Raw genomic sequence first — 237267 nt, 5'->3', positions numbered from 1 at the left:
GATGGTGGGAGGAAACCAGAGCACCCAGATGAAACCCCCACAGACATGGGAAGAACATGCAGACTCCACACATACTGAGCAGGGAATCGAACCCAGCGCTACTCACTGTGCTGCCCAGTATATCACAAACCCTTTCATTTTGGGTCTCCCAAGCATACGTAGATTATTGCAGGTATGGTTAATTGTGAAAGGGGTGTAACACTCTGTATTTGTCTATGGTAAATATGGTTCACTGCAAGGTGTTGGTAAATGTCCATCCGCATCAGGCTGCCCAATCACAGGAGCAGTCTTCTCACCTGGAACTAATGTGTATCATGCACTTGGAACTAGGGTAGGGATTGGATCTGTGATTGGCTCTGGCATCAGTGATAGGACTGGTGCTAGGAGCAGTGCTGTGGTTAAGGACCGGATTAGGGCTGTGACTGACGATGGGATTGGATTTATGATTGGCACCGGGGCTGAATCTGTGATTTAAACTGGGATCGGGACTCAGTCTGCTTGGTGTTGAGACTGGACCTGTGATTAGACCAGGGACTGACGCTGGATTGTGCTGGGATTGGAAGCTCAGGAGCTGGACGGGTACTGGGATCGGACCCGCGATCGGTGCTGGTGTCATTCCGCTTGGCTCCGGGAGGGACCGAGCGAGTCGGTGGGGAGGGACGAAGGAAGGGGGTGGGGAGGAGGAGACTGCTGCTGGATCTCTCCGCCGCGCGGCGATCCTTCATCAGCATCAGGTCCGGCAGCTCGGCTCGGAGCCGCGCGCTGGGTACCATGCTCGAGTCCGGGTGAGAGAGCGAGACAGGACCCCAGGCCCCCCGACGCCCTCCTCCATTGTTTCCCACCCCCCTCCCTCTTTATTGTGCACAAGTCGCGGCGTTATTTACGGTCCGCCGCGCGCGCCGTGCCCCCCCCATGATGGAGGCGGCCGTGCTGAAGCACCCGGCGATGGCGGACGCGAACTGCAACAACAACCACGCGCTGAACGCCGAGCTCGAGGTGAAGAAGCTGCAGGAGCTCGTGCGTAAGCTCGAGCAGCAGAACGAGCAGCTGCGGAGCCGCGCGCTCCTGGCCGGCGGCGGCGGCGGCGGCGGCTCCCCGAGCGGCGCGCCCCCGGAGGAGCGGAGCGCCTACTTCGAGCGGCGCGGCTCGGGCGACGGCGACGCGCAGGACCCGCCGTCGCTGCTGGACGAGGTGGAGCTGCTGGACGTGGAGTCGGAGCTGGACGGGGAGCCCGACGACACCTGGTACCGACTCCGAGCATCCGCCCCCCACCTCCGTCCGTCCGTCCCTCTCACTCACTCACTCACTCTGGCGCGTCTATTAATTTGCACCGCAACGTAAAACACGCTCGGTCTCGGATCGGTGCTGTTGGTGCGAACACAGACCCGGCTCGTGTGTTCGCAGCTCGCGCACATTTCGCGGACGAACCTCGCGTGCGTCCGTACGTCTCACAAGTTACAGTGAATTAATGTGATTTGAATTGATGTGATTCTCTTCCCCGCCCCCCCCGAAACGCGGCACGTTATCGAAACATTGTGTCCTCCGCTGAGTGATACAAAGAAGGACACAGAAAAGGCACATGATTGGGAAGGATGTGCTGGAGGCCGACACACACACACAGATACACGCGGTGTGTGTGAGAACCCATGATGAAGAGGAGGGAGAGGGCTGCACGTGATGCGCTTGGACGGGTTTCCTCTTCTCTCTTTTGCGGTGTGTTTTTGCGATTGTTTTCGAAAAACTGTCAGGGTGGAGATCGGTGTGTGAAAAGCAGCGCATCCCGACACAGAATGCAGCTGAACTATTTTCAATCCTGGGACTGTTCCCCTGCCTGACTGAGGAATTTCCCCCTGGTAAACTATACCATGTTGCAGATGACCTGTTCTTTTGAACTCTGTCATTCCAGTGGGCTGTGAACCCATGTTACTGGATTGATAGTTTCCCCAAACACGCAGCACTGATCGTGTTCATTTGATTAATTTTCTTATCTTGATTTAAGGCACCTTGGGTACCAAAAATACCAGGGTATCCCAAAGTCATCTTTATGATGTGTGTCTGCAGGCCTTGTCTGGATTTATTTCAGCCTGGGCTATTTTTGGAACAGTCCGCAGGTTGTGTCCCAGTACCTTGCAGGTAAAGGTAATGTAGGCAACATTAAAGGCATCTTTAGATGTAAAAAATGAGACACTAACACGGTTTGAGAGTTTTATCGATCCTTCACTCTCAAAGCCATGTGCAAAACTCAGCCGAACCATAATTTACCGTTCTCGCACTACAGCTGTGGTAAAGTATCGGCGAAAACCAATCAGAACAAGGAGTGAAAAAGTGATGCGACGATTAGAATGTGGAAGCCAACAGTGTGTCGGGGTCATGACATTGCACTTCGGTGCTGTGGGTGTTGCATCAGGACCGGTTTGTGATGTAGAATCAGAGTGGAGCAGTGGCTAATACAGTGTGTGAGTGAGTGAGTGAGGTCTCAGGAGTGTGCAGAGTGGTTTCAGACTGAGGGAAAGGAGTCCATGCAGGACCTCACTGGCCCGACTCCCACAGCTTGAATTTCTTGACGTGAATATTATGAAATGTCTGTTTACATTTGAAATATTATGTGTTTTGTGAAAAGTAGAAGATCACAGCTAGAAACCCTTCTTTGGGACAGTGCTGTCTCCAACACTTGGCCATTTGAGTTTTTGTAGTAGCGCTAAAAAATTTTTTTTATAAAGTCAAATGTCATGTTTTCTTTTTTTTTTTTTATTTATCTTACGAGCCCTTGTGCCAGCAGTAAGACAATGTTGCCCCTGCAATGACAACACAACACTGGTTCAGTAATTGTATTTTTGGTTTAGACCACTTTTTTTATGGATTAACGTCTACCTTTCCACAAATACATATAATCAACTAATATTAATATTGCCCACTTACTTGTTGTTGAATATATAACGCAGGTTGTGATGCAGAGTTTCATATAACCCTATGGTATAATTATATCACTTCGATTAAGCAGGCTTCTTATCCTTCCTGAGTAAGCGCTTTCACAAAAGTGCGATGAGTTGAATTTTTAGTTGTCTGCTTCTAGGACCAGACCTGGGATTGCGCAGTACATAGTACTACTGTCTCACAGTGCCTGGGTGGTGTGAGAGGACATGGGTTTGATCCCCACTCAGTCTGTGTAGAGTTTGCATATTCTCCCCGTGATTGTGTGAGTTTCTGGATGTTCTGGTTTCCTCCCACAGTCCAAACACATGCTGTTCAGGTTCATCCGTAGTGTGTGAGTGAGAGTGTGTTCCACTGATGTATGGATGAGTGACCCAGTGTAAGTAGTGTATCTAGCAGTGTAAGTCACTGAAACACTATACACACATACTGTCTGAAACTGCTTGTCCTGATTAGGGTTGCGGCAGTCCAGAGCCTAACCCAGCAACACAGGGCACAAGGTTGGAGGGGGTGGGGGACACATCCAGGATTGGACACCAGTCTGCTGCAAGGCACCCCAAGCAGGACTTGAACCCCAGACTCACCAGAGAGCAGGACCTGGGCAAGTCTGCTGTGCCCCCCACAATATATAGAGTTCATTGGAGGTCACTCTGGAGAAAAGTGTCTGCTAAATAACAAACTTGACATTGGAGCCTTTACTTAGGGATCATAACGGAAAGCATCAGGAAGGTTTTGGTTAACAACTTCAAAAAAAGTTGGGGTGCTGGCTGATGGGAAATGTTGTCCTCAGACACTGGAAAACTTTGCAGAAATGGCTCAACCTGGGGATAAAAATGGATTAAACTGGTCAGGTGACGATCTTAAGTGTGTGTGTGTGTGTGTGTGTGTGTGTGTGTGTGTGTGTGTGTGTGTGTGTGTGTGTGTGTGTGTGTGTGTGTGTGTGTGTGTGTGTGTGTGTGTGTGTGTGTGTTTGCCCTGCAATTAGACTGACTTCCAGTCCAGGGTGTGCCCTGCCTGTTCCTGAGTTCTTATCTAAGTCATAATTGGTATCTGTTTTAATGTCTATGGGAATGGTTTTTTTTTTTTTTTTTTTGAGTATTTAAACTTTGAGTCTTTAGCTCAGGCCTTCAGGTGTGGCATCTTATGGTTGGGCTCATGGGTTCAGTGTGGGCCATGATGATCTGCCCTCTTGTATTTACCCATGTGTTACAACTTGTAGGGAAAGTACTGTGCCGGGGGGGGGTCCTGTTTGAGGATCATCAGAAGAGACGGAAATAAATTAGCTCTTAGTACTGGAAATTCTTGCACTGGTCTAGAGGTTAATATTTCATGGGTAACAGTCTGTTCCGTCTTGATGGGAAAATCCTGCCCAAGGTGTTCAAAGCTGATTATAGTGCTGCTTTCAGACCTTCTCGCATGTTCGCTTTCTATCGGGAGATTAAAAGGATAGAGGTGCAGTGCGAAGTTTCATATCTTAGTCATTTCTTCAGTGCGCTTCACCCTGCTCCCTGACTCAACTCATCTTCCCGCAGTACAGATGCTTTCGATAGCGTCCAGCATGGCACGAGAGTGGCCCGAAAGGATGCGGCCGCAGCGCGGAACGAGTGACCGCTGACTGTAATGGATCTGTCTTCCTTGCAGGTTGTACGTGCCGCCCAAACCCAGGCGCTGGACCGAGAGCTCTCTCAGCCCGCTGCAGTGGTGCCGGCAGGAGCTGGATCATCCCAGGCCGGAGGTGGAAGCTGCTAAACGCTCTCTGTGCTACAGACTAGAGCAAGGTACTATACCACACCGGTACACCATGCACCCACCCACCCACCAAGACCTGCGCGCACGTGTGTTGTCATTCCACTCCCAGTCATACAGTCGCACGCTTCACTTCCCCTCCACCCATGTGCACGTGCCAGAAAGACGCCTGGAACCCGTTTCTTTTCCCACTTTGTTTATTCTAACATGGTGACGGTTACATTTATTCATTTAGCTGATGCTTTTTGCAAAGCTACTTACAATTAGTTACCCGTTTATACAGCTGGGTTTTTTTTTTTTTACTGTAGCAATTTAGGGTAAGTACCTTGCTGAAGGGTATTACAGTTGGATGTGAGGCTCAAACCTGTGACTTTTGGGTCCAAAGACAGCAGCTCCAACCACTACACTACCAGCTTTGGAGCTACCGGTTGAGGAGCCCCTGGCTGTAAGGATATTTTCCCCTGACTTGCGCAGGTCCTCGATCTCCATTCCTTCCCATTGCCGGTAGTCTATTCAGTCTCGCACGCCGGCGTTGACGGAACACTCGACTGCGGTGCGATCACACGTTTGCCTCATTTTCATGTCGTTACCTAAGCGATGGCGGGAGGTTGGATTATGGCTGGATCTACCGGGATCTTTCCGTGAGCGACGAGAGGGGTCTAAACAAGCGTTAAACTGCCATTCTAATGTGGTTTTTTTTTCCTCTCTCTCTCTCACACACACACACACACACACACACACACACACACACACACACACAGAGTCTGAAACTGCTTGTCCCAGGTGGGATCGTGGTGAACCAGAGCCTAACCCAGCAATACAGGGTGCAAGGGTGGAGGGGGAGGGGACGCACCCAGGACAGGACGCTAATCCATCACGATGCACCCCAAGCAGGACTCGAACCCCAGACCCACCAGAGAACAGACCAAACCCACTGCACCCCCCCCCCCCCACCACCTCCCTTTTCATTCTCACCATTTCAGAATCAAACCAGTTGCCCTGAGGAGGAGGATGAGGAGAGGGAGGAGGAACCTGGTAATCGCTCTGCAGCAAAGGGGAACCATGTAGGTCATGATGACATGCACACATTGAGAAGTAGAGCAGGTCTTCAAGGATTACCAAACTACCGCAGCCCCCTTTCTTAACACTGAGAAATGGGCCAAATGTCTGCAGCCCCGTGTGCGTGGGTGCGTGCATGTGCCAGACTAGCATACAAGGCCTTGTTTCTGTACACTCCTTCACTAGAGTGTTTGCAGCCAGTGCTAAAGTGTGTGACTCTGTGATTGAGAGGGGTTTGGCTCGTGTGTGTGTGTGTGTGTGTGTGTGTGGGCGGGGGGTTATGGTCATGTAAAGAGGAAGAGTGGAGAGTCTGGAACTCAGACGGAGGGGGCTGGGGTGCACTGACAGAAACTTCCAGAGCCAATGGGAAGAATGGACAGTTTCCTCAAGCCTCAGAGAGACAAGGGGCTTACGAGTGCGTCCTCCTACCTCTGTGCTCTGTTCCGTCACCGCTCTACTCAGGCAATTTTGGCAGAGCGCTGGAAACCCGCTGGCCAGGACGTGGCGAGGGGAATATAGTTCAGTGGCGCGGCGTAAAGCCATAAGCGGATTACAGGATGTCCGTTTCGCCGTGCCCTGGTACATCACTGCCAGTAATAAATTTAACTGATTTCCATCTGATATAAAATTGTGATGTGCAGTAGAGAGAAACTGTGTAAATTACTGTTCTCTGATGTTGTGCCGAGATGGAAATGTGCACCATCCAGAGCTGCCGCAGTTTACCGATATCCCCAGTACTGCTTCAAGTGGTAATGCCCACTCCTAGACATAATCTATTTTCTAATTTTTAAAAAAAAAAAAAAAATTTAATAGAACATGGACAGCAATCAAAAGAAAGTATACTGATAAAATGCAAATACATAATGCAACGCAAGGACCAACGGTTACAATATTTAGCAGGAGCATTTTGTAGCAGTAAGCAGTTCCAGAAAGGTGACCAGATATTCCAGCATTCATTTGAATTATCATACAACTGAAAACTTTCCTTTCATAATGAAAGGAAATTTGACTTTCAGTCAACTGCTTATGAAATGAGGGAGCTTCTGCTGTGGACCATTGCAGTAAAATCATATCCTTGGAAAATCTGCAAAAATAGAGTTGCGTCCATCAAAATATGCATGTAAAGGGGGGGAGATCAAATTTTTGTTAATATTTGAGTATTTAAGATTGTTGAATATTAACAATGTTCCATTAAGCCTGTATCCTATAACATTGCCAGAATAAATTTATTTTGGGATATGGATATATATAATTTTCACTCCAGTATTTGTATCTGAAGGTTGCCGGTTCGAATCTCATCTATTGCTGTAGTATCCTTGAGCAAAGTACTTACCCTAAATGTTCCAGTAAAACTACCCAACTGTATAAATGGGTAAATAGTTTTAAGTAGCTTAACATTGTAAGGTTCTTTAGAGAAAAGCTTCAGCTAAATAAATAAATGCTATTTCAGAGTTTGAAATTGTTTGACCTCCCACAATTTTTTTTTTTTTTTTTTTTTTTTTTTTTTTTTTTTTTTTTTTTTTTTTTTTTCTCTCCCCTCTCCCTTCTTCCCCTTTCCCCCCCATTTCACTTGACTCTTGCAGTTATATTCTGGTTCTGGTACACGTGCTCTTCTCGTCCTCCCTCGCATGTGGTCTGTAATATGAGTGTCGGGAGCGTGTGTCCTGATTTATGGACTGTATAAAATGTGTGATTCATCTGCGGTGATGAATTAAATATGAAATATGCTTGGAGGGAAGCATAGCTGGGTCCTCGCCGCTCCGAAAGGATCGGTTTAGTGGTGTCTGAGCAGCTTCGGATTCGGGCTATTTGGTGGCTGGCTGCGAGGGCTGGTGTTGCGCTCATGGTTTGAGGTCAACCAAATGTTCCTTCAGACGCCTCAGAATAACTTTGCTCTTGTTTCAGAGGTTGCAGAGTCAAAACAACCCTTGACACGTTTAGACTTGGACATGCAGGATGTTGTCTTATGGAGCGCGGGAGGTGGTCAGTAAGGAAACGCTTGCGGTGCTGGGATTTAAAGTACAGGTTCGTGTTTGCAGACCCTCTACGCTGCATCTGTATATCTGTTGTCCCGTCATGACCCGGAGGGGGGGGGGGGTGGGTGGAAGGCAGGACGAGAGATCGTCCCAGCAGCCAAGTGATTTATCTGAACTGCTTATTTATCTCAAATCTGAGTGCTGTCGTCTGTCCAGAGGAGGTGAGCTTGGTTTCAGTCTGGAGGCCTGGATGGTGTACAGCAGGGAGGTAAACGGGTTTTATTGAGCTCTACGTTCCTGCGTTAGAGGCCCTTTTCCTGGCGGCTGCGTGGTGGTCCGTTTCTAGAACACATGCGTTTTAATTTAAGCTGAGGTTAGAGCTTACTTTTCTTCTAGCTCTGTATTGTAGTGTGTTGGAGTCCTCATCTCCCTCTGCTGGACTTCCTGCAGCTCCTGCTCTTGTCTTTGACATCTGACCCCCTTGCCTTCCTCTTCTAGCTCAGCGGTGGAGGGGTATCTTCTCCAGCCCTGTGCCTCCATGCCTGCCCTACCACCCTGTGGCAGGGGTCTCGCCACTCAGCAGCTTGGCAAGACCTTTGGGCAAAGCCAGCCCCGCGGAGCGGACAGGTACCTCCTCCGCTTCTCCTCCTCGCACTCGTGCAGGAAGCCGGAGCTCCGGGAGTCCCGTAGCGCCTAGAACATGTCGGACATTCATCCGCCAAGTGTGGCTGAAAACGTTTTGTCTTCTGCGAATTAGAAGCTAAAGTTCTGCCGTGACATGTTTGTTGGCCGAGGTCCTGTGCTCTACCTGCATGATTGCACCGCAGTATAAGATTGTCAGTTTGACATCATATTCAGGATCCTTACATATTCTGGTTGAAACTCAAAGTTCTGTCTGCATGCACTGAATTAAACCTTAACCATTAAAAGAAAGTCATTTGCAAATATAAATTAGTTTTATTGCTATGCTTAAGATTTTTGTTTCGGTATTTTCATTAATCTTATGTTGATTTGTTTTAATCCAGTGACTTTTTTTTTTTTTTTTTTTTTCCCCCCCCTCTTAATAAGATGATTATTTGACCCCCTCCCCAAAATAGGATGATTTCAGGAAACAAGTAACCTGTAATTACTGGGGTATTGGTTTGAAACTGGTTCAGTTTGTGTGGAGTTTGCACATTCTCCCTGTGTCTGGTGGGTTTCCTCTCACACTCCAAAGATGTTTCAGGTAAACTGGTGACTAAATTTGTGTGTGTGTGTGTGTGTGTGTGTGTGTGTGTGTGTGTGTGTGTGTGTGTGTGTGATGGACAGGTATCTAGTCCAGATTGTACCCTGCCTTATACCCAGTACATCCAGGATATACTCCGGACAACTGCAACCCTACACCGGCCTAGTGCTTTCTGAAAATAGATGGATGGATGTTACAATTCACAGCTTATTAATACAATCTTCAGTTAAATTAAAACGTATCTTTACTTGGTGTTTGAGGTTGTGTGTTTTTTTTTTTTTTTTTTTTTTTTTTTTTTAAAAGTTGGCATCCAGAGAAGTAATAATTAGAACGGTCAAAAATCAGCCCTCTGAGTGGAATTTTTTTTCTTCATCTAGCGTCTTTCTCCTTATCCAACCATTCCTCGCACCACCTGACTCAGACCTCCAGTGGGAAGGACTGTTCTGGTCTTGCCGAGAGGTGTCCCACGTTTCTGTACCATTCAACCAATCACAGTAAGGCTTTCCGAGAGTTGTCCCGCATTTCTGTACCCTTCAGCCAATCGCAGTGAGATTGCCAGGAGGTGTCCCACACTGACATTCCTGTTCACTAGTTTCAGAAAACGTTGCTGCTATAGTTACCAGTCTGAGTGATGCGCTGTGTTCCAGGTCATTATTCATGTCAGAGTGCCTTGCTGTTTAAAGAAATTGCATCTTTGACAAGAACTCAAAATAAGTACAGATGTGTGTATAATATATAGCAGATTTGAATTATGCATGCTGAAAATAGCTTGTGCTATATTGCAAATTCTGGACCTGTTTATATTTATCACTGTCATTTTATATTCGCCGTCCTATTTCTCCAACACCGCGCTGCTGTTTTTGTAGGTTACAGCCAGAATCGGCCCCTCCTCAGCCCGGAGTCTTCCATGGAAAGCGAAGTCAATACGTCGGAGCTGGAGGACAGCTCCATCTCGATGGGCTACAAGCTGCAGGACCTGACCGACGTGCAGATCATGGCACGCCTGCAGGAGGAGAGTAGGTCTTCAGCGACTTGGGTTGGGTGGTGCATGGGTGGCGGTGTGAGGAGCTGGCGCGGTATGGACTTGTGCGGGACTCCGTTCGTACGGGGCCAGGTTTACCACTATATTCCGTGTGCTGTATCCTGCATGCCCCCCAACAGGTCTGCGCCAGGACTACGCCTCCACCTCAGCCTTGTCGAGCCGCCGCAGCTCCAGCTTCTCTTTCCACGCGGGCCGCTGGACCGCCCGTAGTGATCTGCACCCAGAGGAGGAAGAAGATGAAGAGGACGAGGAGGAGTGCGACCAGCTTCCGCCCCCGCAGCCCCAACTGGCTCGTGCCAGGCCCCTGCAGCGCAGCCTGTCCCATTCCCAGAGCTTCTCCAGCGCCAGGGAGTGCCGTCGCAGCCCATCTGCACCCCAGTACCTGAGTGGCCTGTGCCAGCAGCAGTGCTCCAGCCCCACAGCAACCAGCTACACGCCTGAGGCTCAGGGCCACAGGACCAGTTCTGGTAAGGGAGTGAGGGGTATATCTTAACTGGGTGGGAACACACACACCTCTGTGCAGAACTACACAAGCCAATAGAATTTGGGTTAGCTAGTAGTGTAGGGGTTAGGGTTTCTGCCTTTTGGACCCAGAGGTCATAGGTTTAATTCCCACCTCCAGCTGTAGTACTCTTGAGCAAGGTACTTATCCTAAATTGCTCCAGTAAAATTACCCAGCTGTAGAAATGGGTAAATAGTTGTAAAACAGCATAACGTTGTAAGTTGCTTTGGAAAAACGCATTAGCTAATTGTAATGTCATTTTAATTTAAAATTTTTATATGGCGCTCTATCCTGAAGGCAGCCTTGGAGCGCTTTCGCAGATGCACATAAAACAAATCGCAAGCCAAAAAAAAAAAAGCCAGTTGCCTTACAAACACATCTAGAATTATCTTGTAAGATTTAAAAAGAACAGACATGGGAGTAAATGCATGGATGTTCTTTAAGCTGACTGGTAAGTGTTCAAGTAGCCACTTTAAGTCAGGCAGAGCACCTCACAGAACCAAAAGAGGTACGATCAAGGTCAGTCCTACAGTATTTATTGATTTATTGGTACACAGGTTGTCATAGACTGCTGTTAATGTTGTATTACTTTTTAATTCAGCATTGTATATGAAGAAATTGTTTTCAGGATGTTATGTCATGTTTTAATTATCCCATTACTGTAAAGTAGCTTTCTGATCATGCTTTTCCCATGTATGAATTTAATACTTTCAAACAATAAGGTTCTTGTTTTATGTGTACGTGTGTGTGCATTTGTGTCTGTCTGGCTTTGTTTGTCCTGTTAATGTCAAAACTTTGGGGGGGGGCGAAAACTAGGCTCTCCTGTTTGGAATCAACCGGAATATGAGAGTAAGTTGACCACCTTTTCTGTTCATCGGCTCTGCAGTCGTGCTGCATGAAGACATTTGACGTCCAGTGTGGCTGTTCGTTGTGAGATTTCAGCAAAATACTAAATATAGCGCTTTTTTTCAGTGGGTGTATGGCCTTTCTGAAAAGAGTTGGACTATTTTAGCATCAGCAAAACAAGTGAAATTTTTTTTTTTTAAATACCAAACTGATGCTGATTTTGCAGTGTGGTGATTGACTTTGGTACTAGTTTTAAAAAAAAAAAAAAATGGTCTTTGCAAGTGCTGCTGCATACCGTTTGGACTGAAAGAGGCACCTTGCGTAATGAATTGGCAAACTACAGAGGTAATATGTAAGCCTCTTGCTGTCCAGTCAGCACATGCTTGCTTTCCCGTGCCTCTCCAGACAGCTAAAGGTGGCTCAGTGATAGATGAGTCCCGTCAGGATAAGCGGAGTTGACAGGTGGTAGAGGACACAATGTCGTCTACCTGCAGGAAGGATAGCTCAGATCTGATCGTGTTTAGGAATATACGGACAGGCTACAGGTCACCCAGTGCCTTGCAAGTGGGGGGAGTAGTGCCTTTCTCATACTACCAGAAATTGACAATCTGTGGGCACCTGATGGGTCCATTGGAGGTGCCAATTTCTCTACATCAGCTCTGGTTGAATTGTGTGTTTTGTCTTTTTTTTTTTTTTTTTTTTTTTTTTTTTTTTTTTGTGTGTGCGTGTTTACATGCATGTCTCTGCACGGAGTCAGCAACTTCACAAGGAAATGATGAAATGTAATGTTGCAGATAAGCTACGGAGAAGCATGCCCAATCTGGTGCGGACTCCCAGCACGCCCAGCGTCCCCGGTGTGCCTGGAATTCCCAGCCCCGCTGTTCAAGGCAGCTGTCCTGCCATGCGGAATAGCCAGAGCTTTGACTCGTCCAGCGGTCTGGCCAGGATGCAGTCCTCCAGTGAGACGGCTACCTTTCTTTTCGCTGTATTCTCATGCCTGCAGTAACTGTACTGCACAGGTGTTACCTGGGGCAGTAGGTGGTGTAGTGGTTACAGCTGGCTGCCCTGTACTCAAAGAACCCAGGCTCAAATCCCACCTCCTGCTGTACTACCCTTGAGCAAGGTACTCATCTTCTATTGCTCCAGTGAAAATGACCCAGCTGGATAAATAGGTAAATCAGTCTAAGTGTAACATTGTAAGGGACTTTGGAGAAAAATAAATGTACAGTTGGACCTTGGAACAACACGGGTTTGAAGTGCACTGGTCCACTTATACATGGATTTTTTTTTTTTTTTTTTTTTTTTTTTTCCCCTCAAATCAATTAAATTTTTTTGGAAATTTGCGATAATTTTGAAAAAACTCGCAGATGTGCGTAGCCTAGAAATATCAAAAAAAAATTAGTTAGGTATGTCATGAGTGCATAAAATATAGACTAGTATCTACATATATCATTTACTACTGTAAAATATACACATGTTTAACATCTATAATGTTTTGTATCCTATAAGACAATATTGATGTAGGTACTGACAGACATGCACGCGTAAACTTACGGCATCGATAAATACAGTACTGTAAATGTATTTTCCTTATGATTTTAACATTTTCTCTAGCTTACTTTATTGTAAGAATGCAGTATATAATGCATATAAGATACAAAATGTGTTAACTATTTATCAGTAAACCTTCCAGTCAACAATAGGCTATCAGTACCTAAGTTTCTGGGAAATTGCAAGTTCTATGCGGACTTTTGGCTGTGTGGAGGGTCGGTGCCCCTAACCCCTGTGTTGTTCAAGGGTAAACTGTATTTCCACAGAGTTGAAACTAACTTTTTCACTAGTCATTTATACCTGCTGTTGCCACTTTGGTTTTATATTACTTAATTTAGCTGACACTTCTCCAAAGTGACTTAGTGATTTACCCATTGATTCAGCTGGGTAACTTTTACTGGAGCAACTTCAGGGTAAGTACCTTGCTCAAGGGTATTGCAGCTGGAGGTGAGACTCACACCTGAGACCTGTGGGTCCAAAGGCAGCAACTCTAACCACTACGCTAGTAGCTGCCCCCTACAGCAAGAGAGCTGAACATAGTATGTGGAACTTGAAGCGACATGTAAGTGATGTCGGTACCTGTGGATCTTATGGACTTCCTGCTTGCTGCTCAGTTCCGTCCCCAGGTCAGCTCCAGCACCGTGTCCAGAGTGTGGGCAATTTCTCCGCGTCGTCACGGCAACCCACCAAGGCCACGGCCTACGTCAGCCCCACGGTACAGACTAGCTCCGCCCTGCCGACGTCCGTCAGTTTGCACTCTGTCTCCGGCAGCGGCATTCCGCTTCCCAGCAAGCCCACGTCCATCCCAGTCCGCAGCGCCCTGCCCCGGCCCGCGTCCTTCAGCGGCAGCAAGATTGGGCAGCCCATGCGCAGGTACGGGCCTGGGTTCAGATCCCAGAATGAGCAAGAAGGGTCTGAAAACGCATCTTTCAGTCCCATTTTTCTCCTAATCTTTCTCCTAACTTCTCCCTGAATGTATATCACACAACCCACCAAGATTCTTTTATTTTCTGTTTCAATGTTACGTCCATAAACTGCTGCCTAAGTACCAGGAAAATGGCGTAATCGGACAAACAAGTCGTGTTTTGGTAGTCGGGTATTGATCTAAATATGCTGGAATACACTTTGATTTGATGTCACCTTGGAGAAATGTATTTGCTAAATAAAAGCAATGTTTTATTATGATGACCCCTTTACCATGGTACTGTGTTCTGCCATGTGAGTCCTGTTCCCTTTCTCTTCCAGTTTACTCACGCCCCCGAAAAGCTTGGCAACTCTTAGCGCTCTGCGGGACAGTAGCTGGCGGGACGGGTGCTACTGACGGAGGCCGAGCGCTCCCAGGGAGGTGCAGGGGTGGTGCTACGGCATGGGGGTGTGGGCCAGGGCTGCTTCGGGAGACCCTGCAGGCTCAAGGTGCCCAGCTGGCTGGGGCTGCTTGCTTCACCCTCAGCTGTTCTTGAAGAGTCAGCATTGAGGATGGAAAATCCAAAGGTGAAATTCTTTTGAGGGGCAGGGGGGACAAATTTTTTCTTTTCATTAATTCCCTGAGCCTCAGTCACCAATGATGACTGACTGGACTTGACACAGTATGTGTCGCAGCAATGCTTACAACTGCAATATGGTTTTTTTATAGAAGTATTTTGGCCAAAAAAAGTCCAGTTAACGTTTAAAACTGTTTACAAGATCGCGCCTGAGAAATTTTAAATTATTTTGGCACTTTTTTTTTTTTTTTTTTTTTAAAAATGGTGATGGTTGAGAAATGAATGTCTGATCCTGTGAGATACTGAAATGAAATGTGTAAAATCTTTGTAAAGTTGTGTGCCTATTGTAAAAGGTGTTTAATTTTGTACGTGTTTTGTTACCCTGAGTCTAATTGCACTTTCACTTGTTTCGTTGTTCATAGAAAGCACTAGAAGAATGTTTCTCTGAGTTGTACGTTTGTTTCGTTAAATCCACCAATAGAGCCGTATAGCTGGACTGTCACTGGATCTTTTATTGTGCTCAGTTCTTCTAAGTTTAATAAATTCACACATTTCACTTTATTCCCACAATTTGTTCAGATTAAAGAACCTTGGTACTGTACTATTGCACAAATCTGAGAGGCTTTTTTTTTTTTCTAAAACACTGTTGTATGGAAGTAGTGTATTTTAAAATGAATAAAACCTTTTGAAAATAAGGTGTCTTGTACGTGTTCCCTGAAATGCAGTAGTATGGTGTGGATGAAGCCTGAAATAGTTTCAAATAAGAAATATTGCCACACAGTACAAAATGTATTCACTGTGTGGTGGCCTTGGTACAGGATATTGCTCTTGCAATAGCAAGGCAGCAGGGGTGGTAGTGACTGGGGTTATTGTCTTGCAATCTGAAGGTCCCTGGTTTTAAAATGCACTGCTACTGGAGAGCCCTTGACTGAGGTACTTGCTGTAAATTGACACTGCAATGTCTAATGAAGAGGGTGGTGCAGTGGGTTGGACCGGGTCCTGCTCTCAAGTGGGTCTGGGGTTCGAGTCCTACTTGGGGTGCCTTGTGGTGGACTGGCGTCCCATCCTGGGTGTGTCTCCTCCCCCTCCGGCCTTATGCCCTGTGTTGCTGGGTAGGCTCTGGTTCCTCGCAACCCCGTATGGGACGAGCAGTTGCGTGTCTGTGTCTAATGAAGACCCCTTTTACCATGGTACCGTGTTCTGTCTTGTGAGTACCTCTACCAAGGGAACTGGAAAAATACCCTTCTGTATAAATGGCTAAATCACTGTGCAGTTGAACTTGTTTCCTGGAGGGGAGTTCACATACACAGCAACTTACAGCACATAAGAAGGTGCACAGTTATATCCAGACATTAAAAATGATGACAATATCAAAATAAAATGACAATACACACACATTTTCTGAACTGCTTGTCCCATTTGGGGTCAGGGGGAGCCAGAACCTAACCTGGCAACACAGGGTGTAAGGCCAGAGGGGGAGGGGACACACCCAGAACAGGACGCCAGTCTGTCACAAGGCGCCCCAAGTGGGACTCAAACCCCAGACCCACTGGAGAGCAGGAACCGGTCCAACCCACTGCGCCACCACGCCCCCCCATAAAATGACAATATTGTCATTTAATTTCAGAATGACACTATCAAAATATCTAACAAAATAGACATCGTCCAATAGTGACTGCAGTCTGATGGACCATGAGCCTGTTTGGTCCTTAGACGGTGCATCAGTATTGTGAGTCTTGCAATCTGAAAGTCTACTTTTTTATTGACGTGGACCCCAAGTCCTTGTGGGAACAAACAACTTTAAATGAAGACTCAAGATGCTTTAGATAAAGGTGTTAGATTAGTAAAGGTTAATAATCGATTTCATAGTAAATTCATAGTGCTATACTTATTCGGCCAATATCAGTACCTGCTCTTCCATTGCAGAGTAGAGGAGGTCTATAGGCTATCCAGGAGGTGCGGGGTGTGAGGTAGGGGACACCATGGATAGGAGGCCACTCAATCACAGTACAATCACAGACACAGCCATACATATAGTCGGGTACATTTAAATATTGCTTTAGTTTCACCACTGTAGTTTGTGTGTGTGTGTGCATGCATGCTGTTTCACTCAGCATTTCTTCATCCTAACACCATATACACACGCACATGCAGCAGCTGGAGCCCTTAGTCATTATGGGTTCAAAAAGACCCTACTTGTGCATTCTAAGGGGGTCATTTTTGAAAAGAAATGTATCTAGAAAAATAAACATTTTGTGACCATCATACATTTATATCAGGGGTCTTAAAAGTGAAAGCAAAAGTCAACTTTATTGTCATTCCCACACTATGTGTAGGGCATACATAGGAGCGAAACACTGTTTCTGATGAACCACGATGTGAACAGAGAACAATCATGTCTGTTTTAAGAAAACCCTCCAGAAAAATGATGTTTCAGGCCATTAAAAAAAGCTGTTTAATCATGTATTATAGGGATAGCAAAACATGACTTTAAGTACATTCACACTCAAAACACACATGTTGTGGGGTCTAACATGATGTCACATGTGTATTCGAAACTGCGCAGGTTAGTTTACACCCGATATTAGGTCGTTTTGTGGTACAATCTCTGGGGGCTTTAAATTAAAATCAGCTCTTCCCATACCGGGAGTCGAACCCGGGCCGCCTGGGTGAAAACCAGGAATCCTAACCGCTAGACCATATGGGACTGAAGAAAGATGCGCGCGCGCCATTACGTGAGGACCACGGCGACCAATCACAGCCCGCGCTGCTTCCCCGTCAAAAACATTAGCTGCAGTTGTATCGTACTGATCCGAGAAGAATGCTTTTGTCATGTTATTTTATCGCAGACCATTTATATAGCAAGTTAAAGAAAATAAGTATGTAAGAAATACAGCATATAATAGAAAACTGCGTTTTAAAAAACATGTAACACTAAACCTGACTTAAGTTATAAGCGGGAAAATCCTGTGGCTGGAAACTCAGTACTGGCAGGAGCTCGAACGTGTTTGTATTAAGTGAACAAGAGGAAAATACACGAGAAGAGCTTTGGGAAACAAATATTGGGTTTATTAATTTACGATCCCCATGCACTGTTAAACTCTACAATGTTTGCACTGGTGAACTTTACTCTTTCGCTTGAACAAATACTTCCAGGCACCGGTGCGTCGCGTCACAGATCAGAAAACGTTGTGCTAATGACTGCCTGCAGAGGGCGCTGTGCGGCATGGGGAAAAAAATCTAATTGGTCAAAGGAATTTTTTACACAAAGATGCAGGTTTGACAGGACTCTGGAGTTGAAAAATATTATACGAGGTGCAGAGAGAACATAATTAATATGCATAAAGCATTTTGATTTTTTTAAATATGTTTAACTAAACTATAGCGTGTGGTTCACTGTAGACACATGTTACCAGAGTGTCACCCAGGTGCAGAAGGTGCTCAGGTGTGACCAGGTGCACTGATGCATCCTGGTTTTCTTACTTGTTAACCTGAGCAATATTTTGTTGCTGAATCTCTATGGCAACAATCAGTGTTTCCACTCCTGGACACGGCAGCAGTGTGAACTGGTGAGCGCATCTTAGTCGCCACGAAGCATCTGTATTAACATGAATTTTATTTAAAAACTATAACATTTTCTTTTTCAGCCCAACCACCTTAAGAGGAAGATAATTTAAGGAGAGCTTATCAAAATGCCAAGCAGAGCTCAAGAGGTGGGCTGTAACTCTGATCAATATTTGTACACATCTGCAGTGCTGAAGAAGAGAAAGGCTCTTTGGTGTTCCTCACACAGGCCATACTCTTTATTTGTTTAACAGGATGCTGTGATAAACCTTAAATCTATCCAGGACCTCTCCACGCACCTGGGATTTGAGTGGCCAGTTCTTGCGTATGAACTGGGCTTCACCCGGGCTGAAATCAGGCACTTCCACACCACGGCGACGGACAAGAAAGGCCAGGCCAGGAGCATGCTGGAGCGCTGGTGAGTGATCCAACCCCTGACCTGTAACATCAGTTCAATAGCTTCCTTTAAGTCAGTGTTTATTCATTTATTTACTCTTTATTCAGGCAACTTACAATGTGAGGGCTGTACACCAAGCTACTTAATGTTACTGAGCCAACTGGTTAATTTTTACTGTATTAAGTTCAGGGTAAGTACCTTGATCAAGGGTATTACTGCTGAAATGTAATTAAAACCATTAACCTTCAGATTGCAAGGCTGCAGCTTGTACCGCTACATCATGTGCTGCCCACACTGACTTATTTTGGTTTTCACATTGACAGAAACTACAATACTTCTATATTATGTATTACTAACACTTCTTGTGACATACGCACATCTCAAAATATGGTTTAGACCTGTAAAAATTAAGGACAATATAATGTTGATCTCAAGACCACCGTCATGATGAAACGTCACAGAAGGGCTTTGACTATGTGTCCAGTTATGTATTGAACTATATCTTGTCATAGCAATAATGCTTCCACTATTAATTCTTAAAAAATAAAGCATTATTATACTTTAAATATATATATATATATATATAATTATAAATGCTTTATATCCTAGCATCTTACTATGTAATTGAAAATAAATCAAGACAAGGTTTTTGATGGACAGCAGGGCAAAGGGTCTGTGTTTCTTTATTAAACCAACACTGGACCTTTGAGCAGGTATGAGAGGACGTGGGACAAGCTGAACAAGACCAAGCTGCTGCAGGACGGCCTGGAGCGTGCGGGACGGAGGGACCTGGCCGAGCGCCTGCGTTGCCTGCACTGGGGTCACCAGAAGCTGAGCACCAGGGTGGAGCTGCCCTCTGCCTTCCCGTTCCTCATCACCGTACACAGGACCATAGAGAACCGCGAGGGCCTGCGCAGGATTAATGAACTTAATCGAAGATACACTTAGAGTTGGTGAGGGATTGGGCGGGGGGCTGGCAACTACAGATCCGGAGAACCACAACCATGCACATTTTAAGAAGCATTGGAATTTGCTCTTGATTTTACTTTTACTTCAGTAAAAAGATCCAGGGCTGCTGAAATAAACCAAGAATCAGCTCACCCTGCAGCTCTATCAGTACCAAACGCTGATTTACTCTCCTCAACCCAGCCACTAGTTTCCAATTTGAATGCTACATGGTCTCATGTTCAATCTTTTGAAATTTTAATATAAATAAAACAATATTCTTGAACCTTTATTTTTCGGGGTCAGTATTTTCAGATATCTGGGAGGGGAAAAATAAATGTAGAAACAAATGGATGTGAAACATTTTACTAGTTCATGTGCATTAAGCTTTAATCATACCATCGTCACCAGTTGTAAGAATAAACACAGTGATTATGTTGCATTGAGCTGAAACTGAATCAAATTAAATTTACACTGCTATGCTTTGTCCATCCTGTGTTACACAAATAAAACCTTGAAAAAATTCCCAAGGATTAATTTTTGTCAGAGTATAAGGATTTTAGTTAGAAATCACGGGTAATTCGTTTACCTCAGGATTTAATGTATTAAGGTCAGAACAAAATAAAAAAAAATCTTTTCTATTTGCTTTTAATCCTTTAGAAAGTCTGTCTCAACTTTCTATCCCTTGCTATTTATACTTAAAAAAAAACCCCAAATAAAACATAGTTATTCCAGTGTGTTTTTATTACTACTCAAACATTATCCAGTATAATAAAATATCAAGTGTGTGGTTTATTTAATATTCAATTTGTATTTGTCAGCAGTTCCATGGTATTCAGTACAGTGGTATTTACAGAATGTGTTCTGGATATTTTAAAATCATACATTTCCAGTATGCATGAAAATAAGATGCAGTAATATTTCCGCCAGTTTAAAAACACAGAGAGGAACAGGAGCCTATTTAGTGTTTATGGAGCGTGTAGAAGGCTGCGCTGATGCCTTAAATCAATCTGCATTGTCTAGTTCAACAAAAGCAACAGCCTGCGGCACCAGTCATCCTAACTTACTCGGGACACGTGACAACGCTGACCAATCAGCTTCCACCTGTGGGCGGTTCTGCCGTGACTAGCAGGTTTGATAGAACGCGCGTCCCCTGTGAGGAACGGGGCACTTTCCGCTCCGCTTGTGTTTAATCCCTGCCGTTTGGGTGATGATGGGAGTATATAAACGTCGTCTTATTTCAGTAATATTTCCATAATAACGTAAATGTCTTTTTAAAAACATTAGCACAAATATATATATTTTAGATTTTTTCCACTGTCATTTATATACGCGTATCCTACAGTAGTACATGTACGCAGCCGTGAAATATCCTTGTAGTAACATTTTTACACTGGCGCTAGCCAACATCGAGCCGCTCGGTTATATCCTTCGCGTTAAACCGGATAAATGTTTCACAGAAAATAATTCGAGTGACTTTTTTGAAGAGAAAAAACATCATTTACAAGCCACATACACAACTTTTCCAGTGTAACGCTGCCTGGATTTAAAAGGAGCGGAAAAAAAAAAAAAATGGCTTCAGATGTAAGTTTCTTCAGCGGTCCCGAGGAGGCGGAGGACGTCGGGCACGCGCACGCCCTGCTTCGGCAGCTGAAGACGTTCTACGACTCGCGGCTGCTCGCGGACGTGGCCATCGAGGTGGACCACGTGACCGCCGAGTTGGACGTGGACCTGGCGCAGCAGCAGAGGCGCTTCCTATGCAACCGCAGCGTCCTGGCAGCCGCGAGCCCCTACTTCCGCGGCATGTTCGCGGGGGGGCTGCACGAGAGCGCGCAGGAGGCGGTGACGATACGCGACGTGGACGCGCACTCCATGTCGCTCATCATCGACTACTGCTACACGGGCAAGGTGTGCATCACGGAGGCCAACGTGCAGAGGCTGTACGCGGCGGCCAACATGCTGCAGCTGGATTACATCAGAGGCGCGTGCGCCGGCTTCATGAGCCGCAGGCTGGACTTGTCCAACTGCGCAGGAATCCTCAAGTTCGCGGAAGCCTTTGATAACCGCGAGCTGAAAAGTAAGGCCCAGGCCTTCATTGCCAGGAACTTCCTGCAGCTGTGCAGCAGAAACAGGGAGCTCTCTGAACTCGAGCTGGACCACATGAAGGAGATCTTGTCCATGGACTCGTTAGACGTGGATTCCGAGAGGACGCCGTGTTTGGCCGCGCTGCAGTGGGTCGAGGACAACGCAACGGCTCGAGCGGAGGATGCCGGGGAGATCCTAAAGTGTGTCAGGTGGCACCTTTTCACCGAGAAAGACCGGTTTTACCTGGAGGAGATGAAAGCCAGGTCACGCGCCAGGAAGCACCTGGAGGAGTTCTTGGATGGGGTTTTGAGCCGGCTCTCGAATGGGGTGGAGTCGGGTGCCACGGGGCCAACGCACAGGATTGGAAAAAATGCAAAAGAGATGATTGTTTTCTTCGGACGACCCAATGAGCCTTTTGTCTGCTATGACCCCAGCAACGAGGAAGTCTGCTCCATGGCGTCCCCTGTAATGAACTTGAGCATCCTGGGCACGAAAAGGTCCGTTACGGAAACGTTCTCCGTCTGCGTCTCCCCTGACAACGACATGTATCTCTTGTCAAATATTTCGAAGCATTTCTGGTTGTACGATCCTGTGTTGAACCGCTGGCAGGAACTGGCAGAGAGGCTTCTGGGGAGGGTGCACTCGGACATGTGCTACCTCGGCGGCCATCTATACGTGCTGGGTGGGCGCGACCCCGTCACGGATGCCAGGCTCAAGGATGTGGAGTGTTACAGCGTTCAGAGAAACCAGTGGACGCTGGTTGCCCCCCTTCCACACTCCCTGGGCAAGATGCAGACGTTGAGTGTGAATGACCGCCTGTATGTGGTCAACAAGAGACGGATACTCTGCTATGACCCAAAGAGGAATCAGTGGATCCACAGCGCCTCCCTTTCGTCCAACAAGCTCCACAGGGCTTGTGTCTTTCAGGACCAGATCTTCTGCCTCTTCGACATCCCGGTGACGAAGGCGTACAGCCCCGACCGTGGGGAGTGGAGGCGGATCGAGGACATTCCCATCGACAGCAACGCGCTGCAGTACCACCTGGTGCAGCACAGCAAGAGGCTGCTGCTCCTTACCGTGGCTGTGGCTCACCACAGCAAACACAGACTCGTCGTCCACGAGTACGACCCCCTTCGCGACTGCTGGGTGATCTGGCCTAGCAGGTTGGTGTCCTCGTTCGGGTCCACCTGCGTATCTGCCCGCATGTACCCTGCATGCCTTGGCTCCGGTATGAACGCGAGCGCGGAGGAGGAGGACGACAGCGGCTCGAGCGCCGACTGGGACTTCGACGGACTCACCGATGTGGACTCGGACTCGGGGAGTTCCAGTTCGTTTTCGGACGAAAATTGGTAGATGTGGTCCTTGTGGCTAAAGGACCCTTTGAGAGTCAGACTGCTGCCTGTTTTTATTGCTTGGATAACTTTGTTGCAGTATTTTATTGCCAAGATTGGTGAACACATTTTAAGGGGCTACATTTCTGTTATCTACATTATTTAATATATTGTTTTGTGTTTGTTTTTTTGCTTTAAGTACACTGACAAATGCTATAACAAAAACATGAGATTTAAAGATTAAGGTGCCTGTTGTCCTGTTGTCTTGCCCATTAGATATTGGCTGATGACTGTTATATAATCACATTTTTCTGGGAATTGTGTCAGTGTCGTAGTTTCCAGAGGAGGCACACCATACTCTTTGGGTTCCTTGTAAATTTAAGTAGGCTTTAGCTGAGGGGGTCTGCAGAGCAACTCTCAAACAGTACCTTTTATACAATTTCAGATTAACCGGACACTCCCTTTTTTTCATGTAATTCAGATCCCCCTTGGATCTGCGCCACTATTATTTTCCCAGCTGTTTTGGATGATGGTCCTTCAGTCACGGTGGCATCTACTGTGGTCTACCTAATTCTTACTGGTGGTGCAGATCCTTTACTTTGGGGTTCTACTTCCTTACATACTGTTCATGGTACTCCACTATTATGTTTCCAGGCATAATTGCCTTCAAAGGATTTTGTTTATTGTCACTGATTGAAATTACCCTCACCCTGTGCACATACCTGAGCTATATTTGCTCTTGTCTGGGTCAGTTTCAAGGTCACATACACAAATTACACTTAACTTTTACCATATATTTTCCCCCCTTTGGGACTTACTAAGTTCCAATCATCTACTGTCCAGAGGGCGGATCCCCAGCAACTTATGGCATGCCCTTCTGTTTTCAGCTTAATCGCCTCTAGCACACAGATCGGTCCTGGGCATTTACATCAATCTGGAAACCTCAGTAAGATTGGTCAATGTGGGTTACTGCCAGCCTCCCGTCTCATAAGGTAGAAGTACACATACACCCTTCAATTTACATATTGTCCATACAAAACCATATCTACATATTCGCATACATGTAAACAGCCATCATCTAGAGTAGGCTAAAAACCCCAAGACTTTTAAAGGGAAACTTCGCAGTGTGCCCTCCTCCGAGCAACATTGTCTTTCGACACCAGAATCTGGCACCCTAGCTACTTTATGCTATATCAGAAAAGATATATGGATAATATATCAGTAAAAATATATATAGAGAGTATATACCACAATATAAAATAGTAAGAATACATGGTTGCATAGATACCAGGCATGCAAGAGTACAAAATGCATAACAATACTTCCATAACACAACGTTGTTTAGCCACAGAAAGATTCCCATCCATCATCTTTGTTAAAATAGATCAAGAGGTAGATAATATTCAAGAAACGTCCAATAAGCTTGTGAAGGAAAACAGGAATTCAGTGGCTTTGGAATGGCAACTTCTTCAGCCGCTATCTTTGGTTTTTATTCATTGCCTTCTGTAGTGTCAGAGTCACGGAGGTCACTGTCCGGCAGGAACTTTTCCAAGCAGTCCACTTCCGTAACTCCCAACTGAGCAAGCACAAGTCCATTCGCATGTGCAACAGACATCGATGGCAATTGTTTTGAGATCATAGAAGAAAATACTAATTTCAGCGAAGGAAGAACACAACACAGAAACAGTCCCAATTTTACTATGACCACACCAACTATTATTCCTGCATGATCAGCCCTTGACTCCCTGCATTAGCTTTAACTTCCTGCCTCAAGTTCTTTAGTTTTGTCATGGCCTCAGTAAAGGATCCTTTAGGTGCAATGTTGTTAGGTATGAACGTACAGCATTGATCACCAAACATTTTGCACACTCCTTTTTCAGCCAGGAGCCAGTTTAGAACTAGGTGGTTCTGCCAAGTCATGGTACTTGTAGCACTAAGCGCATCATCTGTGTAGTTTATGAATCTTTGTTGATTGTAATAAATGTAGTTAATCCACTCAGCGTTTTTGTTGGGGGAAATCCAGAGAAGCAATGATTCAAATCCTGCTGCTATCTCATTCCTCGCCTTGTATTCATGGGTATACATCTAGGTTGCCCAATCGCATCAATATAAACGGTGTCAGAGGTATAAGCTTAACTATAACCTCTTAACTCTTTTTCCTTTGGTCCTCGCAGACTCCTGAATTGTCATTTCCCAGTAAAATATCTCCCATTTCATGATTATGACTTCTTGAGCAAGCATTACCCGGGCACACAACCCACTCCACTTTCTTGGTAACATTGCCCTAATTTGACCCTCACCAGATAACCAAAAATGATCTGCTATGGCCATGGACTGATCCTCATAAGGGAGGATACGTGGCACCATCAAGCGCTGAGTCGGACAGCGCATTGCTTTGATAAAACAAGTTTCCTGAACCTCGAACCAGAGCGGTACCGTTGGCACACGGAGGGGTAGCCACACTCTGTTCAGGCACTACGTCCCACCTGCTTAAGTCCCAGGTCACTTTGCATTTTCCTGAAAACCTTCCTACCCTAGTGCCATTTCCACTTCTTTTAAAACATTCAAATTCATGCCTTTTATTAATTGCATACTTTGGTATTTCTCTCTTCTCTTCATCCACCCTTTCATCAACTTGCTTACACTGGTGTCCCTAACCCTAATTCAAAGCCACCAAAAAGGCAGAAATGCCAAACATTCAGCGGGACAGTACGGTCTAACTGAACTGCTAAGGTGGCAATATTCGCTATTAAAGTCTGCGCAATGGTTATAGTCATATGGGCTAGGGACTACCGTTTCTGTTTTTAATGGTGACGGTGCACATATCAGATAATCCCCCTGTTCTGATTTTGATACTGTATAATATGCCCACTTGTACCATTCATTGTCCATAGCTTTCGACCACATTTTCGACCACTTGTGCTCTGTTAGGCTGCTTGCTATTGGGCTGAACCCCTCTACGTTTCGTTATAGACTTCTGAGATGCTTGTGTAGTCGACAGTATCACAGTAGCATTAATTCCCGTACTTCGTTTATGTCTATTGCCCTCTAGCTTTAGCTTACACTTTGGGTCTATTAACGTGGGGTGCGTCTGGTGCCGTGTCGGTTTCCATTGCCCCCCTGGGTCCCGTTTTGTCGTCTGTCTTTGGACGCGCCTTATCCTGGACCGCTGGTGTTGCTTTGCTTGGAACTCTGGTGCAATGGTTCAGATGATACCATGTCTTGCTCCCTTCCACCTGGACTGCTGTCGGCATTGCCCAGACCACCTTGTAGGGACCCTTTCATCTGGGCGCGTTCCACTTCCTCCGAAAAATCCTCAGGTACACCTGGTCCCCTGGGATGATCGGGTTGCTCACTTCCGGAGGCTCCTCTGGCTCCTTCCTTTTCTCCTGTAAGTAAAGAGTCTTACGTACAGCAGTTAGTTGTCTCATATATTCTTTGAGTTCCATTTGCAGTTGCTCCAAAGATGGGTCCTTACAGGGTCCTCGCAAAGAAGGCACAAGCATGGGTCGACCTGTAAGCATTTCATGTGGGGTTAGGAGCGTGTTTGTTAGTTTGCATACGATAAGACATCAAAGCCAAGGGTAGTGCCTCCACCCAGTTCAGTTTAGCACTTGCACAGATTTTATTCAGCTTAGCTTTGAGTTCCATTTACTCTCTCCACCATTCCTTGTGACTGCGTGTGATATACACACCCCAACCTCTGCTTAATTCTCAGTTGCTGAATCACACCTTTCACAGTCTTCTGTATAAATGTGGATCCATTATCCAAACTAATTTCTGAGGGTATACCAAAACACGGTATAACTTCCTTTCTGAGAAACGTAATCACTGTTTCTGCCTCTCGATCTTTGGATGGTACTGCTTCCACCCACCTACTAAACCTATCCACTACCACCAACATGTATCTTTTTCCTTGCAGATCATGTCCACATAATCTATCACCAGATGTTTAAAAGGTCCTTCCAGTACTGGGATGTGTTCTATGTGCATAGTAATTCCCTTCCTTACATTATTCTGTGCACAAATTTTGCATTTTGCTAATGCATCATCTACCATAGCTTGCAGGTATGGGAAACGGTAACCTTGTTTTTTGATTTTATGTATTACCTCCCCCCTTGCGCAATGGTCAAGACCATGAGCATCTGTAATTAGAATGGACAACAGAGACACTGGGGCCACAAGGTCATCAGTGTGGGAGCGCCACAGACCAGCAGCATCTTCAGTTGCCCATTTCTGTACCCAGGTAGAGTGCTCGTATGGGCCTCCTTTGTCTTGTATTCTGGCTATATTCTCAAGTGCGGAGGCAGGCTATACTGCAACCGTAGGAGGTAGAACAGGAATGTTGCAATTGGAGATGTCTTAGCTGATTCATCAGCAGCATTGTTGCTTTTGATAAAGTTGTTTCCTTTCCTATGGGCCTGACACTTAACAATAGCTAGTTGTCTTGGCATCATCATGGCTTCGGTAAGAGCGATTATTTGCGGTAGATGCTGTATCGGGGAACCATCTGTTTTCTTAAAACCTCGTTGTTTCCATACTGCATCGAACAAATGATACACCCCGTGGGCATAAGCTAAATCAGTGTACACATTGGCAGCCTTCCCTGCTGCCAACTTGCACGTCTGTCAGTGCCTTAAGTTTGGCCAATTGAGCCAAGCAGGGCTGTGGACAACTTCCTGTTACCGCGACGATAAACTGTGAGTCTGCTGTTTGCCTAACCACTGCGTACCCGGCGTGATTGCCCAGGTGATCCTTATAACATAAACCATCCACGAAATAGGTCACCTCAGCATTAATTAGAGGAGTGGAAAGCAAATCAGGTCTCAGTTTCATATTAAGTCAAGGCCTCTGCCACACATTTGTGAGGCTTTCCTTCAAACTAGAAAGGAACAAGATTTGCTGGGTTCACACTGATGCGTCTCTTAATTGTTATGTCAGGAGTATTGGAGACACCTTACAGATGTTAACACAAACTTTCCCTGCTCCAACAGTTCTACAATCTCATGGTGAGTAAATATTTGTACAGGATAACCCATGTTTATGGAGGATGCTTTTTCACATGCTTAATAACCAGCGGCCAGGCACTGGTAAGAGGGTGGCCATCCTTGTGTGATGTTTTCAAGCTTAGTGCTGTAATACGCTATGGGCTGCTTCCTTCTACCACTGCAACTTTTCCTGCATGAGAATGGATCAGATGTGAGGTGTAATTTGGACTTAAACATATGTAAGTTGCTCCAATGTCCACCAACATACGTGTTACCTTACCTCCTACTCGAACCTGCAGCATTGGTTCTTCATCAGCTTCTGTTATCATTGGCAGCTGATCAGTTATCAGGATTCATCTGTCCTGTGTTTTATGCACTTACTTGAGCGATGAACATCAGTGCATCAAGTGGAAAGTAACTAACTAACAAACTAGGTTTATTTGAGTCACATGTCTCCTCCTAATGTAATGCACAAAATGTATTTTTGCTGAGATGTATGTTGCTTTGGAGAAAAGTATCTGCTAAATGAATAAATGTAAATATAAACACACTCCAGAGGTCTCTGTAGCCCTCTCTGTCAAGGTTGAGGTGGTCTCTGTGCTTGAGGTGCATACAGTTATCACAGGAGCTGGGGTTGGTGCTTGGCCTTGATGTCACTGGGGCTGCAGATGCCGTGGGCACTTATGCCCCTCCTTCTCCCATCAGCGGAGCTTGCACCTTCTCGTTTTTGTTTGACAGTTCTCCCAACTGTAGCTGTGCCACCTTCCTCTGCACCTCCTGCTCCCTCAGTTTCTGTTCTTTCCACCACATGGGCACAGAGAATTCTGCAACTTCTGGAAGTGAGACCCATCACATCTTCCAGGGTGCCTTTCACAGGTGTAGGTAGTGACTCCATCACTGATGACCAAAACAGCGTGGTCATCAGTGGGTTGCCCTCTGGGTCTTCTTCCATTCCATTAGCTGACAATGGATGTAGTTTTCAGTATCCCCAAGTGGTTCACCTTTCAGCATTCTGGGGTCAAGCCAGGCAGGGTACTCAGCTCGCAGGGCCTTTTGCAACTTTGGATGGTGTGGGTTGAATTCCACACCATTGCCCTTTGACTGGTTGCGTCCCTCACCAACCCACACTCATTTAGGAGTTCCTCCATCTTGGCAACCCCAACCACCTTTGCCAACAGGGTCTTGATCTCCTATGGCCAGGAGTTTTCCCATTGTGTTGTCTTCAGAGATTCTAATCCCTTTGCTGGCACCCTCATGGATATTGGGCAGGCAGCTGACAAGCCTTCCCACATCCTAAGTTTGCCAGGACACATACTGTCCTTGGGGCCCCCCTTAATCAGGATGGGACATTGATCTCTCTCTCTCTCTCTCTCTCACCCATGTTTGTTTCTTCATCCTTCCCACTCATCCCTGTCCTGAATTAGCACATCTGCCTCAACTTCCACTTGGCTTTTTTTTTTTTTTTTTTTAAAATTCCCCCACACGCACTTTCAGAATTCCTTTATACTGCTCTCTTCACATTTTCTTTGATACTTTGCATTAAATTTATCTCCTGGTCTAGTGCTTCCTCTAAATCTGCTCTCTCAGCTCTGGTCATATCCCCTCCTGGGATAGGGGACACAGTTCCCTCTTCCCCTAATTCAGCACTCCAATTGTCTATTCCATTCCCGATTGCCTCCTGCACCTCTTTGTAACAATCAATTCCTCTTTCTAGAGACCCCTTAAGGCTGCAATCCACTGTGCTAGGTCGCACCCCTTTTCGTTTGTGTGTTGTTGGGTGGGGGGTTTTTTTTGAGAGTGCTCTTCTCACACAGTGACACAGAACACTTTACCACAAGCATGCAGCAAGAAAATTGATACAGAGACAGTCAACTAAGGGCTACCATAATGAAGAACTTCTTATAGAGCTATAAGCATACCTACTGGCCATTATTATGGGGTAGGGAGCCTACTGCCCAGAAACTGCCTTATTATCTGTAATTATTTTAACTTCCTCTGGTCAGTTTCAAGGTCACATACACAAATTACACTTAGTTTTTACCATAGCTGTTAGTCTAGGTTAATTTTTACCAGCTCCCTGAAACACACCTCTTTTGGGCTGTGGGAGGAAATGTGCATGAACACGGGAAGAATATGAAAACTATAATCTGAATCATCCTCTGTCTAGACAAACAAGTGCAAAGTGTAGCATCCACTCAACGTATCAATCACTGTTCTCATGAACCTTCATTTAGTAAATGATTTACTATCTGGCACTTGCAGTGCTAGAAAAAGAACTTCACAGCAATTAGTTACTGGTTCAGAGAAAGGTTTTATTACAGGTAATTGCCTAAGGGAATGGCAGGAGGAAAAGTGCACACAATGAATTATGCAAACACATCATGATCTGTAATATTACAAAAATCTGGATTCAAACTAGAATTAAATTATAACAGTCCATTAGACTAAGTGCAACGTGAAAGTCAATTTCCAACAGTACCGATAGAAAATGATTATTCTGAAAACATACTAAAATTTGTTATTGGCGAAAGCAACGCACACAAACTTACGCGCCACAAAATCATCCGCAGCTCTGGACAAACTTCCGAAAAAATAAAAAAAAAAAAAAAGATGCAGCACGCGTCTCACGCGGGTGCGTCGTCAATTGAAGTCCGACCAGCAACAACGACGCAGGAACCAATATGCCGCTTTCCTTGCCGAAACGCGCACTATTTCATCCCAAAACACGACATTAATTTACTTATTGACAGTAGTAGTAATTTTAAGGAAGTTCATATAAAAAAAGCCCCAAAATAAAGAAAGTGATGAGCCGGCTACTGAAGCACGCGATAACGAGTGTGTTTATTCGAGTCCCCTTTAAGGACAGGGGCTCTGCGCAGAACGCAGCGGTGCAGCTCCGTCGGCTGCCATCTTGGAGACCTGGGGCCACAGTCTGTGCACTTCAGCAAAAGAAAAAAAAAAAAAAAAAGTAAATGAAATGTACTGCGGGAAAACGCATTAGTTTAGTGGACAAAGTCGACAGACGTCGCTCGGTCCCCCGCGCGCGTCTCCCGGCAGCCGCGAGGCCGCCGTTCCCGGCGTCATGCCGTCGAACCCGTTGCCTGCGAAAGAGAGCAACCTCTTCAAGAGGATCCTGGTGAGTTGCGGCAGTGAAGTAATGATCATGCCCAAAACCGACGGGTCGAGCGGGGCGTAGGGCTGCTGGCACCACGGGGGACTCGGGCCGTGACGGGGGGAGGGGGGTGTCCGTACGGGACCCATTCGAGAACCATCTGGAGGAGCGGAGACCTCGAGGCTCGGGGCTGCTGCGCGCGCCGCTGCAGTTCGCGTTCCAGCACGAAGTTTGCGACGCAGTCGGCGGGGGGTCCGCAGCTGCAGCAGAGTCCGTGCGGGGAGCGGAGCCGGCGGCGCGTGCGTGATCATTGCGCGTGGGGGGCGAACACTGTGCAAAACGGGGTAAAACGAATCCGGTGGCGCAAACGACACCGCCGCGCTGCTCGTTCCCGCTTCTGCGGCCCCCTCATCCACAGCGGAGCGCGTGTTGGTTTTCCGAGGCCGCGCGAGGCAGTCAGTGTAGTTACTTTGTTTCTGTGCTCGCGCGTAAGTCACCCCCCACCCACGGCTGCGCTGTCACTTCTTGTCTCCCTTCCCTTTCTCCTCCTGTCCCCAGAAATGCTACGAGCAGAAGCAGTACAAGAACAGCCTGAAGTTCTGCAAGATGATCCTCTCCAACCCGAAGTTCTCAGAGCACGGAGGTGCGTGCGACTTTACCACAGTAACGGTGTGGCCACTGTGGCACGAGTCACCTGAAAGCTCTTTTTAAAAAAAAGAAAAGGGGGGAAAAAAAAAAAGGGTCCTCAAAGCCCAGAATGAGCAGACCTTTAAATCATTAGCCTCCCATCACCAGGTGCACAGTACACCCTGCTTATTTTCCTTGTAATGCTTTGTTACTCTAACAGCAGGTATGCATAAATGTCATTTTCATCAAACCTGTTCATATTGCTTTGGGCCCCAGGTCTCTGTGTTGTTGTTGTTGTGCTTAGAGAAGGTGGCTCGTCCCCCAGGTGAAATATGAATGGCGATCTCTCGGTGTCCCATAAATAATGTTGTGAAGAAGCTGCTCTGAAACTGCCTGCTTAGGCAGAGGCCAGTGCTGTGGAGTCGGAGTTGGAAGTAATTGCTGGGTTACCGGAGTCGGAGTAAAAATGTAGCGACTCTGACTAAATGTACCATCTATGCCAGCGTATAAGTCGACTCCCAAAAATTAGAGGCGTAATGTAGGTTTAGGCCTATATTCGCCGGATAAGTCGACCCCCAAAATAATGTGCAAGTTTTGGGCAGCTCTGTGGAGTTGGAGTTGGAAGCCGTTATTGGGTTACTGGAGTTGGAGTCGAGGGTTTTGTGTACCGACTTCACAGCCCTGGTGTAAAGCCTTGCTGCAGCTGCTTTTTAAAACGATACCAATACGGTCCCTGTAAAGAATATGATAGCTGACAAATCAAAGGTACGGTCGTATTAAAACAAGGGGCATCATATGTAGTTTATAATCTACAACTGATGTTTGTTAACGGTACATTTTTTTGGGGGGGGAAGAGACTTGATTTGCGTTTAAGAAAGTATTGGTCTAGAATTTTCAGGTCAAACATTCAAGCAAGCCCTGTGGATTATTGAAGACTCTACAGTTGGTTATATGAGCCGTATTTTGTGAGTTTTTGAGTTGTGTACTTCCTAAAGCTCTGAGAGCGGTTCTGCGGGCTTTTTTTCTCTGCAGAGACACTGGCCATGAAAGGTCTCACCCTGAACTGCCTGGGGAAGAAGGAGGAGGCGTACGAGTACGTCCGAAAGGGGTTGCGTAACGATCTGAAAAGCCACGTCTGTATCCTCCGTCTATGTTTCTTCCATCTCCCTCTTGAAGGTGGAGGTCTCGCGTCAGGTTGTTGGTAATAGGGTGTCTTTGATTTGTCAACATAAATTTACATTATCACTGTGTCAAAGGAGTGACATTACAGTATGATCAATTGCAGTTGCTAGCGTATAATGGAAAAGAACTGTTCTTGTAGCAGGATTGTTTGCCACATGAGTATCTAATAATAAACGTGTGCATTACAATTGCCATCCCTATAATTGAGTAAATAACTAAGTCAACTTGGAGAAAAGCATCTGTTAAAGCAATTAAAAAAATAAATTTAATAAATTTTGGATCAATAGCTATATTTATAATTGAAAATATCCTGCCTGCTCTGCATTAAATTGGGCTGCTATGGGCTTTTCACAGTGTCTAACCGTAACACTTCCAGGTTTCCAGTGTATACAGTCTGTGAATGTGAAACCTCAACCCAGCCCCCCTGCCGAGCTTTTCCTTAACGGGTAGGCAGGCTGGCATGTTTACGGTCTCCTCCAGAGGTCTGACAAGAAGTATGACGAGGCCATCAAGTGCTACCGGAATGCTCTAAAGCTGGACAAAGAGAACCTACAGATTCTGCGTGACTTGTCCTTGCTGCAGATCCAGATGAGGGATTTGGAGGGATACAGGGTGAGTGGACGACGGCTGGTAGCCAAACAGCAGCTTTTGGGTGCAGGACCACAATGTTTTTGCCCTGATATACTTAAAACTTAATGATTGTGGGGGTGGTCACATGGACAGGATGGAGGACACAGAGTGAATTAAGGTTTTCATTACACAAGAATTGAAATAACGCAGTGGGGATGCATCAGCTGTAAACCTGAATGTGACACTAGTGTTAAACTATGTGAGAGCTGCAACAGAAAGATAAAAAGTTCAAAAACAAAAGCCTACTAACACCCACAGTCCAGGAGGCCGTCTTCTCCTGTTATGCTATTCACCTTCTGCTTTAGTCTCAGACCAGCTACCTAATGTCACAGCTTTAGCTGTTTTGTTAATAAAAGCCAGCTAGTCCTCCTGTGAACGTGGGACAAGATGAGGTGTCAGTGTTGTTTAGCCCTGCCCATGTTTTGGATCTGCCTCCTGCAAGGTCAGTGTGGTCATAGTTATAGACAGTTACAGTTTATATATTCAGTATATCTATATTCATCTCTGTATAATTTAATCAATTTGTAATGCACAGATATTCAGGTAGGTACATGAATACAGCATGTGTAAGTATACAGTTTTAGAACTTACAAGGTGTTTAAATTCTCCTGTATTCAGGTGGTTCTCAATGACTTGGTCTTTTACATTTGTTGTCACGCGACAGTCATCGGTAAGACCCCCCCTGTCACCTTGTAGCTGTCATGAAGCATCATGTAAGGGTGTCTGCGCTTCCTTTTCAGGAAACCAGGTATCAGCTTCTCCAGCTGCGCCCCACGCAGAGGGCGTCCTGGATCGGCTACGCCATCGCCTACCACCTGCTTAAGGATTATGACATGGCGCTACGGCTGCTCGAGGAGTTCCGCAAGACCCAGCAGGTCGGCACCTGCGGCCATTACTCTGTTTTGAGGGGTGGGTGTTTGAACGGCTAGCTAGTGCTTCACAGTTAGGGAATCTGCCGTACTGTGACTTGGGAGGATTTCACCAGTCTATAAACGTAGTGATGCCAAAAGGCTTTGCTGAATTGTAAAAGAAAGTGGTAAAATCTGAAATCTAGTCAGAATTGAGAGATTGGTAGCATACATACCTTGGTCAAGGATACTGCTGCAGGAATTCAAACATGGGTCATTTGGTGGAAAGGCAACATCTCTACCTACCATATACACTGCCTGCTGCCCTGTGCCTCCTATATGGCACTTCATACAGTGTTTTCAGTTTATCGAGCTTCAACAATTTGAATTTCAATGAATATACCACTTGTAATCGTGCCTTTTACTGGATTGGTGTGCAGCATGCCGTATATGCAGGACAGTTTATTCTGCTGTAGGTGCCTCCCAACAAAATGGATTATGAGTACAGCGAGCTGCTGCTCTACCAGAACGAGGTGATGAGGGAAGCGCAGTTGTTCCAGGAGTCCTTGGAGCACATAGAGACGTACGAGAAGCAGATCTGCGATCAGCTCACAGTGGAGGAGATCAAAGGTGCGAATGGACCCAAAGGGCGGCAATCATCAGAACATGTCACATGTCTTAGAGCTCGTTTGAAAGCAGGAAAGTAGTTATTGAGAGTTGCAGTGAGTTACTGTGAAATGTAGTATTTTGCAAATTGTTACCGTATCTTCAGCTCTCACATTTTGGTCCAAGGTGACTTACAATGTCAGATAATCAACTTTACAAGGATTTACCCATTTATTCAGCAGAGTATTGTTACTGTGTCAGTTTAGGGCAAGTACCTTGGTCAAGGAGACTACAGTAGGAGAGGGATTCGGAATAGTGACCTTCGGACTTCAAGGTGGTGCCCTTAACCACTGTGCTACCTACTGCTGGGAAAAAAAACTGTACTCTAAGGGAACAGAGTTCCTTAGGCTTCTCTAGTCCCTTTCCACATAAATGGTCTTTTAAGCCTTGACAGCAGTAGAACTCGTGAGGGGTTACGTGTGAGTTCTGTCACTCCAGGTGAAATGCTTCTCAAGTTGGGTAAGCTGGAGGAGGCCGCCGCCGTTTACAGATTCCTCATTGACCGCAACACAGAGAAGTGGTCGTACTATGCAGCCCTGGAGAAAGCCTTGCAGCCCTGTAAGTCTCAGAACTTTTGAAAATGTCGGTTTGCGATGGGGCGTCCGCGCCCAGTATGTGATGCCCTCTCGTTTCCTCGGTCATGGGCTCAGGCACAATGGAGAAGAGGTTGCAGATCTACGAGGAGGTGGGGAGCAGGCATCCGAAGGCCCTCTCTCTGAAGAGGCTGCCGCTCAACTTCCTCACAGGTCTCGTAAACGCCGGACTTTCCGCAGCTCGTGAGCCATCCGTGTCGCTTTGCGTCAATAATGATCGTTTTCCGCCCCCCCCCTTCCCTGCCAGGTGAAACATTGAGGGACAAATTGGACAGGTTCTTGAGGACAAACTTCAGCAAAGGCTGTCCGCCGTTGTTCACAACTTTAAAATCTCTTTACAAAAATCCAGAAAAGGTAAGGGCCCTGATGCGTGGACTCATGTAACAATTTTAAATACAGAAACTGCTGTCTGGGAAATGCCATGGAAGGTCATTAAGATTGAAACTGTCGCAGATTTCACCAGCTAATACCATATTTATGAAGTGATGAGTGTCTTCTGTATTCATCAGGTCTCGGTTATGCATGAACTCATCTTGGGTTATGAAGCATCTTTGAGGACATGCGGCTTGTTCACTCCCAATGGTAAGTGATTAATGCAGCCCTGCTTACAGCCGTATGTGCCTTTATCAAAGAACATGGAACATTAATGCGGTGTTGATTAGGTATGGGCCACTGAGCTTCAATCACAAAGCTTCACAATTTAAAAAAAAAAAAAAAAAAAAAAAAAAAACTGCACTAAAACTCCTAACTGGTTTCTTGGATTACAGCAGCGGGAGCAGAGAATTTGTAGGGACATGGCCTCGTCGACCAGGAGTGTTTCCTACCGTTTTTAGATAATAAGGTGACTGCAGTGCCGCTCACGATTTGTTCTTGCAAGTGAACGATGATAAAGAAACGTGGGAGAAATTTGGTTAGTGGGCAGGCGTAATGGGGCCAGTAGAGTCGCTGCCATCAAACTCAGTTTATACGATCGAATCCCGACTCCTGCTGCAGTACCCTTGATTGAGGTACTTTCCCCAAATTGCTTAGATAAAAATTACTGTACTGTATAAATGGGTAGTTTTTGATAGGTCAACACTTAACACTATGAAGAAAAGCATCAACTAGATGGATTAATATAAGTAAATAGAAGCTTGACTTTCTGTGTGTGTCCTCTGACTGTTGAAGATGGTGGTGAAAAGGAACCGCCCACCACCCTGCTCTGGGTCCAGTACTTCCTGGCCCAGCACTTTGACAAGCTGGACAAGAAGGACGTGGCTCTGGAGTACATCGATAGTGCCATCGAGAGCACGCCCACCCTCATAGAGCTCTACTATGTCAAGGCCAAAATCTACAAGGTGAGACTCGTATCTGCGTGTCCAGGTGGTAACTGGGTTCAACGGAGTCTTCTACTGAAGCGGTCCGCTCCACGTTGAGCGCTAAATGCCGCATTTTAACTGGCCACCTTCTGTTACTAAGTCCAGTTTTACGTGCTGTCCAAGTGGACACTTTACATTCATTTATTTAGCAGATGCTTTTTTTCTGAAGCACCTTCCAGTGAACTCTATGTAGTGTTATCAGCCCACACACTTTATTCACCAGAGTGACTTACGCTACTAGATACACTATTTACAATGATTCACTCATCCATACATCAATGGAACACACTCTCTCTGTCATTCACACACTGTGGGTGAACCTGAACGGCGTGTCTTTGGACTATGGGAGGAAATCCACACGGACACAGGGAGAACATGCATACTCCACATACGCTGAGCAGGGATCGAACCCATGGCCTCCCACACCACCCAAGTTCTGTGAGACAGCAGAGCTACTCGTTGTGCCACCATGCTGCTTTCACTCTGTGGTTTCACTAGACAACTCCCACCACCACTGGGGCGAGCATGAATCTCTGAAATGTTTCTGAAATGTTCATATGAATGATTCGCTGCTGCGGATGTTTTGACTTAGTCTTTAAAGAGCCAGCCTCCTGGACTTCTCATGAAGGTACAGAATTACTGCTGGAGTTGTGTAGAGTGCTGGGTTCCAGGACAATGGGGTTGTGAACCTCCCTTGCTTACTCCTAGCATGTCCAGAGCTCTGAGTCCACCCCCCAGCAGATAGACTCTCAGAATCCCCCCTTTTCTCCCAGCATGCAGGAAACTTGCAGCAGGCGGCCCGCTGGATGGAAGAGGCCCAGTCGCTGGACACGGCCGACCGCTTCATCAACTCCAAATGCGCCAAGTATATGCTGCGCGCTGGGATGGTGAAGGAAGCTGAGGAGATGTGCTCCAAATTCACACGGGTACCGGCAATAATGACAGCACCATGAATAACTGTATCTCCCACAACAGCTTGAAAGTGATGAAAACTAATTAAGGAGCCCTTTGGAGTGTGTGGTTCATTAGAGGAAGTAATGAAGTGGCTGTTATGGTGTACTGGGCATTTTTTTTTTTTTGGACTATCTCTTCAGCCAGGCAGATAAGGGTTGAGGTTGTGATCCGAAACACTACTGAAAACACGCAGTGTAAGCATGGAAGAAACAAAACTCAAGATGAACGTGGCTGTTTTGTGAGTGTGTTGTACCTGCCAGGGAGTGAGAAGAAAGGAAAAAGCTGGAGTGACGTGTCCTTGTGCGCAGGAGGGGACCTCGGCTATGGAGAACCTCAACGAGATGCAGTGCATGTGGTTCCAGTCAGAGTGCGCTGACGCTTACCGCAAGCTGGGGAAGTTTGGCGATTCTCTCAAGAAGTGTCATGAGATAGAGAGGGTACATCGCTCGTATCCATCATGGTATCATTGCTAATATGCATGACGCTGGGACACACAGGTGACCACGCTCTCTGTCTTCCATAGCACTTTGTCGAGATCACGGACGACCAGTTTGACTTCCACACTTACTGCATGAGGAAGATGACTCTGCGGGCCTACGTGGCTCTGCTCAAACTGGAGGACGTCCTGAGGAAGCACTCGTTCTACTTCAGAGCGGCTCGCTGTGCCATAGAGATCTACCTGAAGCTGCACGACAGCCCCCTGACCAGCGAGAGCACAGAGCAGGAGGTGAACGCAGGTGAGCATAAGGGTGAGACGGGCGACGTCAGAGGGGACAGCGAGGTGCCCACCTTGACCAGCCTACCCTGTGCTCTGGGCCTGTACAGAAAACCTGTCTGCCAAGGAGCTGAAAAAGGTGCTGAGCAAGCGGCGGAGGGCGCAGAAGAAAGCTAAGCTGGAGGAAGAGCGGAGGCACGCGGAGAAGGAACGCCAGCAGAAGAACCAGAAGAAGAGGAGGGATGAGGACGAGGAGGAGGTCGGAGGGCCCAAAGAAGAGCTGCTGCCCGAGAAACTGGAGAAAGTAAGGATTCCCTATATAACCCTCATGAAGATGGTGATGCTGAAGGTTTCTGTCCTTAAATGACTGCATAATTTATTTTTTTAATTGTATTCTTTCCTTTTGCTGCAGGTTGAAAATCCCTTGGAAGAGGCAATTAAATTTCTGACTCCCCTGAAGAACCTTGTCTCTGACTGCATAGATACTCATCTTCTAGCTTTTGAGATTTATTTTAGAAAAGGTACTTTTAACTGCGCTCACACTCACTCTTCGCTTTGTCTTTTCTGGTAGTTCCTCTTTAGAAGGAACGGGCATCTGATCACTGGCATGCCGCAGGGTCCTTCAACCCTTAAATATTCCCACTGATGAGTGTACTTTATGGGCAAACTACCTACGCCAGCAAATAATTTCAAAATATTCTGCTTACATGGCACCTGCAGGGGTAATTTTTAATTTCTCTTCTTCAGGAAAGTTCCTTCTGATGTTGCAGTCAGTGAAGAGAGCGTTTGCTCTTCAAGCAGACCACCCCTGGCTTCATGAATGTTTGATAAGGTTCTCCAAAGTCGGTACGTGTTTGTTCATGTTTTCATCAAGTGTTTTAATTTATCACAAAAAACTAAATATGTACATGATTGACTCCTGCTGTATAAATACTTCCTTTGGTCGTTTGAAAGTCGTTGGTTTACTTCAAAGTGATCTTGAATGGATCAACTGTAGAGAAGCAGTGCTGTTGGGTTTCTAAGATCTGCCATTTTCCACGTGCACTTTACTGCCACCTATGGGCTGGGTGCATAAGTACAGGTGGTTTTCGCAACACACACACCATAAAGAATACACACACACACACACACATTTTCAGAACCGCTTGTCCCTTACGGGGTCACGGGGAACCGGAGCCTACCCGGCAACACAACTAATAAATTCAATTCAAATGAAATAAACGGGAGAAAAACGTTATCTGCAAACATCCATGACATTGACCGTCCATAACTTTACATGAAGCACGATGCTGCGTAACAGATGCACCTGTTCTCTCTGCAGTTAAGAGCTTCTCTGTGTTGTCACATTTGTTATTTTCATCTCTTTAGTTTCTGACCACAGTAACCTCAATGAAGTCGTCTGTAAGGTTTTGTGTTTAGAGATGAGGAAAATCTTTGGGAGTAAAAATTATGAAACCTTCAACAATGACTTCCTCAAAAACAAATCAAACTCCATCGAGCACCTTCTATCAGGTACCATTTAAAAGTTTACATTTTTGTCTTGAATATTAATACTGTTTTCGTCCAAAACAATAAATGGCTCCTCTGAATGTGCACAGGCGCCAAGATGATGTATTTCTTGGATAACTCGCGGCAGGAAAAAGCCATCGCCATAGCTACGCAGCTAGACGAGAGGCTCGAGGACCGCAACGTCGAGGTAGCTTGGGTGTTTGTTTCGTACGAGTGTATGATTGTTTCCCTGCAAGCGCTGCTGGGTGACGTTTGTTAAAGTAGGGGATGTGTTTAAAAAAAAAAAAAAAAAAAAAATTCCTTTCGGTTTCCCGCCCATCGCCTCAGACGTGCACGAAGGTGCTGGAGGCACTGCTGGACAGGAGTTTCGGGAGCTGTATCCCCCAGGCGGAGGGCTATCGCAAGGCCTGCCACAGACTTTTCCCCCTGGCCACCGCCTTCACGCCTGCCGTCAGTGAGGACGACAAGGCCTTCGCCCCGAGGAACCACAACAGCATCGGTCGTGACCTGCTGACCAACGAGATGTGAACGGCTCCTATGCGGACGCTCCAGCGCCGCGCGACGCCACTGGCTGCCAGGGAGACGGATCCCTTCGACCCCCAGCGAGGAGACGCGGGTGCAGATGGGAGCACGGTCTCGATGACTTCCTTGACCGAGCTGGTCCTCGTGGGGATCGTCCCTTCGGGGTAGACAGGGCTTCTTAATTTTTTTTTTTTTCTCTAAACGTTGCCATAACTTGTTTCTTGTGTTGGGATGAGGAGGGTAGCTGAGGGGTTTCGTTTTGTGCTTCTTTTACGTTTAATGGGGAACGCGTACCAAAAAGCAGTTCAAAACGCCGGCTCCGCGGAGTCAGGGAGGAGATCTTTAAATGACGGATGGAGGCGCTTCGGTTTGCAACGCAAGCCGAGCGCTCGTATTCCCACCGTAGGGTTTTCTTTCACAAAACAAAGGCCATTATTAGTAGTGGCTGACGTGCATGAGAAGATGTGCTTTCGTAGAAAAAAGCAGCGGCTGGAGAAAAGAGTGTTTTGTTTTGTCAACACGTGACACATTTTGTGGGACGAGCAGATCTGCACACTTTGTATCTTACAGTAGTTTATAGGGTCTCCTGTGCGCAGCATCCTGGAAACGGTGCAAAAGGAGCTTAAACTTGCCTTATGTGTAACAGAAGTTGAGATGCTGGTTTTATGAGAAATAAAGTGAAATGCACTGTTTGTGTTTTTTTTTTTTTTTTTTCTGTTTTGTCTTATCCTGTCTTTTGCACTGTTTTAGAAAGGGGTGTTTCCCCGTCAGAGGTGAGGTTTTGCGGTCTAATACGGAGTGGGCTTCGTTTCCTCTTATTCTCAAGGCGGCTCAGTACGTGAAAAGTGTTGTGTACTCTGGCCTTTTTTTGGGGGATTTGTTTGTGTGTGTGTTTTTTTTTTTTTTTTTTTTTTTTTTTTTTAAACAGTGATCCAAATGGAAGCAGATTTCCAGGCTCTCTGAGGATTGGGACAAACTGGGAGAACTTTTAGTGGAACTTTAACAGCACTTTGCTTCAGAATGCCTTTACCCTGTCACAGGATCCAGGGGTGCATGGACACGTTTGTTTGACAGGTAAAATAAGTGTGCCCCCAGCCCTCTTGTGAAAAGTTTAATTATTCAAATGTTGTGAGATAACTGTTAGAAAATACCCCCCCCCCCCCCACCTTGTCTTTTGAATGTGTAAGAAGTTGAAGGAGATGTTTCTCAAAGTTTTGCTAACTGTAATGCTGTAATAAATTATTTTCTACTCAATTCCTGCTTCTCTGGTTCTGGCTGCAGTTTTAAAGTGAGTCTTTTTCAACTTGAAGTAGATCAGAAACTTTAGCTGGGAACGTCTGCATTGTTCCAAGTTAAGTATGGGAAAACTTTTTTTTTTTATAAACTAATAGTTATTAATACAATAAAACAGATATACAAATAGATATATAAATGGCATATAGATACGTATAATAACGGAATATGAAATAGTTGCATTTTACATACAGTATGTCATTATTAGGGGGAGCGTGGTGGCGCAGTGGGTTTGGCCAGGGCCTGCTCTCTGGTGGGTCTGAGGTTCAAGTCCTGCTTGGGGTGCCTTGTGACAGACTGGCGTCCCGTCCAGGGTGTGTCCCTGCGCCCTGTGTTGCCGGGTCGGGCTCCGGCTTGCCACGACCCCACTTGGGTTGAGCGGCTTCAGTGTGTGTGTGTGTGTGTGTGTGTGTGTGTGTGTGTGTGTGTGTGTGTGTGTGTGTATATTTCATTATTACAGCTGTGAGCACAGTTTTCAATAAATCCTTTTATATCTCCTCTTTTAACCTTTTTGAACATACTTGTAACTGATTTACCCAGTTACACAGCTGGTCTATTTTTAGGGTAAGTACCTTGCTGAAGGGCATTACAGCAGGAGGAGGGACAGCTGGTACAGTAGTAGTTAGTTGTTGCCTTTGGACCAAAGGGTGCAGGTTCAGCTCTCATCTCTGGCTGTAGTACCCTTGAGCAAGGTACCTACCCTAAATTGCTTCTGTTAAAAAAAAAAAAAAAAAAAAAAAAATTACGCTGCTGAATAAATGGGTAAATAATTGTAGGTAGATTAACAGTGTAGGTTGCTGTGGAGAAAAGCATCAGCTAAATGAATAAATGTAGGTGGGATTTGAACCTGTGGATCCAAAGGTGGCAGCTCTAAGCTCTGTGCTACTGTTTAATGAACATATTGTTTATTAAATGTATTCCTTGTGACGAAGGATCTGATGATGCTGATGGCCAGCTCAGTGTGTTGAGATGTCTTATTAAACATACTTCATTGATAAACATGTCAAAGGAAGTACCTGGAGGTGGTCGGGCTCGGGAGAGTCGCAGCCCACCAGGTTTTATACAAAATATTTTATCTGCCAATATCCTTAACTATGCAAATAATCCTTCAATGAAGTAAGAGTTGCAACGACAGAAAAGCCAGTAAAGACTTTGACCCTGGAGGAACACAAGTGGACAGCAGCAGCCTCATGGAGCGGTATGATACCTGCCTTTGAAATCGCCTCTAATGTAAATGCCCTGGAACCCGATGCTCCATTTTCATCTAAATCGAACACGAATGGAAAAAATTGGTCTCGGTTGGGGAGACGGGGCTAAATCCTGAGTTTTCAACCAAAAGAGGCCAGTTAGGAATCTGATTCTGCAGATTCAGCAACCGACAGCTCAGGATCAGCATCCGGGAGTGGAGTGTCAGCGGGAGTCCGTCGAGCGAGCTCACCCGGCGCTGTGTGGGGTCGCAGCCCGCTTTCCCGTTACTCAGGTGGTGGGATCAAGGAGCGGACGGGGGCTCGAGAGAAACGCACCTCTCTGTAGAGGGGTGTCAACCGAAGGAGCCACTCTGTCCCCGGCTTCCGAAGTGTTACATGTAAGGCGTCCCGCTGAGGCCCGGGAGCCGTCGATCGCCCGGAGGCTCCGAAGATCAACGAAAGGGCGCAGCTGTGGCAAAGGGACTGCTGGAGGTGCGAGACTTCCCACCTCTGCAGGGCGCTGGAGAGTCTGCGAGCGAGAATATGAAAATCGGGGACTTCACACCTGTCACAGCTCAGCATCTTAACAAAAACGGAGGTAAATGAGGTCGGTCACGCGTCACAAAGCCATTTACAGAGCGCATCCGCAGCAGTGAATGGGTGCTGGACTTTGGGGAAAAATTCCTCAGCTGTTATAATAGCTGTGCCTTATTTCTTAATCATCTGTGTATTTTCTCTTTCGTGATTTGATAACGTATCCATTAATGAAATCGTCTTGTTTTGGCTGTAGGAGTTTAAAGTGTCCCCATTACAGGCCCATAGTTAGGTTTATGGGAAAACATATTTCTCAACAGTAGGTGGCGCACGAACATTTTTTTTTTTTTTTTTTTTTTTTTTTTTTCTTTCCCCCCTCCAATCTCAGACTGGGGCGTGAAAAGGCACTAAAACCGCTCTTCTTCATTCTTGTAGAAACTGCAGAGCGGATGAAAGTTAAGAACATGTAAAGTGTGAATAACTACATAAAGTATTGGATTAACTATTATTAATATGCGTTCACAGTGATATGTGTGTAAAATTGCATGTTGTGCCCAGTAGTAAAGGCTCATTATGATATAGAAAATACCGTAATAAAACTAATGATGATGATGTGCGCCCTGCAGTCTGTTTACAAACACACCTTTAGGGAATCGCTGCCAGCGAGCACAGACACCCCCCGCTGAGTGAGGGGGGGGGGGGGAGGCAGCAGGACGGCGCCGGGTTTAGCCCCGCCCACGTGTGTGCCGAGGCCCCGCCCCCTGCGAGGACCGCGCGGTATTTAGTGCGGAGCGCGAGCGAGCGAGCGTGAGGAGAGTGAGGGACCGCAGCGAGGTGCTTTTTTGGCGGAGGAGCGAAGGTCGTCGTCGTCACCCGTCTGAGAGGCACTTTCTTTCTCTCTTTCTCTCACTCAAGTGCAGAGCGCGCACCATGAAGTCTCCGAAGATGAAAAGTGAGAAGAAATGTGAGTTTTTCACGATGACGAGCCTTTTAATAAAGATTTCTGACAGGACGAGAGAGTCGAGACAGAGACGAGTCGAGTGTTAATTAATATAACCTGAAGTGAGTGTGAAGGAGTGTGACGAGAAGATTATGTGTCCCGACCCGTGCAACGCTTTTCATATGACATAAGGTCTAATGATGATGTTAACTCTCTGAAGAAACTAGGTGTTGTGTTTGTACACCGTTTCTTACACTGATTTGCCTGTTTATTCGGCTCGTTACACTTACTGTATCCTCAGTTCAGGGTGAGTACCTCGATTAAGCCGTTAACTTAGGTACTACTGTCTACAGCAGCAGGTGGGATTCGAACCCGGGTCCTTTGGATTGAAATAAATGGAGCTTCTACTGTACCCACCGTGTGGCATCACTTTACAAGCGATTCAGTGGTACCATACATATTATTATTAGTATTATTTCTGACTTCCTAGTTATTAGAAGTGTACAGAATGATTAAATTGCATTAGTGTAATTAGAGTTGAAAGCTCTGAAACATTTCAATTGAACTTTTTTTTTTAACCCCTTCAGAAGACTGCGCTGTACCCCCTATGTGTGGTAAACAGTGATGTGACCTGTTAGAACTGCACCTCCCCTAAGTGATGCATCCCCCCCCCCCCCCAGCACACTTCCTGGAAGAGGACGACGACCTCCACGCCGTGCTGTGCGAGTTCAACGCCGTCATCGAGGACTTCACGTCCCCCGTGGAGAAGAGGCACTTCAGGTACGAGGAGCACCTGAAGAGCATGAAGAGGCGGAGCAGCGCCAGCGTGAGCGACAGCGGCATCAGTGACTCGGACAGTAAGTGCACCTTAATCTCGCTCTCTCGCACGCGCACACCCTGTGCCTCTTTCCTCTTGTGGATTCTTGGCTAGACTGATGACAGCCTTTAAGACTGATTCCTTACCATAGTAAATGTCGAAGGGCTTTACAAGGGCCCCCGTGGTGTCGGTGATGGTCTCTGTGTGCGACATTCCCAGTACACTGCGGTGTTGAGTCCCATCTCCCTGCAGCTCTTCAGACAGAAAAATGTTCCGGTGCTCTTTAACATCATGGCTGTGTGTGCTGCGGTTTGAGAGTTTGGGGGGGCAGTGTAAAAACGGACTTTATTATAGAACTTGCTGGACACTGTGCAGAATTCTTCGGGGGTAGTTGGTGCCAAGTGCAGGGGTGTGTGCGTGAGAGCTGCGCCATCTGGAGCACAGCGCACGACACAGTCCTCTGAAGTGCCGAGTCAGAACAGTTTAAGAAATCAGCCAGAGGGGATTTACAGTTAGTGTTCGACCCAGAGGCTCCCTGTACATGATCTGCTTTGTATGAAAGGACCGATTGACTGTTAACAAAGCTGGACATTAAACATCACTCTCTCCCATAGAGGAGGGGTGGGAATATCACGGTACCGACTTGGATCAGGCATAGAGTCCCTCAGGGGTCTGGCACAAGAGAGTAGTGCAAGGAGGATAGGAACAGGTACTGGGATGGAGGGGGAAATGACAGCATGCAGAGGACTTGCTTCTTCAGCAGTCTCACATTCTGCAGTGGCACTGGGTTCAAATCCTACACGGGACTCCTGTTGGCTTCTCATCAGAGACTTACTGACCGGATCGTGAAGGAGACACGCTGCACGCAATCTGTTCCTCACAGAACAGAAAAGTGAGGCAAATGGGAACTGAAGGGTTATATATCAACTGCTTGTTCGATTCATGGTCATGGTGGTCCAGAGTCTATCCCGGATGCATTGAGCGTAAGGCAGGATACACCCTGGAGAGGACACGAGTCCATCACAGGGCAATCACAGAAACACAAACACACACACACACACACAAAGGACAATTTAGAGTTATCAGTCCACCTGAAACACATGTCTTTGGATTGTGGGAGGAAACCAGAGCACCTGGAGGAAACCCTCATGGACAGGGAGAGAACATGCAAACTTCACACAGACTGGGCCACATTCAAACCCATGTCTGAACGTACAATGAAACAGCTGTGAGGCACCAGTGCCACGCAAAACCATTCTGCCGCCTCTTAACTCTTTAATTTTAATAATTATATTAAGTCATTTTAATTTGTTGTCATACATCAAGAAATCTGCGTGTGGGGTAGTTCGGCTACTTTAGTACGTGTAGGAGTCCACTGTGGAGAAGCCGTATTCGGTGCAGCCGGAGCAGAGCGGAACATGGTACAGGCAATCTCCACGGCAACGGCCTCCCCTGCATTTCGGACCAGGCAACCGGGCCGTTCTCTCCTTCTCTCGCCACCTCTGGATAACGAATGCTTTCTTCTCGGCACGTGTCATGCGTCAAAAACCAGAGCATGTTTATGATGTCACAAACAGCAGCGGAGACGAATCGTCTCTATGGCGCAGGAACACCCACGGAAGCAGTTCCTCTCCATGCCAGCCCTTCTGCTCCTGCTCCTGCTCCTGCTCCTACATTAAGCGAGAGTGTGTATCGCCCCCTAGGGGAGGGCTCTGGTTACTCGCTGCAGGGGGACAGAAGAGATGCAAAGAACAACATGACACTGAGAGTAGCTGAGAGCTGGGGAGCTGTGGTGGCGCTGACCCCATGGAAACCTCTTCTAATGATACGCCTGTTTTCTCTTAAAATATCTGGGGCCTAGGAATGTGTAAACAGTGTATTTTTACACTGGGAGGAACAGAGCTGTGTTGGTCGTTGACTTCAAATTGATGCAAATGTGTTTTTTGGCATGAAAGGAGGTGTGTGTGTGTGTGTGTGTGTGTGTGTGTGTTGGGAGGGTCTCCTCAGTCACCTACAGGATGCAAAAAGCTGAAATGCTGCGTGTCCTTCAGGTGCCGAGGGCCTCAGCAGGAACAGCTTCAGCTTCAGTGACGAGAAGCTCAACTCGCCCGTCCCTCCCTGCCCCGCCGTCACGTCCAGCAAAGGTGTGTGTGTGTTGCGTATTGAGTGTTGCCACTCCTAACTGTCGCTGTGCAGAGCTAACGGTCCCTTATTTGTCCAACTGCAGCTAAACTCGGAGACACGAAAGAGCTGGAGGACTTCATCGCCGACCTGGACAAAACTTTAGCCAGTAAGTGTCGTGAGTCCAAAGTGAATTACAAATGTCATTATTTATGGTTTGCGTGTGAGAGAAACACACAGTAAGGGGCCCACAGTACTCATTGTTTCTCTAGGAATGACTATTACGCTGACACAAGAAGGAGAAATGTACTGAAGTATTTAAAAAATTGTGGGAAAATACTGACGTTTTATAAAATGAATAATAATACTAATAATGAAAGAAAGATTAGAAAAGAGGCCGTTTAGCTCATTTTGTTTCAAATAGAGAGCTTGGGAGCTCACTGGTTAGAGCCGCCACTTTACTGTCAAAAGGCATGGGTTTGAATCCCTTCTCCTCCTATAGTGCCCTTGATCAAGGTACTTATCCTAAATTACACAGTAAAAATGTACCTTGTTTTATAAATGGGTAAATCATTGTAAGTAGCTTTGTGTACAAACATCATACTTACAGAGTATGGAGAGTAATGAAGCAGTTGTTTACAAGAACATACTGTTTACACCAGCTGACATGGTGAACGCAGCAGGGTGGGGCTGCTAGCAACACCGGACACCTGTCTAAGTATAGCGTTGACATCGGAGGAGCAGGAGCATGTACTGAGCGAGGTGTTTCTTTCCTGCTGTTTCCTCCCGCAGGCATGTGAGCTGGAGCCTGAGGGGAGAGAAGGCCACCGAGGAGCAGCACACGCACACACAGAGACGGCAGGAGGATCCAACCAGGCCTCAGTCAGGGCCCCTGTGCCCTTTGACCCCAGCAGGGTACATTGAGTCCTGAGACACTGTACACGTTGGCAGGCAGGGATGCCCCACACACCTCCACGAGTGAGACTGTCCTCCCCTCACAAGTCTGGAACGGGCTCACTATTTAAAAGCTTTTCATAGAAATGTATTTGTAATTATATAGAACGAGGTATTGTAAATTTATGGTTACTGCTTTTTGTGAAATATATTTTTTTATTTTGTGTAAATATTGTTCATTGATTCAGATTCTACTGTGTTGGTATAGAAAAGATATTTTTTTCCCTCCAACATTTAATTGTATCTTGATATGCTTATGCTTCTAACGACTGTGAATCTTGTGTCTTAAGTTTTAATTAATTTGTAAAATCACACTACATAGAATGTTTTAACGCAACTAACACCCCACAGGTGATAACTGGAAATAGAGCTGTGCTGTAGAACACCAGACTCCTGTAAATTTAGACCCGATAATCAGTGCAACAACGCAAGTGGTATTTTTGTCATACTTTTTAGCCGAGTGTCATTTGGAACAGTTTTTTATAACGTCTGAGCTGCGAACAAGCTTCTCCAAATTCAGCCAACAAATGTGTTAACACAGAGCTAAGGAATATTTTTAACCGCTGCAAGTTTTATCAAAAACCTTCAGAAACGGCAGTCGAACGAAACCGAGGAAACTGTCTCCTTGGCAACTTCCTGCTCTCGATGCACATCTGTTAATAAAATGTTTGTTGAAATACTGTTTTGCAATTGTTTTGTATGTAAAAGCACCATAGCTACTTATGGCACACACACAGTAGTTTGAGTACACTTGCTGGAAACTACTTTTATTGAATGATGCGTTCGGTTAATAAGTCTGATGGGGAAATGAGGTTCCATGTCATCACAGCTCTTCTACAGTAGGTCCCAGAGATGTAGGACACCTGTGTGTCACTCTGCTTTCCCGCTTCTGTCCAGTTCGTCCCCTACAGGTGTTGCCAAAGTGGACTCCCACTTTTCGCTGGTACCGGACACCAGCACTTTGACATCATCAACAATCCTTTCTGTAAACACTTGTAACTGTTGCCTGTAAATGTAGTTAGATGTGGACCACGGTAGAAAGCACAGACAGCTCCCTTTTCACCTTGTCTCCATTGACTTATTAGAGTTCATCCAGCACTACGTCACTCCAGTAAACGAACGCACCTCAGATCGCTGAGCTCCGGCTCCTCAGAAACCCCAAAACAGCAAAGCTGAAAGGCTGCACAACCTGTCCTGATGTAAATGTGTTTGCGACTCTCACTGGGGTCGTGACTTTGAGTGTCTCCTGTTCCACCTAATCTTCACGAGGGGTTACCCCCAGGCGCCGGGGAGGGACTGGACGCCACAGGGCCATCTCATCTCACCGGCCTACATCTCAAGGAATGCCCTGGCACATAGCAGAGACGTCACAGCACATTCTGGAACGCAGGGCCAGAATAGCTCCTGTTGCTGACGGTAACAGAGATTGTCTGACTCAACAAGCGGGGCGGTCCAACGGGAACGGCCCGACTCAGCTGCCACAGCGAAACACCAGAACCTCCAGCAGGACTCGTGACTACGAGAGCAGAAATGCATTAATAATCCACCCATAATTACGTCGACGGCAGGTCGGCACATTGGGGTCACGCATTTCTAACTGTCCGGTTGTGTTTTTCATGGGACGAAATCTGTCACATTTTGTTGACTGTATTATTTATGCAGTCTAACGTGTCTGTCTTTGTGTACCTGCCTCGTTCGGCCCAGACAGGTCACCATCAGCTCTCATCCCCGCCGCCAACCAGCCGTCCCAGGCCTGTTTACACAACAGATTAAGTCCCAATGACCATCTGGTGCAAAGAGCCAGCTGGCACAGCTAGGGACCTTGGGAACCACTGTGGAGGTGCCAGGCTCTGGCGGGCACGCTCCGCGGTCTGCAAGCGTGGGAAATGGGGAAGGGGGGGGGTTCTGCCTGGGGAGACACGGCTAAGGACTGCCGGAACCGCTGGAGCCCATTTGGAGGGCATGGAAGCAGAGGAAGAGGAAGATGCTGGGCAAAGAGGAAGGAACCAAATGAAGGAGATGGTAGAAAAACCACAATTACGGAGGGTTGGCAGACAAAGGGCCGAGATCACTTTCTTACTCTCTGAAAAATGCATTTCATCGTTTCGCGCACACATCTCCAAGCCTGATTTATACTTTTTCATTTCGCTGAACCTTCTCTCCAAATCAACTTACAACGTTAATCCACCTACAATTATTTATCCATTTATACAGCTCGGTAGTTTTCACTGGAGCAATTCATGGTGAGTACCTTGCTTAAGGGTACTACAGCGGTAAGCAGGATTCGACCCTGCAGCCTTCAGAACCGCTGGCAAAAGCTTCATCCGCTTTCCTGTCAGCTGCCACTTACAGAGAGCTTTAATGACACAAAGATCCTTACACTACTTAAATAAAGCCTTTTTACTTCTATCAAAAAAGAGTCCCCAGCACACATTCATCATTTCACTTGAAATAATGGGCCCGTTCTTTGGCCTCTTTTGGGACATCAGCCCGAAAACAGCAAGTCACATTTGCCAGATGGTGAGAGCAGCACTGTGAGCTGGTGCAACATGGATATAGAGAGCAGATGAATAGATGAACGAGTAGATGACTGTCAGTGTGTCCCTGCGGGGCTCTGACAGTCACACAAGAGCTGAGAAATGTCCAGAAGACAAATCTCACAGTAGATACAAGTGTGTCTCTAGGAAACTATACAGTTAAAAAGGGTATTTTAACAAGTGTTCTAATTGTCCACAAGCATCTCGAGCTTCTGTCGTATTGCAAAGCGGGGCTCGGATTGGTGTGAAGTGGCAGATGATGTGAAAAACACAGACTCTGGTCCAACACGTGCAGATCAGAAATATGTACATTCAGTGATGGAGGATGAGACAAATTTCAAAGGACTACAGAGATATTGGGGGATAAATGAAAACGGACGTCCGGTGCCGCTTAAAATTATGTGGACCCAAGAGGGCTGGGTGGCATAGCGAGTAGCGCTGCTGTCTCACAGCGCCCGTGTGGTGCGAGAAGACATGTGTTTTGATCCCCACTAGGGTGTGTGTGGAGTTTGCATGTTCTCCCCGTGTCTGTGTGGGTTTGCTCTGGTTTCCTCCCACACTCCAAAGACATGCTGTTCAGGTTCACCCCATAGTGTGCGAGTGACAGAGAGAGAGTGTGTTCCACTGATGTATGGACGAGTGACCCAGTAGTGTATCTAGCAGTGTAAGTCACCATGGTGAATAAGGTGTGTGGGCTGATGACACAACATAGAGTTCATTGGAAGTTGCTTTGGAGAAAAGTGCTAAAAATGTAAATGTTCTTGTATAAAATATTAAAAGAAATAAAATGTTAAATGTTCAGCTTATAAAATAAATAAATGATCTTTATTAACACCCAGATTCTACTTACCTACTTGGTTTAATCAATACAAGTCGGGCTTCACTTATTTTGACACCTTGTACTTGTGTGTTTCTACGACACACACGATTTCACAAAAGCAACATATGAAATTGGTCTTTACACACCTGTTATGTCTCATGAGAAACACTGTACCTCATTAAATAACCATTTCGTGGTAAAATGAAGGGACACGAGGAGTTCGCATACTTTGAAGCAGAAGTGTGTGTCCACACTGGGCAGGAGTGTGTGCGCTAACTCCGTCCCACACAGACGCCCACTGAATGATGACTGAATGTCTCATCGGCACAGCGTCGCGCTACAGTTCACACACTTGGTTCTGCGCACCGAAGATGCCATTTTGGCCAAAATAACGAGCGGATTCAAACAGCTCCCCGACACGAATGACCGCAGGCCCTCCTACGACGTCTCGTCGAGAGCCGAGGCGACGTGTCAGAAACAGGATTTCCACCCTCCGTCCCGAGTCCCACAGTTACGGATCTCACTTTGAGCGATAAACGTAAAAACGGCGCGAGCATCGGCTGGACACCGCAGGTGCCCGCCTTCCCACAGGGGCTTCGAACTTGAAGGAAGAGCACATTTAGTCCCGTCAGTGTGTGACGATCGATGCGCTGCAAGGTGCAGCCGTTGGACCGTAAACGAGGAAACCGCCAAAACGAAGGTCCTTCAACGTACGGACCTGGAGGCTGGTTTGTGCTCTAGGGTGAAGGGATTTGGGTTGACCGGGGGTGGCCAGATTTGAGATGGGTGGGTGACACAAAGCAGCTCAGCGTGGTCTAAATCTGGGTTTATGTTCTGTGTGGAAGCGTCACCCCCCTCCCACCCCACCCCACGATGAGTTCCTGCATACGGTGCAATGCGGTGCAATGAGCAGCACAGCTAGTTTCAGGGACCACAGAACTTCCCCTCCCAACACTCTCCGCCAGCGTGTGGGGCACGTGGGAGGAAGCTCTGCAAGGTCGGCCGGGTCCCAAGAGGACTGATGCGCTCACGATGGAACGGTTCGTAGCTGCGTGACGACGGCGCGGAAGGAGTAGCGCACGTCTGCGCCGTCACATGACCCCCCCCTGCCTCGCTCATCTGGGACCTGGAACCTGGACCCTACTCCAAAAACAACGCTGGCGGTGAGAAGAGAACCTTCACGTTCTGAGATTTTGCAGAAACACAGTCCACTGTGTGCGTGTGTGTGTGTGTGTGTATGAGAGTGTGTGTGCGTGCGCGCAAAGGGTTAACGGCAGCCTAAAACCAGCATAATGAGCTTCCTTTCACCCTGGAGGCTCCATGATTTAATGCACTTGGACACCCCGACCCAAGGCATTTCTCTCATTATTCAGGCAACTCATTGTCCGTCCTTCCCCGACCTCTGTGTGACCAACAACCTTTGACCTCTGACCCCTCGCCGCTGGCCAAAGGACACCGGCCACGCAGCCGAGCGAGGAACGTCACCGCAGAAAAACAACTGAGCCGAACGCTTTTTACTTGACTTGCTACACATCGCTGTCCATTGCACCCAGTTTACCTTATATATGACATTTACCTCAGTGTTACATATACCTGGTGCTGTAAAAACAGAACAAGGCATTTCCTGCTTCAAACACACATAGGTCACATTTCAAGGGCTTTGCAGTGCCTGACTACATACAGGGCCGCGGTGGTCAGGAGTCCATCCTGGAAACAGGGCAGGGAACACCATTCATAGGACTTCAGTCCATCTCATGGTAATTGCGTGCGCGCGCGCACACACACACACACACACACACACACACACACACACACACACACACACACACAGGGAGCAATTCAATTAGTCACCAGCTCACTTGAAACATGTCTGTCTGTGGACTGTGTGAGGAAACAGGAGCAGCCAGATTAAAGCCACGCAAACACGGGGCGAAGGCGCAAACTCCACACAGACAGAGCCGGAGTCAAACTCGCTTTCAAACCCACAGCACAGGAGCTGAGAGGCACCAACGCTACCCGCTGCGCCACCTTGTATCCTCTTTAAATGACTAGAAAACAACCACCTTCAGTCAACGCTCCCTGTAGGGCTTTTCCAACATCCCAAAGAACACGAACAACAACATCTTTCCAAATGTGTCACCGGATGCTCGGGAGAAAATTAAAGTTGTTCATTTTGTGTCATTCTTTTCCAGAACGTTCGCCACCGAGAAGAAAGTAAATGCCACAACATCCAGCTGCCACTGCCTAGGAAAGCAAAATTCACTTTGTCCATCAACCGTCAGATCGACGCTCAGTCGAGACAGCAGCGGAAGGATGCTGTGCCCCCGAACGCGTCGCCATGACAACAGAGACCGTGCGAGTCCAGACGGCTCGGCGACCGTCCCTCCTCGGCTTTCGTCCGCGCTTTCCAGGACATCGTACGGCCTCCGTACGCGAGTTCTTCATCTGGGAGGTGAGCCGATCCACCCGCTTCCCGCGAACGGGTCATTTCCTGCCGGAACGAAGAGCTTATTTCAGCTCTAAGATGAATGGCGCTCGAGAGCGGAAGGCACGATCCAAACAGCCATCGGAGATCATTCCCCCAGAAGCTTCGAGAGGTTCATTTTAAGGGGCTTCGAGAAGAGAAGGTCCAAGTTGCTTTTGTTGCTCAAACGAGACAGGAGAGAAAGCAAAGGGGCCGACGCCGGCCGAGGGGTGGGGCGTGGGGGTGGCAGTAAACCCGGAGGGGACGGAATCGTGATCGGCTTTCATTAGCAGAGGTCAAGTGCTGTGGGCGAAGGCTCTCGTCCGCCGGGTTTGCAATGATCCCAGTAAGAAGACAGGAAGTGAGCGGAGACCCCTGGGATAAGTGCCATGTCCACAGTGTGGTCCTCAAGAACGAGGGGGGTAAAAAAAAAAAAAAAAACTCAAAAAGACACAAGTGTCTTGGAAAAAAAAAAATTGACGGCTTGCTCCCGGCTGCGAACGCGTCCCTTTCCACGCTCGTTGCCGAGGATCGTTTGGCAGGAAGGCGAAGAAAGACGCTTTCGTGGAGCGCGAATGAGAAGGAGCGAAGGAGCCGCTCGGGACGAACGGGGCTCCGTGGAGCGGCTGCGGAGTCGACGGTACGGCCTCTCGATTGAGAAACAATTCCCTGGTCCACGTGGGGGAAACCGATATCTGCTTTGACTGGTAAACGACAAAACACGTCCATAAACCACTAAATGAACATCGCTAATGACCACAGGGTCCCCAAAGCCGATCGAAAACCAATCCGCTACTCAACCTCGACCAAAATATGCCGAACATCATTTCTTCTAAAATTATTGCGCAATTTTCCCACACTGTTTTCCTTTATTGACATATGTGGGTTAGTGGGCAAATCTTATTAAACAGGAAGTGTGGTTTATAACTGGTGAGAAAAGACCAGCAGAATATAAATGAAAAAAAGCGACAATTGAAGAATAATTATGCGGCTTCTTAAGGAAACCGATCCAATTACGGACCCTCGAACTGTTCATTTCCCATTAGAAATAAACTCATTGGAAGAACTGGATCGCTTTTGCTGCTTTGTTGTGGATTTGGTTTGGGGCAAAAACTAATAAACTCGTGCATTCGTTTCTAAACAGGAAATGTTTTAAATTAATCAGTGATTCAATGTTCTACAGACTCGCCTTCAGCCTCAGTAATTTAGATCCGTGGACAGATGTGGTAATAAAGGGACCAAACAAAAGAGCGAAAGGACCCCCCGGGACCCCCCCAGCCCCACCCACACCACCCGATGACCCCCCCCGGCTCGGGTCAGCCCTGGTGGGCACCTTTCATTTGGCGCCGACACCCTCTCGTTTAGCGCGGGACTCTCGCCACCCGCTCTATTGTCACACACACCCCCCTCGCTCACCCAGAGCCGCCCTCCTCCGGCTGGCTCGGTTGGACCGCTCATAAACTGAGAGAATGCGCCGTCCCACAATGCACTTTGACGCTCAGCACCGGTGAATATGCCGCCGTGTTTCCTCTCGCGCGAGCGCCTGCGCTCAACTGCCCCATTAGGGGCATTTTAAAGGGCACTCAGCCGCTCTCGTGCGTCCACCGGATTAAAGAGGACACTTGTCACGTATCGGTCAGATAAGGCCAGCGGGGGTCTCTGACCCCTACGCCCCAGGGGGAGCTGGGCTTTTAATCACCAGCTGTCGATACCCACTCGTCACCTGGATGGAGCAGAGGACGCGACCCCGCCCACGGGTCACACTGCCGCCTCACCCAGCGACACAGCCTGCGTGTGAACGGCGAGCGGCCCAAGCCTCTGGCAGCCCAGTCTGGGGGAGGGGGGGTTGGCACAGCCAGTACTCAGGCCAAGGGCAGGGTGGGCAGAACTGAAATGACCATCACCCTGAACCACACAGACTTCCTCACACTCTGGTCTCTATTAACTTCACTACTGTTTGACTTTGGCGGCACAGCGGGTAGCACTGGTGCCTCGCAGTTCCCGGAGTGTCCAGTTCATCACATAATACTGTAAAACATAAAAACTGGGACAGCTGGTAGCATAGTGGTTAGAACAGCTTTTTTTGTACCCAAAGGTTGCAGGTTTTAATCTCACCTCCAGCTGTGCTACCCTTGATCAAGGTACTTACCCCAAATTACTCTAGTAAAATTACCCAGCTGTATAAATGTAGGTAAATTAACATTGTAAGTCGCTTCAGAAAAAAGCATCAGCTAAATGAATAAATGCAACATGATTGGCCACTTCCAACTTCACCCTATGCTTCTGGGATAGGCTCTGGGCCACCATGACCCTACACCAAACAGGAAGTTATGGATAGTGATGAATGGAAGTATTAGAGTTTCTTTAAATTTTTTTATAGCTTTGGCTGAGGTTTTCACACAACTTGACCTGTGAGTACATGGAGTGATGTCTTTGTTAAAGTTGTGACAAAGCAGTAAATGTGACATTGGAGTTATGAACAAACTGAGTTACAAACAGACCAGTTGTGTTGCCAAATCGAGGACCTGACGTTCTCGGTATTTCAAACAGGTTAAGGTGTCGCGGATCCAGGCTCCAGCCATCCTACAAATGCGTGTGAAACTTCCCGGACTGAGCCCCGAAGGGTTCGAGCAGCTCCTGCGCCGAGTCTAAAGGCGCAAAGCCGTTAGCTGAGAAACCGCAGAGGGGAAACGCAGAAACGAGTTACGGTGATTTGGATAACTACCTCTCGGACTCCTTGACCGCTGCGCACACACCACCTCTTCTGCGGTTCCGTTCTTTAGTAGCAGCCCACGCTGAACAAAGTCCTTGTAGAACAGGTACTCTGCAGACATCCATCATCATGTAACTCAGTGGGCTTTTGCAGTTCACTTTATTTTACTGTGCAATGCAGGCTGGAGAGGAAATGGACAATTTAGGGTCTCAATAGTGGGGAGTGAAACACACTCATTGTCAGTAACTGTTTGTTCTGATCAGGGCCACGGTGGTCCGGAGCCTATCCCAGAATCACTGGGTCCGAGGCTGTGGGGTACACCCTGCCAATCCATTGCAGGATAATCATACGCTCACACGGTACGGGAAATGTAGTGTTGCCAATCCACCTGAAACACATTTCTGGAATGTGGGAGGAAACCAGAGCACCTGGAGGAAAGCCACACGGGCATAGGTAGGGGAGACTATGCAAACTGCACGCAGACTGAGCCGGATTCGAACCTACACCAGAAGAGCCCAGGAGCTGCGAGGCACAGGCCCGACCCGCCGCACCGTCGCGCTGCCCGACGTAACAGGCGCCCTTAACTTAAATCCGATACTATGCAGCGAAAGGGGTTTAGATGAAAGACTCGGTTCGTGCCTCATTGCAGCCGATACGAAAAGTCGAAATCGGCCGTTTGACCCCGTCACACTTAAAATCAGACACCTCCGCGGAGGCCGCGTTCCCAGCAGAGCCCTCGCCCCGTCAGGGAGCCGGAGGAGACGGCGCACAATGTCGACGCTGTCACACGAAACCATATTTTGGGAACTGGTGGGAGCACTTGTCGGTGGGGGGGCTTCTCGTCATGTTTCAGGAATGCGTCTTGAGGAGTTACCGCAATTGGACAGCAGCGCTGATGTGTATCTGCGGGGAGGACGGGTCTCGAGGCTGGGGCTGTGGACGAGGGGGCACCGGGACGCTCGTCCGGCTGCGGACGCCGAACGCTCGGGTTCCGCCCAGTTAATCGCGTTTGATTCCCCAACGGTCACGCTGCTGGAGGACACGTTAGGACCAGCCTGGGAAAACCTGGCCGGGCCAGGACAGATGTGTCCAGCGTGTTGCATCTGGCCCGGCGGGAAGCGCCACGTCGTAACTGTTGAATTTAAGGCATTATTTTTGGAACAAACAGGAACCTTAAAACTCGAGTCTCAAGCGCTGAACATCAACAGGCTGCGAAAAATAGCAAAGTGGCCCAAAAATCCAGCCTTCATATTGGTGCCCTTTTACAGAGAGACACGTTTATCACGTTCCCAACAGGATCACTGCTTGTTGGCAGTTTATTCATCAAAGGATTTAAGAATTTAACATGCATGTGTAGCAACCCTGTGGTTGACTAGCGTCCCACCCAGAGTGTACCCTGCCAGCCAGGATAGGCTCTGGACCACCGCAACCCAGCACCAGGCAAACGGTTATTGGAAATGGATAGATGAATGATTTTCGCCAAAGTTCCAATTTACTTAACTCATGTATTGTGCAACTCCGATTAAACATGTTGATCGAGACGACGGCCGAACGCTCGGAGGGACTTGAACCAGCAACCTTCAGGTTATCAGTGCAGTCCTTACGTACTATGCCATGCGGTATCCCAAGTGAAAGGTTTATCACCTTACGCAGGTTATATTACGGCACTTGCACAGGTTATGAATCACATTTAGTATATAACTCGGCTAATCTACCATACTGTATGCCCGTCGTGTATGAATCTTGGGTTTTAAGCAATATTTCGTACCGCTTCCATCTGTAATAGAATGTGTCTCCTCAACGGAACTGTGTGGGAAACCGCCCGGTCACGCCTGTTAACACTGAATAACCAGGACAGTTTATTTTAGTGTTTATTTTCCCTTCTTGGCGCAGTAGTGTGTTCGGAAGGTGAATTACCCCCAGGGCTCACGGTTCGAGAGGTTAATTACAGAGAGCAAAGGCAGTTTTCACTAATGCCCCGACTAATGAAAGTGCGTGTCTGAGTGCGATGAGTGCTGAGGCAGGGTGAGGCTGGTGGGGATCACTTTGAGAAGCACATCTGGCGAAAAAAATGGCACCGAAACTGGTCGAGACCCGACCTCCCTCTGCGAAACACTCCTCGTCAGCAGGTCTGGGGCAGGAAAGGGGAGAAGAAGCTGGATGTGGGTCACTCTGTAGGGAAACGGAGTCTGAAGGGAGGTCAGCTGTTCCCACGGTGTACTGCGGCAGGCGTTTGTGGGTGAAACACTTGGGCTCCGCAGCCCTGGTCCCGTCCCAGCAACCCACGCCGTTATTGGGTTACATCAGCGCCTCGACTTAATCGCAGCCCTCACAACGCTTGAAACGCAGAGACGCAAACACGTAAACACCCACACACATACAATTCTGCTCTGCTTTATTACGCCCCCCAATGGTCAAAGAGGACCACGGGAGGTGAAGCATCTCCGTGTTACTGTACAGCCCCTCCCCCACCCTACTCGTTTAATCAAAGCTGTGTGGGGGGGGGGCATCGATGTGACATCGGCCTCACTCCGCCGGGGTCATTCCTCCCCTGTGGGTGCACACATCATCCGTGATCCTCGGAGAGATCCAGGGCTCCAAAGTCGGTCATGCGAAGAGGAGGCTAAGCGAGGTAATGGCCTCCTGCAGCGTAGGACCCCCCCCCCCCCCAACGGCCGAGTATTCCCGTTTCGGAAACAGAGCAAGAGTATGAAGCTCACAGCCATAAATATAAAGCTCATTGACTCTAACCATCATACCGCAGCCTCTTATAACAGTCTCACACGGCCGCCAGTGGAGGGGAACCGTAAATCAGCGCGCAGAAACAAATGTAAGGCGCGGTTCGGGACGGACAACTGGAGTGGCACTCCATTATTACGAAAAACCCAACTCATTCGGCGTGCGAGGCCCTTCGCGCACAGCTGGGAAATTCTGCCGCAGAGGAAACAAAGCGGCAACGAGACCATCTCACACGATGTATTTACAGCACCTCCAAGAGACAGTTCCTCACCACGTTCACTACGATTGGGGGGGGGGGGGGTGCGCAAATGTCAACCTCTGACAGTAGACAGGCTTTCGGTTTGCTTCCCAGGAGGACTCATCGGTCTTTAAATGAACATGTGTTCGGTAGGAGATTCAACTCACATTTACATCTATTTGATTTCTTTTATTCACTTTTCAAACACTTTTCACCAAAGAAAATAGTGACAGATGGTGTTGGGCAATTTTATGGAACTCTTAAGAGATCACGAGAGAAGTGGGTTAGGGTAATGGGAAGGATTCAGCAGCACTGAGGGACAGAGGGAGCTCATTCCACCACTTTGTAGTCAAAATCGAGAAGTTACAAATTTTTACTTTTGGCCCTCTGGTAAGTGGTGATTTGGAAGTGAGCTCTATTTTCTCAAACCTTTGCAGTCATTCCATTCTGTTTCACCTAACTATGAGCACAGTATCAGTGAACAGCGAGTCCACCTGGACAACACCTGCATGGGACAAACAGGACATGAGAGCAAAAGCAAAGCGACAGACAGTGTCCTACATGGGTGGCATGGTGGCACAGCGAGTAGCGCTGCTGATTCACAGCGCCTGGGTGGCGCAAGAGGACATGGGTTCGATCCCTGCTCAGTCTGTGTGGAGTTTGCATGTTCTCCCCATGTTTGAGCAGCGCTTTTCTGGGTGCTCTGGTTTCCATCGAAAGACAAGCAGTTCAGGAAAATTGGTGATTGGGGGGGGAAAAAAAAAAATAAATAAAAAATTTGTGTGGGTGTGTGACAGAGAGGAAGTGTTTCACTCATATGACTGAATGACTCATTGTTACTGTATCTAGCAGTGTAAATTACCCTGGTGAATAACGTGTGGGCTGATGATACTACGTAGTGTTCGCTGGAAGACGGTTTGGAGAAGTGTCTGCTAGATGAAGTAGCGCATGTACTCAAACTTCTGACTCCTCCCGTGCACTAAACGATCATCAGGCCTTCATTATCCCGATGATTTGTGCTCGTGCTGAGCTGGAAGGTCCCCGAGGAGGCGTTGACAGCTCTCCAGAATAGCAGCTGCTGAACTTACGATTGTCTGCGGAAGATCTCAGCGTTCAGTTCATTTCAAATGACGAATGCCATGACGACTCGGAGGGGGAAAGACGAAAGGCTGTAAAAACACAGAATGGTGTACATTTACTGCCTTTGACTTCAGAGAGAACAGCGCAGTACATATTAGGGTCACTTACCGTATAATTACAGCCGCGATGGTCCAAGGGGGACGGCTCTTATGACACAACCCTTGTGCTTCTCCTCCCGAGCCTGACGGTCACATTCGCCAGAGTCCTTTCGGGCTTCTTGACCCTCCAGTATTTTTGCAGCGCATGGAAAATGTGAGCAAGAGAGTGACTTTCCTCTATGAAATATTCCATGAGCATTTCTTCAGCATCGAGGCGGAGCAGCGCAGCAGACGTTCGTCCTCTTCTCGCAAGAACCATTAAAGTTTATTTCTCTCCACTAAGCAAATCGCTACATAATCGCCTAAAAGAAAATACAACAATTTTTCTCATATCACGTACATAACGAAACAACCTCTCATTAAAATTTATTTATACATTATTCCAGAAGAAAACACATATTGCCCTTTATATTAATAATGGAACAATTATACTAAAACACTGCAAAAGAAAATTAGATTTTAATTATGTTTTTAAAGCTAAACATTTCAAACCGACAACTGATGTCATTCAGTGAATTCATTACATCATAATTACAGAATATTACAATGATGAGCCCTATGAGCACAGATGTACTCAGAAATTGTGAAACAAACAGTAAAATTAAAACCAAGATCAGCATTTGCCTTGAAAGAAGCAGGATGATGTAACTGCCATGAGGCGCGCACACACACACACACACACACACACACAGGTTCAATGTGTTTTCCCTTGTACTCCTGCCATCAACTGCTGATTTTTTTTTTAGCTTCTGCTCAGTTTGGCAAGTACCCGTAAAGCGCACCCGCCGGCCGCACCCCTGCCCAGCAACTTCAGCAGTGGGGAGGGGGGTTGGGGGTGTGAAACCAGAGCCCTGGATGCGCGATGGCATCAAGACAAGAGTCGCCCGCCCACCTGCACGGCTGTCACAGAGAGGTCAACACCCCGACAGCGGACAAACGCGAGAGCGTCGGGCTCCTGTCCCAGGCGCACATCACGCTGCCAGTCTCCACTGCAAGAGAGAGCAAGGGGTGGAGGAGCGCGTTCAAACTCACTCACCGCTCCTCATGTCCAAAACGAAGAGGAAAAACATGCAATTATGGAAAAACAGCATCCTGTCGCCTGGCTCCAAGTGCCGAATTAAACACAATTCGGAAGAAAGAGCGCCGCCGAGCCATCGACCCTTCCAGAGTAGCATTGTTCTTAACTCAGTGGCCTCAATGGGCCCAATGAGGAGCGAAAGTGGACGAAAAACCCCAAAGGGCAGCGAAGAGGAAGTCAAACAGAAACGGCAACGTTTTCACTCGTGGTTGTTAGTTGACAAAGCGCCACCGATGACACATTGGCGAGAAGGCGCAAGCGACATGGAGTCAAATAGCACTTGGGAACAGTTTCCCCTTGGCTCCTGTTTCCCCTGACATGGGGAGAGATTTATGAGTGCGCTCTGCCAACAGGAGGCGGGGTGGGGTGCGGTGGGGGGGTATGTGCCAGTCCCGCTTCTGCTGACAGGCAGCAGTCCGAGTCTGCGTTCCACACGCTGGGAGACGAGGCGCGTGCATTCCTGCATCACGAGGTGTGGACGATGTGGGGAAATTGCGCGGATGCCCCCCCCCCGCCCACCGCCCACCGCGTTAGCAAGTGCACTAATTCAAGGCCAGGGCCATATGTTAAGGGCGCTGTGGAAAAAAACTAAGTGACGTGAGATGATATATCAGACGTGACAAACGGATGACGCTTCTTCCACAGCAATGATGACCATGTCGTCTTAAAGCACGCTGTGATGCTTTAGTGTAATCACTGCTGCAGCATAATCACACGGCTACAAAACATGAGCCTTTACATACAGTGTATAATACAGCAAGAAAATCGTTGCTTTGAAATCATAACAATTAGAGCGGGCAAATTATAGCCATATTGTGTGCAAGACGTATTTTACGAAGTGCTGACAATTAGTCGTACGAGGGGATGATCTCGGATCCTGGACGTGGAACGCTGCTGCTGGAGTGGGATGAGTACTGTGACTAATGCAGTAGTAACTAGGACTACACCACCATACCGCAGTAAACCTGTAGCACTACAGGGAAACTCTGATATACAGACGTCAGCACTGTTTACACAAAACTAAGGATTTCCCTTTGGCCAGAGACAGATTTCTTCTTACTTTGGACTGGGGGGGGCAGCGGGTAACATAGTGCCGCTATCTTCAAATCTGAAGGTTGCAGGTTTGAATGCCACCTAGTGTTGTATTGCCCTTTAGCAAGATACTGACCTTTCATTGCTCCAGTAAAAATGATCCAGTCATATAAATGGGTAAATCATAGTATCCTAATATTCTAAGTCAACGAAAAGAATGAATGGAAAAGCTCACTCCAGATAAACAATGAATATCATGCATATAATTTTGAACTGTCAAAGACCCAATTGCTGTGGCAGGTGGCTCTCAGTGGGCATGGCCAGGAACCCATGTCAGGTACAAGGGATGGTAGGATGGAGGCGGAGCCTCGTCAGGCACTTGACAGCATGGTGGAGGTGAATATCTGCTGCAGAATTTGAGGGATCTGCCTTGTATCCATGGCGACGAACGACCGTCCCGCGGGCAAGGTCTTCTGGAGCCTGGTGATGGGAGTGAGGGAAGAAAAGAACGAACCATTACCATTGCAAATGTCCCATCGGCCAGGAGCGCACGTAACCCCCCGCAGGAGATGTAGCTTCTGCTGCTCGCCGAGGGGACAATGGCCGCCATTCACAGAGAGGCCTCTGCAGGCCCCGGGGACCTGGGAATGTGCCTTCAGAGGAAAAGGTCCTGAAAGCAGCACGTCACTCGGTCCCTTTGCTGGGACGCAACCCGCCTCACCGCAAAGGGCACATTCATTAACGTCACTTTTCCTCCTTTTGAGAGTGACACTCGTGCCCAAACAGAGCTGGTCTTTAAATCTCTGGGGCTAGAAAAGGCAAGAATCCCATTTTAGGGGCTATTAGTGAGGAATGCGAGCGGGGCAGAGCGGACGATGTTCTTGGCGACCAGAGGGATGCCCCGAAGCGTGCCGGCCTTAAACCGAGGCATAGAGGCTGAGGGCTGCCACGGTATGCTCGCAATTCGCACTGGGCAGAACTTTTAAAAAGAACGGCCCCAAGGGCAGCGAAGCTCACAAAGTTAGAAACGGCAACGGGAAAGGAATGCTCTTTAAAGTTCCAAAAGCACTCCTCATTGTTTCGGCCAAAATCACTAAAGGCCTTAACTAGCAGAAAATCTGCGCCGGTGTAATTTGAGAGGAGTTTTAAAAGAAACCTCAGGCATCCCTCTGGTGTGGGCTTCAAGGGAAGCAAAGGGAGGATTATTCCTGCTTTGAGCGGGCCTGTCCGAAGGGATGGTGCTCACCTGTTGGCCTGGTCGCCCAGCGATCCGATGAAGATGGCGAAGGCGTTGACTTGCGAGTTGGAAGTGAGCACCTGGGCAAAACGGTCGGGACGGATGCCGTAGCGCTCAAGGTTGGCGTCGCTCAGCACGATGACGAAGTGCTCGTCGGCCTCTTCGTGGGACACCTCCTTGATGGCGTGCTCGGTGCCCTCCAGGGTGTAGTCTCCGCTCATGCAGAACTGGGAGTGGGCGTGCATGGTCTGGATAGGGGAGGGAGACACCACACTGACACAGGAAGCACACAGCTCTTCGCGGTGGAAGATTCTACTCTCAGTAGGGTCCCTGCTGTTGGACCTTTCACAGCGGAACTCATATTCGGCTGCTTCCGAAAAAATCTGTCTGCGGTCATGGAATGAGGTTTAAAATTGAAAGGTAAGGGGGTGTCCCTTCAGATAAAAGAGTCTAATTGCCAAAAAACACAGAAAAAGTTAGTGTTCAGTGATTCATTAAATATTTTCACACTTATCTGTTGCTTTTCTCCAAAAAGACTTACAATGTTAAGCTACTTACAATTATTTACCCATTTATACAGCTGGGTAATTTTACTGGCGCAATTTCAGGAAAGTTCCTTGTAGTACAGCTGTACGTGGGGACTGAAGCTGCGACCTTTAGATCCAAAGGCAGCAGCACTAACGACTACACTACCAGCTGTCCCACTTACAGTGTAAGGTTTGTACACTTAGGCACTTACACTGATTTACCCATTTGTACAGCTGTTTAAATCACCACCTCAGTTCAGGGTAAGTACCTTTTTAAAGGGTATTGGAACAGGATTGAGATTTGAACCCGGGCTGTTGTACCGCAAGGAAGCAGACCATCTACAACCACCTCTTGCCACTTGATAAATGTCAGATCTCAGTGTAGTTGACTGACTTGTCATGACATTGTAAACCCACCCCTGGGGTTTCACCTCATAGCTAACGACTCATTGGCCGCTGTGGCTACAGGGAAGCCTGGGAACGGCACAGGTGGACACAACTAGACCGTAGGTCCATCCCGGTGCTGCCGACTCACCTTCAGAACCTTAAGCCTCTCCTTGTCGTTCTTGGGGATCTTGCTGCTTTTGACGAGTTCGATGTCGAAGCCGTCGCCAGAGTGGCCAACGATGTCGTACTGCGGGGAGAGGCGGCAGAGGTCACGCATTTTCCAGATTATGACCTATAACCTTCCAAAGGGGACGTGACGTTCCTTTAACCTTTATGGCGTCCGACAAGAGAGGCTCTCTGTCATAAGATAGCAACAAAACAGTTTATAGCTGATGAAGCATGAAAACACCATCTTACATAGTAAATCATAGTAAACCTGCAAAATTCACCGTACCCTACTTGTCCTTTTCACATACAGCAGGTGTAACAGGTACAGCTTTGCCATGACAGTTACACCAGTGAAATGTTAGGGAATGTGGGACTCTATACCCATGAATCATGTGGATAATGCGGTAAATTTAAAATTAAGTACACTTCAGATACATCATGAGAATATATGTTTTTCTCTATCTGGGAAAGTATATTATTACTATTATAATGATGTTTTTGATGCCGTTATTTATTTAACTTCACTTTTTTTTCTTCCAAAGCCATTTAAAGTATTAAGCTATTTGCAATGATTTACTGCTTTAAACATCTGGGTAATTTTTACTGTATCAATTTAGGGTAAGTACCTTGATCAAGGGTACTGCAACAGGAATGTGCGTTCAAACCTCTTGATGTCCTGACTGGGAAATTTCTCCAAACTCAGGCTCAGCCCCACCTACCAGTTCTGCTTTCCGTATCACACATCTCTCTAAACACACAGCTTCTTTCATTAACACACGTCTCTATTTCCACGTGCCGGTGGCAGTAACCCATCACAGCACGAGCTGCCTGTCTCATCAGAGCTCAACAGGTGCGTGATATCGGACATAAGAAGTGTGTTTTTGCAACACTGGTTATGTAAGAACGGGGAAGGGTGAGGGGGGATGAAGATGAAACTCCGTTCCCAACCCCCACTGGGGTAGGCGACTGCTGAGGGGCCTGACGCCTCACTGAAAGCCAAGTCAGTTTCACACTCCCTGCTGGAAGTCCTGCAGAACATCACCTGTCAGTTGCCATCTTTCTGCCCTTCCCCTACCGTCAGACACCTGTCAGATGTGCTGTCCTCTCCCTCTCTATCAGACACCTGCATCAACCCTGTGTAGCTGAGTTCACAGATAATGCTACTGAATGCAGCCTCTGTGGACCGTAACAAAAAACATTTTGTGATGTACAGTAACGACACATTGTACCTATACACTTGTACAGACTTAAAAGATTTGCCTTGGTCGCTACATGAGCGGCACAGCGGGTAGCGCTGGTACCTCACAGCTCCTGGCTCATTCTGTTTGGAGTTTGCATGTTCTCTTTGTGACTATGCGGGGTTCCTCCAGGTGCCCTGGTTTCCTCCCACAGTTCAAAGACAAGTGTTTCAGGTGAACTGGAGACTCTAAGTTGCACTTTATGGGCGTATGTGTGTTTGCCCTGTAATGGTCTGGCATCCCATCCAGTGTGTACCGTTCCTCACACCCTGGACCACCACAGCCATGCACTGGACAGGTAGTTATTAATAAAAGATTGTATAAATACGAAACTTCTAGCAAGTAAACTGGTTGGGAATTCACGAGTTTGTTGTTTTCAGACACAAAAAAGGCAACTCAGCTATAAGCCTTTCTGCTGCTATTACAAATACAGTTCATCTCGAGGAAATCCCCAGAGCTCAGTGATTCACTACTTCCTGTGGTTCATGCTACAGCTGTGCCGGTGATGTCAGGAGTCCCATGACCAGTCCAAATGGGAGCAAGCGCCAGCACCCCACCAGACCGGACCGAGTGTGAGTCAGAGTTCTCCGCCAGGCCGGGCGACAGTATCTCCGTGGCAACGCTCCTAAACAAGGCAGTGGTTCTGTGGGGACGTCTCCGCTGGGCTGGGATGACTGGCTTCTTCATCGGTACTCAGGGAGCCAGCCTTGGTAAACACAGTGCGTTTCCGTGGCGATAAGGGAACCTTTCCCTACACCCTGTTTGTTTGCTCCGACTGGGGGAGACTTTGAAGGACCTGATAAGCACGGAGGAGGGAGGTGCTGCGAAGGCAGTACAAACAGGATGGGATGGGACATGAGGCAGGGCACAGGTAGGACGCAGGACAAAGCTCACCTTGAACTTGTGCTCGTAGTTTTCCAGGGCCTCCATCACCATGCAAACAGCCTCCATGGAGCGCTCTAGACGCCCGTCCACCCCGTTAAAGCGGTACATGCTTCCCGACACGTCCACCAACAGTCGCAAGCGCTTGGGCTTCTGCTGGGGGCTGCCAAGCTGGTCAGTAAATATGATGATACGCATAATGATGCATAGTCAAACCATAGTAAACACAGTGAAACACACACCGACATGTGGTCAGTCCTATGGGAAGCATAACCACACACAAAGTGCATTTGGTCACGTCTGCATTGACTGTCAGCTGCAGAGGCCTTGGAGGTTGACAGACAGCCTTGAAAAGTCTCTGTGGGCAGCTGTGTGAAAGACCTTCCTTCTCCGATCATTACCAGTAACGGGCGTCCAACACTTCCCGGGAAGAGCCCACAGGCTGAGAAATGCAACCTCCCTCAGATTCCATGGAAGCAGCACTGTGTGATGAGGTGGAACACCTATTCCCATGATCTGAAGGGTATGCGTACCAAACTGGTGACTAGCTAATAGATGCATGTGGGCTCAACGCTTCATCACGTGGCTCGTGTCAGTGCCTAATCCTGAAGAAGGACTTGATAATGGATCCAAAGGCCTGCAGAAGCACGCTTCCGTAGGGTGTTCTTTGTCCCCTTCGCTTGCACTCTTTAGAAAGGACTTTGTGGGCTCGAGAAGCATCCTGAGGCCGTCTTTGGGAGGTCTGCAGCTGAACCCTGAGCTAGGTTTAAGCACCGCTTGTATTGCTGTCAACTCGGCAAACGTGGATAATCTCCTGGGTGAAAAGAGCCGAGCGGCAGGGGAGCAGACCAACAATGATTCACCGAATAGGTTCACCTCTGGTGGCCTTTCTCGAAATCCAGACTTCAGCTGAATACCCGAGATCTTTTCATATCACTGCACTGACAGCACGTTGGTGGAAATGTCACCTGCTGCATAATTGTTTGCTGACATCTTGGATTAAATTCAGTTCTGGAATTCTAGTGGAATTCCAGAGACCTCTGTAAATCTCACATATTTATAACTGGGTTACAGCAGAGGGGGCAGAAGGTCATGTGCAGCTCTGACCAGAGTTCCACATCAACATGTGCGCTCAGTTCCAAGGAGCTTCAGACAATTTGGGTATAAAATGTTATATTTATCTTAATATTGTCAGAGGTTAAACTCTTTATATACTCTTGGCTTAGATAGCTGACGTACAAAACATTTCCAGTGTTGTTAATCTGTATAGCTGCTGGATCAAGTTCAAGACTCTGGTTATGGCCTGCAGGACCGTCAACAGATCTGCTCCCCGATTCCCCGATATCTACAGGAGCTGATCACTTGCTATGCCCCAACCAGACTGCTATGCTCCTCCACCTCTGGATGCATGGTGGTCCCACGAACAAGAGGTCAAAATTCCAAAGTTCTGGTTCCAACATAATGAAATGATCTCCTGCTCCCACTAAGGACTCCTGAATCCCTCTCAGCATTCAAGGAGGGTCTCAAACACATCTGTTTTAGGCCCACTTCTCTCCTGATTTGATATCTGCTGATATCAATTTTCACAATGATTTCAAAAAAATTGACTCCCTACCAATTCTATATACAACTACTCGTGTAATGTGGTCCGGAACAAAAACTGCCATATTGGACTAAGTGACTGTATTTCAAAAGCTGTGTGTCTGTATCGGCATCTCCGTCTGGATACTTGGTGAAATGAACTTTCGTTTACTCCGAGGCGTATGTTGCCGTGGAGAACAGCATAAATGAGAAATGACAGAACACTTTGTGGGAACTCTGCACATCTCTCTGGGTGCAAGAAAACAAAAGCAACAGCGATCACCACAAAGCCTTGATTGTACTGTAAGTCAAATCTCTCACTAGATACCAAAAGACAAGATGGATGTACGATGTGTGCGCACATGTAGCAACAAATTCACATGCATATGTGCCCACAGAGATCTACACCAATCAATCATATCTGGCCATATGGCGAAGAGACAGTCAGCTGGCCCTTCGGGCTGCTTCGATTGGCCCCTCCCGCCAAGTGCCAAGGCCCCTCCCACAGACCTCACCTCTGGTTCAAGCTCCCCGCGGCGCTTGTAGATGGACTTCTCCCCTGTGAGGCCATCAATGATCTTGGCATCGTCCAGCTCCCCTAAGGCTTGGTTCTTCAGCCACTGTCTCTCCTTCCCCTTGGCCTGGAGACAGGCAGAGGCAGGGCGTCAAAAAAACGTCAATGCTTTCACTGTTCAAGCAGCCGCTGTCGTATCCTTTCTTCTGCAAAATGACAAACTTGGGGATGAATCCAAAAACACATCCATAAGAGCCTATTGCAAGAGCTGTCAGCATTTGGCTTTTAAAAAGTGCATAACATCATCTCAAAGTCCATCCATTCATCACTGACAGATCGTCCAGGGCAGGGTCACAATGATCCAGAACATATCCTGGAATCACAGCTTTGTGAGGCAGGGGACACCCTGGATGGGACACCAGTCCATTGAAGAGCAAACAAACGCACTCATTCACTCACAGAGAAATACATTTCTTTGGACTGTGGAAGGAAACCAGAGCACTTACAAAAAACACATACAAACATGGGGAGAACATGCCAACTCCACATTGGATTCAAACCCGCATCCACACCCACACCCAATTAACTGTGAGGCACCGGTGCCACCTGCTGCGCCACTGTGGTGCCTTACGATCTCAGAAAGCACTGGTTAAAATCCCTGTTAACACTGCAGTCTGACCAAAAAGGCAACAGACAGTCCGCAACAAGTCACCGATGCTGGGGAGTGTCAGAAGTATTTAACGCATCACTGAAATTTCGACAACTGGATAATGAATTACTACACAACTGAAAGTCATAATAACTCATGCCATTCATTCCCTCTGAACGCATCACTCCGTTTACACATCATGACGACACACCCCATGCGCACCACAGTGTCCGGGGTTGGTTATCTTTTAGAATTGATGAATGCTGGAGAAAGACTAGAGGGTGAAGAATGGCGTTCCAGAACGAGGTCAGATCTCTTGTGGGTTCCCCTTGAGACACAACCTGGACGCCGCAAATCCATCAAGAGCGAGAAACCTGAGATGTTTTCACAAGGCAGAAAAAGTCAAGTGGAGTCCTGGAATGAAGTTGCCCAGATCAGAGGACACGCCTCTCCAAGAGTAGGAGGTCCTTGTGTGTGTGTATATGTGTGTGTGTCACCTCTGTTCCAATGACTCTGATAAAGACCCAAAGACATGCATGAACCCCACAGACTTGCCGTATTCCAGCAAGACAAAGGCACCACCGTGTGACAACCTGGACAAACAGCTCTTGGGGACAATTCGGCAACAACTGAGTTTTATCGCTGTCCAATGTGAAAAAAGTGCAACCGAGACAAATCACTTTCTCACCCACTTTCCTTCATGTGCCCTTCAGGAAACAGGAGAAGCAAGATTTAATTTTCCATTTTCTTTGACACGTGGAACATGAGGTTGAAAAGAAATTAATTTCGAAATATACTGCTTTTTAAGAAGAGCAGCATGGCGGCACAGCAGGTAGCACTTGTGTCTCACAGCTCTTGGGCTCTGGGTTTGAATGCAGGTTCACATCCTGCTCAGAACACACTTGTGGGATAGGCTCCGGACCACCGTGTCCCTGTACTGGGCAAGTGGTTAATGGATAGATATTTTGGAGGACAGACACTAAAACAGGATGCTCATTTCATACAACTAATATGCACATAATGACCGCACCTCATGCTTACTTATTAATTATTCATAAGTTTACTCACTGAACAAACATCTCAGAAATTAAAGGACCGTAGGAAAAGTGATTCATGCGGGTCTGAATCACCAAAATCTCACCCTTTTGCCAAACACCACGTGTCCCGTCAGGTACAGTAGTATGTCTGGATTCATGAGACCAACAGCACTGTGAACCACAAGCCACTCCGAGGGCGCACGGATAGTGTACTTCATTGAATTAACAATACCTTTCGAAGACTCATTGGAAGATGCCTTTGAGAGGAAGAAATTGAAGTACACTGAGTTGGCTGGTGAGGTGAGGGAGCGAGGCTGGCAGTGCGTTATTAGACCAGTGGAGATCGGTACTAGAGGGTTTGTTGCAAAATCAACCACGTCGCTGCTGTTGGAGTTTGGTTTTAGGGGTCAGTCGTTAAGAGCAGCCATTAAAGGCTTGTCAGAGGTAGCAGAAAGATCTAGTCAGTGGTTGTGGATGAGAAGGCACCAGGGTGTTTGGGGGAAGCACACTTGAGTGGGGAGTACTCGCCTAGGTGAACATCAATGGTTTGAGTTTTGTTGTCACCTCCATATGCTGGTATGGTGTATTGGTTGGTTGTTGGGGTGGGTTTTTTTTTGGTGGGTGGAGTCGCTGGGATGGCACTGTGGGCATGGAGGGGGGTGGGTCTGGGATGCCAGATCTCGCCGTTGAGCCTTCTGGAGGTGTAGTGGGCTCAATTCAATGAAACATCAATGAAGGAAGGTGCCCACTTGACAACCCCAACGAAGTGCACGCGGTGGCTCCCGGCAAGGAGGATGGTGTTTGCCCATGATATTTTTTTTGTGAAGGGAATTGGTTGGTTTTGGGAGGGATGGTATATTGTGGCATGGTTGGTTTGTCTAGCCCCCTTGGTTTTTGGCACGAGGGGTTGAACATCTTTCCCTGTGTATTATTGTATGTCTGGATTCATGAGACCAACAGCACTGTGAACCACAAGCCAAGTCTTACACTTTATATTTGTTTAAGGCTTTTCAGTCAAATGAAGAAGAATAAAGCTGCTGCTCCAGACTCGGTTTGATGGATAAGCAGCATGATGTCATTTCCCTCCATAATCTCCAATTACAGTCATAATCAACAAAAATATCCCCGCCATCATTTCAAATCTGCTTAATGCCACTGTTCTTTGTCACTCAAATTAATGCCCAGAGGCAGGCCATGTGACCATGAGAGTGCGAAGCTTTGACAGATCTGTCTGTGTGTGTGTGTGTGTGTGTGTGTGTGTGTGTGTGTGTGTGTTTGCATTAGAGGTAAGAGGCAGCAAACAGATTAAAGAGCAAGGGTGCTTCCCGAATATGCCATTTGACATTCCTCTTTTACAGCGGTAAAACACGTTCCGCGCTCAACACACCAGTGCTGCCGTGGTTTGTGTTTTCCTCCGCAGTCTTGCACTCCTTCACGAAAGCTAATGAGGTTCAGGTGTGGACATGAAGTCACGTCTTCTCCACGGTCTGCCTGGGAGTGATTCACAGGGACGGGGAGACATGCCGAGGCAGAGACACGGAGGGGCGCAAACGGATGTGAACCCTGCACTCGTGCTGCTCAATCCTGCTGGATCGGGCCGGGAAGAGAAAGCCGACCTGTCAACCTACCGTTCCGCGAGAGGGAGGTCCGCGCAAAAGATCCCTCCGGGCTATATGGGGATCGCCTCTCTGGCGAAACGCACCGACCGTTTCCCTCATACTCTCTGGCTGTGGAGCGTGGAGACTGGGAGGAGGGGAACCATTCAGTGGGGGGGTTTTCATGAAAATTCCCCAAAAAATAGACATGTGCGTTAACGAAAGAGGCCGTATGTTTAGAGAGATGTGTGACCTGAAACGCAGAACTGTTAGATGGGACCGAACCTCAGTTTGGACAAATTACCCAAAGCTCATCAGGAGGCTTCAATGCCCATTCCTGCTGCTATACTGTTCATCAAGGTACTTACCCTGAATTGATACAGTAAGAACTACTCAGGTGTACAAGTGGCTAAATGAGTGCAAGTAGCTTAGTGTACAAACCTCACATTGTAAGGTGCTTTGCAGAAAAATGTCAATGAATTATTAGTAAGTAAATTCTACCCCCACCCCTGCATGCCTTTGTGGAGAATCTTATGGGTCACCTGGTTCCTCCCAGCAGACTCTTTCCCACCTGGGGCTCAGGGGAGGTCAGATGAAGGTCTACAAGAGAACCTGGATGTGTCATTCCAAGAGACAGACTTTTGGTGAGGTGGATTTGGGTCTTACCTGCAGGCTGTCCAGGATAACCCGAAGGGACTGGACCTGCCGCCGGACCGCCCCAGAGAACCGCTCGTACGTGGCCGCGTCATACTCGCTCATCTGGATCTCCTTCAGCCTGCGAGACCACGGGACAGGGGAGATCTCCACAGGTCAGACAAAACACCTTTTGTATCACAAGTCTGGGCAGCCTTAATGCTGGGGGTGGGAGGTGAGTAAGAGGCCCCATCCAGGTGCAGGTGTCCCGACGCCACATGGGGGTGTGACCCTGCGCTGGTACTGCAGTGGGGTTGTTGGAGGCTGAAGCATGGCTGGAGCTATGCCAGTAAGAGGATCAATCCAGACCTCTTCTCGTCACTCCACCCACCGCACACACACCAAGGCGCGCAGGTGGCCCACCACCCTGGAGACTAGCGCTGCCCACAACCCGCTAATCCCCAGTGCAGGTTGGGTAATCCTCTCCTTCAGGAGCAAGAGCCAGTTGGCAGCTTTAATCCAGGTAAACAGGGAGCAGAAAGGGGCCTCTCACACCTGCCTCTCTGGAGCTTCTCAGGACGATGCATCAGAAACGCTTCAAGTGATACATGTGTCTCCATGCATGTTGTATGTAGCGAAAACAGTAGAGGTGTTACACTGGAGAGATCTGGATGCAGGCGCATGGTTCTTGAGCACAGTCTATTTGTATCATACCGCAGTGTAAATCAGTGTACAGAAGTAACAGTTCATGTTTATGGAACACACGGGGAAATCAGAGGAGAAGTGAGTCTGACAGAGATGAGCTTTGAGATGCTTCTTGAATGTTGAGAGGGATTCAGCAGTTCTGAAGGAAAAAGGGAGACCACTCCATCACAATTGAGTCACAACCAAAAACCTTTGCAGGCAGCCAACATTCACAATAATAGTGAAGAAACTGAGTTCCAACACGCACGCGCACGCACACGCGCACGCATGCGCACGCATGCACGCGCACGCGCGCACACACACACACACACACACACACACACACACACACTGCAAGGCTGCCAATGACTAAACCACTTCGGTGACAGAACGACCAGAGTTTTCTCGCACTGCTGGAGATGTGACAGGCCACTGCTGTTTTCTCCGGAATTCCAGTCCCGTCCAGAACCCGGAAGCAGCTGAACCCAGTGTGGCCCATCAGACAATGGACTGGGCTCCTTTCATCCTCACTCAAAACAAAGACCGTCACTTCTCCAGGACGTCGAAACACCATCAAGCATCTATAGAGCACTTCTGACAGTAACGGCAGCAGATGTACGAGCTGAGAAAACAAGCACCACAGATAAAACCCTCATTCCACTCATCTTTGCTTCCTCTAAGAGATGTGCAGATAGCATCTGTCAAAGAGGGAGGTGGTCACTTCACACACTCCTGCGCAGCTGCCCTCCACCTTCACCCTCACTGTGCTATAAATGTCCATAAGTGTGGCAGCAGATGTTACAGGTGACTGGAGCCAACACCTTAAAATCAGAGGACTTGGGTTCGAATCCCTGATCCAGTTGTAATACCTTTGCTCAAAGTACTTATCCCAAACTGATGCAGTAAAAGTTACCTAGCTGTATCAATAATTAATGTTCATTTACTTCTCTGACTGTTTTATGGAAAGCAACTGATAGTGTTTCCATGACACTAGAGTAACTAACACTAAATACACACACACGCACGCGGTCTGAGGCCGCTTGATCCAAGCGGGGTCGCAGCAAGCCGGAGCCTAACCTGGCAACATAAGGTGTAAGGCTGGAGGGGAGAGGGGACACACCCAGGATGCGACGCCAGTCTGTCACAAGGCACCCCAAGTGGGACTCGAACCCCAGACCCACCGGAGAGCAGGCCCCAGCCAAACCCGCTGTGCCACCACGCCCCCTTAACACTAAATGATAGAGTGAAATTACCCAGATGTATAAGTGAATAAATCTTTGTAAATAGCTTAAGTAACTTACAGTGTTTAGCTATTTACATCTGGATAATTATACCCTATCACTTATACAAGGTACTTTGATCAAGGGTACTACAGTAAAAGGTGGGATTTGATCCTGGCTACTTCTGAGTCCAAGGCAGCAGTGCTAACTATTACGCCACCTACTGGCCCCCAGCAGTACAAGCTGCTTTAGAGAAAAAAATGTCAGAATGAATGAATACATAATATTCACTGGCGCTGCGATCTAACAACCAGACAATCATCTTACATTTATTCATTATGCTGATGCTTTTCATCAAATCAACTTACAATATTAAGCTACTTAAAATTATTTACCCATTTACACAGCTAGGTAATTTTACTGGAGCAATTTAGGACAAGTACCTTGCTCAAGGGTACTACAGCTGGAGGTGGGATTCGAACCTGGGACCTTTGGGCAGCTGTAACAACTACGCTATGCTACCAACTGTCTTAATCTTTAAGTTGTAGTATGCTGGGATGGGCAGAGAAGAAAGTGCTTTCTAAATACACCTCCTGCACTGGATGCTGATGAAATGGAGAACAAGGCGGTGGGGTGTGTGGGAAAACGGTATGTAATGGCTGACGCCCGTGCAGAACCAGGACGCGTGTAGCCCAGATGTTCTTTATCTGTCTGCCCGTGCCATGTGCGCTGTGCCAAACCCTACCGTGCAATAAGACAAATGACAGCTTCTGTCACCAGCTCCCTTCTGACCACTTGGTCCGATGTAACAGAGAGCGAGAGAAGGGATCCTGTTTCTGCTGTTGTTCTTCAGAAAACCCTTTTATATTCAACCTACTGAAATAATGCACATGTATGTACCTCTATTATTATCATTATTTATTGGTGTAGGTGACACTTTTCATTAGTACAGGTTGGTTCCATGAGCTGCTTAAAACAAATTACCACTTTACACAGCCAGGTAACTTTTACTGGAGCTATTTCGACTAAGTACCTAGGGCAATACAGCAAGACATTGGGTTCAAACCCGGGTCCTCCAGCTACAAGCTAACAGCACTACTTCCCGTCCTACTTTAATATATGGGTGTTAATGGGAACCCGGGGGTTGTATGTCAGATCTCAGAGTGACTGTGTGGGTTGTTCCCCCCTTGCGTGGGCCACGGTGGTCCGGGAGCAGGGGGCTTCATAGCGTAGCAAGGACAGGGGTCCCTTTCAGGAGCAGGTGGAACCACGAGGGCAGGAAAAGGGCAGTGATCTGAGTTTGCGCACTGTGCATGGAAAGGCAGATGGAGCGAGTGACTCAAAGAGGGGGGGGAGAGAGAGAGCGAGCCATGGCCTCAGGGAACAGAGACTGCCTTCACGAACCCCCTCAATCGCACCATTCACAGGGGTCCGGGGTGCCGGTCGCATGCCTGGCATTGCTGCGTGCGATGGGACCGCCCGTGGTTTCCCGAGAAAGCCGGCAAGCCGTCCCTGATGCTCTGAACCCCACCCGTGCTGATGGGATCTCGGCTCTGGCTGTCAGCGGCTTCTTTTTACAAACTACTTCTATTTGTGTGAGGAAAAAAATTAAATCTTTTTATGTGCCTGTAGATTGTCTGGAAAAATGTAATGTTTCTGTGGAATAGGACATTCCTGGTGACAGACATAACTGGGAAACTGGCCACCTGAGACGACACACACCCCTCAGTCCTGATCGCTCTCTACACAGCAGCTGGTAGTGTAGTGGTTGGACCCAAAGGTCGCAGGTACTTACCCTAAATTGCTCCAGTAAAAATGATCCAGCTGTATAAATGGGCAAATAATTGTAGGTAGATTAACATTGTAAGTCGCTCTGGGAAAAAGTGTCAGATAAACATAAGAGTGCTGTGCTCCTCTGCCCATTTTTTGTTCCCACTCACAAGCAGGTTTGAAATCTAAATCCTGTTGGTTCTCACTCTGGTCTCTGATGTCGGGTGGCAAACTCCTTCAGTCCCTCAGAACTGCTGAATCCCTTCCAGCATTTGAGAAGGGTCTCAATCTCTTTTGCTCCCTAAGTTCTTACACCTTTGTGTATTAGTCCTTTGTTACCTGTTACTTTTTTATTTACCTTTACTTTTTTTATTTGTATGTCACTTCTGTACACATTTGCTTGAATATGCACGTTAATAAAATGTTGGTACTAAAAATGAAAATTGTGTTCTTGCACCTAAAACTAACCTCTTTTGCAGTGTGGGTTTATTTTACTCTGGGCTGTGTGTCGCTTTGGAGGAAAACTGCCAAAAAAAAAGCATAAAAACAAATGGACGGCAGCTTCTTGTACCTCTGTTTAAAGGCCTTCTCAGCCATCTCCCGTGCTGCTTTCTTGACTTCCTCCGGAACGGCGTCCTTCTCCATCTGGGACACCTGGTAAACGTTGTGCCCCGCATCCAGGCGATATGGACCACCCATCCCCCCGAGACCCGCTGTGTCTCTGCCCCCTATGGGAGAATAAAGGCAGCGCAGGCCTTCATTACAACTCAGAGAACAAATCAAAGTGGAAAGAACTGGCAAATATTGAAAATTTGATTTACAAAGGTAGAGAAAAAGAGCAGTGAATGAAAACCCTCCAGGGCCACAGTCAACACTGGGTTTCACTCTGCCCAGTCTGAATCTCTCTTAACAAGAGATGAACCTCAGTCATTTGGACAAGGAGACCTCTGCTCTGAGACAGATCGGTCAGGGAGGGGGTACAAACCTGTGCCTCCTGCCCACTGGTTTCCTCCTACATGGGGGGCATTCTTGGGGTCCACCTTTCCATGCCTTGGGGAGCTGACGTCCAGGCCGCTGTCCCTCTCTACCGTGATCTGAGGGAGATGTGGAGCAGGTTAAAACACATTGTCCTAACATCTCGTTACAGGGGTGATACAGGGAAGACATCTTTGAGGTCCAAGTTTTGAAAAATGCACTATCTCCAAATTTGTAGCCATTTTTGACTTTAATACAGCAGCGATACAACACCAAGGCCACAGGGCCTTTGAAAAGAGCACCCTGCTGGACCCACACACTCATACCCATCTACATCTGCTGCTTTGAGGGATTCGATGAACCCAGCTGAGGCTGTCTTCACATCAGACCATCAGGAAGTATGGAGACTGTGGGACTGCCTCGATTAGGACCGGAAGCATCTCGTTCCAGTGTGGTATTCCAGGGATCTTGTGTCGTAGATGTGGCCTTGCATCACAAAGTACCAGCCCTTTGCCACTGCCTCTTTAAGAAGGAGCAAAGAGAGATCCTACGTGTCCTTCTGCCCTCTGAAATCGGCAGCTCATTGATCCATTCATCTCCCGTGACCTGCACTCCCTTTGTATCCTCTCAGTCCTCACCCAAAGCAGTGAAACCAAAAGACAGTGCTCATCTTCAGTGGAAACTGAAGCAAACAACCACCGTCAGTTTCACTTGATCTCACAAGTACACATGCATATGGGACAAAGAGGTGGAAGACCTCTTCAGACTTTAGACTTGGAGGACAATTCTTCATTCTGGAAAATGCTACACAAAATGACCATTAAAACCTTACCACCCTGAAAGAACACAGTTCAAGTGGAAATATTAATATCTCCAGCACCAACTGTCCTTCAGATTACTTCTGTAAATATAATATTAATTTACTGCTCCGATGATGTTTTTATATAGCATGCTTAACGGTGCCTTCTCCATTTATAAAGCTTGGTAATTTACCAGAGCAATTCATGGTAAGCACATTAGTTATGGATATTCCAATATCTGACAACAGTGGAGCTTGAACCAGCATCATTCATGACACAAGTCCACATTCTTAACCATCACCCAACCTGGTGTAGCTTTTGAACGGATGGCCCTTGAGACGTAAAACTGTGCTAAACTGTGCGGTCACATCTGCACTGCTATTATAAGGGTCACCGAGAACCTTCATTAGTGTGAACCGGGGTAGCCAGGACTTCCACACCAGTTGGTGCTAAGACACACAGGAACACGGTGTGGACAGTGGAACTGTGCTTTTGGATGGTTCATCAGGTCTGACACATGCACCATTCCACCATCCCATCCTCCCCGCACAGACCCAGCACAAGTAATGGGTGGTTATGATGGTCAACTCTCTGTCAGGATTAAGATCATATGCTAGATCACCATGTGTGTCAGCCTCATACCCTGGGCTCCCAGAAAGAACACACAGACCTCCTCCGAGGGTTTCACTGCCTTCCTGTTGGCTGTGGGGAGGTGTCGCAGTCTGCGTTCTGGCAGCGAGTGCCGCCGATCACTATAATTAGCACAGCTTAGGGAAATGAGGCTAATGAAGTGTTTAAGTCACCTTGGATCAGCTCAACTGCTGGATAACCCAATGGGCACCACTGAAGAGTCCATTCATCCTGTCCTTAAGGCCTGGCTCAGAGATCCAACTGGAACAGCAGGGGTGGCAGGTAATGTAGTGCCTAGAGTCCCAGCCTTACGCATGAAGGACTTAGGTTTGAATCCTGATTCTGCTATAGTGCCCTTGAACAGGGTACTTTCCCTGAATTGATAACAGCAAAAATACCAAACTGTAAAAATGAACAACTGAAGAACTATAACACTAAGTCACTTTGAAGAAGAGCATCAGCTAAATAAGAAACAGTAAAGAATAAACTATAATGCACAATCTAGGTGTGATGCAGCAAAATAAAGAAAATAAAATCATACATGAGGAATCATACAGAAACAGAGCGATAAAGGCACAGGTATGATACAGTACTATACTGGTACAATGGCAGCGGATCACTTTTTTGGCAGCGCATGATGTTGCACTCCTACAGATGTCAATCGCTGATGATGACATCATTGCTGATGAGTTTAAAAGAGGATAAAGGGAGAGGGCTTTAAAATGAGTTCCTTGTAACCCCGTGGTAGACTGTTATATTAACACAAGGAGAAATGGTTTCAAATGAGAGCAGGAGTGACAGTCTGTTGTAAGAAAGTCACCCAGTTTCATCGCTGCTGGTTTTCTGTAATAGATCATTTTTTTTGCAAGAGATCTGAACTATGCAAATATTAAGGAGCTTCATAAAATCATTTAACAGGCTCACTTCTGTTTGAAACCTCCTAGATCAACAGAGCTGCCTATTTAACTGCACCAATCCAAGTTAAGTGCCTGTGCTTAAGGGCACATGTTGTCTCCCGGGGATCTGAACCTGTGCCATATCGGTTGCAGGTCCAGCGCTCTGGTAGCCGGCCTTGCCTGGCGATAAAACGTAACTGCGCCGCCGTGCAAACGCACCGGGCAGCCGGCGCCGTCCCCTCACGCAGAATTCCAGCCCGAGCGCCGCCTTGTGCTGCCGTCGCCGATCCGCCACCCCGCTGGTCTTCAGAAACACGCCTTTGTTCTGCTCCCGGCGCTGCTAGTCTTGTTAAAAAAGCAAGGTCACGCGGAATGCGCCACCCACCAAGTTGTTGGAAAATATTTCATTTAAACCCTCCGCCTGGTCGGCCGCTCGTGTTAACGTTCAAACTCGGTTGAATACCTGCGTCGGGCCTTGGGCAGCTCGGTCGAGGGCGAAAACAGCACATGGGGTGTATCTTGATTTTTGACCCTGTAAACTTGGGAGTTGCGAGACGAGGCTCCTCATTCCTACCTGCAATCCCACCCGCGCATACAAACACAGAAATGCTGATAAAATGAAGGTGGTGCCAACTGTGTTTATATCCTTCCCCCAGGAGCAGCCACCTATGCGAGCACGCAGACACACACTAAAACACACACAGACACACTTACATAAACTGTGTGGCATACAGGGAAACATCCCATGGATTTACAGTCTCCTAAATGTTTCTCCGTTATACTCAGGCCTTAACGGTGTGTTATGACAGAAGGACACCCATGAAGCTGTCTGAACGAAAAGCTCAGCGAACACACCCCTGCTGCAGGTGAAACGTAAAAGGGCTTCCGATTTCCTGCTGGAAAAGAAGGACGTCGATCAAGGCAGCCAAATGAGCTCCCAGCTCTAAACACACCGTTTTAAAGCTTTAACTCGCGCCCCAGGGGTCTTCTGGCTGCACGGGAAAAATTTTGGACATTCTCTGTCCAAACTCAACAGTCGAGCCCATTTTTACCTCCCGTGGTCATCATTAGGCAGTGCGGGGTGACCACAGACCGTGGATGGGAGTGGCCGCTCGTGTAGGCGAATGTGACGGCTCTGCAGAAGATCAGTGTGCCTGTGGCTGCTGGGATGGAACGCTCAGGGTCACACAGCTGAAACTTTTCTCCAAAATGACTTACAATGTTAAGCTACTTACCATGATTTACCCTTTTACAAAGCTGTGTAATTTTACTACAGCAATTTTAGGGCAAGTCCTTTCTTCAAGGGTATGACAACAGAAAAGGGGGGTGTTCCAACCTCGGTTCCTTCAGGTCAAAAGGCAGCAACTTTAACCATTGTACCACCTGCTGTCAGAGTGCAAAGAGACCCTTTTCCAGTAAGAAGGGGATCTGGCTTCGTGTTAAACGTCAGGCCTCAATAGGGAGTAAAACGTTCTAAGATTTCAGGGCGCCAGCAGTGCAAAAGTGTCCGAGACACAAAGATTTATAAGGAGACATGCTACACATGCTGACAGGACCATATAGGGCACGACATTTCATCACCCGGATATTGCGCTGAGGGACAGCACTGTAACAAAATGTTTATTCAGCTGCGACGGCACATTCAATGCAAATCTATAAGTCGGATTTCGATATTTGAAACACACGTTTCTCCGAACAGATGATCCAGACGGAATGTGGTAGCCTGGCAGGTAGCAGCCTGTCACCTTCCTGAGCTCTGAACTAGTAACCAAGGCAAAGGGCGGGTTCCGGTGCTCATCGGCGACGGAATCCTGATGCAGGACAGCGGTGGGCACCATGTGTGTCAGGCCTGTTTCGGGATCTAAGCCTGGCCCATGTTACCAGGTCTCCTGTTGCATACACATGGCGTCATGCAATGCACATGAGACTGCACTGTGGCCTCCTTAACCCTCCCAGCTGCATGCTTGTGCCCTACATGGTCTCCTCTTAATCTCCTCAACTCATCTGCAGACAGGGCAAGGAATGTTCCAGAGGTTTTGGAAAAAGGAGACCCGCTTCTATACTTGTTCCAGCGTTCCACTTCCATCTCTCATGTCCTGCTTTGCCCTATATGATCTTGGTTAAGTGAACTGCCACTTTCCCCCCTCTCCTCCAGCAATTGAAATTCAGAGCAGTTTCCATCCCGTGTCCCTCTCCAGCACTGGGGTCCATTGCAAAATATGACCTCAGACCTTCAAAAAGTCAGTCTGCCCTTCAACTGCTCTTCCACGCAAGATGTGTTAATGCTGCGGGTCTTCGATCGAACACATCGGCGACGAGATCGTACGACAAGGAAGCTGTGCTGAGCACAGTCTCATCAAATTAAAATGTTTCCTTCTTCGCAGTCACTCCTCCTCCTCTCAGAGCAGAAAACACTCCCCAAGAACCAGGATTCTGGACATGAACGTTACTCATTTTTCAACATCACAGCAAAGCCCTTCAAACTGCATCTGGTGCCAGAGCGAGAGTTCCATAGTTCATCATGTTTATCTGAGCTAAACAGTGGTGACCGCCATACACATTGCATCATCGGGTAGCTAACTTTGAAAAAATGCATTTATTATTATTATTATTATTATTACTATTAGTAATGACAATTAATTTAGTCAACACTCTTTACCAATGGGAGGTTTGTATGCAAAGTTATGCACAATTATTTACCCATTCATACAGCTGAGTATCTTTTTCTTGAAGCAACTCAGTGTACGTATCTAATTCTAGGGTACGACAGCAGGAGCTGGGAATCGAACCTGGGTCGAGTGCGACAATTCAAATCGCTATACTCCCTTGCTGCCTCTATGTATTATAAAGTGTAAAAGTATATTTACAACCACCTTCATTCTCCACTTCTACTGTGTCCCAGCAGCTGTCAGTGACTTTCATATTTTCATGGTCCTGGAATAAGGACAAAAAGCACACTTTCATTTGGTTTTAATTCATACAAAAATCCTTCTAAAAGAGGCTTGAAATGTCCTTGCATTTTGAGCAGAATTCATTTTGGACAGGGACAAAACTTCAGATTCCAAAACAATGACGCTCCTGTGCAAAAAAAGGACACGGGTTCCAACGGACTGGTGTTAATTAAAGAGGAGAGTGGCCAGTTTGCGATGACAGCGGCGAGAGATGGATGACAGCGCTGTATGACAGCTCCGAATGACATCATATTGGACTCGTTCATGAGGTCGTCGGCAGCAGCGCCAAAGCCCCCACTTACACAATGGGCCCACGGTGTCCATCCATCCGACCGACGAGCACCCTTCATGTGCTCAACGCGACCAATCACCACCTGCTCAGCTTGTCCAATCAGTGCTCAAACAATCAGCTTTCACTTCCACAGTGTTGGATCTTCACATCCACCCGGTACCAGGGAACTAACACCGGCTACAAATGCGTACCAAGTTTGGTCATCCGGGAAGGTGAAAAGGTGAAGGTCCTCGCATCCCACCGGATTGTTCCGTGTTCCCTCACAACTCCCAGACACCCCCAGCCCTCAGACGCTCAAAGCCGACCACATCAGTCGCTGATTCTATTAAATAAAATCCTCCCACTCCCGCTGTGAGGCCCCTCGATGTGGAAAAGTTCGTCTAGCTCATAAATTTGTGGGAAGTGCAGATCTGTTGCTGTGCTTCAGTCGTCATTGTTTCCGTCTGGGTCTGTTAGCGGGGCGTCAAACGGAGCAGCGTCCCGTCTCTGCTACAGGAACGGAGCTGCGGACCAAGGTGCTGCCAGACCGCTGAGTGCCCCTCCTCCTGCTGGACGCAGGAGTGGGAACGTGCCCATAGATTTCGTTAATTATTTACCAGCCAGTAAGGAAAACGGGAAGGAAACCGACCGCTTGCAAAGACAAGACCGTTCCGTCACTGCGCATACCACTGCATCATAAATCGCCATGGGAACATGTCAAACCATTAACGCAGTACACGGCTGAGGAAGAGAAAAGCTAAAATAGCCATGAAGAATCACACTAACAAGGAAGCTGTAGGCGTACATTCTTCCTGCTGCTTCGCCCCGATTCGCCCCTTTGCCCCAGCTGTATAAATGTGGAGCACCGGGGTCCACAAAGGAATGTGTTTACCGTCTCGTGGGGAAGGAAGATTTAATCTGTAGAATCAACCCATTTGCCCCGCCCCCACCCCCTGCAGCCCCCCGACCTGTTCAACTCCAGCTGATAATCCCCTAATCAGCTAGCACGTAACTGTAACATAGGTTGGGTTTAATAAAGATACAAGGCACTTAAAGATCTTTAAGGAACTAATAGAGAAAAGCAGCTATGACATGAACACAATGTGAAAATTGTTACTCAGTCTGTTCCTTGTGTTTTGAAGACAAACCCAGGATGTCCTGTGCCTTTACCCTGGTGTGAAGTGGTCTTTTCCTAACATCCTGCTCTTGAAGGCTGAACTCTCCAGCCTCATCCATCCATCCATCCATCCATCCATCAACCCACCCACCGATCAGGATTCCAATAAGAGAACGATATGATAAGAATTACACAAATGCTCCATTTACACCGGAGCACCCTGGAAAGTATTTGTATGGGACAACCGGGATAGGAGAGGGAAAGCAAAACCCCCTCCAGCTGTCCTGTGTGTGTGTGGGAACTGCTGCAGAGGAGCTGGAAAGACGTAGTGCCTCATTTCCCCATCAACCTTGTTAACTGAATCCTTGATGAAAACAGGGAATTGGACTCAAACTTTTATCTGATACTGCAGATATAGTATAAGGGTGGTTACAGAAAAGGCCTTTGGAATGAGGTGCTATTACCTTACAAGTGTGTGTGCCCTTGTGTTACTACAGCATAGGCAGCAGGGAGCACAAAAACTGAACCTGTGACTGAAATATTTCATTTGAGTCTAAGAAGCACTTGCCGTTTTATCTTCTAAAAAAGGGTCAGTAAATATACTATGCAGAAAACTGATAAAAGTTCTTTGAGTTACTATGAACAAAAGCATCTGCTAAGCAACAAAATTAATAAACGGGAATAATTTTTGAAAGGAAACAGAAAATAGGGTGTGTACTTTGACCAAAAGAGCAGAATCAATGCTGGCTTTTGGTACAGTCATATTTACCCGTATTATCTAATATCACTGAATGCAAATAATAGTCTAAAAATGAAATAGTGCTTTTAAACAAAGAGTGTCACCATGTGGGAAAAACAAGGTACTGCAGATGTCAAACCCCAGCGTTTCCTTGCAATGCAATTAACATTTGCATTGACATTTATTCTTTTACCTCATGCTTTTCTCAAAAGTGACTTATAGTGTTAAGGTACATACAATTATTTACCCATTTATACAGCTGGGTAATTTTACAGCAGCAATTTAGAGTAAGCACCTTGTTCAAGGGTACTGCTGCTCGAGGTGATATTCCAACAGGCAACCTTCGTGAACAGATTACACTGGACTTCCACGTGACCCCCGTCACTCTTACCTGCACTGGTCTGCCATCCTCTGCACCAATCATGCTCTTCCACTCCAGCAGAGAGCGCTGCAGGTTGTCTAGCCCGGTCTCCCAGATGCGTACACAGCCACCCATGTCTACTGTGACAATGCCCCCGCTGCCCATGGGTGCCAGAACCACATACGTGTTGGACACCTTTGACATCCATGCTGTGTATGGGGACAGTGACTGGGACCTGGAAAACCATGACGGAGTCAGAACACGGTTTGTGCAACGGACCTAATTATGGGTCACGGTTTCCATAAAAGGACACATATTGGCAGAGGGCAGCAATCCCTCCAGAACGCAAAGTGGAACACAGGGCATATGAAGTGTCCTCATATTTCACTGTAAACTGAAACACAATGTAGTCATGCAGCAGCTTATTTTATGCACAGAGGAATGCAGCAAAATAGAGCAGAACTGCACATAACGCTGGTGACGCTTTACCTTGGAACAGGAATGTATTTCACCTTCTTGGCATTAAGATCAGTTACTTCCAAATAGGCTGCCGTCATCGGCGGAGTGACATCTGTGGGAGAACATCCAGACTGTGAAGGTTTCAGCTGAAATTCAGAGTTTCCGCTATATTGTACTGCATTCTCAAAAAATGGGCAAACTGGTCAACCCTGAGATGACATCACATAGTATGCTGGCTCCTCAGCTTTGAGCACTGGGACTGGAAGTGAGTAACTGCGTTTCTATGTAAGTATGAGGGTAAATCAGAAAATTATCTTTTAGCTGATGCTTTTCTCCAAAGTGACTCACAATGTTAAGATACCTACAACTATTTACCCATCTATACAGCTGGGTAATTTGCTGGAGCAATTTTAGGATAAGTACCTTGCTCAAGGGTACAAGATCAGTCAGTGAGATTCAAAGATACAACCATTGCGAACAGATTACATTGGACCTACAGGTGAGCCCCCTTTGCTCTTACTTGCACTGGTCTATCATCCTCTAAATGATATACGTAGGTTATTACAAATACATATAATTGCAGATACTTTTTAACTGACCCTCTTACAAAGTTGCTTTGACCACAGTCAGTTAAACCGTACTGCTCAGGAGCTGCGACATATCACAGCTTCCCGCTGCACCACTGTACATCTGCTGGCTGCAGACATAGATAGATGTCATGATTGTTCAACAACAGACAAATTTTACAAAAAAAACATAAGATGATTCAATAAAAAATTAAAAAAAAATAACTTGAGAATGTTTGTGTGTGTGTGTGTGTGTGTGTGTGTGTGTGTGTGTGTGTGTGTGTGTGTGTGTGTACATTCAAAAATTTGTACCGAGACCATAAGGCAAGGGACAAGCATATTGGTAAATTATTTTTTTTGACTAGATCAGTTTAACTCTTCCTCTGGGTTGATGGTTTACAGACTGCCAGAGGAGGAGGTTCAACTCACCTTTTGGGTAGATGTCAGCCAGGGGAACGTCCAAAGTGGGTATGGCACGGACTACCTGGTTGGCTCCGAGGAGGGTCACGCAGTTGGACCGTTTGGCAGGCCCAGCATGGCGAGCTCCGCCAAAGAAGACATCCGTACCCTTCACTGCACCGAGAGACGTCTTTCTCCTGAAGCTGTAAACCTCGTTGGGTGACTGAAAGAGCAGCAAGGGATGACGAGATTAGACAAGAACTGCTTCTGACCAGGCTGGTTAACAGTATGTAACCTGTTCAGAGAAGTTTAATGAGGTGCAGTGCAGACACAGGAACCTGCTCCGCCTGGACTCACAGGAAGTGTCCACCATAGGCTCGAAACCCTACTGTATGACAAAAGAAATATCACCTTGATCATATTACCCACAGAGCAGCAGGTCTGAAGCTCAGTGCTCTCAGGTTCACCTAATATGGAACTGAATTTGCTCCCAAGTTGGAATTACTGTCCTTATCACTGTACTTGTCAGATTGGCAAATGTACAGCACTGAAGCAGTGTGAAATCAGTCAGTACCACTGAGTTCCAATAAAACACCAACACAGTAGGTGAATTTAGGTTGAGGGAACAATTATATCCCCAAAAATAGATGTTCTCTGGTGTAGTTTAGCTGCAGTTTAAATGGTTTGTCTGCAAACTGCCAAGAGCAGCACTAACCAGGAGGTCAGGGAAGCCCACGATCAGGGTGGCGAAGGAGCTGGCGTCGGCCAGGACACGATTTGGGGAGACTATCTTCTGTCCCAGAGCAGTGCTCAGGTTCTCTGACGAGAGCTGGTCACTGGATATGTCATGTGGAGCACTCACTTCCATCCCTAGAGACAGACGAATTAGCCTCATCTGAATGGCCATTTAAAACAGAGATATATCAATAGGACCCATAATGGGACATCTCTCAGTACGAGAAGGGTAAGTGGTCCAAGATAATAGTACTTCTTTACCACATCAGGTCATATAACTGTAATCATTCAGTTGCTGTATTTTATTTGCTTTGGATCACGACAGGTTCTTTGCAAGTTCAGGGTTAAATCAGACACGATGCCTTCAACTCCGGTGCTGCCACACACTGCCATATATCGGTAGGGATACACCTGTCATGACACACGCTAACGCCTTCCGCTGACCTTCATTTCAATCTTCATAAGCCTTGTAAAGTGCGGCTGTTACAGCTGTTAGAGAAAGACACTTTTTAAGAGGGACCGCATTCAACGCTCATCTTTTCAAGCGCATCCAAACTCTGGGTCTTCAACAGTTCATAAACATCATACTATGTGATGATAAACAACATAGAAGTGATTAAAAAAAAAATCTCCTTCTCCAGCCACCGAAGGCAATCTGTGATTAATTTGCTTCAGATGAGCTGCAGAAAATCAAGATGCCTGCTGCAAATTGTCATCTGTTCCAGGGTTAGAGGTACTTGAGCAGGGGATGAGCAGAGGGGGTAAAATCACTGAGAATAACGGGACACTCCCTTCTCATCACCCATTCCAAGAGGTTTTTCTTAATCTTCCTGACACCCAGCGCACATTCATCCATTCTTTATCAATAGCTGCTTCTCTAACGCAGGGTCAAAGTGGTGCAGAGCCTATCCGGAGCATAGGGACAAAGCAAAGTACATCCTTGGCGGGACACCAGTCCATCACAGTGCAATTGCACACACTTATTCACTCTCACATACACACACAAAGGGCAATTCGAATTCATCTGAAACATGTGCCTTTGAACTGTGGGAGGAAACCAGGGCACCCAGAGAAAACCCAAAAGAGGCCAAATATTAAAAACCTAAGAACTCTATCTGTAGTCACCTACAGTTTTCGGGACGATAAATAGAACTGCTATTACGAGCTTGAGGTGTGAAGTTTGTAGGAGTTCAAGTAACTGCTTCCAAAAAACACCGTATTACCGGAGGTCATCCCAAAGCCGGTGCTCACAGGATCTTCGCTGATAGTGTGCAGCTGACAAACCCCAGAATCCTCTGCTCCCATATGCATGGGCTTCGTCAACAGGAACTTCCTGTGTATAAAAAAAAACAAAGGAAAACAATCTGTCACTGCGGCTGCCTTGGCTGACAATTCTCATCACGGACGAGCGGGATCCGTCCTACCTCACCTCACTTCACTTTTAACTCTGTCTGCAAACTACAGCACTGTCCTGCAACCGCACCCCAAAGGACATCATGATGGATACTGATGGTGATACATAAATGATGGATTTGTTCCTGCTTGTACTAAATCTCACGAGGACCACTCAGTCAAGACGATGCCGGAAGCCACTTTCAGCAGCGAGATAATGACTCGGTGACAGCAGCTACCAGAGCTTGTCTTTAGTTGTCTCACAGACGTCGCTTTTTCTGTCAAATCGAGGGAGAAACACTCCTCTCTCAGTGACAAGGCCAGAGGCCACGTACCCAGCCTAGAGCCCAACTGGAAACAGAAGAATAAATATGCTCACGTGCCACAAACATAACCCATGCAGAAGTCTGTCCCCTTAGGCTTGGACCTTAAGTTTAGTGGCTGAACAATGTTCTATCAGACCCTTGTGGGGTGGAGAAGTGACCCAACCTCTCTGTCTTGCTCTCAATGAGCAGCCATCGATCCTCCGCCACCAGGAAGACCTGCTTCAGGTTGATGGGCAGGGAGATAGTGTGGACCTTCCCTTCCAGGACGTCCAACACGTCCAGCTGATTCCTGGCCAATGAGAGCAGATCAGCGTTCCACATTTTGCAGGTGCCTGCCAAGGTGTGGCAAGATGGAGAAAGATGCCAGTGACCCTTACCCATCCTCCTTGTAGAAGAGGAGCCAGTTCTTGTGGGCAAATTCCCGGCACATTTTAAATGACTGCAAAAGGAGGGAAAAAGGTACTTTGAATTAACCTGAAGTTTATACAACAATTTTATTCTGTGGCATTCAAGGTAAATGAAATGAAAATGCGCAACACAGTCAGAGTCGCAATCAGTTGCAGCTTACCATCATGTGCCAGCAATTAGGGAAGCAGTTCATGGTTTCAGGGACCTATTTCAGATCACGTTTGAGCATAAACGACACTCTAAATGCTGACAGCAGGAGGGGACGTGTAGTAAACTGCAAAAACCACGCTATCGGCCCTAACGTTATATACAGCGCTGTCTAAAGGAGCTTTTCACAGCTGTACTCCTCACCTGATTCTGCTTGCTCGTCCACCAGCCTGAGGAAGCCCTGGGCGGATCATCGTTCTCCTGTGACAGCAGGAGGCGCCGCACCGCCCCAGTCTCCAGGTCCAGATACAGAACTGTGTTACTCTGAGAGACAGAAGAGAGCAATCCGCACCCTGGGTAACATTCAAGTTCATTTTGTAAAGCAGACCAAGGCTTTCCATCACCCGTCCAGTAGAGGGCAACTTGCTTCAGTGTCCCATCCTACTGGAAGGAAGGGTGGGGGTTTTTAGGTGAAAGTATCACTGAGCCTGAAGTTTTTGGAATACATATTTGGCAGTGACACGAGACCCTCTCACTCCGAGCAGCAGGGAGCTCCCCACCCCCGCAAGGCTGCCCGCAACGCGGGTCTGACATAAATAAGGACTATCCTGGAAAGGGGCCTGTCTAAATAAAAAAACAGAGCTCGAGCTCACTGTTATTCCTACCCCACAACTGCCCCTGGTAATCTTCAACTGCATCTCACTAATCCTGGGGGTCTGGTCGCTGGCCACTGTGTCAAAGGGCCGACCGTGCACCAACCCATCCGTCATCCGTGTCCCAAGTGTTTAATCATTTAGGAAAGCGGCCGGACAGACAGGCTAGGCCTCGCATCCTTATATGATCTAAACGCTCTTCTTATGGCTGTGGTGACACAAAATGAGATATTAATAGAAAGTCTGCAACACTGTTGAATAGATGAGTTGGTTCTGGCGATCTGTCAGGGACTCCGGCACAGTCAGCCTGTTCAATTTTGGGCTTTGTTTTTGTTTAACTGGGAGAACCGTGACCCCTGGATGAACATCTCATCACGTCTGGAATTCCGCGCTTTGGAGAGAAGTAATAAGTCATACTCCTCCCCCCCCCACACGTATTTTTTCCAAAGCAGTATTTTTAGAACGTTCCTTCTTATATAATATGCAACAGCTGTTTTTTCCTAAACATATTTTGTGTGGCTTAATTTGTTCCCTGTGTGCTCATCTGCTTTAGAGCCTTATCTGGCAAGCGAGGTGCTGTGAAAAAAATTGGAGTGGAGAAAAGGCTCTTGGTGTCGACTGCTGAAGTGTGTATTCGGAGGACTGGGGAGCTGTCAGTAGGATGAAACTAAGGCCCCTAAAGTGGGAGGCCGGCACTACGGTACACACTGAACCACGGCTTCCATCTCTAGGCTTTGCAGAGCAACGCTATTCCCTCTATGCCCACATGAGGCACTGTTTGAAGAACCGTCAGGACCACTTGTGGGGCACCGACGGCTGCTCAGTCTACTTGGGAGAGCTCTGCCAACGTGTCTCACCTGCTTCGGCTGAATTGAAACTGAGATCTGGCTATCATGAAGAGTCAGTGAAAAACTGAGTTGTGCCCTGCGGTCAGATTTATTTCAGGTATCGTGAACACACACCCTGAGAGATCAAATCATGCTTTCTTCCTCTTGCTCTTCATCAGTCCTTATACAGACAGAAATGTAACACTCCAATTAACACTCGAAACATTTGATTCGAGTCTGTTGTCCGCAGCAAAAAGTGAAACCATCATTATAAATTCAAGTTTTTTGCAACTTGGTATATATAATTTTAAACTCGGGATTGGCAAGTATATGTGATTATTCCTACCTCCCAACCTGTGTCTGAGACAGGCACTGGACCCCTGCGGGCCTGCACTGGACAAGCGTTTACTGATAATGAATAAATGACTAAATGACGGTACAGAAACCTAAGACCAGGGTTACGGTTGAAAATGGTGAGGAGATTCATACCTGCTCCTCATGCAGGACCACATGGCCATCCAGGGGGTTGCCGAGTGCTGCCAGGGTAACTAAGGGTTGCCCAATACCGCTGATGGATCGAGGGAAGACATCATACAGGTCTATGCAATGGGCAGTGGCAGAACGCCCCTTTATGGCAAACAGGGACACTGGGTTGCACGTGGCCACGTATATGGCATCTGAAGGACAAGGAGGAATTCTTATGTTGATCTGCTATGGTATCGGGCAAAACTGAAAAACCTCCTGTTGACTTTCCCCCAGAAATAACACCAAAGCACCATGCAGTAATGTGTCCGACTGACGCATCTTTAGAGGTTCCTACCGTTGGCTGTGGTGACATCACAGATGATGTTCACCTCGCTGATGGGAATCTGCCAATGGGTCTGCTGCTCGGTGAAACTCAGGGCTCGAGCTTCATGTCTTTCCAAGGGATAGCCCTGCACCCGCAAGTACACAGGACCCTGAGAGGCGGGAGGGAAGGGGTCAACATAACAAGCTTGGTGGCAACGCTACAGAACACAGCTCAGAAATCCCATACAAACCAATATCTGAATTGTGCTGTAATATAAGGCAGTACAGTATTCTGCTGCAAGACAGTAGAATAACAATATAACAGTGAGTATTAAAAATGATCATTTTCCAGGAAGCTCAATTCATCATTTTCCTCTGAATGCAAAGGTTTACTACCTTGACATCTATCGGGTTTGACTCTGTAGGACACAGAAACTTGCGCCTGGCATTACCACCCTGGTTGGTGGTCCAGTACCCAGTCATCCTACACTCTGGTAGCGGTAACCTAAGACAGACAGAGTTTCTGAGGGTTACTCACAAGACCAGCAAAACAACTCCAGTGCCTGGACCTCCTCTGCAAGGCCTTTACTGGCTTTATCAGATTCTGCTTTTTTGGTGATTTAACAAAAAACACTTAAAACATAAATCCATATGTAGGAGTTGGCTATTTTTAGATAAGCATATAAAACAATGCAAGAACAAAGCTCTTTTTAATTCACTGACAGCAAAACTATCAACTGGGAAAAAAGAAGCTGTTAACGGCCACTACAATCTCATCATTGTACATTTGTGTGAATAACGCTTGGCAGTCAGTGTGTGTGTTACAGTTTCACGACAAAGACTTGGTTGCACCAGGTTTCCAGCCTTTGCTGCATGTGTGTGTGTTGCTGGGGTGAAGTCAGGCAGTCACATCCCAGCGGAACCTGCCAGAATCGGAGTCTTATTGGCAGGCTCCTCTGATCTCCAGAAAGACTCAGCACCCCTGCTGAGTTTGGGATGGATCCCACTTGTTGTGTCTAAGTTGCCATTTTCAGATTTTTTTTTCTTATCGAAGGGCATTTTTCTCCTTTCTTGTGCAAAACAGGATTTCACTTGAATCCACCACTATTTATTAAACAAAAAGAATAAACTTTAAACACTTTTAAGACTAACATCACCCTAGGCATTTCGCCCATATATGTCGCATTCATTTTCTTGCCTAATACTCCTTCGAAACATTTAAGCATTTGCAAAAATTCAGATCGCAGGGGATTCTTCACTAGACATGGGAACAGAAACACTTCTATATCCATGTATCACCAAACAGTAGGACCCATGGCTTTAAAAAGTACATTAAAACACATCCCTATCACTACTTTTTTAAGCTAAGCATTAGTGACTGAAGATTCAGAAAGTACTGCAGCTCTATGCAAGCCTTGTAGACATCAACAGATACTTCCTTTTAATAAAGGCTAAATTATATAGATACTGTACAGAGATAATCACTACAGTCCAGTCTGCTACCCATGGAAAATACTTGTTTCTTCCCTGTTTAGCGTTCATAAATACTCTACTGCAAACAAGCAAATATTTATGGTGGCAGTAAATATCAAATGAGATATATGAAAAGTTACCAGCTATAACAAAGAAAAACAGGAGACGGAAGAAACAAATATTTTCCTTTATTTAAAGAAAAATGTACATTATAAGGCATTATATTAGCTTTTGGTAATTTTTTTTCTAGACAAAATGAATATTATTATTTAAGCAACTAAATCAACTCGGATGAAGGCCATACTCTAAATTGCTACCTGTGCTTTCCTTCATGTACATTTCACTAATAAAAATTATTACTTGACACATGTACCATACATGTGTGGAGAACATGAACAGAAAGTGACTTTTAATTTGGCATTGCCAAATTAAAGTACACCCCTGTACACAGTACACCCTATATAATCAGTGTATATGTGGGAGTTCCATAAGGCAGTTTGAGCAAATCTCAAATCCATGTAAAACAAGAGTGAAATGAGCCCCGACATCTTGCGTCTGAGCATGAAAGAAATGGTTCAGATTGACAGCGGGGAAAACACTCATTGATATCCCATTGAAAGGATCGTTGACGAGTAGCTCTGAGGTGCTGTCAGCACTTGTTTACATCGATCAGCCAGATGCTGTCATCACAGGCCTTGATAACAGTGATATCTGTGTGCAGCAGCACATGCCACCTCCTACTGTACCTCCTTAGGCTATTCAACACTTTTATTCTTCAAACTTTCCGTCTTTCTTGGATATTTTGTATGGAGGGGGCAACCAAAGTAGAGTACTATAGGTCGGATATGATCTATAGAACGTTTAGTGAGACACAAGCTCGAGGGAAAAATTACATTTCTTCAAGTTGTTCAGGTTTGTCAGAATTAGCAGCAGTGGTGTGTGGCCATGTGTCAGTTGACAAATGCCGAAAAAAGACAGTCTCTACAAAGTCCTCTCTTTCAATGTTCGCCTTGATTCTGGGTGGGCTCTGGACTGACAGACCACTAAAAAACCTTAGCCAAGACAAAAATGGGGCATGTTTCCACTTTCGCTCCAAAGGACTGGACAGTTTGTTAAACAGGTCCTCTTTTGGCAGCTTCAGACTGAACAACATCCGCTTAGAGAGTCTAAAATTTGTTCACAGTTAATTTATACACTTGCCTATAATTATCAAAAACAATTATGATTAATGAATTAATTTATTCATTTGTCTATCACCTTTTGTGAAATTGTGATAGGTGCAGTCATGGCTTAGGACAGGAATGGACTCAATGGGACAGCTCAATGAAGACCAGAGACTGTTTGTTAAAGGACAATCAAGGCAGCTGGTCTAAGAACTTGGGAGAAATTTGGTGGAGGAGATCTGGGTGGGAGCAGGAGAAGAGAGCCTCTTGTTGGCCACTTTCTATCTACATTTATTCATTTAGCAGATGCTTTTTGCCAAACTTGGAGAAAACAAAAGTGTATTACACCATCAGATGGAGCGATATAGATTGAGACATGATTCTTAAAGTACAGTCATTTGGTTTTTTCTATTCTTGGTTTTTATGCCTGAGGTACTCTGCTTTTCTGTTCTACCATAAAGGGCCATGCCCCCATTTTGTTTGGCATGTGATATGTAAATAAATCCCTTTCTCGTGTGAAAACCTGCTGTCCCGGGCCTTTGTCCTGCCCTTGTGGCCACCTTTGCCCCATAATCGGCCACACAATGTCAAGACTGTTACAGTACATTAATGCTTTCGAGGGAGCTCATGCCCAGTTGATCCAGTCCACCCTTCTAACAGTTGTGGTCATATGTTTTAATGGACTCCAGCCATAGGTGTGGCCAGTTCTTTAAACATCGCTCGTAGTACACACACACACACACACACACACACACACACACATTTTCAGAACCGCTTGTCCCATATGGGGTCGCGGGGAACCGGAGCCTACCCGGTAACACAGGGCGTAAGGCCGGAGGGGGAGGGGGGACACCCAGGACGGGACGCCAGTCCGCCGCAAGGCACCCCAAGCGGGACTCGAACCCCAGACCCACCGGAGAGCAGGACCCGGTCCAACCCACTGCGCCACCGCACCCCCCTCGCTCGTAGTACTTTAAAATATTTTTCCCAGTAGCACTCTCGCCTTCTAGTGTGACAATGCCAATAAGACCAATGAAACCAGTGAGACCCATGAGGTCTGTAAGAGCAGTGACACCTGTAGTATCAGTGATACTGAGACCAGTGAGTCTTACTCCTTTGCCAGGTTGACGCTGCTAGGCTTGGCCCCGATGGGAATGCCATGCTTGTGCAGGGTGGTGATCAGGATCTCCCGCATCTCCTTGTTGTACGTGTCGAAGTCAAACACGTTTCGCACTACATTGGCCAGTCCCTCCTCTGGAAATTTCTTCATGGAAAATAAGAAAAAAGAGATCTCGGTATTGAAACATTAACACTGATAACATTACTGGCTGAATGACGTCTCTTTGAAGGAATCTTCTAATACAAATACCACTCATAATGTTGCTCTTCCAGCAGGTTGAACATTTCCATCTAATCCTCTCCTACCAAATTTTGATCTCTGTTCTATGAGTCAAAGAGACTGGCCAGTGAAGAGTTGGTCCAATAGAGAAAGCAATCAACGGCGTGCATGGACAACGAAGAGCCATGCCAATAGAAAGCTAGACCAATTGAGAACTTGACCAATGGACCACTCAACTAATGGAGTGTGGCCAAAATGGACTAGGCCATTGGATACACAAGCCAATGGAGGTTTGAGATGGTTGAGACCATGGCTCAATCCCTTACCCTAATTCTAACATATAAATTCTTTTTGAGGTCAATGGCACAGACATTTTTAGATAGGAGGAGGACAGTCTGAGTACAGTGCCTCTAGAAGGAAAATTAAAATTAAAAATAGAAAAATATAATGTAGCAGTAGTAAAGTATATAATCCTTTTGGAAAGCTTACAATAGTAAAATACACACAACGTTAAGTACGGATGCACTGCATGCATGAATAAAAATTTTTCAACATTTTTAAATCTCTTAAGTCTCAACTGTGTTCCTGATACAGAGCATTTGTATGTTAGTGTATATTACACACTAACTGTCAACAGACATGAGTCTGTCAATCAGCATGGAGACCTTGTTCTCCTTCCTGAGGCAGGAAGCATATCTTTTGTCTCATCTCCATGACCATGCATGATTATGTATTGATCAAAGACAAAAAAGGAGATACTTTTCTTTCCTCATAAGATACTCTCAGCTCATCAATAACTAAGACTGTTTTTAACAAACTGCTAGCCAATAACATCTCAGAAAGGTGGGAAAAAAACTTTTGTAAGTGCTTGAACAAAAATTTATTTATTTATTTATTTTTATTTAATTTATTTATTTATTTTTTTTTTTTTTTACTTTTTCAGCTCTCATCCTCCCTCTGGAGGTATGATTCAAATGACTGTGTAGAAGACAAAAAATAAACACAACACCTATAATAAATTCCTTCACACTTTACATGGACTGTACTGTACACTGGCTATTGTGTTGCTATTCAAGGATTTTCAAAAATTCTATAATGACAAAACAATGAAAATGTCAAATTATATATATCATGATGGTTCCTATTTCTGTTCTTTATATTTTGAATCAGTAGGGAGTTCCATAAATTTCAGTTTTACACCTTTGCCCATTTTGATAGCAGGCTCATCCAGACTGATGCACCATGCTCAGGTACGCAATAAACGATTCATTTTGTAATTCAAATGATTTGTAACTTTTGATTATGATCATGGTTCTTGTAAGTTACATCACAGCTGTTGTGCTCAAGTTCTGACATCACCTGTAGATGTTTGACAATGTTGACCACCTCCCTCGTGGAGTACGGGTAGGTGATGGTACCCTGGTCTGCCATGGCCCTCAGCTCCCCAAAGGCAGCCACCAGCTTCTGTAGAACCGCATCTGGCACGTCAGGTCCATACTGTTTCAGCATGGCAAACTCTGCCTGTGGCTTGGGGTTGTCCACAGCGTGGCAACTGAAGATGTCTCCTGGGGTGCAGGTTGAATCGTACATCAAAATATGCTATTTTCACAGTGTGAACTGACAGGAACAACTAACAAACACCGAAACAGATGCTGTCAAAATGCAAGTGGCCACAGTTCCAGTTAGGAGACAGAGCATTAGAGTGGAGCTTTCATCTCCAATTGATCACTTCCCTGTTACAGCACCAGGGAAAAACCTCAGACACTCCAGTGGTGCAGTGTCATTGTTCTCTAGGGATGTGTGCCATTTTACCTAAAGCACCAAAGAAATCATTTCCCAGGAAGGGAAACCCAGGTCGGTTGGCCAACACCAGCATCCTGAAGTCTGGATGCATGACAATGATGTTGGGTCTTCCCTCTGCATCCTTGGGGTCTGAAATAAAATGAATATTCCAACACCTCACTGGTACTCGGTTTTCCAGAATTCACCTCCCCACATAGCTTAGGTTCTTTTGCTATGATTGAACCCGAAAGCAACAGAAACCTAACATCAGTCTAGAACAATGTCTTAAGACAGGGTGACAACTGTGGTAGTCATACTTGAAACTATTCTCCTCCCATCTGCTAAAATCATCTCTCCACTCTCCACCAGAGTCTTAAGGATGCAGGTGACATTGGTGGGTGCCTTGTCCGCCTCATCAATTACCAGAATGTAGCCCATCTTCACAGCTTTCACCTGGTGAATAAGACAAAAATCAATGTAAGAAAGAACCAGTAGTTGAATCACTCAGATTCATACAGCTGACACTCCAAAATCTACAGATGAATGAAATATCCCATAGACAGGAAAAGTCTGACGTTTACTATTCTTGTACTTACTAAAAGACCAATAGAAAGACTGTGCTGTATTTATACTGAGAAATGTAAGAACAACTAAAACGCACCAGGTGGTTCTGTCTATGAAAATAATTACATTTGCTGGTCAGAACACATAGGGGGGTGCGGTGGTGCAGCAGGTTTGGCCGGGTCCTGCTCTCTGGTGGGTCTGGGGTTCGAGTCTTGCTTGGGGTGCCTTGTGATGGACTGGCGCCCCATCCTGGGTGTGTCCCCTCCCCCTCCAGCCTTACGCCCTGTTTTGCTGGGTTAGGCACCGGTTCACCGCGACTCCACTCGGGACAAGCGGTTTCAGGCAGTGTGTGTGTGTGGTCAGTATACATATCTTTAGCTTTCTCATCACACACACCAGCAATTGCTCATACAGCTACACTGCTCTGCTTGCGCCTTATTCATTTAGATCTAACAATTTCAGCAGATAATAAGTCCAAAATATCACAGTGAAAAGATCATAAACAGCAAGACGGCGCCTTTTGTTGCTAGGCTCGTAGAGCCCTGGAGCTTTTTAGAGCATTAATATCAGAAGGGACTTCCGACCAGCATCAAAGCCAACACCATTAACACCCTAAGACCTGCAGCTGGGTGCTAATTGAAACACCCCACTCTGAGCTTGGGATGGCTTTTATCTCTGTTTGCAGTCTTTGTGCCGCTGAGATCATTAAACCGCACTTATAAAGGACTCCCGCCTTTCCCAGCCTCCAGGCATTATCGGTAAATGCCACGATCACAGAATAACGGCACACTCTGGATCCCCACGTCCGCTAAATCACCATGTGGATATAGTATAAGGGACCATGTACAGGTTCTTTAGGTGTTTTAAACCATGTTTCTTTTTTTAAAAGCAGACTGACAACCTGTCCGTTCTCATTTGAGTGATCCGAGACTTGATCCAGTCTCAGACACATGCAATACATATCATCCGCAGGGAAAATGCTTCCTAAAAATGGAAACGGTTGCGAAAATTTGTGATGAGATGTCTGATTTTCATCTCTTGCCATGGTCACATCTGGCATTACCTTCTGGAGTAAAGATATTCAGTCTTGTATTATTACATGTGAAAACTGCTTTATGTAAAGACTGTTGAAACGCTTCTATCATTAAAGAAGCGTTTAAAAACATCTCATTTGGACACATTTCTCTCCTGATATCCTAACAGCTCCATAAATTTCTATACACTTGTACCACACAATCTGCCATGATCATCTTTGTATTTCCTATCTGATTAATTTCTATAGGCAGCTACTTGTGCAATGTGTGCTGGCCTCAAACGATGCTATCGGGCAAACTGTGCTTTGACAATGACGTGGATGCATCCAAAGCCCCTTGCCTGTTGCTGACTCACTTTAAACTGTGTTGCTTTGCAAAAAAAATCAGCTAAATTAATAAAACACAATATTAAAATACATAAAACACAAAATACATAAATAAATGTAAACGTAAATTCAAGAACTGGCTGCCTGAGAGAAATCCCTTCGCAACCAAGAATGATATCCTTAGCATAATTAAAGCTGACTGCATTGAAAAGCATTAAATTTACATTTATTCATTTAGCTGGGTAATTCTCCTGGAGCAGTTCAGGGTAAGTACCTTGCACAAAGGTATTACAGCAGTAGGTGGGGTTGGAACTTGCAACCTTCGGGTCCAAATGCAGCAGCTCCAACCACTACGATAAGCGTTAACCCTAGCTGCATTAGACAGAATGGAATATCCTTATTCATACATCAACCTTGTTGCCGCCACTCATTGGTCCACTGACATTCCTAACAGGAGGCGAAAACTTACCAGAGGTGAGTCCTCATAGACAATGATCCCATTCCGCACAGAAGGCTGCAGGGTCAGGGTCTGTACTGTCGTGTCCCTGGGAGAGCAGACGGAGTGGCGACTAACATTATTTACGCCTTTTAGCACAAACGTGTGTACCGAAGTTAAACTGACGTCAATGTCAAGGTTTCAGACATGCCGAAATTGTCGATCAATACGCTGATTTACACTGGCATGCTTTTCCAGGCTATTCATCTCTTCCTCATGCAAGGCCTGAATAGCTGTCTGGGGTCTCAAGCCTTTACACCCAATATTCCACAAGGCCCCTTGAGAGGAATGAATTACTAGCAAACCAGATTGCTTCTAATGGACAGGGGCCTCTGAGTCTCGCTCCCGTCACCTTCCAGTGAAATTACTAACTAGGAGAATCACTGCAACAATTCCATTAAGGCCTTGTGCCTAATTGGCACTCGCAAAAGCATGGCTACTGACATGTAATTGAAAACTGCAAGAGGCTCAAAAAGAGACACATCATGGCCAAACATGAACGCATTTCAAATATCTCTTCAGCCTTTATGAAACAAATCCTTTAAATACAGAATACCACAGAGCTTCAGTTACCCAGTAAATGATTAGCAGTGTGCTGCTGCCTTCTGCTTGAAATCCCACTCCCGGTACAGTATAACTGGGCATTTACCCAAGTATTTACCATGTATTGCTCCAGTAAGAAATACCTATACGTACAAAAGGGGAAATCATAGTAAGCACCTTAGTGTACAAACCGGGGTGAAGAGGGGTAAAACCAAGAGTAGAACACAAAAAGACAGTGAAGTAAAACTGGTACAAATTCGACACAAACTGTACTGTTAAAAAACCACCAAATGATACCACAAGTGACATCTTTTGCACAATCCACTGTAGAAGCTGTTCAAAACACAGCATATATCTGCAGCACATGGCCCACACGTAATGCGATCGCAGCGCAGCAACAACCAACAAGTACTCTAATAACAACTGTTTATCCACACGTTTCTGAATGACACTAAATTTTTCTCCCTAATTAGCATTAACTTTTGCAATACATACAAGAAAAAAAAATTGAAAACACAAGATATTCCTACTGCGTAATGCACGGCATCTGTAGCGGACCATAAATGTTAGAAGAGATCCAACCTAGAGTTTCTTAACAGTTTCAAGGAACATCCAAAAGGCTATTCAGAGAGAAACTGCCCCTCCAACCTATCTGGAATACACATTTATTAATGGATGGCCTTCACAAGCAGAATAAGAACAGGATCTTCTGAGCTGCAGTTCTTCTTGCCCCCTAGACAGGTGCCCTAATTTATTAGGGACAAAAATAATTCTCTGTACCCTGGTGAAGATGAGACAGTTTTTTTAAAGGCAAAAATCAGGCACAGCTGTAAGTGGGGTAGTTCTTCACATCTTTTTATATAGTAAAGTCTATTTTAGAATACAGTACTAATGCACAATACAGTGATACCTAGCACTATCCATTTTCACATGAAAAGAGGTCTCCATTAGTGTAAAAAAAAAAGGCTTGCCACATAGAAAAGGTTTCTTCAAAAAGTTTGATTCATTATGCAACATAAACCATCTATGACTGAAAAAGACATAGATGTAGGTGTAACTTTCTGTTAAATTGTGCCAGGAAAACATGGCTTTTGTCTAAGCCTTCATTTCTGATGGAAGATAAAATAACATATAAAATACGTTAAACTACAGAAACTAGAAAGTAACTACTAGATGGGGTAGCACTTTGGGGCAGCGAGCAGCGCTGCTGTCTCACAGCGCCTGGGTGGTGCAAGAAAGGACGTGGGTTCGATCCCCGCTCAGTCTGTGTGGAGTTTGTATGTTCTCCCCATGTCTGCATGGGTTTCCTCCCACAGTCCAAAGACATGCTGTTCAGGTCTCCCATAGTGTGTGACTGACACAGAAAGAGTGTGTTTCACTGATGTATGGATGAGTGACCCATTGTAAGTAGTGTATCTAACAATGTAAGTCACCTTGGTGAATAAGGTGTGTGGGCTGATAACACTACATAGAGTTCATTGGAAGTCGCTTTGGAGAAAAGCATCTGCTAAATAAATAAATGTAAATGTAATGTAGAAGCAATAACCATATTTTAAAAAATAACTAAAAAAAAACCCACACAACTTAACATTCGCAATTTAAACAAATATTTAAAATACTACAAACATGAACATTCACATATTCAAAAATTCACCCCCAAATATAAAAATTTATATGTCCATCCACCCTGCTGTTGCAGATGCTTTATTTTACCTGTGAAGCTGCAGATATTCTCTTGGTCTATTCATCAGGTGCAGGAATCTATCTACAATCTTATTCTTTCCAACACCCTAAGAGGAAAAAAAAACATCAAAAAGAGACATTATTAGTATTACATAATTATGCACTGCTATCCATAGAAACATTAAATTATTGCCCTGATAAAGAACATTGGAAAAGGTGCAAAGAGTGTTTTCATTACAGTGTTAAAATTAACAGATGAACAGCCCCCAAAAGAAAGTCTGAATATTTTGTGCAATATCAATACAATATTTAGACAGAATATTTGGCAACATTTTACCACCCACATTAGGCTAAATGAAGGAAATAAAATCTTTTTATAGATTCCAACCTACAGTAAGAGCAGTGTATTTGAGCAGCTATATTTCTGTAATTCCCTAAGCTTTCATTTTAATTCTCTTTTCTTGTGACCAGTATGTTTTTTAGACTTCGTCATTTATAATCAAAATTACTTTCAAAAGCCACAATGGCTGCTTGGGGTTCGCACACTTCCTGTCCAAACGACATGCTTCTAAAAATGAAAAAGGCCAGATGCTTCTTCAGCAACCCCACATTTGCGTTTTTACAGAGCCACACGCATCCGTGTGTATCAGTGCTCAAGAGCTGTGTTCCACTGACAGCGCCGGAACCACAGCACGCCCACACTCCTCACTCCCAGCAGCCCCTGGGCTTCAGGAGATCATCCAATCACATGGGGTCAGAGGGCCTGGTGAGCTTGCCTTTCCCATGATGCCTTACAGCTAGTAGGGAGGCTCAACTCCAAATAAAGGCAAAGAAAACTGACCTTTATTCCCACAGAGGACAAAAACTGTGGAAGTGGGGATATTACTTCAGAAAATTATGATCTTACTTCATCCTGGGTGATAAATCCAAGTAAACAAATGTGACTGCGGCAAATGATGGAGTTGACCTGAGCGTCGAGACGCAACGCAAGATGACATCTTATAGTGTTGTTTCCTCCACTGGGTATTCACCTGGTTTCCCACTAGCAGCAGGTGCTCCCCGAGAAGGAAGTCCTTTAGCATGTCCTCCATAACTATCATGTGCTGTGCAGGACCAAAAAAAAAAAAAAAAAGAAAAAAATTAAGTGTTTACACACAAAGGACATCGGAGAGCTCTACAAACCATCTACTGACCACAAGGAACACACTGCTGTGGCCAGAGCTCCAGTGTGGAGGAGGGCCATAGGGGCTCCAAACTAACTCACAGAAACAAGCTTATGTAAATGTACTTTAATACATGTAAATGTAAACCTAACACTCTTAACATAACAGCACTACAAAGACTATTCTTTAAAGCCTTTCCATTTCTTCGACAAGTGGTAAAACCCAGAGTTAATCTACTATCAGACAAGGTTACGTAGCTTGAAATTGCTTTTAAATAATTTTATATTCTGCAATATACATGTATATGAAATGTTTGTATGTATTTTTGTATTCTAAATTCTATATTGTTATTCTGTGTATCAGAAAAATGTTTTCACTCCTTTAGAGAAGCAATAGTTCGACTACACTTCGATTCCTCAGAGTAAACACATGGTAGTACTGGGAGCAGAAATATGGGCGAGAGGTGAAGGCAAGAAGCTGAACACTGTAGAGATCTCATTCTCATAAGAGGGTATCATACTCCTGTGCACTTGGACCTTGCGCCACTTCATGAAAAACAAGCAACCAATTTATAAAAAAAAAAAAAAACCAAACAGTTCATGCAGAAGAAGAGCAGTCACAGGGCTCTCCTCCACCTCAGCAACTGCCAAATTTGGGTCAGTTCACTCCATCTCTTACACACCTTCTCCTTGTGCAGCTCATCCAAAGCCTGTTGGGTAGGAGCGTCCCTCCAATGTAATATGCTAACAGTTTCACTGTTGGCTTGCAGAATCCTTTCTCAGGGAGATGCACTGTTTTACAGCCCACCTTGTTTACTTTTTAAACATCCATCACACTGTCTCTGCTATGAGTACAGCAACACTCCTGCTGGTGGACTTTACCTCTTATTCCATCAACTCAAGTAAACAATTTATAAGTCATCGTTCAGCACTCTATGGCTCATCAATCTACACTCTACATATCCTCTATAAACACACTACATTTATAAACAGTTGTATAAGGGAACCAACTGTTCTTTTCACAAGTCTAGCCCATCAGTCTAGGATCTTGAGGCTTGATGACCTGAATCGGAGGGAACTCTTCTGTCGACGTAAAAAATCAGCAGGAAATTACTTTCGACTCCATTTCTTTTATCCATTCCACAAGCAGACACCTGTGTTCAGTGGGAGCGCAATAGGGCCAGGCTGGGTCGTTCCGAGGGTGTGTGATGACTGAGACCCTGCTGTAAAACTCATTGTAGGAGCGATTACCTGCTTATCACAGCAAAGCCCATTAGCGGAGACAGAAACTGCAGAAGAATTACACGGCGGTGCGATTAACTGCCAGTGGAGATACAATCTAGTTTGATTCCATTTTGATAAGCAATTTGAGGCAGGAGACTCAGTGATGGAAATTGAATGGCTCCAAATTCCAACTAATAAAACACAATTACGCATGTAGTCCTGGAATAAACCTACAAATAAGCTTTGCCGTACAGGTGTAATGCCACACGCAAGCCATGACGCACAGGAACATGGTTGATGGGATCATGTTACTGGTTACACCCATCCAGAAGGCAGCCTTGTGAAGTACTATTGCCTTTACATTTTTATGTATTCGTTTAGCAGATCCAAAGCAATGTACACCTCAATGTAAACAAAGTGATTTCACAACAGAGAGACTTCATACTGGGGCCATTACCTGAGCATTGTCATAGAAGAGGACATCAGGGACCTTCATTTTCTCATCTGGGCTGTAGACAGGGACAGAGACTTGTCCAAGAGTCAGGACCCCATCTTTGATTTGGCCTGGAAGGACAAGGCTGAGATGAGGGATGGGACATGAGGGGGAGCAGTGCTTACACACCGCACCTTTCCCTCGCTGTATTAATAGTAAGTTTAATTTCATTCAGGAACGTAAACAGACAGAGTGCAGAGGAGGAAACGGAGCTCATTGGAGTGGGAGCACAGTGGGAAGAGTAGACGACGATAGCAGCAGGTCTACAGGGCCCCTGTTCTGATCTGCACAACTCCAACTACATATGTATAAATGTACAGTGGTTTATGCTCCAGAAATGTGTATACAGGAAAGGTGGGGGTTCGGCACAAGTCAGGAGGAGGACAGCAGACTCACAGCTGAGGTCCACCCCTTGCTGAGCCCTGGGGTCTTGCTCATCTTCAATGCCACAGGTGGACAGACTCTTCTGCAAGGCAGACCGAGCGAGGCTGGGCAGAAACCTGGACAGACATGGGATCGAAACACATCGGTCATGCTGCAGCCACTGACGATGCCAACAATACAGTGGGGAAAAAAAAAAAATCTAAATCTTATGATGAATCGAAAAGAGATGATTTAGAGGAGAGAAAGCTGCAGGGAACCGAGAGGCACCTAGACAGACAGGCTTTGTGCACGGCGTGGGCGACCTTCTCCTCGGGGTGGCGGGACAGACGGCGGCAGATCCTCAGGAGCTGTCTGGTGGACAGAGAAGAGGCCAGGGACTGCACCTGCAAGGAGACAGGCAAACCGCCTGAAACTGCTGCCTAAACAAACACATGCAGAGAAACACCCAAAACATTGTGGGTTCTTTAGTGCACCTGTTTTTACACAAATACCCATTAATAGCTAAGAACCACATTTTTTCATGTTACATTCTCTCATTTAGCTGATTCTTTCCTCCAAAGTAACTCACAATTTATTCATTTAACAGCAGAGTAATTTTCACTGTAACAACTTAGGGGAGGTACCTACTGCAAGAGGTGGGATTCAATCCTGCACCCTCTGGGTCCAAAGGCAGCAGCTCCGACCCCTATACCTCCTGCACCCCCTCTCTACCCCATTCATGTTTATGTTTACAGATGAGGTACAGATATTTATTTGACTGAGAAATGTCACACGAATGACCCCCTATTGCAGAACAGCATGAATAAGAGGCTTGGAAATGTGTCACACTACTTACTGTGGGGTCGCTGGTTTTTCTCAGGCTGTGTGTTAAGTGCAGCAACTGTTGGACGGCTTCTGCTGGAGTGTTTGGTGCCTGCACAAAACAGGTCGCAGTGAACTGCAGAAAAGCTGGGTCTCATCAACAGTTTGAGAGAGTGATGGTTACGCCAAGACCCACCAGGTGTGGAAATTCTACTCAGGCACCTGAGCCAGTATTTTTATAACACAGCTGGGGGTACTGGAGGGATCCACACTGGGGCAAGACTCACCATGGCCTGGATAATGGTGGTCTCCTCAGCCACGTCCAGGGGTTTCATGGTGTGGAACAGGAACATGGTGATGATCTCAGGGCTCAGCCACTGCTGGGAGCTGCTCCCGACCACAGGGGGCTCGGCTAGGGCAATGATGCGGAAGGCTGGATGGATGGGGAAGATGGACCTGGACGAAACAGGAATGCATCATGTTCTGTGCAGGAACTAAAGGGAAACCAGGAATGATCACTTGATCACAGGGATATTGACTAAATGTCTGAGGAGCCTGATAAATCCACAGTGGTACCCAATGTACCCAATCACATGCTGTCAGATGCAATTGCGTGCGAAGGCATCCCTAGCCACGGTCCTTCCTGTTCTCCACCGCAGCTCAGAGCAGTTGGTTGACATCGATGCGCCCACAGGTCCCTCAGCTTAATTTCCTCTGACATCTCCATGGCATGAAGAGCAGAGCCCAGCTCAAAACGGTGTCCCCTGACAGGATGTGCATTCCTGCTCGCCTACCAGTGTGCACGACCTCCACCAAGCTGGCCGACTCTCCGGACGTTGTCACACTGGAGCCTTGGGCCTACAGATGAGCAGCTGAGCTCGTCCAGTCATACGGAACAATATCACACAGCCACAGGTGCAAGAAGATCACAGTAAAATCAGCAGTAACCACAACACGATGCCAGCCATCCCAGCTTGAACATCTGAAGCGCAAGGAATGTTTTTCGGGAGCAGAGTCTTGAGAGAATGGCAGAGGGCATCCAGATGTGCACCACTGTCATTGTTCCTTTTTATTTGTTTAAAGGGCATTTTTTCCTTTGAAAGTTGCATTTTGGAAAGGCTGCCATTTCAGCTGTACTGTCTCAGCTGAAACTGGGGAAACTCACCAGGACACAACACCTTTTCACTTCATCTTTTCTTGTCACAGGTCCAGTACCTGAACCACTAGGTCACCCGCTGATCAGTACAGGGTGTACAGTACGACCTGATGTAACCGATAAGTAGTTTCCAACTGGAATGAAGGGGGGCTCTGCAAAAAGCCACTCTGAAACCACAGGACCGAACGCAAACCACGTCTCGGGGCAGGGAAATGGAGGAAGAGGAAGTGGTAAGTGGGTTTGTTTCAGACCCAGACGCTGTACCACAAACATCCGCACTTTCAGCTGAGGTGGGGAGACAGGAAGAGCCCAACCAGCGTTACTTGCTGCTCTCCCTCTCTGTCCTTTTCAACACATTTTCCCCCCTTTTCCTTTCGTCCTACAGAAACACCTTTGTTTGAGAGAGCTACAGGTCATGTACAGGATTCCAAAAAAGGAGCTTTATTTAGGTTATGCAACAGGATACGGCAAAAATGAACCAAGTCAACCTGAACTGCAGCTTCATCGGTAGGATGTGGTATAAATGGACTTAGAGGCATTCGGGGGTCACTTCTGAAAACAATGGTAGCCTTTGATTCTCAGAAGTTTAAAAAAAATGGAATATGGGTGCTCGGTTTATGCTAAAGGAGTCGCTGAAGTCTCGTGGAGTGTCCTTCTTAGCTTTTAATCGCTTCGCTGGCTCACTTTCTCAGAATCATATGATTGCTGTTCAATGGGTGTTCTAAGTAAGTGCACAATCTGCTGTTAGATCTTTTCGAATAAGGAGCTGCTGTGGGTCTCAGAGCGAGAGAAGATAAGCAGGAAAACTAACATGACGAACACTGCTGCACCACTGTGCCACCCTTTTAAATGCACCCTATGCCTATAAAACCAAACCTCTGCAGCAGCCAAGGTTTTCATCTCCCCCTGTTGTCCTGCTGTAATGGTTAATTATCATGGGAATTAAATGCATTAGTTTTTTTTTTTCCAGACAAAATGTCAGCCTACAAATAATCCCAATCTTTTAAAACGGCCCAAAGTGGTGTTTGACACTGAATGATCAACACTTCCATTTATCACTGGGATTTATTTCACTGGCCTGTCTGAAACTGCACCCATCCGTCTGACTGATGTAATTAAAACTCTTCAGACAGTACGGACTCACTGCCCAACCCATGTCACCGCTTGAAAAATGAGCTGTTACACCGATTCGCCTCACCCTGTCACAATGAGTAAGGGGTAAAACAAATGCACACTTTTAGTTTCGTTTAAGAACAAGCATCTATGGTGATAAGCAACATGGGCGTGGGCATCACCTGGTAGCTGTAGTAAATTAATCACCCTGTTTTACCTGTTTCATAATTGTGTTTGTACAGAATATGGAAAGGATCCAAAGGGTGACCACAGAATCTAAAAAGAGGGTAAGTCTGAAGAGCTGAAAGACATACTGAAATGGTCAGAAGACGATGCAATTTACAGCTTCCCCCCTACAACAGAATAAGTCTATTTTGTTCTGTGAAATCAGCCCTATTAGGTAGGAGACTTGCACCACCAACGGTCAAACCATTATTATTTCTTAGTGGGACAAAATAACGCTTTCGTGGACCTGCACCAAATACCAAACACCAGAATAAAGACATCAGATGCAAAAAATCATCATACCAGCATATCTGATCATATTGTCAGCAACAATTACTGCACAGCACCCACTTATTTGCTTTTCAAAGCTGTACAGCTCATGTAAAGTACATCGTTGCGAGAGTGAAATTTGGTATAGTGTAAAATGGTCAGCATAATCAATAAAAAGCTCAATATGAGCCTAAGGCCCATAATGTGAGCCAAAGCGTGACCATTTTCATGTACTGGAAAATGTAATTTTCGATACGTGCGACCCTCTTCTGTAACGGGTGAATATGGGGGATTTTTTCAAGCCATACAAAAACATACAAAATATGAAGATGCATCTGTTAAGGTTATACTTGCCTCATTTAACACTTACAGTTTTAAACAACCACAAATTAAGATCCAATCTTCGATTTGTGACCAGCAACACTTTCTTTGTAATAGGTTAAGTTTCTGATATATTTGAGCAGTTCTTACTGATATGAGGTCATGTGGAAGAACAATTTCAAGTAATAACAGCGTGGGGTTGAAGTGAGTATAGTGGACAGCCTGTCATTTCCACCCCCTCCCTGTTCTTCGCACACTGCGAAAACCTTCATGACCGCAGTTTCACACGCATAGAGAGGGCTAAATTCAGCTCTGCGCTATTGAAAAATGTGCTTTTTTAGACAATACTGACGCAGCGGATTGACTGAACATGGTGGTGATTTCATAGGCATCTCAAGTGGAATGACGCTGATTGAAGTCATCTAACAGCATGTTGGACAAGGTCTAAGAAGATGACGAGGTGAAGAGCCGAGAATCTGTGATGAGGTGTGATGAGCTGTGTGGTCCGGTTACCTTTGCTGCATCTCCTCATCGGAGAGCTGCAGCTCCTCCTTTAGGGTCTGGTACCGGTCCGACCTCAGCAGCCGAGTCCCGTCGTACAGAGCCAGTTCTCGGTCATGGATCAACCTAAAAGTCAGACAATCACACCACTGAGCAATAGCAAAATCAGTGGTCATAATTCCAGTTACTGCTGAGCACTACACCACTGTACAACTTTTCCTAGTTTTGCTCTTATTTTAATTTTTTCCATTGTCTTTCCCCCAGCTAGCAAATTAATATTTTTCAAATATAATTCATATTAATAAATAATTTTTTGTCTAGAAACCAATTACACAACACAAGTTCTTAGTTATGTTGATTTCTGAGTTGATTATGACCAGCTAAAGTTTACTGATTACTAAAATACCACTAGTTGTTATAGAGTGTCAGTTTTAGTTTGGTACTTTACAGCCATTGGGAGATTCTAGGAGGCACCAGAACATTCTACAAAGCATCAGATCCTAAAAGGTACTGGAATATTCGGTGCTTGGTCACTAGATTATGGCTTTATTTATACTATTGATCCAGGGTAATTTAGAGATAACAAACAAAGTTTTGCCACACAATAACCGGAAACCAGTGAGGGACACCAAGCGTATCTCGTTTCCAAAATGTCAGAAGACGGGTATTTTTCAAACTTCACACCGCTCAGGAGGATCTTTCGAGCTACCCCTCTGAGGGTGGCAATGGAGCCATTAGAAACACTAGGCCTGGCTGATGTGAACTTCGCTGACCTCCTCTGTTGATTGAAAATCTCAAGTCTCAAATCCACATCCATCGATCAGGTCCACTGACCTGGAGAGCACAGCCAGGGTACCCAGGTTGACCCTGTGTACGCCATCCAGTAGGACCAGCTTGCCCTCCTGTGCGGCGCTAACCAGCGGGGACGCCCTCCAAGCTGTGTCCCCATTGGGCAGGGTGTACCTCTGCTGGAGCAGGTCTCGGGCCGTCATGTCCTGTGGGTAAAGAATGACACCACTGTCACCGAGCACAGCCAACCGCCATTGCACCATGTGGCTGGCAACTATAGCCTTTTCCTTCAGACTGTTATTTATTCAGAACATTGATGGATTAAATTAGTGAGGCTTATAAAAGTTCTCCATCTTTGAAACCATTAATTAGTGCTATTACGTGGAAATAGTCGGGAATTCTACCCAAAAACTGCTGAAAGGGGCTGCGTGAAAGGAGAACTGCACTCGGTAGCAAATGAAAAAGTGCAGAAAGGATTTTCTGTGTTTAAGCGCTATTGAGAAGCTATTTCCCTATTCAGTCCTCCACAAAACACTACGTCAAAGTGATGCTGTTATTCCAGATTCACAAAAGAGGTTTGCATGACGGATTTGGCGCGCCACATTTGAAATTCCTCTTTTCTCAGAATACCGCGACCCTTGACTCCTGGTGGACAAAAATAGATGCAGCGTAGCACACCATGTCCTTCCCTTTCTGGCTCTGTGCTGATGGGGGTCTGATGAAGGAGCAGGGGCCATTTGGGCATTCCCCGCATTCCTCTATGCATCTCTCCCACATGCACACACCCGCTGTTTTACTACCTGGGCCACCACCACTATTTCCACTACATCCCCCTCACTGGCCCAGTCCAGAATCATTACAATCTGTCTCTGACGGGCTTCAAAACAACGCCTGGTGGTGATGAGACCCAGATGCTCTCGCTAGAACTGGGCCCAGCATCATTGCTGGTGCACAAGGGACGCAGTCGCTGAGGTACCATCAGACCACCGACTCAGTTGCTCATGGACACCTACAGTATGTTACACATTCGAAAGTCCCCTTAGACACCACTCATAGATTTCAACCACAGCACTGAAAGTCCAAAGTTAACTTCATAATATTAAGAAGGCTTAAAATCTGCACCCAAGACTCTTCAAATGTACTTTTTATTACTCTGTTGTACACTGCTTTGGGAAAATGAATCCTCTAAAGGAATCAATGTAAAATGTTGCCATCACCTTAGGTCTTTCAAAGAAGAAAAATATAATGACACTGTGTATAACAGGCCAACCAAAGGCAGACAGTATATTTTCAATGCTGAGTTCTCTCAGGAAAGAACATAAAAGCAATTAAAACAGCAGCAAGCGCACCACAATTTATGTGTTCTGACAACATTTATAATCTGTGTTAAGAGGCCTAGAGTTCAAATGCAGCAGAATTACACAGACAGTGCAAGGAGATCTAGCGCTGTAAACTGCACGTATAATCAAGGAGGAAAACACACAGACATGTAGAACTCGGAAGAAAATTTCTACTTATTTAGACAGTCTATTTAAGGAGAGACTTAAGTCTAAAAATAGTCTACTTCCATACAAAACAGGCATCATTCTTGCAGGACTGAGGAACTTCATGAAGTGTTTTTTTATTTTCACATCACACCAAACCTCCTAGCGCTCAGTCGTCGGGGAAGGAAGCGGGACAGAAGTCTGCACCAAGTTCAGCGAGGACCACCATTCCAACCTGAGCACTTGGCCAAACATCCCCCTTGTACACATGGAGTGCAAATGTGGTGCTATTACATCACAAGTGTCCACCCAGAACAGGGAACACTTCCTGTCAGCCAACTGGACTTCAGCCATCCCGAACATCATGGGTACATACTTCCGCACAAGACCCTTGTATCTGTTTCTACAAATGTTTTATCACACTTACGGTCCAATACTAACAAACCTCCTCGGTTACAATGTAGGTGCAACACAGCACTTCACAATTGAAATGATCTGAGTGTTTCTAGTTTTCAAATATGGTATGTTACAAAAAATCAAGGGTATAGAGTAAAAGTCTCTAATATCCATGAGTTACACAGAAGTAAAGAAAAAAAAGAAAATAGTCTTACAGAAAATATCGAAACCTCTCTTACACATAACCAGGTGAGATAAGGACAGTAAAACAAGCATGGGTCTTCTTACCTGGTACAGCATTATGGGCTCGATGTTGTACCCCAGTAAATTGGCAAACTCTTTGGCAATTACAGACTTGCCACAACCCTGGAAGATAACAAAGGAAAACTGGGATGCAGTTCTAAGTTGCATCACGTAAAAAATAACAGCTCCCTATCAGTTACAAACACTATTCTATCTTAGACTGGTAAAACTCTTTCTTCAACAAACACTGTGGTCAACCTTTGTGAAAGGAACCTATTCAGCACGTAAGTTTCTGTTCAATCTCACTTCAGGGCTAACTTGCTGAAATGTGAACTAAATACGTTTACGTTACTTCATTTAGCAGACATTTTTCTCCAAAGTGACTTCCGATGAACACTATGTAGTGTTATCAGCCCACGCCTTATTCACTCAAGGTGACTTACAGTGCTGTGTACACTACTTACACCAGGTCACTCTTCTATACATCAGTGAAACACACACTAGCACTCACACACTAGGGGTGAATCAGAGTCACCAATCTACCTGAACAGCATGTCTTTGGACTGTGGGAGGAAACTGGAGCACTCGGAGGAAACCCATGCAAACACGGGGAGAACGTGCAAACTCCACACAGACTGAGAGGGGATCGAACCCACGTCCTCTGGCAGCACCCAGGCGCTGTGAGACAGCAGCGTGCTACTCACTGTGCCACCATGCCGTCCGGCAAAATAGGTTGAAATAGGATGAATTTACACTGAATCTCCTGACAGTTCAGATGTTTCTTCAATCAATCTTGCAAACACTGGCTGTTTCATAAAATGATTAATCTGGAGTTGTCGCTGTTTTCTTGGAGGAAAACATGGATCATGGACTCATGCTGAAATGGAAAATTTCAGGGTGCCATACCTTGGCGCCGATCAAACACATGTCTTTCACCAAGTGGGACTGCATCATTTCAGCCAGAAGACGGGCATGGGTGGGGGTGCTCACGAACCCAGGACTGTAGGAGGGGGCACGAGGGGGCCGTCTTCCTGCCAGAACCTGCCGAAAGAACAGGAGGCCAGATATAACATTCCTTTTGACAAACCACATGAAAAAGTGAACAGATCCCAAATCAAACTGTTTTTTACATTCAGTTTTACATTTTGTACTGAACAAAAAACATGGCTTCATTTTGTTGATCTATGCAACCCTGCAATGGAACCTCACCTGGAAGGATACATGTCTGTCCAAGATGCGCAGTGTGATGGTTGCTCTTCCTTCCTGCGGCCCACTGAGGGGTTCCACGCTCACCACTTCGTTGGGAGGGGGACACTGTGCCGCATCAAGCAGCTCAAACCGCTGAGAGGGAAGAATAGGAGCTGTTCTCAACCTACCATAACTGACATTTTTAATGTCATGCAATGGCAGAGTAAACTCTAAGAAGCATGGGATCTCACACACCAACAGTGAAAAGAACAAAAGCCCACAGACAGATATCAGCTCAAACCCACAGCTCTGAAGCTGTGTGGAAAGAGTGCCTGCTTAGTCAGAGTGCCAGCATTTTTGGTCACTGAGAAGATGGTAGGATTTAATACTACAGGACTCGGTAACTCAAAACTGAAGACCGCGTCGCTCTGGGCTCATCTGATGGCTGAAGGGTGAACAAACAAACAAACAAGGAAGTGCCGCTGTGATCCGCTTACTCTCAGAACTCCATCCACCGCAGCTCGGCCCTCCTTGCCCAGCATGGCCTCGTAGGGGTACAACCGTTGAACCAGCTGTTGTGTGGACATCATGGGAAAGAGGTCCTGCAGGACGAGACACCAGATCACCATGCTATAGCTGTCCCTTGACCAGCAAAACCCATGAGAATGCAACTCTTCAAGAACTACTATCAAAATGAAAAAACAAAACCTCAGCAATTGCTGCCATTGAAACTCTGTTGTGCATGGTTTAATAGGGGACAAGTGGTCCAGTGGTTCCCTGGATGAGATATGCTGTTGAACCCTTGATAAAGGTACTGTACTTTGTCTGCACTGCTTCAGTACATATCTATTTATGCATGTAGCCCTAAGAAGTGTAAAAATCTATACTTTATGCAATGAATGAATTTCTGGAAAAAAATTAGGGCAAGTGACCTTCACAGACACCCACCAGGATTCTGACTGCCGAGGTCAGGTTGTCCACTGGGAAGTCAGGCAGACCCAGATTGGTAGACTCCTGTGAGCAGAGGGTTGTAGCAAAGGAGAGGAGCTGGGACACTCTAGGAGAGGAGGGGAAAGAGGTCAAATGCATACTAAAACAAAGGTCAAACTATAACATAATTAATAAAAAAAAGTTTACTGGTCCACACACACGTTAATAACCATTGTTCCTTTTCAGGCAGGAAACAAATATGAAAACGGGAGTATTTTCTTTTTACCTCTCCACTGACACTGCTGGCCCAGCATTGTAGAGAATTTCCAGCTGATCCTTTAAAAATAATAAAAAAAAGAACCTTAGTTCATTCACTCCTAGCTGACCTTGCAGAGGAGGTGACAGACAGAATGAGGGACACAGAGGCTGACCTTGAATGGAAGGTAGTAGATGTCTCTGGCCTGAAAACGAGAGCGCAGCGGAGGGTCGAGGGGGTTCCCTGTGTACCGCGGAACAGGAAGCCCCAGTGCAATGACGCGAAAGTCCTCGCTCACACGGACGATCTTCCAGGCATCTAGTTCCTCTTTAGTGTGTTCCTGGGGTGCAGATGACAATGACCGCTCACACTCTGATGAACATCGAGCGGTGCTTTTGAGAGACCTCAGCAAAGGCCCCGTCTGCAGCTAAGAACTCACCTCCAACAGCTTGTCGTAGCGCTGAGCTGCCATGAGGAAGCGCCCGTCCTCCAGCTGCATCTCCCTGTTCTCCAGCAGGTTGTTCAGCACCGGTAGGACATTGCGCTCTGCCTTTTCCAGCCCCTCCAGGATCAGAATCCGACCCTGCGTGGCAGCTCGCACTGCACACTGCAAGGGCAGGCAGCGGAGACATGCGGTCGAGATACAGGGCAGGGACACCAGACAAGGAAGGGAAGAAGAGATATAAGGCAGGGACAGAAAGTTGAGACAAACAGCAAAGACAGGAGATGGAAACACAGGGGAAGGAGCGGGACAGGAGATGGAGACACAAAACATGGCCTGTTAGCAATGAACGCCACTGACTCACTGGTCTCTGTCTGGTCTCCATTACACTTCATCGCGCACAATTGCCTCTGCTACTGAACAGCACTACCTGGGGCAAATTTCACCAAGTGGTTCAACCTGCTTAAACCACAAAAATTAGCAGACATGAACCAAAATCAGAATCCTCCAGCAGGAACAATCCAAAATGGGATTTCCTTCTAAAGAATAATGACTACACCGTTAGCTGGCTCACAGGTTTTCTTCTCCTCGATCAAACACTTCAAGAAACACTGGACAGAATAGACTGTACCAATAAACAGTGTTGTCACCCCCAAACTACCTATTAGCCAAAGGGAAACTAACTCTCAGCTTTCTTTTTCTACCCACATAACCTTCCTTTTCCATTTTAACTTAATCTTTGATTGGCCAAAAGCAAGACTTCAAATGTACTCTGTCACAGCAAGACAATCACGGGCGTGTAAAAATCAAACAGTGCTTGACGTCAGAGAGAGGAAATTCTTAACTACCCAAGCAACCGCAGCACAAGCTGCCATGTAATTAGGTTCGGGTTCACATGAAAATATAGGCCTGATTCTGTGGGAATAAACCCAATTAAACAACACCCAGATGTTCTAAAATTAGCTTGTGATATATTTTTATCATAGGCTCCGTAGCTGTGTCAAATGGAGGCGATGCAGGAGCGACAAGAACTTGCAAACGAGGATACACAGCCATGATGAACAGAACTCTGCAAGACACTGCTTCCACTGGACATTTACAGGAGACTGGCAGTAGGTCACAAAGTACAGGTTTTCCAAAGCTGCTGTAGGATACGGTGGGCGTCAGGAAACTGAACAGGAGAACAAGGACATCATCCAAAATAACTTTCCCTGCGAGTCTCTTACTCGTGGAACCAGTCGGAGCGAAACTGGATGGTGACCCATTTATCCTGGACACAAAACCACAAACCAGGTAGATGCTGATGTACTTAACCTGGCTGACCAACGCCATTTATGGTTCTCAGACTACTTCCACATGAGTCAACGAGAAGTGCTTAACGTTCTTGAACAAGCGCTACAGCTTTTCAGTTTGACACCGCCTAAAAGACTCATCAGCCGATGCACTGTTAGAGGAAACCTACGAGAAACACACCACGGCAACAGGGACATTTCAAATATATTATACACCCACATATTTATTAAGTGACATATTTATGTCTTTAACACCGAGTCTGGGCAAACATCAGACTGATTCAGAGCACCAGAGACCACTTCCATACAAGAAATGAATACAAATTTAATTAATGCCATTTAGAAATATAGCTGATTTGGAGCAGGAACATCATTAAAGCAGGTGCCAAAATTGCCCTCTTGACAAAGTATGGATGTAAAAGCTGAAAAATGCATTTCTACATGTGTAGAATACTTTCAGACACACTAGAAAAGGCTCTGGACCACTGGGACCCTGAACTGGACAAGTCGTTAGCAACAATGGATGGATGGATAATTATAACAAGTAAGAAACATTAGTGAATGTGCACCCACAATGTTAAATTCTTCACCGATGTAGCTCTTCAAGGCTGGCACACTATGCTGAAAAAGTAGGTCTTCAAATGAGCTCAGTTCCCATGGGAGTCAACCAGATGTCCTGCTTGATATAACCTCATAGCGATGCCTTCAGCAACCTGGACTGGGAGACAACCCTCCCCCAAGAGCATCTTACTACTCTTCATCCAATCATGTGACTCGTACAGCCAAAGGGTGACTAAACTCATACCAGCAAAGAAAAAGGTCACATAGCAGTGTAATTATTAAATATTACTCACTTGTCCAGTCAGCAATGCAAATTAAAGCAGTTTCCCTGTGTTTCCCTTAATGTCCGTAAATGTGTGCCCTGCTTCTGAGATATTTCTGGAGCAAAAAAAATTCCAAATAAGCAACGAAGGAAAATAACTCACATGCAGCTGAGCAAACCAACTGCCCTACACATGGATATCCTAGGCTATCCTTTCAAAAACATTCTTGCTTGGGGTTTCTGTAAGAGAGGGGTAAAGCGGACACCAAAGAGTCATACAAATCGGGAACAAACACAACCACGTACCCCTACAAGAATCCAAAGCAGCATTTTTAACCTGTGGGCAGGAAGGCATGGCAGTTAGAGCTGCTGCCTTGAACTCAAATGACCCAGGTTCAAATTCCTCCCCTCACTGTAGTACCTTACAGCAAGGCACTTAACCTGAATTGTTCCACTAAAAACACCCATGCCATACGAATGGGTAAGCCAGTGCATGTAGCTTAATGTTTTGATTGTTTTCGGAAAGAAGTGTCAGTGAAATGCATAACGTTATCGCCATTGTTGTGTAAAAAAAAAAAAAAGGCCTTGTCTTAACCATCCCTGATCACTTGTTGTTGTCGCTGAAACAAAGCCACTTCCTTTCATAAAATATCCATACCTCTGTGAAAACCACAGCTTAGAGAAAAATCCCTTCTATTCAGTTTAGAATGTCAACAAAACTGTAATCACAAAAAAATCCCTTTGCAGCAATTATTTATTACAGTGCAACAGTGGTGCCAAAAAGGACCATATGCTGTTCTGTGCTTTAATTAACACAATCTGTAATTAGTGTGACTACTACGTGTACCAGTTACCATGGAGACACTTAACCTGGGCTTTTCTTGTGAGCAGCTGCTGCCCATTTAAGCTTTTTCAGATAACACTACAGAGTTTTTTTTAATTTTTAAAGAAAGGGGTTGCATATGTAATGTGTGGTCACCTTTTGTCATAATTACAGATTTCATACCTTCTCAACTTCTATATTCGCATATCTCACCATATAGAGAGAGCCAACAGTATGCTTCTCCCTGTTGGAAGTCGTCCATTTCAAATGTTTTGTTTATGCACAGTGACACATGCTGCATGATGACAGACGTCACCATCTCCCACTGGATAAACAGCACCCTGACAGACCAAAAGGATGGCACTGTTAACAGCAGCACCTGGCAGACTGCAGGATTGTGGGAGATCTCCTTGGGGAGCTTGTTCCAGCTCGCAAGTCTGCTAATTAAGAACCCATCTCCTTGGTGATCTTGCAGGTTCACTCTGTACTGGAGAGGCTCAATGATATCCGCGTTATGTCGATGCCCAAGGGATCAGACGGCTGGCTGAGCCCCACAAAAGGCAGCTGTTCTGGAAGGCTCATCCTCTATCAAGTTCAGACATTCCACCTTCTGTATCAATTCCACCTCAGTTCATTCCAGTATCCCTCCATTCCATCACACATCATTGCAAAACATCCACCCATTTCTCCACCTATGCCCACTCCACCCCAACTGAAATCCAGCTTCATGCATTCCACCACACCCCTTTTCATTGTCTCCACCCAATCCACTCAACTCCATTACACCATCTTCACCAACTCCACCCCACTTCATGCCACTGTCTTCACCCATTCAATCATCTCCATCTCTATCATGTGCCTGCAGTCTACTATCGATGCCTGCTCCACTGTCTCCACACATATCATCATGTTGCCTTCCACCGTCTCTGCCCACTGTCCTCGGGCCCGTTTTACAATCACCTATGAGTACAGAACTCTGAGCACTGATTTTTCTGGACTAATCTGTACCAAAAAAACAAATCACAGTCTGCTCCACCCAGCTTTGTGGCCACTAACTCACCTGGTCAACATAGAAGGCAGTTCCAGCCCGAATCTCCCGACGCTGTTTCAGGTCTGTCTCTGTGGTGTCCCGGGAGAGAGCTACATACTCCACCTCCCTCTTGGTCAGCTCCTGCACAATGTTCGAGAAAATAGTCTTATCTCTTGACCTCCAAAAAAAGGCTTACATTTTACTCCATTTAAAAGGATTTTTATCAACAGGTACATGCAATACCTTACATAAACAAAGGAAGATACCAATAATATAGCTGAAATGCTTGTATGATGAACACATTACTGATGCTATAATCAACAAACTTCCCGGCCACGTACTACAAGCCACAGCGCATTGCCACACACAACAAGAAAACCCTACAATCTTGCACTATGTTAGTTAGAGCTGGAGAAGGACATTTATTTTATTAATAAAACTATTAAACTTGACAACTATCTGTAACTCCTGTATACCTCATGCAAGCACAGAGACACAGACCACATAAAGACATCATTTTAGGTGACAGATCAAGGCTGTGTCTGCATACCAGGTACTGCATGGCGATGGAGCGCCGAAGAGGACCTGGGGGCCCAATCAAGAAAACATCCTGACCCAGGAGGTCTTTCTGCATGATCCAGCGCAGGTGTTGGGCCACAGTCTGCGGCATTGTGTCCATCACTGTCACAGCGAGATACCACATCCGTGAGCATCCTTACATTCAGCAGCGCGAAACACCTCCAGGAAATACATTGTGCCACATGCATGACCTTCAGCAGTCTATTCCTACGGGTTCATCGTATTGCTCACATTTTTTCCATTTAATGATTGCAAATATACATGCTACCATTTAACCAGGGTACACCTCATGCGAAGACACTTTCGCAAATAGACTGATCCACAGCTTTGGTGGCAGACGACAGGGAATCACACTAACGGACAGTGAACGGATATGAATGGTCATACTGTGGTTGACTGGTACGAGCTCCGGGTTTCTGGGAGGTTTTAGCTGGAAGGAAATTTCCCCGATTTTCACAGTGCCACCTATTAAAACAGAGAAAACAAAGAGCAAAAAGCAGGTGCTGTCGTGACTTGGGTTGTTATGCAGTCTGAAGGTCCAGCGTTTGAATCCCGCTCCTACTGCAGCACCATCACGAAGGTGTTACTCCGACACTGTACGAATTCTCAGCTGTATGAAAGGGTAAATAACTGACATGTTGATTAAAAACTAGAAGCTGCTTTGGAAAAAAAAAAAAGTATAAGCTAAAATTAAGGTTAATTATAACATAAACAAGGAAAAAACAGAGTCCGAATGACCATCTCTGTCCTACAGACACTGACTGGGGGACAAGAAGAGAATGTCTGTAAGGTTTTACTTCTGAAAGTACACTTGGCAACACAGCAACGTGCCCCCTTGATACACAACTACTGAAAAATTAGTGTTTGAAAATATGACCGTACATATGTCCTATTTATTTAGATTGGTCACTGTATTGTAAACATGGGGGGGGGGGGGGCAACGACCTACTGACCCCAATAACCTATAATCATGTGGGTAAGTAACCTAACTGAGAAATTAGAAGAGTACAATACTCCGCGTATTTAAATTAAATAGATGACTTGCATTCTGTAAAACTTTTACCTGACGACGTGTTAAGAAGCTTGACCTCATCATGGGTTTTACACAACCAAGCCCCTCTCCCCATGACAGGTCCTAAAATGTTGCGGATTCTCCTCGTAGCAGCAGCCGCCGCTGTGCCTTTAAATAGAATCCGCGACTGCATCGTTTAAATATTTTTTTCTACCACAAGAAAAATAACATTATTCGCCCCGTTTGCCCGTCGCTGACTTCATTCGATAGCTACCAGCCGTCACCGTTCGGCGTTCCGGCGAGAGGACGATAATAAATGGAACACCCTGCGGTCCGACAGAAATAACTTCCGGTGGACCACGTGTCCGCAGCACATTGCGTTCCCACGCAAGGCTGTACTGTACTGTACTAACCACTGTGATAATCAAATCAAACTTATGTAGCCTCAGTACATGTCACACACGTATAGGTACTAGTGCCGTAATAGTTTGTCAGGTATCGAGAGGATCAAAAACAAATAATATTAGAAACGGCCCCCCTTTGCACCTAGTGATTCCAGGACAGGGTCCGGACCCCCGCGACCCTGACCAGGGGAAGCCGTTAACAGAAATGAGTGCGTATATAGGTACCACTCACTCGCACAGTTGTCTCAAGCGGGGTCGCAGCAAGCCGGAGCCTAACCTGGCAACATAAGGTACAGGGCTGAAGGTGACACCCAGGACGGGACGCCAGTTCGTCCCAAGGCACTCCAAGCGGGACTCGAACCCATAACCCACCAGACAGCAAGTACAGGACAAATCCGCTGCGCCACCGCACCGCTCACTCGGTATCATAGTAAATAAAAATAAATGTAATCACAGTGATAATTTAGAACGTTATCCTTTATTGAATTTATAATGAATTACGCAGAATAAACAGCACAATAAGGAACCATAAAGAATCCAGAAATATCATAAAACGTATTTTAAAGGTTATATGACTTCTAAAGATTATTTAGGGGGTTCGGATGGGGAAAAGAAAGACACAGAAATAACGTTTATGGTGAACGATTTATTAGAACACTAAGACCAAAAAAATAAGACTCCCAGTCCGAGGACCCCATTTCTTCCATGAGCTACGCTTACAACCAATTTCCCCACTCTACCTAGCACCCGCAGGTTTTCTTTTCGACACCCCAGCAGACACAGCCACCCAATTATTTTCTCCTTAAGTGCCCCCAGTGGTTACACACACATTTAACATTATTTCCCATAATGCAACTATTTACACAAAACATCTTCCCCTCTAAATACCAGTAACGCGGGTCGTTACAATATGTTAACATTACTTATTTAGTCTGGATTCCTTGGTGAGCTCACATCACTTGGACAAAACGTGTGAAGGTGTTTTTACTGTAACAAGGCTGTTGATCTCTGAAGTGTCTCTGTGAAATATGTCTGAGCTCAGCAGTGAAAAGAGAGTTGAATCTCTTAGCAGAAAGGAGTAACGCGTATATTATGTAGTGGGTAGTGCTACTCCCTTTGCACCACATAGTCCGAGGTTCGAGTCCCACCCCCAGCTGTAGTACCATTGAGCTGTGTACCTATTCTTAAATTGTCCAGGTGTGTAAATAGATGAAGAAAGGGGAACATTTCAAGTCGCCTTGCAGGAAAGTGTTCGCTGAATGATTAAATCTGTGCTTCCGAGGTTTCCTGTGGTCAAGTGACATTTTAAGTAGTACCATCTGACCAGAACGTTTAAGGGACAGTAAGAAAAATTGCGTTTTCAAAATATATAGGACACCGAAGAATAGGAAGAGACAGCACTGGCTGGTATTTCTACTTGACAATTTAACTCGCTTTATATTCAAACCCAGAAAAGACACCACAAATTTACTGTATAATTCAACAGATTTATTTCATTTGTGCTATGATTTTTGTGCCAGCCTTGCTTCCTTGACTACAGTGATAAAATTATGAAAGCAATTCCGGTGCTTTTCGGATTCGAGGAGACGCTTTGCTGGCTGGAAAAAAAGTAAGAAAAATAATAAATAATCCTGTCCCGGGGTTTTCTTCTCCTTTTTTTACCCTCTTTTTCTTCTTACTATTATTATTATTAACCACGTATTATTAGACCTCGTAGGGAAAGTAAGATTGAAACATGCAACAGAGAGAGGATGCTAGGGCGATTTATTATACAAATACCTTGAAATAAGTGCACTTAGATATTCACACTACAGTTACCGCGGTTTGAGACGGAAGTTTTTGACGTTTTTGACGAAACCGCTCGACGTCGTTTTGAAGTACAGAGAAGATACTCTTTCGTTGCTCACCCGACTCTTAGGAATATGAACTTTTTGCTGGGAAGATAAAAAAAAAGGCTGATCAGGCCGCAGAAGATTGTTAACGACGGGGTGGGGGTGGGGATGGGGTGACGTCACCGCCCTCGTGCGCTGCCCCTTTCGCTGGAGGGTGGCGTTCGTCACGCGGCGGAGGTGCTCGGCCGGCCCCTCGAGGACGCCGCGCGGAGGGCACGCGGCGCTGAGCGCGAGAAGGAGGCGCGAGGTGGGTCGATGCGCCCCGTCTGAAGCGTCGCGCCGCGCGCAGTTCCACGCGTAGACAGTGAGGGGGGCCGTGCGAACCGCGGAACCTCGCGGGTGTTTCTCTGGGGTTTTTTTTTTTTTTTTGTTCTTCTTCGTCGCTTCGGAGCGCAGCTAAGTATGGAAGAGGAGCAGCAGTTTAGCCGGAGCCCCGTCTGGGAGGAACTCGTGGTGAGTGTTTCGTTTTCTGGCAGTGTGTCCAACTACCAAGTCTATATATATATGTCCAAGTTATATATAAATATAGGTATAACATACTGCCCGTGTGTGTGTGTACGCGCATACGCACACGACATATTCGTAGCTGAGTGTCGTTACATACACACATGATGATCATAACTTACGTGCAGCCTTGTGGAGACCTCACGATATATAATGTTTTCTTAGTCTGTTATTGCTACAACATACAGCGCAGTATAATAATAATTCAGTACTGGATGGGGCAGGATCATGCTAGAAGAATTAGATTACATTTTTTTGCTCGCAAGTCTACTGTTTCTTTTACCTCGCCTCAGTAAATCGTTCGTTGTCCGCTGTCTCGTGTGACTCGTGTGAAAGCTGGTGACAGTGGCGAGTGTGGAAGTGGTGTCACTTGTACTCTCAGTCTTTCACACCCTGCTGCCCATGATTGACAATGACGAGGCGGTGCGGTTCAAAGGGACAGTAAAGGATACTATGTTACTTTCTGTGTGTTTAGATCTCTGCGATGCTGGACACGTGGGATTAAATGCGCCGTGTTGTGTTTATTAAACTGTTCTTTTTACGTGCAGACTGCTGGAGTGTCGGTGATACCAGAGATCCCCCCCCGCCACATACACACACACACAATAAAGTTAATTCCAATTCTGTTTATTGCAGTTTTGCTGCGATTCCGGTTCACCTCTGACAGAAATGTGTCAGTTCTGATCAGTTATTAGACACATTTTCCAAACATTTTCTTAGTAAGGATTAAAAGGACAACTTTGCACATCAGTCCCGTTTGAAGTCTTTCGAAGTGCTTGACACTTTTACATTCTGTAAATGTAAATGAAAAGGCACTGTTATACTTTGTATTGATCGTAACCCGGTGAATAGATGGGGCTGTTTTTCTTTAGCGATCATTAATATAAATGAAGCTAAATTATCCCCATTAATCTACCAGTTAAATGATTTTTACATTTTATATTTACAACGGAAGAACATGTTTTGGGATTTTAACATTAATGTGAAGAAGCAAATTCTACATGTAATAAATTAATAATTAATAAACCTGCTCATCATTCTACGTTTTTTAGTACGCAGTAATTATTCTCGAATTATCTAGTGACAGCATGAATAATTGCCTATATTTATTACAACCGTAAAGCAGATTATGTGCACAGCTCTCAAGAAATTGATGAAAAAGGACAGATAGGTTAATTTACCCAAGTAATGTATTTTGGCCTATGTCACAAACAGTTTAAAATAAGATAAACCGTAAAACAGTGTGAAATGTAAGATTATTCTAAGGTGCGTTGGACTCGTTTTTATGCAAGGAAAAGGGGATGTAGCTCAGTGGTAGAGCGCACGCTTCGCATGTGTGAGGTCCCGGGTTCAATCCCCGGCGTCTCCAAGAACTCAAGGTTTTACTGAATCCTCGTCAGAGGATCAATAAAGTATCTGTCTGTCGATCTAAACTGTCTTTCTGTGATTAAAGAAACTGTTAATCTTGAGGCTGGAGGTGTGATGGATGAAGGTGAATATGTTTTATGAGTTACATGAAGTCCGCATGTTAAATGTTATTAGGAATGGAAAGGACACATACTGTAGGACACCGAGCGAAGCAGATGGCCTGGAAAAAGTGGACACCATACTTCTTAGGTGACCTGGTACCTCACCCACAGTATAGCTCATCAGTAGGGCATGGCGTGACCTTAAGCCTGGTAGACTGTTCCAGAACATGTTACGATAATGCACTTGGGGATGCTGCATCCAGCACTTTTGCGCTCCGACCTTAGGTTTGAAGCCAAGATACAGTTTCCTCTTCGCTTCCTGGAATTGAACACTCTGTTTTTCTGTGGGACTGTCCGAGGCGACGTGTTCTTTATATTCGTATTTATAGAACCTTCATATTTCCGTGCGCAGCTGTTTCTGGGTCTCGGTGAGCAGCAGCCCGTGCTGTGCGTATGCGGTGCGATTTGGTTCGAAGCCCCTCTCTACAAGCAGCCGCTAGGGTTTGCTGCGGAGATCCCCGATCCGGTGGGGTGACACGGCGGAGGCAGGGTCCTCACAGCCCCCCGCGTCGGAGGCGTTGCGCTCCGTGGAGACGCAGCTGCGCCGGGAAGCGCCCCTTTGCCTTTCCTTCCCCTTTCCGTTAGATGCCCGGTGCGCGGACATGACAGCTGTGCGCGCGCTCAGCCGGGTAGGTTAGAAGGGGCACGAGGAGACGGCGCGGAGGGGAAGGGAAGGGAAGGGAAGGGAAGGGGAGGGGGTGAAGATGGCGGCGAAGAGAGGCGCTCTGCTGCCGGAGTCCGGCTCCCGCGTCCCGGGGAGGAAGGGAGCCCCTGTCGGCGGCTCGACTGACCCGGAGCGCTGCGGCTCTTCTCCCCCCCAGGATCCGGACAGTGAGAGCGCTGGGATCCAGCCCCATCATCATCATCATCAGCAGCAAGGGCAGCAGCAGCAGCAGCAGCAACAAACCACGGGGGCTAGTGTCGGGGGACCGGCGGCTGTGGACGAGTCTTCAGACAGCGAAGGGGAACAAGAAGGAGCGCAGAAACTGATCAGGAAAGTGTCCACGTCCGGGCAGATCAGGAGCAAGGTAAGACCACCTGGAGGGAGGGGGATGCGCAGCGCGTGCGTGCGTGCGTTCGTTCGTTCGTTCGTTCGTTCGTTCGTCCCCACCCTCGTGCAGCGCGTGCTTACCGACCAACTGTTGATACATGATTGATACATTGCTTATGCAAAGCGCTGATGCATTGATACATTGTTACACTGGTGATATGTTGATATGTGACAATGTATCTACTTTTCATGTCCCAAAATCAAACATCCGGTATTTTCTCATGGAGTTATATTTTATATGTATATATTTAACCTAGTCGAATAAAAAATGTGTGCGAAAACTGCATAAAATATGCATAGAAAACAGATGGCTCATGTTGAAGCATCTAAAATTCTTCATTCCAGTTCTGTTAGTTCAAAGAAGGGGATGTACTACATTTTTAATGTTAACGTACTAATATTTTAAGAGAAACAAACGTCAAGATAAGCGGCTCCTAAGATGTTCAAGATAAAAGAAATGCGTATAAAGGGAAATTGCAAACGCAAGAAATGAGTTGTGCTCATGGTTTTACTTAGAAGAATTGTAGAAATGTTGAAATATGTCAGGCGCTTGAAATATGAAATGTGCCTTACGTGGTTTGTGTGTGTTATTTCCTTGATGGCTTTTAAAGATTTAAAATTTAAATTTAAGAATACAATATTGAAGAAGTAATCTTTGACAGTTTGTCTGACATGATGGAAATATCGTGTGTGCGTCTCCGCTAAAACCTGGTCTCTCAAAAACTCAGCCCCTCTGTATTTTATGATGCAAAAAGAGCAGTTAACGCGAAAGCCTGGACTGATTTTATTGTGCAGTAAAAATAAACCCCTTGTTTGTATTTATATATAGTACTGTATATTTTTAAAAGAAAGTGACTCGCAAGCCCTAATTCTGGAGGCAAATGACCTCCAAATATTTGGAAACACCACATAAAAAGTATGTCAGTTTTATATATTTTGAAAGTGTTTTTCACTATATTACATAGACAAAAAAAAATAAGCATCTGTATTAAAAGCATTATATTTCCACACTGCTTTGGCAACTGATGTGTTTAATTTCTCAGTGTCAAGTCATGATTTCTTCAACAGGCCATTTACTTATTTCCCACATACTGCATTTTGCAATAGATCATTAACATTGAAAAGAAAGTACCGAAGTGTCACTTTCCTTCATAAAAGGTTTTCCAAAGAACGAGAGCAAAGGGTGTGTGTTAGTGTTCGCAAGCCATTCTGATCACATGCTCGTGGCCTTGTTCCACTTCTCCACGCAGGAATAAAGAAGTTCTTCTTTTCTAACCATAGAAAGTCACTCAATTATTGACCAAAGCTTTACACCAGCTGCATTATTAAAGAGGGCTATATTTAGATTTACTTCCCCCCCAGTGTGGAAATGAAATAGGGTGGAGCATCTTTGTAATGCTAATGATCGGTTCAAGAGGGCAGTACCCGGTACTTGGTTAATTGTCTCGAGGTAACCAGCGATACTGCTACCCACAAGCAGTTGCCGGCTGTCATGATACTCGTTTTATTTTCGTCACATCAGCTAAATTGTGTCGTTTTGCATGTCAGACTTTGCGTGTTTTCCAGGAAACCTCAGGCACATTTTACAGGTATTTTACAGCAGTGTTTTACTCAAATGCTCACATGTCCATGAAGCACAGCCAGCAGCAGCAACGTGCGTCAGGCGTTGGACTTGTGTCACAGTTCTCGGTTTAACCGTTTCCGCTTGAAGCTGGTTCACGGCCTTGGCTTTGTTCTTTAGCTCTGTGTGTGTGTGTGTGTGTGTGTGTGTGTGTGTGTGTGTGTGTGTGTGTGTGTGTGTGTGTGTGTGTGTGTGTTACCTTACTGAATAGATGGTAGTTATTTTAAACAAGCTTAAGATTGTGAGTCACTTTTGGAGAAAATTATATGCTAAATGAATAAATTAAGGCATCGCAGCAGTTTGCTCCTCCATATAGTGTAAGTTGTGGGGTGTTGAATTCTTGTTGTTATTTCAGTTGTTTATTTCGGAGCAGCTGGTTTTGGAGGTTCCTGGTTTGAATCCCACCTACTGCTGTAGTGTCCTTGAGCAAGGTCCTTACCCTGAGAGTGCGCCATAAAAAAATACCCAGCTGTATAAAAGGGTAAATCTTTGTAAGTAGCTTAACATCGTAAGTCACTTTAGAGAAAAGTGCCAACTAATTCTCACACACACACACAGTCTGAAACCGAAGTGGGGTCGCAGCAAGCCGGAGCCTAACCCGGAAACACAGGGCGCAGCCCTGGAGGGGGAGGGGACACACCCAGGATGGGACGCCAGTCCGTCGCAAGGCACCCCAAGCGGGACTCGAACCCCAGACCCGCCAGAGAGCAGGACCCAGCCAAACTCCCCCGCGCCCCCCCAGCTAAATCAATTACATCGTGTACATCTTTCTCGAATTTAACACACAGAAAAGACTTTTTCTCAAAATTTGTTATGTCTGTTATAAATTGGCTTTTCACAAAAAAAAAAAATAATCCATAACTATTTTCTGTCAGCTTTTTAATTATACAGGTATAAACAGATGCATCAAAGAGATTTTTTCTAAAAATTTCTTTAAATCCATCTAAAGTCCATGTTGAGCTTTTCTTGGAGTTGCTGTGCTGTACCGAATATGGTAATACAATATATTCCGCTGATTTCGCTGTACCCATGTGACTTTTTCCCCGTAAAGCAATTTATGTCAAACCAAATGGCAAGAGCTGACCAGCAACCACTTGGTTAAAATTCAAGGTCCTTATCCGCCGCTCCACCTACTTGTCCCTCAGGACAGGCGTTCTCTTGTTGGCATTTGTCACTTTGGCACAGTGTGGCCTTTTTTGCCCATCCCCCCGCCCATCTGCTTTCCAGGTGTAAAAGCAGGGGCTGGGAACAAAAGGGGAGTATTGGCAGGGACAAAGCTGCTAGGCATGAGCGTCCAACCTGTCGATCTCTTCCCCTCCAGGGCTGCGGCAGGTAGGTAATACGGTGTGTTTGTGTGGTGTATGGCGCGCGTGCTTGTGTGTATGTGCACAAGGAGCATCTCTAATGTGTGGAAAGGTTACCAGAGAGTCATTCCAGTTCAGTGTTTGCTCCATGCATCCTCACCCTGCCTCGCGCCTGGGGCCTCTGGCACGGTCTCCGCCCGCCGCCTCCGCTTAGCAGCCCAGAGCCTGTGTATCTCTGACTGCGAGAGCTCAATGAATTTTTTTTTCTCCCCCCACGAGTTGCCAACTCCATGGCAACCACCAGCCATATCTTCATCTAGCTAATGGCTTCAAGGAAAAAAAAAACTGGCTCAAGCTGCTTTTTTAATAACACCGCAGACCGCCGAGAATGACCCCCGCCGGCTCGGCCGGCGGCGAGGGATTGAGGCAGAATGGGCGTCCCTCCGGCCAACCCCAATCAGCGATACGTACGGAAAACGGAAAACCTCCACGTATTGTTCCGTGTGCCGCCGTCGCCGTGGACCACGGTTATAATGTACAGTACAACGGTTTGCTTTCAATCTGTGAAGCGTACATCATGTTTGCCTTGTGATGAAGACAAACAAGGAGATGGCAGAAGTAAACATTCTCTGTTTTTGTCCGCCCACGTTATTTGCCTTGTCATATTTTAATGTTTGCTGTGGATGTGTTTCTCTCCATGGAACAGTCGGTGGGTCCCAGAGAGTGCCGGGCGTCCTGGGCGTGGCTCCATCTGCTGATCTGTGGAACGGGGCCTTCGCACAGCCCCGGTTAGACACCCCTGACGTAGGTGTGCGAGCAGCGAGGCATTGCGTGAGGTCCGTGATCCCCGCTCTTGATCCAGTGACCAAAAAGGCTGACCGACCGGCGTGGACATGATTCTGGGTGCCTCCAGCACTGCGATGGCAGGATCCGTGGCTGGTTCTCGAACTTGATCTGAGTAAACTCTTTTTAAACCCTTGCTGAACATCTGCTTAACCTGATGTTAAGCAACATGATGGTGGAGGAAATCTGTTTGTGGTGGAAAAATCCAGAAGGCGATGTGTCTTTATAATTTGCATGAAACAGCCCCACTTCCAGTGATGCAGCGAATGCATTTGATCCACAAGCAGCTCCTCTGAGTGGATCTCCACCCGCTTGGGTAAGACACGCAGCTAGTGCGGTGCAGAAGCGGAGGAACGCGGCTCTCAAATCACACGGACGCTTTTATGACTTCGGTATCTTGATAACGTACCGTTTCTGCCGGCTTCGCACGACAAGATCCCGGCTCCGTCGAATGCAGGGTTTACTTGCATTTACATTTATTATTTATTTAGTTTTTTTCCCAAAGTGACTTACAGCTCAAAGGCACTTACAAAATGAATGAAAATATGAAAATGTGAGGATGAAAACATATGTCCTGGTGAAACACTCCCACATCGCGTCGAATTTCCTCAGCGATGCACAGGAGTTGCTGTCGTTGACATCGTCGCAGGAGGCGTCCCCGTAAGGTCACTGGCTTCTGGAGCTGACGCGCGACCCTCGCTTGAGGAGTTGAGGTTCTAGGGTGCCGTTGCTAGGAAACGGGCCGCCGACCTTTACCCGCACGTCGCAAGGACGTCGCATGGATAAATGCTATTCGCCGCAGAACCTGGGAAGCGCGTTGCCTTAAGTGAAACACTTAAGAAAAGCCCCGTTCTATACTTTGGCTTTGTGGAGTTCTGCTTCTTCTTAAACTTGTTACTTCTGATCTGGAAAGGAATGTGCTTGTTTGGGATTGCATCCTCTGGCAGTGTGTCATCGCTCTAAGGTAATTGACAGGATCCTCCTCCAATCCTCCCAAACAACGCCGGTAATGGGCTGTCGTGTTCAGACGGGCTCCCGTTTATGAGCTGAGCTCCGGTATCGACCGCACGCCTTGTGTAAATCCTGGAAATGTTGCATCGTGCAAAGTCAGCGTCTCCTCCTGCTGTCTCAGTGCACCCGTTTGCTCCAGATGTCCAGGAAGGCATTACCGCGGTCGCAACCGCGCTGCTTCCCATTAAGGCGGTGACATCACGTCCAACGCCAGCTTATCTGAAACGCTAGACTTGGGACTTCGCTGTAATGCAGAGAATTAATGTTTGCTAATGATGCAATTACCTTGAGCTCCATTTAACAAATATAAGGCTAATTTATGTTCTATTAAATATATCGGCTTTCGTAATTGTAATGCATCTCCGTATGGGGTTACGCCGTTGTCCTTCGGCTTTATCGACGTGATAAGATTAAGCTGCGCAAGTGAGGAATCTGATTGTTCCATTACAGGGCTCGTCAAACGTTAATCGTGACACCGCGCCGCCGCTGTCTGGACTCCGTGTCCGTCGGCCCGGAGACGTACGACCGGACAGGAGCCCTTCCACGTTATTGCCGGTTGCCTCTTTGCCCCCTGCTCTTGCTCGGAGAACGTCGATAGAAAGCGTTCAGAGGCAGAGGCTGTGGGGTCGGGGGGTGTGTGCGTGTGGGGGGGGGGGTCGCTGTTACCGAAACACAGCTGTGAGTTTAAGCAAGACAGAAAACCGAAAAGTCAGTTGTGCCTCTGCAGTCATCTCACGCCGTGTGGGTTTAGAACCCGGGATTTGCCCACGGATTCACTCTTTCGTAATTAAAAATACTGCATAAAATAAAAACAGGTGTCCGGGTGATAGTGAGGTGATTGTGATGGCTACCTGCCTGACTGCTCGTTGCTTCCCTATATTCAGCATTTGTGAAATGCCAAAGGTTTTTTTTTTTTTCTTAGAAACAGTGTATTTTTTCTGATATTTACATGGTTAAAAAAAAACACTGCAGTGAGTGGTTCAGACAGCATCGGTAACTAGTCTCAGTTGTTTATGACAAAGCAAGAGACTACAGTGGTAATATAACAGTGTTGTATGTCCTAGGTTTGCAAATTCATATTTGCATTATTTGAGGTGCCGCCTTGACCCCGGGGTTGCAGCTTCGAATCCCACCTCTGGCTGTAGTACCCTTGAGCAAGGTACTTACCCTAAATTGCTGCAGTAAAATTTCCCAGCTCTATAAATGGGTGAATAATTGTAAGTTCCTTTGGGGGAAAAAAAAAAAAAAAAAAAAAGTGTCAGCTAAATTAATGAATGTAAATACATGATAAATGTGAAGAAATGGTGAAATACAGTATGAAGCGCTTCTTCAAACTGAAGGACCAAGTGCGAATTCAGAGCATGTAAAAGGAAGAGGAGCCGCAGGCAGGATCGACTCCTTGGTGATGCCTGTCCGGGCTTTTGTGTTACCGCGGAGTCCTGGCTCCTGGCAGTTTAGATGAGGTGGTTTGGGGGGTTGGGAGGACGCGGCGATGATAACATCGATGCAGACAATCAAAGGGATGTCAGACAATGGCTCAAATTCAATTAAACAGAACTGCCTCTGTGGTCTTTAACTCGGTATTGCGCCGAACTCCCCCGCTAATGCACGGGTGGGACCCTTCTAATCCACTGCTTATTAAATTAAGGATGTTCAAGAGTGGAGATGACGCTCCAGGCCGTGGCCCTGCTGCTTCCGCTCCCTCGGCGCTCTCGTTTTCCCCTCCCGCCTCCCGCTCTGCCCGCCCACTCCTTGACCTGCAGTTCCTTCCGAATCCACGCTTTCTTGAGTCTCTTGCTCGCTTTCCCACCTTCGCCCTTTCTCTCTCCCCTTTCCTGCTGTCGAACCCTCGCTGTGCTCCCCTCCCTCTGCTTGCGCACTTCCTTCGCCTTGCCTTTCACACCCACGCAGGCCATCGGGCCATGCGGCGCAGACGTGCTCTTCTGGAGCATCCAGAACCCGGTCCGGTCCTCGCCGCTCTCCTTCATCTGGGAAGACTGTGATCCAGCGGTCGGGGGGTTGAGGAGCGACCGGCTCCCCGGGAGGAGTTCACTGGTAATTCATCGGCAGCGTCTGGTCTAGCGGTTTGAGCCACTGCTTTCCGCTCGAAGGTCTCGGGTTTGAATTCCATCCCCGCAGAAACAGTCTTGATCAGGACCATCGGCCCTGATTTGCTCCACTAAGAATTATCCTGCTGTGTAAATGAGTAAATAATAGTAAAGTAGCTTTGTGGTCAAACTTAATACTGTAAGTTGCTTTGGATAAGAGGGTCAGCAAAACGAAAATAATCACAGTAATAATGCAGCTCCGCACAGTGACACAGAGGGCGACCGTGAAGGTGTGATCCAGGAGAGATGATAGGTGGTAGAACTGAAGAGCACATTATAATGGGTGGCACGGTGGCGCAGCAAGTAGCGCTGCTGCCTCACAGCGCCTGGATGGTGTTGGGTTTGATCCCCACTCAATCTGTGTGGAGTTTGCATGTTCTCCCTGTGTCTGCGTGGGTTTCCTCCGGGTGCTCTGGTTTCCTCCCACCGTCCAAAGACACAGGTTCACGTGAGTGCCACAGAGGGTGTGTTCCTCTGATGTATGGATGAGCGACCCAGTATAAGTAGTGTATCTAGCAGTGTAAGTCACCATGGTGAATAAGGTGTGTGGGCTGATAACACTACATAAAGTTCATTGGAAGTCACTTTGGAGAAAAGCATCTGCTAAATAAATAAAATGTAAATATAATGTACAGCACACAAGATTCCACTGTCAGCATAAACAGTTAAGGCTTTGCACCGGTCACACATTCTGCTATGCAGTGGAGCCACGACTTTCGCAGGTTTAACTTCTGCAGATTTGATTTTTCGCGAGTTTACCATCAATAATTACATGGGAATTTTTCCGGAGTTTTGCCAGCTACTGCGGAAAATCGCAGACGACGCCCGCAGCCTAGAAAATGTAAAGAAAACTAAAAAAAAAAAAGTTTAGCAAGTCATAAATGCATAAAATATATGTATTATTAATCTATTTCATCATTTACTAACATAAATACAAAAATCACAAATTTATTAGAAAAGTTACATTTTGTAAAAAGGTTTAGTGCGCTAAAGATCTGCGGACTACGCACTCTGTTTGGGGGACACCCTGCATATAAAAAATACTGTTACAGTAGAGTGTTTTGTTTTACTTTTTTCTGTTAAACATGGTGAAGAGTATTAAGAGTTAAGCTTTGGGGGCCATAGACATATTTGCGGTTTTTCCACTTTCGCGGCGGTCCTGCGAATGTGGACGGCCGACTGTATATCCCAGAGTAATTTATTATATTAAATATCTGTCACCAATTAGAGCTATTTATACCGAGCCCCTCTACTATTTCCAATTGCTCATATTACGCTACTGACATATGCATGTACACATCCCTGTAATTGCGCCATTTGTGTCGTGATTATTGTATTTTCTTCAAATTTTGGTCCTTTAATTTTGCTCTTTTAAATATGTTTGCGCAGCGGGTTTGGCCCGGGCCCACCGCGTGGCGGGTCTGGGGTTCGAGTCCCGCTTGGGGTGCCTCGACGTGAGGCGCCGTCCCGTCCTGGGTGTTTCCCCTCCCCCTCCAGCTTTGCGACCCGTGTTTCCGGGATAGGCTCCGGTCGGCCGCGACCCCGCTCGGGACGAGCGGTTGTTCCTGGTGGTCGCTTGCTTCTCCGCGTCGGATTCCTCGCATGCGCGAACGTTATCCGTCCATCTTATCTAATCTTCCCTCGATCGTACCTCCTCTCTCTTCTGGTGGTGCGAGGATCTCCACGAAGGGCGGAGGAGACGTCGCCCGTTAAACCTTCACGTACAACTTGCGCGCGGTGTTCCGCACCGCTTCCTCCCAGTCAGAGCTCATCTAAACTGTGCCCTCGGTCACGGTTACGGAGTCCCGCGTCATTTACGTTCGTCGTGATTTTCTCCAAGGTAACTTAGAGCGTTCGGCTCTCTGCGTCTCCTTCTTGGGCGGAGCAATTTTAGGGCAAGTACGCTCGAGGGCGCTAGGGTAGGAGGCGGGATCGGAAGCCGCGAGCTCTAAACCCGCACTCGGACGTTCTCTCCGAAATGACTCCTCCGGCACCTCAGCTGTTCGCCAACCGCCGGGAGGCGTCCGCTCGCAGGGAGGGCCCGCGCGAAAGGGGTAACGGAGGATTATTTTAACGACCCTTCCCCTCCCCCGCTGCCCTCTTGGCATCCAGCAGGCTGTCGGTTAACCCCCCGCTGCCCCTCGCGTTCGCCCCGGCCCGGCTGACAGCCGTAATCGCCACCTTGTTCCCGGCAGCCCGCTGAAACAATGGCTCCGTGTCCTCGGAGATGAGAAAATTGCGTACCGACCGGTGACACGATATAATCCCTCAGCCACTTCTTCCGAGTCCTTCCTCGCAATTTTCGGCGAAAGCGATAACTCTCGAGTTTATCCCTTTTTTTAAAAAGATGTAAACTCGTTTATTTTTGTCGCGTTAGAGCCCAGAACCGCAGCACCTTTCGAGTTGCGCTTGTCGCAGCCGGACGTACGATTTTTACGGTTTTTGCAGCCGTGGTCGTCCCCTTCAGTTTTTTTTTTTTTTTGCCACATTGTGCAATGAAAGGTGGCTGTGTTTTCCACATTACAATATACAGAAAGTCGTTTTTTTTTATTCTCGATGACACATCCCTGAACAATTCCTGAAGGCACAGCCGCTTCTCACATCTGGGGGCCCTCAGAATGTACGTCCTGGCTTTCGGTAAACCGTTTCCGGACGTTTCCTCTTTCTCAGAGTTCGGCGATGAACCGGGGGACGAGGGTGATCCTGGGTGTTTTTGTTTCGTCCCTCGGTAGAACGGCACGGGCTCTCGGTTAGAAACTGGAACAAGAAATCGGGACACGCTAAATGTGGCCTCGCTCCCTTTGCTGAACGTGACCAAAATGGTTTTTTTTTTTTTTTTGTTTGTTTTTTTTTAGGCGATGCTCCCTTTTTTAGCTCCGAGCCGCGTCCCAGCTGCGCGGCCTGCGGCAGGAAGTCCGCGGGGCGCCGCGAGCTGCGCCGCGAACGCTGCGTCCGCTCTCCTGCGCTCTCGAAAAAGGCTTTCCGGGGGTCTCTTCCGCTAAAGGCTCGGTAAAAGCAGCGGCGAGCGGTCTGGAACACCCCTCCCACTTCGCCCCTAGAGGCCTGCAGCTTTTTTAGCCCCACACAATAAAAGGAACTCCATCCCCTTCTAAGGCAAGGCTTTGCGAAGCCCCGCCGACTCTGGATCGCATGCTGGATCGCATCCTGGATCGCATCCTGGATCGCCCTGAACTTGCGGACGTACTCCCGGGCCGGGCGCCCTCCCGCGTCACGGGCGGGATAAATCCGCGCCGACCTCGGTACCGCGGGTCGTCCGCGGCCCGTCGCTAGTTCATCCGAAGGCCGCGTTAGCACGGAATGTGAGCGAAGGCAGAGCGCGGACATAAAGACCGCTTTTTTCGTGCGGCGTCCCCCGCGCTTTAGGATTAGTTAAGTTGTAAAATATGCGTGCGCTCAGAGACATTATCCGTTTCTCGGAAAAGCAACTTAATGATTCCGATGAGCGGGAACGTGGCGGTTCAGCCGGTGCCCCCTGTGTGGCGGGGGGCCCGGGGGTCCCGTCCCGAATGTGTCCCCTCCCCCTCCCCCTTCGCCTTGCGCCCTGCGCCGCCGGGTGAGGCTCCGGCTTGCTGCGACCCCGCTCGGGACAAGCAGTTGTTGACGATGGATGATTCCGAGAAGACGCGTCCTCGTTCGGATGTCCTTTGGTACGGTCCGCAGTCCCAATCCTTTTTTGCTTTTATTACTGACCGTGAGAAGCGGGACAGATAGTCTGCTTGTACCTGTGTCGCCTTGGCTGGCTTTCAGCAGGGAGCTAACGGGAAAGTCGTCTGTGGTCATCTATCCGCATCGATTCGAAGGGAGATTACCGCGGTGACCGATTGTGCGGCGGTAGAAAGGAAGCGCCTCCGTTTTCCGTGAGATGATGTCTCCGGGGTCAAAGGTCAGGAGGGAGCGGTAATGGACGAGATGACTAAATCATCAAGTCTGGACACGCCTCTGGAGAGCAATGAGCAGAGCGGTTAAGGTCTTGGGACACGCACTATATCCTGGAGGTTGGAGTCTCTGCATAGACCCTGCTGTTGTACCCTCAAGAGAGTTGCTTCAGCTTAAATTTTTGACGGCTGAGTGAATAAGGAGCTCTGATAGGACGAGGGACCCATTTCGATGGGAATAAGGAGCCCGTGAGAAGCGCGAGTGCAGTTGACCGGATTTTGTTCACCAGGTGTTTCGTTCACAAGGTTGGGCAGCAAACCAGCAGCCATGTCTTCCCAGCTCTTCTGCAGCTGTTTCCAGCTGCGGGACAGTTCCACTTTTCTGGCCAGTTTGTGCCATACGGGTGTTGCCTAGGCTGACCAGGCGGACCCACTTTTCACCGGCACTGCGTAGTAAAACTGCAGCGAGCACGGCTCTTGAAAATGTTGGACGATGACTAACGGGATGCTTGGGTTGACCTCATATGAAGACCGATGATCTGAGGACAGAGACGGCGATTCTCGCATTCTTCCACCCCGTGTGTTATTGCTGTGATTGGAGCCTAGCAGAGTTTGTGCAAAAGTGCCGAGTACAAGAACGGGGGACAGAGTGACAGTTTGAACGCCGGTCTTGTTATCGCGCCCAGGAGAGCGCAGAGGTGTCGTCGTGTCCTTGGGGGTCTGCTTTTATGCAGACAGGAAGCCAAATGACTTATTTTTGAGGGTTCAACCTTTCCTAGTTGACAGGAATCCCTGGTTCCTGTCACCAGGAGGGAGTCGGATCACGTCCCACGTGCCTTTTGAGCCCAGGGCTTCGGCATCCACTGCGACGACTTCCCTTCACGCTCTCGCTTAGCACTTGTGTTTCCCGGGAGCATCTCTCAGACGCGGCATCGTCTTCAGCGGATTATGAGAGGTGACAGAGTGTGTGTGTGTGTGTGTGAGATTGTGGGGAAAAAAAATTGTGTAAGAAACTGTGTCTGTGTGTGCTTGTGCGTGTGAGACGGGGAGAAAGCTGTGACGTGTGCGTGGGACAGAGGGAATTACATGGTGTGCGGTTGGTTGTGGGTTTGTGACAGGTGTGCATTGGAGTGTGACCGAACTATGGAGCGTGGGTTTCAAGTTAGAGCGCGTATTGGAGTGTGTGTGTGTGTGTGTGTGAGTAATAGAGACGGTGTGTGTATAGGTGCGTTTACAGATATCTGGTGCTGAGCTGCTCTCCGTTTTACAACAGAGGTAAGAATATGCCCTATTACTAGGCGCCTTCCTGTCGGACCTGGCAGCCAGGGGGTGCGGAGATTGTGGGGGGTCGGGGGGGACATCGTTCGCGCCAAACGACCCCGGAGAGCAGCGCTGCCTGCGCCGAGGGGGAAGCCGCCGCAGGTCCGCGACGTCCAACCAGCAATCCGGACCCAACCGGCTCGAGGCACGTGCCGAGGACAGCTCGCCGAAGGAAGTCCTTACCGTGGTAACTGGCTGCGGACGGGCCGGCTTGCGGACGTAGCTGCGGGTGCGCGGACCGAACTGGTCCGACCGTTTTAAGTCGCGCACGGGGCGGCGCGCGGTGACGGGACAGCCGGTCGGTTCACTTCTGGACGAGACTCCAGATTAAATTCTGGCGTCTTATTTATATTCGTAACATTAATTGCTAATTTGGGGGAAATTTAATGGTCTTATTGCAGTCTTAATTCACTTACCTCCAGAGAGGGATTTCACTCGAGCCACGCAAATGGAAGGATGTAAACATTGTGCAGAGCTCAAGTAACTGACCGTGCCATCTGTCTCGGTCCCGGGGGCTGCTCGGAGACTGCGCTCCGGGTGTCTCTGTTTTCCAGAACCTTCTCGGGGACAGGAACCGTGCGCGCTCCACTTCTCCACTTCTCCACTTCAGCCTCCCGGATCCATATCCGTACGTGTCATCGGATCACTAAAACAAAGGAAGTCGGGCTGCTGATTCTGGAGGAGATTAAAGTCAGCTGTCAGAGTCGTGTAAGGCTGCAAGAGACCGTAGAACAGCTTTCACCTTGAATTTCTTCGTTTTATTCACATTTACTCATTTCGCTGATGCTTTTCTCCGAAGCAGCTGACAACGTTAAGGTACTTATAACTATTTACCTATTTATACACACATTTCTGAACCGCTTGTCCCATTCGGGGTCGCGGGGAGCCGGAGCTTAACCCGGCAACACATTGCATAAGGCTGGAGGGGGAGGGGACGCACTCAGGATGGGATGCCAGTCTGTCACAAGGCACCCCAAGCGGGACTTGAACCCCCACTCCACCCGAGAGCAGGACCTGGTCCAACCCACTGCGCCACCGTGCCCCCCCCCCCTCCTATTTATACAGCTGGATAATTTTTACTGGAGCCATTTCTCACAGCAAGTACCTTGCTCAAGAGCATAACACTCAGAGGTGGGATTCAAACCAGCGACCTTTGGGTCCAGCGCCAACCACTTTGCTACCAGCTGTCCCAACATCGGTGAAAACGCGGGGTTCTAAAAGGAATGTGCAAGCACGCATAGCACGAGCGCACACAACATACGCGTGTGCGGATTTTAGCGATTCGGCGGAAAACGTGTTTAAATCGCAGCCGGCGAGGGGCGGCTGCTTTTGAACGCGGGTCAGAAGTCGGGCCCGGGAGCGACGGCGGGCGTGGGCCGTCCCGGCGCGCGCGTTCTCGGCTCGAGTTGACACAGCTGCGCGCCAGGATGTGAGAGCGAAGCCCGGGTTTCTGTTTGCAATTCTGCCTCCAGCGCTCATATTTCCTCCGCTAAAAATAGCCGCGCTATAGGCCTCTGGATTCCTGTTGTTTTTAAGGAGCGTTTCCATGTTCAAGCTATATTTGTAGATGAATGGGATGGAAGGGAAGGTCCACGCTGGCTTCCAGGTCTCTGTTCCGTGTTTACCGTTGGAAAACGGCGCAGATCGTCTGCGCCGGCGGAAGGCCCTCGGTGGGCCTCCGGGGCCACGCGTTGCAGGGGACGTTGGCGCGTTTCGTCACGGTGCCCCGGCCTTTGTGACTCGGGTTCGGGAAGGGCGGCTGTTTTTACGCTTATTTATTTAGTCGATACTTCTCCAAAGTGACTTACGGCGATTTGCCTGTTTGTACGACGGGGGACTTTTTAGCGAGGCGGCCGGTGACTTCGTGGTTGGAGCAGCTGCCTTCGGTTCCGCGGGTTGCCGGTTTGATCCCCGGTTTCGGCTGTAGGGCTCCTAAACAAGGTGCTCGCTTTCCAAATGCTCCAGTACCTTCGCCCGGCTGCGTGCCTGGGTACCCGCTTGCGGCCCTGCGATGGACTGGCGTCCTGTCCGGGGTATACCCACCCCCCTCAGCCTTGCGCCCGGTCTCTCCGGGGATAGGCTCCAGCTCACCGCGACCCCACTCGGGACTATTGAAATCGATCGGCGGTTTTTAGCGGAGCAAGTGCAGCGCTACGGAAGGCGACGGCTCTAATCGCCGCGCCACCTGCCGACTTTACAAGAGGCCGCGTTAGAAAAGATGGTTCTTGTTCTCGTTTAGAAAATCGAGCACACGCGCACGCGTTTGGTAGAAACGCGCGACTCCAGAAGGGCTGAACGTCTTTGTCCAGGAAAGGGGCGACGCCGCGGTCTTGTCGCTGCTTTTCTGTCTTACGGTAAAACACTCGCTGTGCTATTTGAGAAATGGACATCGACCGTCTGCTTGACGATGTCTTCTTCCAGGCTGGCAGAACCAGACGGAGTAACATGAGTATGTTCTCTTCCAGTGAGCCGTGCCCCGTCATCGGGGGGGGCATGGTTTTTCTCAGCCCTCGGGGCGGGGGGGGGGTAAAAGCTGCTTATACCACCTCAAAGCAGCGTGGGACCGCTTTGGTAATGGGCTTCCTTTCTTGCTGCCATTTACCTTGTCTGCTTTCTCCCGAGCGTGAAATTGTTGTCGGAGCACAGTTGATCTTGGCACAGCTTCCTGTAGATAAACACGGGGGCCGGTTCAGCTCGGCAAGAGCAGGAACAGTTGAGCGCGAGTCGTCCTTCTCTGGTCATGTGCTGCTCTCTAAGCTTGTTTGCTCAGTACAGTATGTGCTCTCATTTCCAGGTAGGAGATGTTGGGTTCCGCATCGTCACTTCTTCTGCCAAGATGTTAGTGTTGACTTCCACCGCTCTCTTAGAATGGTAGCATTTAATTGGATGCGGTTTTATCATTTAGTCGGCTGGCGTTTCGGTCGTTTCCAAGCCGTCCTGCATCTGCAAGGTCTGTGCTGTGTCCCTCTGTAGAGAAATGGCCCGGACGAGAAGCACGGCCTTGGAAGTAGCCGTGACCAGATTTGTCCTTGCGTCCTACCGCTTAGTGTCCCAAGAACCTCGGAGAAGCTCCGGCCCTTGAGAAGCTCTGGTTCTTTGCGGGGACCAGGTCTGCGCGGCTGCTTCGGAAAGAGGTTCTGCTCTCCCTGAGAAACATCCTCTCTCCAGGCAACGTTTGCTTCTCTAAGGCTGAGGAACATCGATGTGACATTTACCGGCAGTGCTCTCACACCCTCAGCCCCAGGCCTTCATTAAGAGCAAAGTCCTCATCCTAGGACAGCCTTCTTTAATCCAATCCCAGTAAGGAAGACTTGACTTGTGAAGCCCTACAGTCTTGGTTGTGTTCTGGGAATTTGGGGTTCAATAGCTCTATCGAAAATTGCCTCCTGCTGCTCGTTCGGTCCTGCGGTGGGTCAACGTCAACATGTCTGTGGGATATTGGCGTAAAGTGACATGAATATGTTATCGTAGTTGTTTAACTTGAGTGCTTTTCCCTGTCGCTTTGCAGACCAGTGTGAAGGAGGGATTTCTGCTGAAACAGACCAGTTCTTTCCAGAGGTGGAAGAAGCGCTACTTCAAACTGAGGGGCAGAAGGTTGTACTACGCCAAGGATGCCAAGGTAGGCCAGAGCGAAGCGGAGGGAGGAGGGCTTTAAGGGCACCTAACCCATTGACTGAGGTCAAGAGCTCTAGTATCTTGCGGATACGGTCCGGTTGAAACCGTGACCTGGAGACCAGTGATGCTCACAGCAGGTTGGCCGTGCAGAATCCTCCTCGCTGGTGGGAGCAGACGCTACGTACTTCCTGCAGTCGTGTGTGTTAGTGGGTGCTGGGTGGGACCTCTGGTCATTAGGGGGATCCTCTTTACACAGCGAGCAGCTCAGGGGGAGAACTGTCTAAGAGGGAAGGGAGTGGATGAATCCTGTAGGTGTTATGTGATGCGTATCAGGTAACCCCCTCATTTGGCCACACCCCCATTTTCAGGAGATCGTACCACAAATGAAGTTTGCTAGACCAAAGGATCTTCTCCAGTGAGTCTGAGTTCATTCTTTCAGGTGGGAAGAAAAACCGGTCTTCAGAACAACTGAAGACCTTCCTTTGCAATGGAAAACACACACACCATCATATCATCTGAAACCGCTGGAGCCGGAGCCTAACCTGGCAACACAGGGTGTAAGGTTGGAGGGGGAGGGGACACACCCAGGATGGGACACCACTCCATCGCAAGGCACTCCACGCAGGACTTGAACCCCAGACCCACCGGAGAGCAGGACCCGGTCAAACCCACTGCGTCACCACGCCCCCCTGGAGAACACACTGTAATATTCAAATATTCCCGAACATATTATGATTTTATATTGACTTCTTTTGGGACACGGTTTATGAGATGCTGTGGCACAGCGTCACTCACTCGGTCTGGAAAGGAGCCTGTAGGTATTTCAGAGAACGAGCTCAGTCCTTTGAAAGGCGAGAGGTTGTTTTCGAAGCCGCTCGCGCTGACCGAACGTGTGGCAGAGAGACGGAGTTCTGTGACTTCTCTAGGACCGCACAGGCGGGAGTATGACGTCACTCCCGGGCCACAGCGTGCGCGCTGGCACGGCCGGCGATCTCCGTCAGATCTCCCTGGCGCACGGCCCTGGAAGACGGAACGCTTCCAACTCGGCCTGTAAAAAAAAAAAAACAAAAACAAGACACTTCAGCGCAGATTTGTACCGTAGTAACTCACAGAACACCAGCAGGAGCTGCATGATGCCGTCGAGTCGGTATGGACCAAACTTGAAAAATGGACGTTTCCAACACCTAGCTGTACCCGTGTCTTGAAGAATTCAGGCTGCTCTGAAGAAAAATCAGAGACTTAGCGAGTTGTTTCTACTTGGTGCGTTGAAGAGTTGTTAAAAAATAACAGTATAAGACAGCATATCATGGCAGGCAGCACTCTGGGTTCAGAGGGGGCGAAGAAGGATGCGCAGGCAGCATTTGTGATGAACATTTATTGGAACACTGGCACACAAAAAAATAATGCTCTCGCTCCAAGGACCCCTTTTCCTCAAGTTTCTGTGCCTTAAGCCTCCCTTCCCAGCCTGCTTAGCACCCCCAGACTTTCTCCCTTTTCTACCAGCAAACAGTCACCCCCTTATATTCCCTATAAGTCCCCCCAATGGTTGAACGCTTTATTCCAAATTTCCCACAATACAACAATTTTCAGTTGACACCTTTTTCCCGCCCAAACTCAGCAATGCGGGTCGCTACAATATTAATTGTAGAATTTAATAAAGACATGAAGAAGTGTTTATGAAAAGCCTTGGTACCGCATACACTCCAGTCTGTAACCTTTACATGCTGCAGAGGGTGATTTTTTCACATCATAAGCTCTGCTGATTAAGGATGAGTGATGCATCTTAGATAAGATGAAAGTCCACTGCCTGTAGGCCGTTTCTTTGGTCTCTGACAGTAATAATAAGAAATTTGTAGTACGGGAGTTTACTCCAGGGGGGCACGGTGGCACAGCAGGTTTGGCCAGGTCCTGCTACCTGGTGGGTCTGGGGTCAAGTCCTGCTTGGGGTGTCTTGCGATGGACTGGCGTCCCGTCCTGGGTGTGTCCCCTCCCCCTCCAGCCTTGTGTCAGGCTCCGGTTCACCGCAACCCTGCTTGGGACAAGTGGTTTCAGGCAGTGTGTGTGTTTTCTCCAAAGTGACTTACAATGTTAAGGTATTTACAGTTAGTTACCCATTTATAGAGCTGGGTACTTTTCCTGGAGCAATTCAGGGTAAGTACCTCGCTCAAAGGTACTACAAGCCGGAAGGAGGAATCAAATCCGTGACCTTTGGGTCTAAAGGTAGTAGTTCTAACCCTACACCATTTGACTAATTCATGCAGCTTTCTATTTTTCACCGGTGCAGTTTTTTTGTAAGTACCTTGCTCCAGGGTCCTACGGCAGTAATTACTGCTGAGGCATAGTCTGGCAACCATCGTATTACCCTTTGCCCCCAGCTAAATTAATATTTAGGTGCTCTGGGAAGGCGGAGGACTTAGGAATGAGTACAACAAGTGTTTAGGTGTCTCAGTTATGTGCTGGACTGAATTCTTTTATGGAACCATAATGGCATTAACATTATTATAATTTGAGTTTATGGCCTTCATCGCAAAGTACAGTCGGCCCTCCAGATTCGCAGGGGTTGGGGGCGCAGGACCCCCGCGAAAGCGGAAAAGCCACAGATATCTCTAGGCCCCCCAAACCTTTACTCTTAGTACTGCTTGTCTTATTTAACACAGAAAAAACACTAAAACAATACACTGCAGTGCAACAGTATGTTTTATGTGTTATATGCAGTATATAGATATATGTGTTTGTCTATCCATGAGGGGGTGCGGTGGCGCAGTGGGTTGGACCACAGTCCTGTTTTCCGGTGGGTCTGGGGTTCAAGTCCCGCTTGTGGTCCCTTGTGACGGACTGGCGTCCCGTCCTGGGTGTGTCCCCTCCCCCTCCGGCCTTATGCCCTGTGTTGCCGGGTAGGCTCCGGTTCCCCGTGACCCCATAAGGGACAAGCGGTTCTGAAAGTGTGTTTGTCTATCCAAAGATGAACAAATTTTGTCTCGTACCTGTTTTTCATCAATTGAAAGTTCTAGATGTGAGTCTTCATCTTGAGAAGATCTGCCAAGCGGATCACTACCCTTGACCCTTTGCGTATGCTTTGATTTTCTGTAGAGGTCAAAGGTCAGCTGGACGTACACCATACATCACCGTGTTCTCCCGCTTTTTTCCAGTCTCTCATTTTTGATGAAGTGGACCTTTCGGATGCCAGCGTTGCCGAATCGAGCACGAAGAATGTCAACAACAGCTTCACGGTAAGTCGCTGTTTTGATTACGGATGCTCCTAGACTTACGATGGTTCGACTTCCGATTTTTCGACTTTACGGTGGTGAGCTTGTGACCGTACTTGGAATTTTGATTTTTTTTTCTCCCCCGGGAAGTGATATGTGGTGCGATACTCTCTCGTGATGCTGGGCAGCGGCAGCGATCCGCATCTGCCAGTCTGCCACGCGGTCGCTATACAGATACCCGCCTGTATCTACGTTGCGTTTTGTACATCCATAATGTGACAGAAACGCTCATCTGTGTCTCCTGCTACTGGTGGGAAGAAGAAGAGGAGGAAGGCAATTACTCTTGAGGAGAAACTCAACATAATGGCCCAGCATGAAGTCAGCAAGCCCGTAATGGCATCACATGTATGCTAGGCTATAATGTTCGGTAGGTTGGGTGTATTAAATGCATTTTCGACTTACGGTATTTTCAACTTACGACGGGCTCATCGGAACGTAACCCCATCGTAAGTCGGGGACCAACCGTAATACGTTGACTGTGATGAGGCCTATTAGGCCACGTGCAGAAAGAAGCTGCTCGGGCAGCTCGCGGCTTCCCTTAAGACATTTAGCATTTTTTACACAGCTTTAAATGTGCTCAGTTCAAGTGTTGCAACTCATCCGCCGTTGTCACAATATGTTGAGAAGTGAGCAAATCGCAAAAGGAAAAGAAAGCCGGTGCGTCGCTCCTCATCGACCTTGACGCGTCTTTCGTGCGGCGAACGTCCTCGACAGCCCCGCGCTCGCCGCGTCTGAACGGGGAAGCCCCGGCTCGTCGGCGCTTTCCCTGTATCGCGGTCCCACCAACATAACCCAGATACGCCTGCCGAAATGACATCTGGAGCGGAGCGTTGCGCCATTTTCTGCCGAGGAGCATCCAAAGCCACTTTAGAAAGTCTTAACATTTACGATAATTACAGACCACCCTCCTCGCCGAATACGCACTTGAAATTTCCATCCGTGCCGACGTATAAATAGGACGCGTCGCCGGCGGCCCTGTCATTAGATTGCGGCGTTGAAGCTCTTCGCTCCGCTCTCGGCGGCATTACGGATCGCGATTAGTCTCGGCGGCGCTGACGGGATCGTCTGCGTGCACGCGGAACGTACGCGACGCAAACGTGATGCTTCCCGCTCATTGACAGCAAGGCTAAAACATATACAGCAGTGGCCGGACGTCTGGGTTATGAATCCACCGTGGCTCAGTGCCGTTGATACTATTGATACTCGTGTTTTAGTAGCTTTGGTTGCGGGCCGATTGGCATCGCGTTTAGTGACTAGCGGAGCAGCAATCAATTCACCAGTGTAAATAATGCTTCTGCAGCTGTGGTTCGGTCAGTCTTAAGAGTGTGTGTGTGTGTGTGTGTGTTGAGTAAATGTGGAACTTCATAACTTGAGATGAAAGGCGATGGTGGATAGGGAGCGGAGGCATCCACATCCCGTTAGGCTTTAAAAAGCTATGGAAACAAGAGACCCCGCTCATCGATGAACGGGTTATTTTATACGTAAGTGTGCGTATCTACAGACATTTACTTAGCAGATGCCCTTCTCCAAAGCGACAGCCTGAACTCGGAGGAAACCCACGCAGACACGGGGAGAACATGCAAACTCCACACAGACCGCGCGGCGATCGAACCCACGTCCTCTCGCACCACCACCCAGGTGCTGTGTGACAGCGGCGCTACTCGCCGCGCCGCTGTGCCACCCACCTATGTCTGCATGTATTTATGTGGGGCAGCCAGCACCATAATGGTTAGCGCTGTCACCTTGCAGTCTGAAGGGCCCTGGTTTGAATCTCCGTTCCAAACCTTGTAAAACCCTCGATCAGAATCAGTACAGTGAAAATTACTCTGCTTTATGAAAGAGTACATTTGGGTGTCGAGTTTGCATGTTCTCCCTGTGTTTGTGTGGGTTTCCTCCAGGTGCTCTGGTTTCCTCCCACACTCCAAAGACATGCTGTTCAGGTTCACCCATAGTGTATGAGTGACAGTGTGTGTTCCACTGATGTATGGATAAGTGACCCATTGTAAGCAGTGTATCTAGCAGTGAACGTCTTTGGGTGCTCTGGTTTCCTCCCACACTCCAAAGACAAGCTGTTCAGGTTCCCCCATACTGTGTGAGTGACAGAGAGAGTGTGTGTGTTCCACTGATATATGGATGAGTGACCCAGTGTAAGTAGTGTATCTAGCAGTGTAAGTCACCCTGGTGAATAAGGAGTGTGGGCTGATAAAACTACATAGAGTTCATTGGAAGTTGCTTTGGAGAAAAGCGTCTTCTAAATAAGTAAATGCTTGATGCCATTCTTATGGTGGTAACTGTGTATTTTTCAAATCAGAGAAGGGCCAAATTTAGCACACGAGTGTTATTTCAGAGGGTGTATTACTACACAAGTGATTATAATAAATGACTGGAGGGAGCTACAAAAAACTGGCCATCAGGAATATTTTGCAAATGAAGTGGAGAGAAGGTTTCTCCCCCCTCCGCTAGAGCATTCGCACCAGATTAGTCATGGCTGATGTATGCGGGCTTCTCCAAACGCTGGCCTGACGCAGTGGAAAAAACCGTACCAAACAAAAGGTCTCCGCTTTTTAGGGAAAATGACACGTTGAAGACGTGTTATTTTACAAAGTCCAGATCCAGCGCCCCCGCGGAGGGGGGTACCTGTTGATCCGGGCAGGCCCTTCGACCGGGGCGGGAGTTGGCTCGCGGGTGCGCGGAAGGCGGTGGGGGGAGGATAAAAGGGAATCCTCGGGAGTGATGTCATTCCAAGCACCGGCTCGCTGCTGGGAGGAATTGCTCCCAGCGGAGGCCTTGGGAGAAGGGAGAAGGGAGAAGGGGGGGGGGGATGACAGATGGGAAGGTGCAGAGGTGAGGAGGAGTCCACGCGCGCCTCTCTTTTAACGACTCGTACGTCGCTCGGGCACCGGGGGCGGGGTAATGTGGGAAGCCCTTCGCCTTCGAAGCGGGGCTGGAAGACGGTCGGGTTCGCCCTGGCGACTGCGTCGCCGCAACAACGGCACTTAATGTCTCTTTAAGACGGGTGGGGGCGGGGGGTCTCCTGCTCCCCCCACCCCCCCAGCCATCAGCTGCGTATAAATTCCTTAGCAGCTGCAGGCGCGTGTGCGCCAGGGTGTTGCGGCGGGACAGTCTTGGCCGCGGTGGGCTGCGACCGTCGCCCAGGAGACTCTACGTGATTCGCCAGCTAGCCGATAGCCGGTGAGTGCACCGCGGTGGAACACACCACCGCTGCATCCACGTCTGCCGCTTGGCCTTATGAATATTTCATGCTGTCCACCGTATGGCGAGGTGGATATGTTCTAAAGGGCTTGGGGGGGCGTCTTCTTCGGCGCACTGGCAGGGGGGCTTCGCGCAGAGATACAGCGGGCGAATATTTCCCTTCTTAATGGTTCTGTCTTGAATGGCGGGGGGTCCGCGGCTCGTGAGGAGTTTCGGACGGAGGGCTCCGGGGCGGAAAGCGCGCGGCACGTGAAACGCCAGCCACGGGTCCCCCGGCCCCCAGCCTGGTTCCGCTGCTCCGAAACGTGACTTCCTTAACCCTTTCGGACACGCAGGATGCGCAGGCGCTTCTCCGGCGTGACGTGTGGCAGAATGAGGGCTACACAGGAGGACTGTTAGAGGAGGACGGCTCGCTTTAAACAGAGGTCTCGGGACGAGCCGGAGACACCTTTTGCAGAGCACCGAGTCACCCTGTGCAGCGTCTCCGTTTGCTTTCGCCTGCTTTTCTGCTCAAGCGTTTGCACGTGAAAAAGTGACGTGAAGCAGGAAGCCGTGGCGCTCGTCGGCTGCGGGGGGCGCGGGGGCAGGGCAGCCGAGGCAGGTTCCCAGACGGCTCGTCTCCGGCAGTCTCCGGACAGAGCCACGGGGCGCTGCCCGCACCGCTGGACGAGTCCCCTCCAAGTTGAGCGTTCGGGTTTTGGAAATGCCACGTGACGCTCCGACGGGGGGGGAGGTCGGCTGCCGTCTGAGGGGGCGTAGCGTCTTTTCGCCGCGGTGGCTGCGGTGGTCGCCAGTGCCGGAGAAATAAGGCGTGCTTGTGCACGCGGGGGCATTATTACCGCGATCCGTACTGCGTTTTTAAGCCGTGCGCACCTTAGTGTCGCCAGGTGCCGCCGTCAGCGCACGCCTCCGCTGTGCCGTATTCACGCAACCCGGAGGTGCGTTAGATGTCTCCCGGAGCCTGGCGCGCTCCCTGAGCTCCGCCCTCAAACGCGGGAACCCATTATGCAATCGGCAGCCACGGCGGCGGCCCGCTCGCTTCCTTAACGCGGCAAACCCGCGAAGAGCCGCGATTAATTCAGACTCTCTTTTGATCCCCCCTGCGGAGCGTCCGCAGGCCGCGCCGGAGCCCGCCGCAGTGTACGGCGAAGTCTGGCTGAGCAGATGGGCAAAGTGAGCAGCTGACAGCCAATAATATGTCCCTGCGTCTGTTCGGCCAGCAACCCTCCTAAATGGCAACAAATATGCGTGGCCGAGCGTTGCGGCTTCAAGGGCGGTTTATTTCCAGCCTGTCTGCTGTCATCTGATGGCATCCCTCTCGAAGACGTTTTTCAATTCTGCGCCACCAGGAGGAGATCGATTGCGGGGTGCTCGGACGACGGTCGGCGCTCATCGCGTGGAACGCGCCTTCAAACCGTCTGAAGTTTCACATAACTGTTATGGTGGGGGGTCCACTGCCACCAGCGTCAAACACGCATACTGTCTGAAACCGCTTGTCGCAAGCGGGGTCACGGCGAACCGGAGCCTAACCCGGCAACGCGGGGCGCGAGGCTGGAGGGGGAGGGGGCGCACCCAGGGCCGGATGCCAGTCCATCGCAGGGCACCCCAAGCGGGACTCAAACCTCAGACCCAAAAGAGAGCAGGACCCAGTCAAACTCACTGTGCCGCTGCACTCCCCTTCTGCCAGCCTCTGTGTTTTTAAATCCCAGTCCTTAATTCAGACCCTGGTTATGGCCTACAAGCGTGTCAGCAGGACTGCTCCCAGATATCTACAAGACTTGATCAACTGCTACACCCCAACCAGACCGCTACGCTCCTCCGCATCTGCCCGGTTGGTGGTCCCGCACACGAAAGGAGAGCACGGAGGTTTTCGGTTCAAGCTCCGTTGTGGTGGAACATCCTCCCCTCTGTCACTCGGAACTGCTGAATCTCTGTCCACATTTGAAAAGGGTCTGAAAACTCACTTCTCCCATCATCTCTTAAATTCCACCATAACTTTAAGATGATGCCCGGATAACCCTTTACGGAGCTACTCCTGTAATGTAACGTAAATGTCTATTCGTATCTCAATTTCAAAAAAAATTAATAGGAAGGTGATCAGAAGTTGTTGATACTCTGATCAAGTTTTATGCCGCTACTTGTGTGATGAACATGGGTTCATATGGTGGAGAGAAGCTGTCTTAAGAATCACACGTCTGCAACTATATCTCTCTTTCCGCTAATGTAATGAACACGTCGTATTTTCGATGAGATGCACGTCGCTTTGGAGAAAAAACGTCTGCCAAATGAATAAATGTAAATGTAAATGCAACTTGGCTTCCTGTGCCACCTTTAAAAGGTGCAGAGCTTCGTCGACAGGAGACCTCCCTGCGAGCGCTGCCTTCTTCAGTCTCCTCGCGACTCCTTCGTAATTAACTTTGCGGTGCCGACAGGAAATAACGGCGTCCTTTCGAAGGCGCGGCGTCTCGCTGGAGCGTCTCTCAAAACGCTTTTAGCCTAAGTAGCCGGGGATAGAAAATTTGGGAGTTGTCCAAGGCGGCGATGAAGGCAGCTCGATCCTGATGCGATTACCGGAGATGCAGTGCCGAGAAGGCACCGGGCTGAAATTGTCGAGTGACTTCGGAGCGCTCTGGCGTTAGCTGCCGTTTGGTGGAAAGAAACAAGACTTTGAAAAGTAGGAGGCTGGCGTGAAAGAGCGCGGGCCGTCGGAGGAGAATTAGAACGTAGCTGCTGCACGTGGTATTACCGGCACTGTCCAGCTCAGAGTCGCGTAGGAAATGTATGCAAATCGTAAGTGGAGCTTGAAAGAGATAAAAAGATGCTGCCCGTGGTTATTTTCTTTGACACGGGAGGTGGCTTATCAGGTGGGTGCTGAGGGATTGCGGCCACAAGGTCCCTGCAACCCCCCACCCGCAATATTCCGGCTCGAGGTCCCGACCTAAGCTGGTAGTGTAGTGGTTAACGCTCCTGTGTTTAGACCCACAGGTCACAGGTTTGATCTCCAGCTGTAGTGCCCTTGAGCGAGGTGCTTATCCTAAATCGCTCCCGTAAAAGATTATGCAGCTGTATGAATGGGTAAATAATTGTAAGTCACTTTAGAGTAAAGCATCAGCTGAATAAATAAATACTGTTAAACAAGGTACTTGCTGTAAAGTGCTGCAATTATTTTAAAAAAATTACCCAGCTGTATAAATGGGTAGTTACTTTTAAGTTTTAAATACCCTGAATTCATACAGTAAAAATTACCTGAGTTCACACACACACACACACACATTTTCAGAACCGCTTGTCCCATACGGGGTCACGGGGAACCGGAGCCTACCCGGTAACACAGGGCGTAAGGCCGGAGGGGGAGGGGACACACCCAGGACGGGACGCCAGTCCGTCGCAAGGCACCCCAAGCGGGACTCGAACCCCAGACCCACCGGAGAGCAGGACCCGGTCCAACCCACCGCACCCCCATTACCCGAGTTCACAAATGGGTAAATCAATGTAAGCTGCTGTCACACGGAACTCAGGGAGCCGGGACGGCTGAACCCAAGTGCAGCGCTGTTCGTCGGAAGTTGAGGGAAGAGGCAAGTTCTCAAAACCAGGGACGGGCGAAGGGTCGGTCGATCGGCGAACGGGACAGGAGCGAGGATCCGTGGATGTGGTCGGAGAACGAAGCAAGGAGTCGAAAAACCGGAGACTGTGAATAGAGTAAGAGCGTGTGTAGTAACGCGAGGAAGGGCGGTTGTCTCAAACGAGATTCCGCAACGGTACGGGAGCCGAAGAGGGTCTTTATAGGGTGAGCGATTACTCGGGAGCTAGTGCAGAGTCAGGTTTTGTCGCTTGTGTTGTGGGCGTGGATGTGACAGTTGCTTAGTTAACGAGTCACCTCAATAAGCAGTGTGAAAAGAAGGACTTTGCTCATTATGGTCACCGTTTTGCAGGTGACTCATAAATCTTCGTGCGGAAAGACACATCTCGAGAGCTTAATAAAATACGGTCGGGGATACGGGGATACCCCCCGCACTCCCACCCACCACAAAGCAGGGCTTATCACCCTTTGACTAATGGTTTGGCCCATCGGGGGCTCATTATGTTGCGTAAGTGATGCTGCTGAAATTGTCTCGTGGTGCAGAACTATTTTATCTTTAGGACACCTTTAACGAAATTACTTTCTACTTTGTCATGTAAAGGAGCTAATTCGTTCACGGCCTCCTTGCTGCAGTGACTAACTGTTGACATGTCTGTATTTCAGTGTGTAAAGAGTATCCGGTGAGTTACTGGAGTTACCTTAAAGAGGTGTTAAGATGTTCTTCAGATGGAGAGCTCATTATTTATCCATCCCTCTCTTTTCAGAAAGTCCTTGTTCAGCACAGGGTCGCGGTGGTCTGGAGCTTATCCTGGAAGGACAGGGCGTGAAACAGGGTACACCCTGGGCGGGACGCCACTCCATTGCAGGGCAATTACATACATGCACTAAAGGCAATTTAGAGTTTCCGGTTCATACGGAACACATCTTTGGACTGTGGGAGGGAACCAGAGCGCCTACAGGGACCCTGCGTTAACGATAGCTAATGTGCTAAGCTGCAAGAGGCTTAGATGCTTTGGTCTCTGCTGTTTTGATACCAGGCAGAAGAACATTAAAGCTGAGAGTTTTTAAAAAAATCACACACACACACACACACACACACACACACACACACACCAGCAGCCATGTCAAGGCAGCTTTGCTGGAGACTCGGACCAGGCAGAAAGAGTTGCGTCGCGGTGCCGCGTCACCGTCCGCGCGGCCTAGCTGCACGTGGCTCGGTCATTCCTCATTCCTGATCCCTGCGTCGTCACCATCCCTGCTCTCCTCCGGTCCCGCCTCCCGCTATCTGGCATGCGGGGAGGAGTACGCAGCTACGGGTCTCCGGGTCAGGTGGACAAGTTGGGCAGAAAGCCTAATCGCTCACCTGCGAGCGTCGCCATGTCGAACCCGGCCGCGTGTCCTTCGCGTAATCGCCGGGCTTGAAGTCATCCCGCGCAGCGGAGAGAAGCGGAGGACCGGGCCGGCGGCCAGCTTCCCGCACGGTGCCAAATCAACAAGGGAAGGGGATCGTGGCGAGGGTGAGCGGCCCTCGATGGACGGTGCGGTCACCGGCGAGGAGCGACAAGCGAGGGGTCGCCGAGGGCGGCTTCGTCGTCTCCGGTTCCCCGCGGAATCCGCAGTTCCGGGCGCTCCGGCGCTCGTTGTCTGCAGGAGACCAGGGGAGAGCAGGAAAAGAGAGGTGGGGAGGACAGGGTGATCAATAAATAATGAGGGTATTAAAAGCATCGGGATATCAGGAGGATAAATGCTTTCTGCGGGGGCGTCTTTTCGACGAAAACAGGCTCTTGCTGTTTTTTCCTCGTTCGCCGAGCCCTTCTTCCCGTCACAGTGGATATCGCTCACGCTGAGCCTGAGGAAGAGAGCTTAGGCGCCGGTTAGGGAGGGGGAGCCCTGCGTGCGCGCGCGCGCTCGCGCGTCTCTGCGAGGGGGTGTCCCGGATCGCGTCTTAAACGAGGGACTCGGCTCCGGCCGCTCATCGGCCGGTGACGGAGCGGCAGGAGGCGAAGCTCAAGTCTCCGGGCTCATCTTTCTCCAGGTGATCACTCCGTTCCGAAGGCTCATCCTCTGCGCCGAGAACCGGAAAGAGATGGAGGACTGGATCGGCTCGCTCAAGTCTGTTCAGTCCAGGGAACATTACGAGGTGAGAGCCCGATCGCCCAGCCCGTCCTCTGGAAGGTTCGGGAGCACATGTGTCAAGCGGCGCGGATGCATGCGACGCGTCCCGGGGGGGTAGGAAGCAAGGATGGACGGGAGGGCGGAACCGCATCTGACACCTTGTCTCGTTCGCTCTTTCTAACACACTAAGCCAGATGGGTGCGTCTCTCTTATTTCATTTTCTTTTCAATTCCCAACGTGCTCTTAATTTAGAACCTCGCAGAGACCACGAAGAGACCTAATTTAGGAAATGAAATCCTTTCGAGCGCAATAAGCGCCGCGCACGTTGCGCTAAGGGCCCCATTTGTTTAAATTAGAGTCCCGAAGCTTCGCGGGCATGTTCTTCTTCTCCTCGTTGCTCCTGGATGCGCTTGGGACGCGTCCAGCTCCTCTGCAAAATGTCCACCGTGGAGGACTTTGCGCCGGAGCAGCCGGCAGAAGGAATTCGCGCGCGCTCCGGGGAAATAAAGAATCAAATTAGGAAGCCGGAGCTGACTTTTCTTTTCGCTGCACTATTTTTTTTTTTTACCATTAATTTAAATGATATCTGAAATTTGCACTCGAGAAGTTTGTGTTCATCTGTTTGCGGTGCTCATGGATGATGAATCGTCGCCCTCGTCACTGTTGTTGTCGGTCCATCTGTTGCAAACCTTACGCTCTCCTGAAGGTTCTCTGTCGCCGCACGGCCGAGCCACACCCTAAGATCCCCCGAGCGGAACACGAGAGGAGGTGCGCGCTCTCGCACGCGCACCTCCCGCGCAGTCGGAGCCGTCGTGCTCTCGTTAGCCCGTCGTTATTGCGATATTACCGGGAGGGTGATCGGCGGCGCGTGTCCGAGTACGACGGCGCTCCGCTCCGGATGCGGGGATCTTACGGTGTGGAACGGAGTGCAGGGTGAGAGAGACTTTCGGAGAGTTTGCTCATGCCTGCTGTCATCATTTGCAGTGTGTCGGATTGTGCGTGCGGGTTCGAGTAGTTTTGCTTTGCATGCTTTTGTGTGTGTGTGTGTGTGTGTGTGTGTGTGTGTGTGTGTGTGTGTGTGTGTGTGTGTGTGAGAGAGAGGTACACATTGGACAGATCTTTCAGCTCTTGTTGACTTGCTGTTGTAGGGCTTGGAGTCTTATTCTGGCGCCGCCAATTTGTCTAACTTCTCCTTTGCTAGACGGCACAGTTTAATGTGGAACATTTCTCAGGGATGCACAACTGGTACGCCTGCTCCCACGCCCGGCCCACCTTCTGCAACGTCTGCCGGGACAGCCTCTCGGGGGTCACCTCTCACGGCCTTTCCTGCGAAGGTGAGCGCCCCCTCTGCACCCCGCCCGCACCCTGTCTGTGCCTCCATTTGCCGTCTGTGCCCCGTCTGTGCCCCGTCTGTGCCCCGACTGCTCCCGTCCCTCGTCCTCGCCTAACACGGCGCCTCGGTTTCCATGAGGTCAGCAGAGGGGGACGCTCTTTCATCAGACTCAGGTTTACCCTGCCCTTATTCTTTACCGCCACCCTAGAGGAGTATTATGTTAATAAGCGCTCGGCTTTTAACGGCGATCGATAGCAATATAGCGGAAGCGACGCGCTGCGCACTTGGAGAGTAAGTGCACCGATTGGCCTCGAGGTATAAATTCACCGGATCGCCCTCCGCAGGCAGGTATTATTTTCCGAGCTAATAATATCGGCTAATGCCAATCGTACTCGGACGCACGCGCTACGGTAGCGTGAGGCATCGGGTTAACGCGCTCCTGCCGAAAACGCCGGGGCTCGCGGAACACACGCCACGCATGTTAATGGGCTGAACTCGTGCGGCGCTAATTGGCGGGGCGCGACGCAGATGGCGCCCATCGAGGCGTGAGCGCGGCGATTAGCACCTAGAACCGGGAAGTAAATATAGCCAGGTTCACGCTGGTCGTGCACACGAGATCCGTCCCGCCGGGCCGCGTGCGTTCAGGAGAGCCCCGTGGGGTTCTTCTCGCTCGGGGTTTATTAGACCGGTCTTCGCGTGCACGGTCTCTACCGAGCCGTTTACCGCGATCGTGTCTGGAAATAGGCGCGCGAACGGGGCCGTGCCGCGTCTCGGGGGGGCTGTCGATCGAAAACGATAGGCACGTGACGCCGCGCGATGGCAAAGCCGTAGAGGCGAGGCGATCCCGCGGGAAGCCGACGCTCCGAGGGCAGACGGCGGAGAGATCCCGGAAGCCCGGCCTCGCCTTCCGTTGCCGAGCGCCAGATCGGCAGGAACCGACGTGCGATGAGCAGCGAGGCATAGGAGGCAACTTGAATATTTCTCGCTGTCCGGTTTGGCAAGAACATCTCGAGTTGCTCGGCCTGTTAGTTGGATGCTGTAGTTGCTGTACGGTGTAATGCAGTAAGGCTCTGTTAGTGGGGTGGGATCATAGAGTGCAGGACTGGCGAGGTCGAGCGGAGGTAGCGTGGTCCTCCGTGAAACAGATGCAGACACTCTTGTCCATGTCTTGTCTGCTCTAAGTCCCTGGCAACTTATCGTTTGTCATTTATTTACAAGTGAAAGTAGGATTCGAACCCGGGGCCTTTAACTTTAAGGTGGCGGCTCTAACCGCCGAGCTGCCTGCCGCGCCGTCCCGCAGGGACTGCTGACGAGGACGCCGTGCGTTCCGTTGGGGTTCGTGGAGGAGGAGCCGAGCCGTTCCTGAGACCGGTGTCGTATTTTCCCGTGGGCCGTGAGGGTGCGGGACATCGCGGCGTGCGAATCCTCCGCACGGGTCACGTTCGCCCGGTGCCGACGCGCGTGCGTTTCAGCGCCGCGGTAATTAGCGGCGCGGACGCGAATCCGTCTAATCCTTCCGACTGTTTGAAGTCCGCAGCATGCTGAGCGAGAATTAAGGGTTTTACCCACGGATGCATTAGGATTTGCCAGGGCCCGGCCCCCGGCGGCTGTATAATCTGTTTCAGATGTAAACACTGTATGAGCTGTGCGAGGAACACGGGCTTACTGTAATACTACGGTGGTGTGCTAGGTCGAGTTCCGGAATGTTCCGACCGGAGGAGGGGGCAGCGCAGTGTGTCCGTCTGGGTGGGGTCCTAATGAGGGTGGGCGTGCATTCGTTCGAGCGCCGGACACTCGCCCCGGGGCAGGACAGATGGACCTTCCTAACGTGATTAAACCTGCAATTCAGTTACCGCGAGGAAATCCGCAGAGCGACTAGCAGCCTTTCGCTCGCTGGCGGTCGGCCCGGCTCGCCGATGTCCTGTTTTCACCGCGCGTGTCTGCTACTGAGCCTTGTACGAGGGTTGAGAGCTGGTTTGGCACGACAAAAGTGCATTTGTGGCACCTTGAACCACGGTACCGCACCGTTAGAAACCGTGTTTTGCCGCAGAAAGACACAGATACGGCGCCCCGTCGTACCACTTGAGTTCTGATTCCTGCCAGCTAAAGAAAGGGCACATTGTCAACTGCTCAGAAGTTCACACCTCAGATGCGGGGATGGATCATTTTTTCATAGAGGGGGGAAAAGGGAGGAAAATCTGTCCTTTTCCCCCATTATATCAGAGCAGGTTTCCGGAACGTTCCCGCACGTCTTTTTTTGTAGAGCACCAGTCGAGCACGCGTCGGATGCCAGTCATCACACGCTCATCTTTGGAGGGTGATGTTGGGCCGCCGAGACATTTTGAGATGAAATCCCCCAGTTTTTCTTTATTCTTCGTTTGAAATATGTATCTTCCTGGAAGACTTTGCCCCTTTTGTTGGGAAACCTATCTGCAGGAGAAGCTGCCATGAGCACTTGGCCAGCTCACCTTGCTCATCTTCAGCCTGAAAATGTCCTGCCGCGACGTTGTGTAGAGTACCTAGCAATGCCCAAGCGGGCTTTACTCCCCCCCGTCTTGTAATAATGTTTCATTGCGCAGATGGAGCACGAAGGGGCGTATCGCGGCGCACTGATGGCATCTCCATGCCTTGTCTGTGTTTTTATGCAGTGTGCAAGTTTAAAGCGCACAAGAGATGCGCAGTCAGGGCCACCAACAACTGCAAATGGACAACGTTGGCCTCCATCGGGAAGGACATCATCGAGGATGAGGACGGGGTGAGTCGGAGGTCCGCCGTTTGCAGGAATGGCCCTCGGCGACAAAGCCAGTGCCCTTAACAGCGTGCGTGTGTGTGCACGTACTCCGCAGATCGCCATGCCCCACCAGTGGCTGGAAGGCAACTTGCCTGTTAGCGCCAAGTGTGCCGTGTGCGACAAGACATGCGGAAGTGTGCTCCGGCTGCAGGACTGGCGCTGCCTCTGGTGCAAGGCCATGGTGAGCCCCCCGGGGTCTCGACACCCCCTCCAACCCTCCACTCTGACACGAGTAGCGATTGCTCTGGTATATGATTAGCAACACCCTGGGAATAGCAGTTGCCGTGATGAAACGGCTCATTCGGATCATCGGAACACGTGTGGGACGCACGCGAGATCTAAGGTCATTCATTGAAAGTGTAATTTAGGAAGTTCAAAGGTCATGCTGCAGCACCGTGCTACCCGGGGTGCTAACGTGTCGCGGCCTGGACAGGTGCACACGGCCTGCATGGACCTGTATCCGCGCAAGTGTCCCCTGGGCCAGTGCAAGGTGTCCATCATCCCTCCCACGGCGCTCAACAGCATCGATTCGGACGGTGAGTGCAGAGCGCTGCGCCTCGTGACCCCTGCTGTCGTTAACGGTCTTCATTATTAGACATTCGTGACTGTTTTTGGTTTCAGGGGCTGGTAGCATAGGGGGTAAAGTTTCTGCCTCTGGACCCAAGAGACTAAGGTTTGCTCTTGTAGTCTTGATCCTGGTATTTAACTGTTTACATTTATTTATTTAGCAGACGCTTTTCTCCAAAGCGACTTCCAATGAACTCTATGTAGTGTCATCAGCCCACACACCTTATTCACCGCGGTGACTTGCACTGCTAGATACACTACTTACAATGGGTCACTCATCCATACATCAGTAGAACACACCCTCTGTGTCACTCACACACTATGGGGGGACCTGAACAGTATGTCTTCAGAGTGTGGGAGGAAACCAGAGCACCCAGAGGAAACCCACGCAGACGCGGGGAGAACATGCAAACTCCACACAGACTGAGCGGGGATCGAACCCACATCCTCTCACACCACCCAGGTGCTGTAGTATTTACTAGTAGTATAGTAGTAGTATAAATACTCGTACTAGTATTTACTATTTACTCGGAACTGCCAAAATAAATAATTACCCAGCAGTGTAAATGGATAAATCTCTCAGTACCTTTACACGCAACGCTGCCGAAGGTGTGTAATAGAGACTTGTCAGCGCGTGTAAATGTTTCCGGTCGTAGTTCACACCGGATCGTTTAGGGCTCCTGGTCTCCTGGATACCCTGTCTTCTCCAGACGCCGCGTTGGGTGCTCTGGTGTCCTTCTGCGGGCTGGAACGTGACGCCGCCGTGACGCACGGTTAGTCTATGGTCTGCGAAGCGGGTCGCGCTAACGTGAGCGTTGGCCCAGCGCTGCGGTAAATACCCGTGGAGCGGAGGTGTGTTCCCGGGAAGCCGCAGGCCCTGAGCGGACGCTGGGATTAATGGGTGTCGGCAGCGCTTTGGTCCCTTGGTCCTGCTGTAAGACCGCGGTAAGAACGGGCAGGACGTACGCAGCAGCTGGGCCGTTCTTACCGCGGTCTTACAGCACTCTTTGTATTTAAGCATCCCCGCAGTCAATAAGTGCAGCAACTGCAGCGTGAAAATGTGAAATCCCTGCGAAAGGGGCCTTTTTTTTTTTACATGAAATTGATAACGTGGGGAGGGGGGGTTACTGACACTCGTTCGGAAGAGCTATTTTTGGCCGAGATTCGCGCCTTCCCGGGAGGGCGCAGTGGGCTAATAATAGCGCCGCCGACCTCACCGTTTCACGCTCGGTGTCGGGTGCGAGAAGCCAGCGGCTGCTGCGGGACGCCCGGATCGCGTTTTAATTAGTCGGGGGTTTATCGGGGGCCGATTACCGTGGCGGGAAGCGCTCGTTTCAGAAATGGCAGACGGAACGAGATGGTTGGCGCTGGGCTCAGATCTTCGCTCCGGTTATGGTGCGGTACGGGGATCAGTGCGAAGGGAAGGTGCTGAATAAAGCATTAAAGGCAGAGAAATGAATAAGGTGGAAAATGTGAGCAGCGGTGGGAGGAGGAGGAGGAGGGGGCGGGGGATTCCTGCGGCAGGCTTGTTCGCCACCCCCCGCCGCGTTCGACACGTGCTCGGATTTCCTTCTCCGGGGCCAGCGCTGCGCCCCGATTGGCCGGGGGAGCCGCAGCGCGGCACGTGCCGACACGCCGTGACCCGACGTCTCGGCCGCCGAGCGAGAGCCGCCTCGGGGCTCCCGGAGACGCGACGCCCCCATCCCCCTCGAGTAACCCAGCCAACCCCTCCCCCCCCAGATAACAGTGCAGCGCCCCCGCTCCACACAGCCACATGCTCGCCGGTGTCGGTCGCACCGAATACACAGGCTGATACACGCGCGCACACGGACACGGACGGAGACGTGCTCGTAATCAGCCGTACCGCACGGGCCACGGACACGCGCTGTAATGCTCTGCGGTTGCCTCTCCCTTCGAACGAGACGCGAGAGGGTCTTCGAAGAGCGTTTACCGCACGTGTAGGGTACGCGTGACGGCCCTTCTACCTTCCCGGCCACGTGTGGAAAATATGCGAAGCCTTTGCTCTGCCCACGGGAGCCGTTAAATGACACGCAACCTGTCGGCTGCTTTTGCGTTTCGTCGGGTTTCGTTGCTTGGTTTGCATTTTAGCTCTTTATCGTTTATTACCAGCGGAGTAGAAGCATTTAATCCACTTTAACCGACGTATTCATTATTGTCACAGCCTCCACTATTCGTTGCCCGATGATCCGCTCCTTGCGCTCATTTTTGCCACATTAGCGGCATATTTGGCGCTCAATAGACGCTCCGGTTGAGAACCCGGTTACACAAAAGCCTCATTAACGCGTCTCTTTGAAAGCCATCAATTAGGAGCGTCTGAAGGAGCCGTCGAGTTACGATAACATCTCGCCGAGCGCCGAGCCGCTGCCTCCGCCGGAGTCGGGCCGAACGCAGGCAACGGGTCGCCCGGCTGCGCGTGTTCGGCTGCGCGTGTTCGGCTGCGCGCGTCCGCCTTCTTTCTTACAGCTTTACTCCAGATGTGCCTGAAATTACACTTCACGGCGCCATAAATGGGAGCAGTGACATTTCCACTCGTTAGCGCTTTCGGTTCAAGTGTTCTCGGAAGGGGCTGCGGAGATGTTTCCCGCTAGTCTTCCGCCCCCTGCCCTGTGTTTTAAACCCTGCCCGCCACAGTCGCGTGCTCTCGGCGCGGGCTATGACTGAGTACGTCTGGGAATCCCTTTCTTCCGGAACAGGCTTCTGGAAGGCGACTTGTCCCCCGTCCTGCGCCAGTCCTCTCTTGGTCTTTGTCAACTCCAAGAGCGGCGACAACCAAGGAGTGAAATTCCTGCGGCGGTTCAAGCAGCTGCTCAACCCCGCGCAGGTCTTCGACCTGGTCAACGGCGGGCCGCACTTAGGGTGAGCGGAACCGGTCCGTATTGCGGGGCTGCACGGCGCCCAGGAAAGCAAAGCGTGTACGGTTGGGTGACGCCGGAGATGGAGAACTAAAGCATATCCATGTTTCTTGACCTGGGTTCGAATCCCACTCCTGCGGTAGTAGCCTTGATCAATATACTCCCACCGAATTGATCCGGTAAGAAGCGCCCAACTGTAAACGGCGAAATAATTTTTCAGTAGTTTCATATGTGACACTTCACCATATCATGGGCTAAATAATGGTTAATAATAAAAAGCCTTCTTAAAGATTCATTGTTATTAGTTAGAATCTGTAGATTACGAAATAGTTCAATTTTTTTTTATTGTATAATAAATTTAAATGTATCAAGAGAAGATATTACATTTATTCTAATACATAATATTACATATCGGCTTATATTATATTGCCTTCACGCCACACAGGCTCCGCTTGTTCCAGAAGTTCGACAATTTCAGAATCCTCGTGTGCGGAGGAGACGGCAGCGTCGGGTGGGTCCTTTCTGAGATCGACAAGCTGAACCTGCACAAACAGGTAGGGGGGGGGGTGGCGGTACCCGGATCCGTCGGCCGGGGCTCGAGACGAGCGTCTGAGCGGCGCCCGGCGCCATGTGCTGCGTCGGCAGTGTCAGCTGGGAGTGCTGCCCCTGGGCACGGGGAACGACCTGGCGCGCGTCCTGGGCTGGGGGCCGTCCTGCGACGACGACACGCAGCTGCCCCAGATTCTGGAGAAGCTGGAGAGAGCCAGTACCAAGATGCTCGACAGGTGGGACGCGGGGCGTGGATCGCTGAGGGTGGGGAAGGGCACGTCGCTTTTGTCGCGTGTCATTTTTTGTCGGTATCTTTCTTTGTAAACAGAAAAGTGCCGGCGTGCATATCGAACGTATAAGCTGTGTCTCAACTTTTTTCCTTAAATGTACCTCTTATCCCCCCGTATATCCGAGAGAGCTGATAGCCGTGGCGGCGGCACCGTAACCCTAACCCGTAAACGTGTTCCGCTCCGTGTTTTCGTCCCGTTACGTCCGCGTCGAGCCTCCTGCGCTGACGGCCGCTTCCCCCCGTTTCCAGATGGAGCATAATGACTTACGAGATCAAGATACCCCCGAAACACAGCTGCCCCACCACGCCGGAGGAGTCGGAGGAGTGCCAGGTAGCGCCTCCGTGGGGAGCTCGGCTTCCGGGTTCAGCCGGGCAGCGGACAAGTCGCGCTTTTCTCGTTTTCTTATACACGTCCCTTTTGCCGCCAGTTTCAGATCTCGGCGTACGAGGATTCGGTCGCCGCTCACCTCACCAAGATCCTCAACTCGGACCAGCACTCGGTGGTCATCTCTTCCGCCAAGTAAGGCCCCGCGGGAGCGTCGCCCGCGTGCGGAGCGGTGCCCGGCCGTGCCCGTCCGCGCCCGTCCGCTCACCTCGACTCTCGACTCCTCCCTCCTCTCCAGGGTTCTTTGCGAAACCGTGAAGGACTTCGTAGCCAAAGTGGGGAAGTACTATGAAAAAGCCACGGAGAACACGGAAGAAGCAGAAGCCATGTCGCTCAAGGTGAACTCGCGACCTCTGATTCATCAGACTAATTGGGTTACGCCGCGTTTGGGCGTCGTACCCCCTAAGACAGCTTGGATTGCAGCGCTGGGCTGGTTGATCAGACACGATTATCGGCGACAAGCCGATCGATGATAACGTGCAGTGACATAACTGATCGTAATACGCAGTTCGAAAAGGTTTTCAGCTTCAATTATTCTGAAGCTTAGCTGGCACTCTCTTCCTTCCCAAGTTATAACGCGGAATACCAACCAACCAATTTCAAGAACTGCTTGTCCCGAGCAGTCGCAGGGAGCCAGAGCCCAACCCGGAGACACTGGGCACAAGGCTGAAAGGGTGGGGACACCAGTCTATCACAGGGCCACAACTAGGTTCCCAGGCACACGGCTGGGCAAAGGTACCGGAGCAATTGCAGGGCAAGCACCTTCCTTAAGGGCACTACAGCCAGAGGCGGGGATCGAACCCTTAACCTTTGGAGCCAAAGGCAGCCGCTCCAACCGCGACACCACCAGCCACCCGCAATGCTGCGTATGCTAAACTAAAAAAAAGTTTTCTATCCATTCAAACAATATAACAATTGCAGTTTCCATCATAGAAGAATCAGAAAAACACATTAAGTATATTTTAGAGTCGTCAGTTCACTCAAAACACGTCTTCGGGAGGAAAACGCTCGTGAACATAAGGAGAACATTCAAGCTCCATGCAGATTGAGCTGAAGTCGAACCCGTGTCCGAGCATCCAGCCCAGCTAATGCGAGGCACCGGCGTTATCCGCTGTAGTATTTATACGCAAAGCTCGGTCCATCTCGCCGTTCTCCACAGTGACCCTTTCCCTCCCGTGTCCAGTGTGCCGTCCTCAACGAGAAGCTGGACTCGCTCCTGCAGACCCTCCAGATGGAGTCTCGGGCCACGCCCCACCCGCCTCTCGCCACTCCGCCCATAGTGGAGGAGGACGCGGAGGAGACGGAGGAGCGGGAGGAGGGCGAGGAGGACGAGGAGGACAAGGAGGAGGAGGAGGAGGAGGAGGAGTCCCTGACGGAGCTGAAAGAGAAGCTGGAGCAGAACGTGACGGAGAAGGGCTCCCCGCACAGGCTCTTCAGGCCCAGGGAGCAGCTGATGCTGCGGGCCAACAGCCTGAAGAAGGCCGTGCGCCAGATCATCGAGCAGGCGGAGAAGGGTAGGACGTGTCCCCTTGAACGGGTGCGAGGAAACGTCAGAGCGGGGCCGGTCAGCCCGAAATTTCTACGGTCTTTATCATGAAGTGCTGTCCAGACCGCGTGTGTAAAAACCATAGCAAGTGACTCGCTGCGTCTGAAATGCCTAAACGGAAAAATCCTTCTTTATTTATCGAACTTTATTTAAGTGCGGTTTTTGTTCAAGCGTGTGCAACCGTATTATGCGGTTCAGTGGAATTTATAGAATTTATACCAGACCATTATGCTGTACGTACTGTATATACACTCGAATGTATTATATGTGTATGTATAGTATATATTAACAATTGTAGGAATGTCCTTGCAGGTCCAATTCTGTGAAAAGGTGGGGTGGATGTTGGACACCCCTGCGTTAGACTAGTGAGCGTGAGGCGCGAGTGTGCTGGAGGCGGAGTCGGCAGATGGGGTGCCGTCCTTAGCCGGTTCGGTGTGTGTGTGTCTTTGTTGGGGGGATGGGGGGGGGCTCATCGAAACGCTTCCCATCCTCTTGGCTTCCCGTCTCCGTCCGACCTGGGCTCGGGGAGACCGAGGCGGCCGCTTCCCGAGAGAAGGAGCCGCCTATCGCTTGCCGTGTGAGGACGCCGGGTCCGGCCGCTCCGGCTGATCTCCGGACGTCCGAGGTCCCGCACCCGTCCCTCGGGCGCTTTCTGTGGCCGACGAGCTGGGAAACGGAGCGAGGGTCCTGTGTCTCCTGGCTCTCCCGTGAGCCTCTGCTGTGTCAGGGTGCCGCACGGTCTTCCGGGAGGGTTATTTTACCGTGTCTTGACTTATATAAAACGGCTCCCGGGGAAAAAAATCCCTTTTTTTAAATGGCGACCAAACGTGACGCAGTGTCTTCGCTGAAGAAATGGCGACGGTGCTATTTATGGAGCTCAGACCTCCAGATCATTGCTGCCACACCTCGGTGAGATCTCCGACCGCTAAGCAGCGCCTTCCTCCTCATTGTCCAGCTGTGGGGTACTGTTGACCCCGCCCCGACCCCTCCCTGACCCGACCCCGCCCTGCCGTCTCTCTTCTGCCCCCTAGTGGTCGACGAGCAGAACGCTCACACGGAGGAGCGGCAGCAGGACCTCCCATCGCCAGCGGACTTCCGGAAGGAGAGCGAGGATGAAGGCAAGGACAGCGAGAAGGATGAAGACACCAAGGAGCTGGAGTCGCAGTCCTGTGAGCCCCCCTCACCTGCTTGTCACAGTTCGCTCAGGACAGATGCCATTCGGGGTGTATATGTCAGTCTCTATGTGGGATATGTCATTGTGTGCAGTACTTTCTTTTTACCACAAAATTTGTCAAGTCTGGCACTGCTGCCTTTGAACCCAAAGGTCACAGGTTCAAATCCCACCTCCAGCTGTAGTACCCTTGAGCAAGGTTTTTACCCTGAATTACACCAGTAAAATTCTGCAGCTGTATAAATGGGTGAACATTGTAGGTCATTTTGGAGAAATGCATCAGCTAAATGAATAAATGTTATAAAAATTAATTTGGGCTGATCCAAACGGAGCATCTCATTTACATTTTCATTTATTTATTTATCAGACACTTTTGTCCAAAGTCACTTCCACTGAACTCTATGTAGTGTTATGAGCCCACACACCTCATTCACCACGGTGACTTACACTGCTAGATACACTACTACTCATCCATGCATCTTGATGGTCATCACACCGCGCCCTGATACTCAGGGTTAAGCAAAGGTCAAAGGTCAGTGTGACGCTTAAGACTCGAGTTGGGGTTTGATGACATGTTAAAGGCTGAGCAGAGTCGAAGAAAATCCTGCACTGGCGTTTCTGACCGCGCGTCTCACACCAGCAGCGAAGACGACGCTGTGCTCTCCCACCGAGAGGCGTATGAGTCGCAGCACCCAGTCCTGTGGTTCCTTCTCCATCCCACCGTTCACCACCAGCAAAGAGAACCTACCCGTGCTCAACACGCGCATCATCTGCCCTGGTATGATGCGTGAGCACACAGACACACACACACACAGAGAGTCTGTCAGTCTACATTCGTGCCTCACGTCTCTGTGGCTGTTTCTCTGCAGGTTTGCGCGCTGGCCTGGCGGCCTCCATCGCTGGGAGCTCCATCATCAGCAAGATGCTGCTGGCCAACATCGACCCGTTCGGGGCCACGCCCTTTATCGACCCAGACCTCGACCCGCTGTAAGGAAGTGTGCAGCGTGGGGACCGACTGTGTATTTGTATGCAAGTGACAGCCGGGTGGACGCGGGTTATTCAGCATCTTCTCCTTATTTGTGTCCAAGATAAAATTTGCTGAATTTGTGTCCGTTTCTCACCGTTTCAGTAATGAGAGTCCTTACTTCACCACGGTGTAATACATGAAACGCTGAAATGATGTCGCCTTATCATTTTGTGGGAGAATATTTCCAAGGCTTGTATTCCTTTCCAGATTTACCGGAAGTTTCTGTAATTCCTTGTTAACGACCCAGTTAAAACCCGCGGCTCGTCCTCGTTTCTCCCGCAGGGAAGGGTACCTGGAGAAGTGTGTCATGAACAACTACTTTGGGATCGGACTGGATGCCAAGATCTCCCTGGAGTTCAACAACAAGCGTGAGGAGCACCCTGAGAAGTGCAGGTGAGACAGACCTTCCTGTCCGTCTCGCCCCCGTCGGGGCACTTCCTTCCTGCTTCCGTTTCCCCACCTTTGTTCCTACGCCGTGAGAACGGTCCAAATAAATGATGGAAGGAGTCAGCAAAAGACTCCGTAGCGTGCATTGTTCAAATGATCGTGTTGGTGTTTGCCAGCGATTTCCTGCTCATTTGTACTTTGACAGCAATGATCCGGCTCGTGAAACGCATCATGTTTCGTACACGAGTCACGGGCAGGGACAGTGGGATGCAGTGTAAGTGCGGTTGTGGATATTCACTGTTGCTTCGCTCAGGAGCCGGACCAAGAACATGATGTGGTACGGAGTTCTGGGAACCAAAGAGCTCCTTCAGAGAACTTACAAGAACCTGGAACAGAAGGTCCAGCTGGAGGTGAGATGCCCCCTCCGGGCATTTGAGCTGGGTTGCAACTCGAATGCGTTCGCGTCAGGGGAGAGAAACGATGCTTCCCACGTGTAGAACACGCTGGATGTTTTGTTAATTCTCGTGACGTGCAACCAAAGGAAGGGTGTGAGGATGGGAATGGATTGGATTTGGGATGGGCTTAGGGATAGGGTTGAAGATTGGGATGGCTTAGGGGGTCAGTTTGGGAATTGGTTTTGACATTGGGATGGGAATTATGATTGGGTTGGAGATGAATTTGGATTTGTTTGGGTTGGGGTTGTGTTTGTGTTCAGGCTGGGAGTGAGTTCAGGGTTAGGTTGGGATGGGATTTGGTTTGGGTTTGTTAGCGGGATGATGTTGGGTTGGGTTTAGGCTGGGGAGGAAGAACGGTTTGGGGATAGGGTTGGGGATGGTGTTGGGGTTGGGGTTTGGTTTGGATTTAGATTGGGGTTGGATTTGTCCCGGGCATGGTATTATGTTGGCTTTAGGTTGCAGGTAGGTTTGGGATGAGTTTGCGCTGCAGCTGAGGAAGAGGTTGGGTTGGATTTTCCTCTGCACTCTCTGGTTAGTTGCACATTTGAGAAACCCAGTTGATGCCCCCTGCCAGTAGTTCGTTCTCCGCATTCAAATCGTCTGAAACACGGGACTGAAATGTACAACGGTGACGTCAGATCCTCAGCCTCCCCTCGTTGCTCACTGTTGTCTTTCCAGTGCGATGGCCAGTACATTCCCCTTCCCAGTCTCCAGGGAATCGCAGTGCTGAACATTCCCAGTTACGCTGGCGGGACTAACTTCTGGGGCGGAACCAAAGAGGATGACGTAAGTGAGCCGCGCTGACGGCCGATTTCTCAGATCCCTGCTGGAAACGGAACTCCTCCGTTTCTTCATTTACGGTTGAGGCATTTGAGAGAGAGAGGCAGAAACAGTCTTTTGCTGTTGACACTGGAATTTTTCTGCTTCCATCAGTATGCGGCCAGAGGGGATCATTTTTGATAAGCAGTTCAGACGCCCCTTTGTGTTTTCGTACTCTTTGTACTTAAGAGTTTAATTTTATGGCGAGACACCATCGTGGTCCCACCTCTCGGTCAACAATAGGTCCTCTGTGTTGAGGCGTCCAGCTCTCCATTGTGCGGTGCAGGATGACCGTAGGCTTTGTGTGCGGTTGTGCACACTGTTGCATAGACAGCACTTCGTCAGCAAGGAAAGATACGAGCAAAAGTCCGGGGCTTCTGGTGTTCCAGCAAATGATCATAACTACATTTTTAAAGCCAATGCTACACCTGTACTTAGTTCACCGTCCATGTGCTTTTTTCAACTTTCATGCCGAATTAAGGGCTGTGTTACGTAATCTTAATCTCCATATACTATATTAGTTTATACATAAATATACAGTATATCTATATTTATTGCATTTCTGTTATTATATATCGTTTACATATAATCGGACGCGATTACTGTTTGGAAACAGTGAAGATTTACTCTGAGTGGTACGTTTTTTAAAAATGTGCGATAAATGTATGAATGGACATACAGTATAAAGGTTGCAGAACAAAAGGAATGTTGTGTTAAAACAGCTGTATGTGCGGTCAAAAGACGGATCCGTTTGGGTGAATGTGGCTGCTTAGTGCCCCGCCCCCTAGCGGTGTTTTAGGGGTAGCGCTGAGGAACTCCGCAGGGTCATCGTACAGCACTGGTTTGAAATGAGTGGGAAATGAAATGCTGTTTTCACCTGCTGGATTCCTTGCCCCGTCTCGGTCCGATTCTCTGTACGGCCCTGCTGTGTTTGACCTTTGCGTTCTCTCCTTTCCTTCTGATGGACCCCCTTGCAGATCTTCTGTGCGCCCTCATTTGATGATAAGATCCTGGAGGTGGTGGCTGTGTTTGGGAGCATGCAAATGGCTGTGTCCAGGGTCATCAAGCTGCAGCATCACAGGATTGCACAGGTTAACCCTCCACCACCACTCTGTATATGTTCTGTGTACTATGGCCCAGGTGAGCTTCACCTGTCCTCATCTTGTCCGCTCTACGCCGTGCTGACGTAGCCCTCCGTCTCCCCGCGTATCCCTCCTTAGTGCCGTTCGGTGAAGATCACAATCCTGGGGGATGAGGGTGTGCCCATCCAGGTGGACGGTGAGGCCTGGATCCAGCCTCCAGGAGTTATCAAGATCCAGCATAAGAATCGTGCTCAGATGCTGACAAGAGACAGGGTGAGTGACACGCCCATAGTGGGTGGAGACAGGTTAGTGACATGACAGCTGTGGGCGGAGACAGGTTCCGTGACAGTCCCGGTGTGGGTGGAGACAGAGCGAAGGACACACCTACAGTGGGTGGAGACACACAAGTGACACGTCTGTTGTGGGTGGAGACAATGTGAGAAACATACGTGCACTGGGTGGAGACAGAGCGAAGGACACACCCACCGTGAGTGGTGACAGGCGAATGATGCATGCAGGTTAGGTGGCGCTTTGTCTAGAGGTGGCATGACCCCCATAGCTGCGTGATGAAGTCCTCTGCGGTGGCCTGTGTGTCCAGGCTTTCGAGAACACGCTGAAGTCCTGGGAAGACAAGCTGAAGTACGACAAGCCCCCCCTGCGGCCACACCTGTACACGCAGCACTCTGTCGACCTGGCGACTGAGGAGGAGGCGGCACTCGTCCAGATGTGCGCCCGCGCTGCCGAGGAGCTCATCACCAGGTGATGTTTTGCTCTCCCTCGTGCGAGTGTTTACGGATCACCTGGTCGGTCAGTGGCCGCATGCAGATGTCTCCAGACCAAAACCACGTAAAGTCTGGGTGTAGGTGTCGGCCAGGAGCCAGTTCTGAACTCTCACCAGTAACAGTTTGACTTTAGGTTCTATCAGCCATTCCTGGACCTGTGCTCACAGGTCTTGCAGTGACCTCGTTGAGGTTTTCCACTTTCTGCTCCCTCCTGATAATAGATAACAAGATTAAGGTCATGGGACCTTGGATCTGACCTTGCGACTGTCTCCATCTGCAGGATCTGTGAAGCAGCCAACACCAACGGGTTACTGGAACAGGAGCTGGCTCATGCCGTCAACGCCTCATCCCACGCCCTCAACAAGACGCATCCCAAGTTCCCCGAGGTGACGCATCCAGCTGTTCTTCCAGCTGGTGGTCAGCTCCAGTTGGGTGTTGCTGCGGTGCTGTGGTTGCTGCTCCATGTCCAAACCCGGTGCTCATGTGACATTCGCTTGTGTTGATCTCCTCAGAGTCTGAGCAGGAACACGGCCATCGAGGTGGCGAGCACCGTGAAGGCCCTACACAATGAGACCGAGTCGCTGCTGGTGGGACGAGTGTCTCTGGTGAGCCAGGACCACACCCCCTTGTAGAGCTGTGAAGCTCAGTGCCAAGGTTCTAGCGTGTAGTAAAGAACATCACATGCGCACATCTTTTCCTGTGTGGTGTGTGGGTTCTCCTCTCACGGAATTCCTTTCTCTCCGAAGCAACTGGACCCCCCTCACGAAGAGCTGCTCTCCAGTGCTCTGCAGAGCGTGGAGGTGGAGCTCAGCAAGTTGGCGGAGATCCCATGGCTGTACCACGTTCTGCAGCCCAACGATGAGGAGGTGAGTGGAATTAGGGGAGGTGCAGAGATTCCTCCTTGGTGAATATTGTCATTTTTTTTTCCTTACATTTAACAGCCGATTTAGTTAGCTGCATGGTGGCACAGTGGGTAGCACTGAGGCCTCGCAGATCCTGGGTTGTGCATTCACATGTGGGTTTGAATCCAGCTCAGCCTGCATGGAATTTGAATTTACAGTATATATACAGTGAATGAGTGTGTGTGATTGCCCTGTAATGGACTGGTGTCCTATACAGAGCGCACCCTGCTTCAAACCCTATGATTCCAAGATAGGCTCTGAACTGTTGTGACCCTACGCCGGACGAGATATGATCAATAAACGAATGAGTTAATTTAGTGTCTTTTTACCATGTTCTAGTGTCAGCCATATTCATTGTGGATTAAATCCTTACCTTTTCTGCCCTTCCATCTGGTTTTCTCAAGAGAGCAGTGTCTCCCGCTCAGCCGTGCAAAGTGCTCCTTGTCAAAGGACTTGATGGTTTTGTCTGCTCCGCAGGACCCGTCCCTGGATTACGGCAAGAGGAACAGTCGCAGCACCATGTTCCGCATCGTGCCGAAGTTCAAGAAAGAGAAGGCACCTAGGAAGGGCAACTCCCAGCCAGGTAAGGATGGCTCCACCCACCCTAGACAGGAGCCAATCGGAAGGCGCCTGTAAATATGCAAATATGAATTGATGTTGGTCGCTTAAGTCTTGGTTTATACACAATGCCAGTTGTGGAAAAAATGTGGAATTTCACAGAGCTCTGCACTTTGCAGGGTTTCAGAATGAGTGTCGAAACAACCACCGCTCACCGTGCGCATGGATTCATTGCGTTTGAAGCCTTTTGTTCAAACTCTAAAGCCTACGTAATTTTGGCTTGAGAAATGAGATATCAAGCTTTGATTCGACATTAACTGCTTTTACTTCCTACTGCTGGCTCGTTGTCTGTCGTTGAATGACTTCGGTAAAATGTGATGCCAAATAGCGGATCGACAAAGAGAAACGTTTTGTCAGAAAAGAAGCAGAAGAACAGTACATATATGGAACCAGTACAGTGCGCTTTTCGTGTGTTTCTGTGTCAGTCAGGAGTATTTGATTTTAATTCACTGCCATTCCTTCTGAAGATGTTGAAAAATGTGATTTATTTTAGGTGTTTTGAGTTTCTCTTCAAGTTTACTGTGGCGCCTTGCAAAGAAATAATATTCACTTCCCCTTTTGTAATAATATTGTTTGACATTTGGTCTTACTGCAGAGCTGATGGTCACATGTAGGAGCCACAAGTGACATCTGACTTTTTTTATCCCTCCACACTTCTGCGATACCATGGTAAAGATTACTGCGATAGCCCCCAGTTGTGGTACTCAGTTGTAGGTGCACCTTATGATAATCTCAAGACTAATCTTAGGGGTCTTGAATCCTTGTAATTTTGGTAGCAGTCCCTCTGTTGAGGAGTGTTGGCACCTTGCACTCCACTGGAGCTCAGCTAGAGAACCGCACATTAAGTGCATCGCAGCACCACCCAGTGGAAACCAAAGGGGGTCCCTTCGGTGTCTCTGTTCTGTGACATCATCCAGTCGTCAGTCCAACCCGCCCATCCATAAACACGTCCCCCTGCACACTTTCTCTGTTCATGATGTTGTCCTGTACCCCAGAGCCTGTCGAGTTGTCCCAGTGTCCATGGCAGGTCCAAACCAAGGCAACGTCCCAGACCGACCTCGTCGTAGACTGACCACACTCGCCGATCTCTGGTAGTGTTCGAGGTGTTTGACAGTGGGGAAAAAAAGTCAAACGCCATCTGTTTGACCGCTTGCTCCTTTTCACAAACATCGAATGCCACACGGACAAACTGAAATCCTTGCGCGAGCTAATCTGAGCGATGACAAACGGGATCTTCTCAAGTACAATGTGATGATGGCCATTCTGGGTCGCTCCATATTTTGACCAGCTGCACTTGTAGGCCTTTGGGGACGCTGGTTGGACTGGAGGGTCTGTGGGTGTGTTTCATAGAACACAGTGTGAATGGTCCTTCTGTTCCTGATTGCGGTTGGTTACCTTTATGTTACCAAGGGGGAGGGGCTTCCTCAGTTGAGGGAGCCAATCACAGCTGGGGGGGGTAGTCGTGCCCACTGGGAGGCGGTGCAAGGACAGACTCAGATACAGGTCACTCAGGCTTTGGCCTCGCCCCCCCTCCCACGTCCCACCGGAGTAACCTGCATGCGAGACCCTGGCGCTGCCTGGGGACCCGGGGCCCGGTGCCAGCCAACCCCCCCCAACCCTCTCTCTGCCAGCTGCTGCCGCCACCTCTTCCTCATGCTCCTGTACGTTTTATTTCTCCTGGTGCGTTTTCCTTTTTGGGCTGACCCTGTTTGCTTTTGTCCTGCGTCCGAGGGGGCTGGAGACTGAAGGGGGCTTCTTGCTCTTGACTTGTGTAGTTCAGAGGTGGGGCACTGAGGAGGTGGGAGCCTGGCTGGAGCAGCTCAGCCTTGGGGAGTACAAAGACATCTTCACCCGGCACGACATCCGCGGCTCCGAGCTCCTTCACCTGGAGAGGAGGGACCTGAAGGTATACGTCGCCCCTGTGTACGTCATTCTATCCCACAGACCAACCAGACTCGCTCTTCCTCACCTCCTCTTCCTGTCTCTGCCTCTTGCCTTTCTCACACTCCTCCTCCGATTCTCTACTCCCTTGTCGGCCTTTTCCCTCTTCGCTCACGTGTGCTGCACTGCTCTGCTTGGCTTCGTCTGTGCAAATATGGTGTCATGACCAGCGGCTGGTTAACTAACCCTTCCCCTGCCTCCCTCATGTGCTGGATGTCTAGATTCAAGCATCCGCCTCTGCTGGAAGGGCTAGGCGATTGTGCCCAGGAGGGGTGGGAACCCACTGGTACTTGGATCCCCGGCAGGTTTATTTTTCTCCCCTTCTTCACAGCTGGGACTTTTTTGTTTTCCTCTCCACAACTGCCAGCTGGTTCATCCAAATAATTACCTATGTCTGTTGCATCAGAAAACAAAAATCTACAACTCCTTGGAGCTAAGTTTGGCGCTCTGTGTCATCCTGGTGAAAAGATCTCTCTAAAAGTAAATGGAAGGGAATCCAATTGAATTGAGTGGGTGGGGCAGATGGGGCGGAGCCCAGCAGGAGAAGGCGGGACAAAGGGAGGAGTTTTCGCTGCCCTGCTGACACCGAGGCATGGTGTGGCTCACGCGTGTGGCGCCAACACGCAGCTGCCTGACAACGTGGCTGTTGACCCGGCTTCCGTTTGCGGAGGGCAGCGCGGCGGGAGAATGCGCTTGTGTCCATGGCCCTTAGATGGTCAGCAACAATACTGCAGAGGTATTTTGTACAGTGCGTCAAGTAAAGAGCGTAAAGGGTGATGTGAAGCCGACTCTTCTCTAGGGGATGTTTGAGAAGGATCCTGAACCTGCCTCTGGCCCAGTGGAACAGGGGATGCTGGGATGTAAGAGTGATCCGTTGGCAGGTTTCGGGCCCCCGTTCATTTGACAGCACACCCTAATGGAAGCCAAATGTTTATTCCATCCACTTGCACTGGCTTCCTCTCACATCCATTAAAAAGGTTTAAGTGGTAAAGTCTCTGTATCAGACGTCTTAATCGACAGTTCTTTTTCTAATTCGGTACAGAAGTTTAATTTAATAGGTTGGGAGGTGAGATTTTCATTCAGTCTTTTCCCCAGTCTTTAATCTGTTGATCATACCCAGAAGTCCCGCTGGTGGTTGGCTCTTCCCGGACGTTCCGATCTCATCCCTGAGATTGGCGTTCGAGGACACGCCGACTCAAGCGAAGATCCCTCGTGAGCAGGCCGTGGCCGTCCGCGGTCGGTCGGGGGGGGGGGGGCAGCGCCCACACACGCTAGGCCCGCTCAGCACCCAGCGCCTTGGACCGTGTCAGTTCCTCTCTGTTATGTCCCGTCACCTCCAACCTCTGTCCTTGCCATCGACCCGGACACTCTCATGGACTCATTGTGCCCTCTTGGCTGTCCTGCTGTCTTTGGGATCGGTCTTCCCGTGTTCCTGTCACCCAGATCAGCGCACACTGTACCTGCAGACCTTGTGCATATTGGAATCGCCTTCGTGCTGTGATTTAGTACCACTTTTCGCAAGCTGTTTTTAAAGGGGTTGCCATACTTAAACACCCCGGAGTGTCAAAAATCAAACATTTATCTATATATGCCTATATGTAGTACCCCACGCAACAGTCGTGTGCGTTGACATTTTGAAGGAGAGACCTCCGTTACCAAGACCATGGGGTGACATCCATCAGTTGTGTAATTAAAAGCAGGAGATGCTGTGTGTTTGACTCTTAATAATAATGAACAAACTGTGGGCAGTAGTATGACTACCTGCAAGCCTGAATACTTCCAGCGCATGTCACTGGAAATGTCGCTTCTTATTTTACCAGGTGATATGTGGCTGCCTTCGGGCAAGCCCGTGTGCAAACGCTTTGAATAAATGGGGTCAGCTGACAGACACCGAATGTGAACGTGAACTAGCATCAGAGTCGCGGTACGTCAGTACGATCTAGGTCCCGCGAGGCTCTTTCCAGATGTGAGTACGTTGGACAGCTGCCGCGTGACGGAATTCAGAAGCTCGGTCCACACGCAGGTCTTCGCTGAGGCCGACGGTTACGCGCCTTTTTCGGTGTCAGACTCGGGGACCCGGGGGCTGCGGAATTCCATCTGCTCTTAAAGTCTCTCGGAAGTGTAGTTTCATTGGCATGCGCTCTGTCCGTCTCTCACGAGCTCCATGTCCCCTCCGCTCTCACAGGACCTGGGGATAACGAAGGTGGGCCACATGAAGAGAATTCTCCAGGGAACTAAGGAGCTGGCCAAGACGGCCTTGGCGGACTTGTAGGCCCGACGGACCCCTCATCCGACCCTGGAGGAAGAGTCCCGGGGAGCTCCGTTTTCTGCGAGGACTTGGTCCGGCGAGGCAGAGACAGTGGCGGGACCAAAGAGTTGTGTGAGGGATGCTGGGACTTGGATGTTCTCCGGAAGGTGCCGGTGCCGGTGCCAGGCGTGACAAACAGAAGGGGGGAGGGGAGATTCTGAAACATGAATGAATATGTGGAACTATTGAAAAAGCCATTTCTAATACGCTCCACACATCAGCAGTCGGCTGAGACACGCAGCAAAGCAGGCGTCTGACCTCGCAGGAAACGAGTAGCAAAAGCGAACTTCCACGAAGCGTGCCGCGCGGGTACCGTGTTCGCCAAGGGACCGTTTCGCATCCGTGTTGTCGATGTCCGAACGGGGAAAGGGGAAGGGTGGCGTCGGGAATGTCCTGCTTCTACTGACATCCTGCAGCACTATCATTTACTCAGAATGTCGGGGCGGAGGCGGTCGAGGCATCCGAATCGAAATCCAACTCTTTCAGGGGTTTGGGACCACAAAACGCAACTTTATATCGAGGTCGCCAAAAAAAGTAACAGTCCAACTAAACTGCATGGTGTGCCTGCTTGGTTTGGATATCTATTTTATTGCATGGGTATTGTCGGATTTTTTTAACGTACACGAATTACACGAACAAGTTTTATATCGATTTGATATCGTTTGTTTCTACTGAAGTGTCCCTTTGCTCTGAAGTACCCTTAACTCCGACGTTCAGCATGGACCGTCGTGCGTGAAGAAGCTGGTCTGTAGCAGTCACACGTGCCATATTTTCAAAGCTGTTTTATCGTGCGGTGCGCTTTATCGGTTCGATATCCTAGTGGCTTGTGTCATCAAATCTTGTTTTGAGGGAAAAAAGTGGGGGCTTGCGAGTCGTTAACAAGAATTGCTGTGTTTTCTCTGCAGTAATTATGGGACACGAGAACCAAGGCGAACACCTCACCACTTTTGTTATCGCTGCTTCCTCTTTGGCTGTTTGCAGATTTCCTGTGCCAAAATAGCACTCGAAAAACAAGAAGCGGTGGAGCCTCGTTAAGTCAACGCGTCACTTCCCGACAGCAGAAGTTCACTCCTTTTTTTTTTTGCAGGCTATCGAATGGACGTTTTCTTTTAATTTCGTCAACCAAGAAATCTGGACCAGACTGTTGGTGGTTTTAGGACCTGAAATTCTAAAGCCGACGCAGGTTATCAAATTATAGCTTTCGGAACATCGTTCTTTACCAGGCATAGATAACCGTTTACCAAGTTGACACTACAATACAGCCCATGGTTCGTCCAACATGTATCGCGATCAGTGAATCCGTGCTTTTTTATGACACCGTCCAGGTCCGAGAAGACAGTGATTATTCTGGTGACGGGACTCACACACACACACATTTTTCAGAACCGCTAGTCCCTTACGGGGTCACGGGGAACCGGAGCCTACCCGGCAACACAGGGCGTAAGGCCGGAGGGGGAAGGGGACACACCCAGGACGGGACGCCAGTCCGCCGCAAGGCACCCCAAGCGGGACTTGAACCCCAGACCCACCGGAGAGCAGGACTGCGGTCCAACCCACTGCGCCACCGCACCCCCTTGTGACGGGACTCAATTTTTACTAATATTCGGACAGGGCGTTAGGCGACACTTGTTCATGAATTAAGGTTGTATATGTATGTGTACGTTGTTATAGTTAAGTCTTTTTAGATTGCATATACAAATTGCCCACACATTTCAATGTGTGTTTTGCACCGGAACACCACTGATAACGATAGTTTGGTGAACTCCTCTGATTTCTATGCTGTTGTACTCTGACGGTGCAATATTGTACTTAATTTTGATACTGTTGATTGTATTTTGAAGTTCTGTAATGTGATTTTTACTGAAAAAAAAAAAAAAAAGAGCATTTCTTTATGTTCTTTCCCTAGTTCACATGGAAAAGGTGCAATGTTAGGTATCCCAGCCATAAGGCGAAATGGCTTGTGACTCTCCAAAGTGCTTCCAACAGCCCGTTTGTTATTCCTGCTTTACCTCGTGCTTCCCGGGTGATTGGCAGAGCGCAACAAGTGTTTATACAGCCGCTTCCTCGCGCAGCTCATAAAGTAGGTTCTCGCATCGGTTGTATTGTGAGGTCCGGTATGAGAAGCCCTTTCGAAACCCCGAGTCCGCCTAAAAATTCCGTCTTCACCGCGCACTGGCATTTAGTTTAGTGTGATCTCGTCCAAATTATGGCTCTCCTCCCTCACTGACATGATTGATATAGCCGTCATCCTCCAGAGAGGGGCTAGAATAGCATTTTAATACGAGGCCCCATTTTTTCCCTTTTTACGTTTACACAATTCCCAAGAATTTGTAGCTCTTTGAATTTAGAATACGTGTACGCTGTAGCACGTGCTGTAATGCCTTTTTACATCCCTTTGCAAACAACTAAACAAGACACAAAACGTCACTTGGTGATCAGCGGATTATGGCCCCGCGCGGGAGATGGCGTTGGCCGAATTTCGAAGGTGCGAAGAAAGCGATAAATTTAAACGAGGGGAACTTTCTGAGTTTTGAGGGACGCTGAACCTCTTTTGAAAGTTAAATACACAAAGTGAGTTGTGTTTACTTGCTCTCAGCTGACACGGGTGCGAAAAGGAAACGTGAATAGCGAAACACTGCTGCAGTGCTTCTGCTGACAATCAAAAGCGCGTCTTTTATGAATGAAATATTTCAGAAACTTTGGAAATAAGAAAAATCTTAATAGGCTCCCATTCAACTCATAATTGCTCCAGATCACCAAAAAACATTGCGTGCGTTGCTAAAGCATTTATTTTGCGACCTTGCGTCATTCTCAGAAGATGAATTTAGTATCATTTAAATATGATAATATGATATCCGTTCTGTAACGACAATCTGTGGACAATATCCAGGTGTGGTTGATGCCCCCCATAGCCGTAATGATGTGTTTACCCAGTTTTAGGTGGGTAGGTCAGTCCTTCTTTTATGACTCAAATTCGAGAAACATTTTTACAATTTTTATTTTAGCACGGCTAATTTCATTTACTTTTCAGAGGAGGTACTGTCATGGCACCAGTGGGCTGAGAGCGCCTCGAGCATTTCGGTCGCAAGTCAAATTCCGTATCGCAACGAATGACTCCCTTCTGCTGCTCCGGAATTCAACGTCGTTCGTTATTCCGTGTTAACGTAACTAACTAACAAGTCACCTGTTCTTGTTAGTCTCGTGTTTTTTCTTCATTATGCATATGAACTCTTGCCCTGATGAGTTGTTTCATAAGAGAGTTGAGTGTGTGTCAAGTGTGTGAGTTGGGTGCTCAAAGGAGGGGAGAAGGAGAGGTGTTCTAGCTGAATAAAGCGGGGTAACGTGCACACATGATACGTGTCGAGGTTGTAGTTGATCGTCGCAGCTCGGTTTAGTTAGAATAAAACTGATTTTGCCAAATCTTGCAGTACGAAAAGAGAACGTCTTAATTTTAATCTTCAACTTTTATACACAAAGAATTTTTATTCCAGATGAAATCGTGCCACCCACTATCAGTCTTTCTCAGCAAAATGGTTCTGTTTACAAACTGATGCCAGATTGCTCAAATTTTCTTAATTAACACTATAGATGCTAAGTATTTTCAAAGTGCAAAAAGCTATGTTCATAACCAAAGATGTTTTTTTTAATTGAATTCTGCAAATATTTAATACAAGCTCACTTGGGGCGAAATGTTAGTGAATCTGGGAGCGTCTGAAATGAGCTGAAATTTTAATACGTATGCAAATGTACACAATGAAATTTTACACTGCAAACGATGGTGAAACTGAGAGTAGCTGTAATGCAGACTGAATGTATGGATGTGATGAACATGTGTTTAATCGTACCGCTGTTTCCCACTGTGCTTTGAGTTTTGACAACATGTGTCATTATACTGGGTCATTTGGACAGCTTTACAGCCTCTCTATCCAAAACTGTTGATGCATTTCACATGGAGACATGCAAGTCCTTACTTAATGACAGCACACAGTGCCTTATTCAAACAAGGCGTGGCTTCCGCTTGGTTTCCAACATGGGCATTTGACCCACAGAAGACCAACCAGTGGCAGTGAGCTCCAAATGACCCTAATGGTGCATCTGTGGCAGTTGATTGTGTGTATCGCTGTTGAAATATGAAATCAAAGACGCTTCTTTTATTACACCTTAAACCCAGGCAGCACATTTTTAATTATTTATTTATTTATTCTTTTTTTTTTTTTTTTTTTTTTTTTTACTGATTCAGGATTGTCCTCGTATCATTCATTTACCTGAAACTCGTGTCAGCACTGGTTTGGCATATCATGATATAAATTGACCTTATATAACTTTGCATATAGTATATTTGGCAATGGTTATTTATGGGCCTAGATGAGACCGTGTGGGAAGTGCAGTGCATTGCGCTGGAGCACCTGTGTAACTCTTCAATTTCTGTACCATAAGAGCTGAAAACTGCCTGGTTTTAAAACCGACCCATTGTTTAAACCCGTTCTTTCAGAAAAGACTAACATATCGTTGACTTGGTTACCGACGAGGTGAAAGAGAAGTTTAATTTGTTTACATTTTGTTTACAAAGGCACAGCTTAATTTTTACTTGTATGATTAAAAAATGTGTATATGTGTGTGCGCGTGTGTATATATTTGTTATATATAAATAGGTATATAAAATATTTGCGTATTTATTGCCTAAGTTTTGAATATGTGTAATGTGTTTTCACCTTTGGGAAATAATGTTACATATATTGTATAGACATGGGTGACTTTGGTAAAGTAGTTAGTAATTTTTATGACTATTAAGTGACTGTTTTCTGTGCCTTTTTATTGTAGAATGCATGGTTAACTATTTATTACAATATGGAAGTCACTGAGATGTGTATTTTTGTATTCTGCTAAAAATAAATGGGTTAACTTTGTTGTACATTTTGAGATGCCTTAAAATAAAGGCTTACTTCCCAATACCTTCCTACATCAATAAAATTGAAGGCTTTAATGATACTTCATGTCCTTTTTGTCTTGACTTAATTGTCCATTTGTTCCTGATTTAAGTTTTCCAACACAGAGTAACACGTTACTGTTACTTTAAAATATGATTGATTTGCATAATACAAATGTAATATTAAGATTATTATGGGCAGCATGGTGGCACAGCGAGTAGCGCTGCTGTCTCACAGTGCCGGGGTGGTGTGAGAGAATGTGGGTTCGATCCCCACTCAGTCTGTGTGGAGTTGGCATCTGTTTCCTCTGGGTGCTCTGGTTTCCTCCCACAGTCCAAAGACACGCTGTTCAGGTTCCCCATAGTGTGTGTGGGTCAGTTTCATGATGCATGGATGAGTAACCCCTTGTAAGTAGTGTATCTCGCAGAACAGTAAGAACAGTACAGGCACCAGGTTCCAAAGATGGGGAATGTAGACTGCTACTTCAACAGAGGGTTGTACCTAATGGCCACCTGACATCTGCAGATTACCACCCTACAAGCATTTTGTGAGCTGTAATCGGTAAAGAAATACATCCCCTGGACTGGAAGTGTGTAACACCGGTGCAGTCATCAGGGGCCACTGAAAACTGCTGGGTCTTGGCAACAATGTGAAGAGGAACAATCACAAACCAATACTTTATGTTGAATTCTCATAAATGTTGCAAATACAGACAAAAAACGGGTAACATTCCTATATCCTATATGTTTATACTCCAGGGGAGGCAAGGAAGGAGACTATTAAGACTAAGGTTGTGAAGAATGAAAATGTGGTAAAATAAATGTGTTAGTTGCGATCAAAGTTTCCTTGTTCAAGATCAAAAGCAAGACAATGAGTTAATCGCTGTGACCGTGTAGGTTTCTAAAAAATATTTTAATGCTTCATGGACTTTGGAAAGAAATTGAGTAAATTAACACACACACACACACACATTTTCAGAACCACTCGTCCCATACGGGGTCACGGGGAACCGGAGCCTACCCGGTAACACAGGGTGCAAGGCTGGAGGGGGAGGGGACACACCCAGGACGGGACGCCAGTCCATCACAAGGCACCCCAAGCGAGACTCGAACCCCAGACCCACCGGAGAGCAAGACTGTGGTCCAACCCACTGCGCCACCGCAAGTAAATTAACACTTTTCTCAAAATGACTTACAGTGTGAGGATTGTACACTGACTTAACTAAGGTGATTCATGCATTTATACAGTAGGGTAATTTTTACTGTACTGATTAAGCATGAGTACCTTGCTAGGGGGTATCACAGCAGAAAGTGGGGTTCAAGATTGGTCTTTTTTATGTGATTTTGAATTGACGCACCAAACCGCTACGCCACCTGTTGCCTCCAAAGGATTAAATCACATTCAAATTACATTTTTACTAACAGTCTATCAGTATTTTAGGAAGAAAAAAAGAAGTTAATATGATCTCACTGAAGCTGGAATATGACAAATTTAATACTTGAAGTGACTCCACTTTGGTCAGAAACAGTGATTTAAGAAATTTTTAAAGTCTTATGTTGATGTTAGTAAGCAATACAGACCACATATGTCCACAGTGAAACCAAGGGTTTTGGACTTTGGCAAATCTAATTTCTTATTGTCCTCCTGGAGACATTTTTTTATAACTGTAAGTCATTCAACTCCTATTTCAATTCAGGTCTTGGTGCCAAACCTGCAGCACTATTATAGCAGGGACAGGACCAAAGTTCATATCTCGTGACTGTGTTCTTTTGGGCTGGAGCCGTCATAAGTGACTTGAATTGTATAAACGTAATCGATTTTCACTGCCGAGTGTGTGTCCAGCCGCTCTTGGTAGATTTCTTTGCTCAGGCCATCTACCTCATGAACAGCTAAATCCCCCCCTAGAGAGTAAACCAGTGCAATACACAATGCTATTTATATTTATAACTATTTATCACATCATATCTCTTACTCACACTCCCTTGCATTTGTATAGAACATACCTGTACATACATACAATGTCTAGTGACTATTTTTTTATATTTTGGGTACTTATAATATATTTTTATATATTTTTTATCCTTCATTCACATATTCTATTTTCTCATCTGTCTTGTCACTGTCTGTGCTGTGGAAGTCTCTGTCACCAAGTCAAATTCCTTGTATGTGTGAACATACTTGGCAATAAAGCTCCTTCTGATTCTGATTCTGATTTTAATGTACCGTACTTCTCTTCATCGATTGCTCCATTCTCCCGCAGCCGGCCTGTCTCCCGGGTGACGCGCTGCTCTTGCTCGATTGCTCTGGTCTGCTGTATATCTGCCTGTCTTCTGGAGATGGTTTGACGGAGCGCATCCGCGGGTCCCACGGCCGACGGTGAGAATACAGCCGCGCCCGGAGGGAGGGTGGTGGTGGTCGTGGTCACGGTGGTCACTGTCACGTCTTCTTAAACCTCAGCTGTTGTCCTGTAAATAACAACAAAAACAACACCGACAGCAATAACATTAAACGCTCGTCAGGGCTGTTGCTGGCGCGCCTGCGCGCGGAGTGAGTCCCCGGGCCGCGGGCCTGCTGCTGCTGCTGCTGCTGCTGCTGCTGCGCTGTGTGGCGGCGGACGCCGAGTGAGTCGGTCGGCGGCATCCAGCACGCGACAGCGCGGCGTTCCGACACGACAGGCGGCGACGGTGGCGGCTCCCCCCCCGCTGGGCTCTGCGGCGCGCGCAGCCAGGGTCCGGTCCGAATTCGCGAGGAAGCAGGACGGCGAGGCCGAGGAGCCGCCGCCGATGTCCCTCGGGAGCGAGGGGACGGGAGCGTCCCGCCTCCCCTCTCTCGCGCTGGCGCGCGCACTACGCCCTCGCTCCCTCGCTCCCACGCGCAGTCCGCTCCCGCGTGTTTCTGTCAGTCAGTGCTTCATCTTTACTTTGTAACGTACTACTATGTTGTCCCGACGCGTGCACCGCCATCCCACCCACCTTCAGCTTCACTCAGATACATTGTTATTTTCTACAGAAATCTGATTGGTTTCCGGACCTGTTTACTAACAGCAGCTGGGAACCCCCCCCCGCCTCCGTCAATATCCCTTATTATTGATATTAATCATAGTAATAGTAGTCACTCCTTCAGTTTCACTGCCGCATTACATTTATACATTATTATATGGCTATCTATATATAAATATATTTCCCCCCACTTTGTATGTATTAATAGTAGTCAGTGGAGTTAAATATACATCTGGGAAAATACACATTTTCTTCAGTATTGATACCCCCGTCCTTTTTTTTTTTTAAACACATGATGTATGCATATACATATATATGTATATATATATTTTTTTTTCACACACAGATCCAGTTGCAGCTGCAGAATGCACTGCTTTCAAATAATTAATAGCCATTTCAACAGATCTCTATTTAAACTTGAGGTCTTTGGTTTTGCACTTGTTTTTTCTTATTTTTTAATGGTAAATCGATTGTTTTCTTCCCTTTCGCACACACCTACACGCACACGGCCGTTGCGTCGCTCTGTGGCTTAAACAGTTTTTGTCCCGACAGCTTGTAACGCAGCTCGTCATAAGCTGCTTACAGCATCTGAGAAGACAAACATTTCATATTTATGTTGCGCAACGGGAAGAATCCGATGTACGCAGCTCTCCGGTGTCACTGCATTTCTAAATAATAAGTCATATTTCAGTGCAGGTATGAACGCCACTGAGGTGTGCTGAGCACATGTGACGTTTTAGGCCGAGCGTAAGTCAACCTTGGGTTGACCTGTAGTGACCTTTAGGGATAAGCTTATTCTTCCGTTGTTTCTTGTGTAAACCACAATAAAAAGATATGTAAATAATAATTTACATTAGATCTTACATAGTTAAACTCACTGCTTAATTGCTTCTTTGTCTTGAGTGTTTACACTGTATATCACCTGTCTGTGGGTCATGGGGCCACCTGGGTTTTTAGAGTATTGATTTTAAACCTTTTGGCTGTTGAAATGACTGGTAAAAATCGTTGAACGTTATCTCTTAAAGAGAGTCTCAGTCCATTCCTGCTGCTTCACTGGACCCCTGTGTTGAGCAATGAGCTGGTTATTTCCCAGACTCCTCCGTTCCAGTGGCACCACGCCAACCTGACACCTGTTCGTGAAACATACCTTTACATTTATTCATTTAACTGATGCTTTTCTCCAAAGCAATGTTAAGGTTACAGTTATTATAAGCTTACACTTATTTACCCATTTATACTGCGGAGTAATTTTACTGGATCATTTTAGGGTAGGTGCCTTGCTCAAGAGTACTACAGCCGGAGGTGGGGATTGAACCTGCGACCTTTGGATCCAGAGGCAGTAACTCTAACCACTACACTACCAGCTATTCCCCCCGTAGAGACTGTGACTGTGACTGTGACTGTAGGAAACCTGCAGAAGGAAAACTCAAAACTTTTCACCAAATCTCTTGTTCCACTTTTTTTTTTTTTTCAATTTTTTTAAACATGTTGCTTTTCTGTGACAGAAAATTTAAGTATTTGTTCACCTGACAGTTTTCCCCAGATTGAAGCTATTTACAACTGTTTATCCATTTATGTAGCTGGGAAATTTCAACTGTGTCAATTCAGGGTAACAATTTTGAGTTGTAAGGAGATTGCTCCAACCACTTTGCCACCTGCTGCCCAAAATATCAATATGAATATGATTCTTTAAACATATTAAACACTTCTGTTAATATGTCTCATCCTCAGAGACATCACTGGTCGTGTTGTTCTATGACGCTTTAAGAATTCCTAAGAACTTAATTTGTTCTTTTGCTTTTGTCACGAGGTCTGCAGGAGGTGACCTTCCTTGTCAAAGAGGATAAATATGCAACATCTCGACTCCTACGTGTCCTACACACCAGGCCTACCCATGAATCTGATTCAGTCTATTAATTTACTCTGCTTTTGACCTTAGAATGAAGGCTGGTGTGTTAAGATTATGTTCTGTAGCTTGCTCTGTTTTTTTTTTTTTTTTTTGTTTTGTTTTGTTTTAAAATCCCCCAAAACCACTAAAATGAGGTCTCCTCTGTCAAAGAAGAGACCAGACTCCTTTTTTCCCCATTCCCATGCGGGAGAAATGTATCAGAAGGCCTGTCTAGACTGCGGAAGGTCTTTGAAGTTGCTTTGGGCCTTTCTCAGAGAGTGGCTCTGATTTCTTGGGAAATTTGGGATTTCTTGCGTCTTTTGTATACATAAATATTTTATGCTTTTGACAAAATGTGGAGTCCCACCATGTTTGCTCCAGCTGTGTTTGGTCCCTGCTGTCCATTTCCACCAGCATCTTCTGATCACCGCGTCCCAGCCCATGTATCTGGTCGCTTTAATGGATTTCGCTGCTGTTCCAGCCAGCGTGAATCCGCAGTTCACCATGGGGAGCGGTTTCTTTTTAAGGACTTAACAACTTGTGATTTGGAGTACAATGAAGTCCGTTGATGAGTATGAGAGAGGAAAAAAAAAAGCAACCCTGGGAGAGTACGTTTTTTTTTTTGTGCTTTTTTGTGTGGCTTAGGGTTAGACCGCATTTTAGATTATTGGTTTCTTCACCTTTTGTAAATGCTGGTAAGTTGTACACATAGCTAGACCCTAAGCGAAGGTATTCCTGTAACCGTGTAACACTGCAGTGTGTGGTGTGAAAACTCTACGTGCCGTAAATTTTTAAGTGAGGCCGTGAGTCACGGTTAAGTCCAGCTTCTATATAGACCTAATATTTTTATTGATGTTTTAACTTTTTTCTGTTCATTATGAGTAACATCTTGTCCATTGTAGGGTCGCAGTGGTCCAGAAGTTATCCCAGAAACATAGGGCACGAGGTGGGAGGATACTGGAAACACCACTGGGCAGTTATACACACTCGTCCACTCACATAGACACACTCTTAAATGAAATTTCAAGTCATCAGTTCAGCTGAAACACCTTTGCACCTTGGGAGGGAACCCACATGAACTCTGGAAGAACATGCAAATGCTGAGCAGGATTCAAGGCACCAGAACTACCTGCTGCACCACTGTGTCACCGTTTTTCATATTTCAGCAACTCCTTTTTTTTTCTTTTTCTTTAATTATTATAAACAATCCGGTACCCGCCATAGTTTTACAGAGTTGCTATCTAATTGTTGACCATTTCACGCGTGCAATACGCAGACAGTGTATACGTCTTTATTCCATTTTCTGCTGCAGTTGTACACTCCTTTGCTAGGTAACATAGATTCTTGGCATAGAGGGGGTCTGTTCGTGTAGGGTAAGTGGTAATGCTCTGCATTTCTGAAGAGTTCCTGTCCTTTCCAGGTAAGAGGGCCATCCCTGCCCAGCCATGGATGCGTGTGCTCGCATTCGAGGAGTTCCGCTGAAGCCTCGCTCTTCCATCAGGAAAGAGGTGAGGAGCCCCTTGCATGATTTGGTATATCATCAAATGGCACATAGCTGAATCTACAGTTTACCCTTTTCTAGAAGAGACCTTTGCAAACCTCCTGAAGACACGTTTGACGAGCGGAAATTTACCCAGTGTTAGTGACAGATTAGAGGTGTCAGTGTAACGTTGCCCCTAAAAGTATTTGTCTTGGGTCCAATATTTTTCTTACATGCTTCCACTGACCATCAACATGCTGTTGCTGAAATGGGCTGCAATGACAATATTAAGTTTGCAAATGTAATACCTATCGCAGTACAGCACAATCAGTATGGTGTTCGTTTCCTAGCCATAACATAAGTACCTTTAACTGTGATTTTTTTTCCCCCCTTTTTTTGACTGGTCTGAAACTGTCATCTTAACAACGATGAGAAGGTTAAGCATTTTGAGAATATAATGCATGTGGATTTGCTCTTTTGTAGACTGACATTGTTTAAATGAGTCTTTCTATGCCTGTCCTCACCCCCTCTGGTCAGACCATGCGTGAGAGCTCAGTGCCACTCCTGAAGGCCCTGCTGAAGAGCAAGAAGGAGCTGTGCAGCGTGATGCTGGAGCTGCCTGCCCGGGACCCGCCGTGTCTGACCGAGGTGCGTGTTATAGTGCCCCTAAAGTAGAATTTACACCAAAGCATCTAATTAAGCGTGAGATTGCATGCACTGTGTGTTCCAGTCAACAGATACATTACAAAGAGAATCCAAGTACATTTCTTTTCTTCCTTGCTTGTTCATATTAAGCCTACATACTGTATATGGGGCAGCAGATAGCATAATGGACAGAGCCATCACTTTCCACTGAAAGGACCTAGGTTCAAATCCCCACTTCTGCTGTAATACTTCCATCAACTGATACAGTAAAGATTACCGTGTTGTTTAAATGGGTCTGTATGTCAGCTCACATCTTAAGTTGGCTTGAAGACAAATGTCAGTGAAAGAGAATAAATAACAAAAACAAATATTAATAGAAGGACCCACCAAGGTGAATGAGCGATCATGTGTTTAATCATCAATTAATTTTAGCCTAATTGATGCAGGGGATGAAAAGACCATCATACACACTGTGCCACTAAGTTCAGGGTTGCTTGAACGGAACCAAAATGTCAGTCCAGGTTTTTTTTAGGGTCTGGCATGTTAGCAGTAGTGTAGTTTTGTGTCGTATATGTTCACACACCAAGACATTGATATGACAAAAATGTTTCCATGGCTATGTGCTCTTAAGGTGTCAACAGTTGTAACAAGGACATATTCTGCTGTTTTAGGGTTACTTAAGATGTCGACAGACCGCAGCCCTGCGGCGCATGTGGTGTTGGTTGCTGGAACATCAGCGCTTTTGGTTTCTGCCGCAGCTTGATTTGCATTTGTCTAGCCGGGCTGATTTATGCCTTCTGACCTCATTTACGACCTTACAACTCATTGTGAAAGTTGTATTTTAACCTGCTTACCGAGTGATGGTGGTAATGTGGAGCGCTGCCGATGGCCAATATGTGTTGCTTACTACAACCACATGTGTAGGTGGTTTCAAGTCAAAGGCCACATCTACTCAGAAATACTTTTTTTCATTTTTAAGTATATTTTCTGTGCATGGCAGTAAATTTAGAACAAAACTTTTGCTGAGGATTTATTTTTGTGTCAAGTGACACGTATTAGGATTGCGATACATGAGGTAACTTTTTATTTGGGCTCTAATGTCGTGGGATTTTGTTGCACAGTTTGAGAACACACTCTTTTCCTTCCTTTTCAGATTCATTTTGTCAGTTTACCCAGTTATTCCGAAGTAGAGGATTTTGCACTACAGGTATTGTACTATATAATGTCAACACAGTTTATTTGTTTGGATGATATTCATTGTTTTCATTGTTCATTTGGAAATGTACATAAACTTGGGTGGTACGGCACAGCACCTGGGAGATGCAAGAGAGCATGGGTTTGATCCTTACTCGGTCTGTGTGGAGTTTGCATGTTCTCCTCATGTCTGTGTGGGTTTCCTCTGCATGCTCTGGTTTCCTCGCACAGTCCGAGGACATGCAGTTTAGGTGGATTTGTGACGCTAAAATTGCTCATAGTGTGTAAATGACTGTGTGTGCATGTGTGGCTACCTTAAGATGGACTAGCGTCCTGTCCAGGGTGTACCCCCCTCAGCCTTGCACCCAATATTTCTGGGATAAGCTCCGGCTCAGCACGACCCTGTTCAAGGCAAGCGGTTAATAAAATTGAACAGATCTAGATAAACTTAACGCTCGTCAAATTTGATCAGCATTTCAGCTTCATGTGTACAGATTTCAAGTAATGGGAAAGAGTTTTAAATACATATATTTTTGTAAATATATAATACTTTCAAGCAGCTTATAATGTAATGATTGAATTGTCACTTACACATTGAATGAATGATTGAAGGAATGAATGAACTTTGACCTGCTGTGGTTCCTGCAAACAGGCCTTGCCGTCCGTTCCTCTGGACCTCCTAGAGTTACTGAGATCACTACACGTCCACAGTCTGAAGAATGAAGAGATGCTGCTGCTCAAAGACTCTCGGAGAGTCCTGGAAAGAAAAGACAGTATTTCTCAGGTACACATTACCATCTGTTGTTCCAAAATCCATGTGCATCTCTTCAGTTTTTTGTTGTTCTGTTGTATTTCGAGTCCTAAATAGTTTTGTCTGGTGCCATAGCAGAATCGTCTCTAAGTTCAGGACACTGTAATCTATGTCTGTGGTGAGACAGATGTAGCGTTAAGTTATGTTACATTCTCAGCCTAAAGCATGATGAACCACATAAAGTCTACAGACATAACAAACATTTTCTAATCCACTGACCACCATCACATACAAGGGCAAAAAATTGCTCCAATTTTTAAAACTCCATGCTAGAGGGAAATTCTGCAAGGCTCTGCAGAAGGGTTCCTTCTGTTTTTCAGTCATCAGTTTTTCAGTTTCTATCACAAACAGTGTGATAACACGTTCGGTTGTGTATGGCAACTTCTCTTGAAGGAAGGTGACGGTATCTTTTACTTGAACAAATGCAGATGAAAAGTAAAAAGATTTGTTGGGAGAAACGCTTCTTAGAGCTGCAGTGTGTCAGTCTTCACATCCTGACTCGCTGCGTTGCGTGCATACCAACTAACCATGTTCCCGTGTTCTTTTCCTTGCTGTCGTGCTGCAGACGGCATGGCCAAAAGCCATCTGTGTGTTCCGACACTCACAGGACTTGCTGGGGAGCGCCAGCACCCTGTCCAGTCTCCTGACCCGCTACATGGCAGGGATGAGGTATGCACTGGAGCTGCAGATACTGCAGAAGGGCATGTCGGATGGCTGCCAGGTGGAGGATGACGACACTAATCAGTCCGTCTCTTCCATCGAGGATGACTTTGTTACTGCATTCGAGAACCTCGAGGAGGAGACCCCTGAAAACTCATGTAAGTGATTGGAATGGCAAACGTCTCAAAGTTGGAAACTTTTTCATAAGAGACCTACAGTGTTGTGAAAAAGTATTTGGCCCCACCCTGATTTCTTCTGTTTTTGTATATATCCCATACTAAATAGTTTTAGATCTTCAAACGAAATACAACATAAAACAAAGGCAACCTGAGTAAACACAGAATACAGTTTTGAATTTTTATTTTTTTATTGAAGCAAAAAGTTATCAAACACCTATCACCCATGTGGAAAAACTAATTGCCCCCTTAAACTTAATATCTGGTTGTGTCACCTTTAGTAGCAATAACTGCAACCAGATAACTGACTGGAGATCAGTCTTTCACAGTGCTGTGGTGGAATTTTGGCCCACTTGTTTTTGCAGAACTGCTTTTGTTCAGCCACATTGAAGGGTTTTCAAGCATGAACTGCCCATTTAAGCATCTCAATTGGGTTCAAGTCAGGACTTTGACTAGGCCACTCCAAAACTTTAATTTTGCTTTTTTTTTGAGCCATTCAGAGGTGGACTTAGTCCGATGCCTTGGATCATTGTCTTGCTGCATAATCCAGTTTCAATTTACAGCCTGAAGACCAGATATTCTCCTTTAGGATTTTCTGGTAGAGAGCAGAATTCATATTTCCCTCAATTATTGCAAGTTGCCCAGGCCCTGAAGCAGCAAAGCTTCCCCACATCATGACACTGCCACCACCATGCTTGACTGTAGGTATGATGTTCTTTTTGTGGAATTTGGTGTTTGATCGCCAGATGTAACGGGACCCCTGTTTTCCAAACATTTCCACTTTCGACTCATCAGTCCACAGAACATTCTCCCAAAAGGTTTGAGGATCATCAAGTTGTGTTTTGGCAAATTTCAAACAAACCTTAATGTTCTTCTCGGTTAGCAGTGGTTTTTGCCTCGCCACTCTTCCGTGGATGCCATTTTTGCCCAGTGTCTTTCTGATAGTGGAGTCATGAACAGTGACCTTTACTGATGCAAGAGAGGCCTGTAGTTTCTTCAGTGTCATCCTTGGCTCTTTTTTGATTTCCTGGATGAGTCATCGTTTTGCTCTTGGGTAAATTTTGGAAGGTCGGCCACTTCTGGGAAGGTTCACTACTGTGCCGAGTTTTTTTTCATTTGGAGATAATGGCTCTCGCTGTTGTTTTTTAGAGTTGCTGAGCCTTTGAAATGGCTTTGTAACCCTTTCCAGACTGATGTAGTTCAGTCACCTTCTTCCTCACCATTTCTGGAATTTCTTTCAACTTTGGGATAGTGTGTTACTGGGTAAGACCTTTTAACCAACTTGATGCTGTTGAAAAACTTCTATTTGTTGATTTCATTGAACAGGGCTGGCAGTAATCAGGCCTGGTTGCATCTAGTCCAGCTGAACCCCATTATGAATGCAGTTTCATGGATTTTGGGAAATCTGCTACAAGGGCAAAAAAAATTTTCACACAGGTCCAGTTGGTATTGGATAACTTTTTTGCTTCAATAAATAACATTTTTATTTAAAATCTGTATTTTGTGTTTACTCAGGTTGCCTTTGTTTTATGTTAGATATTGTTTTAATTTCTGAAACAATTTAGTATGAGATATACACAAAAACAGAAGAAATCAGGATGATGGTAAATACTTCTTCATAGCACTGTATGTTACATCCAGTATCCCCTTTTAAGTAGGTCTCTTCTCCATAATGCTTCAAACTGTACTATAAAAATTGCATTTACAAATATGAAACAGCTTATATTAATCATGTTTCTGTGATTTCAAATGAGACATGAGTTGGGGGAAGAAAGCAGATCATTATTTCCCCTTTCTGCCACTGTTTTGACTTTTTGTCGTATTTGTTGAATGTTGTATCATACGAGCTGAAATTGCCTGTTCCCACTGCTAGATGGCAGCGAAAGATTATTTCTATCCGCTAACAGTACTTTTTTGTTTGTTACTCCGAAACAATGCAGAAAAACTCGAATCGCATTCCTGCAGAACACGCTTGTATTTTTTGCAATAGGAACAAAAGGATGATTAATACCTGTGGTATTGTGTATTAGTTATTTTGTGTTCATAAAAAATACAGATGTATAGTACTGCAAATTGTATCTGAGTGTGTTTGTAATTGTTTGTATTTGCATCTGTATTTAACTTCGTAGCCTTTCATAACAAGCGGAGCCAACGCGATGTGGCCTCCCAGACTGTTCCGCCCCTCAGCAAGGACAAGTCAGGGTCTCGAGTGATTATTAGCTCCTTTTCCAAGAAGACCTCAGTAAAAAAAGCACCTCTCCCTGAAATACCGTCAACCGTCAAAAGTTCACAATCACAATGGTCACCAGGGCCAGGAAGCCAATGGAGCATCTACAAACAGGACAGTCTTCCGAGAGGGCGCGTCACAGCTGCATCACTCACAGAGTCTGATGACTCTGACTGCTCTAGCCCCAGTCCCATTATATTCCTAGATGAAGAAGGCTACCAGAAGAGTCTAAGAGCAAAGCTCGACATTCCTAAAATTCCTGTCTTTAAAGATGGGGTGGAGGATTCTGATTCAGAAGTGAGTGAGTTTTTTGATAGCTTTGATCAGTTTGATGACTTGGACCAAGATCTGGCGAGTACGACCAAATTGCTCAAGGATCCAACCCTGCTTGGGCAGACACAAGGGAAAATGTTTGTAGAAGACTCCAAATGTGTAACCCGAGGCTTTTCCTCAACAGCAATGAACCCCCACCGATTTGACCATCCAACCCTCCCCGCCAACATCAAAAAACCCACTCCACTCAAACCAGGATCTCTCAGTGGTGTCCACTCAGATCTTCCTGATACTCCACGACTGGCAAAGACATTGGGTGAAGAAAATGGACCACTTTTCAGTCCAATTCAGTCTTCAGCATTTAGTCCTTTGGGGGAATGCAGCACCCTAGAGTATTTTTGGAAAACAGGAGATGATTCTGAATTACGCAAACCCCAGGACCTCTGCAGACTGTATAAGACATACTCAGATTTTGCCAATAACTTGTCAAAGGAAATTCTTGGTTCAGTTTGTGGGTATTCATCTCCTGTCGATATGAATGTTAACAAAAACTTAAGTTGTGTCTGCCATAAAGAATTTAAAAACAGTAGTGGACACCTCATGAAACTGTCAGACATCCAGCAGACAGTCACTATATCCAAAGCTCAGAAATCACAAACACTGAAGGATGGCATACAGAAGTTTGCTGCAGATCTGGTAGAAATGAGCCTTGGGAGTGCCTTCAGAGATCTACAGAAAGGGGTATCTTCTTGTACCACTACACTTTGCCATTTAGCTGCAAGGCTAACTTCCTCAGTGTTTCAAATGGCCTTTCATGAGATAGGCATGAGGCGTGCTTATGTATTAAAAGAACGTGCCATAAATGGTTTAGCCAGCTTCCTTGTTGGAGAAGCAGTATCTGGGGCTCTTCAGGAGTTCCACTTTGTCAAAAAGCAGATTTTCAACAACACGGTTGCCAGGTTTGCTGCAGACCTTGCAGAGGAATTAGTGTTTGAAGGTATTATGGAGGTCTGCCAGTTCTCCCATCCATCTACACCTTTGACTCTAAGCAGCTGGTCTTTCGAACAGGAGGAAGTGGTTTCTTCATATGCCTCGGATCTCTCAGAGTCTGTACTCCAGGAGGCATTCATAGAGTTGTCTCAGTCGGATGTGACCTTCACTACGCAGGCTGCCATCAGTGTCTCCCTTGACAATATCCGCTATGTCAGTGCTGAGGACACCACAGAGATCACAAAGACTTGCAATGCTGCCTCTCGTTACCTTGGAACACCCTACACACCCGAGGTAATGGAATCCACCGAAAATGGCTGCACTGTAAGAAAGGCCTTGTTCTGTATGTCAGGGATTGCCAGCTGTGTTCCGGTGCCTGTGGCCGGGAAAGCCATCTCACAGTTTCAGAGCACGCCAGATGCTTGTCAATACAAGTCCAGTATTTGCCAAACATCACAAACCAGCCCTAAAAAAAGCACCTGCTCTGAAGGAAGCTTGGTGACAACCTCTGCTTCCGAGACATCAACGTCCACACAGACAGACTTACTGCCAGTAGTGGCCCAGAGCAAACATGTTTACAGTGAAAGACATGCCCCTGAAGGAGCAGTGAACTTTTCTCAGAGTGAAACAGTGCCTGGAAACCAGTCTTTTGTCAGAACTAATTTTCAGAACTATTCTGGGAACATGGTTGATTTAATTGTAAATGAAGCTTATGAGATCATGACAACATCCAAAATGAAGAAGACGGTAGAGGACTGCGCAGACTATGTGAGCAAAAAAATTGTTAGTCACATGCCTACTTCAGCCCAAATGATGCCTCCAAATGTGGTCAGTGGAGATCCAAATGAGTCAACTTCTAAACATGCTACATGTAGAGGAACTTCAAATTTTTCATCAGTTGTTCAGGCTGAACGGTTTCTTATTAGCAAGAAAGATAGAGCTGAGGTTTCTTGTCTGTCTGAAGTTAAACCTGGGACTCACTTCAAACTGCAAGACTCTTGTTTGGGATCTTATGAGAAATCTAGTAAGCCCAAAGGTGCAGTTTGTCTGAAGAAAGGAAGTTTGATTGATCAGAAAGGAACATATAATGATACCCGTGAATCTGACTTTAAGAATGTAGGTCATTCCAGCGAATGTACTTCTGAAATGCGTCCTTCGCTGATGAAGGACACTTTAGAGGTGCCAAGTTTTGAAACTTCTATGCGAAGTGGCAGAAAGGCTGTAGGTGACGAGGCTTTTGGTAGTACTAGCAGGAAATTGCATGGAGTCCCAGGCACTCCACCATCCACACCGCAGCAGCCTGCTCCAGTCTCACAGGAGAAACAGTTCCGACAGTTTTCCAAGAAGCTCAAGGGCAAGCTTGCCAAAGAGTTTTCTCCTGCAACACCTCCGTCTACTCCTCACTACGAGCCTGCCCCTGATCTTGTGGACGCTGGCACTGACTCTGAGAAGGCTGACTTTGTGTTGAAGCTAATGAGATCACTTTCTGAAGAGGCCCTGAGTAATGAAGATGTTGAGGAAGAGCAAGAAGGTCATTATCATTCGGAATTGCGGGTTGTAGATGAGCCGGAACCAACCCTACCAGTAGAATCTGACTACAAAATGGCTGGGAAGGGTGCTTTCCGTTATGCTGAGCGCTTAGCATGCCACATTGTTTCTATGGCTACTGAGATGGACACGCTAGCTTTGAACAATGGCTGGAAGCTTGAGGATAAGGCATGCAAAGATGACCATTCCTTGAGTAGTACACAGTTTTCAGAGCAGACTTTGAACTCTTTGTGGACCTATGCTGGGGAAATAGCAGGGGAGGTCATCAATGATGTGAAGAAGATGATTAGTTGTAGTCAGTCCAGACATAAATTTTTCACAGGTGTTAGAGACGGGTCTGCTGAGAGTCAGACTCATCTACAAGTCGGCCACAAAGTCTGTAAGTTGGGCAGCCTCACCAGCCACGATCTTGTGGCCCCGGTATCTAGTTCTCAGATTTGTGGGTCAAGTGGGTTGTCCTCAAAGTACCCCAGTTGTGAAAGCGTTACCGATGAATACAGTGGGTATCTCATCCGAGTTCTGAAAAGAGAAGGAGGCAACAGGGAGCTTATTTTGGATCAGTATGCCAGCCGTCTAGCTTACCGTTCCCTCAAATCGGGACTGGCACAGGCAGCTAGGAAGATCAAGCAAAGGTCTACCTTGAAGCTCCACCCAGGCAGAAGACTACATCATGATGGAATCTGCGATGTTTGGAAGGAGTCAATGACAGAGGCACCTCCTGTAGACGATAACCGGAAAATATTCTCGCCTGGTGAGGTTGTCCAGTGTAGATGCCACAATCCCGATGACATGAGCAGGAGGGAATACATGGCACTTGTTAATTTTGCTGAGTGTTTGGCTTACAACATTACCTGCGATGTCACAAGAAAGCTCAGGCTGTCATCTGCTCGTCTGCCCAAATCTCTAACCGATTCTTGTCTGTACAAAAAATCCAAACTGGATGACATGACGGAGAACCTCATCAGAACGACATTTTCATGTTCTTTACTGCCTTACACAGAAAAGACCAAGCAGTACCACAGCACCGGCAGCTTAAATGATGGGAATTACAGTGACGGGGTAGTGCAAGTAATCGAACACTATGCCAGAAAAATAGTTGACGATACTTTGGAGATGACGTTGGCTTCGGCCAGCCATCAGGCTGCTGCAGACAAGAGCGCAGGGGATCATAACTCATGTGCTAAAAAGTTGACCGAAGTGGTCCTGGACTCGGCGTTGACTGACAAGGCGTGCCGCTACTGTATGATCAGGGAGCGTCCCTTCTGCAGAAGTGCCGCTAGGCGCCACTTCCAGGATAACCGGCGAAGGCGTATGTTCGAAGCCATGCCGGATAGCTCGCGGGGGCCTAGGGTATGTGGCCTTGAAATTCCCAAGATTCACATCGACCTGGAGAAGAGAGCTGCCTATGCTGAGGAAATGGTGTCATCGGCTATTGAGAAAGCCAAGAGGGAGCTGAGCAGTGCCAGCCTGAATGTGGACAGTGGCATTGGGCACGATGGCGCAAGCTTTGCCGAGAGCCTCACTGCAGAAATTATGACCTCAGCAATTTCCAATGTCTGCCAGACCATCAACCTTAGGTAATAACCCCATATTTTGGTGACAACCTTACCGCACTTAGTCATGTGAAATTCCATGTCATTAAAGAAATCAAACATACGCCTTTAGCAATGCTCTTAACCTGGGCCGCCCACGTGGTAGATTTTTTTTGTGTCCAGTACTACAAGACGTGTGGAATATATTTGTGTTCTCTGTACGACACACACGGTGCCAGTCAAAAGTTTGAGTACACGTGGGAAACTGGGGCAGTACCTGTATGGGGCAAACTGGACAGAAGAGTGAAAGCAAAGCAACACATAAGTGTCCTAGATCTTTTGGAACTGATGTAGAAGAGCTAGAAAGATGCTGGCTGCTTTCATAATCAAAAATTGTCAACCAACTGCTTTGTGAAGAAAATGTTATCTCCTCATGTACTCACACTTTGGACCGGTCCAGTAGCTATTTGCATCTAGAACATATACTCAATACAGGTTAAGCATTCCTAGATGTGGGTAGATCTGGAACGAATATCAACTGCCAAGCTTTGTTGGTCAGCGGAGGTTCATCCTTCTCTTGTGTGTCGTTTTCCCAGCACCCCTGGGAAAGATGGAATGAATGCCTCGGAGTCCACTGCCAGCCAGCAGCTCAGCCTGAGTGCAGGGGATGACAGCATTGGAAGCTGGTCCAACCTCAGCTTTGAGGAGGAGCATCCAGATGAGAGCAGCAGCTTCCTGCACCTGAGTGACAGGTACAGGGTTGCTACTAATAGTTCACTGCTGCATTTGCTGTTACAAATTCCTTTCATTAGCTGCTGCTGTTAGTTACTGGCTTTGCCTGATGGTTTTCTCCAAAGCAACTTTTAGTGTTGAGATGCTTACAGTTCTTTTTTACATGTTTATATAGCTGGGGAATTTTTACTTTATCAATTCGGGGTAAGAGCTTTGATCAAGAGTACTACAGCAGGAGTGGGGATTCAGGCCCAGGTCCTTCTGTTAACTGTTCTGGCTATAAAAATTTGATACCTTTGCTTTGGCTTGAAATAACTGGATTGACTGTTGACTTAATGATGGGACTGACCCAAAGATTTTGGTTCTTTGGGAGAATGAAGGCAAAATTGCAAGTGCTTGGACACCTCAGTCAATGAGTCACTGCATTCAGGTGCATTGAATACGATTAAAGTTGTTATTCCACAGTCAGCAAAGCCATTTCAAACTGTTAGTCACCCAAGTGTTAGTTTAACTCAATATGGCAGGGTTATATAAAAGGATAAAACCATTTTCCTTTTGTTAATTTAAAGTGTGACTGTTAACTAAACAGTTTTTATGGTGAGGGATTAAAGCCGTCGCTATTAGCAAAGGAGGATAATGTAGTTACTTGCTTTTCGAAGCCACATTATATTGGAATTTGAAACAAAGGGATTCATTGCTATCAACCAGTTGTTCAGTGCAGGGTGGCAGTGGTGTGGAGCCTATCTGGGAAACAGAAGGTGTGAGGAAGGGGTACACCCTGGGCGTGATGCAGAGCAACCACATGCAACCATTCATGCACACATCTGCACACTAGGGGTAATTTAGTTGCCAGTTCATTATGTTTGTTTTGAAGTTATTACCTTGTTGAGTTTATCATTGAACCGGGAGCCTCACATTAGTACTTTTCCATTTCAGTTTGGGAGAATTGCTGTTAAAGAGTTTCTTTGTTATTGCAAAGAAATTATACAGATAGAAATGACTATTGTGACGCTGTGTTGTAGAACAATGCTGTTTTTAGCCCTTATCCTGTTTGAACTGGGCTCAGTCCCAGCAATTGAGTCACTGAACCCTTACTGAGTCGAGTAGAGAATTGGTACATTCAATTTCTCAGCTCACTTTGAAGTCTCTGTGGAAGTAAGTTCAAGGAAGTGTACGTCCCAAGCCCCTGAAAGCGGGCTTATCTAAGCATATTTTTATATTTTGGAAACCCTGCCCTGGATACACTAAAGCATTGAAGTGTTTTTAATAGGTGTGGCTCATGAAGCACATTCAAATCGTAAAGGTTGTTTCCAGTCCTACGGTTGAAAAGGCGACTGTGATTTAAAACTTCACAGCTGCTTCTGACCAGAAAGTGGGGTTTTACAATCCACTCTTTTTTCTCCCAAAGCTGTTGTATAGTCCAAGAAAAACAATGCTGGCACTGCCCTTCACTTCCTCCTACACTTTGCATTGTTATTGTTAGTTATTTGTTTACATTTATTCATTTAGCTGATGCTTTTCTCCAAAGCAATTTCCAAAGTTAAGCTACTTACAGTTATTTACTCATTTATACAGCTGGGTAATTTTACTGGAGCAATTTAGGATAAGTGTGTTGCTCAAGTCTACTACAGTAGGTGAGATTCAAACCCGCAACCTTTGGATCTAAAGGCAGCAGCTCGAACCGCCACGCGACCAGCTATTTGTTGTTTAGCTCACGCTTTTATTCTGAGACATATACAGCCAGATATTTGTGCTGACACCTAGTACCTTGCTCAAGGCTGCTGTAACAGTTATTGGGAATGGAGCTCAAACCAGCAGCCTTCAGGTTACAAATCTCTGTCTTTATCTTTAATCCCCTGCTGGCAGTAACGGGAACAGCAGTAGCTGGAGCAGTCTGGGATTGGAGGGAGAGATCTACGAAGAACATTTGTCCTTCTCCCCATCGGACAGGTTGGTTCGCCGTAGTCTCCAGGTTGGGTCCGTCCCCTCTGATTCATCATTCTGAGAAACAATAGAAACGATCACGGTAATGATCCTGCATGATCTCAGAGCTTTGATCGCCGAGCGCTGAAATGTTGTCCGTGACCGTGGCAGCGCAACAAAACACTGCTTTGTGCCTGGACTTTGCACTCATACGAAAGGAATTGTTTAATGGAATTTCTCCGTGTGGGCATACGACAGACTGGGCGGGGAGTTCATTGATTTCTCTAGTGTCTTACACAAAGTCTTGACTCCGGCAGTGTCATGTCTGTGCTCTGAGCCGAATGAGCGAGTGATGAGAGGCTACACTGGGCCTTTCTTTCGATAGGTCTCTTTTCAGACAAAACATTAGTCACCGAAATGGCAACATCTTTCATTGATTCACTTTGTAACTCGCGCGAGCTCGAAAGTAATATCCAAAGTGACAAAATAATTGAACAGTTTAGAAAAAAAAATGATAATTGCACCTGCCTTGGGCTGTGTCAACAAGAAGTGGAATCCTGCTTTCTCCCACAACGAGAAGAGGAGAAAACTGTTGTACTGTTGTATAAGGAAAGACCTGCAGCCTGACAAACGTGTTTGTTTAGGGTGTGTCATTTTAATTACCCGTGACATACGTTCGGCGCCTAAAATCTGCTTCTGGAGAAGCTCAAGCAGGGCAGGCTGGGAGATGTAGTCCATTAACCCCATTGCTTTTTTGTCGTCTTGCTTGCATTCTGTGTTTCTCCCCCATCAAGCTCATAACGTCTTCACATTTGTGTCTTCCTCTCCCACAGCGACGGCGCAGAGGACAAGGAGACGGAGGTGAAGGAGGACTCTGACGGTAACCCCTAGAGTCACTTCTTGAAAGGTTGCTTTGTGGATGGGCATCCAGCTGTGTTCAGGCCCCCGGGGCTGGGCTGGAAGGTCCAGCCGCCATGAGCGTATGCGGTTCTGTTTGCCGATGATTATAAGATGAGGGGGTAGTTGCCTCCCACACGCTTGCCCGTCTCCCAGAGCGGATCCCGCAGCTGATTCCACTTTCCGTGCCGTGTCCCAGCCTGGAGTGCGTGGGGGAGCGTGGGAAGCAGAGGGTTTGTTGACTCATGGTCGGAGGGACGCGGCCGCACTATTAGGGTCTGGCGGGGCTGCAGGGGATGACCTCCTTGCTGCTGGCTCTCCTCTGGTAGGGGCACCGCATGTTGAAGCCAGCCTCCTGGTGGTTAATGTGGACGCGGCGGGGCAAACCCTGGACCCGCAGGTCAGGGCAGTGCTGCAGTGGATCGCCGCTTCGCAGTCGGACCTGCCTGCCGTACAGTTGAGCCCCCACGCAGAACTGGAGCTGCAGCTGGTGAGTGTGTCTGTACACACCTGTACATAGTGACTAGCTCCAGGAAAACAGCTACACACAGGGACAATAAACAGCTGTACATAGTGATAAGCTCCATGTAGACACCTACACAGCAGGATAATACACACGTGTACATGGTGATAAGTTCTAGGTGAAATCCAGATGTGTGGACATCACGTTACTGGTTACTAGACCTTTTGTATTCTGATGGCTGTCTGTACATAGCTTTTTCAGTGTTGGACATGCAGGAGAGGAAGTTCTAGAGGCTTTACTTGGCATGTGGTTGATGAGCCATGTGCATCCGTGTCTTAAATTTATTCATTTAGCTGATGCTTTTCTCCAAAGCAACTTACATTGTTAAACTACCTACAGTTATTCACCCATTTATGCAGTTGGGTAATTTTCATTGGAGCAATTTTAGGGCAAGTTCTTTGCTCAAGGGTGCTACAGCTGGCGGTGGGATTCCAACCTGCAACCTTTCCGGTCCGAAGACAGCAGCTTTAACCACTTTGCTATCAACTGTCCCGACTGTCTTTCATTCCAGCTGCCTGCCGTGCTGCGGATGGTCCGCGACAGGGAGTGGAAAGTGGGCGACCTGCTCCAGGCCCTGCTCCGATACTGTGACGAGCCAAGGTGCGATGTGGAGCCCGGCGAAGAGAGGCACAGCCCCAAGCCCCTCTTTCAGTGGCTTCAGGAACACACCTAGATTACCCTTCCTGCAACACCGTCACGGGGGTTCACCAGCTGGCAGAACCGCCCCCCTCCCCCCGACAGCACCCATCTACATGCAGTGATGTGCAATGTGTTTGCCAAAAGTAGATGTGTAGTCAGTGGAATACGTCTTATTTTCGTTTATTGCTTATTCCCCAGAGGCACCTACCGACACCTGGGGCTGGGGGGTGCTTGGAAGCAGCTAGTTTGCTCTCTCGTGGTGTGCTTGCGTGCGTGCGTATGTGAGTGTGGCGTGCTGCGACTGGAAGCACCGTCCGCTCTTTCTCACTTGGTGTTTGTTTGCAGAGCATTTCTCTTGGCACTGGCGCACACGCCCCCGAGAACGCGGCCGTTCGCAGCCGTCTGCAGCCGTCTGCACGTCACGTGACCCGTTCACACCCTTTTCTCGCATTTCAAGGGAAGGGGAGCGGCCCCGAGAATGACAGGAGTGTTCTGTTATGCCCTTGTCCAGGGAAACCCCATAACTTCAGGGAAGACCGTGCCTCTTCCATACGTCCCCCCTCTGGGGGGTCTTGCCACAGGATCCGAGACCAACCCTGTAAACCACTACTGATTCTATAGACCACGCAGCGTATGTGGAATTTGACATTGGGAACGGTTCCCCCTGTCAGATATTGGCCCACAGAGTGTTATTCTGGCAGTTATGTGCCAGCTGATCCGTCAGATTGTTTTTTTTTCACCCCCCCAGATTGTGCTTGTGCACAAGTGTGTGTGAACACGGAAGGCCGCCGAGCTCTTTCTGAACGTGGTAACAACAGCAGCGACTCACATTGAATTCCTGTTTGTCTTAGAGGAAATGCTAAGAGCAGTGTCTGAGAGATTTTTAAAAAAAAAAGAAAAAAAAGAAAGAAACCGCAGAACTGCAGTGACATTTATTTAATGATAGCCGTTTGGCTCTTTAGAATTTCACAACTCGAACTGAGGTTTTTTTTCCGTGTTCTCGGTGCGACACCTAACCAGAATCGATGAGCGTATTCACCGTAACGCATAACTGCTGTTAAGAAATGTTGGAGTCTGACCGGAGCTTTATTAAACACAGGATACTCTTCCAGACATAGTATGTCATATCTGGCCACATCCAGCTCAGATATCTTTGAACTGGAGCCAATGTGGAATTCCCATTTTTTGTGATAATACTTCCTCTCCGAAAAGATGTGTTCACCTGGAAAGGCACAGCGATAGAGTGGAACCCGAGTGCTTACGCATGAGCGGCACACATCCTGCAGCCACAACACAGGCCAGCCCACACTGTAGACGTATTTTGGTGGTATGTGACACACTGTGAGGAATGTTATTTACTTCACATCCCTCTGGTTATTGCCACTTATTCCCACAGAGACATTTGGTAGTAAACACAAAAATGACCTCAGGACATCGGAGAGCCATATCACCACTTATCCAAAATCATTTATTCCAGACCACGGAGGTGATCAAAAGACCAGAGATTAGAGTCAGAAGGTCAAAGACACTGAAATATGTCAGAATGCACTTTTTTTTGAACTGCTGGGGTATCAATAAGCTGCTTAGAAATACTGTATTGTGGAGGTAAACATTTTGTGAATTGTCTGGGTTTGTAGGGGACACCGATTTCCAGCAGATGATTCTCAGGCTGTTTTCCATGACACATTTCATGCATAAATCCACAAAGTCCCATAAAGGGACAAACACTCATGTTCCTCACAGTATTTTTTTATATATATAACCTCGTAGCCTGCCTGAAAACAGCGGATGAGACCCAGCGTTGGGTGGTGAAGTATTTCTTCTATATGAACGCTCATGGAAAGTATCAGGTGGGAGTGAGTGCCATGAACCTTTTTTTCTTCTCTTGAAATACAGACACCGAAACTGTCAGGAAATGTGCTACAATGCTGACTAAACTCTTTGAACAAGTGTCCCCTGACATAGAAAAGAAACGTCCTTATTTTTTTTTAAATGCCGGAAATGACATAGTAAAGCTGCCACGACTCCTTGTATAATTCTGCAGCATGTTATGGCCAAAAGTAGACAAAAATGTGAAAAAAACTACAGTTTTTTTCCCCTCCGCCAGCAGAAATAAAATGTAGTCTTGTTCTCATATTGTATATGTGATCAGAGGCACACGTGTTCAGCCTCTCGACTTTGTCACTTTATTTTGTGTACCGTTCGTGTACAGTTATATGTTTAAAATTAACCCAATGCTATTTTGTGTTATTTAAGGCTGAATGTGTTCTAGAGATCTGACTCAATAGCTTAAGGAATATTTTGTACGTTGTGCAGTGCTGTTCTCATTCTACCACGCATTGTACCAGGCTAACAAGTATACTGACTTCTATTTTTCCTGCTTCTTTGTATGATCTTGCCAAATGAGATATTTGACTATTTATGTAAGTTATGACAGTGAGTACACTACTTGTTCCCTCATCAATATTGCTAAATAGTGTGTGGATTTTAAGCTCAAAGTCAAAGCACTATATTTGCTGTTGTTTAAGCTGTTGCAAGAAATAAAGCTTTTCATGTGAACACTTTGCAATGTATTACTAATTTTCATATTACATTCCCATTTCAATGGGGGGGGGGGAGTCATGTTGTCACAAGATTACATTTATTTATTTAGCATGTTTTTTTCCAAAGCAACTTCCAACAAACTCTATGTAGTGTTACCAGCCCACACCCCTTATTCGCCAAGGTGACACTGCTAGATACACTACTTACACTGGGTCACTCATCCATACATCAGTGGAACACAGTCTCTCCGTCACTCGCACACTATGGGGGAACCTGAAGAGCATGTCTTTGGACTGTGGGAGGAAACCAGAGCACCCGGAAGAAACCCGCACAGACGCGGGGAGACTCCACGCAGGCTGAGCAGGGATCGAACCCATGTCCTCTCACACCACCCAAGTTCTGTGAGACAACAGCACTACATGCTGTGCCACCCCAAAAAACGAACAAAAACGAAACATAAAAACGAACAATTCGTTTTTGTGCCGCGACCGCATCGTCGGCTAACTTTCTCAGCGTCCGTCGGCGCGTTCTTCGACAGGCATCCTCGGTGATGTCATGGAAGCGATCCTGCAGATAACCAGCGTCTCTTTCATGCTGCTCCATTGATGAAACGGCCATTGTAACAACACACATAAAATCCCCTTACATTAAAACTGCTGAATCGCTTTATCAAAGTCTGGGCCACATTTCATCAGCTCTAGAAAATGCAGCCTTTCCTATAGATGGGCTGACAAGGGAGTCATTGTTGACTTTTAATTAGATGTTTTTTTGCGCTATACATAGTTACTGGTGGGAGCCACTTTTTGGCGTGTAATAAATCCGAGGTATTTACACGACAGCGAAGAAAGGAGCAGAAAGGAGTAATTGGCAGTTCGCGGGGCACATGCTGAAGAATTCGAAACAGGGAGTGATATCCCAGAGCCTGCGGGAGATTCCTCACGGATGAAACAATGAGCAGGTTCATTAGTGCAACGGGGAAAATACTATTATATGTTGTTGCTCATAATGTTCTGCTTTTGTCTGCAGTGAAAACAAGACCACACTTGAAGGACCATAAATCCTACTGGGCGGGAAATACAGAAGCCCGTTTGTGGCAGCTCTATTATTTTGATGTTTTAATTCTCATTTCCCAAGTCCAACTCGGGCTGATGGGTCCTCCCGTCACATGGGCCTGGACACAGGCCCCGGTGCCTCTAACCCGATGCGGTGATGATGATGATGATGATGATGATGATGCCTCCCCCGCGCTTTGCCAAGGGATGACACCTGTTTAGAAAACGACGCCCTTCGCTTCGGCACTTGCTGTAATTTTTCATTTTCGGATGATTTCTAAAAAAAAAAAGAAAGAAAAAAACACGTCGTTGCTGCTGTTGTGCAGACGAGAACCTTGTCGTGGAATTCGTGAAGAAAACAAGGTGTTGGAGCTGAAATAACGTCTCATTTCCTGCGCACGGTGCTTATTTCTGCCAAAATCGTCTTTTAAATAAGGTTTCATTCATACTGAACACGTGCATCAGCTGCAGGATCGGGTTCTGTTTTTCATTACGTTTTAATGGCTTTTTTTCCCCTAATTTATTGCAACTGGGATAGATCAGCCTCATGGGTATTAACAGAAACACACCGAGTATCACTCTTTACAGCAGCCGTTGTAAATTCCTCCCCCGGAATTTGAACCTGCAACCTTTGGGTCAGAGGATTTCGTCCTGAACCGCCGCAGACAGGAAACCCGAGCGTCTTCCCGCTAAGCGTATTAGCCGCTCGTCTCCGGCTCCGACGACAGCACCGTGTTCTCACCTCGGGCATTCGCGGTATCCAGTGACCGTATCCAGGATGTGTCTGGTTAACACACAACATGACAACATTCTGGTTGCATCTGCCTCGCGCTCCCTCATCGCGTGGGTCCTGACCCCAACCCCAACCTTAGGACTTCAGTGGAAATCATCTCCGTCCGCTGGGACCTACTCGTGGTGGATGGGCGCGACCCCGTTCGGGTTGCGGACGGTTAAGGTCATGCTTGAGAAAATGAGTCACTGCAGTGTGTATCACACCTCTAATCAGAACAAAGGGAACAAAGGGCTTTCTACAACACACCACATCTCAACGGACAAAACACACCCTTTCCCCCCTGGAATGGAAGCGATTTAAAGAAACGGGCCTTTTCCATCACCGCTGCTCCTTTCCGCTCTCTCAGGGATCGCTGATAATGCGTCCGGAGTCATGATTCCGACTCGAACGTTTGCTCCACGGCTGCAGCATTTACGTCCCCGTCTCCGCGGAGAAGTGCTGCTTTATTAATGATCTCACCCCTGAATCACAGTAAAGAGGTAATCTACCCTCATGATTTTAAATGGTAAATAACTGGAAGAAGCTATGACTTCACCCCACCTCTTTGTGCTGCTACATACTTTCCTGCCTCAATTGTTCGTGTTCGTTGGTGATGTCATTGTTATGCTTTTCAATTAACCAACCATATATTGCCAGAGGGGACACTTGGATTCAGCTGATTGTTCTACTTCTATGTGTCTGATGTCGTGACATAGTAACCCCCTAAAACTGGGTGCTAAATATTTCAACCTTATTTGGGAAATTAACTTATTACTGTAGGGATATAATGTATGTGGCGAGTTTCACTGACAAAGGAATTAATGCACCAACTCCTAAAATGAAACAAGCGGAGCAACGAGTACCGGCTTCTCGTGAGAGATGAATTTTGAAAGATACTTTTTTCAGCTTTTCCCTTTTTTTAAAAAATTTTTTAATTGCATCTGCTTCATTGTGTTTTGCATAATTTCTGGAGTTACAAACAAACCAAGTTATGAACGGACCTTCCGGCTCCGGGCGTGGTTGTAAGTAGAGGAGCCGGTCTATAATTTTGGGTGTATTTCTAAAACATCCTCAGCCTGGCCATTTTTTTACTTCATTACGAGGAGCAAGAAAAAAAAAAGAAAGAATTAAAAAAAAGAATTTAACTATGTTTGAAGAAGGCTTCCTTAATTATCCCAAAAGGGCGATTTAAAAAAAAAAAAAAAAAAAAACGAGGCAACTGTGTGGATTAAGGGGGATGAAGCAGAACAGGCTTGTAAAGTGGTGCCACACTGTATGTTTAGAAGTTGTGGACAGGCCGCAGTCCATGCAGTTAAATACAGATTGAGCACCATGGAAGTGAGCGCACACACGCTAAGACGGCTCCTTCAGCGAGTGTAATTAGAGGCCACGCGGCCTCTTCGCTGATGTTTCAGCTGAAATGGTGAACCACAACAAACAACGCATTATCCTTGGCATCCGTCCACCCTGAAGTCATACAGTGGAGCTATTATAATACAGTAAACATGCTTCATTTTGGGAAGAAAAAACACTCAATAAAAGGAAGCCTCCCTGGTGGCTGCTTTTCTTGGTTTGTTTGAGTTACCGATTGATGATAATATCTGTGGCGTACGTACAGTTTGGGGAAAAAGTGGACGGAGATCCGTGCCGGGCACGGGTGAACTTCGAACTTGCAAAGAGGCCAAGAGCCGTAGCTGGAGACGGCAACCGGGAGACGGAGCTCGAATGCCTCCGCAACGTCCGGAGCTGTGCGTAAAATGGGCAGCAGGGGGCGTAGCGGTTGGGGAGCTGTCTCGCACCCGAAGGACCCAGGTTCAAATCCCAATTCCTGCTGTCGCACCCTTGAGCGCATGAATAAGGAGAAAGATTTCCAAAGAAACAAGATAAACTCGCTCATCATGTTAGCAGTAATAAGTTATAAAGTTATCAGTTTTCTCCATCTCGTTACAATATGCCATATTATATGGTGTACCATGGTAATAATTCAGAAGGTTCGAGTGCTACGCTGTATTTCATTTCTTTCTCGATTAACACAAGGTTTCAGAAAGGAAATGACACATGAAAGTACGGCACTTGCATGCTCACAACAGGAGCAAGGTACCTAGCACGAACATCCCCGGTAAAAATTACCCGGCTCTTCACGTGGGCGAATGATGCGAGTAGGAGCGTAACGCGATACGAAGCTTTCGCGAAGAATTCTGCAGAATTAATAATTTAAAAAAAGAAATACGTCAAAGATCGTCAGGCCTGCAAAACCCCGTCGTGTTTACAGAGTAAATACGTACATGTGAGAGAAAGTGATTTACCATATTATGTCATCCTATAGTCTGAGACTTAAGATATGCGCCATATGGTTGTGGTCTCGAAATGGGGGGTTATTGAAAGGGCAACGCATTCTTCCTCTCTGACTGTCACATTAATTAACCCGAATCTCTGCGGTCTGTGTTCGTGCAGGTATTTCTGCGGCCTCTACGTTCTTGGAGCTTGTTCAACGACGAATAAATATAATGCAACATTATGCTCGCCCCGGCCAGCACCGATGCATTTAATTCAATTTAATAAAATAATTCTGCTTTGCCCAAGGACCGATCACCATATCCTTCCTAATAATAATCTCCACTTGGTTCACCCAAACTAACCCGCTTGCAAACTGTAACCAGATCTGTGTAATAACCTGGAATATCCCTACTCGGGTATTTATTTTTCAAATTATCTTTGAAATCTGCCCCTTTGTGGAAGCCGCAGACTCCTCCGAGTGCCGAGTCAGGTCGAAGCAAACAGCGGGAAGAGTAAACATCCCGGCTGCCGCGCACACTTGAAAAGGCGGCCTTGCCACGGGGAGCGACGCTCACGCGGGCCTGCGCTCCCATCGTTCCCGTGTGTGTGTGTGTGTGGAGGGAGAATCGCAGGGAATCTGATCCCACACAGGATGTGGGAATTCGGGAGAAACAGATGCAGCGTCCTGTCGGTCGCTCTCTTTCACATTTCGGAAGATGCTGGTGCCGTTGTTTCGCCTCATTAGCGTTCCTTTAAAATCACACACTCACACACTGTCAGAACCACTTGTCCCATACAGGGTCACGGGGAACCGGAGCCTACCCGGTAACACAGGGCATAAGGCCGGAGGGGGAGGGAACACACCCAGGACGGGACGCCAGTCCGTCGCAAGGCACCCCAAGCGGGACTCGAACCCCAGACCCACCGGAAAGCAGGACTGTGGTCCAACCCAATGCGCCACCGCACCCCCTTCCTTTAAAATCATCTCATTTATATTATTATTCTCACTTCATTCTAGTCGCTGGTCCTGGTGAGCCTCGCCGCGTGATGTATTATTTATGCCATAATTTTTATTGAGAGATTATCCTTTGTATTGATATTTATTTATTTACCTACGAGCAACAGTATAACTTTCCGTGTTGTTTCTACGAAACTTTCTAACTTTTCCAACAGTGTAACTTTCATCGACACGCCAAAGGACGCGTTTTGTCGCAGGTTACTTCGGAAGAGCGGAAAAAGACAGCAAACTGTCACGACCGCACCTAAAATTTTGACTTCGTTTTACTTTTGCGTACCGATTATCTCCACTGCGAAGTGGCAGAAAACGGCTCTTAGTGCTGTGAAAAAGCGTTTGCTCCAGGCTCTCTATATTTTTGCGGCTTTTTTCATTAAACATCAAATCTTTTTGTCAGTTTCAGTAGTATTTAAACGGAGGCTGAGAGGAAAGGCGACATCGGTATTGCTTTTACATCATTTTCCTGGTATGGACGATAACGAAGCGCGCAATTTCCCTTCAGTCATTTACCGGTTGCGTCACCTTTCGCTGCAATGACCGCAACTAAACGCTTCCTGTAGCTGTTCGCTCGTGTCACATCACTGTGGAGCAATTTTGTCCCACTCCTCCACCACGGTAGCATTTTTTTTTCCCTTTCGATAAACTTCATGACCTGACAAGAAGCCCTAATGCGAAAAAGCTGCAAAAAGAGAGAAAACAGGAAAAAGGGGGCAAAGGCCTCTTTCGCTGCTCCCGTTCCATCCGCGTGCAGGGGCGACCATCCTAAAATCCATCTTATTTCTCTTTCGTGCGATTTAGCAAACGCTGCAGTTACGACCCATGGGAAACTTTGTTTCCTGCGGAGTCAGAGTATAACACAAAAACCGACATGCTGCTGATTGTGAATTTAAGGAAAAAAAAAAAAAAAGAAAAGATGTTTCGGGTTTTATCCGTTCCTAAACGTCCCGTGAATACAAAGCCTAAAAGCGTACCGAATTTGAGAGTTAAAAAAAAAAAAAAAAAAAAATCGGAACACAACGTCGTCCTCACGATGACTCCGCACTTGGTGGAACGGCGCTGACTCTGACAGGGAGCGCTCGGTGCACATGGCACAGCTCTGACCGTCTAACGACGCACCCTGGCAGCCGGCTCTGCGTCGAGAAAGTGCCTGTCAGTGGTTTCGGCAGCCCCGCTCCCGGCAGCTGCATGGTTTTGGCGCGGCGCGGCGCGGCGGTCGGTTTTTGCCCCGTCTCCCTCCCCGCTCGGGCTCACATGGCAAAACAAAGAGTATAAATACCTCCAAGGCCCGCCCGCCCGCCTGCGGCCCGCGCTCCTGAGCTCTGCGGAAAACAGACCGTGAGCCTACAGGGCAAACACGGGTTCTCACGGTACGGCCGCGACCCGAGGCCCAACGCGATTCCGAGCCGAGTGCGGCGGGTCAGCGAGAGTATCCTCCTGCTTCGAACCCTTCCCTCCTGCCCGGTCCTGCCCTCTTCTCCGGCAAGGAAGGCAGGCGATTGGAGCCGGAATTGCCGGTTTTATCGAAAGTGAAAACTATTAAAGCTCAAGTATAGCAGGACACATAACCAAAATAACAAGTGTGGTTTTGCAAAGAGCACGTGGTGATTGTGTGTTAGATGGTGTTAGTGCAGCGGTGGTTTCATGGTTAGGAGTCGTTCCACTAAGCCAAGTTCCTCGTATTTGCTCATCTGGCAACAACTGATTTATTTGGAATTTGAAAAATTCACCCACCAGGGTAAACGTCTCTACCGACGGTAAGTTATTATTTGAAAGTAAATGATTACATTTTTTTTTTTTTTTATTTCGACAACACGTTGACAGCGACTGGGTGGCGGGGGCTCAAAGACCGACACAGATTCACGGTGTGTCTGAAGCGCCTAATCCCGGTCTTGCACTGAAAACCGTCACGGTGATCCTCAGTACGGCTCAGGTCGAGCTCATTGTTCTCCTGGTTTTGGTCCAGGGCACCATCACCTGAAGTTTCCTAATGTTATTCTTTTTCTCTTTATCCACCTAACCCCCCACCCCAAAGACACTTGCTGTATCTGCCAGGTTCTGGATTTGCCATTTTCTGCCCATTAACCAATCCGACACGCTCTTATCCGTGGAACTCCATATACATCAGATACCAGGACTATTTCAGGCTTCCAAAGCACCTCAAACTGTCATGAAGCATAGTCTGGCCACAATGTAACAGCGGCACACAGAGGCCAGTCTTAGAACTTACTGACTGCGCTATTCCAGAAACTAATGAATTATCTTAAAACCATCATCCATCCATCCATCCATCTTCTTTCCCGCTTGTCCTAGTAGGGTCACAGTGGCATCAGAGAGAGCAGAGAGGCCCAGCCGCCCCTGTCCCCCATAACTTCCTCCAGCTCAGCCTGGGGGATCCCCAGCCTTTCCCAGGCCAACTGTGAGATATAATCCCTCCGGCGGGTCCTGGGCCGACCTCGGGGCTTCGTCCCGGTTGGCCGTGCCTGGTGTACCTCCAAAGGGAGGCGCCCAGGGGGCATCCTTACGAGATGCCCGAACCACCTCAACCGGCTCCTCTCAATGTGGAGGAGTAGCGGCTCTACTCCGAGTTCCTCCCGGATGTCCGAACTCCTCACCAGATCACGGACAGTGAGTCCCAACACCCTGCGGAGAAAACTCATTTCAGCCCCTTGTATCCACGATCTTATTCTTTTGGTCATTACTCAGAGTTCATGACCACAGGTGAGGGTAGGGACGTAGACCTTTGCCTTATGGTTCAGCTCCCCCTTCTCCACTACAGTCCGGTACAACAATCGCATTACTGCTGCCGCTGCTCCCAGTCTGCGGCCGATCTCACGTTCCCTTCTCCCCTCACTCGTGAACAAGACCCCAAGATACTTGAACTCCTCCACCTGGGGCAAATTCTCTCCCCTAACCTGGAAGGGGCATGCCATCCTTTTCCGTGAGAGAACCATGGACTCAGACTTTGAGGTGCTGATCCTCATCCCAACCGCTTCACACTCGGCTGCAAACCGTTCCAGTGCGCGTTGGAGGCAGCCATGTGACGGTGCCAAAAGGACAACATCATCTGCAAAAAGCAGAGACGTCACCTTCCGACTCCCACGCAGAATGCCCTCCTGGCCTCGACTGCGCCTTGATATCCTGTCGATATCCCTTCCTGGATCGGGGCCTTGGCGTGGAAGAAGGGCTTGCGTGATCTAGGGATCTCCAGAGCTATGTCATCGGGAGCAGTATGCTCCTGGTAGGGTCTCCCAAGACGAACAGGTCTGGAGTGAAGATCCAGACTAACATGATCCAAAAACCTCCGTGGAAAAAAGTAAACAAGAGAACGTTTACCCTGCTCGGAATAGGGTCACCAGGACCTACCCCCGGAGCCAGGCCTGGGGGTGGCGTTCCTAGGCGAGCACCTGATGGTCAGGCAGCCCACGTAACCCGGCCAGGCTCAGACCGAAAAGGCAACGGGGGGGCGCCATGTGCGCCCGCCACCCGCAAGGTCCAACATGGGGGTTGGGTGCAATGTGTATCAGGCGGCAGGAGTGGGCAGGGTGGCGTCGCAGCCCCTCACCACAGAAACTGGCTCTTGGAATGTGGAATTTCCTTAAAACAGTAAATAATTTTGTATTCCTCACCAAAAGCTGTTCCTGCAATTACGCTTAAAGGTCACTGAACATACAGTAAAGGAAAAATAAAGGAAAATTACTAAATTAATTGACAAAATGGGAATATTGTAATACTTTAAATGTGAACACCGTTCACTTTGGTGCTGTAAAAGTGAAATGAACTTCATTTTATTTCGGGCCGAAAAGCAGAATCTTAGGGATTGTTGTATGTTTTCCCAAGACAGTGGTGACTGAAAACAGTTTCTATGGGTTTCCTCTGGGTGCTCTGGTTTCCTCCCTCAGTCCAAAGGGAAGCGCTTCAGGTCAGTTGTTGTCCTTAGTGTATGTGAGCACCCTGCAATGGAGTCGCTTTCTGTCCTTTGTGCGCCCTGCCTCATTGCCTATACTTCTGGAATAGGCTCTGGACCACTGGGACCCTGCCCTGTACATCCAGTTATCTCTGCTGAGTGAATGTAAACCCAGTTATTGTCAACACGCCACTAGACCATCAGACATTTTAGATAAGTTGGCAAAGACAATGAGTACGTTTAAAAACCTCATGACTAACACTGATTGCACAGCTCGGTTGTAATCGCTCACCCTCACCAGTTCACGGGAAACATGCCATTGGACTGTGTGATGAAACCAGAGCGCCCAGGCGAGATTTTTGCAGACATGAGAAGAACACGCAAACTGCACGCAGACTGGGTCAGATGTGGAACCCCGAGCCCAGGAGTCATGTGACCATCACTCCTCTCTCAGTATCGCTCAATAGAGAAACTGTCAGAAGGGCCACATGACAGTTTAAAGAAATTTATTAATAACTATGTAGACCATGGGGGGGTGCGGTGGCGCGGCGGGTTTGACCGGGTCCTGCTCTCCAATGGGTCTGGGGTTCGAGTCCTGCTTGGGGTGCCCTGCGACGGACTGGCATCCCTTCCGTGGTGTGTTCCCTCCCCCTCCGGCCTTACGCCCCGTGTTGCCGGGTTGAGCTCCGGTTCACCGCGACCCCGCTTGGGAGAAGCGGTTTTAGACGGCGTGTGTGTGTGTGTGTGTAGACCATAGGTGTGACTGGGGGTCTGTGGAACTCTGTGAAGGGCTACTGATTAGCCATATTTTTTTGCCCCCAAGACCTGACAAGTTGTTACGTGCCAGATGGAAACCAGTTCCAATCCTGCTCATTGTAAAGGTGCTCATTAATATGCACTGGTTAATGACACACCATCAGAATGACTTACTGTAAATAGAAGCTTGTTGGTTTGTTTATTGTTTATTTTTTCAAGAATTCTGACTTTTCTGCTGCAGGACAGACACACTGATAATTCTTCCCCCCCACCCCATAGACTGTGGAATGTAATGTAAAATATATTTTGATTTTTCACCTGGCCTGATTTATACTATAGCACCTGGCACTGCTCCCCCTGTCGGGTTTGGGATCTTCTGTCCATCCAGTCTAACCTGTAGTTTGAAATTCCCCCTCTCTCTGTGTCTCACACACACACACACACACACACACACACACACACACACACACGAGCACAAGCGCGCGCTCCCTCTCTCACCGCCCTCCCACTCTTTATTTATATGCCCGCTCCTCGCTCGCTCCGCTTCCTTCCCTCCATCCGCCGCACCGTCCGCATCTACTAGGGTCCGCGATGGCGTCCGCCGATTACCGCCCCTACCTGCACGAGCACCGCTCTGACATGGAGGGCGACCACGTGCGCACGCACGCGGGCCCGGGTCCCGGACCCACCTGCAGGGCGCTCGTGCTCGGCGCGCTCGCGATCATGGGGCTGCTGCAGGTGGCGTCCAGCGTGGCCATACTGCTGCACCTCACGGGATACCTGCACGAGGTGAGTGCAAAATCATGTTCAAGAAGTTTCTGGCGCTAAGTTTATATTGCTCCCGGCGTTCGGACACTTATTCGTTTGAATTATTCTCAAGAACGTAATAATGAAATGTGTTGCGCGAGAGCTCTGCGCGCATCTGCTCCCGCGTACTTCGAAGTGAATTATTTGATTTCTGGAACGAAGCAGCTCCGCTTGAACGCGCGCTGAGAGACTCCGTAGCGGAACCGCTCGCCGAACCGCTCGCCGAACCGCGCTCGAACCCCCCTGGGCGCGTCGTCTCGCGCTTCTGCCCAGATGCGCGACCCAGCAGCAGCGCGCGGTTTGCGCGCGCTCCCTTTCAGGCTTTCTCCCCTCACGGGTCGGGAGAGCCGCTCTACTCCGATCCCCTCGCGCGGGCTCCCCTTCACAGGGGCGCGTTTGATTTGCGGCGAGAGGGTTTCGAAAAGTTTTGAAAAGGACACGCGTGTTCGTGTGGCGTTCGGAGGGGCGGTAACTGTAAGTGACTAAGTCGGATATCGCGCTATGACCGGGATGTATAAACTTCACGGAATGTTGTCAAACTTGAAATTATCACGCATATAAAGGTGATAAGCGAGTAGTAATTATTCATAAAGCTAGTAAAAAAAAACTCAGCTACAGTACCTTCCCACTGTCGGACGAACTAAGCTGGGTAGATCCGATCGGGATGCTGACGGGGTATGGGGGTAACGGCTCGCGGCGGCGGGGGGGTCTCACGAGGCACCGGGAGGACAGGGCTTAAGCCTTAACAAAGCTCACGCGGTTTCTTAGTCAGAAACGTTATTCACAAACACATCCTTTTTTGGCATTTTATTATTACGTAGGATAAGCATAAATAAACAATGTGAATGTTGTGTAACAGTCGAGTCGAATATTTTCCCCCCAGGGACCAAAAAAAGGGCATTTCACGAGCACTCTGCGTGTGACTTTTCTCTCAGCATTTTTATGTGCCGCTTTGGGTCGCGCGCGTGCGGGCGGAGGCGCGCGGGACCGGTTCGCGCACAGCGCGCGCCTGCAGCTCCCTCAGCGCCGCGCGACGCTCCGCGTGTCCGCCAGCGTCCTGTGTGTCGGCGCCCCGCGAGGGGATGCGTGCACCTCTCATGGTAATATTTACACTGTGCGATGTACCGCACTCGAGGAGGGAGGAATGTGTTTACAGCACCAGGGAATGGAGCTCATCTCACTGCTGCTGCTGGGGGACATAAAAACGGAGTAAATGCCTGTAAAATGCCTGCAAAAAAAATGCCCCCTTTCCTTGGTGACCTGGCAAATACGTTCTCGCTACGACTCGTATCATCATGTCATATCCGAACCAGAATTAGAATATTAAGTAACCAAATTCATTTCGTTGCAAATAATAATACCGATCGGGCGCGTTTTGTTGTAATCTGTAATTATGCTATTGGCGGTCAGGTATATTGGGCCGGAAGAAAAACCCCGAAAATTAGAAGTATTATTTTTAGAAAAAATTGAAATATTACTCAGTGCAGTTACACGCAGACATTGGGAGGGCAATTTAAAGCTGGCTTCAGCATTGGAGGGTGGGGGGGCAGTCCCCCTGTCCCTCTTGATATGTCTGCAGCAAATACATATTTATTGCAGATAATAAATACCAGATACATTTTCACCATAGTTAATAATGATTGGTATTACAGTTTTAAAAAAATGCATTTATAAAGATTGTACTACCTTTTGTTCTCGCTCGTGTGGTGCTGCTGGTGGACTTTGGAGACAGCTGGGCTGGCCTGAAATGAAAGAAAATGCTAATAATAAGGTTATTTGGAGAAACGGCACAGACAGCAGCCTTCGGTTATAATGAAATCCAGCTTTCCTCATGGGAATTCTGAATGAAGTGAAGAATAATAGTATTTGGTCTAGCGGCGCTCTGGCGTAAACAAAGCAGCGTTTGTCGCACGCTTGTTAAATCCTGCGGGGCCGTCCAAGGCCCGGACGCGGGAAACGAGGGAGACGAGTCTCTCTGGCACAAGCCTGGGATTGTCTTCGGATGTGGACATGGGCAGAATTTCTTCCGAAAGAGCCAAAGCCGCTATTAAAGTCGTTACGTCAGAACCGCCGTAGTCGGTGACTTTGACTCATGGTGGAGAAATGTATTTCCATGTTCATGCAAATATCCACCAGCAGATCCCTTTTAATTAACATGCTGCAATGTTCTTCTTCCAGGTGTGTGACACACACCTTTTTCTAGCACAAGTAGAGTTTCACACAGATGCTCAAAGCATTTCGAGTCAAGTACTTTGAGCAAGGGTTCAGAAAGCTGGGAGTGAATACTGAACAGCTGGAGAATGTGTGCATCATCTGTTACATTACATTTTCTCATTTACCTGATGGGTTTCTGCAAAGCACCTTATAATGTTAAGCTACTTTACACTTATTTACCTATTTATACAGCTGGGTGATGTTAGTGGAGTAATTTAGGGTGAGTACCTTGCTCAAGGGTACTACAGCTGGAGGAGAGGCTCAAACCTTGAAGTCCAAAGGCAATTGTTCTAACCACTAGACTACCAGCCATCCCTTCCTCTATTACACAGAGGAGAAGTCGGTGTGTACAATACTGCGTCTACCTGCATATCTGCAGTTGCGCTCACTGGAGTTACAGTATACACAAATGTTGGGCAGGAGGGGACAAATTCGGCTTAAAGAGCTGGAGGATGCTGTCCAGAGCATCGTCTTTAGTCATCATCAGTTTTCTCATGAGATGCACATACACACTGGCTGAAGCAGCTTGTCCCCAGCAGGGTCACGGCAAGCCAGAGCTTATTCCGGCAACACAGGGCGTAAGGCTGGAGAGGGAAGGGACACACCCAGGATGGGGCTCCAGTCCATCACAAGGCACCCCAAGTGGGACTTGAACCCCAGACCCCCCAGAGACCAGGACCTGGCCAAGCCCACCGCACCACCGCTTATCAGATGCTTTCCATTTAAAATGCTTTCCAAAGAATTCAACAACTTAGGCTAAAAATGACCCTGTGATGCTGCATTATGCGGTTCTTGAATACGTGTGTATTTGCGTTCAGGACGGCCAGAGCGCCAGGTCCGCGAATGGTTTGCTCGGGATGTGATGTGTCGTGTGTGATGAGTTTTCGGTGTGGCGTTTGAGCTCCTCACGGCCTTTGTGTTCCTCTTTTCAGGTAGACTTCTCAGCAGACTACTCTTCCATCCAGCAGACAGCAGTGGAGGTGAGTGAAAACTGAGCGGCACCCTGTGCATCACGGTTCATTTTTCACCTCTATTGCATCACTTACAAAAATGATTAAAAAATGATTTCAGGTTCCAGTAAGCACACTTTTTTGGATAAAACTTAAGAAATGAAACATAATTCTTCTTAAATTAGTGGAATAATGTAATGTGGCTGAACAATGAAATAATGGGGGCTGCAGGTAGCATAGTGGACAGAACCATCACACACACACACACACACACACACACACTTACTTTCTGAAACCGCTTGTCCCACGTGGGGAGCTGGAGCCTAACCCAGCAATGCAGGGCACAAGGCTGGAGGGGGTGGGGACATACCCAGGACAAGACGCCAGTCCGCTGCAGGGCACCCGAGCGGGACTCGAACCCCAGGCCCACTGGAGAGCAGGACCTGGCCAAACCCACTGCGGCACTGCACCCCCCCAGCACCCTCACTTCACACTTAAAAGAAGCAGGTTTGAATCCCCACCCGTGCTGTAATACCCTTGATCAAGGTACTTACCATGATACAGTAATATTTATGCAGCTGTATAAATGGGTAAATAATTTTAAGTATTTTAGTGTATGTAAACCAACCCCTACAAATCGCTTTGGACTTTGGAGAAAAGCATCAGCTAAATGTATAACTAATAATCACATGTAAAAGCCATGCTTTTTTTTTTCCCTCTGGGGGCCAAGAAAGCACATTTTATGATAATTTTGTATCTCAGCTTTGCTGAATATTTTTCTAAACTGCTATGGTGTAATATGTGGGGAGAGCCTCACTCATTATTAGTGTAAGCAGTGTGGTCATAGTATTTATTGTCCAACTGCTCATAAAGAGTGACGGGACCTACGATTAGCCTGCTGTGCTAAACACAAAGACTCCCCTGCGTTTGTATGCTGTTGAGGAAACTATGTGCGCATAGGGTGATGCCAGCATCTCTTCATCAGTGGCTTGGACAGGGCCTTGTGCTCGCCAGGAGGTCGTCCGAGGGCATCGCTGCAATTCACCTGGATTTTCCCGTCTGAGACTCCGGGACTGGACTCTACAGTCGCTTTCTGTACGACACATCCAGTTTCTGTGTAGGGAGTGTTCAGTTTACTGTCAGTCTCATGGAATCATGACTATGAGTCAGTGTTTAGACACAAGAAATGTTAGTCTTTCAGAATATTCAAAGGTCTTGATTATTATTACATTTATTTATTTAGCTGATGCTTTTCTCCAAAGCAGCTCACAATGTCAAGGTTACAATTATTTACCCATTTATACAGCAGGGTGAATTTCCTGGAGCAATTGAGGGTAAGTACCTTGTTCAAGGGTACTACAGCCAGAGGTGGGGTTGAACCTGCAAGTTTTAGGTCCAAAGGCAGTAGCTCTAACCACTACATTACCAGCTGTTCTATTGTTATTGTTCCTTTTCTCCAAAGCTGGTTAATAAGCTACTTAACTGACGCATTCATATAGCTTATTATGTTATACTGTTTCAGTTCAGGGTTAGTGTTTTTGTTCAAATGCACTACGACAGGGAAGGGGTTTCAAACATTGCTCTTTTTATTGGAACATGACAGCTTTTACCACAATGCCCCCCGATGCCATAAACTACTTGATGTCACAAAAGAACTGTTACTCTCCTCAGTAAAAGTTATATAAAGCAGTCAGGTCTATTTGTAGGATAAAGATTTATAAATTTTATCCATACGAATACATAAATGTCGCCGGTATGTTTTTTTTTTTTTTTTTTTCCCTTGCATTGTTTTACCATTGTACCGTATTTATTTAAACAGGTACTGAGCCAAATGCTTTATACGTTTATGAGATTTTAATATCACAAGTCGAATCATTGAACATCCTGTGTATGCTGCCAGCTCATAATGCTCAGCACAGCCCCCCCCCCACCCACATGAAAGAGCAAAACCGAAAAAAGTTCACCTTCATGTTACTGTATTCAAGGGTCACACATAGTTGGCAGTTTTACTTCTGTCACTCCTGTTCTGGAAAGTGACCGAGGGAGTCGGACCACAGGCGGCTCACCGTCGTGCTGTCGTTCCTTTGTAGCCAGACTTGTTTGTCTGTTCTAATTTCAAAATCGTTTGTGGAAGAGGGCCTGTGCTAATTCAAGGCTGCCAGCCCTGCGCAGTTCTCTACAACATGCCTTCACCTGCGTTATGAATAAATATAGAACCCGCATAATGCTCCTCTTGATATGTGCTGCAGGAGCGCCAGGTTTTTTTTCTGGATATTTTTTTTACAACACCCATTCAAAGTATGTGTTTACCTGTGTTTGCGCAAAGATTGGTTTCTCTTGTTTGTGTTTTTCTTCACTCCACACAACTCCCTTTATGGTTTCATAATGGTGCAGTTTTAGCATAGTAAAGGGTAGAAGAAATTAAATCTCCAATTTCAGCAGTGGAAGCACTTCTGCATACATTTTAATGCTTGCATGTTTGAGCTGCATTATAACTGTTAGTTTACAATGGCATAAGTAAATAATGCTGCAACTTATTTGTGCCATAAACATATTATTGATGTCACATATAATGTATTTTAAATGTAAAACCTGATCTAAAACTGCATTTTGGTCTTTGTTTCGTCGAATTCAAGCTCTACCTTTTAAATAGGAACATTTGGCAAAAATCAGCAAGAAGAAAATAGTTTTTAATAATATTTTCTTTAATGATTATTAACTTTATGTACAACTGTAGTTTATGTACATACTTTATGACTCCATACATACATACTATATGGGGCAATGACCAGAAGCACGCTGTCTTTTTGCCCCCGCAGGATATTCAGTCCGGACCGATCCGTGCCGATGCCCTTAGGGACCCTCGGAAGAGGGACAGGGCGAAGTGTCAGAAGCACCAGAGGGAACCTGTACCATCAGCCCACCTGCCCATTATGGTGCCCATCAACTACGTCAAGAGTAAGTCAGCCAGCTCTTTACTACTCGGTTCTTCACTGCCTTTTCTACTGGTTATGTAGATCTTACTTCTCGTCCTTAAAACACGACACCTGCCTTCACCACAGGAGAGATAAACAAACCCATGTTCATGATGCAGGCCGGCCGCACCTTTTTAATTCTGTGTGTTGGAGGCCTCACTGGTCACACTGGCCTCATGTGGCTCTTCTAGGAGAGGGCCGTTCACCCAATTGTCCCCATGCCCAGATGACTGTAGGTGTCACTGTAAGGAACACCTGGCAAGGAACCACAGCACATCGCCTTCGAGGAACATGAGTCAATTTGTTATTCTTGGGTATAGTCACCAGATAGTGTTGCATAGCAGAGATTCAAATCCCTGTCCCTGCTGAGGCCTTTACTGCTCTCTCGTGTGGTATCATATATCTGTATATTCACTGTTGAAGGGCAGGGGGATTATGGGGAGAGTCTTCTGCTTTTACTTTGCGGTGATGCTGGTCCAACTGGAGAATAAGTGTGAAACGTAGAAGTGTGGAAAAAAGTCTTTTTCGACCTTCGTCATAACTACTGTGTCCTTGACTCGGGATAAGCTCATTAGATCCAGTGTGGGGGGAAAAAACAAAAAGCATATGTTTTATTGCTCTGTACAGTAGTAAAGTATGAAAGTAGACTGTATTAGTGAGAAGTCCCCTTTGTACCACGGTGCAGGCATCCTGTCTCCTGACACATGTTTAAATGTAGTTGTGTCTGCGGCTGCGTTTGCAGAGGGAGAGATCGAGGTCACCATGATACAGTGGAAGGAATCTCACGGGCACCTGCAGAAAATGAGGTACCATGACGGACGCCTGCTCATCGAGGAGGCGGGACTCTATTCCGTGTACGCCAAGACGTGCTTCCGCTACTACGAGGAGTCTAACACGTCATCCGAATACCTCCAGGACGGCAGCACGCAGCTCATCCAATACATCTACCACGAGAAACACACGCAGAACACCATCAAGCCCATCGTGCTCATGAAGAGCGGCAGCACCAAACGCTGGAAGAACCATTTTTACAATATGTACTGTGAGCAGCAGAGCGGCATCTTCACGCTGAAGGAGGGCGACGGCCTCTTTGTCAAAGTGTCCAACTCGTGGCTCTTGGATCCGGACCCTGAAGGGAGTTATTTTGGAGCTTTCAAGATAAGCAACTGAAAAGTGCTTTCCTTCCTACTGACCGTGGCTGAGCGTACGATCCGATCTTGTGAACATTCTCAAAATGAATAAGAACCACTGAGCACTTGTTTTGCAAAAGTACTGACTGTTATTATATATCCATGGTGTCTGTTATGATGCTGAGAATGTGCAGAGTTTTTAGAAATGTCACAAACATCCTTAAGATGTAATTCCACCTAATCCCAATAAGCCATTTGCAATTTTCCGCCCATTATCCATTAAAAGTGAGTTTCATTGAAATTGCAATGCAAATCATTTTAAAGTAGTTTTGCAGATTTGCAAATTTTCATGGCTATTCCAGTGTGACTTGACAGTTAAATGTCTGCCACTTGATTTAAAATATTGCCTTGTAATGTATGTTGGTGAGCTCTTTTGAAATTCCTATTATGTGTTTTTTTTTTTCTTAACCTTGATAAGTGTTTTTGTAATACTGCATATATGTTATTTAGCTTTTGTGAAAATTGTTACATATAGTTTTTTACAATTTAAACAATCACGCATAATTTAAAAATGCCTTTTTTGATACTGAAAACTGGGCACTGCCTCTGAATGTAGACTTTGAATTTCACTGTGTCCCCTTTTGCTACGCCAAGAAGAGTGCCTTCGCAGCCACTTCTAAAGTAATATATTGTGCTGTTAAGTTCATGTTACAAGGTTTTCGCTATACTGTATACTGATACACAGTGAAAATCAAAAGGCTTTTTTAAGGAATCATTGCATTATCTGTGTATAGCATAACTACACACACAAGGCTTCGCGCCGACTGACGCCAGAGCGTGCGCTTAGGAGCTAGCCCTGAAATTGCCCGCATCCTCTTGTCTTTGTCGATACGGCCGTGTTGTTTTCTGTGTCCCATGGATACGCAATGGGGGCTTCTGTGACCTCGATGGAGTCGTTTGCTCAGCCTGCGCCGCGGAGGGTACGTCAGTTCAACGACGGCAAGGAGCCTGCAGACCTGCTCGTAGTGCGTAATGGGATTACCGTAATTGCGCGGGCAGGGCCGTCTGTTTGCTCTAATCGGTTTCGCATGAGCATATACGTGATGGATGACACCAGTCGGGGTTTGAACGAAAAGTGCTGCGATCAGACTCCCTTCTTGGAGGCTCTAAGTTCACCTGACTTCTACCCCCAAGTTGAACTGCAAAACAGCTCCTGTACAGGCCGTGTACCTGAACCGAGTGTTTTTCTCCGCACGCAGGTCTGCTCTCCTTGCCATAATTGCTTAAGATTTTTTTTTTTTTTTTTTTTTTTTTTTTTTTTCTGGAGTGTTTTCTTCTAGCTATTTAATTTTTTTCAGTGTATTTCTATGGCAGACTTTTTTCCAGGAGGGGTGCAGTACCCATTCCAAGATGGCACGCGGGAGCTTCGGTGCAGTATTTCCAGTAAAAGCATAAATAAGCATCGGTGCAGGAACAATGGTCCTATAGTTAAAAATACTACAGTTGATGAAATGTTTAGAGCAGTTTGGCCACAAAGCCATTGTCTGAAACAAAAAGCGACATGTCACATAACCTCCATGAAGAGATTTTGACATGTCTGAGGTGCAGCGCAGGGCTGCCGTGCTCATTGAGGTCTGGGTTGTGTACCTGTGGTCAGGGTACGTTTCGTGGGTTCGGCGGAGTAAGTCACGGTCTGCAGTCCTTCCTTTGCCGAGCATTCTGTCTACATCGCCGTTGCCTAAATAGGTTGCTCAAAATAAATAGCTCTTGGGCGAAAAGCAAAATCCACAAGCCAGTAAAATAATAATAATAATCTAAAGATAGCTGGACTGTCTGCCTGTCATTGTGAAAACTGGCAATCTTGAGTAAGATTGCGGTGGCGCCAAATTGAGTTTGGTTCACCATTAATTAAAAATGGAAAAAAAAGGTGTCTTGGAGAGAAAAGAGAAATGCACTAAACTCTATTTATTTATTTGGTTATATACAATATTAATGATAATTCACTTGGCAGGTCATCCTAGAGTTGCCTGTCTATTGAAACATGAATGCATATAGGTGCATTCAGTTCTTCTATGGTCTTAGAAAGATTGGCAGCACTTACCGTAGTATTTTCGTAGTTAGCCTTCAGCGGAAAAGCGGTGCTCCTCTCTTTTCGATGAAACAGGGTGGTCTCTCAGAGAACTAACTCCTGCATTTGTATTTTTCAACTAGACAATTCTGTGTGCAAATGCCTCGCCAAAGCAAAAAAAACAATGTTCATTTGGAAATTGTGTAAGTTATGTAAAAGAAATGGCTCAATCAAATATATTTAATTTGTTATTTATATCGCTTAAAGTAACAAAATAAATACTTTTATAAATATTTGCTGTTTATTCATTGTCTTTTGACGCAAATATTAAATGCTTCATGGGAGAATAAATAATTACACCGTATAAATTCACAGAAATAACACTTCGCACCAGTGTCAATCTTATTAACGTTCCACATTTAAAACAAAAGTTCTGCACTCATTTCAGGAGAGGAAAACAAGACACTTGTGGTGCTCCAACCCTGGTCTGTGACCGGGGAATAAGGGTTACTCTCGTTTTGCATCATTTCCGTGACTCACACATGTTACTCAGTTCTTGAAGTTTCGAGAATTTGCACAGTATTCAGACAGCCGCACGCATCTTCTTTTTCATTTCATCTTGTAGTTCAGCTCACAAAACTAATGGCACAACGGAGCAGCTGTTTGGTTCGACTGCAGTTCCAACATGGTCTAACGGGAACCATGTTCAACTAGGGGGACAGGGGTCTCGTAGTGGTTCCAGCTGCTACCTTTAGGCCCCAAGGCTGCGGGTTTGAATCCCACCTCCTGCTGTACTACGCGGGAGGTACCTACCTTCAATTGTTCCAGTGAAAATCAGCCAGCTGTGTAAACGGGTAAATAAATGGGAGTTGCCTTGGAGAAGCGTGTCCGCTAAATGTGAATGTTACTCGTGCGAGTGAAATTCATACTGAAACAGCTTGCTGAAATTTCCCATCATTCTCATAACGCCACATTTCCCGTGTAACTCAATCTCAGTACACCATTTCCGAGCCTAAGAAAGTGAGATGGAGACAGAACTTTCCGGAAGCACTCTATTTATGTGCTCAACAAGTATCAATATTACCTTGACAGCACTTAGCAGCAACCTGGCCAAGAAATCAGATACTTAAGAGTTAGAACATTACATTCACTTTCTTGGAAATTATCCTCTAGAGAGACACACACACACACATTGTCTGAAACCACTTGTCCCATGCAGGGAGCTGGAGCCTAACCCAGCAACACAAGGCATAAGGCTGGAGGGAACACACCCAGGACAGGATGCCAGTCCATCACAAGGCACCCCAAGCAGGGCTCAAACCCCACACCCACCAGAGAACAGGACCCAGTCAAACCCACCGCACCACCACACCCTCCCATTACAGACACACACACTTTCTGAAGCTGCTTGTCCTATGCAAGGCTGCAGGGAACCAGAGCCTAACCCAGCAACACAGGGCATAAGGCTGGAGGGGGAGGGGACAGACCCAGGACAGGATGCCAGTCCATCACAAGGCACCCCAAGCAGGATTTGAACCCCAGACCCCCCGGAGAGCAGGACCCAGCCGAACCCACTGTGCCACCACACCCCCCTTCAGAGAAAGACAGAAAATCCTAAAAAAAAATGTGTAAAGAGAAGGAACTTATTCTAAAAAGATGACAGACCCAAGTCCTAAAAAAAGTCGAAGTCCAAGTCAAAAATAACTTGGATTTATGATGTAGGTGAAGAATTAATTAGCAAGTTTGATGAGTCAAAGTGTAACAGAAGACAATGCTCTTAATAGATATTAGCATAGCCTAATATTAATAGAGGGCCTTTGTGTCGAGGACCAAACGAGGTGGTCGTCATCAGGTTTGGGAGGTGTCTTTAGGAATACAGTTATGTAGGACCTGAGCTTAGACTAATATTTCATTTTGCTCAGATAAAAATGGTAGCAGCTAAAGCCACAGCTCCTCCTGGACTAAGAGCCGCTTATCGAAAAGAAACGAGCACCAGGTGAGGCCAGTCAACCCAAAACTGAGGATTCCAGCAAAAAAAGAGGCAAAGAGCAAATAGAAAGGAGGTGCTTTTAGGATTTTCATTGTAACTATTATAATAGTTTGGAAGTTTGCTTAGTGTTGAAAATGGTGACTGGTTGGTTTTGCTTTGAAATTTTATGAGTTTATGAGTAATATAATATAATGTTATTTTCTTATATTTCTTGTCATTGAGGGGGCACGGTGGCGCAGTGGGTTGGACCGGGTCCTGCTTTCCGCTTGGTCTGGGGTTCGAGTCCCGCTTGGGGATCCTTGTGATGGACTGGCATCCCGTCCGGGGTGTGTCCCCTCCAGCCTTTCTCCCCGTTTTGCTGGGTTAGGCTCCGGCTCCCCGGGACCCCATATGGGACAAGCGGTTTCAGATGGTGTATGTTATCAGTGAATATGAGTTTGATATTGGTAATTATAGCTTATAATTGAGTTTAATTTTCACCTCAGTGTGTTTTTTGTTTTCACTTTCTTTTTATAGTGCTTCATCTGATGGATCATTTTGTTAGATACCGTAGCTCTTTTGTTGCTTCATTTGTTGCATTTTCATATATGGGCGGTCAACGAAACCCTGCAAGTCCATCATTGTCCACAGTTTCTCAGAAGTCAGATGTATCTGACAAAGGTAATAAGAGCAAAGAAAAAAAGCACAAACCAGACCCTCGGTGAAAGCCGTGCTAGACTTTCCAAGGAAAACACGCTGTATCGCGGATGAAGGAATTTTCCAGAACGTTCGGCCTTCTCGCTGCGCAGCGAAGACGCGGACGATCTTAGATTTCTTTTGTCGTCAGATTTTGACCGAACCGAAACGAGACTTGGCAACGGAGAACCGCAGTCACATATTGTGTTCTCCCACAATTGGCTGCGATTATTGCTCCTAACCGAGTCCAGAAAGTTTCCTGAATGTCTTGGAAGCTGAATGGATGCAGTCTGAGCTAGAAGATAATTTATTAAAAGGGTTCAGGGCGTGGACCACGCCGCTTAGCAGACAATGACTCAGTGGGCGCTACATGAAAGTGTGTTTTTACGAGTACCAATTACTAGAGTGACACAATGCTGTGCCGCGCGGCCCTGTTTTGTGCAGCACATGTTTCGAGGAGGGGGCTCCGCCGCGCGAAGAAAAAAGTCGGACACCCATAAAAATTTGTTTCTCGTTTAATATCGAAATAGTTGGAGGCCATATGACTGAATCCAGAGGAAAATTTTCCTGCGGCGGTCTGTTTTCTGTGGCTGGAAATTGCCTTCTAAATCCGATCAAATTGGTATCTTGAAATTCAGGTTAACATTCTGAGGTTTGAACTCCGATTCTCGTACGGGGATTAATTTTTTAGTAATGAGGGGAAAGAGAGTAAACATGTTATGGAATGTATTATACAGAATCATGGGTTTTTTTTGTAAATAATTGCAAATGTTTGCTGTTTCATGGGTGTCTTTTCTCCGGCAATTTTTCACTGTTGAAGAGCAGCCTTCCACACTCTTTGTTTGTGCAATAACCATCCACTGGGGTTTGTTTTATAGTCATTTAGCTGATGCTTTTCTCCAAAGCAACTTACGATGTCAAAGTTACAATCATTTACCCAGCTAGGTAATTTTACTGGAGCAATTTAGGGTAAGTAACTCACTCAAGGGTATATAGCCAGAGGGGGGCATTAAACCTACAACCTTTGGATCTGAAGGCAGTAGCACTAACCGCTATGCTACCAGCTGTCCCCTTATATTTGAAGGAGTGGAGGCCACCTCAGGACTGCAGTGCGTCTTCATCGCCTCTGCACACACTTTGTTTCGGTGTGTGAAACAAACATTCTGGCAGAACCTTCCGGAACATTTTATCGGCCCCACGTGCGAAAGACACACACGCTCCAACGATGAGGTGTCGTTGTTACTTGGGGTGAAGTTTTCCATCGACGGCGACAACTGTCGCCTGCTCTCGCGTTCATTTCCAGAGGTGGCGAAAGTCGAAAAGGAAAAAAAAAATCAATGTGTAAAATTTCGTTTCAGGCTAGAAGTGAGACTCGGATACAATCAACCATTTAAAAATGCTTTCGCAAATCCTTTATTTTGGCATAATCCTCTTTGCAGTGCTTCTTCCCATAACAACAGAGAAGAGAAGTGTAATGAAACCGATGTAAGAATTCGACCGGGGTGTTTCCTTAACGGAAACCCAAAATATATGGAACGTCAGCTTGCCGCGTTTAATGAGATTTTGCGGTGAGGAGGGCATCGCTCCAAGACCCTGTTTATGAACCAGCTGAGCGCTTTGTAGTGGATGTAGGAAGGCTTAGCGGTTTCTGCGCTCGTGCATTCTTCTGCTGACTGAGACGTGCACGCGCTGGCTATTTTTGCCGCGTTCGCTGCTCAGCCTTCTCAGCCTCCGTGCAAAAATGTTTCGGGATCAGACGCAGGAGGTCAGGAAAAAAATATATCACAAAATGTACCGATACGATTCAACGTGCGCAGCAGTGCGTGGAGTTCGGTACTTTCTTGTAAGAATCTGCTTCTTGTTGGGGTTTCATTAAGGTCAAAGTGTCCTTTGTACGTTGTCTCTATTGACATGACTGGAGAAAATCCTGCATCAAACGGTGTGGACAACTGCTCTGAAGGTTCAACCATCACGCTTTGGTGGCTCCACTGCCTAGTTCAATGAAGCGACCCAGGCCAAGTCAAGACGACACTCCCCGCCCCTTTATTCACGTGACAAGACTTGTTAGGGGGAAACGTAGCACCTTCGGTTGAGTCATGAGTGAGCATTGCTGTTCACTTAAGGTCCTTGTTCCTCATTCCTCTAGAAATGGGAGTAACGTTGCTTCCTCATTACTCAGAAGAATCTGTCTATGATCTAAGAAATCGGGATGTAATCAACCAGGAGTGGAAGAGGTCATACAATGAAAGTGATTCAGCTTCATACTTCGAGCATATTCCAGCCGACTTTTCACGAGAAACAATACCACAGGAAGTCTCTAGTGTAAAATTATTTTGACTAAAAGTTTTCTTTCCGACATCTCAAGCTTTACCCGTATAATTCCTCTCTGAGTGAGAACAAACTGAGACTACATAGAGCTACAGATTCAAATGCATATGCATTTAATACAGTACATTTATTGCTTTACTTGTCTTTAATAGGGCAGAATTTGTCAAAGCAAGTTCAAAAAAGAACTATACATATTTGCGTGCGTAAGGGTCTGGGAAGGACAAACAATAAGCAATAGGATACCCTAGTAGAAGTCACTGAGATCAGCGTGCAAGACGAACTCGGGGACATCCCAAAATTACCCTTTTGTATGATTGGGCGAGAGTTGGGAAAGGCTTTTTTTTCCTTTCTGAATTGGTTCAAAAGCCATCCATGACCATCCATTATAAAACAAAACAAAAAAATAGTCTGCGACAAAGACCAGTGTGAGGCATCCAGCAGTGTAAAGTGACCTCCTAGTTCTCTCGCCATATTTCTTAGAGCCTCATATGTCAGTGTTCCTAATGTCTCTGTCTGAAAGAGGATCCTGTATTGTACTTATATATAGAACAATTTCAAAAGCCCTGTCTGTAACATCATATTCCATCTGTGTGAACTGAAACCAGCATCACTCTGTTTTAATTCAATGGTACCAACCCGTTGTGAGGGACGTGAGAAGCATGATGTAGATGGCTTATTATTTCAGAAAATTTGAGTCCATTATTAATCACGCTACTGAAGAATTAAAGGCAACGGGGCACCTCTGTAGTGACCCAGTAATGTGTTCCGTCCCTCTGGCTTTGACTCAAGCCTTGGTTCCCTGGGACTTCAGCACCACGGACAGCACAACTCCAACCCGGCGCAATCCATCAAGGTCCATCAAGGTTCTTTTCCTGGGTCACAGATGTTTGCCGTTGCCTCGGTTACAGCGTGATTCACCGCTTCCTCTGAAAGTTGTACTTCAACCCTTTGCCAGTGTGGTTCATACGCTTCCAGGTGTCCATTCCTTGGTATGAACAGACATTTATCAAAAGAATCTGGTAAAACAGGTGATGTGGTTAAGGAACCACAGGCCCCTTTGTTGAATTCCTGTGGAAAGTATTTAACCCAAGCTGTTTCCTTTATAAACGGGTACACTTTCAATATGAGAAAGTTGCTTAATATTCGCGCCGCAGTGACGATAACCTGGATGAACTATGTCAGCAAGAGCCGGGTGAAGGCCTCGCCCTCAGTATGCATATGTGGATACATCATCATGACCCATCTTGGGTCTTAGGTATTCCATAGTGATCAAGAACAGATTTTAATTCTTAGATAAAAATAAGGTGCTTTTGGGGTTTCGGGAATTTCCCACAAATTCTTTCACGTGAGGGGTGCGGTGGCGCAGTGGGTTGGACCACAGTCCTGCTCTTCAGTGGGTCTGGGGTTCGAGTCCCGCTTGGGGTGCCTTGCGACGGACTGGCGTCCCGTCCTGGGTGTGTCCCCTCCCCCTCCGGCCTTACGCCCTGTGTTACCGGGTTGGCTCCGGTTCCCCGTGACCCCGTATGGGACAAGCGGTTCTGAAAATGTGTGTGTGTGTGTGTGTGTGTCTTTCACGTGAATCTGTTTGAGCACGTTTTGTTTTGTTATGATAATTTCCGCATACCTCTCTCACAGCGGTATCATTGTTCATTCGCTCCTATTGCATGACATGATGAATGACATTTTCCTCCACTGCATTCTATTGCTGCTCTTTGTTTAAATTATGTAACCAGAGTCAGAAGCTTCTTTGACTGAGCGTTAATGTTGCTCAGTTTAATGAGGGCTCCTGAACTATTAAGTCACATCGTGTTGCCTTGTCCTGAACTGCACATATCGCTACTGCCAATGAAACACCGAGAAAGAAAAAAGGACAGAAAGTGGAGGAAAAAAGAACCAGGAAGGTCTCTCATTCAAAGGGACCTCTTGTTCCATTCCCTTTCCAGAACCTCTAATGATAAGGCTTCCTAAAGACTGCATTCCAAATGTGCACAAATGGGTCAGTTTCATTTCCTAGGTCAGATGTTCAGATATGTTATCTAAACACAGTATATTCACTTGAGTCATTACTTTCATTTGATTCACAGATTCATTTTCTCGGCTGTCTTTCAAATATATTGCCGTCACCGTTGGTATACTGCTTTATTGTGACTGTCTTGTTTTGCCCCTCCCACCGTTTATGATTAAATATGTACAAGATAATTGTTCTTGAGAGACAGCAAATGGATTAATGCTTCCTTCCCGCGAAGCCGTGTCGGTTCCTGCTTTGTGGAGTCTGCGAGGAAGAGGGCGAAGTTCACTTGGCTAGACTCATGATCAACAAATTCCACGTTAAACATTATCCAGTGCTGGATGTCCACGTGCTTTAAACAGTCGTTAGAATAAAAAGTTGTTAAACCACTTTATAGCTTCTTCATAAGTCCTGTTCAAACCGAACTCGGTGCTGTGATTCTCATCATCGTCATTAAACAAATCTTGCGTTGATCGGCTGTGATACAAGAGCTTATGAATATAATGAAGATATATTAGTAGAGAGGCCAAACATGCACATACACACACACACACACACACACACATTTCCCATGCAGATTATGGGGTGTAGAGTGATTTACAGCAGTTTTACAAGTTGTGAAGTGTACTGGGCTCCCGGGAGTCGGAATCCTTCCCTTTAGCCCTGTGTCAGACACATGTCTGCAGAAGCAGACCTTCAAGACAGTGAACTAAGCCCCTGAATCAAGTGAACGTGGTGCATGTCCCCAAGTCAAAGGAATACACTTCCAGACATTTTCCACAATTTACATGTTTTGAAGGTGTACCTACAGCACACCAAGTAAACCGTTATTCCACTCGACTGTGTAATTGTTTATCCGCGGCCGAGACTGCTCTCCACAAATTTCCAAAATGTGTCCCTGATTATCGTGGTACACGATGATGAGTCGATCGAAAGGCACTTTTTATTGCCGAAAACATCTAGTGATTTAAGGGTTATTTGTTTGCGGCCGAGCGTTTTTCTCTCTCTTTCCCCCGTCTGCTTTGTACCGTAGTAAAAAGGCGCTCGATTGACTCCAGCCCTTGTTCTTTCCGTGAGGGAGGGGACTGCTATAAAGCAATGGCAACAGGCAGCAAACCCAGCAAACAGTTGCGTCGTCCAGCCATCCTGACACAACTACACTGAAGGGGACACTGTAGTACCCTGTGAGGAGTAAATTCCCACTCGTTCTCACTCTCTACTGAGGGGGCTCTGCAAACTAAACCAACATGTCACATCACCGTAATTTTCTTCCTTCTTGGCTAAGGTGCACATGCAAATCAGTAATCTTTGCTGGTTGGGCTGTTTCCCAGTATACAGAACCTGCATTTATGCAGAAAAGAATTTCTTGCTGGTATCTTTTATCAAGAAATCATTCCAGGCCTGCAAAACAGAACCTGAATGGCCACATTCCAACTGTACCTGAAATGCACTGTGCGAGTAAAGTGATGCCAAATACAGCAAAACGTAGCAAAGCAACCGTCTGCGACTGATATATGAAGCACAATGTGCAGTGGTGTAGGACTGTAGTTGCATGTAGGAGTCAAGTTGCTTATACATATATTGTACATATTAATCCATTAATGTAGATTTTTTCATTTGGCTGATGCTTTTCTCCAAAAAGCAACAATTATTTTTCCATATGTAGAGCTGGGTAATTTTATTGGAACAATTTAGGGAAAGAACATTGCTGAAAGTACCACTGAATATGGGATTCAAACCTTGAAATTGGGGGTCCAAAGGCAGCAGCTTTACCCACTATGTTATGAGTTTCCCTGCTTACCTGCTGCCCCGCTCCAGAAAGTCCTTATGATATCATAGCATGTTGTTACTGTAACAGATAGCACTGGAAAAGAACTATATTTGACAATAATTCCATCCATCCATCCATCCATCCATCCATCCATCCATCCATCCATCCATCCATCCATCAATAACCTCTTGTTCACTGCAGGGACCTGATGGTCTGGAGACTATCCTGGAAGAACAGGAAGGGAGGCAGGGTACATCCTGGACAGGCCCTCTTTAAATGTTCCTCTGCCGCCTACAAAACACTGCCGGTGCCTATGATTTTTTTGCATTACTGTAGACGCAGTCTGGGTTTCTCAACACAGGTTAAGTCTGACCCAGAATCCTGGGCTTCCCACACATCTACACACCCAGACATAGTCCAGTTCATATGGTCCCAATTTTCTTTTCATCTCCTAGCATGAGTGGGTAGGAGGGATTTTTATTTTATTTATTTATTTATATGTGAATTCTGGGTGAAAGACCGTTGCTCTCTGTCGTCTTCTGTGGAGAGTCCGAGGGCCTCCGGAGCAAATAAAAGACACTGCTGGTGGAGAATAAGCAGGACCTTATTCTTTACCTAAACCAAAAACAATTCAGTGCGCCAAAATTATTATTAACATGTTATAAAGCTAATAATGATGCATTATCCTTTTCTCTGGCTGCCTCTCAAAGGGATCAAGAGGAATTGTGATGGTTAAAATCAAAGACGCAAGTTTAGGCAAATATCGCTGTGTTTTCCTGCCTGTGGAACTCAAGAAAGGAGACGATTTATTTTTAGGAAAGCTGAACGCGCAGCATTGGAACGAAATCTGTATTAGTGCTCTTTTCTGATGTTTCAAAGTAGGACACATCAGGGTGCAGCTGGGGAACTTTTATTTGCAGGGCATCGTGATGCTCATCTACACCGAGGCACTAAAACCGAAAATGTGATACTGGAGATCATGGGTTAGAAATAAAAAGTGGGTACAGCAGTTGCATGCGTTGTGTTATATTCCATGTACTTTAAGCTGCTTTGACAGTCATATTTACCCTGTTCCAAGTAGCTTTCTGTTTTATTTTTTAATTTCATCCAAACTTTCTTATTATACATGGTATTTTGTGCAAAGTATTTTGCATCATTGCACTGTCTATTTTGGTTTCCATACTCTACATAGAGTTAGTGCAGTTTTACTCCTTAGAAGTACTGTCCCAGAAATGTACGTTTATTTATTTAGCAGACGCTTTTCTCCAAAGCGACGTACATCTCAGAGAAATACAATTTGTGCGTTACGTTAGGAGAAAGAGAGACATAGTTGCAGACGTGTGATTCTGAAGTACAGTTAGTTTGTTCCTTTCCAGCTTATGCACCGATGTTCATCACACGAGTAGTTGCATAAAACAAGAATATCGACGATTCCTGATCACCTTCCGAGAATTATTTTTTCCCTTGAGATACACAAACATTTTACGTACAATACAGGAGTAGCGGTTGTGTGAAGGCTAATCCGGGCATGATCATAAAGTTATGGTGCATGAACATTTACACCTTACATGAGCTTAAGAGATGATGGGTGAAGTGAGTCTGAAAGAGGTGAGTTTTCAGACCCTTTTTAAATGTGGACAGAGTTTCGGCAGTTCTGAGTCGGGGGGGGTCGTCCCACCACAATGGAGCCAGAATCGAGAACCTTCGTATCTTACCTTTTGTGCGTGGGACCACCAACTGGGGAGATGTGGAAGAGCGAAGCGGTCTGGTTGGGGTGTAGCAGTTGATCAAGTCTGGTAGATATCTGGGAGCAGTTCTATTGATGCATTTGTAGGCCATAAGCAGGGTCTTGAATTTGATCCAGGCAGCTATAGGAAGCCAGTGCAGAGAAACGAGTAGAGGAGATATGTGGGAAGGCTTTGGCAAGTCAAACACAACTCATGCAGCAGCATTCTGTATCAGCTGTAGAGGTTTGATAAGCAGTAGCTGGAAGGCCGTACAGGAGAGAGTTGCAGTATCCAGAAGGGGTGTCACCATGGCTTGGACAAGTAGTTGGGCAGAGTCAGTAGTGAGGTAGGGACGGATCCTGTGGATGTTATGCAGGATGTATCTGCAGGTCCAGGTCATGGCTTCGATGTGCTGAGAGAAAGATAGACTTGAGTCAATCGTCAACCCCAGACTCTTAGCAGAGGAGGTAGGCGAAATGAGTGAGTTGTCGAGTTTGATCGCGAGATCGTGATAGGAGGACAGGCCGGCTGGGAGGTGTAGGATCTCTGTTTTGGAGAGGTTGAGTTGGAAGTGGTGATCAAACATCCATGAAGATGATGCTCCAGGTGGAAAGGAGAGGAAGAGCTGGGTATCATCATAGATGATAGCTGAGTATCATAGATACACTACTTACAATGGGTCACTCATCCATACATCAGTGGAACACACACTGTCACTCATACCCTATGGGTGAACCTGAACAGCATGTCTTTGGAGTGTGGGAGGAAACCAGAGCACCCAGAGGAAACCCACACAGACATGGGGAGAACATGCAAACTCCACACAGACTGAGCAGGGATCCAACCCATGCTCTCTTGCACCACCCAGCCACTGTGAGACAGCAGCATTACTCACTGTGCCACCATTACCAGCTCTAGAAATGAGTGACAGACCGGAACAAATTTATTATGTGCTGCTTATTGGCATCCAGTGAACATCTGTAAACAAAAAAATTTGTAAAACATGGCCAGGATTAACCAGACAGCTTCCTTTCTCTTTTTTTTTTTGTTTTGGCCATTCCTCACGTTGCTAGGATCATGAAATATTTTGGAGGAATGCTGCTTTGAAGAAACGCTCAAGGTTGTTTTGAAGTGGAGAGCAGGTTTTCT

At 47.3% G+C, this 237267-nt stretch overlaps 9 protein-coding genes and 2 non-coding genes across 19 annotated transcripts; 8 read left to right on the top strand and 3 right to left on the bottom strand.

The window, feature by feature from the left end:
- Positions 1-371: 371 nt before the first annotated feature.
- On the top strand, positions 372-14921 carry LOC108928427 (SLAIN motif-containing protein 1-like). 2 transcript variants are annotated; one of them, XM_029256650.1, is made up of 10 exons: positions 372-1244; positions 4573-4709; positions 8211-8339; positions 9315-9431; positions 9804-9953; positions 10099-10446; positions 11298-11330; positions 12122-12286; positions 13493-13751; positions 14124-14921. In XM_029256650.1, exons 1-10 carry the CDS (start codon positions 913-915, stop codon positions 14197-14199), a joined length of 1746 nt encoding a protein of 581 aa, XP_029112483.1. In that variant the 5' UTR covers positions 372-912; the 3' UTR covers positions 14200-14921. The 2 variants fall into 2 exon arrangements, with proteins under 2 accessions (XP_029112483.1, XP_029112484.1); XM_029256651.1 differs by lacking the exon at positions 11298-11330.
- A 2073-nt stretch (positions 14922-16994) lies between these two features.
- trnae-uuc (transfer RNA glutamic acid (anticodon UUC)) lies at positions 16995-17066 on the bottom strand. Its single transcript has one exon. It is a non-coding gene; the product is annotated as a tRNA-Glu (tRNA).
- Positions 17067-20411: 3345 nt separating this feature from the next.
- Positions 20412-22925, top strand: kbtbd7 (kelch repeat and BTB (POZ) domain containing 7). Its single transcript, XM_018743228.2, has one exon. It carries the CDS (start codon positions 20838-20840, stop codon positions 22701-22703), a length of 1866 nt encoding a protein of 621 aa, XP_018598744.1. The 5' UTR covers positions 20412-20837; the 3' UTR covers positions 22704-22925.
- A 7406-nt stretch (positions 22926-30331) lies between these two features.
- LOC108930156 (N-alpha-acetyltransferase 16, NatA auxiliary subunit-like) lies at positions 30332-41595 on the top strand. The gene is made up of 20 exons (XM_018745269.2): positions 30332-30805; positions 31340-31424; positions 32441-32545; positions 33045-33202; positions 33961-34095; positions 34545-34698; positions 35173-35292; positions 35385-35480; positions 35575-35681; positions 35837-35909; positions 36495-36664; positions 37459-37611; positions 37948-38076; positions 38163-38376; positions 38465-38658; positions 38767-38875; positions 39102-39200; positions 39723-39866; positions 39953-40050; positions 40191-41595. The coding sequence occupies exons 1-20, from the start codon at positions 30752-30754 to the stop codon at positions 40389-40391; spliced, it is 2598 nt and encodes an 865-aa protein (XP_018600785.1). The 5' UTR covers positions 30332-30751; the 3' UTR covers positions 40392-41595.
- A 2604-nt stretch (positions 41596-44199) lies between these two features.
- On the top strand, positions 44200-48910 carry rgcc (regulator of cell cycle). Its single transcript, XM_018742362.2, has 5 exons — positions 44200-44363; positions 45020-45196; positions 47208-47300; positions 47384-47446; positions 48070-48910. Exons 1-5 carry the CDS (start codon positions 44330-44332, stop codon positions 48075-48077), a joined length of 375 nt encoding a protein of 124 aa, XP_018597878.2. The 5' UTR covers positions 44200-44329; the 3' UTR covers positions 48078-48910.
- Positions 48911-61297: 12387 nt separating this feature from the next.
- On the bottom strand, positions 61298-122306 carry vwa8 (von Willebrand factor A domain containing 8). 2 transcript variants are annotated; one of them, XM_018745499.2, is made up of 45 exons: positions 122045-122306; positions 121369-121446; positions 120953-121083; positions 120433-120543; positions 116432-116599; positions 116168-116332; positions 116023-116072; positions 115755-115863; positions 115304-115408; positions 114828-114959; positions 114525-114659; positions 113664-113741; positions 111541-111701; positions 110719-110832; positions 107408-107576; positions 107155-107232; positions 106587-106702; positions 106332-106435; positions 105900-106006; positions 104088-104159; positions 103087-103163; positions 100804-100879; positions 98728-98863; positions 98441-98560; positions 97988-98193; positions 96402-96553; positions 93050-93158; positions 92685-92823; positions 92354-92541; positions 90589-90708; positions 90207-90268; positions 89993-90118; positions 89335-89444; positions 88092-88246; positions 87407-87599; positions 86442-86523; positions 85983-86187; positions 78198-78306; positions 77784-77940; positions 73572-73680; positions 69626-69751; positions 67542-67700; positions 65390-65488; positions 64337-64575; positions 61298-63570 (listed from the first exon to the last, which is right to left on the bottom strand). In XM_018745499.2, the coding sequence occupies exons 1-45, from the start codon at positions 122184-122186 to the stop codon at positions 63462-63464; spliced, it is 5688 nt and encodes a 1895-aa protein (XP_018601015.2). In that variant the 5' UTR covers positions 122187-122306; the 3' UTR covers positions 61298-63461. The 2 variants fall into 2 exon arrangements, with proteins under 2 accessions (XP_018601015.2, XP_018601023.2); XM_018745507.2 differs by lacking the exons at positions 120953-121083; positions 121369-121446; positions 122045-122306 and having other exon boundaries at positions 116432-116592; positions 120433-120455.
- Positions 122307-124437: 2131 nt separating this feature from the next.
- On the top strand, positions 124438-178513 carry LOC108929663 (diacylglycerol kinase eta-like). Of its 6 annotated transcripts, XM_029257008.1 has the most exons (31): positions 124438-124742; positions 127144-127350; positions 142985-143095; positions 146241-146321; positions 155186-155290; positions 156467-156599; positions 159247-159353; positions 159445-159570; positions 159823-159925; positions 162671-162833; positions 163275-163383; positions 163475-163614; positions 163917-163998; positions 164096-164187; positions 164291-164390; positions 165236-165566; positions 166630-166767; positions 167410-167547; positions 167639-167756; positions 168079-168189; positions 168497-168593; positions 169317-169424; positions 170435-170548; positions 170678-170812; positions 171138-171298; positions 171602-171707; positions 171834-171926; positions 172068-172187; positions 172701-172806; positions 174617-174747; positions 176968-178513. In XM_029257008.1, exons 1-31 carry the CDS (start codon positions 124692-124694, stop codon positions 177052-177054), a joined length of 3804 nt encoding a protein of 1267 aa, XP_029112841.1. In that variant the 5' UTR covers positions 124438-124691; the 3' UTR covers positions 177055-178513. The 6 variants fall into 6 exon arrangements, with proteins under 6 accessions (XP_029112841.1, XP_029112840.1, XP_029112843.1 ...); XM_029257007.1 differs by lacking the exon at positions 124438-124742 and having other exon boundaries at positions 126957-127350; XM_029257006.1 differs by lacking the exons at positions 124438-124742; positions 127144-127350 and adding an exon at positions 133616-134207 and having other exon boundaries at positions 167413-167547.
- Positions 126091-126162, top strand: trnaa-cgc (transfer RNA alanine (anticodon CGC)). Its single transcript has one exon. It is a non-coding gene; the product is annotated as a tRNA-Ala (tRNA).
- Positions 153429-162616, bottom strand: LOC108929653 (uncharacterized). Its single transcript, XM_018744352.2, has 3 exons — positions 160543-162616; positions 154514-154794; positions 153429-153958 (listed from the first exon to the last, which is right to left on the bottom strand). Exons 1-3 carry the CDS (start codon positions 160975-160977, stop codon positions 153889-153891), a joined length of 786 nt encoding a protein of 261 aa, XP_018599868.2. The 5' UTR covers positions 160978-162616; the 3' UTR covers positions 153429-153888.
- Positions 178514-184270: 5757 nt separating the features above from the next.
- akap11 (A kinase (PRKA) anchor protein 11) lies at positions 184271-205154 on the top strand. 2 transcript variants are annotated; one of them, XM_018745387.2, is made up of 12 exons: positions 184271-184394; positions 188326-188413; positions 188923-189033; positions 190184-190237; positions 190877-191008; positions 191601-191853; positions 194001-198486; positions 199038-199193; positions 201040-201123; positions 201930-201976; positions 202323-202483; positions 203028-205154. In XM_018745387.2, exons 2-12 carry the CDS (start codon positions 188351-188353, stop codon positions 203187-203189), a joined length of 5709 nt encoding a protein of 1902 aa, XP_018600903.1. In that variant the 5' UTR covers positions 184271-184394; positions 188326-188350; the 3' UTR covers positions 203190-205154. The 2 variants fall into 2 exon arrangements, with proteins under 2 accessions (XP_018600903.1, XP_018600912.1); XM_018745396.1 differs by lacking the exons at positions 184271-184394; positions 188326-188413; positions 188923-189033; positions 190184-190237 and having other exon boundaries at positions 190931-191008; positions 191601-191704; positions 191799-191853.
- Positions 205155-216040: 10886 nt separating this feature from the next.
- LOC108928984 (tumor necrosis factor ligand superfamily member 11-like) lies at positions 216041-223817 on the top strand. The gene is made up of 4 exons (XM_018743241.1): positions 216041-216264; positions 219429-219476; positions 222266-222404; positions 223164-223817. The coding sequence occupies exons 1-4, from the start codon at positions 216067-216069 to the stop codon at positions 223589-223591; spliced, it is 813 nt and encodes a 270-aa protein (XP_018598757.1). The 5' UTR covers positions 216041-216066; the 3' UTR covers positions 223592-223817.
- The last annotated feature ends 13450 nt before the right edge of the window (positions 223818-237267 follow it).

Source organism: Scleropages formosus, chromosome 12 (genome assembly GCF_900964775.1).
Source record: "Scleropages formosus chromosome 12, fSclFor1.1, whole genome shotgun sequence".
Lineage (NCBI taxonomy): Eukaryota > Metazoa > Chordata > Actinopteri > Osteoglossiformes > Osteoglossidae > Scleropages > Scleropages formosus.
The sequence above is the reverse complement of the archived record's forward strand: the minus strand, read 5'-3'. Positions and strand labels throughout refer to the sequence as shown.

Bases quoted from the DNA above. Each gene is read 5' to 3' on its own strand.
- LOC108928427 (XM_029256650.1), top strand. From the start codon at position 913: ATGATGGAGGCGGCCGTGCTGAAGCACCCGGCGATGGCGGACGCGAAC. The intron at 4,710-8,210 runs GTACTATACCAC...TTCCTCTTCTAG, and splicing joins GTGCTACAGACTAGAGCAAG to CTCAGCGGTGGAGGGGTATC. The intron at 9,432-9,803 runs GTAAGGCTTTCC...CTGTTTTTGTAG, and splicing joins GTACCATTCAACCAATCACA to GTTACAGCCAGAATCGGCCC.
- kbtbd7 (XM_018743228.2), top strand. From the start codon at position 20,838: ATGGCTTCAGATGTAAGTTTCTTCAGCGGTCCCGAGGAGGCGGAGGAC.
- LOC108930156 (XM_018745269.2), top strand. From the start codon at position 30,752: ATGCCGTCGAACCCGTTGCCTGCGAAAGAGAGCAACCTCTTCAAGAGG. The intron at 33,203-33,960 runs GTGAGTGGACGA...CTTCCTTTTCAG, and splicing joins GGGATTTGGAGGGATACAGG to GAAACCAGGTATCAGCTTCT. The intron at 38,077-38,162 runs GTACATCGCTCG...TGTCTTCCATAG, and splicing joins AGTGTCATGAGATAGAGAGG to CACTTTGTCGAGATCACGGA.
- rgcc (XM_018742362.2), top strand. From the start codon at position 44,330: ATGAAGTCTCCGAAGATGAAAAGTGAGAAGAAAT. The intron at 45,197-47,207 runs GTAAGTGCACCT...CGTGTCCTTCAG, and splicing joins CGGCATCAGTGACTCGGACA to GTGCCGAGGGCCTCAGCAGG. The intron at 47,301-47,383 runs GTGTGTGTGTGT...GTCCAACTGCAG, and splicing joins CGCCGTCACGTCCAGCAAAG to CTAAACTCGGAGACACGAAA.
- vwa8 (XM_018745499.2), bottom strand. From the start codon at position 122,186: ATGCAGTCGCGGATTCTATTTAAAGGCACAGCGGCGGCTGCTGCTACG. The intron at 120,544-120,952 runs GTATGCAGACAC...AACATTGTGCAG, and splicing joins CCATCGCCATGCAGTACCTG to GAGCTGACCAAGAGGGAGGT. The intron at 73,681-77,783 runs GTACAAGAAGCT...GTGGTCTCGCAG, and splicing joins GAGAAGGCCTTTAAACAGAG to GCTGAAGGAGATCCAGATGA.
- LOC108929663 (XM_029257005.1), top strand. From the start codon at position 133,818: ATGACGCTCCAGGCCGTGGCCCTGCTGCTTCCGCTCCCTCGGCGCTCT. The intron at 159,926-162,670 runs GTGAGTGCAGAG...CTTCCGGAACAG, and splicing joins CAACAGCATCGATTCGGACG to GCTTCTGGAAGGCGACTTGT. The intron at 164,188-164,290 runs GTAAGGCCCCGC...CCTCCTCTCCAG, and splicing joins GTGGTCATCTCTTCCGCCAA to GGTTCTTTGCGAAACCGTGA.
- LOC108929653 (XM_018744352.2), bottom strand. From the start codon at position 160,977: ATGCTTAAATACAAAGAGTGCTGTAAGACCGCGGTAAGAACGGCCCAG. The intron at 154,795-160,542 runs GTACTGAGAGAT...GGTCTCCTGCAG, and splicing joins CGGCAGCGTTGCGTGTAAAG to ACAACGAGCGCCGGAGCGCC. The intron at 153,959-154,513 runs GTGAGCGATTAG...CTGTCCTTCCAG, and splicing joins CGACATGGCGACGCTCGCAG to GATAAGCTCCAGACCACCGC.
- akap11 (XM_018745387.2), top strand. From the start codon at position 188,351: ATGGATGCGTGTGCTCGCATTCGAGGAGTTCCGCTGAAGCCTCGCTCT. The intron at 191,854-194,000 runs GTAAGTGATTGG...TTAACTTCGTAG, and splicing joins GGAGACCCCTGAAAACTCAT to CCTTTCATAACAAGCGGAGC. The intron at 201,977-202,322 runs GTAACCCCTAGA...CTCCTCTGGTAG, and splicing joins GGTGAAGGAGGACTCTGACG to GGGCACCGCATGTTGAAGCC.
- LOC108928984 (XM_018743241.1), top strand. From the start codon at position 216,067: ATGGCGTCCGCCGATTACCGCCCCTACCTGCACGAGCACCGCTCTGAC. The intron at 219,477-222,265 runs GTGAGTGAAAAC...TTGCCCCCGCAG, and splicing joins TCCAGCAGACAGCAGTGGAG to GATATTCAGTCCGGACCGAT. The intron at 222,405-223,163 runs GTAAGTCAGCCA...CTGCGTTTGCAG, and splicing joins GCCCATCAACTACGTCAAGA to AGGGAGAGATCGAGGTCACC.